The 288,358-nt window shown below is 38.6% G+C and overlaps 6 protein-coding genes across 8 annotated transcripts; 1 reads left to right on the top strand and 5 right to left on the bottom strand.

Moving 5' to 3' along the window:
- Positions 1–1,236: 1,236 nt before the first annotated feature.
- On the top strand, positions 1,237–67,839 carry polrmt (polymerase (RNA) mitochondrial (DNA directed)). Its single transcript, XM_028445307.1, has 21 exons — positions 1,237–1,378; positions 3,039–3,137; positions 6,113–6,906; positions 7,935–8,068; positions 14,414–14,600; positions 25,245–25,394; positions 27,392–27,556; positions 28,737–28,907; positions 31,191–31,430; positions 33,285–34,070; positions 36,372–36,494; positions 41,713–41,835; positions 44,467–44,646; positions 45,670–45,756; positions 47,785–47,898; positions 54,602–54,654; positions 60,024–60,122; positions 60,419–60,491; positions 62,739–62,830; positions 66,457–66,530; positions 67,274–67,839. Exons 1-21 carry the CDS (start codon positions 1,237–1,239, stop codon positions 67,321–67,323), a joined length of 3,936 nt encoding a protein of 1,311 aa, XP_028301108.1. The 3' UTR covers positions 67,324–67,839.
- A 14,173-nt stretch (positions 67,840–82,012) lies between these two features.
- On the bottom strand, positions 82,013–139,680 carry hcn2b (hyperpolarization activated cyclic nucleotide-gated potassium channel 2b). Its single transcript, XM_028444031.1, has 8 exons — positions 139,010–139,680; positions 134,264–134,687; positions 123,653–123,814; positions 116,737–116,955; positions 100,986–101,132; positions 99,586–99,826; positions 89,802–89,966; positions 82,013–83,415 (listed from the first exon to the last, which is right to left on the bottom strand). Exons 1-8 carry the CDS (start codon positions 139,678–139,680, stop codon positions 82,496–82,498), a joined length of 2,949 nt encoding a protein of 982 aa, XP_028299832.1. The 3' UTR covers positions 82,013–82,495.
- Positions 139,681–148,105: 8,425 nt separating this feature from the next.
- Positions 148,106–166,215, bottom strand: bsg (basigin). Of its 2 annotated transcripts, none has more exons than XM_028444223.1 (8): positions 165,982–166,215; positions 156,463–156,628; positions 155,077–155,165; positions 154,249–154,385; positions 153,847–154,123; positions 150,698–150,722; positions 150,543–150,614; positions 148,106–149,352 (listed from the first exon to the last, which is right to left on the bottom strand). In XM_028444223.1, the coding sequence occupies exons 1-7, from the start codon at positions 166,043–166,045 to the stop codon at positions 150,560–150,562; spliced, it is 813 nt and encodes a 270-aa protein (XP_028300024.1). In that variant the 5' UTR covers positions 166,046–166,215; the 3' UTR covers positions 148,106–149,352; positions 150,543–150,559. The 2 variants fall into 2 exon arrangements, with proteins under 2 accessions (XP_028300024.1, XP_028300025.1); XM_028444224.1 differs by having other exon boundaries at positions 150,698–150,710.
- A 2,320-nt stretch (positions 166,216–168,535) lies between these two features.
- Positions 168,536–183,831, bottom strand: rnf126 (ring finger protein 126). Its single transcript, XM_028445366.1, has 9 exons — positions 183,681–183,831; positions 179,423–179,481; positions 175,704–175,764; positions 175,170–175,405; positions 174,997–175,065; positions 174,831–174,900; positions 174,646–174,739; positions 169,695–169,810; positions 168,536–169,595 (listed from the first exon to the last, which is right to left on the bottom strand). Exons 1-9 carry the CDS (start codon positions 183,753–183,755, stop codon positions 169,419–169,421), a joined length of 957 nt encoding a protein of 318 aa, XP_028301167.1. The 5' UTR covers positions 183,756–183,831; the 3' UTR covers positions 168,536–169,418.
- A 26,926-nt stretch (positions 183,832–210,757) lies between these two features.
- fstl3 (follistatin-like 3 (secreted glycoprotein)) lies at positions 210,758–216,410 on the bottom strand. Its single transcript, XM_028445321.1, has 5 exons — positions 216,139–216,410; positions 215,737–215,922; positions 214,258–214,473; positions 212,428–212,655; positions 210,758–212,029 (listed from the first exon to the last, which is right to left on the bottom strand). The coding sequence occupies exons 1-5, from the start codon at positions 216,206–216,208 to the stop codon at positions 211,977–211,979; spliced, it is 753 nt and encodes a 250-aa protein (XP_028301122.1). The 5' UTR covers positions 216,209–216,410; the 3' UTR covers positions 210,758–211,976.
- A 41,853-nt stretch (positions 216,411–258,263) lies between these two features.
- On the bottom strand, positions 258,264–285,599 carry cbarpb (CACN subunit beta associated regulatory protein b). Of its 2 annotated transcripts, XM_028445022.1 has the most exons (11): positions 285,407–285,599; positions 283,945–284,159; positions 282,529–282,601; positions 278,871–279,010; positions 270,775–270,836; positions 270,014–270,176; positions 267,930–268,101; positions 265,468–265,605; positions 264,957–265,194; positions 263,312–263,501; positions 258,264–262,375 (listed from the first exon to the last, which is right to left on the bottom strand). In XM_028445022.1, exons 3-11 carry the CDS (start codon positions 282,574–282,576, stop codon positions 260,869–260,871), a joined length of 2,658 nt encoding a protein of 885 aa, XP_028300823.1. In that variant the 5' UTR covers positions 282,577–282,601; positions 283,945–284,159; positions 285,407–285,599; the 3' UTR covers positions 258,264–260,868. The 2 variants fall into 2 exon arrangements, with proteins under 2 accessions (XP_028300823.1, XP_028300824.1); XM_028445023.1 differs by lacking the exons at positions 283,945–284,159; positions 285,407–285,599 and adding an exon at positions 283,766–283,905.
- Positions 285,600–288,358: the final 2,759 nt, after the last annotated feature.

The following is a 288,358-nucleotide window of genomic DNA, read 5'->3' as shown; positions in this document are numbered from 1 at the left end:
AATTAAATTTGAGGGTCAATTCATGAGCATACCTTCAACTGTTGCCAATAAAAAACAGAATACGTCAATGCTACAAGTAAAATAAATAACTGTAAATGTAATAAGAGAAGAGATTCATTTAAAGTTGCACAGCAGAGGTGCACATATTTTAAATGATCATTTCTTTATAATAGTTGAAATAAACGATAAAAAAGGAAATAACAACATTACAATAAATATATTAGATGTGGTTCATGATGGCAGAAGGTTTGATAATTATTGACTACGAAGACACTGCCATCTGCAGGTCACACACATATAGTAGCACATAATGTTTACACGTAAAATACAATTTTCTTTTTAAATAACCCTAATATTGTGTCTAAGACGCTACTTTGCTTATACCATGTAAAGTAAACTATTGCACTATTAAATTATTGAATTTTGGATTTTTTCCCCCAATTATATTATATATTACATTAAAAAAAAAATTACAAAATAGTGTTTAGCAATTATTATGCTACGTAGGCCTTTTTTTAAACAGTATGTCTGCCAAGACCGAACTGCTGATCGTATTTAAAAGTAAAGAATATAGACATTAAGACAGCAGTAAAAATAATATTCTGAATCTTAGAATAAGATGGCTTTGTCACAAAAATGAATCATTTCACGTGTAACATATGATTTACAACTTTCAAATAGAAGGAAAATACTAAAAAAATAAATAAATAAAAAATGAAAACAAATAAAGAAAAGCTTTTTCAATAATATATATAGTTTTATATTCAGAGATCAATGTTTTCAATTGAAATAGGATTAGCTGACTTATTGTTGCTCACAATACCACCGTTAATACTTCATTATATGTTATTAAGTATGAACTTGTAGATACTGTACATCTTAAGACTATTGGAGGAAGAAAAAAATATTGATATTAAAAAATATATTGAACGGGCTTTTTTTAATCTTCTTGAAATCATATACATATTTGCTCAGCACATCAATCAGATTTGAAAAATAAATACGGAAAAACATTTGAAACACGGCATAGTAATTGTTATTATTAAAACATCACACATTTTTGTATTTTAACATCCACACATTTGACATGTTTAAAACCCCAGAAATTAAGACTCTGATCGACTGTTCTGCAATCGTTTGGTCAGGCGTTATGTGCTCGTGCCTGTGTGGACTAGTTGGGTCTGAATCAACATGGCGGCCCACTGCTGATAAGTAACGCGGTTATTACATGTCAACATGTCCCTGCTCAGAGTTTGTGCTTTTGCTAAATGTCTGAACCGTCGCACTGTGTTAGGGAGAGCGGCTCTCGGTGTGTCTTTGTTGGACTGTTGTCAGCTGTGTGTGCCGGTGAGGAACGGAGCGGTCAGACGGATTTCAGGTTAGTAGTAAGGGCACGGAATGTGATGGAGCAGTTTACTCTAATTTAAACATGCGTTAAATCCTAATGTGTTTCCATTCCCTCTGTGCACATCATTGATCCTAGGCTATTATTATTTATCACATAGCTCATTTTTAGCTCCTCTGACAGTTTACAGCTACTTTTACCGATGTTATTTTAAATGTTTGAGCGTCTCACCAAGTTTAAAAACAGAGTTACATGGCAGAAAACGGAGGACAGCAGCAAGCTTTAGCGTGTCTACTTTGTCAATTGAATGGTCTTTGAGCTGCACGGAAAAGTCTCGAGTCTAGTATTTCAAAAATAAAATGTCCTTCCGTGCACTGTATTAATTGTATGAAGCTAATGCTGGGCAACATGGACCAAAATTCACATCATTATATTTTTCTCAAAATGGCGATATGATAGAAGTCGATTTTTTTTTTAACTCAATAAAATTTTAGCAGAAAGACAATTCTAGGTTATTTTTGCTGATGCAAAATGCTACACATGTTCATTTATTAACAAACAACTGCAATTTATGTTCAACTTTTGGCTTTTTCTCCTATAAGGGACAGCACGTGTGAGTGAGTTCTGTAGTGTGGCTTGTTTAGTGGAAGGTCTGGGACAGTGGTGCCCAATCCTGGTCCTCAAGAGCCCCTATCCAGCAAATGATTAACTCACCATCAAGCTCTGCAGAAGCCTGATAACAATCCTGGTCATTGCAATCAGGTGTGTTGGAAGAGGGAAACATCTAAAACATGCTGGATAGGGACTCTTGAGGACCAGCTTTGGGCACCCCTGGTCTAGGTTATAGGACGCACTTGGAAATCCATCTCACTGTGCTTCTCATGCTGTTCTGAGAAGTAATGAAAGCAGAGACTCGTAATTATTATTATTAGTATTTTAATGCAATATAGGTTGTTGCTATTGGTCCGGACCCGGAACTCAGACAATCCTGACTGTAGTTCCGGCACTTCCTGTGCGCATGCGTCCGCAGTAAGCTGAATGCCGGTAGTTCCGTCACGGCCGGACCCGTGTCCTTCTAGCTATAGTTTTGTCAGTTTTATTTTAGCCCTAACCCAGGAAATACCTTAAAATGTCTCTTTTTTTTTTTTTTTTTTTTTTTTTGTTTTTAAATGTGGAATTTGCCGTGATAAATGTTAAAATGAAAATAAAAATAAAAAAATTTCATAAGTGGGATTCAAACCCACGTCAGCAAAAAGAAATGTCCTTAAGTGTCAGAAAATGTCCGGCAGTAGTCAGAACAATAGTCAGATTTCTCTGAGGTCCGAGTCCAGAATTATAGACACTTCGTACAATATAATCTATATAAATATCGATTTTGTAATTTTCTATATCACCAATTGTCACTATATCTTGAATCTCAGTATATCGCCCAGCTCTACATGATGCTGCTGCAAAAAGATGAATTCAAGTTTAAAATCAGTGACACCTTATGTGATTGTTTGATTCCTGAACACAGAAATATATGGTTTGCTGTCACATTTTAAAACCGGCCTGTTTTTTCTGAAGCAATTTAATTAATATTGTTCTGTTTTATTTGCAATCAATGATTTCAAACTTTTGCTGGAATAATGAATGTAATTTTCTGGCTTTGTTTTGAGAGCTTGTGTGTGATAACATTACTGTTGTTCTGTAGGGACGGCTTTGCATCTTCAGAGAACAAAAGTTTCATGTGTGATTCCAAAGGCAGACGATGCAAAGAAGCGTGTGCTGGAGCAGTCTCAGTTGTTTGACGGTATGTCAGTGTAAATTATTCATTTCAATTTTACACATTTTTTTTTTTTTTGTATCTCGAGCGTTTATTTCAGAGTTCATACAGTACATGCTCGTAGTACTCTGGCTTTTCCCAAAGTTTAGTATTGAGCTGTAATGTTTATGATATACAGGAATTATGTTGACCTTCAATTGTTATGGAGTTATAGCTCATGCACAACAATGTGGGGAGACTGTATAATATATTGAATTTTACTGTTATTTTTCATACTTTACATACTTCATTTTTTGGTGAAGTATGGAGGTAAAATATAACCTCAATGGTATGGGGTGCCAATTGTAAAGTTGCACATGTTTAAATAAACAGCAAATTATGTTACTTTTGGCCAGATTTACAACAATATTTGTGAAATTTGTGCTATTTAGTTTCAACTGTGACATTTAGATTTAACATTTAGATTTAGTATTTAACATTTAGATTTAACATTTAGGTTTAATATTTAGATTTGTGAAGGGCGCTTACACTGCCACGCCCCTACCACCTTTGGGGAAGTCTGACCACAACCTGGTCCTTCTTAAGTCACAGTACAAGTCAAAGATCTAGAGACAACCAGTAACCACACGCACCTTCAGAAAGTGGTCTCCTGAGGCAGAGGAGGTTCTCAGAGACTGTTTTGAGTCCACTGACTAGAGTGCCTTGCAAAAGCCACATGGTGAGAATATTGAGGAGGTCACACACTGCACAACTGACTACATGAACTTCTGTATGGATGTTGTGGTTCCCACAAAAACTGTGTGCTGCTTCCCAAACAACAAGACCTGGATTACCAGTAACGTGGAGGTGGTCAGGACCTACAGGTGTCTGGGGCTGCAGTTGGATGACAAGCTGGACTGGTCTCCAAACATGGACTCTCCCTGCAGGAAGGGACAGATCCATCTCTATTTCCTAGGAAGGCTGTGGTCTTTCAATATCTGCAAAAAGCTGCAGCAGATGTTTTGCCAGTGTACTATTCTAATTGGAAGTGTGCTGGGGAGGAATCTGCAAGAAGATGGACGCAGCACGGCTGGACAGACTGGTGAGGAGGGCTGGCTCTGTGGTGGTACATGGTACAGAGCTCGACTCACAGTTGACAGTGGCACAGAGGAGGGCTTTGGACAAAATACTCTCCATCATGGGTAACACCCAACACCCTCTGCGCAGCACCTTTACCAGGCAGAGGAGCATGTTCAGTGGCAGACTGCTGTCACTATCATGCTCCACTGACAGGCTCAAGATCTCTTTTGTCCCCCTGGCCATAAGACTATACAACATCTCACTGTCACGGCAGGGGAAAGGCACACAGTCACTACTCATCTGCACTGCTGTCCTAACAGGGAGACCATAGCTCAGGTGGTAGAGGGGTTGGGGGTTCAATCCCAGTCTATATATATTTATGTGTCGAAGTGTCCATGGGCAAGTTGCTCCCAGTGGTTGACTAGCACCTTGCATGGCAGCTCTGTCCCATTGGTGTGTGAGTGGGTGAATGAGCTGATATGTAAAGCACTTTAAGACTACTTCAGTGTAGGGATAAAGCTCTATGCCATTGACAATTTAATGTTTGGACACTTTAATGACAATCACACTTTTTATGTCAGTTTTCACCTATTGTTTGGACATTCAATGCTCATCTTCTATTACTTTATTATTATTTTTTTTTATTTCTGCACCTTTTAATGTTTGGACACTATAACAACAATCACTTTAATTTGCATTTGTAATGTCTGCACTGACTGTTTAATGTCTGTTTAGGTATATTATATACAGAAAAGAGGGAGGACAGCAGCTGTTTATTTGTTTTATTGTTTACTTTTTACTGTTTATTGGGTACTGGTAACTGTTTATTGTACTTATTACTGTTATACTGTCTACTTTTTAATGTTTATTGGTTACTGTTTATTACACCTATGTCTGTACCCTGCATGTCTTTTATACTGCTACTGGATGCTTTTAATTTCCCTCGGGATCAATAAAGTACTGTATCTATCCAGAGTTACTATGTAATTTCGATTCAGTATTTAACATTTACATTTAGAAATAACATTTAGATTTAATGTTTAACATTTAGATTTTGCATTGACATTATATTTTTACGAGATTAAAAAATCACAAAAATCACCATTATTGCTGTAAATCTGGTCAGAAGTACCGTATTTTTCGGACTATAAGGTGCACCGGATTATAAGGCGCACTATCAATGAATGGGTCTGACTGGGTCTATTTTCATACATAAGGCGCACCGGACTATAAGGCGCACCGGTTTGTTGTTGTTGTTATTATTATTACGACGCATTAAGCGAAACAAATTATTCTGATAAGTCAAACTTTATTCAACTCATTAACAATAACTCTCAATATTGTTCAGGTTTAACACATAAATAACAGAACTATACTCACTTTTTCAGTTCAGTATGTTGAAGCACAGTACAGGTACATATCACACCATGAGGCGCCTGACTACGGTAGCCCTAAAGTGCCAAAAATTCATCAAGCAGTGCAGCTCCATAGTTTACCAAAGTTGTACTAAAACATTTTGACATATTAATTTCATACATAAGGCGCACCTGATTATAAGGCGCACTGTCGATTTTTGAGAAAATTAAAGGATTTTAAGTGCGCCTTATAGTCCGAAAAATACGTTTTTTAAACGTGGTTTGTTGCTAAATGTTGCTGTTTATTTCAGTATGTGCAACTTTACAATCGGTGCCCCATACAGTGGCATAAATCTGCCATTCTAGTTATTTGTGTTCTGTTTTTCAGCAAGACACTTAATCCACATTCCCGAGTGTAAACGGTTAGAGAGGCAGCTAGGATCTCACCAAACTGAAAAAGAAAACCAAGTCACTATGCTATTATTACTATTTTTGCTCGACCTTCAAATAACTCCAAACCCAGGATATTTTTGACTAAACCATTAGGTATGAGATAATTTTTTAATTTGTTGTTATTTTATCTTTCAGTTCTGGAAGCCAGGATTACTCAACTACAATCTGACGTCGTTGTAAGTGTCCAGCATGCAAAAGTGCACTTTTTAAAAGCTCGCTCTCATGGAAAAGATGCTTCCTCTGGTGTGGGTCCCAGTGCTGCGCTGCAGGGGAAAAGTGACATTCCTAAATCTGGACAGACTTCTTCCACAGGAGCCAAAAAATCTCAGACCAGCCGGTGGATACAGAAATTAAATCGGGAGGAAAACTCTAAACACTTTAAATGGAAGCAACAGAAAAATGTCAAAGAGAAGCAGGCCTCTCAGCCTCAAGGTAACAAAAGCACTTCATTGCTTTCTGGTACAACAAACAAAACACCATCTAAGATGAATAAAAAGGGCAAAGGTAGCGTTAAGTTGTCAGATGAAATTTGTGCAGCAGTTCCTTCCTCTGCTGCTGCTGCAATCGTAGCTATACCACAAAACAAACAGAAGCCGGAAGTGTCTAAAGATCACCCGGTTATGGACGAGCAAGCTGATGAACAGAACAGAGCGAGGGAGTTGACTGAGGTGGAGGAGCTTCAGAAAGGACTCGATCTAAAAATAAGCCAATGGACGTCTTTAGGGAAACAGGAGAGCACGGAGCAGGCAGAAGGAGGTGCATGTGGCGACATCCAGCAGAGCATATGCTCTTACCTGGAGGCTTGTACATTCATAGGGAACTTGGACCATGCAAATAAAGTCCTACTCAACCATCACCGAGTCATGAGTCGGCGGACACACCTCAACACTGCTGCTTACAACATCATTATGAGAATATGGGCCAAACAGGTGAGTTTAACTAATCAAAAACATGATTTGAGGCGTGACTGAACCTGAGTCTTTGTATACATCGTTATTAAAGACCAGGGTTGGAGTCAATTACATTTTTCAATTTCATTTACCATACAATCTTCAATTATCCATGTTAAATTACAACTCAATTATGATTACGATGACCGGCATTTTTTTACTTTTACAAATATTAAATTTTCCCCTGAAAGTCAATTACAATTACATGCTAAATGACTGAAGATCAGATTTAATTTATCACAATTACTGAGCCTTTAACAAATAAGCCCATAAAACCTAAGCTTCCTCTTGTGTTAGCTTTCTGTTAGCATCTCTTATGATAACATGTCGGTTTTGACCCATGTCTTAACTCAGCTGTAACTCTAAAAATATTAATTATCATCCAATTTTGTTTTTGGCGTGGGTGTCTGAGCCTTTCTTCTGTCAGTATAGCCCTCAATTTCTCTTTAAAAATAAGTAAATGATACAATGATTCTGAAGAGATTTGACAGGTAGTGGGAAGACTTGATATGAAACACATTTTTAATAATTAACAGTAACTTCATATGTATAAACCATTAGAACAGTAACAGGGTTCTCTAGTTTGACATTTAATTAAATTGTAATTAACAGTTTTTATAGAATGTTCATGCCTATTACAATTTCAAAGTCAATTATCTGAACTCAATTACAACAGCAACAGATTTTTAAATTATAATTATGTCAATTGTCAATAATTACGCAATTACAATTATAATTGACCCCAAGCCCTGTTAAAGACATTCTCTTTTGGCAGACTCCTGAATCAGATTTTTAGACTATTTTAAAAAAATACACATTTTTAACATATTGCAGCTTTTAAGATTTTTCAACTTTCAAATTTGTCTCATCAGCTTTTTCATACCATTAAAAAAATTTAATGTAATCTACACAACTGAAGCAGTTTTTTTTTTTTTTTTTTTTTTTTAGTGTCACCTCAAACCTGCTCTGAATCAGTTAATTATATTCCTAATTGTCTCTGTTATTAGAAAACGTTAAGTAACGTCGGTCGCATCTTCATTCTGTTGGAAGAGGCGGGTCTAAAGCCAAATCTGGGATCCTACGCTGCTGCTCTGGAGTGTATGGGCCGCAATGCAGAATGCCCTGTGAATGTCATTATCAGGTAGGCTGGTCTACTTCATAAATAACATGGGTTTGTTTCTACACCACTTAAAGCTACCAGTTTACTAGAGATGTAACGTTTTACTCAACTCCCGTTACGATTCAATTCACAATACTGGGTTTCTTCGAAAACATTTTTAAAATAATGTACTATTTTTTTTTTCTTTCATTGTCAAAAGAATCCCTTGATAAAATATGCAAAACAATTCCATTTCATTAAAAATAGAGGGTAGTTAGTGATGAAAAGCAGCAATCTGAACACTTGCCAGCAGGGGTCACACTAGGCCCATTATTTTTGGACATTTGGTTTTTCAATGACCAATGAACCATAGTTTTATAACACAGTGTTCTTAATTAGATTAGAAGCATTAAACGATTATTTATTAAAACAACAATGAAAAATAAAAGCACAAATACTAAGCATTGGCTATTAACCCCATGCTAATGTCATGGGGCTAAACTACATTAACATTTCACTTCATTGCACTTGACCAATTTTCATTCATTTTGAAGTGTTTTATACAAGTGCACAATGTCTACTATGCATCTGAGATATTTATTTATTTACTTCTACAGATAAATGTATAGGTTCTACAATCAAAGTGCTTAACCCTCTAAAAAAGGGTCAGGGTCTCCTAAAGACCCCAAAAACTAAATTTAAAACCAGAGGAGACCTGGCATTCCAGGCTGTAGCTCCCAGACTCTGGAATAACCTGCACCAGTCTCTCAGGGAGCTCAACTGTGTGGTCACTTTTAAAAAAACTGCTGAAGACTACACTTTACAGTAATTTTTATTCGTCCTTTAATGTTGCTGTTCTTATGATATTTATGCACTCTAGTTTTATTATTCTATTGTGTTGCACTTACCACAACTCTGTACAGCACTTTGTGATTTTATCTGCAAAAAGCGCTTTATAAATAAACCTCTTACTTACTTACTTTCTCAATTATCAATCAATCAATCAATCTTTATTTGTATAGCGCCAAATCATAACCAATGGTATCTCAAAACACTTTACAGTAGAGCAGTCTTAAGGACGGACTCTTCATTTTATGGATACACACATACAGTATGCATATATACGTATATACACATACATATGTATCCCACACCCAACATGAATTCATCATGGCGGCAAGGAAAACCTTCTGTTAAGCAGCAGGAACCTTGTGTGGATCCCATTCCTATGATGAACAGCCATCCACGTTATGCTGTGTTGGGTGTGTGCAGAGGAGAGGGTGGAGACAGAGTTGTTGAGACTCTGTAACTCTACACTAAGGATCCCACGGACCTGCAAGACAAAAGCCAGAAGGAGTACAGGAGCAAACACACAAGGGAAGAAGCAGACATAGAGGGAGTGTTAGAGAGAGGAATGGGACCCTCTCCGGTCCCTCTCTAGCCTAAATGACCTCTCTCTTAACGCCCTCTCCAACCTCTCTCCAACCGAGCATGCCAGACCCCCCTGGCAGTCTATGCCTATTGCATCTTAACTATGAGCTGGTCCCTAACTAAAAGCTTTACCAAAGAGGAATGTTTTGAGCCTAACCTTAAAGGTAGAGAGGGTGTCTGCCCCCGAACCGTGGTTGGTAGATGGTTCCAGAGAAGTGCGGCCTGATAACTGAAAGTCCAGCATTTTGAGAGCGTAGTGTTCTGGGAGGATTTTATGGCACTATAAGCTCCTTGAGATAGACTGGTGCCTGTCCATTTAGGGCTTTATAAGTGAGAAGAAGAATCTTGAATTCTATTCTATATTTTATGGGAAGCCAATGCAGAGAGGCTAATACAGGAGTAATGTGATCTCTTCTCCTAGTTTTAGTCAGTACACGTGCTGCAGCATTTTGAACCAGCTGAAGTGTCTTAAGCGACTTGCTCGGGCAGCCTGCTAAAAGAGAATTACAATAATCCAGTCTAGAGGTAACAAAAGCATGGACTAGTTTTTTGGCGTCGCCCTGAGACAGGATAGATCTGATTTTAGCAATGTTACGGAGATGAAAGAAGGCAGTTCTTGAAGTTTGTTTTATGTGAGAGTTGAAGGATAAGTCCTGATCAAATAGAACCCCAAGGTTTCTAACAGTTGTGCTTCGTGCCAGAGTAATGCCATCTAGGGCAGTTAGGCTAGCATAGGTTTCTCTAAGGTGTCGTGGGCCCAGTACAATGACCTCAGTCTTGTCTGAGTTGAGAAGAATTATCTTGTATATATTAGCATTTATGAGTTAAAATGTAAGTGCCATCAGGTTTGAGATGTAATTATGTGTATGAACATGTAATGTTCTGTAACTAACTACTCATTGTTTGTTTACTGTATTTGTAAAAATGTGAACTCACCATGTAAACACTAAAACTACAGTGAATGTATAGCAGTTACTTAACTTCCTGTTTGCGTGTAAAGTAAAATCATTAGGATAATATGCCAGGATGTGGCAAACAGGTTGGAAAATGTATGAATGGGTGCCAGGAATGTCCAAACTTGTCTCTGGATGGCTGCAACCCTGCATGTTTTATGTGGTTTCCTGCTCCAACACATTGGCGTGTAAGACTTTTTCAGACTCGGGTGTGTTGGAGCATGGAGACATCCAAAACATACAGGATCACGACTCTCCAGACCAGGACTGAGTTTGGACATGCCTGTGTTATGTAACGTTTCATGTGTCAAACCTCGTTCACATCAGAGCAGTTGCAGAAACTCTCATATATTAGGGTGACCATACGGCCGCATTTATCCGGACATGTCCTCTTTTCAGCGTCTTGTCCGGCCGGATTTTGCAAACTCATCAAAATGTCCGGGTTTCCCAGGAACCCTGAATGCATTTAGGGGAACGCGTTCCTTTAAATGACCATAACTCTGTTAATATTTGCTCTATCTGATAAATTCCAGAAGTTTCTGAGAGCTAAGGAGTTGCTCTTTACAGCCAATATACAATTTTACTCACAGGTGACAGAAACACTAAAGGTTCTGCTTGTTTTTGACAAAGTCATCACACACAAGGAAAAGAGAAGAGAGACTAAAGTCTAAGATGTATCGAAAGAGACCTAATCCCGGTGGGTTTGATTAAAAAAAAATCTGCTTCTCCTGGATGATAAATCCTCTCTGGAGGTTCAGAGAGGAATTTAAAAATGAGAAAGTTAGAATGTAGAAAGTGACGGTACATTTTTCATCATCTGCTCTGCACCTCTTCACCTCCCTGTCTCCACAGACAACAGACAGAATAAAGCTCAGAGTCAGCATGGGACCATGTGGTGCAAACTTTCACTGTTATTTGTTATTGAAGTGTATATTTAATTATTATTTAGTGTTCTGTAAGCCTTGAGTTGTTTTGTTTTTTGAAAATTAAAAATGTATTATAATCTCTAGGTGGAGATGTTTCTCAGTGTTTCAATAATTGAGAGTTTTTAAAAAGGTATATATGAGATTTTTCAAGGACAGATTGTTATAATTAGGGGTGTCCCGATCCGATATCGGTCCGATATTAGCCTGAAAACTAATATCGGATATCAGATTAAAGTTACCGGTTTTTTTTGTTTTGTTTTTTTTTTTTTTCAATTCCTTTTTTTATTTTATTGAATTGTAGAATACTGTAGTTATTATGTTGAAGGTTAAAATGTATGTAACCAATTGATTAATAATAAATGGATCCATTTTTCTCATACCTACTGTTGCTGACTATTGTTCTCTGTTTGAGTAACATCACTTGATCAAGCCTTTTCTAACATTCCACACTATAAAATAAGTCATTATTATTTTTTTTATTAAAGAAAAAGAAAAGTAATGAAAGTATGTATAATTCATGCTGGTATCGGATCAATATCGGTATCTTATTGGAAATGAAAAAGTAGTATCGGTACATCCCTAGGTATAATGCATAAAATAGGCGATTGAAATGAGTCATTTTTTTTAAGTCTTTTTTATAAAGAGAGAAATAACAATGATAACAACTTATTTACCTACTATATTGTGTTTTACCAATACAAGGTAAATTCAAGAAAACGTAGATTACTTTGAGTATAAATAGTTCTGCTAAAGTGTCCTTTTTTTTGGAAATTAAAGTATGGTCGTCCTATCATATTTATTAAAGATGGTGGTAAAGCTGGAGTGTTGGCTTTCATTTCTGTTCGTAAACACATTGATGCGCACACACGTTTCTCTTTAAAGTGTTCCCAGCAGTGCGACAGCTACAAGACTGATTACTTTCAACCTCCCTTTTCTTTGTTCATCTGGACTTCACTCTTATCTCTCAGACCAATCCTGTCTCTGTGCACAGTGTTTTCATTTAAGCTTTTTCCATTGCATCACTACAGGCTGATGAAGAAACCATTACTCCATATGACAGGTTGTTAATCTACTTCAAAGTGTTTGTCTACTCCATAAGATATTCACACTTCTGCCTATCGCATTGAATAAAATGATTCAGCATAGCTGAGAGAGCTCTAATTAGCAGACCATTTATCATAGTCTACAGTGACTATCTTTAGGTTGAAGTGTAGCAGCAAATTTAAGATTATGATTGTTGCTTTCTTTTTAGATGTAGTTTCCATGATATACTCTGGTTAATATAGATATGTCAAACTCAAGGCCCCGGGGCCAAATGCGACCCTTCAGATCATTCGATTCTGCCTGCAGGAGAAAGTGAAAATGACAGAGAAAATATGAATCATTGTGTAAATTACCAAATGAGTTGCAAATTGTTGTTGAAATGTTGAAAGAATTAAGACATTTTCCAAAATCCTGCAGTTTTTCTCAAATTATTTCATAAAATCTCCCCAAATTAAATAAAAATTGGTAAAAAAAACAAGACATTTAAGTATCTGCCACTTATTGCTAAGATATTGTTGATGTCTTCCATACTTTGTCTGATTTTTAACTGGAAGTGCAAACTTGGGCACATTAAAGTTGAAATTGTTCGTTTTCCTGCCTAAAATCTGCAACCCACTTGTGGTCAAACTGGTCTGTATTTGGCTCTTGAACTAAAATGAGTTTGACACCCTAGATATTTGAAAAAGGTGAAAAATGTCTTAAATTCTATTATAAGTTGGATGTGAATATTGATTTTAATTTTTTGATTATCTTCATAAACTGATGAAGAACAAACAGGACAATTAAAAATGATTTTCCTGTTATAGATAGATAGATAGAAAAGCCTTTCTTAGGTGTTAAATATTGAAATATGACATGATTAAGTCAATAAAATGCTTATTTATCTGTGATTTGCAGTCCAGTCAGGACTTTTTACATGCAGTAATATCCAGGAGGGTCTGCTCAAACAAACGTTTTCCCCCGATGTCGTCATCAGCCATCTGCCTCCAGATCAAACTCATGCATTGACAGAGTGATGGTCGATGCAAATACTTGATTTTTTATTCTGCAAATGTCTGTGCAGAGGATGTGTATTGGTTGACCCTGCCGACCTTTAAGAATCGTGAGTGTGTGTTCAAGCTGAATTATTCAGAGTTTCAGTGAACTGTGATTATCAAACTCCATTTACCACATCAAAATAAAGGTCAGAAGATAATCGACTCTCAACCTGTTATCGGACCATATTACCATATGTTCCCATATTCTCTCAGGTACAGGGGCGAAGAAATTATTTTTGGTCTAGTGTTAAGTTAGTATTCTGCACAGCTGCTGAGTAATTTCTGGCTGATATAATGGGAAAAAAGAGTTGTAATTGTTTCTTGCTATTAAATGGTTGCGTGGGTGTGGTGTTTGTATTATGATCTCATAGCAAACCCTATTTACATACATTATTTAATAATTACATGAATTTGTTATTTCTTTTTCATGTACAGGTTTTTTAAAGGCTGTAATAGTGTGGTCTTAAAAAATATTTTTGATCATTTATCAGAATGGGATTGAATTGTTGCATACATGTTGCATTACACTGCTCAATGTACGTTTCACTTGTAGTTGCTTCATTAAAAAAGCTCAGTGGCTATTGGTGTGTCAATGCTTGTGTGTAATGACTTGATGTGAGACCTTTGGAATCATGAAGTGGTGATTTAAGTACTTAATCAAAAAGGTCAATTTACTGCTTAATGTTGTATTATATTGTAAAAAAAAAAAAATATTTTAAAAAAGGAATCTTTTGAAAGAATCTTAGATTTTGGTTATATACAGATACGAGATCATATCTGGATATAACCAGAATCTGTTGCTGGAGAGCAACAGATTCATGTTTTAGATGCTACCCTGGTTAACTGCACAGAGCTTGTCTTCACTGAACCTGGTCAAGTCTTTTTTTGATTCACTAGTTTTTTATCCATTCTTTGGTCCAGATCGGTATTCTGGGAGTTGAACCTGCTCAAGAGCCAATAAATCAAGAGTCACTAACGGAGTGTTTTTGTGTCAAGGTGCCTAAATCAGATGCAAGAGGACGGCTTGCTGATCGATGACCTGTTCAGCCGGTGTGTGTTCCGACAGGATGAGCGGGACATGATACTGAAGGCCATTCGAGTCGTACTGCCAGAGTACGAACCCCAGCTCAATTCACAAACCAATGAGGGTTATTCTTCGCTGATCAAGGACTTCTACACACAGGTATTAAATAATTGAAATTTGTTTGTAAATGGAGCGACGTTGGCCATAACTTGGATACTTGATGATTACGGAGTACCAACAAGTAAATCAAACAGCTACTGATTTACCACGATCCCAAATAAAGACCACTAAAGTGATTGAACAGAGAAATACGCTTTTTTCACCTGTTGTGGAAAAACGCTATATTGTAGGCGAGGGGTGTGTATTGCCTGGCATCTGGCGATACGATTTGTATGCCGATACATATGTCACGATACGATATGATATATCCCGATACTTAAGTATAAGGCGATTATTGCAAGATTTTTTATGTATATATATATGACTTAAGAAACAACTAATCTGTAAATCTGTACACCTTCATGAGAACATTATGTATGAAATATATTTCATTGATATTTTAAACTCAAAACATTGGCTTTAACATGCCATGTGCCAACAACTTAAAATAAAAAAATAACATACAATCTGCCTGTGGCTTTTAAACCAACTTTGACTTTAGTGCAACTTAACTGAGTTATATGCTTAGAACAACAAATTAATGCAGAAAATCAGTACTTTCTTTTTTGATTTTATCGAAAAAACACAAGCTGGTCAACATGCCCAGGTTTCAGCACTTTTTTGTGCAGTTATAATGTCTCCTGCAGTGGAAAAGACTTTGCTGGTTAAATTAAAGTAAAAAAGAAAATAGAAAAATTGATATGGATGCATTTTGAATCAATCTGAGAATCGTGTGATGTAATATTACGACGTAATATCGCGATATATTGCCGAATCGATTTTTTTTTAATACCCCTTTTGTATCGCTGAGCAAGACAATGCTGTAGGTAATAAAAAACAAACTTTTTACTTTATAATAAATAAAATGAAATGGTTACTATTGAAATGGCTAATTGGAAATTGCTGTGAATAAATTTGGACCGTTTTTGTAACTGGCTTTAAATTAGCTCGTATTACCTCCAGAAGCTAAAATATGGCATTGCTGGAAAGAATATTAATTTCAATTACTTTGATTTAGTCATATCAAAAAATGTTAACTCGAGCATTAAAGATCCATTATTTTGTAGCCTTTCATTTCCCCTGTGTTTCCTCCTGGCAGCAATCACTGCTGCATCGCTGTGTAAAACTATGACATTTCAAACCTGCCTCTCAAACATGCAAAATTAGCACAAGCAATCCAATCCAGGTTTGATAAATCCAATTGCGTATGCTCCATCAATGTATGCACATATCTTCCTCCCAACATTTAGCACGCCATAGCTGATCCGTCCAGATTACACTTACTTTTGCTCACATTTTTACGCACGCAAACCGCTAGTAAATAGGGATGCACCAAAATGAAAATTTGTGGCTGAAGCCGAATAAAATATAAACGCTTGGCCGAATACCATCGAATGCGGTTAAGTTTTTCACAATTTTTTTTAAATAGTGCATAAATAGCCTAGAATACAGTTTGACATGTTTTTAAAGAAAGAAAATGTTTTTTGAATATTATGACATTTTTTAAATATTCCAGTAGCCTTTGCTTTTCAAAAAAAGCACAACAAAGTTTTTCATTTATATTAGCCCTTCAAATTAAACAAAACATTAATTAAAAAAAACGAAAGTGCATTAAAAAATAGGTATGATGAAAAAATCACTTTATAATGGTTTGCTACAGTGATATACATCCCTTTAGCCTCATTCAGAGGGCCAAAGTTGAAAAAGTTCTGTTTCCTTTCTCCCTTGTTATTCCACCTTTAATAAAAAGTCAGCTTTAAATGGGCGAGTTGGATTTTGCCCACGTTGGCAGGTGACGTCACCTAACACGTCTCCTAGAATGTGAGCTCCTCCCTCTCCAACTATTTCACAGCTAAAACAGCACTGTTGTGTATCAATCAATCAATCAATCTTTATTTGTATAGCGCCAAATCATAACCAATGGTATCTCAAGGCACTTTACAGTAGAGCAGTCTTAAGGACGGACTCTTCATTTTATGGATACACACATATGCATATATACGTATATACACATACATATGTATCCCACACCCAACATGAATTCATCATGGCGGCAGCAGGAACCTTGTGTGGATCCCATTCCTATGATGAACAGCCATCCACGTTATGCTGTGTAGTATAGAATATAAATATTATACTTTATTGCCATATATGTAAATACAAACTGCACTACTTTTTCTGCTGCCGATTGTGTTGGGAGTCACTGCTTGAAGCCATGGAGCCATTTACACACATCAGCTGTTAGCACTCCGTGCTAATGCTACATCAGCCTATGCAGCGAGAACCGGTGTAGTGTTAGGAGGAAACGATAGGGATGTTTACGCACAGCGCTAACAACGGACTCGGTTGTGGAATTGGACGGCTTCCAACTTTTACGCAGTGACTAGAGCGGTAAGGCGAGAGTCTGGCTGTGTTTGTGTGGAAAGGAGGAGCTGTGGCTGCTGCTCCTGCAGCAACGCGCACACATTTGCTGACTCTGAATCACTGCACGTTAGGGATGTAACGATTCACTCAACTCCCTATACAATTCGATTCACGATACGATTCTCTCACAATTTATTTTACAAAATGGGACTGTAGACAAATGATGACTGAAAAATATTCCTTTATTTTTAAATACTGTACTATTTTCCTTTTAGTTTTCATTGTCAAAAGAATCTCTTGATGAACTATTCAAAACAATGCAATTTAACTAAAAATAAATCTTGAGTGAAATAAATAAAGGAATAATACAAATGAAGAAGAAATTCTGGTTCTATAGTAAACAATGCAAAACTGCATAATAGTTGTTTTTCTTTTTTAAAGTGCAACTGAAAATGTATTTTGTGCCTTCACAATTGGACTTTAAAAAAAAAAAAAACAGTCATTGCAATGTATTTACGTCAGATATTTGTTTGGACCAGCAGAGGGCGCTGGTAACCCAGTGGTTGGTTGGCATGCAGTTAATCTAGCAGTGAAGAAGAGATGCTATGCTAGCAGACAGAGCTAATAGAAAAACGAATCGATTTTTAACTGCCTTACGATTAATCGTTACATCTCTACTGCACGTTGTTTGATTGCGTTTTTGCGTCACACGCTACTATTCGGCCTTGCTTTTAACTCACCAAACCGAAGGCCGAATGTTGCTTTTTTTTTGCAATATTCGGCCAAATATATTCGCTGGCTGAATATTCGGTGCATCCCTACTAGTAAATCAGGCCATTAGAACATGATGTGTTTGTTGGTGTCTCAAGAGCAGGACTGAAATTTTTATCCAGTTACCTCAAACGCAAAACCATTTTTAGCAAGAGTATGTCAGTTGTGGTCCAGGTACGAGCAAGGTGTACCTGTTAATGTGGCTGAAAATTCTTCGGATTTTAGTGAAATTTGTGTGTTTTTAAAAATATCCCTTGTTTAAACTTGAAAGTTTTTCTTCGTCACAGCCCCATGAATTAAAAAAATATATATTTAGAGGAATTATTCCAAAGCCTCAGGACAGTGTTTCTGTCCACACATAGGGATTATGTTAAAGGTTGACCTTTGTGTATGTTGCACCAATTAAGTCAGCTGAGAGAGCTGCAGGAGCTGTCAAAAAGCTCCAGCATGAATGTATAACATCTGATTGTCACCCTTTCACGGCCAGAAAGTCATTGACTATTTTTAGTTTGGCCAACTCTTCTTTCTAATGGGCTCTCTGTTTTGGTTGGCTCCCTTTCTGTCACCTCTCCTCTGTTTTTTTTTCACCTCCCATCGCCTTGTCATTCTCATGTGATTCATCAACAGCTTTTTGTACGAACACCGCTATTTTAGCTTCTGTTCATGCCCCACAGTTAGCTCTGTGTGTAGTATTTTTGGTCCTGTTCTCGACCTCTGTGCATATGTGAATTTGCTAGCAATCAGTCGCTGACATATTTTCACCACATGTGAAACAACACTACTTAATGATTTATGAAGCAAGCCACCTATAGCTGTTTCATTTTTGATTGTTGTTGTGACGTTGCTTTGAGAAAGTTAGTGGGTTTCATATCAGTCAATGATTTAAACTTTCAGCAAGTGCTGTCTAAATAACTGCCACTTTGTCTTGTGATTAACCTTGAACCGGTTTATCATATAATGAGCAACTTTATTGTTTTCTATTCCCTGAACTCTCTTGTTAGGGCTGGGCGATTTAGCCTAAAAAAAATTCTTCTTTTTTTTTTTTTTTAAAAGAAAAATTTTAGTTTTGATTTCATTTTCAATTTATTTATTTCCAATGCACTTAAAAATGACTGCAGACATCAGATATATTGTCAAAAGTGCAACTTTATTGCTGTGATTGTCCTCAAGAGTTAAAATGCATAGAACAGTCCCAAAATAAAAAGTAAATGAGACTCTGTCATTCAACTATTTCAAGCTTTTGTTTTTTTTTTTTTTATTTAAGCCAATTTAAGCCAGTTTCTTCCCTCAGGCTGTCACTCTGATCAACACTAAACAGTCAAAGAGTGTCGGACCTGTTTCTGTTACTGTGATATAACCTGGAACTAAACATATCAACCCTGGAACAACCTGTCACTGTGAATGTTCATGGACATAATTTTTTCATTTAAATGTTCACCTATTTGCACTACTCATCAATGCACTGCACTACTCATCAATGCACTACTGCACTATTATCTTATTATTGTTATTATTGTATTCTTATTTTATTTTATTTCATTATTATTATTATTATTATTATTATTATTATTATTATTATTATTATTATTATTATTATTATTATTATCTTGTTATTTTTATTTAGTTTGCACATATTAATCTAACTACTCTTATATTTATGTTTATACTTCTTTTTTCATTTATTTTTATTTATTTTCTTTATTCTAGTTGATTGTTATTATTTAATGTTATACTACCTGAGAGAGCACAGGTCACCAAAAGAAATTCCTCGTCTGTATTCATTCACCCCTGGCCAATAAAGTTGATTCTGATTCTGATTCTGATGTGCAACAGCAACTTCACAGTAGCTTCCATTTCTGATTAAGAAATCATATAACTACATATTGCAAATAAAAACATTAAACATGCCTGTGGAACACATATAGCCTACTCAAAGGGTAAACAAATGGTAACAAAGAGGGGGCTGGCTCACATCGAGGTACAGTAACCCACAAGGACGGAACGCAAAATAGTCTGAAAAAACTATGGTGGGAAAACAAATAAATAAATTATTATTTTCCTTTTTTTTTTAACTCGAATTTGCAAAATAAAAATAGTTTTTTTATCAACAAATCTGATAAATCGATGAAATCAATTTTTTTCTTGCCCAGCTCCATCTCCTGTGTGTGTAGGTGGGATATTCAATACCACTTTCCATAGGCCACATTTTAAAACCATAGTCTTTGCCATGCTTCATTCAAACCAGGGTTGGGGTCGATTATAATTGTAATCGCGTAATTGATAATTAATTACAATAATGGTGTAATCATAATTGTAATTTGAAAAATCAGTCGCTGTCGTAATTTAATTACATTGTAATTGAGTTCAGATAACTGACTTTCTAATTGAACGGTAATTGCCGTGAAAATTCTATAAAAATTGTCAATTATAATTTAACACTAAACTGGGTAACCATGTTACAGTTTTATGTACAGTTCTACACATATTTTGTATTGTTAACGACATATGTTTAATATGAAGCTTTCCCTCATTTTACCATTTAAAAAAAAAAGAAAAAAAAGAAATCGAGGGCAACTGACACAAAAAAGGTTCAGGTGCCCACACCTAAAATATGAATGCCCATATTTTCATTGATTAGGAAGTCTAACAATGTAACCAATTGATAGGAAAGACATTAGATGATATATATTGTTTTAGTGTGACATATCATAAGAGATGCTAACAGAAGAGGAAGGTTAACTCTTATATTATTTATTTCAGGCTCAGTGATTAATTGTAATTGAACGTTAGTAATTGAAATCGTAATTGTAATTGACTTTTTGAGGATGAAAAATATATATTGTAATTTCACTGTAATTGGAAAAGATGCTGGTCACTGTAATCGTAGTTGAATTATAGCTGAACAGGGGTAATTGTAACTGAAAAATGTAATTGACCCCAACCCTGATTCAAACCAACAAAACATTATAGCCTAAAAGAAGTGGATTATTCTTCCAATCACTTGATTGTAACCAGCTGTTGCTGTTGGTATTGTTTGGAATGGACATAAGTGCTGAGAAGCGCTATTAAGAACAAGCTTTTCTGTCTAAAGCAGGGGTGTCTTCATGAGCTCCTATCAGCATGTTTCAGATGTTGTCAGCTACCCTTTCAACTCAGATGTTGTGGACCAGGGTAGCATCTAAAACATACAGGACTTAGGCTCTCCAGGACTGGACACCTCTGGTTTAAAACATTGCTCAATCACATTCTGGTGTGTTGTCTGTTGTCAAGAAGTTGAAACTTACTTGGTAAATTGAGGCCATATGAACATATTGCTTTCTGACTGTTCAGCATCTGACATGTACAGTAAATTACATCTCAAGTCATTTTCCTCAGAAATCTGCTGTTATCATTCACGCCTGTTGGTGATTTTCTCACTTGGGAAGGGCTAAAAAAAAAAAAAACATTTGGCCTGGCGTGATTGAACAAGCCGTATGTTAAGGGTTTGCTAACAATATGTTCAAATTAGCATTGATTCACTCAGCCAACATATGTGAAATCATTCTTGATTTGCATTTGGTGAGCCTTACATTTTGATGCTTTATTGATCCCAGCCTATACCTGTCTATGTGTCAAAGTGTCCTTGGGCAAGACACTGAACCCTAATTTGCTGCCAGTGGTTGACCAGTGCCTTACATGGCAGCTCTGTCCCATTGGTGTGTGAATGAGTTGATATTGTAAAGCACTTTGGGACTACTTCAGTGTAGTCATAAAAGCGCTGTATATATCAAATCCATTTACCATTTTATGGGACTTCTAAAACTTCCGTCACCAAAGATCACAATCCTTTGTTGGGGAAAAAAAAATACTTGTTTTCCTGTTTGTTGAAGAATAGCAAAATTACTTCAATAAAAAAAAGAAAGAATGAGGCGCAAGAATGAGGATAAAGTTAGATGATTACATGTACATATCTGTATTTTTTGTTTCAAACAAAGTGTTTGCATGTTTGCTCTTTTCCTTAACATGCATCGATAAAGACTTGTGTTTAAATCTTGGTGAAGTAGATTATCCTTCTCTCAGAATATTTGTTGGCTTTCTACTTTGGTAAACCCTCATGCATTCAGTCATTTCGTCTCATGCATATGCAAGTCAAGCATTATGTTACAGTTCACCAGTAACACTTGGCTAAACCCAAATCAAATGTTGCTATATTTAGATATTCTTCTTTATCAATAGATTATTGGTTCCTGGTGAATGTTTTTGCATGTGTCTAAAAACTTTAGAGGCCATATAGAAGTTACCTATTCTCACAACTCGGGGTTGAGGATGCGGAAGTGCAAAGGTAGAATCAGGCAGCAAGTAAGGTTCAAAATTCTAGTCCATGTTTATTTGTTGAACAAAGAAAAACCCAAAGGCAAAAGGAGGCACGAGGTAAACCAGGGAGCAGGAGACAAAACACCACAGGACACGAGGAGGGTCGACAATACAACTATCCAGCAATCACACTGTGTCCAAGCACTCAGCTAAATAGTGAGGGGAGCTTGATTGGGAACGGGCCACACCTGGGTGGAAAACATGAGGTCGCTAATCAGAAAACAAACACACTGACATCACTGGGAGGTGGAGACACAAGCAGGAATACCTGGAAACACAAAGGCAAGAGTAAACACAGGAGATCATACTCGAAAATCAGAATAAACTAAGACTTGGCATAATAAAAGAGAACCACAAGGGCTAAACACAAACACAACTAAACAGAACCTGAAACCTATGAGTTACTCTTGTTGTATTTTTGGTCACCAAATGTTGTGTTGCAAGCACTAGATGCCACAGGTTCCCTGGGGATGTTCAGCAAATTAAAGACTTTTTGTTGCTGATGCTATCCTTGGCAAAATTTGCTGAACATCAGTGTTTACCCCGTAAAACTGTGCAATAAGAACATGTTGAGCGCCAGGATACAGCAGCACCAATGTTATGGTGGGGAACATTAAGAAGGTCCAAAATAGTTCAAAAAACCAGCTAGGGAGACATTTCACTTTCTCAGAAACTGTACTTTGTTCACTTTTTTAGACCAGTGTTTTCATTGGTTGGTACCACCTCAGCTGAGACCCGTGGGGAGCCTGGGGTACAAAAAACAGGTCGATACATTTTTTGAGTGTGTCAACTGACCAATCAGTATATAAAGAGGTATATACTGATTTCTCTTACTAAAGATATGGTATAAACTTTAAAAAAATACAACTGAAAGCTAAAAACTGCTTTATTAGAAAGTGGAACTCTTGAGTAAATGCAACTAGCTCTGGGCCACCATAAAGAAACGGAACACTTACTATATGTCTAGAGTGTCACTTCCCAGTTGATTGTCTCTACCTTTTTCACACAGAGCAGTTGACTAGTCCGTGTTCTTGCGCTCGTGATTATGCGTAATGACATCTTATCACGGGCAGGTCCCACCCATCTAGGCTGGAAATCTGAATGAAAGCGATTCAGATGTTGGCGCAGTTATTTCTAGGCTATGATCGGCAGGAGAAAGCTAAAAATTCCTACCCCCAGCATGCCTCATTGTGTCTAAGGTATAGAAGTCACCACAGTTCTGTCATAGTTCTTTAATATCACACCTCTAGTAGAAGTTGCCTCTCCCCAGGCCTCTTGTCAGGAGAGGACCTTGTAATTATTGGCATAATAAATGAACAATGCCAAGAAAGGTAGAAGGTGAGTAACATAATGAGCACTTCTGCCAAGGATTGTCGATATACTTCATTCTTCTTTAAGAAAAAAAATAGAAAAAAGTAGCAAAAGATTAAGAGAAAAAAAATCAGATAATGCAAATAAAATACTACATTTATGTGGATCAGTTCTAGGGCTGGGCGATATGGACCAAAACTCAATCTTGATATTTTTTCTCAAAATGGTGATATATATTATAAATCTCAATAATTTTTTCTCAAATGAAGTCTGACCAATACGGCAGTTCTGTGTTAGATTTGCTGATGAAAAATGCCACACAGGCACATTTATCAACAAAGAATTGATTTGGTTGATCAATTAAGGGTACCTTGATCTGGAGTGTCAGGCTTCTATGTTGTAAAATAGACATTTTTGGTTGTAAATGTTCAATATTAAATATTCACAGGTGGCCATATTGGATTTTCCAATATAACGATGGCAGTCAAGGTTACTGTCAAATTCCCTGATGTCCAAAAACCATAGAACATTTTGGCTTGCTGCCATTTTTAGTTGTCCACTATGAGAATTGTCTCTGGCTCCCACCAGATTAGAATTAAGCAGGTCAAAAACTGCAAGTGTGCCAAATTTCATGCTTGTAGATAAATTCATCCTCTAACAAACCAGACTACTATAAGGGACAGCACGTGTGAGTGAGTGCTGTAGTGTGGATGTTAAGGCACACTCTCCAAAATCCATCTAACTGTGCTTTCCATGAGAACAGCATGGAAAGCATGGCTAAAACTAGTGTTTTAATGCAAAAGAAGCTATAATATATATCTTGAATCTCGATATATCGCCAAGCCCTAATCAGTTCTACTTTGTTGCAAATGTTCACCTTAATCTGAAAGTTACCAGCTGGTTAAAAAGTGTTCAATTGGATTACGACTGCTGCTTGATGAGGTATCTACCTTGTGTGTGGCTGTGTCCGAATAATCTCCTTTCCTATCCAATTTTCCATAACCCCACAGATAACGTCACAGGTTAATTAAAGGTGTTAGGAGAGGAGTTCGGAAACTGCCATCACGTTTGTTTTGACAATCAGACACACTTCAACTATAGGTGACGTAATAATCTGACGGCCGCGAAGGGTAGTGACTTCTGCCGTGGTGAAATAACTACAAATTTCTGAAAATGGACTAAAAGCACATTTACCCCTGATATAATCTAAAAATCATCACATTGAGAATGATTGCTCACACTCACCTTCCACTCACTAATATGAATTATGTTGAATAAAACATGTGTATAAAAATGTCTCTGATCCCTGTTTTATGTCAGTTACAATCTGATAATATGTCTTACATATAACAAGGTATGGGTTTTAGATTATTTATTTAAAGTTGTTCAAGACATATTATTGCGTTGGTAACTTACATGATCTCCGTCGGTCACTGTGAGTTACCATAAGCGCTCGGGTGTGCGTTTCCCTTTAAATGTTGTCGCCGCAAGGAATTGTGGGCATTGAGCCTCCTTTCCTGAGCTCAAAGAGAACTTGGACATCACTTAAACACTTCCGGGGATAGGAAAGGAGATAGCAGGGACTATTCGGACGCAGCCTAACTCATATTAGGCCAAATGGTGGCAAACTAAATGAACGTTCACATGTCAGAGACAGACTCTGTCTCCTTCTGGCACTGTATTAAACTTCTAACGCAAAGCATGAGGTTATTTTATTATGCTATGCTAATGTTTAAACAACTTGCATGTATAAAATGTCACATGTATGTGGTGAAAAACCATCGAGTGCACTAAGATGTAAGTATTTATTATTCAAGTCTGTCCTTTTTATGTTATTTCTTCTAGAGAGAAGACCATAAGTACCCTAAACTTGCCTTCACTCAGCTGGAACTTCAGGAACGCTTTAAACATCAGCTCAGTGTGGAGCAAGCTTGCACTGTCACCATCGACTCTGTGGAATCTGCCAAACCTGTCACCAAACACATGGCCAACATGGTAAAAAAAAATGTCCTTGTTCTTTTTCTTTTCACTGGATGTTAACAACTGGACATTTTTAAACAGCAATTTTTAATAATAACCTTAATAAATAAATAGAACTATATGCATGTCTTTACGTACAGTAGCTCTCTTTCTCCATCTTGTTATATTCTCTTGGTTTTTGTCTTGATTTTTTTTATACATACAGAATTCATAGAATAGAAAGGGTTGATTGATTGATGTCTTTATTTCGAACATGAAAAATGATAAAAGAAAAATGGTTTAGAAAACAAAAAAATGAACATTTACAACAGCAGAAATAGACCATTAATATGATCTTAAACTTCTCAACTTACATATGCAAAAAGGAGTAGCAAGACATGTAAACTTATTTAATCACTACCAATTTAGCCTTTTTAAGTACAACTAATAATACAATTAATTACCCATATGTCATGAAACAAGCAATACAAAAACAAATAAATTATAAATTAAAAAAACAACAAAAAACAACTGTTGATTAGTGGTCAGATTCATTAAAGATTCAAGATTTTTATTAGATTTTTATCACATACTCATATAGATGTGTGACAATAATTTCTTTATACCTTTGTGTGAATTATTTTTTGATCTCCAACGATAGTGTTGTTTGAGTGCTGTGCATTTAGAAAAGCAAATCACTTTTTGTCAGAAAATGAAAAATCCTAACACCAATTAATGATTTCCATCAATTCATTTTTAATTAACAAATTGCTATCAGCCCAGAATTCCTTTACTTGTAATTTTTTCTTGACAAATTAATTGATGTGTTTTGAAGTAATATAAATTTATCCTTGACAGGTTATAGTGTACTATTTCTGTGGTGTGCCATCTTTCCAAGTTTGGCATTTACAGTCCGGCCTGGCTCGTCTGCCTCTGCAGATGGGTTATGTGTGAAGAGAGCAGGCCAAGAGTCCCTGGTGGACAGGAAGCATTTACAGACAGGCAGGCAGAGCAGAATAATAATGTATTGTAATGGATGCCTTCAGGGAGCTCACAGAGTCACCTCCTTCCATCTGCAGTCCAGACAGACCTCGCCTCTACTCCCGTCAGGCTTAAATAGACTAAAGAAAAAAGCATTAGCAAATATACATAGTCATGCAAAATCATAGTTTGCTTCAGGAACTTTATTCTACAAATTAGGGGCGATTTCAGTGGAAACTACAATGCTTTCAGTTTTAACTGAGTTTGTGAACACTGCATATTTATACAACACACTGGATTAATGTGTTGCCAGCTGTAATATTTATATTACTATATTTATAGTATATATATATATATATTATATAATCCAAATATGCTGTCCTCTACAACTAGTTTACCATGCATCTTTGACTGCAAAACAACCGCAATTGCAACATTTGTGGAGATATTGAAAGTGAATACATTATTGTGATATAAACAAAATAAAAATAAAAACCCCTTAAAATTTTGTAGTTTCATTAAATTGGCAAATTTCAGATATCTACAATTGGATTATTTGATAATGTTTACAATAATTCATATTTTCTATGTAATTTTTCTCCTGCGGGAAAAATTGGATGCTGTTCCTTGAGTTTGACTTGTGATGTAGACGAATAGCTTAGTTTTACTTTCTTATTCAATTTGTCTTACAAAATATCATAAACTAATGTTCGATGTCTCCGCATCTGCTCCTTCTTTCTTTTACACGATTATGAGCATTGCTGCTGTCTTTTTGTGACATTTCTAAAACTTAATTTGATAACTGGAATGATAAATGGATTGTCAGTTACCTTTTGTCATCCTGAAATAACTGGGCCAAAGTAATTTAAATTTATGTTGTAAATCAATTAATGTACGTTTAGTTTGGTGGTCTTGCATCCAGCCCCACATTTAAAGCTGCTCTCTTAATCATAATCAGCTACTTGATAAAGGCCTCATTTTAGTTCAATTTCACCTTTTCTCATCATGTGGTCGGTCGTGGCATTCACATGGGTTCTATCCTGTCATTTCAGAGAAAGCTGTTGGCAGCTCAGCGCACAAATTGGCACAAAGTTCTCCTCCAGGCTCTAAAGGAGCGCAAGATGATCATGAGTACCAACGTCAGGGACTACAGGCTTAATCTTTATCCCTATCTCTGTTTGCTTGAGGACAGAGAGTATGTTGACATCATGATGCAGGTAATAAAAGTTTCATGATCCAGCAAGCCATTTAATTACATTCCAGAATTTGTAGATAATCCAGTCATTTCTAAGTGCATCTGATTTAAGACAAATCGGTGTACTGTTTGTTCTTTGGTTATTTTGTTTTAAAACAAAATCAAAATAACAAATAAATGACGTGGTTATTTTGATTTACTGACTTAAAACCAAAGCAGATATACTGAAACTACAAAAACCAGATAAGCAGAGTTTTTCCTGTTTTAGAAATGAAATATGAATTTACTGGGAAATTAGGGCGATGTCACATTCTGTCAGAGCGAACAGGACCAGTACAGAAGTCCGCTGCACCTGGTTTCCCTCCACACCAGGACCTGGACCAGGTCTCCACACAGAATAGGACTGTTTAGGATGCATTTTAGCAGTTTTCTGGTCCTTTGGTTTGGTGGTGTTACGGTCCAAATAGTATTCAAATAAACTGGTGACTGACTATTGACTTTGAGGCTGGTGTGAGGAACAATAGATGTTAGAACCTCTGCAATTCAACACTTTTGCAAAAACTGTTACACAGCTTTTTTGAGGGCAATAAAAATATTTAGTTTGCACGTTATTATACCGCTAGCCACCAACGGCCACCGTCAACACACATGGAAGTTGATCACAAGAAACTTGGAGTACCAGTAGATTCATTACATCACCTCTGGTTCCTTTAATCGCATATCATGTGCATGCGTTTCGTAACATCTGTTCATTTGTGTATTAATAATGTTTCATTTCACCTGTTCACCAGTCCATATTTTGTCCAGGAGTATAAGTCCTCCCCCGTCTGTGGGTCCCCTCTGTGTGGTGAGGTTAAAACATGAAGCTCTCGTCTTAGTTTTCCCATAAATATCTAAATATCACACAAACAGAACAAGATTGAATTTTAAAGCAGAAAAACGCTGCCTATCTGGTTTTCGGTTTTTCTGTAGTTCTGTCTTGGGTTTTAGTCGGTCAAACAAAATAACCACAACGTTTATTTGTTATTTTGATTTGGTTTTAAAACGGAATAACCAAAGAACGAACAGTAGCCTAAATGTATTCAGATAGTACTAGTATTTTATTTTCTCTGAACAGTCGTGTTTCAGTGGGTGGCATTGCTGCTTTTCATCAATAAAATGTCATCGATGAGCCTTTCTGTGTGTTCCATGCTTTTGTCCAGAGTGTGGCCAACCTGCCTCCAAGTGGGGAATCACTAAAGATTTTAGCCAGAGATCTGGGCAACAGGGTCTACACGAAGTACTTTGTGCGACAGAAGGAGCAAAGTCAGACATTGGAAAAACTGGGCAACATTTATAATGCTTACACTGAACTGGTGGCCAAAGATGCTAAGGTAAAGATACACACATATGCATTAGGATGCAGGGTAATGCTACTCTTGCATCTGCCCCTTAAATCTCACAAAATATAGTCTTTGATTTGTATTTTATTTTGTAGAATTATCACTTGCATGTTGTGTCTTACTAGTTATTCTCACTGAATACACGAGTATCACACTAAATACATTCTTTCTTTCAGTGTACAATATACTGTAGGTGTACTGACTGGATAAAGTTAAATATTACTGTGATTTCATAAAAATACAAATTAACTTTGTTTGTGCCTTTTTCTGCAACTCACTAACACAAATAATGTTTTCCTGCACTAACTCAGGGTGCATATGTAAACACAGAATATAAAGAAGAAAACTGAGAACAAGGGAAACTGTAATGAGGTAGAACTCATTACTGTTATCTTGTTGTGGATAGTTGTTTTTTTTTTTTTTTTGTAGCCTTTGTAGATAAAATGAAAGATTACAATTGTGTCTGAGCACATCAAGGTTCTCTCTGTACTCGTTTCCTGTTCATGCAATTATTACAATTATGTTTTTAAACACTAAAGTTAAATTACAATTAATCACAATTAGAGTCTGAAATAAATTAGCCCATAAATAAATGAAATAAATTAGCCCATAAAACTTCTCTTGTGTTAGCTTTCTGTTAGCATCTCTTATGATAATGGGTCAGTTTTGACCACATCTTAAATCAAAATGAAAAATACACTAAAAATATTATTTATCATCTAATTTGTTTTTCATCCCAAGTTTTGTGTTAAATTAAATGATAATTGGCAGATTTTAATGAATTTTCATCCCACTTACAATTACAAAGTTAATTAAAGCTACAAGCAGCGTTGGACAGGCCCTCTCAACCACACGCATGTTGGAACGTGGTGCACGTTTAGGTGTGTTGCATTTCGGAGTGTGGCAGAAAGTGTTGAGACGTAGCTGACCATTTTCAAGGATTATATCTCAAAATTTCCTGCAATGTTCTGTGCAAATATAATGCCTATGATTTCCTTTTACCAATAGGTGGCGCTATGACAGTCAATGACAGTTGGGTTAAACCATGACGCATTTTTTGGAATACAAATGAAAGCTGCTATAATTAGCATAACTAGCATAAGCGTAGCACACCATCCAAGTGAACAGGCTGCTAAGACGAATATTTAATTCTGTAAAGATTCAACTTTATTGTCAAGATTGTTTTATAACACAACCAAATAACCATGTATGTTAAAAACAAAAAATATGAATGTTTAACAGTGCAGTGTTGGATGCAAGACGTATATTTATAAATGGCCGTTAAATGCAATTTAATTAAATCAGACGCCATGTAGTTTGCAGACATTTAACAATCATGCAATGGTGATCAAAGCCAGCAAAGGCTCATCAGTCCTACCTTCACAGTGATGATGTCATCAGTACCAGCTGGGAGCAAATTACATTCCAAAAATAGTAAAGAAAATATATAAAAAATTCAAGATGCCACCAGGGCAACGCCCTTAGACTTTTGTAGAAGATTTTGATAACTTTTAATAACAGTAGCCTGTTGTATATACTGGCCAACATGTATGTTAAAATGTATGTTAAAAATGAACAAAATCTTCACAGTTCATTCAAAATGGCATCTTCCTGATGCATTTTGGGTAAAGAGTTGATTGAGCAATTTTGTTTGTCTTGTCATCATACATATGTGTATCGAATTTTGTAGCTGTTATATATTTCATAAGTAACTGCTTTACAAATTCCCTTGGAGTCCTGCCTCTACAGTGATGTCATCTGTCCTACCTCTACAGTGATGAAGTCAGAATTCTACCGAGTTTCATAGCTGTACGTGAAACTAATTGTATGGCCAATTGGCCATTTTGTCATTCACATGTGTAAATCCCCAAAAATATAATTTTTTTTTAATATATATATGCCTTTATATGCGTTCAAATTTTCATGAGTTTTTTAACATGTTTAGGCCCTAAAAAATGCAATCACTTTTTGGTTAGAATAATAATTATAAAAATGAGGTGCATTGGTGCTCAGGCCCTAATTATCTAAACTTGATTACAATTCAGTTACGATTATAACGGCAACATATGTCAATTATAATTATGCTATAATTGTAGTTAATTATCAACTTTGTGATTACAAGATTATGCGATTAATATAATTGACCCCAACCTCGATTACAGGTTACTTTAGTACCCTACTATAGGTTTGTTACAATCCTTGTCATTCCACAATTTATTGCTGTTGTTTTCTTTGTACTATGTTAAAACAATCTGCCTTCATTTGCTCATGTAGGAGTATGACGTCCTGCCCAGGGAGTATTGGTGCAAACTGGAGAGTAATCAGAGTATTGGACCTACCTTGCAAGGCAGCGAGACAAGCTGGCCATACATAGTAACCCTGGAACTGGGCACGTGCTTGGTGGACATGATGGTCAAGAACCTTAAAATTAACGGTGATATCCTGAACCCAGCATATGACAGGAAGGCCATCCCCATCCTCTACCACATGTATACCTTTCGCAGCACCCGACAGGTATGACCATTAAAACCAAGAGCCATCAGTGTTGCTGTTAACATGTATTTGACTATAGAAAACTCACATTTCAAGGTTGCTTTGTCTGTTTACTAAAGCAAAATTGGCTCTCGAAAGGAAATTAATTTTGGTTTGGAGATGTGCTAACCTGATTTCTAAACGCCACGTAATTTCCGGGCTATAAAGTGCACTGTTTTATTGGCCGCATTGCAATAATTTAGCAATTTTCCACACAAATGCCACAGCCTAACATTGGCCACACCCTATTGGCTGATGAGGGGGGCCCTTCAGACAACTCGGCCAATCAGAACGGGCAGGTAGGCAGGCTGCTGTACTCAAGTTAGGTTGCAGGGAAACGTCCGTGTTTCAACTGATGAGTTTCCTTTACTACATGAAGTCGCCTCCTCACTGCCCCATGTCTACATATCAGTCCATTTACAGCTTTTTATGGTCACTTTTTACTGGAACCAGACTGATACACCACTTTGTCCGCTCTTCTTACCGTGAACTACCACGGAGCGATCGCAACGAGTCGGACTCTGAGTCAGAATACGGCCGTGGTCGCTTCTGAACAAATCCAACATGGTGATTTGGTAACTTCATGCTGTTTATCCTTCTATTACAAACTGGGTGACTATTACTGTCCGTCCTCCTTATGGAAGCGTCTCCATCAGCTTCAGTCTAAAAGCACCGATCAATCCTGAACAAACCTAACGCAGTGATTTAACAACTTTATGCTGGTTATCCTTCTATTACAAACTGGCTGATTTTGACTTCATCCTTCTGCTGCTCTCTCTCTCTCTCTCTCTCTCTCTCTCTCTGACATTTCTCCGCGTCGTTGCTATGATGAGGCAGTGTGCATTATGACAAAATGAGTGACCAATCAGAATGATATAGTGCGAGCAAGAACGATTTAATGTTAACAATTTCATTGTTCCACCTGGTCTAATGTGTCGGAGCTCAATTTTGTGGTAGCATGACGCTTATAAAACCGGGAAAAATCCACAATTTCGCCACTTCATTGTTTAAGCCGCATGGTTCAAAACGTGAGAAAAAAGTAGCGGCTTATATTCCGGAAATTACGGTATTTAAAGGAAAAAGGCAAAGACTTTGAGCTAATTTCTCCTGAAACTAAATAAATATGAATTAAACCAATACAAGGTATGCATACCTATTGTTCAGCTGCTCAAAAATTTGAATTAGTCAAATGAAATCTTAGCAGTACAAGGTAGAAGTAATGGAACAGCTGCCTTTTAAGTATTAATGAAAAAGCTAATGAAAAGAGCAGCTGAAACAAAAAGAAAGCCTTAAAGCACTTAACCTTCATTTTGAACAAGAGAAAGGCGCTAAAGCCGGCCACCTTGAACACTCAAGCACCCTTCTATACTCAGTGTGTGTCTGATCTATAAAACAATTTCCCTGCTGTGTGAGATGAATAGGTTCCAAGTGCATTTTAACTTTTAGTGTCTCATTTATTGGCGGGCTGATATGCTGTCACGGGACCTCGCAGGAGAGTTAGAAGAAAGCATTAGATTTTTGTTTGAGCTCTTGAACCTAGCAGTCCCCACACTTACATTATTTCTACCTTGCTTTTTTGAAGTCTTCCTGAAACAACACTTTACTAATTTAACCAATGCTGACACGCATCCATCACATTCTTCCTGTTGAGTTTAGTTTGATCTGGAAGGTGATTATTTCAGTTTGAAATCTAGGTTTTTCCATTTTGTTGTTTGACAGTATTTTTTGTTTTTTGAACAGTTCAGATTTCAAATTTTCTCAAGGTTCAGCTTGTGAATGGCATTCTGTTATGAAATCCTCCATCTTGATTTCTTACTTATCTTTGACCCTCCCTAGATTGGCTTCATAAAACCACACCCCATCCTAACACAGATACAACAGGAAGCCACGGAAACCAAGCTGACGTTTGACTCCTATGTGATGCCGATGGTGTGTCCCCCCGTGCCGTGGACGTCAGTCAAGTTTGGAGCCTACTTGCTCACCCCGACAAAGCTGATGCGCACTGTGGACGGAGCGACCCAACACGAGCGGCTGTTGGAGCAATGTCAGAACATTCACCCAGTTTTGGACTCCCTTAATCAGCTCGGCAACTGTGCTTGGAAGATCAACAAAACTTTGTTAGATATCATCATCTCCATATTCAATGATCGTGGTAGTGAAAAACTAGACATCCCTCCTCCTCTGTCAGAAGCCCCCAAAATACAACACTTCAACCGTCAAGACAACTCCATCACGTTGACTGAGAAAGCCCATTTGAAAAGAGAGGTGATGAATGCAAGGAAGAAATGTAATGAGATGCACAGCGTACGTATGGACGCCCTCTATAAACTGTCCATCGCTAACCACATGCGGGACAAGATCTTTTGGTTCCCTCACAACATGGACTTCAGAGGACGGACATACCCTTGCCCTCCATACTTTAACCATTTGGGAAATGATGTCACAAGGGCCATCCTCGTATTTGCAGAAGGGAAGCCACTCGGGCCCAAGGGCCTGGACTGGTTAAAGATCCACTTGGTCAACCTGACGGGGTTAAAAAAGAGGAGCTCCCTAGTGGGCCGACTGGAGTATGCCAACAGTATTATGAAAGAGATACTGGACTCTGCAGACAAGCCTCTTAATGTTTGTATACACATTTTTTATCTTTAATTTTATACAGTTTAAACATAGCTTATACAGTTTCAGTAACACTTGAAGTTTTACTGACATTTCACTGTCATTATGTCATTAGCCTTAATAAGGTGCCATTAAGGCTGTCATTAAGTGTTGTTTGCCAAATTATAAAACCTTTTGCTAAATTATGACATCTTTGGAGCAATGTTGGCATTTTTTGGGTTAGGTCGAGGAATCTAGTAGGGTTAGAGGTTACGGTAACAAAGGGTTATGGTAACGCGAACAACACTTAATTTCAGCATTCATGCTAATTACAGGTCTCATGTCCTAATAATGACAACGTAATGTCAGCCTTACATATAGAACTTCAAGTTAAGTTTCTTAGTGCTCTGCATTGGTGGGTTTTTGTAATTTCTAAAGGTCCCACATTCCCTGCACCTATCCCCTCTCTCTGGGATTACTGGTATAGTAATATTCCATCACTTTCATGTTTACCGTCCACATATGTCTGGTTCCAGTAGCCCATTTGCCATTAGGTTGTCCTGGTTCCCCAACACCTGACACTGACCTTGTTAACCCAAGCGACCTGTGAGTCGGTATGACTCTGTTATTATTGGTATCCTTTATATCTGAGGAAAATGTATAGCATTAGTGCTCTTGCCTAAGGACCCTTACTGGACAGTGGTCACCATATCAGGGATTTAACCCCCAGCCCACCATGTAAAAATTCAGTCTTAATCTTGGCTTTATAACCACTGTCCTTGCCTCGCTCCACTGGCTCCCTGTCCAATATAGGGTTCATTATAAGACTTTACTACCTTTTGTTAAGGCTATTTTGGTACCGCCCCAATAAGTTTGTACCTCCCTCCAAGATCACTGATGTGTTTTAATCAGTTCTACTTTATCCTAAAAACTTTTCACTCCTTGGCTTTTAACTCATCATTTGTTATATGGTCTCTATTTATTTTTTTGTGTGTTTTATTGTTCCTTGCTTCATTTTATGTGCAGCACTTTAGGTGAAGGGGCAGTCTGCAATGTTGGAAAGCTAGCATGATTTGTGGTAGCAAGACTTGCTCTAAGCTCCACCCCCTCTTGTAGGCTCCCTTCTGAGCTCCTTCAAAAGTGGATCCCCCTGAAGCAAAACAAATAATGAGCTGTCCATCAGAAAGACAGCAACCTCTGCATCACTTATCAGGTCTTTCAGATGCCTCAATATTTATGGGAATGGTGTCACATGTTTAGTGTGCATGCAAAAGAAGGGAGGGACTGAGGAGGGTGTGGGCAGGACAAGACATGAAGGCATCTAATTGGTTCTTTACATTTGGACCTAATGCAGCATTTTTGCAGAATTGCAGCTACTACAGAGGTCTGGTTCTTTTTGGTTGTTTATCTGAATACAAAATGTAGTGACTGGAAGGACCATTTCACCCAGTGTAATCTGAACAGGATTACAGACTCCACCTAGGGCTGGGCGATATGGTCTAAAACTCATATCTCGATATTTTTTCTCAGAATGGCAATATGTGATATAAATCTCTATCATTTGAATTCAAATAAAGTCTTACCAGCAAGAAATGCAGGTTAAAATTGCTGATTCAAAATGCTACACAGGCACCTTTTTTAACAAACAGCTGCACAATATGTGCCACTTTAGGCTTTTTCTCCTCTAAGGGACAGCACGTGTGAGTGAGTAGTGGTAGGTCTGGGGTTGAGAGGAATCCATCTAACTGTGCTTTTCATGCTGTTCTGAGAAGTAGAGAAAAAAAACGACTTCTAAAACAGGTGTTTTGATACAAAATAAGCTATAAAAAATATACATATTGATATAGATGATATTGTAATTTTCTATATCGCCAAAATAGAAAACTAGATATATCTTAAATCCCAATATATTTCCCCAGCCCTAACTCCACCTTTAACTTTTATTTGTAAAATGTACTATATAGATATGTGGATTGGATAACTTCAGCAGATTTCAACCAAGAGTAACTTTTAACTGTTTATATTTCTTTTAACGTATTCATGTTACATATTAACTTTTTTTCATGTACAAGTCTAATGTGTAAGACTCCGCAGTCTTAAAAAGGTTAGTTATAATAAAATGCAGCAATTTAAAATTTTCTTTAGCTATCCAAGAAACTACCATCTACTTTTTGAATCATGTATATTTCAGTATTACTCATCATTTCCATTAAATAAGACAAACTGTCCTTTTCATTAACATTTATTTACTTAAAATGATACATAAATATTTTACCATGTAAGAAGTGTTGCAGAATAATTGTACCTGTGCTTGTTGGTCTTCTACAGGGTAAAAAGTGGTGGATGAATGCAGACGAGCCTTGGCAGACTCTGGCTTGTTGCATGGAGATAGCCAATGCTGTGAGGTCCTCTGATGCTACAAAGTTCATCTCTCATTTCCCTGTTCATCAGGTATAACAAAGTTTTTCATTTACCTATTATTTGTTGGAAAAGTAAAAAGTCAATTTTCTCCCATTGGCATTTTTTTTTTTAAAGCCTGATAGTTATTTTTGGCTGAGGTGAAACGGAGATGAAATTGCAGTTTAAAGCAGACTGCCGTCTGTAATTCACCCATTTGATAGCACCATAGGCCTCTCTCATCATTCAGCTTTATATCCGTCTAAAAATAAGTACGCCATTCAGCCATGGTTTATAGCTCGTCTTTGAAGGAGAAAATAAAGTTAACAAGCCAAACCCTCTCCGGCGGTATGGAGACAATCTGATGGTATCTTTGAAGCAAAACATTTTGACAAATCTTTCACTTCATACCATGTGTATAGTAATGAGTCCATTCATTTATTTTATTTTTTCTATTTATATCTAATTTTAAATTTGACTTAAACGTAAAACCTGTCAAAAGTTATTTTAAAACTTTCATTGAAGTCGATTTTGCATTCAAACAAAGGTTGCATCTTAAATGTATGACAGACTGTACTTTGGTAATTCTACAACACAAAACTTTAGAAAATGTTTTACCTGTGATTGTTTTTATTGTACCACTGAAGATGTCTATCAAGACATATTTATGCCATGACTTCATGTAATAACTTGGAATATTAGTTACAGTGAGTGGACTTATGGGGTGGTTTATTGTCTCATCAGTTTGAGGACGAGGGTGTAGACAGAAGTTTTGGGGCGACAGAAGCTAAGGAGGAAGAGCAGGGTGTTCAATTCAGGGCTGGACTGGGACCAAAATTCAGCCCTGGCATTTTGTGTCCAGATCAGACCACTACTGTGTCAGTGACACCATGTAGAAGCTTTTATTAAGTCAGTAATGCTAAACACGTTGGCTTAATTAGGGGGCCAAGCCCACGGGGCCAGGGAACTGCGTATGTAAGCATACGCGGTTCCTAGGACCAGCGGTGCTAGGAACCCTATTGTAATCCTAAGGATTATTGTTACCTTTTATTTTTCCCCTGGTAAAAGTAGTGCTGCAGGCTAAACCGTGCAAGGTAGGGCGATGCCCCTTGGTGGTTGGGTCCAGACCACCCCGTGTACCTTGGACGCAAAAATTCACATATGTTCGCCAGCAGGTGGCGCTATAACAAAGGTCAACGTGTTTTGGCCAATAACTCCCACACCGTTTGTTGCAAATTTAAAACCTTCATATCCACAGATTGCTTGAATAGCACTGAATCACCTGGGCTAGGCCACGCCCATTTCCGCCTAAACTTTTCTGGGAGCAAAATCGCAAAAACTGGAAAACCTACTTTTTCGAACTCCTCCTTGGGGTTTTGTCCAATCAGCGTGAAACTTGGCACGTAAAGTCTTCAGTTGGACGAAATCTCCAGTTAACCCTATGAGTTTGTTTGGGTAAATTATGCGCAAATTATTAGCGAGTAAAGGTAAACTGGCGCAAATCTCGGTCAAAATAAATGCTAACAACGCCAAATCTGAGATCCTTAGTTGGCATGTGACTGTGAGGGTATGCACCAAATTTGAATGATGTAGACCTCTAGGGGGCGCTACAAATAATGAATATTTATATCTTTTAATTGGCACGACCAATTGTTACCAAATTTGGAGGGTATGATCTTGGGTCCCTCCTGAGGTGATATCTCAAAGGTATTCAAGATTGGTCAAAGTGGGCGTGGCTAATGACATAATAACACATAAATAAACAAACATTTATTTCTGTTGAATGATTATGTTGAGGGCAGTGAAATTTACAGGGTAGATATAGAAGACCACACAGACCACCCATACCAAAAATTGCCCCACTATGTGACCCCATAATTGCAAAAACATTTTGGCCTTTAACTTTCACAATTTAATTCACATCTTCATAAAATTCATATCCACATGTCCCCTACATAGAGTTGCATTTTCTGACATAGGCCACTCCCACTCCCACAGCACATTGCTCTTTGTAAGTCACTACATGTCACAAACTTACTTTTTCAAATTACTCCTTGGGGTCTTCATTTGGACCTGATCTAGAGTTTGGCAAAAAAATTTGTTCGGGCAAAATATGTGCAAAATATTAACGAGTAAAGTTTTCTAGCGAGCTATAAAAACTGTTGCATATCTTGGTCAAAATAATTGCTAACACCACCAATTCTTAGATCCTTGGTTGCCATGAGACTGTGGGGGTATGAGTCAAATTTAAAAAATTTAGGCCTCTAGGGGGCACTGCAATTATGAGAAATTTATATTTCCTAAATGGCACAACCGATTTTTATCAAATTTGGTGGGTATGACCTTGGTTCGCTCCTGGGACCGTATCTCAAAGGTAATCGCGGTTGGTCAAAGTGGGCGTGGCTTATTACTACATAACATATAAATAAACAAACCTTTATTGCAGCTGAAGTAATATGTTGAGGGCTGTGAAATTTACAGGGTAACTATAGAAGAGCACACAGATCACCCATACCAAAAAGTGCACCACTAGGTGGCGCTATAATGGGTGCAAATGCATTTTGGCCTGTAACTTTCACACTTTAAATCACATCTTCCAAAACTTCATATCCACCTGTTCACAGCGAATGGCACGTTGGCCTGTGTCCTGACGCTCGCCCCGAGCCCGTCTTCCTTTGTGACGTACTTTCAGGGGCTACGCAAAACCTGGGGTCTGAGTCGCGCGAGAAGGCTTGGCCCCCTTTCATAACTGCTTGCAGTTCTAGTTTTAATTATTATTCCCCCAGAAAACATTAAAAAGGGGAAACTTTTCAATCCTTTTTACCTATTTCCTTTGGCCATTTGCAACTTCCTTTGTCCCATTTCAAAAAATTCTGACACATTTTTCAGAATTTAGCTATCTTTTGCCAATAAATACCTCTTTTTTTTTTGCTATTTTTTTTGTCCATTTTTGCAAGTTCATTTTGACACTTTAATCCAATTTTTGTCTTTTCTTTAATTTTTTTGACCACTTTTCATTCAAATAAGCTTTTTACCCAATGAATACCACTTGTTTCCTTTTTTCCCCTACATGTTGCCTCTTTTTGTTTCACATTCTTGCCCTTTTTCACTATTGTTTGCCACATTTTGCTCATTTAAGCTACCCTTTGCATTACATACCACCTGGTCCCTTTTTATTTGCCCATTTATTGGCCACTCTGGACTGCTTTTGGCCAAATTTAGTCACTTTACTCTTTTCTTGCCATATTTTTGCCACTTTTGGACCATTTTTTGGCCATGTCTGACTACACTCACTCTTAAATGCCAGATGGCCAGTCCACCCCTGATTCCACCAATAGGTGTGGTTCTATGAATGAATTTGGTGGCCTTTACTGCAAATTGCCAGCAACTCGTCTGTCAGGCATTAGAGCACAAAGGTGAAGTTTGTCTTCAGCATTGTGATGCAGAACATTTATTCCGAACATTATTCAGTCCAACCGTGGTATTAATAATAATAATAATAATAATAATAATAATAGCATTTGTCTTTGAGTTTTCTTTTCTTATATAACTAGGTCTTGATTGTTTTTTTTTTTTTTTGTTTACTTTGTCTGCACATGCTGTCAAAGGTGAACACTGCAAGAAGTGCAATTTTTTTGAGACCGCAATGCATGTTTTGTTATTGCAATTAATTAATTGAATTAATTTTATTGTATAATTGTGACCATCACCAGCCCTCCCTAAAGAAGGGTAAGAAACACTTAAAGGGAGGATATAAAAAGAGAGGGCAGTGTTACACCTAGGTGGGGGGGAAGGGAACAGGGAAGAGGGAGTCAGAATTGGAAATGGAAGGGGTAAGGAAGATCTTTTTAAAGTGAGAGTGAAATGTGATGTTAAGTTGTGCATATTGTGCTTATTGTGTTGTGTAATTAGTTTAGCCAGTCTGGTGACAAGTGTGGAGAAATTGAAGCGGGTGACACAGCACCCAGCTTAATGTATAATGGTGGTGGCTGTGAACAGAGGGAAGGAGTGAGTGGTTTTTCCTAAAACTGGTATTTGGGATCTACGTGTCTAAGGTTAAGACCAGTACAAGCTTTCCCACAGCCCAACAGAACCAGCACCGGCAGCAGCCCGCCCAAGGAGGACGGCCGCATCCCCAGCCACCTGGGGCACCAAGGGGACACTGCAAGTTGCCCCACCGATCATCCGGAGCAATGTCCGAGCCCCTCAGAGCGCCCTAGATCACCGTTCATTGACGTCACCCGCACAATGAGCCTTAGTTTTTGTCAAAGTCAGGACCCCCCCAAGGGCCCTTTTCAGACCATCACACCGGTATGCAGCGCACATAGCCCCGGGGCGGCTGAGCCACAGACCCTAGCCCCGCAGGGCACCGCCCAAGCAGGGGCCACCCTACGTCGCACCCGCAGGCATGCAAGGGCGCGGCCCTCCCCGTAAGTCCCCCACAAAGACCGGCCCTAGGCTGAGCCCGCCAGACCCCAAGGGCACCCCCCTCCTGCACAGGGATCCCAGAGGGCAAGCCCCTGGGGAGAGGCCCCCCCGCCACCTTCCAGCAGGACTACACAGTGCAAGGGCAGCAGCCCAGAGCCTGCCGCAAACTGGACAGCACAAACCAATGGCACACACCTGGTGTGGTATAGCGGCCCCCAGGCAAAGGTGCCTGGACCCACCCATCAGCCTGCAGATAGCAAGACAGACCCACCAGGTGATCAACAGCACCCCCAACCACCGGAACAGCAAGCGCCGTCCCCTGCAAAGAGCACCTTTTCGAAGGGCCACACAACCCCGTCACAGGCGCCAGCACCTCCCCAGTGCGCCCACCCCCCACGGCCCGACCACAAGGAGACGAGGCCAGCACTAAGCCACGCCCAAATGGGAGAGGCACCCCCACGCCCCGCAGGGCTGACACCGCCCGGAGAGACCACCCCCGAAGAGAGCACCTAGCAACACCCTCCCACGCCCTGGACCAGGCCTTCATTGTACTTTTTGAGACATACAGTATTTGGGACAAGATTGTATTAAGGCATATGTTGTGAATTGACATTCACAATTAAACAATACGTTTATAAATGTTGATCCTCTGTTACTGTCTCTCGTGGGATTTTTTTTTCTTCTTTTGGTACTTTAATGTTTTTTCTTATATTGTGGAGGAGGGTTTCACCTCCCACTCCTTGTACTGAACTCTCTGTCTGTGCTGATTGTTATTGTTGTTTGTCTCGCCTGTCACCCATCACTCCTTTCATTTTTTGCACCTGTTTTGTCTCTCCTCCCTTAGGACGGCTCGTGTAATGGTCTCCAGCATTATGCTGCCCTGGGAAGGGATGTTATTGGGGCCAAATCAGTCAACCTCATGCCCTGTGACATGCCTCAGGATGTGTACAGTGGAGTGGCTCAGCAGGTCAGCAGCAGAGTTGTTTCCATTTCAAATGTTTTTTTTTTATTCTGTTTTTTTTTTTTTTTAGAACAGCAGAGTTTTGCAGTTACACAACAGCCTAGTGAACTACAGCTACAGGGCACATTCCAGTTCCTTATCTGCGTTTTGTTGCGAATGACTCACCGTACCTCACAGTGAATGATAGTCTGAGTATTGAGACAATCTTGTTTAAGAGTAGGTCTTGCATTTAAAAGTGCTCCGTTTTCCTTTACCGGGAACTATTCCTTTCTCACTTGTACCGCCTCTTTGGTTAAGTTTAGATCCAACACGAATCTCGATAACAACTTGCTGTGTGAGGCTAAAAGTGATTTAGTGACTCCAGGGGGAATTACGTGTGTTGCATATATACAGTAATCATATATATACAGTATGTAACATTGTCGCCAGTGACTATGGCAGAGTAGATGGGGTTGTTTGCATGTTGGTATTGTGAAAGTTGCTGGGGGATAACAGGTCTGTGAACACCTGCCTGCTCGCAACATAAAACTTACAAGTAACAGTGGCAACAGCCATGTCTCATTAGGCTAGGGCTGGGCAATATATTGCCATTCAAGATATATTGAGTTTTCTATTTTGGCGATATGGAAAATGACATCGCCTATATCTATATATATATATATACATACAAACTGACTTGTATCCCCTTTATTTTTTTCCTTTCATAAGGAGAAATGGATGACCAAATGTACGTTGTTGTTGTTTTGTCTTGTTTACAAATGCCTATAAAAAATAAAGTAAAAAAAAAAAGGTAGATATAAGTTTTAGCGACATGGATTATTCTGACTTTTGAGTTATTTATGTCATATAAAGATGTGAGAACAGCATTGTCACCCAATTGCAAATTCCCCACTGGGATCAATGGTTTACTGAATCTGATCAGGTTTATTGATTAAGTTTTGATCAACTTAACCTAATTTAAATTATCCTGATGATCTCACTCCAGACCGTAATGATTAAACAAAAACAAATGGACGCTAGGATACATCAGTTATTTCACCACTAGGGGTCAGAATATTTGACAGTATCAGAAGTAATCAACAATCTACAATTATTCAGACTCTACAATCCCTGGCATCGATGGTCTCGTCCACAACAACAGAACAACTTTTCCCACAGATCTTCTGTAGCTTTGATGAGATGTTGTTCAAACGCTCCATTTGACTATGCAGCGTTATTTTAGGAGTCAGTGATGATTTGCGTAGTTTTTTTTGGCAGTTTAGACGCTATTTTGCTTGGTTTAGGCGGTGTCTAATGTGGCCAGGATGGGAGAGGGAGGGCGTTGCACCTAATGAGCACTCCCTGGAACATTTCCCCATAAAAAAAGCCTCACTGTTTCATGCTGATTTTGTCCATTCCCACGTTCAACAGTGGATTCCGTTTTCATTGGTCAATTTCGTGATTTCGTCCGCAATTCCGTTCGCGTGGATTTATTAGGGCCCTAATATATATACAGTATACACTGTACTTTATAGCCTATTTTGTCTTAAAATACTAATTTTAGGAGTAGTTGCTATCACTACTTCTCAGCAATCCATCAAACTGTGCTTTTCATGATGTTCTGAGTGCGTCCTAACCCAGACCTTCCCCTAAACAAGCCTGACTACAGAACTCACTCACACGTGATAATGAATGACAAGGCGCTGATTGGCTGAAAACCTTTCAATAAAAGCTTTCCTTGGGCTGGTTATTGGATGAAGAGCACCTGGGTGGGTGGACCTTGATTAAAATGTGGCGCAGCGGTGACTCGGTGCTCATCCAAGTACCCCTGGCTGCAGCGCACAAAATGGGGCGGGGTCGGACATGGGCTGTCCCTTATAGAAGAAAAAGCCAAAAGTGGCACATAATGTGGAGCTGTTAGTTAATAAATGTGCCTGTGTGGCATTTTGAATCAGCAAATTCAACCCAGAATTGTCTATCTGGGAAGACTTTATTTGAATTAAAAATATCAAAATTAATATTGTATATTGCCATTTTGAGAAAAAAATATTGAGATATGAGTTTTGGTACATATCGCCCAGCCCTACTTTAGGAAACAAGATTCAAAACCCTGATGAAATCGTCTTCTATACCCACCTATGTGAAGATGTATCTGTTTACTGACAGCAGAAAGTACAGGTACAGACAGCTTAGTACTTGGTTCATTTAACCTAATACATGTTTTATGCCTGTGGAACCAGGACAAAACATCATTTGTCATCATTTAAGACCTGTATCTTAGGGGCATCCAACTACTAATTCCACTTAGGCTGTTCATTTATGGAATTTCTTGATCGTTTAGTATTTAGTTTCTTTTTCTGGTTGATTAATTTCATGTTATTTTGTTTGTTTGTCTTATAAACAATGGACAAAGTCAATATTTTACAATCACATCCTTTTACGTTGGCTGTTGTTTTGGACATTTTGCGTATGTTTTACGTGTACGTTTTAGAATGTTTGTGCTGGTGAAGGTTTTACAACAACAAGTAAGCAATTGGTCAAAGTCACCTGTGTCCTATAGGGTTTTATGGGTAATTCCACCATTCTCAAAGGTTTTTGTCAACCTCTTTCTTTAATGTGTAGTATTTATATAAATGTGTTTTTTTTTTTTCGTCCCAGGTGGAGGCGTTGAGGGTTCGGGATGCACGGTCCGGCCTGAAGGTAGCGAAGGTGCTGGAGGGCTTCATCAGTAGGAAGGTGGTCAAACAGACAGTAATGACTGTTGTCTACGGGGTCACACGCTTTGGGGGTCGACTCCAAATTGAGAAAAGACTGAAGGAGATTGATGAGTTTCCAAAGGTACTGGCGAGTGAGGGGGTTCCCTCACACCCTGCCCCGTCTTATTTTTAGCCCTCTATCGCCCTGTTATGCCCCATTCTGCCCCATTCTCACAGTGCTCCTCCCCTGACACAAGACCTCTTTTATATAGTTGCTCTTACACATCATCTTCTCAGGCAACACAATCTCACTCTTGCTCTGAAGTCCGATAGTGATGAGGAAATGTAATAATACATCAATCACATTTTCCAAAGGCCTTTACTCTGACTTCTCCTTGCATTTATCTTACTGTCATTAGAATAACCCGAATATTGTTAGATGTTATGCTTTACATTAGATTGTGAAAAGATTTCAGTAACTTTGACCTTGATATTGACTATAGAGTCAGACATCAGTGCTGCTAAGTGAGCTACAAAGAGCAAGCAGATACTTCTGTTTATTGTAGTAGTATGTTTTATTCATGGTCACATTGCAGATGCTATAAGTTCCTATTACCAAAGGCTTAGAGTGCTAGCCAGCAATAAATAAATGTGATACCCGCTGCGCAGCACAGCTGCAGCAAATCTATTGTTAGTTGGAAATCAGTGCACTTTGATTAGGTCGATCGTATTGGGTCTTTGATGGCGACACGATGGCAGAATGGTATCATTAAATCTTCTTACTGCCATGTATTGTGTATTTTCTGCTTGTTTTAGCTGAATCCATTTTCCTGTATTGAATCTATTGATTTGTTTGATATTAATTTTAAATCATACAGAACAAGTCAAATATTAGGTTCCATTAACAATCTATTTGAAAAAAAGACTATGAACACACTATGTAGTTTGTTGTTTAAATATTCAAAACATTATTCTGAATCCTGAAGTATAATTGTCACTGATGGGCTATGGAAACAAGGACCAATCTAAGGGTTTCTTTTAACCACTAAGTCATTGAAAATAATAATAACAATAATACTTTCTAAAAGCTTGTCACAAAAAAATAATAAAATAATCCTATTTCAAAAATAAAAAACTAAAACGAATATCTGTATTTGGTTTCCAGGACCATGTTTGGGAAGCATCACATTACCTGGTGCGCCAAGTGTTCAATGCCTTAAAGGAGATGTTTACTGGGACCAGAGAGATCCAGGTGAGTGTTTTTCTTAAATGTTAGATTTGTTCTATTTTAATTATATGTATTTTTTTTTTTTTTTTTTGCAACTACGGTATGCATTTGCAATTGTGCAAGAATTGGATGAGATAACCAGTTACATGTTTTTATTAAACACAACATTTTAACATTCACAGTGCAGAGTGGAAAAGTACTGGTATGTGAATTCCTGGGCTAATAAAGTCGGCCAACCTGGAGTGCAATGGGACGAGATTGGAGGTGTTGGTTAGAGCCGCCCTGACCCAGACAAAACACACACGAGTTATGAGTTTACTATTTTTAGAAGGCATTGCTTGATGTGAACCATGTCTCGCAAAATAAAAAGCTCTCAGAAGAGCTACAGCTGAGAGTTGTTGACCTGCATGTAAAGGGTTACAAAGTTATCAGTTATCAGTCCGTGGTCACACAGATTGTCCATAAATGAAGACAGTTCAGTGGCTGTCCTGTATAATGACTGAGAGCACAGCTCAGATAGCTCAGTTAGGTGAAGAAGAATCCCAGAGTGTCAGCTAAAGTCTTAAAGAAATCTTTGGCACATGCTCACATCGCTGTTGACAAATATACGATAAGTTAAACCTTTTATAAAACTAAGTTTATTTTTTATTTTACAGATCTCTACATGACTTTTCTTCCCTATAATAAAGTATCTGAATACCGTAAGATGAAAAATAATATGAACACACTTTGAAATTCATTTAAAATTCATTTTTATGGAAATCATTATTCACAAAATGTCGAAGAGCGATTAGAGTGAACGTATTATCCAAATCTACAACTCAACTACAAGGCAGCCGTGTTTCCTTTACACTCTTTTAGCACCTTCAAAATTAACATTTCTCAGTTGAATACTTGAAAATTATTTGCTTTTTAGAACAGCATGAAAAGCACAGTTAATGGATTGCTGAATGCGTCCTTACCCAGACCCTCCCCTAAGCAAGCCATGATACAGAACTCACTTACACATGCTGTCCTTTACAGGACAAAAATCAAAAAGTGGCAGTTCAGCTGTTTTTTGATAAATATGGCTGTGTGGTATTGTGCATCAGCAAATTTATTCCAGAATTGTCTCTCTGGTATAATAAAATGCATAGATATAGGCTACATGGTGTTTTTTTTATTTCAGAGTATTTCCTATGAATAATAGGACAGTATAGGTGTGACTCGTGTGTGACCCAATGTTTTTTTAATCAATAACTGGGTTTCCTCAGTGTTGTCCTGAGAACTGCATTCATTCATCACATAGATTGTTATTGTAGTATACATGTGCACCTGGAGGGCCATTGTACATACTTCTGACAAGCAGAAGGGGCCGTGTGCGTGTGCGCCTGACATTTATATATAGGTCGCATTCTCTCATTTTTCAACAGGAAGGTTAGGTACATGTTGGAGAGGGAAAGGTATCTGATCAATGCCCTGTGCTGTCAGGCCTGACCTCTTCTATTCTCTCAGTACATTTCTCATTCATTCTGTCAACACTGCTCCTCATTCCACTCAAGCTCTGTCTTCTCTTTATTTTCCCTCCCAGGATTCCTCTAAAGGAAGGTGATTGACTGATCAACCCCTCCCTGTTTCTTTCTTTTTCTTGGTTTTCATGTCATCCTCATTTCTTTATAAGGAGATGTGGGAAGATGACAAGGTTGTTAATGAATTAATGAACTTTGTGCCTTTCTTACAAACCTGGTTGTGTGCACACATGTGCATGTGAACGTCTTTGTAAGATATTAATAGATTCTCCATTCTTAGAGATAAAATTCTTTGCACTGTTGTGTTTTTCTTTTAAGCAACATCTCAGCACCTGTTCCACTGTAGATCTGCAACAGTTGTGCATTGCTCTTAGAAAGTATAACAGCATGAATGCTTTTAGTGGAGCTCTACAGTAGCGGCAAAGAATCACGACCAAGTTGCCTCCATGACGTGGCCTTAAAGATTTCTTCCTGTATGTTGCAGCAGGGTTCTGGAAAGTTTCTTGACATGCCCATGAGTTGTGCCATTATTTTATCTGTGCAGGACTGGCTGACGGAGAGTGCCAGGCTGATCTCCAAGTGTGGCCACACGGTGCAATGGGTGACACCTCTGGGACTGCCCATCATTCAGCCTTACCATCGGGCACGCAACCAAGGGGTAAGTTTCAACCAAAGCCACGTGTACCTCGCTTAGATCAGGGTTCTCTTGCAAATTTAACTACATCCATAATTTGTCAAGCCCATTATTTGCCAGTTTAAACATTTTTTTCCTACTTTTTCTGCCACTTTTAAGCCAATATTGACACTTTGAACCCTTTTTCACCAATTTTTCTCAATTTTTTAGCCACTCTAATTAGCAACTTTCAACCAATTTCTGCGTTTTATAAAAAATCCCATTTCACAACCTATCCTATCATTTTTGGTGACTTTTAAACCATTTCATTTTTACTTTAAACAATGATTTGCATCTTTAAGATGACTATATACTATGGCTCAAATAATAATAAGCATCCTGGATAACAGTGGATATTGTTCAGATAAAAAAATAAATGTGGGGGTACAGTGAGGGTGCCTAGTCTCTGGCACCATTTTTGTTTTTAGAAGTGTCTTTCCATAGTGAAATTTTCACAATTTAAGTGTCATTTAATTTTCAGTAATAAATAAGTGCAGCTTCCTAGACATTAGCAAAGAGCACTAGTGAACATTGTAATTTACAGCTTGGCTCATTGTACTCTCCTGGCCACCCTTTCATTCTTTACCATGACTGTATTAACTCTATAGTAGCAGTATATTACATTCATATTTTTAACTCTTGAGCCTTATTTTGGCACCATAGAAGAATCGGCAGGTGCTCTCAAATGCTAAAGCTGGGCCTTCACTCAATGCCATCTGTATCGCTAATCCTAGTGACATTAGTTTGTTTCCTCTTTATTAGCCATGTTGAAAAGCACAAACATACATTTGTGATGACTGGGAATTCTGGTCCTTATGGTCTTTCACTGTTCCAGTAATAAAATCACAGTTTAGAGCAGAACTTGTAAATTAATTGGTCTGGTCACATAATTGGGTCATACACTCACTTTCCAGTGTAATGGGGCCTAAGCGAAGAAATTTAAACATTTGCTTCTTTTTTAAAGGTAGTTTATTGGTTTGAATAATTCTGTACCCATGACTTTTAAAGTATTGTTTTTGTATTGTTTGCCTTTGGAAAAGGTGATTGCAATAACATTTATTTAGACTGCAGTTATTAGTCACCTTTGACAAATAAAAACCCAATGTCTACATCTGACCACCATCTCTACTGTCTTTACTCATTCATCCAAAACCACCAGAACAAGTGCTGATGTAGCCCAGTTAACTGGGAAGGAGCTGAAGGAATAGTCCTAGAAAGAGAAAAGATTGAAACAAGATAAAAGTAAAAAGATAAGTTTATTAAATCACCATAACTATGAACCTCATTTGTGCAGCATTGAATGGATAGCATTAGGTTGGCAACACTGTTAGGTGGATGTTTAGGTCTGAGATTAAAAAAAAAAAAAATTAAAAAAAAAAAGATGACGTCCTTCCAACCAGGACAAAGGATTTATAACATTTTTTTTCATTTAACAAAAACCGATTTTTTTAAAGTGACACCAACTCTTATTTCTTTTTTCACACCTGCTTTCCACAGAATGTCTATCTGTCAATACTGTTTCAGTCGTCTAAATGCAGGACAAGTGAGATGTCACAGGGCCTAAAGCACTGCTGGCTTTCTGGGTAGATTATGCAGGCCTCAATGGGTTTGGTGTTGGAGTGCACTGCTGATTGTGCTCTTTGATTGCATTGAGTGGCTTTAATGGAGCCCGACATCACTGTTGGAGTTATCTGCCTTAATGGGGATCTGGACATTGAGGCAGATAACACTGCCAACATTTCTGCAGACAGTAACTTAGTAACGGTGTGTGTGTGAATGCTTCATACCAATTAGGATGCATGCGTCTTATTCATGCCAACATTATCCCTTGATTCATTTTTATTCACATGTATTATAGAATAAACTATTCCATTAGGAGAAACACCCTTTGTCAAAATGGAATTTTAACTGTATTAAATGCAAATGTTCATGTACAGAAGTGTAAGTAGGAGTGAAAATATGTCTTTCTCAACTCTAATGCTTAAAATCAACAACAAAAACCATGGGCTTAACCTGAATTGAAAGTATCTTGGATTCTTTTAATGACCAATTAGAAAATTGTTTAATCTCTGTTCAATCCTCAAGGAAGATCCTTATCAAAGATTAAGTCAAGAAATAATTTCATACATTGAAAATGAGGGTAGAGTTAATTCAGCAATGTAACAGAAGAAAATAACAACAAAAGGCATTTGTTTTAAAGCTTATGTAAAAAGTCAGTTTAAGCTAAATGTTTGACCTTGTGTTAGAATGGAGAAAACTGGTTTCCCTGCACTGTTTTGTAAATCAAACCAAGATTACTACAGGTTCCCCTTTAATAATTTTCATTTATTTTCATTTATTTTTTATTTAGTTACTTTGTGTAAAACAGCCAAATAAAATTGAGAGAGCAAGTTCGACAGAGTAGGTCCTCCCTGTTTTTCCTCTCTTTTTTTTTATTGTAATGAGTTTTTTTTTCTTGTTTTCTTTATCCCCTGCAATAATTCCCTAATCCAGTTGCATCATGGGACAACAAAGATGAAACACTTCCAAAGAGGTCACCTTTTCTGTATGTAGCTGGATTAAATCGAATCTCCCTGCCTCCTCTCTGCCTCTTAAACCCAAGGCCACTGTGTTTTTCAGGGTCATTAGTAATTAGACTCCAGAAAGAATAAGGCAATACAGTGCGATGCACAGTTGGGAATGAAATACTGTACCTGTTTTCTTCACCATCAGATCAGACTGTAGAAGGCCTACATGTGTGGGTAGTCGGATTCGTGTTTGTTAGACATTTCAGTGGCCAAATGCTGACTTGTGTGTTCAAGGATTTTCCATTGCTGACAGAAGATGAGGAAATAACTGGAAGAGAGAGCAGCTGAATGAAGCAGTAGCATACATCAGGGAGCGACCTAACTGGATTGGGAGACGTTTAATCGGATCAGAGGTCACTCTGGCTCTGATTCCCTGTTTATCACATTCCATTTTCCAGACCAGGGCTCAGTGAAATCTCACTCACAGTGGACAATACCTCAAGGGAATCATCAGCTGGATTGGCTAGATTTGACTGGATTTGTGAGTTCATTGTGTGACTAAAAGCTTGTGATCTCATGGCCTCTAAGGGGAAAAATGTACTTTCATTGGGTTTGTGGTAACTGATGCTATCATGTGGCAGATGGTCACTGTACATCATGTCCTTTAAATGCAATTCACTGCAGTTGGGTACAGTACTTAGTTGTGACTTATGGCATTATGAAAATGGTCCACTGATAATAAATATTTCAAAGCAATGTGTTACAAATCCCCAAGTTAATATCTGGCAATTAAAGTTTTAAATAACCTCCCACTACTGTTTAATGGATGATAGTGACCGTAGGTCTGGGACATGAAGAAAAAGACTCTTCACACTTTACATAAAAGGTATTTGTGTTTTTGGCCTTTTGCTATCAAGCTGACGGTTGGGTCTTGGCTGTTTTTCTAGTTTTTGTTATTCTGTGACCTTACTCAAGGTCGTGTGTGACCACTCAGATAACACTCTGACACTTTATTGCTATTAATCCACCTGAAGTACTCATCTGATAAGATTCTAGCCTTAGTTATTGTCAAAGACACCCTGAAGGAAAGAGGCACCTCCACGCCCCGCAAGCCCGACACCGCCCGGAGAGACCCCACAAAGAGTGCACTTGGCAACACCACCCCCACGCCCGACCGCCCCACCCTGATGTATTTGTGCTCAACACGGTGGCCCAGCCATCAACAGAGGGGCCAGGCCCCCACCCGACAGGCCACAATGTGTAAACTCACACACCACCTTGTCATGGTACCTCTCCATTCCCCAATGGGGTGAAGTAAAGTGTCCATTTGGTGTGAGCTTGGCCCATCAATACAGCGGGCCACCAGAGAGGGTAGATGACACAGACGGGCATGTAGCACCGCTGGCCCCAGAGACGCACCATGCTGTACAATCGGAAACGCAACCCCTGGCACCCCCCGAACCATTTTTTTTTTTTTTTCCCCACCTAAAATTTGTGGCCCACTTGAGGTTCAACTGGTCCATATTTAGCCCCTAAACCAAAATTAGTTTGACACTCCTGGCCTTAGCTACTTTATTTAATAATGTAGTAGTAATCAGTTGTTTTTGCTGCAAATCCACAAAATAGGTGTACAAATCAAGGAAGATAATTCTAAGTAGCCATTGTATAATTGAAAAAAAAAAACATTATATAAAGAAATGTTTCTCTATTATAATACATACAATCAAAACACTCTAATGAGTCAAATGTAATTTATTTACAATGTTGAACACAATTTTTTGGGGTTGTAATGACCTAAAATTTTACCATTAAAGCTGTATTCCACCACTGAAATAGAAAAAAGTGTCCAGGGAGCGCTACACTAATGCATTAGCACAACTTCGGTTGTAAACAAATGTAAACACATTAATGGAGTGTAATTATGTCGATGTTGCCATAGTTTCCCGTCATATCTTGTTGATGATAGGACCTTGTTGTTCCCGCCCAGGCGTGGATCCAAGAGTGAGGGACTGCAAATACTTGGCAGTACTTCAATGCTCCCTATGGATCTGGTTGTTTTTCTTCTATTAGAGAGAGTTTTATAAAACCTGGCCTGGAGAAATGAAGAATTGTAGATTCAGCGCTCTATTTCTAATGGTTGGATGTTCTTGTAAAAGCAGCAAGCTACTTTCTCCATGTCTACATGGAAAAGTCATATTGCATTACGCTGTTGAAACCCACTCGGTTGAACAAAAAATAGATCCTGCAGGACTTTTATGAACCTTTTAGTCTACCAAAGCACTCGTCAAGTGGCTTTGTTTGCTAAATTATCAATGAATTACATTTTTCAAGGTTTTAAATTCAAGGATTTGAACGTCCATCAACATATTGATCACGATGAGCTCATCTACTTTACTTCAATACAAATGTTGCAATGCTAACATGGCTATTTTTTTATTCGTTTGTAAGTCATTTCTTATTTCTGAAATGTGATGCTGACCCATTGACTTAGCATCGTGGATTAAAAAATATATACTTTGCCTTGGATTTTATTCCAAAATGTGTTCGATATCTATTATAACTCAATAAAAAAGGACACGTTTAAGTCAAAAAGTTTCATTTGAGTTACCACACGTTTCTTTAAAAGTGCCAGTCAGATCCATTATAATAATTGTATTTTGTAATATAAGGTTTAAGCAACTAACAAACAAAGTTGTATCTGAAAACTGTTTTATTTTTATACCAACCAGCATAAAATTTTAGGTTTTTTTTCTTTCCCTTTGATGGCAAAAATTCTGGTTAGAATAATACAACGATGTTACTAGAAGTCATTTTAATCTTTTGTTTGTTTGTTTTTATTTACCTTTCACTACCTCACATATTTCACACAACAGTTTTTTTTTTTTTTCCACACATTTTTTATTTAATAATCCAGAAAGAAGATTCAAAGAAGTTATCAAATCTATTCATTCTCTTGGTTCAAGGGTAAAAAGAAACACATTAATGTGATGTTTTTCCTATTCTAAAACTTGATCAAGCCATTTTTCATTTGGAACCAAATTACCGTATGTAGGAAATAAAATCACTTACAATATTTACCATGGATAATATTAGTTATTATATAACAACAGTGATACTTTTCTCTGTGCAGTCAAGTTGTCAACTGTCCTATCTATTCTTCACATGGTAAATGCCATCACATGAGTTTGTTGTATTTGGCATTATAGAAATAAAATGTTATCTAATTTGAAAATGTATCATGTAATATCTATCACAAACTATTAGGATTGATTCGTTGAAAGGAAAAAAAAAAGTAAAGCAAAAAAAAAGATTATGGTCAGATCCAGGTATAATTTTTGCATTATTAGTCATATAGCTGATAAAGCAGCCATCTACAATAATTTCTTATCAGAAAAATCCATAAGCCTCATTGATCAAAAAATCAAAGATCATTTGCATGAAAATGTTCTTACATTGTGGGATGTGGTGGGATCACGGTGTTTTATTTATCTTCATTCTGATTTTGATTGAGCAGACATATTATTATAATTGTACATGGATTTGATATATTATTTTAAACATCTCTGATTGTTTTCCTTTGTTTTCTTGTCCCTGCTTGAAAAAAAAAAAAACAATCCCATGAAATTAAATACCAGGAACAAACTAGAACAAAAATGTTGTCAAGTGAATCACTGTCGTCCTTGTTTGGTGACGAAAAACAAGAAATCATAGTAAGAATGAAGTAAAAACATTTCTATGCGTCCGTTTATGGGACTTCACACCCCACAATGCAATGCACATTTCCTATTGGAGTAAATGATGTTCTATCCATTGATTTATGAGGTGTACACTATACGTTTTATTTTGTAAAATGTTTTGTGGATAGCAGCTTTAAAAATGTCTATATGTGTATGAACAATTGATCTGTCTCAGATGGATTCAAATCATGTCTATTAGTATTATCACATTATTTTCATCAAAATGAACATATTGTTGTATTTGAGAAAAGAAACAGATTATACAGGTCCTAAAGATGCTACCAAAAGACTTTATTGTTTTTAATGTGAATTCCTTTTACCAAATAAGAGGAAGGAAACTTATCTTCAAACAAATCTACTAATTTAATAATATATTTGAACTTTAATCCATTCTGATTGCTTTTGACTAACTCTTTGCAACTCATCTTTGTTTTCCCTCTTCAGCTGAGTACCACCATTCAACATATAAACCTCCAGATCACCCACGACTCCAAAGAGTAAGTGTTCCTGCTCCTGTTAGCACTAGTCTTTCTCCTTCTCTTTACGGTCTTTCAAACAATAATTCAGCTCTATTAGAACCAATTAGTACTCTCATGGCAATAATTGACATTTGCAACTAAAATATCACCAGTTATTGAGTGATTGCAAAGACCAGTAGCCAGGACAGAGGAGAGAAGTTCTCTCACTCAAAGTTCATTTTATGATCATTGACTTTTTGGTAAACAAAACTGTCTGAATTTAAAATGACTATTTTTTTTATATATATAAAATGTAGTGGGAAAGATGACAGCACAATAGACACCATTGAGAAACACTGACATCTTATTTTTAATCTATCCTAGAACATGAAGTTTTGTATGCATCTTAATGACTAGTACAGTGCCCATTGGAAGTACTACGTATTCATAAAGTGAGGGTTTAAGTAGAGTTGTCATTATGGCCAAATGAGTATGTGTTTGAAGGTTAGATGTACAAAGAGGTGTACATACTCTGTACTCTGTAGTGTTATAAAGGGGTATATTTGCGGGTTAGTGTATTTTTATTATCTTGTTTGTTATAGTTTTGTGCATTTGTTATTTTGTGTATTTTTGTATAAATATTAAGTTTTGTGTATTGTGCATGCGTGCCGTGTGGGACTCTCCCAATCTAGTTCATTAGTTCTCTCACATACAAGCACGCGCCCATAATCCGTCACAGGTTGTTGAGAGAAGAAAAAACGGTCCTGGAAGAATTTAAAGGAAGTTTGGGATCACGCGAATCATTTTAGCTTTAATAACTTTTAACAGTACAAAAACGTTTTTAATATTGACCTTTTTTAAACCCAAACAAACTGCGACACAGTGACGTCATGACCCGGTGACCCGGAACCGGAAGTAGCAATACCAATACTCATAACCGTGCTCAATACTGAGAGGGAGCCGTAATCTTAAAATTAAAATGAACGTTTTGCAACACCAAATTACTCCAAAATAATGGATGTACACACTTGTGGTATTTGGAAGCCGTTGACAAAGTTTCAGATCCAACAGACACCGTGCCGGGGAGATATTCGCTCCACAAACACACACACGCACACAGACCTTTCTTGCATTATAGTATAGATGCTGCTGAAATGCACACTTTTAGTGGTGTGAAGACAGTTAGCCCATTGCATTTTCATCTCTGCAAAATCATTTTAAAAGGCTTTTATGGCAACATTTTAAAACTCACTAACTTGGATGAATCTGTTTTTCAAGACATTTGGTGCAATATTTTTTTGCGCTTGTGCATGTGATGAAGGATGAAGAAAAAAAGGAATTAGTTTGTTCCCTGTTTAATCCCAAAGCTACGGAATTGAAAACAAAATAAAGGGAATGAAGATTAACAACAGATATGATGTGGGCTTCCAACTTGGTTCTGTTGAAATTTCAACCTAACATCATGTACCACGGAGTGTGAATCTCACTTTCTTCTTACGCGGCGTCCAGGAGAAGAGAAATGTGGTAAAGAAACTATGGTTCAAGCTTTTTAGTTAGACCAGTGTGCATTTAGCAGGGAAATGATCTTGTGTGTGTTCAGTTTCTAAACCCTGTGTAAAGCTATTGGTTTGATTATCAGGAAAAGCCATTTTCTTTCAGAAGCAGCCACATTCACCATCAGCCATTAATAAGCAGTTGCACCCCAAATCCAAGGAAACATGTGTGACTTTCATTTTGTTTCACTGGAGTGGTTTGTACTAGTCATAAATTATTTTACAAGATGTGTCCACTTTAGAAAGAAAAATGGTAAAACAAAATTCTGAGAGGGGGATGGCGTCAGAAAATAAAGAATGGTTTCCTTTATCTTCTCAAATACTAAAAAATTACTCAAGAATAAGCAGTTACACTTTAAGTTTTATACATAAGGCTGACATTACACAGTCATTATCTGTAGGGATGTCCAGATACAACTTTTTCACTTCCGATACGATACCAAAATTGCAACCTTGAGTACTGGCCGATATCGATCCGTTTTCAGCACAAATCATACATACTTTTATTACTTGTTTTGTAGTGTAGACTGTTAGAAAAGGCTTGATCAAGTGATGTTACTCAAACATAGTCAGCAACAGCAGGTACAGTATGAGAAAAACTGACCCATTAATTATTAACCAGTTGGTTACATAAATTTTAACCTTCAACATAATATATACAGTATTTTACAATTTAATAAATATAACATAATATAAATCGAAGATTTTAGATGCATTTCGATAAAAACCGATATTCGTTTTCTGGTTGATATCGGACTGATATCCGATGTCAGTATTGGATCGGGACACCCCTAATTATCTGTCATAAGCATGAATAAGGTGTCATTAAGTGTTGTTCGCTAAATTATGGCACCTTTGGAGCTATGTTGGCATATTCTAGGTTAGGTGGAGAGATCTAGTGGGGTTAGGTAGGGTTAGGGTAACAAACAACACTTAATGACAGCCTTCATAACACCTTAATCATGCTAATGATAGGTGTCGTGTCATAAACTGTGTAAAGGTCACTGCATTACGCAGCGTAATGTCTGCCTTATGTATAAAACTTCAAGTAAAGTGTTTCCAAATAAGCTTTATTTCTGCTTACCGTATCAGGGGTAAATACTTTAAAACATTGTACAGTTAAAAGTACGGTAGCTATCCTACAGATACCACTAATGATTCCCTTGTGAAACAAAAGCATAGGATCTAATTCCTGTTTTGAAACATACCGGTGCCTGTAATTGACCTTTTGCAAAAGCCCCGCCCCCCCTTATTTACTTTTATGATGTCCGTCATTGGTCGTTGGTCTCATCTGTAATAGCTGGGAGAAGTCTACCAGTGCGTTTGGTGACTGTTTTTGGAGCAATACCTGCGCGATATCCTCCAGATCCAGGCAAAGGGGTTACAATATGCTGTGGAGGAATATATTCAACATATTAAAATGAATAATGAAGGGGACATTACAACTATCAAATCAAAAACATACCGGACCAGTCATGCTTCCGCACTGCTGGGTAATTTTCTTTATTATATTGTTTGTATCCTCCTTATCATATCATGCTAAATCCACTTTTTTAGCCCTTAAATGCATTTTGTTGTATATTTAGAGTGTTTAGAAGTACAGAAAAGTTCAAATTAGTCTCTTCAGGTGCTCCGTTGATATCTTTATATTCTGTTTTTCAATCTGTTTTGATTTTCGATTCTCTATTACGTTTTTTGAACAATAACGTCACAGTATTTGCAGCGGAACTGCCAAATTAGGACATCGACTCCAGGCCCAAAACTTCGAGCAATCACCATTTTTATTTCTAGCTTTTATTTTGTAGTCCAAGCTCAAGGATGCCGAAGTTACGAGAGGATAAGTCAAAATGTTGGGTTGTTGGATGTAGTAACCCACACGCTTCATTACACCGTCTCCCAGCATCAGAACCTTTTCAAAGTGACTGGTTGAGTTTTAGTTTTTCTGGAAATGTACCCACATCTGTGGGTAAGGTCATTTTTGTGCGCGCGCAGCACTTCAAGGATGACTGCTTCTGCAATCTCCGCCAGTATAAAGAAGGATTTGCAGAAAGACTTTGTCTGATTGAGGGTTCAATTCCTTCTATCTTTGGAGACGACGAACAGAGCACTTCAGTAAGCTGTAAATAACGCTAAAAAGTGTGATGATAAGACGTCCCTGTCATTGTTTTGTTAGCATTAGCAGTTGCACCGTCTTCATATGTTAGCGCTGTGTTCTCGTTTTAGATCCTTGATGATATGGCCTACGTGATTTAATTTAAGTCTAAAGTTTTCATTAGTCATTTCATTTTGCCGTTTTTGTCTTTGAAAAGACTATTAAAATGCATTTCGTGACGTTAGCTTGGCGCTAGCGTTAGCTCGGTGCTTGCGTTAGCTCACTTGTTAGGGTTCTGCAGGTTCATCTTCATTTTCATCTCGCTCCGCCAGGTCCGACTCTGGTTCGAACATGTAAGGCTGGATGGACAAGTCTTCCGTTGTTGACATTTTGTAAATAACGTGTGAATAAACATTTTCTGCACCGCTAAACAAGCGTATGTCTTCTATCAACTACAAAAATGACCGAACAGGGTGGAGTTGAACCGGGTGTCACCTCTGCAACCTGGAGAGGGGGCGGGGTATGAAGTGTCTCATTTGCATTTAAAGAGACCGCACCAAAACGAGTTGCTCTCAGATGCACATCAGAAAAGGGGTAGAAAAGGGGCCTGTGGAGCTATAATAATGAGGAATTCAGAAACAAGCATTGCAGTTTGCTTTATATAGACCACAACTGTATGATTTATATGTAAAAAGGAAGGATTTAAAACCATATGTCCCCTTTAAATATATGTTTAAACTGTCTTTAGTGTACCAGATATACTAATAATAGTTTACATTATTGCATTTTGCTAAGCTTTTACTTGTTTTTCTTCATCATAATGGTGTTTTTGGCCCTGTGGTAAGTGGCCCTTAAACATTTATGGAGCCCTGGTAAGTACAACCTTGGAGCTATAATAATGAGGAATTCAGACTCAAGCATTGCAGTTTGCTTTATATAGACCACAACTGTATGATTTATATGTAAAAAGGAAGGATTTAAAAGCCTTCTACCACCTAAAGAACATCTCCAGAGTGAAAGGTTTAATGACTCAGAAAGATCAGGAGAAACTGGTCCATGCTTTTATCTCCAGCAGACTGGACTATTGTAATGGTCTTAACCAGAACAAAGATGTCAGAACACATTGCTCCATTTTTATATTCTTTACACTGGCTCCCAGTCAGCCTCAGAATAGACTTTAAAGTTCTGCTGCTGGTTTATAAATCTGTGAATGGGTTTGGTCCAGAATACATCAGTGACATGTTAGTCAGGTATGAACCCAGCAGGTCTCTCAGATCTATGGACACAGGTCAGATAGTGGAGCCCAGACATCACAGCAAACATGGTGATGCTGCGTTTAGTTGTTATGCTGCAAAGAAGTGGAACAAACTGCCAGCAGAGCTGAAGTCAGTATCTAACGTGAACATTTTTAAATCAAAGTTAAAGGCACTCTTTTTCTCTACTGCTTATGATGCAGAGGGATATTTTTGGACATGTCGTTGATGTAATGTTTGTTGATGATTTGCTCAGACTTATGATTTGACAATGACTGTTTGTGGGTGGGGCTTTGCGAAAGGTCAATTACATACATTGTTAGTTTTTATCTATCAAGTAGTGAACATTTCACTTAAAGAAAAGTTGAAATATGGAATTGCTAAAGCAGTCAATGGGAATTATGGACACATTATAAGAAATCATCAAAGAGAGCAGGAAAGTGTTTTCGAGTACAAAATGATAGTCTCCAGTCTCTCCTGGTCTAAGTATGGTTTTCTCTGCCCTCTCAGGAGACCGGACACAGTTAAACAGAAGAATGCTTTCCCACCCAACTTCATCCATTCCCTGGACTCCACACACATGATGCTGACGGCTCTGCACTGCTATAGGTACATCTGTACATCTACCGCCCTGTACTGTTTTGGTTTCAGAGACAAAAAGAGAGGCTCATTCATCACCTTTCCACTTCCTCTGTTCTCAATGAACAGAGTTGTCATCCTGATAGGTATTGACATTTACCAAGCCTCTGACAGGTGTCACTGAAGTGCAGGAAAACCCGCTGTGCCTTGCTCTCAATTTCCCTGTCGGCTTTGTTACATAGCTTGGCTTTAGAAGTTTTTTTTTTTTTCAAAGAACTTTAATGTTTTGCCTCATGCCTCTGTTCTCTATCCTCTGCTTTTCTTAGTGCTGGTCTGACGTTTGTCTCAGTTCACGACTGTTTCTGGACGCATGCCCTCACTGTGGACACCATGAACAAGGTACCACACCTCATTGTCCTAATTTCCTCTAAACCAGTGGTTCCCAATCTTTTTTGTCCCGTATACCCACTGAATTTTTGTCAAATCATGTGTACCCCCTCTTCATATCATAATTACCCTCTGCATAATTTCGTATGCTTTTTCATTTGTGGAACAGTGAGTTCTCCTAAACTCCTAACTGTGTATCTAACATTGGTTCACTAAGGCTTAACCTAAAAATTCCAAACGATTAGTGGAAATTAAAGTGGATTTATTTTTTGACAGGAGTTCCACAGTGTGGATTGGTCATTTCAAATTGGTTTTAAAATGACCGAATTATTCCAAAATTACGGATGCACACACTTGGGGTATTTGGAAGCCGTTGACCAAGTTTCAGGTCGAACTCGCACCGCATCTGGGAGATATTTGCTACACACACACACACACACACACACACACACACACACACACACATCCATACAGACCTCCCTTGCTTTTTAGTTAGATGCCCTTGTATGTGATTACTTCAATAGTAAGTAATTACGACTCCATTGTCAAATGTAGCTAATTATTGTCTCCAATTGTCAGAACTTGATTGTGATAAAATGGCCTCTACAGCATAAAATAATCATGTTTCAATAAATTACAAGAAAATAATAATTTAATATTATTTGTATTATTAATATTAATATTGATTTTTTTGAGCAATAGTACTGTTAGTTTGTGATGAATTTGTCCAAAAAAAATCCTATAAAAGGAATGAGTAACACTTGCCAATTATTTTTAAATTAATTGTTAAATCTTTGACATGACTGTGTAGGTTTTTAACCCACAAACGGAGAATTTGATGTAGGTGTCTGAAAGCTTTCAGTTATAGATTTTTTTAAAGCTAATAACAAAAAATTTAAAAAAAATAATATTAATTGTCAGGGTGCTTATAGACCACTGGCTGATGATTGCATCACCAAACAAACCTGCTGTGCTCTAACAAATGACTGCCAGACACTGCCAGCTGAAACCAGTGTCAGGCCTGAATAAAGTGGACCAGATTAGCATAAAGTCCCAGTTTTCTATCTTCATCTGATCTCAAAGAAGTTATAAGCAATGAAGCGGTTCACGCTCACTCCATTTACTCTAATGCATATTCCGACGTGTGGAGAGGAAATGTGTGCCTTCCTCATTACACTGACACTTGAAGACAGCTGAGTAGGAGCTTCCATTTTGCTTTTAACACCTAAGCACAAAGAAGATTATGGCTGAAAGTGATGACGAGAGACTTGCATTGAATAGGCTTTAAAAGGAAAACATCAAAAATATTAAATTCTGTGAAGGCTCTACGCTAACTAGGGTTGGGGTCAATTATAATTGTAATAGCATAATTGATAATTATTTTTAATTATGGCGTAATTATAATAGCAATTATAATTTAAAAAAATCTGTTGCTATTGTATTCATAATTAAATTGTAATTTAGTTAATTGACATTTTAATGGTAATTGCCAAGAAAATTCTTTGAAAATTGTCAATTATGATTTATCGCAAAACGGGAACCATGTTACAGTTCTATGTAAAGTTCTACACATACAGTATGTAGTTAACAATTATTAAAATATGTTTCATTTCAAGTTTTCACACATTTTACCATTAAAAAAAGAATAGAAATTGAGGAGAATGCCAACAGAAACAAGGCTCAGATGCCCACACCTACAATATTAAAACCTATATTTTCATTGATTAGGAAGCCTAACAAGGTAATCAATAGATAGGCATGAAATATATATTTTTTTTAGTGTATTTTGCAGCTGATTTAGGACCTGTTATAAGAAATGCAAAGAGAAGAGGAAGGTTAACTTTTATTAGGTTGTTTATTGCAGGCTCAGTAATTGTGATGAATTGTAATTTAACTTTAGTAATTGAGAACGTAATTACAATTTAATTTCTTAAGATAAAAAATAATTTAAATGTAAAAAATGATGATCACTGTAATCATAATTAAACATGGGTAATTGAAAATGTAATTAACCCCAACCCTGACTCTAACATGTACTGTATGATTTGTTTTAAAAATAAAGAATTAACACGTTTTTGGTATATACACAGAAACATTTTTTTTAATTAATATTATACAATGTTATTATTGTATAATATGTATTTAAAAGCATAATTGACTCGTCCTTGGTTTTCAGCAAATATTACATAAGCCCTGTTTGTGTCAGAAAGAGGAAACACAGCCAGAGGAAAATGATCAATCTCCATTTCCTCCTGTTAGGTGTGTCGGGAACAGTTTGTCGCTCTGCACAGCCAGCCCATCCTTCAGGAGCTGTCCGACTTCCTGCTGCAGAAATACTGCTCTCAGCCTCCGTGAGTTCACACACACACACACACACACACACACACACACACACACACACACACACACACACACACACACACACACACACACACAGTGGGCTCAGCCGTGCTCCTTAACACCTACAGATTCACATCATCATTACCATTAGTTCCTTCCATCTACAATCCATCCCTCATCGTCTGCTTTTGTTATCTTGTCACGTCATGTGACTCATTCACATCTCTGACTCTGGCTTCACGTAGCACCATGTGCACTTTAAAAGCAAACGCATAAAGCTTTTTGCCCATTGTCAGTTTTCCTAATAGGACACTGCACACTTGAGTGTCTTTATTATTTCTCCCATATCGCTACTGTTTGTTTATTTCAGTTGCTGTTATTGAAGAAGACATGCAGATCTATGAAGTAAATCACTCAGAAAAATTCCAACAGACCTTAATAATAGAGTATAAATGTAATCTTGTAGTTTAGCGGAAAGCTTAGTAACCACTCTTTGTTTGGACCCCTTTTCCCCTACAATCTAACACTCACGTGTCAAACTCAAGGCCCAGGGGCCAAATCCGGCCCTTTAGAGCATCCAATTCTGCCCAAGGAAGAAAGTAAAAATGAAACTCAGCAATATTTGCTTTTCCAGTGCTTATATCAATGGTTGCAGTCACTCTTAATGTTAAATTGCTGAAAAAAACTCTAAATGTTTTCATTAGAACATAAAATTTCCCTTAATTAAATAGAAATTGGTCACAAAATCTAGGAAATTTAAAGTGAAGATCCTGTTGGGACTGATATCCATCATTTATTGCTTGGATATTGTCGATTTCTTACATATTTAGTGTTTTATGTATACGTAGAAGTGCCAACTAGGGCACAATAATGTTGAAATTACTCATTTTCCCTCAAAGAAATTCTGGCCCACTTGAGATCAAACTGCTTTGTATTGAACTAAAATGAGTTTGATGCCCCTCTAACACATGAACACGTTTCCTCTCAAACCGACGCATGTGCAGCATACGGTCTGTGTTTTTTATGGGCTGGAGGCTTAGCAGTAGAAAATATTACAGACGGTAGTGTTTATCTCCATCGAGTGAAAGGAGTTGACTTCAACACGTGATGTGAGCATCATCACCACCCTCATTGTTAGACTCAACACTTCCCCATAACTGCGATATGACAGCTTGTAAAAGAGCTGTGACGTGGAAGCGTGTGCGTGTGTGTTTAGTGTGTGAAGGACTTTGGGTCACAGAGGGAAGCAGCAGAAGGTCAGGATGTCAGTTTTCCTCCTGCTGGAGCGCAGCCTCTCTGAGTCTAGAAATCCTACATTCACACAGACGCCTTAAACTCTCTCTTCTTTAGGAATCCTGACATTACAGTTTTTCTCGATTGATAAGACACTAAGTTCCATTCATTGCACACAGGCACCAACTGACTGCACACATTTCTCAAAAACATAACTCGTGGTTTGCACAGTTTCCAAAATGCTTGCACTCTTTTTGCAAAAGACTAAACAATTTTTTTACTCATTTGAACACACTTTTCACTCATAGCACTAGGGATGCACCGAATATTCGGTGGCCGAATATTGCAAAAAAGTTGAAAGCCGTTCAATTCCACAACCGAGTCCGTTGTTAGCGCTGTGAGCCACGAATCCATAAACATCCCCATTGTTTCCTCCTCAGGTCACAAGCGATGTTAGGTCTCACTGCATAGGCTGGTGTAGCATTAGCACAAAGTGCTAACAGCTGATGTGTGTAAACAATGGGTCCGTGGCTCCAAGCAGTGACTCTCAACACAATCAGCACCAGAAAAAGTAGTGCAGTTTGGGCGTCCAGTAGTGCAGTTTCAATTTACATATATGGCAATAAAGTATAATATATATTCTATATTAAACAGCAGTGTTTGTTTTAGCTGTTAGGTAGTTGGAGAGGGAGGAGCTCACATTCTAGGAGGTGTGTTACCTGCCAACGTGGGCAAAATCCAACTCGCCCATTTAGAGCTGACTTTTTACTAAATGGAATAACAAGGGAGGAGGAAACAGAACTTTTTCAACTTTGTTCCTCTGGATGTTTTATTTGAAGGATTAATATAAATGAAAAACTTTCTTGTGCTTTTTTTGAAAAGCAAAGGCTACTGGAATATTTAAAAATAGTCAGAATATTCAATAATCATTTACTTTCTTTAAAAAAAACATGTCTAAAAATGTATTCTAGGCTATTTATGTACTATTAAAAAAAAATAGTGAAAAACTTAACAACCGTATTTGGTATTCGGCCAAGTGTTTATATTTTATTCGGCTTTGGCCACAAATTTTTATTTCGGTGTATCCCTACATAGCACACATTTCTTTTAAAAAAGGGAACATTAAGAGGTGGAATTTGGACACTGTTTCAACTAAGCTGTCACAATTACAGTTTTTCTCAATTGATAAGACACTGTTCCTAAGAAATAGCACACATTTCCCTTAACACTGCACCCTATTTTCTTTGTTAGGACCTAATTTTCCAAACACACTTGAGTCAAAAGAGCCCTTTATAGTCAAAATTTGAACTTTCTTTTAAAAATGAGCACACACACAGAGGAAAAGTAGCACACTGCACTGCTAAACACAAAACAATGTCTCTCTCCTACTGTGTGTTCACATGAAGTATAAAAAAAATGATACAGTCCTCAAAATTGACGGCTTACAGTAAACACAAATGCAGCCTATGAATGAATCAGATTGCAGTGCCTGACTGGACATTACTAAATAAAAATCATCTTAAAGTGTTGAACACAGTACAATATGCTGGTCAGGCCACAGGATCACGTCAACATCACAAGCTACGTATGAGTGTCTGTTCCAGTCCTGACATGCATCAACAGAAACGTCATCACATGTCAAGAACTTTAATTACAAGAGAAAATATAGCATATTGTACTGTGTTCAATACAGTAATGAAATATAGTGTAAGATAAAATGTATTTGGTAATGTACAGTCAGGCACTGCAATGGCCCCCTATGATTCATTCATAGGATGCATTTGTGTTTACTGTAAATTGTCATTTTTGAGGACTGTATCATTTTTGTATACTTCATGTGAACACGCAGTGAGATCTTGTTTTGTATTTAGCGGTACAGTGTGCTACTTTTCCTCTTTCTGCTCATTTTGAAAACAAAGTTCACATTTTGACAATAAAGTGCACTTTTGACTAAAGTGTGCAGTGCTTAAAGAAAATAGGGTGCAGTATTAAGGGAAATGTGTGCTATTTTTCAGGTACAGTGTCTTATCAATTGAGAAAAACTGTAATGTTTTGACCCATGTGACTCCAGGAAGAGGCAGGATTGCATTCAGGTTCTACAGTGGAGACATTTCTTGGCACATCTTTGCATCAATAAGCAAATATTGTCTGTTTTTTTGTTGTTGATCAGTCATTTGTTTTATGAAGATGTTTTTGGAAACACCAGCGATGGTGTGTCTTTTAGAAATATCTGTCGATGAACATGAGATGTGACATGAATATTTGATTGAAATGTCTTTTTAATCCATTACTTTCATCTGTCAGCAAACTTTAAAGCACTCCAGAGTGGGTTGAAACATCAAAATGTACAATATGAACTTATTCAGCTGCTTCAAACTCTTCTTTCACTTCTCCTCTGTGGCAGAACTGAAAGCAAGAACAAGAAGTACCAGGAGTATAACAGGTTGCTGTCGCTGCTGCCCAGAGTTCCTCCCACAGGTGAGTCCCAACACCTGGACACAGCCACCACCCATAGTGTTCAGTCTTTAGCATTTGGGTTATTAAAGTTTTCATCTCAGATAATGGTATCTTTTTAAGTGTCTGGTTTGCTAATTATTCTAATTGTTTTAAAGCTGATTCAGATGTTCACTTGCACAATGTGCAGCACTTATAAAGATCTCCATCTTCCCAAACGTCTTACATGTCGAGGCCAAATTTCCATCCAAATTAGAAGTACGAAATTATGTAATTTTTTTCTCATTTCGCAGGTAAATTGACCAAATGATTGGCACATACCAATATATAAATGGGGCCTATTACCACATACATGTTACGGGAGCATCAGCTTGTTAATGCTCGTTGAATCAGGCTGTAATTTGACATGGATATTCTATGAGCGGATGTCAAGAACCTCTTTGAGACCTTTTTTACGCGGTGGAACCGAGTCATTTGACTGAATTCTCGGGAACGTGGTACGTTTCAACTTACTCAACTATCTGAAACAGCTCATGTTGATGACGTCATGTGTATCTCTGGTTTCTTCAAAATACAACCTCATGTCGTGTTTGAGTCTGATGACTAAGCCTGGGGCCATTCATGGGTCCGTTTGGTCTGACAAGTGACAAAGGTTCTCCTAACACCTCATCCTGAGACCTGAGAACATCCTAAAATGTAGATCTTCAGTAACAGTAATTGTGTTGGTGAACTAACCCAGCCTGACATCATGCCTCTGGTCCCTGCAGGTGATTTTGATCTCCAGCAGGTAAAAGAATCCACATATTTCTTCAGCTGAGAGGCTCACAGAGCGATGGATTAAAGCCAGTGGAAAAGACAGCAGGAGTTTGACAGCAGAGCAGCAGGGAGGAAGAAACCCTGCAGTCCACACACGACTGACATATGTCTGTCTGTCTGTGTGTCTGTGTGTGTGTGTGTCTGTGTGTGTGTGGAGCTGCTGCAGTAGTTGCTAGTGCTCACACACACTGTGAACCTGCCTGTTTGACTGATGAAGAGGACAGTGGAATAAGTGCATCATCAGTGGATGAACGCACTAAACTACACAAACACTGAGTGATGCTTCTTATAGCAGCTGCTGTGTGTTTCTGTGTGTGTGTGATTTTTGTGTGTGTGTGTGTGCGTGTGCTGACCCGTCTACGTTGTCCTATTCAATCATCGGTTCAAACTTTCACTAAATAGCTCTCCAGGCAACGGCCAAACATGAGTGTGAAGGACTTTTTCTTTCTGTTACTTAAATGAACAGGTGCCACTGTGAAAGAGACGAGTGGCAGTGAATGTGAAGAAAAGCTAATTATTGGACATTTGTACTTAGAAAAAAATAAACCTTTTTTTTAAAATGTGCCCTCCATCTTTTTATGGTTCTTCCATCTATCTCCATGTTGAGATGAAGACCTTCTCTCTGAGACTCTGCAGCAGGTCTGAAGGCTTCGCTCCTCTATTTTTCTGGGCCAGTGCCGCTGCATCTAGAAATAAAAATAGCTAAAGTGCTATCGGATCATTGCTGGAAATGTTACAGCAGCTTCAGACAAAAGGTGCAGCGATGTTCAAAGGCAAATATCAGTCAAACAAAGCTTTCTGGATCCCAATATAATGAATAGGAAATGATACAAACATACAGCAGTATGTGGATCAGACGGATGGATTTTGAATAACATTTAAAATGCGCATAAATTACACTTTGATCAAATATTGTTTTTAAATGACAAATTTTTTATTTTTTTTTTATTTTGTACAGACAAAATACTGAAACAATGGATTGGAATACGAACTCTACGTTAGATGGAAAAGTACAAATCAATTTATCATTTAATAAAATTCTTTCTACAGCCTGGCTGCACAATAAATGTGATAAATATAACACTTAATGTGTATTATTGTAGTAGTGTGTAATTATCTCAGCAGTGAGATTTACAGGAATTCATGATTCATCATATCCTTAATCGCATTAGAAAAGCAGGGATGATGCACAGTCCTGATACTTGCTTCCTCATACTCTTGTACTTAATTATGAGAGGCTTTTTAAGCTGCAGGAGTTTACCTGTGGGGTTGGATCATCACTAAACCTCAACGCTTCATAACACTTGGCCCATCTGTGATAAATGCTGACTACAGCTGATGTGCTTTAGTTTTAAAGATGCTTTTACACAGATTGTTCCTCATCAAACTCGAGTCTTTTTTTCGTTTACAGCTGCTGAGGACGATAGCTAACATTTTTTTATACAGTATATAATAACTGATCGATGTCTCATCGATCGATAGATCACATGTATTTGTTCCACAAAATGAATTAATTTACTCACAAACAAATGTTGAAGGTTAAAATTGCTGCCTGCAAGATTATTTTTGACTCCATCGCAAACAATGGATTTGTAGACAAAAAGGTCACGTGACCTGAACGACCGCAAAGTTTCACCACATTGCATTGTGGGATTGGGAATGCTGTTTTATGATTCATGCTGGTTTTATTCTGACGTTCCTCATGACATGTCACACAGCGAGACATTAAATAACGGCTCTACACTTTTTTTAAGTGACAATAACAAGACTGACTTTTTTTTGAAAGAAAAATATATTGAAATATATTTATATTTTCATTGACTAATAAAAACTAAAGTATAATTTCGTCACATGGGACGAAATCCAATCAGAAATCTTATGTATCGATCACATCACATCTGTTTGTGCATAATTAAAAACGTTAATACCAGATGGATCAATGGTAATTTAATATTTTTGAAGATGGATAAATGTGTGACTATATGTGTAACAGATTCAAGCGACTAAAATATAGATGTTATTTAGTTGACTAAAACTAGGTACCAGTACATTTTAGTCAAAAGACTGCATATTTACAATATCTGTGTGCAAAATTACTTACTAATGCCAAATAAAATGTGACAGACAACTATATTACTCATGAAATATTTATTAACGAAATATTTCAAGAAAAATGTAGGTATTAACTTTGCCTCTGTGTTATGAAATGAGTGCATACTAAGTAGTAAATTAAAAACCAATCATTGTTGTGTAGTTTATTTGTTTTATATATGGTTGTCACAAAATCCCACGACACACCGCTTTGGAACCTTACTGTACGAATGGATGTAAATACAATCAATGCTTGAACATTAACATCAGTCACTACACCATCGTACTTACTGGGTCAATGTTCTTAACCAGTCAAACTAGTTACTTTGTGTAACACTGGTTTTTATGAGTATCTCAGGAGATGCTCATAATACTCAGGAGTTTTGGAGAGAACAGTGTGAAGTTTGAATAATTATGTATGAGGGTGTTTTTCAAGACATTTGCTTCAGAATAACAACGGGTTTTGGACTATTTCATGCTACCAACTTTGTGGGAACAGTTGATGACCCCTTTGTTTTCTAACATAAAATCCATTTTTAAAAAAACATTTTTATTGTTGAAGAATTTGATGGATAAAATTCCTTTTTTTCATATTTTCTGGAACTGTCCCTCTGTGGCTGCATTTTGGCAAAGTGTTCCTGGGGCCCTGGAGGCAGTTTTTAAGAAAACATTTCTTTTTTTATTTTAAAATGATGTACCTATGTGATCTGGAACACATCAACTGTGCCGAGAATGATAAATACCTGTTAAGGGTGTCGTTAGTGGCATGTAAGAACATGAGATGGATTCTCCGATTGCCGAGTTGTTCTTGTCTTAAATGTTTTTGTTCCTGAAAATAAACCCAATAAAAGAATAAAAAAAAATCAATCAATCAAATTCTCTCCACAAATGTTATCCTGTGAGCCGAATTGGATCCTCTAAAGCAGCGATTCTCAACTGGTGGGTTGGGACCCAAAAGTGGGTCACGGACCTTGAATACTTAATGTCTCTCATGTTGGACTTGTCTTTTATTTTGAAATAAACTTTTCTTTTGACAGGCATGCGTTGAAATACGTGTTGCACAGGAAAATATCGAGAATTATCTTTTTAAAAATATATATATATATATATGTGTGTTTTCAACAGCTATTTTTGAAAAAACTACATTTGGTTAATTGTATTCTAAAAAACGACCGTGGCAAAATATGGGTCCCAGGGTGAGACCAGTTGAGAACCCCTGCTCTTTTGGCCCCCGGGCCTTGAGTTTGACACATAGGAAGCTATGACATAAAACTCTATTATCAAAGATTATTTTTTTATTATTACAGCCTGGCAACATAGTCTCCAGGAAGCTGTTCTGTTAATTCATGAATATCTCCATCTCACTGTCTGGATAGTTGGAGAACAGATACAAGTGTATTTGAGGAGGAACAAAACCAACACAGATAACCACACTGTTGTGACAGTGTGTGAATGAACCATGTGACAGAGATAAAGTGAGTGCATCACCTCACACAGACAAGCTTTCAGTCGTCTCCGTACTCTATAGCAGAGGATCATCAGAGGCTGCAGAGAAGTGTTGCCTCTCTGTCTGCCTGACATGGGGACTCTTTGATAGCTGCACCTCTCACTCACACTGAGAGGACTTTGAATTCTGTGCCAGACCCAGCGTATCTGCTGCCCCGCGGCATCGTGGGCAGAGGCAGAGGTCAGGAAGCAGGAAGCAGCTCCTGGTCATCCATGACTTTATCATCTCTAAATAGTAAAGTAGATCAAAGTCATCATCTCCCTATGAAGACACCTGTAGGTATACCATACATTAGGCCTGTGGTTCTCAACCTTTGTGTCAGGAGATACTCAGAGCGTCACCAGATGCCTTCAAGGATATTTTTTGAACAGCTTGAGTCCATTTTTGCTTATTTTTACCCTTTTTCAGCAACTACACCAAACTTGCCATATTTCAACCTATTTTCACCACTTTTTCTTTTTCTTTCTCCTTTTAATGCATTTTTGCTACAGTACCTCTATTTCTGCCACTTCTCCATCAAATTTCAATACCTTTTCTGCACCTATTTTTTCCCACTTTCAAGTTCAATATTTTCACCATATTTCGTGACTATTTTTTGTCAATTTAACCACATTCATGATTTGTCATGCCCATTATTTGCCAGTTTCAACTAATTGTTCCTACGAATTGTTCCAATATTGACACTTTAAACCTTGTTTTCCCACTTTTTCTGTCTCATTTTTTGGCCACTCTAATTTGCAACTTTTAACCAATTTCTGTGCGTTTTAAAATCCCATTTCACCACCTTTTCCACCATTTTTGGTCACCTTCAATCCATTTTTATTTTTGATTAAAATAAGGATTTAGGCTACATCTTTAAGATGACTACAATGCACCAAACGTGCCACATTTCAACCTATTTTCACCACTTTTTCTTTTTCTTTCTCCTTTTAATGCATTTTTGCTACATTACCTCCATTTCTGCCACTTCTCCATCAAATTTCAATACCTTTTCTGCACATTTTTTTCCTCCCACTTTCAAGTTCAATATTGTCACTTATAAACCTTTTCCACCACTTTTCTCACCTAATGTTATATGTTCACCTATTATTATCACTTTTAACCTCTTTTCACCATATTTCGTGATTATTTTTTGTCAATTTAACCACATTCATGATTTGCCATGCCCATTATTTGCCAGTTTCAACAAATTGTTCCTACAAATTGTTCCAATATTGACACTTTAAACCCCTTTTTTTTAACCACTTTTTTTGTTTTTTCGTTTTTGGCCACTTTCATTTGCAACTTTTAACCAATTTCTGTGCGTTTTAAAATCCCATTTCACCACCTTTTCCACCATTTTTGGTCACTTTTAACTCATTTTTATTTCTGATTAAAACAAGGATTTAGGCTACATCTTTAAGATGACTATATACTGTAGCCCAAAAATAATAAACTTCCTGGATAACAGTGGATATTATTTTATATAAATGAATAAATGTGGTTATCACAGATTCATAGAACAATGGACCATTAGTTTACTGACTTTATGGTTGGGTGCCAAAAATCTCTCCCCTTTATCCCCCCTTATACATGGCCCTGTCTCCACATGACTGTTCTTCAATGTTCATGTCTGTGTTCAACCACCTTCGGGTGCAGTGGGGGTCCCCGGTCTCTGGAACCTTTATTTTGGAGGGTTGCGGGCTGGAAATGTTTAGAAAACACTGCATTTGACAGCGACGTATAATCTATTGCACATATTAGATTATACAGTGAGTTGCACCAAAAGTAACATTATCTACTTGTGCCATTTAGCAGTTGTTGGAGTGACTCTACCATGAGGGGTTAAGTCCAGTACTAGAAGCATGTTGGATAGGGGCTATAATAGGTTCGTCTTTAAACTCATACAAATTCAATTAAACAACACCAGTGGGGATCGCTTTGACTTATAGAGCCTCAATAATTACCAACTATCAACACACACCATAGCATATGTGGTCACATACACCGTAGCTACGCCCTTTATCTCCAAAGCACTGCTGTAAAGAGGGAGTTTCACCTCTAGGATATACACAAAAAAGGTCTTTATACTGACTAATAGAACCTCATGAATGAAAATGACTGATCTGCATTTATTTAGGACAAATAAATGCACTGCAAAACAAAAACTGAAGAGTTTGGACACTTTTTTTTTGTGTTGATCATCAATTACCGTAAGATTTGGTAGTGTCAACTCATATTGAGTTAATGCATTTTTCGTACATGTGTAGTTTGCGCTAAGTGTAGTAAAGCCAGCTAACGTAAAATGAATTAAATAATAAAAATAGGTCAGACTTATTTTAAAGACGGATGCTGTTTTACTGCCATTGATGCAGAAGAGCAGCAACAACAGCATTAGATGGTTCAAAGTGGGCGCTGCTGTTGTCATGGTAATAAATCACATCCAGCCCACTATGCTAATTAAAGATTCATTTGTCTGGCTTTAGTTATGAAGCTACATGTAGAAATGGGGCCAATAAACTGAGAAAGAGCAACTAGTCTGAGCTCTTACCAAAGCACTACTGAGCACGCCATGCATCCATTACTGCAACTGTTGTGCTTCTCAGGAAGGCGGCACGTGTTATTCGCCATGGAGACGTTCTGCCGAACTGGTCGTAGCTCATCAGAACTTGTTATCACAAAATGGTAGTCATTGTTAATTACAAAATTATTGAAATAGGTAAAAATTGGTCACAAATTCAAGGAAATTTAGGTGAAGGGGCAGCGGGGCTGATATCTGCCACTTAATGCTTGGGTATGGATATTGTTGGTGCCTTAAACCGCCTATAATATGTGGCCCACTTCAGATCAAACATGTTGATATATGGCCCCTGATCTAAAAATAATAGTTTGACACCCCTGCCATAGGTGATCTATTCATGTGCTGCATTAGGAATTTCGAATGAAAATGGAATGATGTCCCTTTTGTGCCTCAAAACATGCTCCACTTATAGATCTAAGCATGAAACAGTGAGTCAAACAGTATTCATCTGTAATTTATTGGTTCTACACATATTGCAGTGTTACATATGCACTCTGACAGGTTTGCTATTTTCCCGCCCATTCACGTTCAAAGAAGAAAACTACACGTATGAGGATGACGATAATGTTTGCCAGGCACTGGGTGTAAAGTAAGTGATGTGATGTGATGTGACCGCTTAAAGAAACAGACGCTGTGTGTGTGTTTTCACAGCAAGTAACCGTCTTAGTTTATCTTAGCTAATAAACAATGATCAACGTCAATGTGTTGATTGGCTTTGACCTGATTCGTGCTACTGCGTTAAACAAACATCTGAAAGAGAGACTCACAAACGAGCAATGGAAGAACAACTGAGGAAGGGCAAGAGAAGAAGGTTAAGCTAATTTTCTTAAAACGTTTAAAGTGTCTGTTCTTTACCATCGCATCGCTCCCATTGGTGCAGGATAGCGCATAGTCAAAGACAACGCATGAGTACGTCAATGTGACTAATTGTGCAAAGTGCTTAGAGACGGAGTAAAAGAGGTAAAAGTTTAGTTATTTCCATTTTTTGACATCTGGGTTTAATTTAAATAACATAATGAAGGTTGTGGCTTTTAAAGAAACAATTTTAATCAGTCAGTGTCCGACTCATTGGTTTGACCAGTGTTTCTCAAATGAGGGTATGTGTACCCATAGGGGTACGCGATGGAACTACATAGGGTACTTGAGAGAGAGGAAAATTAACAAATGAAGTGTCAGCCTTGGTCACACCCCAGCCATGAAACGACCGGAAATGATAAAAACTATGTTTATAAATCTATTCAAAAGCCACTAAATTAGTGTTTTCCAACCTTGGGGTTGGGACCCCATGTGGGTTTGCCTGGAGTTTAAATGGGGTCGCCCGAAATTAATTTTTTTATTTATTTATCAAAACAACACACAATCCTAAACAGCTGTATTCCTATACTTTCACGTTGTGAAATATAAATCTAATTCAACTAAAATGCAGTAAACCTGAGCTCAAACATGATCAATAAATAATCCTAGAAAAAAAATGTCATAAGGTCCATCCATCCATCCATCTTCTCCCGCTTAGCCGTTTCCGGGTCGCGGGGGCAGCATCCTCAGTAGGGAGGCCCAGACTTCCCTCTCCCCGGCCACTTCCTCCAGCTCTTCCGGGTGGACCCCGAGACGTTCCCAGGCCAGCCGAGAGACATAGTCTCTCCAGCGTGTCCTGGGTCTTCCCCGGGGCCTCCTTCCGGAGGGACGTGCCCTGTGAACGCCTCACTAGGGAGGCGTTCAGGGGGCATCCTAATTAGGTGCCCGAGCCACCTCATCTGGCTCTTCTCGATGCGGAGGAGTAGCGACTCTACTTTGAGCCCCTCTCAAATGACTGAGCTTCTCACCCTATCTCTAAGGGAGAGCCCAGCCACCCTACGGAGGAAACTCATTTCGGCCGCTTGCACCCGTGATCTTGTTCTTTCGGTCATGACCCAAAGTTCATGACCATAGGTGAGGGTTGGAACGTAGACCGACCTGTAAATAGAGAGCTTCGCTTTTTGGCTCAGCTCCCTCTTTACAATGATGGACTGGTGCAGACTCTGCATCACTGCAGACGCCGCACCAATCCGCCTGTCGATCTCTCGCTCCATCCTTCCCTCACTCGTGAACAAGACCACGAGGTACTAGAACTCCTCCACCTGACAGGTCGACAGAAATTTTCAATATCAAAATGGGGCCACAGTCCAAAAAAGGTTGGGAACCACAGCATTAAATACGTTTTTTTTCCCCACTTATTTACAAAATGAGATTCTTTAAAATTAGTGTTATCACTTGTTCATTCCATCTTTATGCTTTATAGTGTATATTTATAGTCAGACAAAGGGGGTACTTAGATTCAGAAATAAGAGAAAGGGGGTACTTGATCCAAAAACTTTTGAGAACTACTGGGTTAGATCATAAATGTATATGTGCCATTACAGTTCAGATCAATATATCATAGGAATTCACTGGATTTAGAAAGCATCTAATTTCTAATTTATGTTTTCTAACAATCACCACGTATCTCTTCTCATTATTTTCCTTTATTTCTGTAATCAGTGAAAAAGCCTTGTTGTTTTTTATTGTGCCAGACACTGGAGGTCCATTCTAGAACACTGATTGTAAGGTGAACAAACTGGGTAACCGAGGTCAGTGGTTTTTTAGCTCAAGTACTGTGCCCCCTTTCTCTTATTTCTGAATCCAAGTACCCTCTTTGTCCGACTATAACATATTTCTCAGAATTCTATGAAAAAACAACTAATATAGTAAATAATGAAGGAGTGAGATTTTTTTTTAAAATAATACAATGTTGTAAATAAGTGGAATGAAACGGTATTTAGCACAGTGGTTCCCAACCTTTTTTTTGGATCGTGACCCCATTTTGATATAAAAAATTTCAGGTGGCCCCAAAGACACTTTTTTCTTCTACAATTAGATTTTAATCATTTTAGTTTTACTGTGTTACAAATACAGAGCATCCAGGATTATTACGATGCATTTGTAGTGAATTTTATTTTAGGTAAATTTATGATTGAGAAAGGGAAATTATGGAATACAGTTAATATTGTGTGTTGTTTTGAATTGAAAATATATATTTTTTAATCAGTAATTATTTTTTTAATCAAGACATTTCAGGTGACTCCATTTAAAATACGAGCAAACCCACATGGGGTCACGACCCCAAGGTTGAAAAACACTGATTGAGTGCCTCCAGAATAGATGTATTTCTATAGTTTTTATAATTTCCGGTCATCTACCCCCTGGTGTGGCACCATCATCATCATTACTAGTGCAGTGCCCGTAGGAAGCATGTATTTACAGTATTTAGCACTGTAATATAGGCTAGCATACATCTGCAGCCTGCTGAGAGAGAGAGTTATAACTGCAAATGAACTTTCTTCTGTTGATTCTTGTTTTTTATGTTTTTTCTTCACTAATCAATCAATCTTTATTTGTATAGCGCCAATTCATAACATGTATTATCGCCAGACACTTCACAGAAAGTCAACATTGAGCTGTTCTAACTAATCCTGAGTTGCCATGACTACCTGTCAACAATGAGCAGTTCTAACATATACTGAGTTACCCTTACTACCTGTCAACATCAGTTCTTAAAAATGTCCGCCCCCGTGGGACGTCCAAACAAATTTGACGATGCACATCATTGAACAAAGAAGCAGCCATGTTGAAAGTCTCAGCTCTGTCTGTTCCTGAACCGCAGAGATATTTGAGCCACAGATACGCAGACAGATTATTTTCTTTATAGATAGATAGATGGATGGAAGGATAGATGGATCAATGGATTGATGGATAGATAGATGATAGATAGATAGATAGATGGATAGATAGATAGATGGATGATAGATGATAGATAGATAGATAGATAGATGGATGGAAGGATAGATGGATCAATGGATTGATGGATAGATAGATGATAGATAGATAGATGGATGATAGATGGATAGATAGATGGATAGATAGATGGATAGATAGATAGATAGATAGATGATAGATAGATAGATGGATGATAGATGGATGATAGATAGATAGATAGATGGATGGATGGATGAGAAGATATATGGATAAATGGATGGATAGACAGTCGGATGGATGATAGATAGATGGATGGATGGATGGATGATGTATAGATAGATGATAGATGGATAGATGATCAATGGATGGATAGATGGATAGATGATAAGATATATGGATAAATGGATGGATAGACAGTCGGATAAATGGATGGATGGATGGATGATGTATAGATAGATGAAAAGATGGATAGATGGATGATAGATAGATGGATACATAGATGGATGATAGATAGATCGATGGATGATAGATGGATAGATGATAGATGGATCGATGGCTGGATATATGGATAAATGGATGGATAGATAGATGGATGGATGGATAAATGGATGGATAGATAGATGGATGGATGGATGGATGATGTATAGATAGATGAATAGATGGATGGATGATGTGTAGACAGATGGATAGATGGATAGAATTTTCATGCTTGCATTTGTTAATGTTCCACTCTCTCTCTCTTTCTCAAGTACCCCCTATAGTGCCTTTACGTACCCCTATTGGTACACATACCCTCATTTGAGAAACACTGGCCCAGGTTATATAGGTTATTTCACCTACTTAAGTAATAACTGCTAAAGTTTGAAAAAAACTGCATCACAAAACAACAGGTTGAGCTTACTGACAGTAGTATGAAGGTGAACTTGTTACTGTCTGCTTCCTCACTGCTTATTATGTGCTTCAAACCTTATAATGCAAAATATTAAAGACGTAGTATTACAGCAGCAGGTATAGTTAGGCATTAAGGTTTTGACAACATATGCAAGTATTTCAATGGAATCCAAGGCGTCATTTCTAAAATCTGCTTTCTAACCATTAATGGTGATTATCATAATATGTGCTGTTTGAGTCGATTGCTACACATGCCTCTCAGGGTTGATTCATGCATTCAGATTTGTATTTGTTTTTTTTTTACTTGTCCTACTTTACACTGCATGATTCTGTGCATACTACAACATCACAAAAACAATCAATTACAAAGCAGATATTTAAAAAAAAAAACAAAAACAAGATTCTATCTAGTTTTATATTAATTAAATAGGAACGTCTTGGACTATAGTTCTAGTCATTCTCACTCATTGCCATAATTGTACAGTTTTAACAAGGTAATAACAGGAACCTACATTTTAACCCACTTAAATATAACTAACAAGCACCATGATGACGCCTAATGATAAACTGCGCAGTAAATCTTTACTACTAAATACAACATGTTTTGACTGCAGAGAATATGTTACAATTTAAAACATTTGAGTTTTACATGTTGGCAAACGCAGAGGCTAATGTTAAAATAACTCCTGCCTTGTGTGTGTGTGTGTGTGTGTGTGTGTGTGTGTGTGTGTGGTAATGTGTGTATGTGGCACAGATGCGGCCGGAAACGAAGCCTTGGGGCTGTACCGAGCGAGCTAATCAGCTGAGCACTAACGTTTACGTAACACTGAACACATTTGAACAAGTTGCAGAAAAAAGTGCATCAACAAAGTAGTGGGCAACATGCTCAGGAGATGACAGACATTGGAAATCTGTATTACGAATTGTATTATCAATATTTCAGTATTATTATCATAAATAAAGTGACTTTTTCTGAAGGACTCAATGGTGAAATTAATTAATTTACTTCTCACTTGGTTATGTACAAAGTCTTGTAAACACTGCGAGTGACTCCAAAAGTCTGAGCTTCAATTAACTGGCAAGCTGATTTAGATTTAAAGTCTAGTTTAAATAATCTACACTATTTAACAGAAACACTTTTTGTGGAGAATGTAGATTTATGTTGACTCTTAGGCTTAAAGGTGCAGTCTGCAACTCTTATAAAAGTGACTTTTTGTCATATTTGCTAAAGCTGTCACTATGCAAGGACAGTTTTACATCAAACTAGTAGTTTGTGTGAAAAAAACAGACTCATTGAGCCCCGCCCCCTGCTGCTCCTGCTGCCTTTGGCAGATTGACAGAATGCACCGCGACCGAGAAAAAAGAACCAATCAGAACCAGGATTGTGTTTGATGGGCTGTCTGACAGCTGTTGCTCACAGGCCCCTCCCCTTTCCCAGAGCTGTAGCGCCGTCTTTTTTACAGTGTATGGTCTGGAGGAGTAGAAGATGGAATTGGTGACTTTTCAGCTTGAAAGGTAATTACTGCTGCTTGATTTACATTATGTTTGATTTGTAATTGTTACACTAGAACTCTGTGGTTCATGTGTTGTTCATGTGGACGCAGCAGCCTCTGTTTGGGCTGTTGTAAATGACACTGTGTTGTTGCCGCTGCTGCTGCGATGTGTGCACATAAAGAGAGAGAAGCGCTGCAGTAATATGCTTTTAACAGAGCATGTTATATTACTGTGATGTTGCTGTCAGACTAACGTTAGCTTGTTAGCTCCTCTGAGGGAGGGACTTTAGAAAGTTTGGAGGCAGGGGAAGAGAGCAGCAGGGAGGGAGGGATCTGAGAGTTGCGGACTGCACCTTTAATATGTCGAAATGATGCATTAATGGAAACGCTTTAGTGACACATAATCTGCATAAAAAAAATCAATAATAAAATCAATAGGCATTAAAGAATCACACACTGAAAATTTTATCCAAACCACATAATGTAATAATCTTTAAATATTACACTTCAGTTCTAAGAAGCTACACTTTTTTTAGTTGGGAATTTTAAACTCCTTTGATATCTAGTCTGTGTTCTGTTTTTGTTCACACATAACAGAATTCAGTCATTTTCATAATTCTCATTACAGGCTTTAGGTCATTATTATTATTCACCATCTAAATAGGTTCCATGGGGCATAATTTAAGCCTAAACCAAAAACACCACAGATCTCATCAGCACTCTCTGATAAACACCAAGAATAAACTCTTTAACTTCCACTCATAACTTTTAGGGTGAACAACAAAGCAGGAACAGTAACACATCCCTACAAAATAATAATAATAATAATAATAATAATAATAATAATAATAATAATAATAATAATAATAATGTAAAATGATAATAAATGAGAGGAGCTCATCATTGCCACTGTTTGATGAAATTCAGCCTCAAACTAAGCTCAATTTCCCCCTTTTATAACCCAGTAATGGTGCAGGCATTGGTAAAATGATTGATTAGAGTTTTAGGTTCATGACGAAAGCAAATATTCCTAATGCAAATATCCTTAATGCTTTCGGACACAAATAACCAGCTCCCAAAATCTCATCGTGAAGCATTTGATGAGAGAGGCACACAGTAATAAACGTCCAGTGGAAGTCCCTGCACTGTCCTTGGCAGCAATCAACACTGTTACTGTTTACAGTAAGTGTGAGGAATAGCTGAAGAATAATGAGATGTACAATGGATTTACATTTTGATGAAGGCAGTCAGATTTACATTTCAATTCATACAGATCACACTAAATTCTCCCCATTCAGTTACATCTCCCAAAAACCAAAACAAATATTTGAACAAAAACATATGAGGTAACACTTTACTTGAAGTTTTATAACTAAAGGCTGACATTACGCTGTCACTATTACGACATGACACGTGTCATTAGCATGAATAAGGTGCGAGGAAGGCTGTCATTCGTTATCCTAACCCAGTGGTTCTCAAACTGTTTTTGGCTCAAGTCCCCCCTTTGTCCAACGACAACATTTTGCTTAAAAAACTATTTGAAAACAACTATAGAGCATAATGATAGAATGAACGAGCGATAACATACATTTTAGAGAATCTCATTTTGGAAATAAGTGGAAAGAAACAGTATTTAGTGCAGTGCTGATATCGGATATCAGTCCGATATCAGCCTGAAAACGAATATCGGATTAAAATTACCAATTTTTTTTTTTTTGCAACTCAATTTTTATTTATTTTATTCAATTGTAGAATAATGTATATAATATGTTGAAGGTTAAATATATATATATATATATATACAGTATATATATATATGATTCATGCTGATATCGGATCAATCTCGGTATCGGCCGATACACAAGGCTACAATATCAGTATCAGATCAGAAATGAAAAAGTTGTACAGCGACATCCCTAGTTCTCCATCTTTTTTGGATCGTGAACCCATTTTTTTCCAGATTTAGTTTTCGATCATGTTTATGTATTTATTTATTTTTTAAACTGCATTTTATTTGAACTAGATTCACAAAGTGAAAGCATAGAAATAGAGTTCACTCTTTTTTTTGTTGTACTATTACGTACCCCCATTTGAGAAACACTGACCCAAACCCTACTGGATCCCTCCACCTAACCCAAAAACTGCCAACATAGCTCCAAAGGTGTACTAATTTAGCGAATGACATTTAATGACAGCCTTCATTACACTTTATTCATGCTAATGACACCATAATGACAGCGTAATGTCAGCCTTATGTATAAAACTTCAAGTAAAGTGTTACCAAATTTGATTCTAAAAAGGTTTGTTGGTAAAAAATAAATACTAATGCATCTAACGAGAAACATTTCCCTGTAAATAAATACAAAACGTTAATGAGGAAAAGACGACATTTGTATGTTAAATATAGGGCTTAATTTTAGAGAGTGGTGAGTGAATAGGCTTTGTGCACAGCTGAAGGATGACACAGAAGTATTTAAGTCTCTACAATGTGCTGTGGCTACTGTAGGCATTCTAAAGCAGGTCCCTGATTTTATTTTTTATTTTATTGTATTGATTTTTTCGGTCCTTCCCAGTCCTGCGGCACTGACTTATATAAAAGCGGTGATTGTGAGGCAAATATTTTCTAACGTATTTGTGTAATGAAGAGGCTACTTTACCACCACTGTGTAGAAACATCTCAGTGCTGTAGTTTCAAGTGTCATACAGACGTATAGGCTATAACAGTCTACTCCCAGAGTCTCTCTACTGTGGGTCATTTAACATTCATACATTCCAACAGTCCCCCCCCCCCCCCCTATTTGGAGGGTTTCTGTAGTGTAAACCCTTTACTGAGTTACTTTTCTGTTAGAGTCGAATAACGTCACAAGTTTGAGGAAAGCCTGGATCTGACTTTAGTTTCCATTGTCTCAGGAAGGCTCACAATAGAGTCCTTTTTTGTTAGTCCCGAGTCACCTCGAACGGTTCCCACTGCCAGCCCTGTACCTGCAAGACTATACCCAGGGCCCGGCAGGACCACAGCAGGGAAGGCCCCCGCAGACATTTGGTGAGGGGGTATAAACCTATGTGATAAAGCACTCTGGACACCTGTGAGAATGTGTGTCTGAGGAGGTCCAATGGACGTGGAGGAGACTCGGGTGGACTGTGGAGGACTGGGTGCACCAGTTTGTGGCCCATCATGAGGCAGTGAGGGCTGGGAGGCAGAGAGCGCCCTGACGTCTTGGCTCAGACTGCCCATTGGCAAAGAATGGGTACTCTTGTGTGTGCTGGGCCGGTGCACTGGGCTGGCTGTGAGGTGCTGGGTGAGAGAAAGCTGGGACCCTGAGGTAGGGCCAGTAGATCCACACTGGAATGATCGGCCCCCAGCTGCCAAGGGGCTTTGGACTGGAGGGCTGGACAGGATTGGGGCAAAGGCACCAGAAGCAAGAAGTTGGGATTGCAGTGGAGAAGAAGAGACGGGACTGGAAACACTTTGCATAACCTGGAATCTCCTCACCATACTGGGAGACTGCAGGTTCCCAGGTGAGTTTCCTGGCACGGGGGCACAAAAGTTCATGGCTACGGCCTGCTGCAGAGTGGCTATCGCTGAATTCTGGGGCTGGGTGGAGGAACAGGGAGGAGGATGTGTTAAGGACATGGCTCGGGGTCGTGGCACATCCACCTGTTGGACCATCTCACGGTCATATTTGACAATCTCCTGGATCATCTCATTCTCGTGGTTGTTGAAAACACCAGAGTTGAGATCATGCTGCACTTTGTGCATCAGGATCGAGTTCTTCTTTCCTGTAATGACAGAGAAAAAAAATCTACAGTGAAAGGAAGCTCATGTTCTCTGTTGTGGGAGCATTTAAATTATGGCTGTCACTTTAACACGTTAATGGCTATTCATTAATTACAGTTGCACTCCAAACACGCAGAATCTTTCTCATTGTACTAGTTTGTGGCGTATACCCATAACACAATAGTAGAACCTGAGGAAAAGTTGTTCATTTTGAGTTAATTTTATTTATTAGAAACAAAAAAAACACACCTGATGGAAAACTAAAGCCCAGTTGTGTGCAAACTGTGCAAGAAAGAGAGAATGTTTTATGTTATCTGAAGAAGAGAAAAAGCAACAAGTTCGGTGTTCAATAATTGTATAGCTCAGTAAAGTGTTCTTACTGTTTATGATGTGCTAACTTATAGCACTATTTACAAAAGTACACATCAGTATAAACCCTGATGGTATAAACCCTAGGTTCTCAAAGTGGGGTACGGGTACCCCAAGGGGTATGCAAAATGTCACAGGTACGTGAATGAAAATTAAAAACAATGACAACATTGGAAACTAGAATATAAATAGAGCAGTTAATGTTATTGCTAGGTTGATGCAGATGCTATTACTAGGATAATGCTAATGCTAGGTGAATGCTAATGATAGGCTAAGGCTAGGTTATTTATTGCTAGGCTAATGCTAGGTTAAAGCTAATGCTAGGTCAATGGTAATTCTAGGCTAATGCTAATGCTAGACTAAAGCTAATGCTAGGTCAATGGTAATTCTAGGCTAATGATAATGCTAGGTTAATTATATTGCTATGTTAATGCTAGGCAAATGTTATTTCTATTGCTAGGTCAATGCTAATACTAGGTTAATGCTATTGATAGGCTAATGATAATGCTATGATAAAGGTAATACTAGGTCATTATTAATGCTAGGCTAATGTTAATGCTAGGCTAATGCTATTGCCATGTTAGGTCAATGCTATTGCGAGGTTATTGTTATTGCTAGGCTAACGCTACATAATGCTAATGCCAATAATAAGCTAATGCAGACGCGGGCCAGCACCGGCATCCTCACTTGCATTTTCTAGTTATTATTATTCCTCAACAGGATATGTAAAATTCACTGTAGAGCTACATTGTATAACATTATATTATTGTGTTTTTTAAGTGTGCATGAGTAGAGGGTACATGGCTTCAGGTTAAATGTCTGAATGGGGTACATGACTGTGGAAAGTTTGGGAACCCCAGGTTTAAACTAAAGGTGTCAGCAGCCCTTTGGACTAGTCTCAAATACAGCAGAACGTAAATGTCTACAAGTCTGTTAAAAACAATACATTATTTTATAAATCCACTTTGTTATATATCAATGTTTGCCACAATAATGTAATTCATTTAAATGTAAATACCTCAAGTTGAGGGCATTTCTCAGCATTTTTTAGGTGAGATAAAAAAAAAAAAGATTAATTCGATCAATTAATTAAAGGGCATAATTAATTAATCCCTCAATTTTGTAAATCTATTGACAGCACTAGTTTATATCAGGTCATGGTGCATCCTAACTGTTAGCATGATTGATAACTCTGACCACACTCATTTGATTACAAATGAAAAAAAAATATCGTAACCCAGTGAATCCAAAGTAAATCCTCTGCTGATCCAGGTGGTGTTATGGCTTATGGTCTTAGCATAGACATCAAAGTAGAGCATCTGATGGATAATGATCACCTCCCACCTACTCAGAGATGTCCACCTTCTTTGCAGCATTAAGACCCAGCGGAATAAACCAACTTAAGCCTAGAAGGTCACAAGAGGACACAACCCTAGTGATGCCATGACCGCAGCCTCCAAGGTCGACGTGCCGCTGACTCAAGGTCAAACAGCTTCAGATGTTCAAATATAGACGAATGCTCTGATGTTTAGCTTTTACTGTAAGTCACATTATCAGTTTGGCTGGGATTTATATGATTTTAATAGTTCAAACCAGTGGATGGAGCAGCAATTTTAAAAACGAGGGTGTTCTGAGGGTACGGCAACGGCCGACTCCCAATTTAGTTTATTAAATTAATTTACTGAAACCATCATAAAGCTGTTTATGTTTGCCACATATTGCTAATTTAAGCTACCTTTTGCTATTACATAACACCTGTTTCCTTTTTGCCACTCTTGACTGTTTTTGAACCATTCTAGTCACCTTTCACTCTTTTTATTTTTGTCACATTTGGACCCTTTTTTGACACCCGTTATTCATTTTTTGTCACTTTACTTACTCTTTACAGATCGCTGTTAACTCTTTGTTTACCTTCTCGGAATGGCGGCTTCATCATAAGGCTGGCTGTGATTGGCTTGATCACCATTCAATCAATCTAACTGCACCAATATGTTCTTAACAATGAATCTGTGAAAAGTCAGATTTGTGTTTTTATGAAAATGCGAGTGTCGCGTCCCTCACGGGTGAGACGCGCCTGGTTCACACAATTTCCAACGAATTTCCAACTTTTCAAAGAAATTTCAAGTGAAAATAAGAGATGTGACAAAGTAAATAAAACTAAAAAGTAAAATAACCAATGGGTAATTGGAAAAGATGTTGTTCTCTGCTCTGTGTTTATCTGTCTAAGAATAATTGAAATAGTGTTGCATCACTTCGTACCTTCAGGTAATGATGATAACTGAACTCAATGATTGCTACTATTGTTATCCCTGTAGCTCAGTGCCTTGTAACAGCTTCAAAATCAATAGTGCTAAAGAACCACACTGAGCTTTGTCCACGTCTAAAGATTAATGAAGAGCAATAAGAGTGTGAGTAAAGGTCAGTGGGGGAGTGAACCATATGTGTGTCCCAGTAATACTGTATGTATGGACAAGTTATGCAGTGTTATAATAACTTCACATCTGTCATTCCTTGAAGGTACAAATAGACGTACAGATGTTGGTGTGTGTGCTTCATTGGAGAAAGTTACTGCATAAATACAGGCTCTACTATTCTGCTACACAGGAGACTTTAGAAAAGCCCAGCCTGGAGAAAGACTAAATCTTTGAGTTTTTGTAAGGAACACAGATAAATGGAAGTCTTTGACTTGGCAGTTGAAATGTAATATTTGCTGTTATCGCTTAGTCTTTACAATGAGAACTGGATTTCACAGTAAGTTAGTTGTTGAGAGACTGACACCAAAACCTGTCTGCAGTGTATAACTGATTAGATTATGGAGAGAAAATGGAACAAGTAAAAATACCCAAAACAAGTCATTCTAAGCCAATAGAACTGGGATCTTGATGCTGTAACTGTACCAAACAATCACACGTCAATAAAATGTATAATAACACAAATCCATGTCACGAGCCAGTCACAACTCGCTCTCACTTTGTCTAGACTTTACAGCACATTTCTGTGATCTCATGTTGGCATAAGAGGAAGCAAAGTTTCAGACTAGATTTTGGACGGGATGGAAGTACTTATCAGATTAAAGGTCTTTTCTCCACATGGTCTGTACAGCAGCCAGTCAAAAAGCTTTATCACACTTTGCTAATAACGGTCCACCTTCAGTAACTACTGTGCCATCTCTGGGGCAGCAGTCCACATTTAGGGGCTCCGATCAACACATAAAATACTATATATTTGTTTTCAAAATACATGAAAACATGTTTTTTTTTTTTTTATACACGAAAGGCATACCTGTACAAACATATCCCAGGAAGTCATTCAATAGAGATAAAATATTGCCCAGGTTTGGTGAGATCTGGTTGCCATGGTAACAGACACTAGGACCTCGATCGGGGGCTTTTCTTTTAAGCGTGTCAAAGTGCAGTAGGAGGTTGTAAAGACAGGAAAACAGCTGAAGTCGTTATAACTATAAGGAGTGATAGAAAAAGCACAATATTTGTTACAGTATTCTACTTAGAAAGACGAGTCTGGTATCTACAGTAATGTCTGTTCATTTCAGTGGACTGAGTCATCTCGCAAATGAATAAATAACGACATATGACAATAAAGTCCATTGCTGTGAAATAATCATTCACTCTTTCCTTCTTTCCAGAGTGCGATGTGACACACAGTCCTTGTTAGCGTACCTCATACTGTACATCGAACAGCTGTCATACCACCCTGTGTTTTGACAGAGACTTCACGTTAATGAATTAATTAATCTTCCCTGTGCTTCAGTACATCTCATGAATGACTCATATGCTTAAGAAGGCATGGGGGCATGAGGTTAATCATCCAAGATTACATCTCTGAGACACGTTTTATATATTAACCCCCAAAGACGTTTATACTTTTTTTAAAAATTAAATTAAATCCTTAAATAATTAAACGTTTCTGCACTAATCAGCACTGTGGGAATCAATGTAATTTGTACCAGACACAACAACCACCATTCAAGTGGCCTGGGTGCCACTATTAGATTAGATTAGATTAGATAAGATTAGACAAGTTTAGTAGCAGGAACAAAGTCGGAAACAACTACGAGAGATGGATGAATGTGAAAAAGACGTTATGGCGAAAAAAAACAAAGAACTTGTGTAAATACCTTAGAAAATGGGACAGCGAATTTACCTTCCTAAAGAGGAGCAGGATGATGTATCACAGTTACACGTTGTGCAAGATTTGTAACTGAGATTTGAGCGTCTCCCACAGGGGAAGGAACAACGTAAATCAGCATGAAAAATCAGCCAAGAACAAGCGCCACAAATATACACTCCCTCTAAGAAACTGTTTTTACAAATGTGGCCTAAAACTTTTGAAATGTCCTTATGTCGAACAAAACACATTATTTTGCACCATATTTGTTTTATTAACTTTTAAAAATGTGACTACCGTTTGAGAGACTGTGTGCCGCCATGTTGAAATGACGTCATTGATGATGCACATCGCCCCTTTTAGTCCATTGAGTTCTATAGGAAGTGAAACATTCAGGATCATTTAGCAGCTTTTTCAGTCAGAATGACAAGTTGTGCTGCTTTGGGTTGCTCTAAAAATCAGTAAAAGTTAAAAAAAGTCAATGTAAACCATTGATAAACAAAAACTGTGATCTAAAAAAAATCTGTGACCGCAGGGGCCGACAGTTCCAACTCTGCTGTTTCGTAGACGGGATGAAGTGAAAAAGAGCAAAAAATCTAGAAATTAAACCACACCTTCAACTATTTCTGCCAAGAATGTCGGTTCTTTGTAGCAGACAGATTCAACTCAACTTGGGTCGGCAAATTGACTAATTTTTGTGTTTTTTACGTGTATTGGCATCGGCCGATGTAGGCTGCTGCGTTCGCCAATCCGCATTATTTACAGACAGCAGAAATATTTGTTCTTGTTCTACATCACCTGTTTTTAATATTTTTTACTTGTTGTCATTCTACTTCACCTTTGTTAATTTCAATAAATATTCCTTTTTTAAAAATTGAGACTCGTACCATTTGTGATTATCATTGTGTAATTTTTATGACGTAAATTGAGGAAGCAAAAGTAGTATCGGCTCAAGAAAATCGGCAGTCCATATCGGTCATCGGCTAAGGCTGATGGAAAAAAATCGGTATCGGCATCGGCGCTAAAAAGTCCATATTTACATGCACAGTGCTCTTCTTCTCTTCTTCTACGAAACAGCAGAGATGTAACTGTCGCCCCCTGCGGTCACAGATGTTTTCGGGTCAGATAGTTTGTTTATCAAATTTCAGTAAACACTTTACTTCTACTGATTTTTAGAGCAACCCAAAGCAGTACAAGTTGTCATTTTGACTGAAAAAGCTGCTAAATGATCCTGAATGCTTCACCTCCTATAGAACTCAATGGACTAAAAGGGCCGATGTGAATCATCAGTGACGTCATTTCAACATGGCGGCACACAGTCTCTCAAACTTTAAAGTAGTCAAATTTTTAAGAGTTAATAAAAAGAACGTGGTGGAAAATAATGCATTTGTTAGGCATAGATTTTCTAATAAGGACATTTCAAAGGTTTTAGGCCACATTTGTAAAAACAGTGGAGGATCCCATTAAAGGATGCAAAGTCTGCAACAAATCATTAGTGAATGCCAGAGAACCACATGAGTGAGTGTACCAAATTAAAAGAAAAGATGCAATGAAAATAAAATGTAACTTAAAGACAAGCAACACAAAATTAACAGTGAATATATGTGTTCACTTGTATATGAACTGTAAGTTTATCAAATTAAAAAAAGTGCTTCATATACCTTTTAAGTTTTCATTGAGGCTGTATTATAATATAGGAATGTTCACAGCATTTCAATGTGAACAAAGGTAGGCCACATTCTAATCACCACAAGTGACTATTTTAGATTTCTTGTACATCTGTCTTAAAATCTAAGGGATACTGGAGCTTGGCTGGGGTGGTGGGACGGCTCCTAGTGGGCGCCAGAAAATTTGCCCTATTTTCAAATCCAAAACTTGACAGGTATGGTCCTACCTATTCGGTCCAGTCGGTCGATAGCAACTGTCTCAAAGGCCCTTCTCATCATGGGATACTCCTCCAGCACCTCGTTGAAATTATCCACAGAGAGAGAGTAGAGGCGGCAGTAGGTGTCCGACCGCACGCTGGCAGTCCGTCTGCCTCGGGTCAGCAGACAGATCTCTGGGAGGTGACAGACACACCAGGTGAGAGGAAGATGATCAGATTAGGAAGAAAAAAAACAAGCTCATAGTTATGAGTGTCAGACAAGCATTTTAATTTTGTCTAAGATTTGCAAGCTTGACAAACAAGAGACAGACTGAGGCTGCGTCCCAATACTCACACTACACCCTACAGACTTGGTTTAAGTGCACTACGGATGTAAAGTGTGTAAGTGCTGAAGAAGTGTAGAATTGGGACGGTTTGCGGTCACGTCATCCACGTGAGTCAGGACATCATCAATGGTGACGGCAAAATATACACATTTTTTATTTTTTATTTTAGCTTTCCTTGTTAAAACATAACATTTCAGTGGCCTGAGATAAATTGGTAATTTTCTGCCTTCAACTGAATAAAATGAAATATCATTTTGTTTGTCCCAGTGAAAGATTAGAAATTGAATCAGCCATTTCATGTGTTTCATATTTTCACTATTACAAGGAATTTGAGGAAATGCACGAAACATAAATACATGTACAAAAGCCCTTGCAGTACAAAATGTATTACAGATATGAAATAATTGATATGATACCTTACTTACACTTATTATTATTATTTTTTTTTTTGCCATTTTTGCTGCCAACATTGTTTATTGTGAGAGTTTGTCCGCCATCAATTTACATTTTTTATTTAATTGGAAAATCCCACAACAAAAGGACTTATGGGTAATTCCCTTCATCAAAGTCTGCTTGCGTTTACGCTTCGCACAGGTGTGCATTAAGATCAAATAGTGGGCGGAGCTAAAGCCCAATCCGTACTATTGAGACACTCTACGCAAGAGTGGGTATTGGGACGCAGCCTGACTCTCCTGACACAAAACTCTATTTATTAATATTTTGACTCATGAAATCTAACATATGAAAGCATCACATTTATCAAAGCAATGATGAGTATAACGCAGTGACAGTGACTGTGTCTCTGAAACAGCACTGACAGCTGTCTGAGGAAAACTTATTTTATATTTAGAAATGTGCAGCTAAGGCTTCGATACATTCCCTTCCCTTCGTTTCCCCTTCCACTGTGTCATTTCTTTTTTGGGGGCTACTGGGGCTGACTGTTGTCTTGACAACCATGCACCGTAGTTTTCTCTTAGATAAAATGTTAACCTCATCTGACTTTCCATTGGTAAATAAAAAAAAAAAAACACAATGATACTATTAAATGATGCATCCTAAAGGTGCAAATCTCCATGTCAATGACACCATGTTCATTAGAGGGAGTGTTTAATACTCTGGGAACAAGGCTAATAAATAAGTTCCTAAAAGGGAGTTCATGAGAAGATGTTCTTCGCTAGTTGAGCTAAAATGAATTATCATTAAAGATAAACTGGAAACAAAAAAAAAGAGTAGGTTTACTCTTTTTCATGGACTTTACTTTAATGTGCAGTTTTTTGACTAAAAACGATAACAAGAGTGTGTGGATAGCAATAGAAAATCGCTATAGTGATCAGCTGTTGTGTGGAGTCTGCGTCTACAGACACGCCCACGCATGCATATGCATGAAGGCCCCAAAACAGCCTGTTTTTAGAAGAGTCATTAAAGTGACTATTCAGAGGACTAAGATCCCAGAAAACAGGCGAGTTTGGGAAAATAAACCTTAAATACTATGTTCTTAGAACAAATGGAGATGGATGAAAAATAGCATGACATTACCTTTAAAGCTAAGCTAACACAAATATGGAGCCCATTTAATAAATGATTTATTCACAGTGACTTGAAGTATTGACCCTTTCAATAAGGAATAAGCTAAAGAGTTTTATTGTTGATTTTTCTTTCCTGTTTGGTGGGAGTCCTGGGTCTTTCCTGGCTGTGGCAGCGTGGATTCTGGATGCTGGAGAGATGTTTTTTCCCCTCTATCTCCACATACATTTACATGTACATTTTGATGCTTTAACCATGCTTCTCTCTCTTGCAGCCAGTGCTTTTTCCACTCTGATGTGTATTTTCTAGGGGTCCTGGTGTTGGAGCTGACGATTCCTGATCTGTGGTTTGTCTGATCTCCTCTTCCTGTCCATTAATTAGTCCAGTTTTTCCTCTCCATCATCACCCTAAGGTTGCACATCTGTTTTTTGCTGTGAGATGACTTTTTGACGTGATGTAGATATAATTGAAAGGAAAATAATTGCCATTGTTAGCACTCTAACAGCTAATTCTGCAGCTGGTCGTCGTAGTTGGTCCCATAGCTAAAGTAGTGAGAAATTGAAAAATGACCATTTAAAAATTCTCAGATGCATTCTTTGCTGACAGTAGAGCGTTCTTATGTTCACCAATTTCATTTCAACTCTTTTTTGAAAATCAAGATCTTGATTGTGTGATAATCACATTTTTTTTCAATCTGATCATGGAATGATAATTTGCCAGAATACGCAACGCATTGAGTTTTTTCCTATAGTTGAGGGCTCTTAGGTGCTACAGGTTGGCTAGTTTGTCTTTGTGTTGAAACGTCTTTGGGCAAGACACTCAACTGAAAGTCAAGATTAGTCTCTTGTATAGCTATGTATTGACACTAATGTGATGTACTATAAAATGTAATGCAGGTGGTGTTAATGTCATGGCTGATTAACGGGTTCTCAATAGAAATAACTATACAGTACGTAGTAGATTATAAAACACCCTGTCTTAGGCAGGTCACTTATGCACTGTTAAATAGTGTCATGGCAGTGCCCTGACATGCATCATCACTTGCATTTTCTTCAGGAAATGCAAATATTCTAGTATATAACTTGTGCCCCACTTTTAAGCAATTAATAGAAATCGTTGCCACAAACTGCCCCAGACATCCTTTCATTATGAATCGGTCGGAGATCTCTCCAGTTTTACAGAACGAGACCATTTGCATATTGCTAGTATCATTAGCATGCAGTGAGTAGTATTATGGAGAGAATCTTAATACTAATGAAACTACTGGGGATAAATTACTGGGCAGTTCAAACCACTATGGGCTTATTTGTTAAAGTCATGTCCTGAAACATCTGAAACTGGTTGAGAGTTGAGAAACTTCGCAACTTTCAGATACAGAGACACAGCTTTATTTATCCCCCAAGGCCAGTTTCTACAGTCCACTGATAGATAGACCCACCCAGGAGTGGTGATCTAGTGGCTAAAGGGCCCATGTTACGCTAAATCAACCTTTCTGTGCTTTAAACATCATAAAAGTTCTATTTAGGCTTCATACACATGCCCAAAGTATTTTTTTCATTGATTCCCTCAATCGTTAGTTTGAGGGTGATTTGCTCCTTTCTTACTGCAGGGTGAGCCCAAACACCTCCCTCCAATTTGACAACTCGTTCCCACTTTGATGACGAATTTGACACGGCACTGAGCTGGATAAGCCGCGCCTCCAGGAAGCTCTTTGCCGTGATTGACATGTAAATAGACACGCCCACAAAGGTGAGCATTTCAGCGTCCTTTACGCAGTGCTATGTATGTATTTTCTACAGTCTATGTATGTACCAGTGAACGCCCCGCCCCCACGCTCTGTCTCTTGTTTATAAAGCAGCATGAGCTCAGCTACGGAGTGGGTGGGAGGAGGGCGGGCCGTCCTCTGGTGCAAGTCACCATGCGGGGAGGAGGAAGCCAGTGTCCCGTCTATAGACACGCCCACTCGTGAATATGCATAAGTAGGCCACAAATCAGCCTGTTTGTGTAGAGTTGCTCAGAAAGTCACTTTTCAGAGGCTAAAATTCAGGAAAACAGCCGAGTTTGGGAAAAAAAACCTCAAATACTATGTTTTTGGGGTTCTTAGAACAAATGCAGATGGGTGAAAAATAGCATAATATGGAGCTTTAAGGAAGCTTGTAATCGGAGGGTCAAAGGTTCAAATCTCACATGGGCCATCACTGTAGGATATTGAGCAAGTCCCTTGACTCTAACTGTTTCCTGGGCGCTACACTGTGGCTGTCCACTGCTCCTCAGGGAGGGGTTAAATTAATTGCCCAACGGGGATAAATGAAGTTTCTAAAAAATAATAACAATTTCAAATTGCATTCATCAATGATAGAGGGAATCCACAGTAGGAGAAGGTGCAAGGATATAGATACCGACCGCATTCTTTTGGTATGACTGAGCACCGATTCAGGAAAAATCAAACAGAACTATTTTTCGGTACCCAAACGCATCCTTGTTGTGACTGTGATAAAGTGGAAGAGTAGGTGATTTTCCTTGCCGGACATGAACACAGCAGAGCGTAATGACGTCAGTAGGTGCAGGTTCAGCAAGTGTGGCTGATCAAAAGCACTTAAAAGTATGGCACTGTTTTTCAATCATTACGCTCTCAGCAATACTGACTACTTCTACTCTGAAGAAGCACGTGGTTAAATAGGGGGATAGAGTCAGTATGGATGTGGAGTGAGAAAGTTAACATGTTAGTGTTCTTGAAAAAAGAACTACACACAGAACAAAGACAAACAGTAAATGGAGTTAATTGTACTTTCATTTTTAGTTTGTAATACTTCAATTGGTAAAATATTATACCCTAATTTATTTTATTCCATTCCCTTTTGCCCTCCATGGACCCCATCACACAATATTTGCAGAGAGGAAAGGAAAGTATTGAGCATTATTAAGGAAAAATACTGCCTAGTTGTAGTTAAGGGTTTTCATATTGAATTATTTGGATCGTATACTGCAGGAGTGTCAAACTCATTGTAGTTCAGGGGCCAAATATGGAGTAGTTCATCTTAGGTGGGCTGCAGAATTTAGGTGGGAAAATTAGTAAATTAATCATTATTGTGCCCTAGTTTGCACTTCTACGTTTGAATAAATGATAAAATACAGTATGTACAGCCCTGCATTTATCGTAGAGTTTCATTGAATTTGTGTTTTATTTTGGAGATATCTACACTTAAATTGGTTGGTAAGATTCTCCTGTGGGCCAAATTGGATGTTTTTTTTTTTTTTTTTTTTTTTTTTCTTGTCTGCACATGCTGTCAAAGGTCAACACTACAAGAAGTGCAATCATAATGAGACATTAATGCATGTTTTGTTATTGCAATAAAATAAATTGATTTATTTTATTGCTTATTGTGACCATCACCAGCCCTCCCTAAGGAAGGGTAAGAAATCTTTTATTAGAGGGAGGATATAAAAAGGGAGAGCAGTGTTACGCCTAGGGGGAGGGGGAAGGGAAGGGGAAAGGGAGCAGGGAGGAGAGACTCAAGGTAGGAAATAGAAAGGGTGGGGAGAATAGATTGTTTTACAGTGAGGGTGAGATGTGAAGTTGTAGAATATATTGTGCTTATATGTTGTGTAATCAAGCCAGTATAGTGACAAGTGTGAAGCTTGGCTATAATGGTGGTGGCTGTGGACAGGGGGAATGAGTGAGTGGTAGTACCTAAAGCAGGTATTTCAGAATCAGAATCAGAATCAGAAATGTTTTATTTGCCATGTACAGTTTTGAGGACAGTACAAGGAATTTGACTTGGTGGTTGGTGCACAAAACAAGCAACAAAAAGAAATAAAAGAAATAAAAACAGAACAACAAAGCACAACCCAGCAACAATAATAATAATAATAATGATAAATATAAAGGATGAGGGATAAATAAAGGATAGATAGAGAATAAAGGATAAATAGGATAAATATAAATATAAATATATATATACAGTGCAGCAGGTATCAAGCTGGTGGAGGTGGTGATCGGGTGGGGGGGGGGGGGGGTTCAGTGGGTGACTTGGGGTGTGTTCATGTGGATGGTGGCAGAGGGAAAGAAGCTGTTTTTGTGTCTGGAGGTTCTGGTCCTGATGGACCGAAACCTCCTACCAGAAGGGAGAGATTGAAACAGTTTATGACCGGGGTGGGAGGGGTCGGCCACAATCTTTCCTGCACGCCTCAAAATCCTGGAGGCGTACAGGTCCTGGAGGGAGGGCAGATTGCAGCCGATGACCTTCTCTGCAGAGTGGATGATACGCTGCAGTCTGGCCTTGTCCTTGGCCGTAGCTGCAGCGTACCAGATGGTGATGGAGGAGCAGAGGATGGACTGGATGATGGAGCTGTAGAAGTTCACCATCATCTTTGTTGGCAGACTGAACTTCTTCAGCTGCCGCAAAAAGTACATCCTCTGCTGAGCTTTTTTGATAAGGGAGCTGATGTTCAGCTCCCACTTGAGGTCCTGAGTGATGATGGTCCCCAGGAAGCAGAAGTACTCTACAGAGCTCACTGTAGAGTCTCCCAGGGTGAGGGGGGTGAGGGGGGCTGGGTTCTTCCTGAAGTCTGCTATCATCTCCACTGTCTTTAAAGCATTGAGCTCCAGGTTGTTCTGGCTGCACCAGGACACCAGCCGGTCTGTCTCCCACCTGTAGTCGGACTCGTCTCCATCAGCGATGAGACCGATGATGGTCGTGTCGTCTGCAAACTTCAGGAGTTTGACCGACTGGTGAGAGGAGGTGCAGCTGTTGGTGTACAGGGAGAAGAGCAGAGGAGAAAGAACACAGCCCTGAGGAGATCCAGTGCTGATGGTCCGGGGAGCAGAGATGGTTTTTCCCAGCTTCACGTGCTGCTTCCTGTCAGACAGGAAGTCTGTGATCCACCTGCAGGTGGAGTCTGGCACGTTCAGCTGGGAAAGCTTGTCCTGAAGGAGAGCTGGGATTATTGTATTAAAAGCAGAGCTGAAGTCCACAAACAGGATCCTGGCGTAGGAGCCTGGGGAGTCCAGGTGCTGGAGGATGAAGTGGAGAGCCAGGTTTACAGCATCGTCTACTGACCTGTTGGATCTATAGGCAAACTGCAGGGGGTCCAGGTGGGGGTCGGTGATGTCCTTGATGTGGGAGAGCATGAGGCGTTCAAAGGACTTCATGACCACAGATGTCAGAGCGATGGGTCTGTAGTCATTAAGTCCTGTGATCCTCAGCTTTTTAGGGACAGGAACGATGGTGGAGGCCTTAAAACAGGCTGGTACGGTGCATGTCTCCAGTGAGGTGTTAAAAATGTCTGTGAACACTGGAGACAGCTGATCAGCACAGTGCTTCAAGGTAGAGGGAGAGACAGAGTCCGGTCCACAAGCCTTACGGGGGTTTTGGGATCAATATGTCTAAAGTTTCTTTAGACACATTACTTTAAACAAATTGGATGTTCTAAAGCAGGGGTTCTCATCTGGTCTCACCCTGGGACCCACATTTTTCCTCGGTCATTAAATCACGACGCGCTTTTTTTTTTTTTTTTAGAATTCAACCAATTAAATTTAGTTTTTCAAAAATAGCTGTTGAAAACATACACCTTTATAATGTTTTTTAAAACATAAATTGATATATTTTTCCTTGCAACGTGCATTTTACAGCATGCTTGTCCAACATGAGAGACATTAAATATTTGTTCATTTTTGACCAGCTGTCCACGACCCACCCAGTACAGGTCTGAGAGCCACTTTTGGGTCCCGACCCACCAGTTGAGAATCATTGCTCTAACGTGTTGGATTTGGTCCCAGGGCCTCGAGTTTGACAGATGTGGTATACTGTATTGGGCATTATCATTATTGATTAAGATAAAGACTTTTTTCTGTTCCAGTAAAATCAGAACAAAGACTTCCAAATGCTCATTTTTAATCACCACTAATTTCATAATGTTTATACACAACACATATACACAAGACATTTAAGCGTCTTGCCCAAAGACACAACAACAATTACTGTACTGGCCTTGTAGTAATTGGACAACTCGCTCTACCTCCTGAGCGACTTCTTCCACACAGGGATGTTGACATCCCCCTAAGTGCTGCTCTTTTAATTTATTCATTTTACCACACATTTCCACTCTGGTGCTGCATTAATCACATCCCATTTTAATCCAAGTACAGTGATTGTTGTGTGAAGGACAGGACTTGATTGAATCATAATTTTCAATTGAGGTGTTTGATTGTTTTTTCCTCATTAAAATCACATGCAGCAATCAGCACTCGAGGCTGTAAGTAGTGACTAGTTCATTTCTTTTTGTGTTGATGGTTGGAGGATCAGGAACACTGTAGATGTTCACCACTCCATAGAGGCTTGGATTGGTGCAGTTCATTAGTTATTGCCTGGAATAATGTGTTTACACACCATTTTGTAACAAAGCCAATAGTACAAATTGATTATTTTAAAAAGGCTTTCTATGCACAGGCAAAGACATTAACACTTTAATAGAGTCAACAAATGAAGAACTATTAAAAATTCAAACATGGTTAGATGTAAATAAACTATCCCTAAACGTCAGTAAAACAAAATTCATTAACTTTGGAAAGAGAAAAAAAACAGGAGATATAAGACTGAAACTAAACAAGGAAATAATAGAAGAAGTAAAAGAATATAGGGCACTAGGAGTGTGGATGGACGACAAGCTGACCTGGAAAAAACATATACAAATAGTTAAAAACAAAGTGGCCAAAAGCAGTTACATCCTATGGAAGCTTCAACAAATCCTACATACCAAATCACTTAAAACAATCTATTCTTCACTCATAGCATCGCACTTAAATTACTGCTCCGAAATATGGGGTAATAACTACAAAACGTATCTTGAACCACTATTTAAACAACAAAAAAAAGCTATAAGAATTTTACATAAAGTACCACACAACACACACACAAACGATTTATTTGAGAAGTCAAAATACCTAAAACTGCAAGAAATAATACACTACAACACACAAATACACGCATTTAGGGCTTCATCAAAAAAATTACCACATCAAATCCAAAAACGTTTCACATACAATCAAAATTCCTATGAATTCAGACATAATAATGTGTTTAGACCAAACAGGATCATATCAAACGTTGGCAAACATAGTACTGTGTATAGAGCCATGAACCTCTGGAACAGCCTTGACGCAGAGACACAACAGTCCGATAATCTGAAACAATTTAAGGAGAAAACGAGGAGTACATTTCTACATGCATACAGATCTCAAGTCAACTCTTCATTGAACTCTACAGCGACGACATGGAACTCATCAACTGGTCATTGAGCACCATTGACAAAATCTTCTCAACGAGGCAATTGCTTCAGCACGAAATACCGTGTCCAAAGGACACATACCCAAGTGGATATGTCATGGATGCACGAGGGAGAAGCCAGATGCTCTGTCTCTCCCTGCTGACAGTGGAAGATGTGGAGGACATCTATCTGCTAGGAGTCATGATCTTTGGCCTGCTAATGATGGGGGTATGTGTCTGTGCATGTGCCTTCCGGATGGATCGTAAGCTGAGGCGACTCTCAGAGGATATGAAGGTACTCAGAGAGAAGAAGAACTTCACGTTTGGAGAGTTGGAGGAACGTAAACAACGACTGGAAAAGAAAGCTCGTGGAGATACGGGGGAAAAAGACTGTGAAGAGGAGTAACAACAGGAACAATGACTGCAGACGAGAACACATCACAAAAAAAGGGAAGAAACGAGGTTGGATGTAAAATTATCTGTGTTCAAATTAGGGGACGGATCTAGATAAGCATAATGCTTTTTTCCGTCGCCCTTTCCGGCATGAAAAAGGACAAAAAAAAAAAAAAAAAAAAAACAATGATGTGATTTTGCTCTGAATGTCAAATGAATTTCTGTGAATGCAACCATGTCGGAAATGAACTGAATAAATAAAATAAATAAAAGGCTGCGTTGTACCTCCAAAGTAGGAGCCGTCGATCAGCTTCATGCCCATGGTTCCTTTAGTGAGGACGTTAACCACGCCATGCTGGATGAAGTACATCTTCTTGCCGATGGTGCCCTCTCTCACGATGTAGTCTCCAGGCTGGAAAACCTCAAATCTCAGTTTGGTCAGCATTGCTGTCACAAAGTTTGGATCAGCATTGGCAAACAGCGGCATGGAGGCCACCAGCTTACGGCAGTTGAAGTTGACGATTTCCTAAAGGGTGGAGCAGAAAGTGGAAGGTTTGAAAGTCAGGGTTTATTCTAGATACAGCAGGAGAGTATCTTATAGAACAGTGTTTCTAAAAGTACGGTAAGTACTTTCTTTGTTCCACTACAACGTTTTGCTCAGAATTCAGTAAAAAAAAAACTACTATAGAGCATAATGATGGAATGAATGAGTGATAACACATTTTAAAGAATCTCATTTTGTAATCAAACAGTATTTAGTGCCTCCTGAATAGATTTATTTCTATAGTTTTTATCATTTGGACCCTTGTATTTTTAGTTTATGTTCTATACTCAAGATCATTTCTATCATAATTTTGTGTGTTTTTTGTGTATTTTGTTGTTGTTTGTCTGTTCTTTTTAGTATTCAGTACATTTTCTCTTATTTTGGGTGTTTTTGTTGTTGTTTTTGTGTGTTGTTGGTATAATTTAAATTATTTACTCTGAGTGTGTGTGTGTTTTTGGTGTTGTTTGGTTGTTTCCTAAGTCGTTTAGTATGGTTCACCGTTATTTTTGTGTATTTTGGACTGATTGTGTGTATTTTTCTCTCATCTAGAGCGTCTTCATTGTTATTTTGTGAGGTGCTGGTAATATTTAGTACATTTTTTTTTTAACTAAAAATAAACATTATAAAACCCCATACTTTCTTTGTTTTCATTTGTTAATTTTCCTCTCTCTCTCTCTCTCTCTCTCTCTCTCAAGTACCCCCTGCAGTGCCATTGCGTACCCTTAGGGGTACAAGTACCCCCATTTGAGAAACACTGTTATAGAGGATGTTTGGAAGCCTGACAGACAATACAAAAATGGGAAAAATATCCAATTTTAGACCATTTTTCTAGATATCTTTGAAGGCTCTCAGTCATTACGTTAATGTCTAAATTCATTTTCATAACACCATCCAACCATCCATTTTCTGACCCACTCGCTCCATTTTAAGAACTTAAATTACTAGAAACCATTCAATTAGTAAATTAGAACAAACTTATTAAAAGAAAGGCTAAGAATGACTGTTACCAACCAGGCAAAAATCTGGAGGATCTGAAACTGAGAAATGCAGTAAAATCATTACAGTCTCAGCAGTGAGTTGAAGGATGTGTATTTACAGGTGAATCAGTACATTTACGGTGAGCGTTCAGATGTTTTCCTACCTCGCGCAGAGGCTCATTAAGCTCCTCCAAGATGCTCTCTTCATCAAACATCTTCCCCTGGTATCTGTGCTCGTAGTAGTCATGGATTTTCTGTCGGAAATCTGCTGGCAGTTTGTGGAACGACATGTACTGCTCCACTTGTTTGTACTGTAGATGAAGCCAGATGTGGAGGAGAGAGAGAGAGAAAAAAAAACCATAACTCAATGAAAACAGCACTTTGTTCACGTTGACAGATTGACAGTTCCATGGTGGTCTTAAAACAAGATGCTGCGGCTGCAGACGTCGCACCATTCTATACAAACAATGACTCCGTCACCGTGGGCTGCAACATTTAATTGTACAGGAATGCCAGAAGTTATGGAGAGGTTTACCTCTGCAGACACACGGCACACGCAGCCATGCCATGACCCACTTACACCTTGTAGCTAGGGAAGGAAAACAGTGATGAAGCTGTTCAGGCAACATGACATCCCTGTATAACCCATGGGGATTCATCATGCTCAGCTTTGTTTAAAGAAGACAGACAATGTGATTTAACACATGAACCACTCCATCTCCCTGGGGTTATTGGTTTACTTGATGCTTTTTGTTTTTCGCTTCAAGAATTCGACAAAGAAGATTACAAGTCTTTCTCCAGGGAACGATGACTTCAATATTTTTCTGTATTGCAATTTTTGTTGGGGAAAAAGGGGGATAATACCTCTGCATAATACATCTTGTCATCTATACCTGCTTTTTACTGTAAAGGACCACAGGGGATGCTGGAGCCAAGTTGGGGGCCACAAGCAAAATAATAGTCAATTGTTCTATGAATCTGTGAAACCACATGTATGTATTTATCTGAATTATATCCACTGTTATCCAGGAAATTTATTATTATTATTTGCTCCATAGTATAGAGTCATTTTAAAGACGTAAATCCTTGTTTTAATCAAAAATAAAATGGGTCAAAAGTGACCAAACACTGTGAAAAAGGCGGTGAATTGGGATTTTAAAAACAGCAGAAATTACATTGGAGTGGCCAAAAACGGACAAAAAAAGTGGTAAAAAGAGTTCAAAGCGTCAATATTAGAACAATTAGTTTACACAGGCACAAACACATTGTTAAATGAGGTGAAATTGGCAAAAATGAGATTGTAATATGGTGAAAAGAGGTTCAAAGTGACAACAATACGTCAACATACGCAACAATAGGTGGGAAAAGTGGTGCAAAGGGTTTATAAGTGTAAAAAATGTCTTGAAACTGGAAAAACATGAAGAAAAGACATTGAAATTTGATGGAGAAGTGGCAAAAATGGGAGTAATGTAGTAAAAATCATTAAAAGGAGCAAAAATAAGGCAAGAAAAAGTGATGAAAATATGTTAAAATATGTCAAGTTTGGTGGAGTTGCAGAAAAAGAGTAAAAATAAGGAAAAATGGGGTCAAATTAAATCAAAGAATTATTAATAGTTTCCTAAAGGCATTTGGTGAACCCTTCCCAGTGTCTCGAGATCCAACATGGGGTCCCAACCCCAAGGTTGAGAACCCCTGCTTTAACCAATGTTTGCTAATTTTGTAACTGTGTGGCTTCAGGAGACGCAGTCTGGCTCCAGCACATAACATTCAAGCTCAAGAGATTCATAACAAAAGTACCTACAATAAGTATATGTTCATGAAGTGCATATTAAATGCTTACTTATCTCTGCTCATAGAAACACTTCCCTAAAAAACAGCCATGATTGGATCTACAGTAAATCACTGATACATCTTTACTGACAGTCCAATTAAAGTTGGCGTTGCTTATTTTAGTAATAATCTTTAACAACATGGTTACACGCATCACCGTGTAAATAAAAATGTTTACGCTACTCACACTGCAAAACCCTGAGGGGAAACAAGCCACAGCGATATTGCAGCATAATTCCGAATATTAAGATAAACCCTTAAACAAATTAACATAATTTCACCACCTATAATATTAGCAGGTGAAAAAAAGCTGCCAAAATGCTCACAGACATGAGAAAAATATGAAATTGTGAACAGATTTTCTCAACTCATAACCATAGCAACAAGTGAAAGGTCCAACAATGAAAGTTTTTTTTTTTTTTTTATTATAAGACAGCTGTTTCAGTGTTAAAAAAAAAACATTTTTCCACTCAAGCTGCATCATGACTATTAAGAAATTTGAGTTTATCTATAAACTTCAGTATTTGATGTGTCATACTCAGGGATTCTTAACATTTAAAATGCGTGCGACCGGATCACAGTGAATTTTATTCCTGTTGATACGAACAAATTGCTGTCAAAATTACATCACAAGCTCACAGGCATTATGTGTCGATTAAAGATCTGCAACACAAATAATAATAATAATAATACATTTTATTGGAAATTCAACCAAGGTCACTTAACAGTACATGATAAAACCACAACAACATAGTATAAAACCACAATAAAATTTAAGCTAAAACAGTATAAAAACAACAGTAAAAATGAAGCTAAAACACAGTGACAGAGCAGGGGGGGGGGGGGGGGGGGGGGGGGGGGGGGGGGGGGGGGGTCAGGTGGGAAATTCTGTTGTGAAAAAGTGTGTTTTGAGTCCGGCTTTGAATTGTGAGAATGTTCCTGAGATCCAGAGGTAGTGAGTTGAGAGAAGATGGTTTACTGGCGAGGTAGAGCTGGGTGTCATCCGCATAACAGTGAAAATGAATACCAAATTTACTGAAGATATTGCCAAGGGGGAGGAGGTAAATAATGAAGAGAAGGGGCCCCAGGACTGAGCCCTGGGGCACACCTGGAGTGACGGGGGAGGGGCTTGATTTAAAGGATTTGAACTGGATTAACCGAGTGCGGCCTGAGAGATAGGGGTAATGCCGATGGAAGCTAATATGTTCAGAAGGGTGGTGCGAGAGATGGTGTCAAATGCCGCACTCAGGTTGAGGAGGATGAGGATGGTGAGGAGTCCAGAATCAGCTGCCATGAGGAGGTCGTTGGTTATTTTTAGTTTCAGTGCTATGAAGGGGGCGAACACCGGGCTGGAACTGTTCATAAAGGTTATTGTGGGATAGGTGAGAGTGAAGTTGGCTGGCGACTGTTTACTGCTTACAGTACTGCTTTTCTATTTTCGACGAGGGATGACGCTAATGCATCAAAAAATGCTGGATTCCCACCGTCGTTTAATACAAAGATGTTGATGAAGAATTGGGATGTTGGGATAATCTCTATCTTCTTTGTTTTTACAAACACAATATTAAGGTGTTTGTAAATGGTTAATAACTTGATAACTGGCTGGTTATTCTGCAGTAATTTTAAGTCTATAAATTCTGGGTTCAGAGATGTAATAAATGTTTTATAAAGTCTGTTCTGTTTGTGCGTGCTAAGCAGTGCGAGTCATTCCCATCTCTGTGGGATAAAGTGTCACTTCTCAGCACCAGTGGCGTTTAAAGGACACATATGTATGTATAGATGTGAGGAGAGGGAGCGTCTGGGATGACCCTGACCTAGCTCGTAACAGCCAATGACACGTGCATTGGTGGGGATGGCTTTCTGTCAGAGAAATTACATTTTGTCACGTATGGTGACATACGTATGGCTGAAGGAATAAAATGGTGGGGTTGACCCTGGTGGCACAAGTGGCTCGACAAATCACCACAGCAGTAATACAGCGGAGTGTAATTTAGTTCCTCTAACAACACACAGGAAAGAGGTTTTTTTTTTTATTATTGAAGCGGGATTTTCCATCTAAGGTAATGTGATTACAATTCACTTCTTTATGCTCACTTATTTTGGCCTTAAACATTCCTCTGATGCATTGCATAGATATGCTTAACCCTATAATAAAATATATCATTTCTCAGGTTGACTTTTTCAAGGCCTATTTTCTGGAACATAGAGTTTCAAAGCATTTGATTTCAACTAAATCTAAATCTAACAACGATACATGCTTTACATAAGCAATGAGACAATCACATATAAACAGTCTGCTCTATTTTTTTAAATAATAATAATAATAATAATCATAATAATGCATCAATTTTATATAGCGCTTTTTTTGGGACTCAAAGCCGCTTACTAAACGTAATACACATTAAACAACTCATACACATACAGATTTATTTGTGCCGGTGTCACATACTGAGTTTACCTCCGTACTGAGATTATAACCCTAACCTAATCCAATAAACAAATAAAACAAGTGTCCGTTCATTTTGAAATGACAGCTGTCACTCAGAGGGAGAGACGGATACGCTCCGTAACGGGCGATTGTTCCTGCTTCTATAACCCTGATTCGTAATTATTTTATTTAACATTTAGGTTGTTTGTGTTCACGTGTTATTATTGGACCATTTAATTAGCCAAAGGCGCTTTCAAAATATGTATTCCTTGACATTTTTGTCTCTCATACTACAACGCACGGTCTGTGTTCCAGGACCTGATGATTTACAAATGAAGCACTGCACATATACAGTACATACAGCAAATAACACATTAGACCACTCAATGATGAATAATAAATCAATCGATAATATTGTACGCAATCTGTATTGCTTTAAATCAGCAGTAAATATCATCTTTAACTAACTACAAAAACGGATCGTTTGATTTCTAAAAGTAAAACATCTAAGAGAAGACTAATGTTAGATATAAACTTTGAAGCACTACTCAAATAAAATGTGTGTATGTCTTTATCTCGTGTTACAGATTATGTTTTGTCTTACGTATCAGAAAGGGAAAAGGGACACTAGATAGGAAAAAATGGATAAAAATGCTGAGAAAAACTATATTCGGGGCTGGAGGGAGTTGACCCTGGTTCTGTTGGTTCAGACAAATGTCTTGGCTAGGGATCGACCGATATGGAATTTTTAGGGCTGATGTCGATACCAATCAGCCTTAGCCGATGACCGACAAGGACTGCCGATTTTCTTGAGCCGATATTTGAAGCCGATACTACTTTTGCTCCCTCAATTTACATCGTAAAAATTACACAATGATGACAACAAATGGTACAAGTCTCAATTTAAAAATAAGGAACATTTACTGAAATTAACAAAGGTGAGGTAGAACGACAACAAGTAAAACATATTTAACAAATAATAAAAACAGGTGATGTAGAACAAGAACATGTAAAATATAGTGAGTGAAACATCTCATGAAATATTGTGAAAAATAACTGTTCGTCCTTGTCCTGAAAACAGCTTTGACAAAAGTTGGCTTGACTGAAGATATATTTTATTAACAGAATTATTGAGTATAAATAATATAATTATAGTATTAAACACAAAAAAAAAACATGAATAATAGTCCATTCCAACACAACCCCAGAACATAAATTAGCAAAGGAAAATAACATGATGAGCATTAAGCAACAAACTGTTCAAGTTTCTGTTCTAAAATGCATCAACATTAACAGGAATAAATATTCAAACAAGTAGTAAACTGCTTCTCAAAGTTACAAACTTCTTCTCAGCGCAGCCATTAGTGAGAAGCAGTGAGAAAGAGAGAGAAACACACACACACACACACACACCAAACCCCCAGCCAGCTGCTCGTTAAATACAACAGCGACAACAACGTGGAACAACGTCAGCTAAGTTAAACAGTTAAAAGATGCTTTGAAAGTTTAAAACTTGTCGTTGGGGCTGAAGAGCTTCCTTCATGCTGTGCTAGTGGGGGGAGGGGCTCTGCACTCTGCAGCCTCTGTCTGCAGCAACAGGAGCAGCCTGTGGCAGCCGCTCTGTATATAAAGTGGATCGGCGAACACAGCAGCATGCATCGGCCGATGCCGATACACGTAAAACACACAAAAATTGGCCTTCACCAGTCCACAGCTGTGTTAGATGAGTGTCTTTTTTCCTAATGACTTGATAGTCTTGTTGATTAACATCTGTTCCTTTAAAATCTGTTGATTGATTGATTCCAGCAAAACAAAACCTCTAAATCGGTCTCTCTGAATGCTTCTCAGGTTTGAACACTAGAGTAACTTCACTCTATTCAAATAAATGCAATCTGATTGGCTAGAAAAGCTTATCGCTTCTATTTTCTTGAAGTAAAGCAAACATGGTTCATTCAGTATGTCACCATACTGCTATAAATGCAACATCTTCCAGGTGATATCAAACTCCTTTTCTTCATTGATGTTCTTCATTCACAAGGCTCTGATGAATCAGTTAATTCTCAACTGAGAATGTCATGAGGGAATTTAAGACAAATGACTGCACACGTAACAAATCAGTGCAACTTATTCAACCGTAACCTAAACAAGCACCACTCTATTTGTAATGCATCAATTCAATGCAATTCCTGTTAGTGACAATATAATTCTTGGTTGTTCATTCAAGCTGTGGGATGAGTTAGGAGGATCTTAATAAGTGTTTCTAGTCAGCATTTCTTCAGTGTTTGACAGCTTCAGTTCAAGTGGAATGACAGCTCTCTCTCTCTCTCTTGCTCTCATTTTCAAAGTATTGGCTCAAGAAACAGAGCTTTATTGACTTTCTCATTTTGTCACTACTGAGCAGATGAGTGACCATGTCACTCAGAGGCACAGGGGTTACATAGAGTTTTACAGCCACACATACAGTACAACTCTCTCAAAATATCAGTAACTGAGAAGCTGACAGCCTATACCAGGGATGGACAACTCTATCACAGCAGGGGGCCACAAACGTGACTGTATCAGATCTGAGGGCCACATGATCAACATTCATGTCAGCATTTGTAATAATGACTGATCAGAGCATTTATACAGGGGGGAAAAGGGTTTTGTCTTTTTTTGTCATTGTGGTTTTGATGTTTTGGGAAATTTTGTCATTTTGTGCATTTTTGTGATTTGTTTGTGTTCTTAGTGTAATTTGGTGTATTTTTTCTCTCGTTTTCTGCATTTTTGTTGTCGATTTATGCATTTTCATGGTCACTTTTTGTATTTTTGACATATTTTTCTGTCATTTTGTGTAATTTTGTTAACAGTTTGTGTGTCTTTGGAGCTAGTGTGTAAAGTGTTGTTGTTTTTTTTTGTGTTTTGTCTGCTCATATTCCTTCCAACTTCTTGAATCACAATTTTTGTGGATCTGCTTTAGGGGGCCACAAAAAATTAAATTGAGGGCCACATGTGGGCCGCCATTTGCCTATGTCTGGCCTATACACTCAGCCCCAGGTTTACCTTCCTTTAAAAACATGAAATGATGATCATTTGTTGCCTCTAAAATCACAGGAGTGAATGTGTTTCCTGTATTACACCATAGAGTCACCTGGGACTGCCTCTGTGAATCTCATCAGGGGTGGAAAAAAATGTGCCGGATAAGAAAATCAGGAGTGGTGTTTTTGTTTTGTTTTGTTAAACACGCTAGACCAGACATAGGTATCTGGTGGCGCGGGGGACACATTAGGCCCTCAGTCTAATTTTTTTCAGTTGGAATCAATGTGAAGCCTAACATAATACAAAAAGTACACAAAATTAAAAAAAAAAAAACACAAATGGACATAAAATGACAACAAAGACAGACACCACAACCACTTAAACAAACACAATGACAACAAAAACACAAATAAACAACAACACTTTATAGAATAGCTCCAAAGACACACAAACTGTCAAGAAAATGAGATAAAAATACAGAAAACAACAACAAAAATACAGAAAGTGAAGCCAAAAACACACAGATCGACAACAAAAATTGCAAATACACTAAATTACACTAAGTACACAAAAAAAAACCAGAGACACAGACAAAACCCTTTTCTCCCCCTGTGTTAATGCTCTGATCAGTCATTATTTTAAATGCTGACATGAATGTTGATCATGTGGCCCTCAGATCTGATACAATCACGAGTTTGTAGCCCCCGCTGTGATAGAGTGGCCCATCCCTGCAGTAGACTATTGATGCTCTGACTCAGACTACATCACATCATGTCTCTTTCATTTCAGCTAAACTATGGGTGCTTCGTCTCTCTTCTGCAGACTGTGACTAAACGAGTAGATAATACAGATCCTACTGCAGTGGTAGTTTTTCATAAAAGTAAAAAAAAAGAAAAGAGATTGAACGCAGAATTTATTCTATTCCCCCCAGCCTTTGGACTGAGATGGGATGGCAGTAGCAGAGTTTTTATGGGATGTAAAGCTGGTAGCTGTTGGCGTGTGAGTGTGATGCATGGCTGTCACAGTAAGCTGCATCAGAGGGAAAGGAGAAATTGAATTGGCCCCCTTAATAATGGGCCATGTCACTGAGTGTCATGGTTTAGGATGTGGCACGTCTTATATTTGTCCGTGTGTGTGTGTGTGTGTGTGTGTGTGTGTGTGTGTGTGTGTGTGTGTGTGTGTGTGTGTGTGTGTGTGTGTGTGTGTTCTTTGTTGTTCGACACTGTTGTGAAGACTTCAATCAGTTTCCATCATCACAAAGTATCAACTTATCTTTCTTATGAAGCAAGAAATAAGCGGGAAATGACCAGGGTTTCAAGGTTGTACTTACCAGGGCTCCATAAATGTTTAAGGGCCACTTACCACAGGGCCAAAAACACCATTATGATGAAGAAAAACAAGTAAAAACTAAACAAAATGCAATGCAGTATATCTGGTACACTAAAGACAGTTTAAACATATATTTAAAGGGGACATATGGTTTTAAATCCTTCCTTTTTACATATAATCATACAGTTGTGGTCTATATAAAGCAGAACTGCAATGCTTGGGTCTGAATTCCTCATTATTATAGCTCCACAGGCTCCTTTTCTACCCCTTTTCTGATGTGCTTCTGAGAACAACTCATTTTGGTGCGGTCTTTTGGCAAATCCTTCTTTATACTGGCGGAGGTTGCAGAAGCAGTCATTCTTGAAGTGCTGCGCGCACACAAAAATGACCTTACCCACAGATATGGGTACATTTCCATAAAAAATAAAACTCAACCAGGTACTTTGAAAAGGTTCTGATGCTGGGAGACGGTGTAATGAAGCGTGTGGGTTTCAACATCCAGCAACTGAACATTTTGACTTATCCTCTCGTAACTTCTGCATCCTGGAGCTTGGACTACAAAATAAAAGCGAGAAATAAAAATGGCGGATTGCTCGAAGTGTTGGACCTGGAGTTGATGTACTAATTTGGCAGTTCCGCTGCAAATACTGTGATGTAATAGTTCAAAAAATGTAATAGAGAACAGAAAAATCGAAACAGATTGAAAAATATGAGCAAAACAGAATATAAAGATATCTACGGAGCACCTGAAGAGACTTATTTGATTTTTACTGTACTTCTAAACATCACTCTAAATATACAACAAAATGCATTTAAGGGCTAAAAAAGTGGATTTAGCATGATATGTCCCCTTTAAAGAGTAACTAAACCTCTGCTTTCTCCTGACCTGCCACTAGGAGGAGAATTAAAAAAATGCCTTGATTATGGGCGGGGTTCCTGGAGCAGTTAAGACATGCCCAGTTCATACTATGAAATCTCCAATGAACATCTTTGCTATGCTAACTAGCTACTCATTAATCACTATACCTCTCTATTCACTCTTCTCTCAATCCAACCTACTCACCAGATTGTAGAGCCCACAGGTGCTAGTTTTTATAAAAGGGGCGGGGCTAACAGTGCTTGCTTGTGATGCAAGATGGTCCCAAAATGTCACATGATCTTGTTCTCAGCCAATAGCAAAAATCAATTGTAATAGCTGGGTTTCAACCCATAGAGGGTAGTCACTGACATTTTACAAGAAAATATGCCAAATGGAAATACTTTAACAAAAATGTTTAAAGTTGGACCAGGATCAATCAACAGCACTACTTAATACACAAATTATATATATAGCAGAAAAATGTGGGGTTGGGATTGAGTCAGTAATGTCCCAGTTATTCAGAGAGTTTCTAACATTCCTATGAGATGCACCTATGGCTGAGTGAATTGGACAACATCTGCTGAAGCTCCAGAGGTCACGGCTCCCTCCTCCCTCTATTTGGACCTGCTGCACATCGGCCCTTGAGTGGTAGGAAGCGATACGGGAGAAGAAACTGTAGAGCAGTTACATAATAGCGAATGCCCTCGGTACATGTGCAATGTCTGCTGGCAGATGGTGTGTTACCCAAACAGTCAAGGGCGAGTGGGCAGATGAAACAAATGAGGGCTGGAAGGACAGAGGTGGAAGGAGGGCTGCAGAGAGATACATGATGAGGGCACCAGTTAGCTCAGTGTGAAATAGGAGATGACAATGGAACAGTGAGGTGCAGCTGCTGCTCATACTGTTGGGCTAACTGTCTATGGAAATATCAACATCACCAACAACTCCACATCAACCCCATACACTGACAAAATGCACGTTTTCCCTTAACAAAGAATTATCAACAGCATGTCTGTTATTTAAAGTACATTTACATTACACTGGCAGGAGAAATAACATGGCCATATGTACCACACCCTTCTTCTGGCCTGGGACATATACACACTGTAGATTTATTTCAGAAAACAAAAGTGGGGAGTCAATACAGATTGTGTTTTTAAATGGTAAATGGACTTGATTTATATAGTGCTTTATAACCACTGAGGTAGTCCCAAAGCACTTCACAATGTCAGCAAATTCATCCATCCACACTCACATTCACACACCAATGGGAATAAGCTGCCATGCAAGGTGCGCTAATCAACCATCGGGAGCAAGATACCCCCAATTTCCACTGGATGCGGGTCCGCTGCGTTACGTCTCCGCCATGCCACCAGGGCTGATAGGTTTCACTTTAGTCTATGTGTTAATTTCCAGCGGGTCCGGTGCCCAGGACTTCTATTTGAGATCATATTTGATCATATTATCTCTTCTCTGTTGGCTGTAGCTAAAAAAATTTGGCTAGGACAATAACAACAAAAGGTCAACTTTATATTTTAATACTTTAAAACTTGTAACAGACAAAAGAGCTGTGAAACTAAATAATGTAATATATACTGTACATATATGTCTCCCTGTCACCCCTTTATTGTTATTTATTTATCTTTATTAATTCATGTTTCCTCTTCTTTCTCTCTTTTTTCTCTATCTTTTTTTTCTAATTATAAATGTGATATATATATATATTGCTGCACTTTATTATTGTATATGTAATTGTTTTAAAAAAAAGTTTATAACACTTCCCTTAACTGCATTCTTGCGTGATTATGTAAATATCGCGAGAACTCCTCTGTCTCGTGACATCAACCGGACTCAAAACACAACCGGTGGGGATTGCCGGATCGGAGCTGTGGCGCATCGGAGACGTATCCAGTGGAAACCCCGGGTTAGGTTTCAGTGTCTTGCCCAAGGACACTTCAACAGGTAAACACTGGGATCGAATCCCCAACCTCTGGATTAGAAGACGATCCCTTTACCACCTGAGCCATGGTCGCAAAAAACCTTTGGAGGTTAGAGTGTAGCAACCCTGCACATTGTCTGCGTGCAGATTCCCTTGTGTAAGACATTAACCCTGTCACTGTGTGTGAATGTGCATGTGAAGGGGTGATTGTGTACTTCAGGACCACACGCCGCACACAGAGCAGGTTCTGTAGGACCTGACAGGACCAAAAGTCCAGGAAACTCCGCTGCACCCCTTTTCATTCCCCAGGTCATGGACCAGGACGCCACACACAGAGAATACAGGACTGTTTAGGTTTTCTTTTAGCTGGTATCCCACACTAGTCATGTGACTTTATGCATTACTTCTATTGGCCAGCGAGCTATTCCAAAACCTCAATCCATCCCAAGTAGGCAGGATAATAACATTTACGTCTGGGATCACACAGGACCAGTTCTGAAATATCTTCCACTGGGACCAATACATTTTGTCTGCAAACCCAATGATTAGTGCATATCATGATATGCAGATGAGGATTTTTTCTAAATTGACATTTTATGTTTCTTTTCCAAACATGAATGTTCTCACAGTGTTGAGCCGACACTATTGAACCCATTGTTATAATAGAATATTTTAGGAACTAAGGCATGGAATCATTGGGGACTTCTCCAACACGCCTTTATCAAAAATGACACCAAAAAGGGTAACACTTTACTTGAAGTACATTAGGCTGACATTAGGCAGTCATTATTATGACATGACACCTGTCATTAGCATGAATAGGATGTCATTAAGTGTTGTTCGTTACACTAACCCCTAACCCTACCTTACCAAATCCAAAAAATGCCAACATAGCTCCAAAGGTGTCATAATTTAGCGAACGACACTTAAAACTAGGGTAGGCAAAAAAAAAAAAACTAGGGTAGGCAATTTTCTCCAGATGTATTCATATCCTGACAGAAATTAAGATCTTATGTGCTCTGAAAAAGGAATGAAGAAAATATGTCAACGGTAGCAGCTGTAAATCTCTAATAACTTCGATCAATGGAAAAAAACAATCCGTTTTTCTAAACCAATCACGTCACCCTGCTCGTTCTCGATCCCTCGCATGCACGAGCTCACGCTGAAAGTGCGTCACCGCTGACAGAGTTAAAACAGAGTTTTTGGTCACGTTTTTTAACATATATAATGGTAAAGTTTATTGTTTACTTACTGCTGAATGAGACATGAGACAACGAAGTTTTTACACAATACAAGCCATGAGCTGAGGTCTGCTTCTGGAGCAGCTGTGGGCATGCATGTGAGTGAGACGGAGCACAGAGGGGAGGGGCGAGGGGGGTAAAGGCGGAGCCGTCGGGGAGGCTACATTCAAAATCATGCTAGCTTTTGAAAATCGCCTACCCTACCTTTAAAGACAGCTTAATGACACCTTATTCATGCTAATGACAGATGATGACAGGGTAATGTCAGCCTTATGTATACAACTTGTGTTACCCAAAAAAGTGTAAAATGTAAATATTTGTTTAATTTTAAAGCTGTATGCTGCTCCTAATGTGGAGTCCCAATTATAATAACAGAGGAACACATGACGTTGAAAAGTCTTTGTCAGTAACATGATCCATTTCTCTTACCTCACTGTTTCTTATTCTGTTTGGAGTCCTCTCCATAAAATTGCTAGACACACCAAACCTCACACGATGAATCAATTGTGATCAAGCCAATAAATCAGCAGCCGCCTTCGTCTCGTTCAGCAAACAGCAACGGTCCTTATTGCTACCTTGGACGCTGACGTCTGTGCCGAAGCCATTATGACAATTCTGTCTCAACACACAGCGCAACCTCAACTGTTTACTCTGCGTTGTGTCAACACAGATCCGAGCTGTCTCTAGCATTTAGATTATCTTAAACAAAGAGTCTGTTTTGTCAGGCCAGTTTAAACGTTAGCACTGTCCAACCAGCTCTTATCAGACTATTTGTGTAGCAGCGCAGGGAGTGAGATCAGTAGGTAATAATGAAGACACATCAAGACACTGGCACAGTAATTGGTCCAGCATTTCAGTGTGCTCTGATGGAGCACAGCCATGTATGTGAAACAAAGCAGGGCCCAGCATGAAACCCTCGGATCACTTTTCTTTGCTTTTTCCCTCTCTGTGTGAGACGGACTCAAAATCAAACTCCTGGAAACCAATTACTGAAGAACTATATGGAAACAATTTCCAGGTTTTTCCACACAATTTGACAAAAATGGTAATTGGTTGTAGAAGTTATTGAAGAGCTGTCGAGAGAAAAACATAAAGAGATCTGACACGGTACTGTAAAACAGTTGTTCTCAACCTTTTCAGCCTACGACCCTCAAAATAAAGGTGCCCAACACCGGGGACCCCCACTGTACCTAAAGGTGGTTGAACACAGACATGAACATTGAAGAACAGTTATGTGGACACAGGGCTATTTATAAGGGGGGATAAAGGGGAGAGCTTTTTGGGGCCCATCAAAATGATGGTCCATAGTTCTATGAATCTGTTACAAACACATGTATTTACTTATCTGAATAATATCCACTGTTGTCCAGGAGGTTTAGTATTATTTGGGATATACGGTAGTATATAGTTATCTTAAAGATGTAAATCCTTCTTTTAATCAGAACTAAAATGGGTTGAACTGGCAAATAATGAATGGTGAGTGTGGTGAATTTGGCAAAAAATATGCATGAAATATGGTGAAAAGAGGTTAAAAGTGACAACAGTGGGTCAACATATGTGAAATTAGGTGGGGCAGGTGGTGGAAAGGGTTTATAAGTGCTGAAAATGTCTTGAAAGTGTAAAAAATGTGCAGAAAAAGCATTGAAGTTTGATGGAGAAGCGGCAGAAATTAGCGTAATGTGGCAAAAAAGCATTAAAAGGAGCAAAAATATGCCAAGAAAAAGTGATGAAATCGGGTTAAAATACAAGTTTGGTGTAGTTGACCATAAAATAATAAAATGAAATAAGCAAAATGGGCTCAAATTGTTTAGAAAATATTCTGTTACATGAAAGCATCTGGCGACCCTCTCAGAGACCCCAAAATGGGTCCTGACCCCAAGGTTGAGAACTCCTGCTGTAAAAGTAAAAGTAAAATTGATGAATCTGACACCTTAGTGATCGACAAGTGAGTATGCGATGGAACAGCGTTTCATTACTGTAGAAAACTGCAGTTCAAAATCAAATATAATGCAAAAAAACACAAAAAAAAAACGTCACCACTGATTTTTTTTAGAAAATGGTGGGTGACTCTCCAACATGAAAGAATAGCAAGCTACCAGACAGGACATGAGGAAACGTTGTTAAATGGCCGGAGGCTTCAGCTAAACAACAAGTCTTAGTCAATCACTCGCAGGTTTTCTTTGTGTGAAGGTGAAAAAAATAGGCAGGACAAGGACCCAAAGAGAATTCTACATCATTAAGGATCTAAAGACACCAAACACAGATGTCTGTAACTTATTAAAGATGGAGCTCAGTCCCCTTCCTCGCCTGAGGACACCAGAATCTTTGATCAGCGCTTAGAGAAGACGGACGGCTGAGGCCGAGCAAGCTGCAGCCATTATTATCACTAATGAAGCATGCTATGTGTCGGAATCAGATGAAATGTGTCACTCGTTGTTTACGGATGGCAGACTTAAGCAAAATGACACACAATGTACATTAAATCTGTGAAAAATGATTGCCAAGTTATTAAAGTCATTCTTTTGTTTTCTGCTAATTTAAAGAAGAACTAAGCTGATAACCATTCATGTGGCATAGAAACACTGATGCCATGTTAAAGAGGAATGGAATAGAAAAGATATTTACAGTATGTTTCTTATGCCAACACAACATGGGACCACAGAGTACAACATTGCATTGTTTCTAGAAAAACAGTTTGCTTCATCCATGAATATAAGCAAATTTGTCTGCATTACCAAAGTGGTGCATATATAAAACTTTTTGTCTATTTCACAAACATTTCCAGCTCAAGCAGTCAAAATCCTACATATACCAGGGCCAAAACATCACTATTTATGTTTTTAAATCTATAATAAACCTGTTTTATACTATTTATGAAGTTGTTAAGAGAGATCTGTCCACCAGCAGTTACCCTGAAGCCTTTGTAAACTTCACGAGAACTTTCTACATGTTTACGAGATGTAGAGAACAAAGGGCAGACAACATGCTTACTATAGAGATTAATGTAAGGTCTGACAGTTTAAGTTTAAAGGCGTCTGTGTTCTTCAGAAATTGTAATCTCATTACTTAAAAGCTAATTCCTGTGAAATAGTTAGAATAAAACAGTTCACTGAAGTGCTTTCATAGAACTTTAATAAGCTTTCATCACTCCTGTGCACATTTTCAGTAAAACATTGCTTCTTTGAGATTTTATACATTTCTAAAACAGCTGAACCAATGTTGTGTATTGTAATTCTCTTACTTGAGCTGCGCTAATAAATCCAAGTCTTACCTTTTCTTGGTACTGCCGTCTAGACGAGTCAAGTGATTGGATCAGAGCAGTTGCGTGACCGATGAACATGGCGTAGCAGGTGGCTCCTACGATCATACTGAGCATGGTGAGCCAGATGTCCGACATGCTCTCAGGTGCTTGCCTTCCATATCCAATGCACAGCATGTGGCTCATGGCTTTAAAGAGGGCGAAGGAGTAGAGCTCGCCCCATGAATCATTCTGTAGGAGGAAACGACAGGTTGAGAACAAAGGAAGCACAAAGAAAGGGTTTGAAGAGATGAGACAATGGAAGAAAAACGATACGAATGGAAGGAATGAAAGGGAAAGTGAAAAACTGGGTTGGTTTTAAGTATTCCTCTTCATGTTTTTGGTTTCATACTACAATTGTTTTGACCTTCTGACCACAGGCTGCCATCTCTGCCAAAGATAGACTGTTAGGGTTTGATACAGGAAAAATCCATATGAGTGACAGAAATGGTGAAGTAGAGAGGGAATGAAAGAAGTGAAGGTCTGAAGAGTAAAGATATGGTTGCTGACGTCTGCGTCCCTGTGTCTGGTAGAAGGTTCAGGTTTCGTCTAATCATTATCAGTGAGCAGCTTTGTCTCGTCTCAACCCAATAGGAGGAGATTAGGTAAAAGTTATACTAATAATAAGCAGCCTGTTCACATCCTGCACCTGTGTGCGTGTGTGTGTGTGTGTGTGTGTGTGTGTTTCTGAAGACAATCGGCATGATTTGTGATTGTAATTGAATGGAATTAAGGGCGTACAAAACGGCTCTCATGCAGTACAATAGTACAAAGATCAGTGGTGGCGTAACGGTTAAAGAAGCAGGCTTATATTTGGAGGATCACCGTTCAAATCCAACCTGAGTCATTACTGTGAGATGTTCAGAAAGTCCCTTGACCCTTACCCCCAATTTCCACCGAATGCGTGGCTGATGCATATATGCTGTGGAACAGCAACGGAGCTGACAGGTTTCCATTAAAGGTCCCAAATCATGTTGTTTCTCACCCATCTCCATTTGTTCTAAGAACCCCAAAAACATAGGTTTATTTTCCCAAACTCGCCTGTTTTCCAGAGTTTTAGCCTCTGAAAATTCACTTTCTGAGCAACTCTACACAAACAGGCTGATTTGTAGCCTACTTGCATATTCATGAGTGGGCGTGTCTATAGACGGGACACTGACTTCCTCCTCCCCGCACGGTGACGTAGGGCCAGAGGACAGCCCGCCCACCTCCCACCCACTCCGTAGCCGAGCTCATGCTGCTTTATAAACATGAGATAGAGCGTGGGGGCGGGGCGTTCACCGGTACATACATAGACTGTAGAAAATACAGACATAGCACTGCGCGAAGGACGCTGAAATGCTCACCTATGTGGGCATGTCTGTTTACATGTCAATCACGGCAGAGAGCTTCCTGGAGGCGTGGCTTCTCCAGCTCTGTGCCGTCACCAAAGTGTTAACGCGTCATCAAAATGGAGCGAGGTGTTTGGGCTCGCCCTGTAGTAAGAAAGGAGGAAATCACCCTCTAACTAACGATTGAGGGAATCAATGAAAAAACACTTTGGGTTCTATGAAGTTCTATGAAGCCTAAATAGAACTTTTATGATGTTTAAAGCACAAAAAAGTTAATTTAGCGTAACATGGGCCCTTTAAAGTCAATGTGCCAATTTCCACCGCATGCGTATCTGTTGTCAGCTGTGTTGCATAAATTCGGCAAAGATAAGCCCGTGAGGGAAAGGAAGTAGTGCACAGACACAGAATATAATATCCAGTTTATATTCAAAATATAGGCGGATCGTATTTCCATCAATTTTTCTGACCCACTGGCTCCTTTTCAGGGTTGCGAGGGTCTGCTGGTGCCTATATCCAGCTTTCTTCATACACTAGGCAGAGCTACACTCTGGACAGGGGAGCAGTGGATCATATTAAAGATATAAATATTTACTTTACCTATGGTAACAATAATCTCCACAAAAGCAGAAGATCTACAGGATAGGACCACGGCAATTTCTTTCTGCTCCTCTCAAAGTACACAATTCAAGATTCAAGATTCAAAGGGTTTATAATCATAATGTGTGCACAGTAGGACATGTTTCCCTGTACAGTGAAATTCTTACTTTGCAGTTCATATTAGATGGAACAAAGATTAAAAACAAAGAAAAAGAAAGTGTAACAATAATCATTATAATAATTTAAAAAGTAATTAAGATAGAAGATAGAAAAGATAGAAAAATAAAGTAATTGTGCAGTGAGAGATTGAATGGAGCTGGTGAAGCATGTTCAGTTCTGTTAGCTGTTGATGAGTCAATGAACAATTAACTGTTTGGCTTTGTGGTTCTCTTTGTATTGACTACAACATGCTATATTGCGCTATTACATGTGAATTAAGGCGGGCATACACTGTGCGATATTTTACACGATCTGACTGCTCAAACTGTACGTCCATACAGAACACGTCAGGGTCTTGTTTACGGAAATGCAACGTACAAATTAGAAAAAGAAGAACTCTGAAACATCGCCATTGAAACAGAAGAAGAAGAACCCGGAAGTGAAGAGACACTCGCAAATCTCAGCAAAAAGAGCTTTAAAAAAGAAAAGACAGCAATGTGATGGACCAGGAGCTGGCTGGACAGACGTGTGCAGTACGGTCCGTCAATTTTACAGCGGTCCTACAGTGTTCGCGCATGCGCAGTGAGAGAGTTTGAGGTAAATTTGTCCGTGGCACTGCTTCAACTGTGTGATACCCTCACGAAGAACGACCAGAATTTCAAACATGTTGGATTTCCTTACGATCATACGATTGCTGATCGGGAGCTGGTCGTGGGGTGTTAATTGCTTCTCGTGACTCCATGTATACTACACGATGCACGACACACGATTTAGCAGAGACTCGGCCCGATCCCAAAAATTGACGCACAAGTAAAAGATTGGCCCAAAATGGACCAAGGCGGTGGGGATTAACGGTCTGCGGATTACGCAGTAGTTATGCAGCAAATACTCATCCAGTGAAAATCCGATGTAACTATGTGTGTGTGTGTGTGTGTGTGTGTGTGTGTGTTGCATGAGTGTACAATGAAAAAGATCACTGTGCTTTAGGAAAGCATTTATTAAAGGGCTACATTTCATGATGGTACCGTAGATGTTGTAATTCACACACTCCATGTCAAAAAACATTTTATTCTTCCGACCACACACACACACACACACACACACACACACACACACACACACACACACACACACACACACACACACACACACACACACAGAGACCATGTGAGTCCAGCCAATGTGTGTTTTCTATTGAGCTGAGACGGTGCACAGCTGTCGCTTACTATTGAAAAGGACTATCATCATTGTAACACAATCAACTAATACTAGAGATACCACCCTATGCGCATGCTGGCAGGAGAGGAAGGACAGAAATTAAATTAAAGCTTGTGTTCATTTTATTCACTGAGCCATGTATACAAGAGCTAATTGTACATAATGCATTTAGGCTGGTAGACAAATGGGATAGAAAACATCTATGATGCACTATGGCATACATAAAGAAGAGGTGATGTTTATTCCCATCTCTGGATGTCCAGCCTGTGTGTTCTTTTTACTCAGCAATGCTTTCCTGTACAGTAGGTACAGTATTAAAGCTCTGAGTGCACGGATGATGCAAAGTAGAAAGTGGGTGGAGTCCAGTGAATGTCCGGTGTCGGCAGGCTGCCAGAAGTGAGGTGTGATGAGGATCATTTAATACTGTGTCTCTCATTCAAAAAAGAGAACCTGACCTTCATTACCAAGAGAACGCAAGCTGCAAAGCCCACCAGGTTGGCACTAAGACCTTGGAGAAGATAACGCAGTCATGCTGAGGCTCCAGAGTGGAAAAGGTTTTGCTCAATGATTAATGAATGAAACAAAGATAAACTAGCAGCAGGGTGAAAGTTGGGAAGTGATGGTAAACACTGAGAACCATAACATGATCTTATGCTACGGAGATGATGGAATATTGGCAGCTAAAATGTAAATATGTAATTTGTTAGTAGGGAGAGGAAATATCGTTAATATCTCCTTTTGTAAACTCAGAGGTAGAACAAAGGGAGAAACCACTGTATCTCTGACTCGCCAACAGACCCTTAACCATAACCTCAAGAGACCATGTTCATCAGCCCAAACCAGAGCCGTTTAGAGAGAGAGTTGCGACATCTCTGTTCACACCAATGAGATTGTTTTTTTTACAGCAATGGCGCTTCATGGAGCCTCACAATAGTTCCCAGAAGCGAGCAAATGACTTTTGCAGCGCAATGGATCTAGAGCGGAGTAGACACTTTGCAATGCACTTTTGAATGGTAAGGTTAGGTTAGATTAGATTAACGTTAAATAATCACATTGGATATAATTATTATTATTATTTTTATTATTATTATCAGCGTATCTAAACCCATTAACGTGTGCATTAAAGCATGTTAGTGGACTATTATTATTATTAACATATATTGTATATACACATACAGTACATATGCCGGTGTACTGCATAAATATTGTAAATCAATGCAGTTATTGACGACAAATTACCAAAAATCCCAGTTGTCACTCGGAATCAATAGATTTGAATTGCCCACCAATGACTTCCGGGAACTATTTGAGTCTACATCAGGGGTGGCCAATCCTGGTCCTCAAGAGCCACTATCCAGCATGTTTTAGATGTTTCCTTCTTCCAACACACCTGATTCAAATGATTAACTCATCATCAAGCTCTGCAGAAGCCTGATAATGATCCTGGTCATTTCAATCTAAAACATGCTGGATAGTGGCTCTTGAGGACCAGGATTGGCCACCCCTGGTCTACATGAACCACGTGATGGTCAAGCATTTCAAACTTCCGTTGTCCTAACTCTCTCTCTAAACGGCTCTGGCCCAAACTATTAATTCGCATAATCCATTACCGCAATGTTCTGCAATGAATCATAACATAGCCTAACCACTAGAGCGGGCTCTAGTGTATGGGCTCGTCTGTAAACCGTCGCATTTACAGACCTTGGAGTCGCCGTTAGTTTACCAATAAATGGGAAGAGATTCGTCACCTTTATGATAAGTGTTGACTCGGCCACTGGCAGTGAGGCCCAAGGCGAAGGCAGGCTGACTTGATAATGCTGTATCATGTTTTTCTGCAGTCTGTGCTGCAGTCTGTATTGAGCAGGATTACTATTGCAACAACACATCATCAGTAGGGTAAAACTGACCTGTCTCACGACGGCCCTTCTCTCTGTTTTATGTTTCAGGTGTCGTTAAGCTGGAGTTGACAGTTCCTGATCAATGGTTCACGGCTCAACTAGTCTGGGACACTCTGATGTTCTATCTTTCCATCTTGTCCTGTTCCCCCGGTCCACTAACCCCAACCAGTCGCAGCAGATGGCTGCCACCTCTGAACCTGGTTCTGCTGGGGATTTTGTCTTTAAAGTTGAACCCTCCTATTATCCTTGGGTTCAATTTGACCCCATTCAATGTTTATCAATCAAAAAAGAATAGAAACTTCTTTTTTTGCTTCATATTTCATGATTTTTCCGAATTTGAGCATAACATTTTCTTATGATATTTTTTCAAAGTGCTGCCCAAAGTAGAAAAGATTTGAAAGAAAGATTTTCAAGACACAATAACTAAAACTGAATGTTTGCCCTGATTTTGGCGCTGCAGGAAAGATCATTTCATCACCACAACCAATAGGGTTCTCGTGGTCATTAACGTTGTCAGTAAATTTGAGAAGATTTAAATTAAACTATTCAAGATAAATTAAATCTAAGTTTGACCTGATGGTGATGCTAGAGAACGGATCAAGGTTTCATCATCAAGGGGTTATTTATGTATTCAGCAAATAAACAAAGTGCCTGACACAAAAATTTGGTTAACAATTTTCTGGACGCAAATATCGTTGGAGTCTGATTGACCCCAAGGGTCAAATGTGTTAGTAATATTTGAGGATAATAGGAGGGTTAAATATGTCCAATGCAGCATTTACATTTTAAAAAAAGTGACAATTGTCTGTGTTGAGTGACAGGTGAAGTAGAAGTAAAGTTTACATTGCTTACAGTGTCAAGAGTCTGTGTCTGTGGCCCGTCAGTCAGTCATCATTTTCCAATGTCATACCTCCAATGCAGACTGACAGCTTTGACTGGATAGAAGCTCTTGAAATTTAAAAAACTATAAGATGGGACAAGCAATAAAGTTTTCCCACTATATATGCATGGTGTGCATGTTCAGTTCTGTGATGTCAGATTTGTTAATGACAGGTAGGCATTAGCTTTGTTCCAACATCAAACAAAGTGGCATGTATTGGATGGTTCAGTTCTGTTTAAAACCAACCTACACACATGGGAGTTTATTAAGTGTTCATCTGGTTTCATTGCTACCGCTGGTGAAGTTTAATTTGAAAAAAAAAAAAAAAGACAGGGAATCTACACAGAAAATGATGCTTTCTTAATTATCTGGTTAGACAATTATTCTTTGTGCAATGTTGCACCACCCGTTCCCCAAAGAGGCTTTGTTCTTTTATGCCAGCCTTCATTTTGGGGGAAATCTCTTGTTATGGTCTATCTTTTAGCAGATGGCTGGGAGCTGCATGACAACTGAGAGGAAGGAAGGACATCTGAAAACAGTAACACATCCACAAAGCGTGTTGCTTTAAATTAAAACACTCGTTTTGTTTCCCTTTACTTTGTGATTGTGGCGAGTCTCATGAGTTTTAACTGTTTTAATTAAGGCCAGGGCGGCATCTGACAAATCTTCCAAACTAAGCTATAAATAAAGGCAGCTCTCCCATCTGAGTAAAAAATGCCACATAACTGTGTGTCACTGGATGAGTTTAGTTTGTGTTTTGCTGATAAAGAATTTAGTTGCATAAACAGACAGAGTCTAATACATACCACCATTTTGTTGAGAGACACCCAGCAGTCAGACGGAAAATCCTGAAGCATGGGAACGAGAAACTGAAGGCAGCCATCCCAGTGGCACAGGAGCAGCATCATACCAATGAGGTTGAATATTCGCACCACGGCACTGGCCAGGTCATAGGTCATGTGGAAGATCTGTCAGTAGATGGAAAAAATAGAGACACACAAGATAAGACGAAGAAGCAAAAGGGGGAGAATTTCAGAAAAGTGTTTTTTGTAAATGGAAGGAAACCTGACTCGATCATCAATCAATTAAACTTTATCTATATAGCACCTTTCAGTAACACTTTACTTAGGTTGAAATTACGCTGTCATTATTATGACATGACACCTATTATGACAAACCCCATTATCCCTCCACCTAACCCAGAAAATGCCAACACAGCTCCAAAGGTGTCATCATTTAGCGAAAGGTCTCATAGGGTTTTTTTCTTGCTCTTTAGGAAGGTTGTCACTTTTTCTCTGCTCCCTTCCTCCCTTATCTGCTCTTGCTGCTGCTTGTTTTGTCTTGTGCCTCGTGAATCTAATAGGAGCCTCTCTCTTCATCTCTATCCACAAACCAAAATTATGGAATTGATCAGCTGGTCTCTTAATGTAATAAACCAAATTTTTTTTTCGACAAAAAGAACGGGCAGAGGTGAGCCTGCCTGTCCGGACGGAAGGTTTGCTGCCGGACACACGATGGACTCTTGGGATAAGTGAATGGTCATGTGTTTGTCCTTTCTTTTCGTTGAGGACGTGTAAGACGTCTACATGATTTGAATTATGGTAGCAGGTATGCTGCTGATTGGAGCTGGCAGCTTTCTGACCTGCCACAAAGTCAGGATTACTTTGGCAGCTGTTTTGGGAAGGCTGACAGTCATCTCTGATGGATGGGGCAGAGCTCTTAAAAGTTAGACTCATGCAATAAACAAACTCAAAAGTAAGCAGGAAGCTACTTTGGAATGTTTACGCGGAATTGAAACCAACTTGGATAAGTTAAATGCTCGGCTTTCGAGTTAGGCCACCTTATTGGATTTACTGCTGGAGACCGGGAGTCAAGGCAAGTGGAATTATGCTTAGCCTGACCAAAAACAAATCCTTCATCATCATTGGCTCATCTCACAAGCCAGCTGTTCACGGCTGGTCCATCTAGTCACCAGGATGTTTGTGTAGAAAGCATGATCCGTCCCCTTCCTCCTCCTCCTCCTCCTACTCCTCCTCTTCCCCCACCGCCACCTGGAATTTTGTTTCTGAATCAGATCTACCCAAGGTTGTCACACGTCATCTGCGACAGGGACTGAACAGAATGAAGCGAACGATCATGTTTCAACGCCTTCTTTGGCCCTCCGTCCCCCCTCCTTCCCCCGTAGGCAGTTGGAGGGCCGAATGAGGTGCCTACAAAAGGATGCACGCACGCGGCCCCCAGCGGCTGGCTGCAATCTTTATCTCCACCCCAAACCCTAAACTCTAGAAATTTTAAAAACCATAAAGCACTACATAAAAGCCAGACTGAATCAATCGGTTTTTAGCTTGCGTTTAAAAATAGTGATACTCTCGGCTCCTCTGGGATACCCCGGTAGGCTGTTCCACTGTCTTGGAGCATATAAAAAACTGAAGGAGTTGTCTCCAAACTTTTTAGTCTTGCTCTTTGGAACAGTTAAATGAGTAGTACCAGAGGATCTGCGATAGCTTTCTGTTAGCATCTCTTATCATAACGAGTCCTAAATCAGCTGTAAAATACACTAAAAACAAATATGAATCATCTAATCTATTGGTTATCATCCTAATCAATGAAATGATAGGTTTTAATATTCATGGTGTGGGCTTCTGAGCCTTTTTATTCTCAGTATAAATATATATATATATATATATGATATGAAACATATTTTAAGAATTTTTGACTACATATGTGTAGAACTGTACATAGAACTGTAAAATTCTTCACCAGTTTTGCATTAAATTATAACTTATATGGAATTTTCATGGCAATTACAATTAGAGAGTCAATTACAATTTAATTCAGATTATGACAGCAACAGATTTTTAAATTACAATTACCGCCCAACGTCACTTTTGACAGTAACTAGTACTGTAACGCAATATTTTTCTAAAGAAAACGCCATTACCGTTACAATATGGTGCGTTTGTTCGTTGCTTTGCTAGCAGCAGTGTACTTCCTGTTTACAGTGGCGCTACATATTTTCGCGGGACGCCGTGCCAAACACAGTAAAACAGTAGAAGAAGAAGCATTGTCAGCGTGTTTCTGTTAACATCACGTGCAGCAATCATGGCGAGTCAAGGACGAGCTTCTCAGAGTGGAAATACGTGCATTATTTACACAATCCTTTACCCCAAGTAAACTAACAGAGACTGCAGCAGACAAAGACACAGTGTGTGTGTGTAAGCGATTTAGTAGCTCCTTTTAATTAAATTCTTTACACATTTAAGGTGTGGTTGAACACTGGACCAGTACTGCTGCCTTGTTTCTGTAATGTTTCTCCATTACACTCGTGACTGCTGTCTCTGGGTTCTCCAACAGCTCACACCACCCTGACACATTACTAATGAAAACTCAAAGTGAGACAATGATAAGTGCTCTGACGTGCAGCCCAGACAGCCTCTTTCTGCAGCTTTTTAACCTTCTAAACTAAAGTTACGTTCAGACAGCAGGTCGGATATTTCGGAAAAATCTGATTTTTTTTGTGTGCTCGTTCATATTACGGAAAGAGGATAAAAAAAAAATAAAATAATCTGTGAAGGCAGGGGGCGACAGTTCCATCTCAGCAGTTGTGTATTAGACAAGGAAGCAGGGAAGAAGAGCTCTCCTAAGAGAGCACACTGTTTACTCTCCCTTAAACAGTGCACGGCTGATGCTCTGGTGGCTGAGGTTACCAAGTAATGACGGACTGTTGAAGACAAACAAGCCCTGAGGACAGAAGGACTCCCACCCAAAAGGAGTCCTTCTGTCCTCAGGGTTTGTTCGTCAACTGTCCTAGACAAACAAATGAGGGTTGCATCGACATCTGTCACTATTCCTAATTTTTTACAGCAACCAAAAGCAGCACAAGTTGGTATTTTGACCTAAAAAGCTAGCTAAATGATCTTAAAAGGCAGGCTGAAAGTTTCACTCTAATAGCAAACAATGGGCTGTTTACAGGCAGTGGGGTGGGGCCATGTGACATCATCAATCACGTGATTTCAAGATGGCGGAATACAAGCACTGAAACTGTAACGTAGTCCCATTTTTAAAAGGCAGTAAAATGAATATGGTGCGTAATAATGCATTATGTTAGGCATAGATCTTCTACAAACATTTCAAAGATTTTAGGCCAAACTTGTAAAAACAATAGAGAATCCTTTTAAATACAACTTCTATCAGCTTAGAGTATGAGCTGAATTTAACCAGAAATTACCCCCATGTGAAAGAGAGGTCCTGGGGTAACACGTGACCACGCAAGCATGCACTGTGTTTACTGAAGAAAATATGAAGCCATTTCATCTCGGCGTGCGTGGCACTGATAAAGTTTATGTACAAAAGTCAGCACCATAACAGTCAACTAATTTTAAAAACAAGATCGATAAAGAGTTTTTCCCCCCACCGATCCTCCGAAGATGCAGAATGGTGATGTTAGTTGCATTTAAAGAAAGGTAAAGGTTGGATAAATGCGACTCTTTGCAGGCACATTGTAAAATATTGGATATGAATCGGATTTAAGAGCACATATGAAAGTGGCCTGGGTCAGATTTGAGAAAAATCTGATTTGTACAGAAGCAGGTCGCATACAATAAAATCGAATTTGAGTCCATTTACAGTACCTGCAATCTGAACGTTACCTAAAGGCGGGCATATACCGTGTGATTTTTTTCAATCCTTGTACTCAAATTGTGCAACTCAATTGCAGAGTCTGAATGTGCACAGCTCACGATTCATGTTTACTGATCGACGTTCTGACACGACCTGACTGCTCACACTGTATGTCCATACATGACATGTCGGGGTCTTGTTTACGGAAATGCAATGTACAAATTAGAAGAAGAAGAACTTTGACGCGTCTCCAATAAAACAGAAAAAGTGGATAGACACTCGCGAATCTCAGCAAAAAAAGCTTCAAAAAGGAAAATGCAGCGATGTGATGGACCAGGAACGGGTTGTACTGACGTGTGCAGTACGGTCCATCAATTTTACAGTGGTCCTGAATTGTTCGCGCATGCACAGTGTGACAGTTTGAGGTAAGCCGGTCCGTGGCACTGCTTCAACAGTGTGATACCCTCACGAGGAACGACCAGGATTTCAAACATGTTTGATTTTCTTGCAACCGGGAGCTGGTCGTGAGGTATTAATCGCTTCCCGTGACCCTATATATACAGTGCTACTACACGATGCACGACACACGATTTAGCAGAGACTCGGCCCGATCCCAAAAATAGACGCACAAGTGAAAAATCGGCTCAAAATGGGCCGCCTTAAGACTGATTTGCAAAGTGGTGTTTCTAGCTACCAGCCAGGACTCACTACTATAATATGTATCTGAATGTACATGGAACAAAGTTAATAGGCCTGTCTGCTCACTGGTGTAAAATCTTTGTTTAACCAGGCCGACTGGATGCTTCACTAAATCATAAGTGAAAGCTCTTTTCCCACCAAGGATGGGGGGAATGTCCTACAAGGAAAAGTGGGACAGACATTGTAGCTCTGGATGGATGTTATGTAGATTATGCATTTATGCATATAGAAAAAGTGGCTTATGGGGGCATATTTGATGGCTTCTTATAAATCAAACAGCAGCATTTCATTATTACTTGAGAGAAAAGAATAGTATTAAATTAAACTGTGAATAAACCAAACTGACATTATTTGCAAGTCTTCAACACTTGGTTGGTTCTACAGCTTTGACAATATTCATGTGTCAGCTTTCATCATTTCTCCATCTTGCATCCCTATCTTTATCTACAATTCACGACACATATTACTTGTTTTCTCCTCTGATGGCAAGTCAACAGTCTTTGATTATTTCGGGGAGGCAGAATGGGAAGCAATCTCTGAGGCCGTGCCCTGTGATAAGGAAGTGTTTCCATCCTGATTAATGAGGCTCGAGGACTAATGATCCTCCCAACACTATAGCAGCACCTGGCCATGTGTCACTGTCAGACCACAATCTGGGTCAAGGCATGTTACATTGACCACAAGTCACTGCCAGGAAAACTGCTTTTTTGCTCACTTCAGTTTCACGTTTTTGATGCATCAGAGGAGACGACCCCTAAGAATACTGTCAGGTTAACCCTTGTTTGACCCAACGCACCCTGCCCCACTAGGAAAACCGCTCTTATTTGCAGATGTTTTCTGCCTCTGCGTCAATAAACAATAAAGCTTTTAGCATGTTGAGTGTCTCGCTGTGTTTCTCTCGTATTTGGTGGTCTATAAAAAAACATTGCACTGAATTAAATTGATGCAGCCACTCTTTGCACAGCGGTTACGAACACTGCTTGACAGCTAAAGGGTCTAGGTTAGAATCCCAGGGGGCCTCATCTTGTCCTTCAGAACCTGCATGTTTCTTGGAGCATGCATTGGTATTTACTCTGTTTTTTACCAACAGTCAAAAACATGTGTTTTTAAAGGGAAAACATTGTGATGGTTTGACAGGCTTTGACATGGGCCATCACATTCACACATCTCATGCATTAAAAATGTGTCACAGCACTAAAAAAAAAAACGTATTATTGATATTCTTGCATGAATGAGCCACTTAATGGTATGACGGAGTATTTATTTATCCTACTGGTGTATGTAAAGTAAAATAATGATGATGATAATTGGTAGAAAATAGGGCTGCAACTAACGACTATATTAATAGTCGACTAGTCATCGATTATTGAAACGATTAGTCGACGAATCGAATGACAAATCATACAATTATTTGTATGATTTGTAAATTACGACAAATAAAAACAATAAATTAATAAAATAATTCTCAACTTAGAGAGTAAACAGGTTCCTTACAAACACAAATTAAATTGAATACATCATCACTAAAATGTGCTTCAGTAATAGCATTTAGCTGCTGACTCAAAGAGCTCATGGGCTGATATTTTATGGAACATGTTTGTACATATGGGTCACTCTATTGGTGTTATTGTATAAAATTTATTTATTTGACATGAAAAGCAAAAATAACCGCAATAGTGTTTTTACTGTTTAACAAAAACCACTGCTGCTGAATGTAGTTTATTTCATATCTGATAATGAGTTACATGAAGTTATGGTTGATAAATATCTCACTGATTTCCTCTAATTAAACCAGATCAGACTTGGTGATTTAATCATGAATTACTGAGAGCACGACTAATGTGATATTCTGGTGTAATAATCACAACATTTACGTTACTGTCTAATGGGACCAGCTTTGTCTCTGAACACGTAAAATATCATAAACAATATTGCGTTTCACATGTTGATGGATAATTTTATGCCAAAATTTATTTCACACGACGTGTGACACATTAGCTTTTATCCTTCCATAAAAGTGTTAACTCTGACCATTCATTAATCTGTGACCCTTTGTGGTTTAATGACAGTAAGATTTGTACTTTTTACTAGTCTCTAACTTTCATTAAGTGGTTAACATTAGCTCTTATGTGTGGGTGGGTTAGCTTAGCTTAGTTAGCTTTAGTCCTCTTTCCAGTTGAGCGCAGGTTCCTCTCTGTCACTGTGTTTGTGGGAACTTTGGGTGGATCTGACGGAGGAACTTAGACTGGTTCACTTTGCTGGGTGGGTGTCTGGTCTTAAATAAGTAGCGGTGCGTGATGTATCGCTGCTCGTCATAGCATCAAAGCGCTGAGCTCCTGGTAACAGCGACATATTCTTAACAGGGGGAATGTTTTTGACGATGTATCACATCGGTAACATGCATACAGCTCTGAGCACAGACATATAGACAGTGGGATGAGCCACTCCAAATGAAAAAACAATGTCCAGCTCCATCCGCAGCTTGAAGAAGACGGTGACGACGTAACCAACAACTGTCGGTGACTTTCTGTTGTCAATTTTTGTCGACAGTGTCTAATTAAATAGAATACAAACGTTTCAAACAAAACACTTGATAACGATGTATAGCACACTTCTATAGGACCATGCAGATGGATAACAAGAATAAAATTATCTTTGATTCAGTACAGTTTTGGATAGTAGCAAACAACAAGCTGTTATCAAGCAAATATTTTCAGTTAGCACAGGAAATACACATTTACATTAATATAATAACTTAATTATTATAACATTTTTATAGAAAACTTTCGAAGAACCCAAAACACTTATTATCAGTGTTTGGAATAACGCCGTTTAAAATAACAGGGTAATCTAACTAATTACTTTTTACGCCGTTACAACGCCGTTATCGTTACTGAATGTTAAATGCGGTGCGTTACATGCATTGATTGAATAAACTGCGATCCGAAAGCACCCCTTGCTTCATACGCAGCTGTAGTGAGGAGGTGGGTTAAAAACAAGGTGAGCGATTATGGTTGGCTAAGGCGGCGTCATGTTTCATGGTAGCCAATCAGAGCCAGTGTTTTTACACGTGTGCCAGCACACGCGCCACACACACAACCACTACAGATTTGATGAAGCAGCAGAGATGGTGATTGAATTCTTTGACATATAGCAACTAGTTACTTTCCTTGGTAATGAGTTACTTTTATTATAGAGTCATTCAGTTACGAACTCAGTCACTTTTTGGAACAAGTAGTGAGTAACTATAACTAATTACTTGTTTAAAGTAACCTTCCCAACAATGCTTATTATTACCAAAATGTCAGCCTTTAAAGAAACTGAGTGAACTTGAACTGAGCGAGGTGAGTGAAGGCCTGGCTAGCCAGGGTCCAGCTAAGCAGAGCTGGACTTAAAGGATCAGGCCAGTCTTAGACAAAGCCAAAAGAACATTTGATTGGGAGTGTTTGAATCAGTGATCTTTCTTTCTTCAGTTGTTGCTGTTTAATCCAGGAAGCAATGAATTTCTGAAGGGACATTTGACCATTCATTGTTTGGAGTTAAGCTCCACCAGCATGAGATTACACAGACAACAAAACCCTTTAAAAGGCAGAGCAAGGCTAGGGTAACAAGGCTTGTCTGTATTTATGAAGAACGGGAACATACAGTACGTGATGGAGTGGAAAGATAAATATTGTTTTATCTTGGTGTGTAATGTAATTAGAGAAGCATGAGTTGTTGCATTATCTTTCCTGTGACTGTTGTTTTAGCACAGTCCAATAATTTGAATTATTCTAATGCCTAGAATGAGGATGAGAGGTAAAAATCCTTTTTTCTCACACATTGACCCACATTGATTTCTGGGGAATTTTAACCAGTATCAGTCGACTTGATGATGAGCTACCATCTGGCTTTCAGGATTTAGTGCAGAACAAACCTAATTTTTTTGCATCAGGAAGTAATTACAAGAGGGTTGTTGCGATATAGAAACAAGATGACTTAAACAACTGACAGAAACCACTCACGATAACTCAATACTGTGAGATTTATTTAAAGACAGACATTAACTGGTTGTAATATCCACAGAGCACAGCACCATTATTATATTACAGATCGGGCAGCAGATTGAGATTATTAGATTCTGTTTTTCCAATTACTGATACAAAAAGAGTTTAACTTAAGCGATTTGCAACAGTAACATTGTTTTCATGATTGCTCTCTGGATACTGACTGTATGAGCTAAAGTTAAGAAGTGTTAAAATATTTGCCTGTATGCAACCTAGTGTAGGATCATTTCTGAGGGAACTAAGACTTAGTTAGTAGTAGAAGTTTAAACACACACACACAAAAACTTTTTTCTTTGTTTATTTTGTTTTCTACATTATTAAATGTTTGTGCAACAAACGGACAAGTCCACCCACCTCCAACTGAACTTCTTCAAATGTAATTTTGTGCTACTGTGCAGTCAACTCTCCATGTTGAACGAGCAAAATGTTCATTTAAATAGGGCGGTCTCATCCACGTCTATACATGCACCTGTTAGTGCCGCAATGTTATTGAATTCCCCACAGCAAGTGAGGAACAGCGCCACCAAAGGATTTAGGGATGCACTTGGTTTACCACCCTTTATTTCAGATCTTAGTGAATCTGCCCCAGAGTGCGCTATCGCCTTCTCAAATTGAGGTCAGAAGCTGAATTGTTTCATTTCTAGTGTACGTGACTGCGCGTTCTCATTCATTTATGAAGTCTTGCGGCCCATGACCGCGATCAACACAAAATGCCTTTGCGATCGACCTATAGATCACAATCGACACATTGGGCACCATTGATTTAAGTGTTTTAAAGGGCCCATGTTACGCTAAATCGACTTTTCTGTGCTTTAAACATGATAAAAGTGCTATTTGGGCTTCATACACATGCCCAAAGTGTTTTTTTCATTGATTCCCTCAATGGTTAGTTAGAGGGTGATTTGCTCCTTTCTTACTACAGGGCGAGCCCAAACACCTCGCTCCATTTTGATGACGCGTTCACACTTTGGTGACGGCACTGAGCTGGAGAAGCCACGCCTCCAGGAAGCTCTCTGTTGTGATTGACATGTAAACAGACACGCCCACGAAGGTGAGCATGTCAGCGTCCTTCACGCAGTGCTACTTTTGTACTTTGTCAGTTTTGGCTCTTGTCATTAAATCTGACCACAACTCCTGCCTCCTCATTTCTTCATGAATGGGTCATCTCCAACACCTCACCTTGTGACAGACATAATATTAGACATTATAGAGAGACAATATATTATACATATTATGTCTTTGACCATGATTATTATACCAGTAAATTGGCAGACAACTGAGCCTCTGTTAGCCAAGAATCATCCACTGCACCTCACATAGAGCATTAACAAGCTAACAGAAGTATCAAGGGCAAGAGACTGACATACACATTTTGTTATCTTAATCATGCTATCTGGCAAAGCTCATTCTTATTTTGGATGTTATTAACATTATCACAATTACCAGTTAGTAGCAGAAATAAGGCAGAAAAAAAGGAATTCACATTCTGAAATGGAAGAATCTATGTGATCTGTTTCTTTTTTTCTCTCTCTCTCTTTATTTATAATTGGGCCCCAACATGTCACGGAAACGCCATGCATCACTGGAAAAAAAGGTGATTGAAAGTGTAGAAAGTGCCGCTATGGTGAGACTAGTGATCATGCTATCCTGTGACTGAGAATGAATGCAGAGCTTCGTGTGAAATGTGTTTTTAATGTGTTGTAATGAACAAGCAGTTCAGATCATTATGAGTGCATTTAAATCTTAAAGGGTGCTGGTATAAAGACAGATTTACCTGTTGGTGTATTAGTTGAACTGGTGGTCATTTTACCTGGTGACATGTCATGACAGAAGCAATCACACAGTGATTGCTCAGTTGGACCACATTGATGTACCATGTGTTCCCCAGGGCACATGGCATTCACATTACCTATCCACATGTGCTCTGGTCCCATAGGCTCCTTGACAATTGACCCCTGTTTAAATGTATTCAGCAGTATTTTTGTAGCCTAACCTTTAATTGCCTTAGTGTGCCCCCACATCCTTCATCCCTCTGCATTTAAATAAGCGTACCTCCTCCCACTGGTGGATGTAGCGGATCAGTCGGGACAACCTCAGCAGACGCAGCAGACTTAGGATCTTCGTAAAGCGCACGATGCGGAGAGCTCGGGCCGTCTTGTACACCTCTGAGTCGATCCCTTTCTCCACAATGAGAAAGATATAATCCACAGGTATGGAGGAGACAAAGTCCACCACAAACCAGCTTTTCAGGTATTTGTGCTTGATCTTCTTGGGGTCAAGAATGATTTCAGTGTTGTCCTCAAAAACAATGCCTGTCCTGAAGTTAAGCACCAGGTCCACCAGGAAAAAAGTGTCGGAGACCACGTTGAAGATGATCCACGGTGTGCTCGTCTCGTCCTTGAAAAAGGTGATGCCCACAGGAATGATAATCAGGTTGCCAACCATGAACATCAGCATAGAGAAGTCCCAGTAGAACCTGTCACAGTAGGACACAGATGTTAACGCTGGCCCTTAAAAAACACAAAAAAAATTTTCAACCCAACCTCAGAATATGTTGACACATGCACACACACACACACACACACACACACAGCAACTAATGTTTATCTAATGATGAGCAGAATTGTAGAAAATGTGTGTGAAAAGTTATACTACGAATCAAGACATTCATGGAGATGCTGTTTGTACTATAGGGGACACACACACACGTGGGGGGCGTGGCCTGGGCGTCCTTGGCCAGGGGTGGAACCTGGGTTCACAGAAGCATCTCTTGCACACACCTTGGTCGTGGATGCACTGGTATGCCTTAGGCTTTGGGATAAGCTAGTATTGGCCTTAATCTTAGATACGTTGATCCCAAATATCAGTTCTAGGTGTAAGCAACTATCGTCGCCCTCTGTTCACAGTCAAGTCAATTTTGTATATAGAGCACATTTAAAAACAACAAACATTGACCAAAGTGCTGTACAGAAGTTGTAAAAGTTTATGCAAGTAAAATAAATACAAAACCCATAATTCCAGTTCTCAGTCTGGTTTAAAAGCCACAGCATATAATTGGGTTTTTAAGTATCACCAGTAGGAGAGGCCCTGATAAGGAGGGGTAGGCTGTCACCATCATTATACTTAAACCGGGTGTTCCGTCACTCTTATCAATCTCTCTACATTTGTCATCGGAATGGTTCAGTACAATACACCCCACATGCACAAATTTAGCATCATATTATACTTTCAGCACAAACAAAACAGTTGACTCTTATCCTTTCCATCATCCCACCGTAACTCCCTCTCCCCTGTTACTTTCCCCCTCACCAAGGTGTAACACTCTCCTCTCTTTTTAATATCCTTCCTCTACTAAAGTGTTTCTTACCCTCCTTAGGGAGGGCTGGTAATGGTTACAATTATGCAATAAAATAAATGTTTTTTTTTTAACTGCAATAATAAAACATGCATAGCTGTGGTAAAAAGATTGCACTACATGTAGTGTTGACCTTCGACAGCATGTGTGCAGACAAGATGAATGAAAAATACATTTTAAAAAAAATGAATAAAAAATGAATATGTGCTTTATCAGGGTTAAATCTCTGGGTCAAAAAAAGTAACCTGACCCTGTGCTGCAGACACTACCCACTCTTTGTAAGATCTCCTTACTTCCAGGGGCCATTGTTATCAACAACAACTTTAAATCACTGTTGTTTGTTTCTCTACTTAAAAAGCAAAGTTGTTTGTTCTTTGTTCTTGTTTTATTTCTGTTTCAGGCTCATTGAACATAATCCATATATTCTAAGTCATGCCATTTCTGATGCTGCTGCGGGAAGTTAATCTCTGAGCGGGACACGCACCAAGTCTGCTCCAGGTGCCTCGGGTTGGAACACGTCAAGCAGGCCCCGGACGCTCCCAGAGCCTGCCAACACTGCGTTGGCTTCACCGCAGACAGAGGTACCCATTGCTCCCCCGGTCGGTGCCGAGCCTGCCACCGCCGAGAGCATGAACACGAGCACCCCCGCTGGGGCTCACAGTCTGACATCGCCTTTGTCCCTCCGACTGGAGAAGACATTCTCGACCTGGACTGTAGGGACAATGATGATGTTACCTCAGAGTTCCTCATCACAGTGACAAAAATGTTGTCATCCCGGCTCGGGCTGAAAAGCCCACAGTTTCTGTCGCCTCAACGGAGGGGGAAAGGTCAAGAAAGGCCAAGAAAAAAGATGACGAAGCTCTCCGCCTCTGCCTCCCAAGGAAGGCCCAAATCTTATCTCCACCTGCTCGCCGCAAGGCTTTCCAGGCTGCTCAAGGTGCTCAGTTTAAGGGCCTTAAACATTCGGAACCCCCCGGCCCGCCCAACCATCAGGACACGGCTCCGGCTGGTTGGATGCGGCTGGTTGTTTCCCATTCACCAGCCCCACCTGTTCTGTTTTGTTGTGTGCTTCCCGGGGTACCCCGCACCCCCGCCTCCGTGCCACCACGACCAGAAGGGAAGGACTGTTTTCCGCAGAGGTTCCGGCTGTTGCCCCCCAAGATGTGAAAACAGTAGCCACAGGCACACACCCACATTCACAGGCCCAGGCCTGGCGCTATGGGTCTGGCCCCTGAATGGCGCAATCTGTCAGCCATGGGGCTCTCACAGCATGTGATCTCCATGATTCAGTGTGCTAGGGCCTCCCCCCTAGGTCTCGGTACGACTGCAAGTGGGGGGTGTTTGAGGAGTGGTGTCGCCGGGCAGGACACGTTCCTTTTCAGTGCTCCGTGGAAGGAGTCCTGTCATTCCTGCAGGAGCTGATTGAGAAAGGAGGGTTTTCTATACGGTGAATGTCTATCTGGCTGCTATCGCTGCCTGTCACGTGGGCTTTGGGGATCTGCTGATCGTTTGCTTTATAAAAGGGGCATGCAGGCTTAGCCCTGTGTCCAGGCCACTGGTGTCGCCATGGGATTCGGCTGTGGTCCTGGAGGGACTTAAGCACCCCCTTTTTGAGCTGTGGGGATGCGCAAACTTGAAGTTTATGTCCCTAAAGGTGATGTTGCTGCTGGCTTTGTCTTTGGCCAAACGTGTCAGTGACATCCATTCACTGTCAGTGCACCCGTCATGCGCTCAATTCTTCCCTGGCTATGCTAGGATGGTGCTGAAGCCCAACCCGGCCTTTGGAAGGTATTGGGCTTGTGTTCTCCTATTATATTGATGTTACGGCTTTCTCTGCCTCACAGAGAGAGCAGAGGCTTCACCTGTTGTGTCCTGTATGCTCTGTGCAAGTGTATATGCATTTGACAGGGGCTTCAGGAGGAGCAATCAGCTCTTTGTCTCCTGGGCCCCGCCCCATAGGGGAAAGCCTGTCATCACCTGTCACATTGGGTGGTGGAGGCGATTGCTTTGGCTTATTCGAGTCAGGGTTTGCAGTCGCCTGTGGGCTTGCGTGCTCGGGGTTTAGCCACCACCTGGGCCGTGTTCAGGGGAGTGTCTGTTCAGGATATTTGGAGTTAGTCTTCGCCCCTCACTTTTGTCCGGTTTTACCAACTGGATGTTTCCCCTCTGTGTGTGGCACGGGCAGTTCTCCTATCCTGATCGGAGCAGGGCTGGTGTGGCGTGCGATAAGCTTGTCTGCAATAAGAGAACTACCACATCCCATAGTGAGACATTAAAATGAATGTTATGAAAAAGACGGTTATTTACATAACCCTGGTTCTCTAAGTAATATGAGTGAGATGTCTTACAAAGACAACCCTTCTTGCTGGCAGAGAGAGAAGAGGTGCTTACAGAATGCCAATGTGTTTTCCGCCCGCCTTACTTATAGTATGTGCGACTATAGCGGCGGCGGATGAATACATTTTTCATCAGACAATCTGATTGACGGAATGAGAAAGGACTTCTGAATATGACGCGCGGCGGCGTATATCCCCTAGTGAGACATCTCATTCATATTACTCAGAGAACCAAGGTAATGTAAAAAACCTATAGTTTCTACCTATTATGTTCTTATCCACATGGCACATTAGGTATAAATGTAGCTATACTGAAAATGTTTTTTTTTTTAATTGAATTAATTTGTGTTATTCTATTTTATTTTTTCAATGTACATTTTAACAAACCTTTTATTTATACAGATGCCTTTGTGGAAAATAAATTAAGTCCCAATTGTGCAAGATCTGGTCTCTTCCTTTTCAAATAAGTAACAGTACTTCTACTTCTACTTGAGTAGGATAGATCAGTACACTTTACACCTCTGGTTTAAGTACTCACGTGACAGTAATTGAGTTGGTTTCATGGGTACTTGTACTTTTTTGAGTATATTTCAAAGTCAGTCATTTTACTTGTACTTACGTATTTTTTTTTATTTTTTTTTGATCAACATACAGTGTAAAACTACAAAAAATACAAATAATATAAATAGAGCCTGAGAATTTATTTATAATTTAATTCATTGGTGTTTTTCAATTTTTTTTTAAAAAAAAAAAGAAATGTACATTTTGACAAACCTTTTGTTTTTTACAGATGCCTTTGTGGAAAATAAATTAAGTTCCAATCTCTTCCTTTTTAAGTTTATACATGAGATGTTTACTGTATGCAAGGGAACCATAGCAATATTTATTACCAGAAATAAATCATAGGGGGTGAAATTAACTAGTAACTTTTACTTTGAGTACTATTTAATGAGCTACTTTTTACTTGTACTTGAGTATTTTATGTATGACTTACTTGTACTTGAGTTTCAATTAACTAACAGTACTTCTACTTGAGTAGTATACTGTATATATCAGTACTCTTTACACCTGTGGTTGATAATAAACAGGTGTGTCCTGTTGTCTTACCTAAAGTCGCTGTAAGGGTGAATGATCCAGTTTCCCGCTGACTTAACGCGCTCCTGCTCCTTCTCCACCGCCTTCTGACTTCCAAACATTCGCAGGGAGAACTTGTTCACCCCGGGCTGAAGCATGGAACTGAACTGCCGCTGCATGTAGGTCTGGTTCCCCCAGGACTCTCCATCATCCGCCGCGATCTGAGATCCGTCCTCCGCTTTGGAGAAGATGACTGAGTTTCTCCCTTTGTTTGGTGGATTGTTGGAGAAGCAAACTCTGGAGTCCTTTTTGTCCGTGGCCGGGCCGGTCCTGACCTCGGCCCCGGGCCCCTGAGACCCTACATCCATGTCCGGAGCGTGTCCGTCTCCAGCCGCTACTTCCCCTCCATCAGCCTGCTTCTCCTGCCTGGAGATGAGAGACGAGAGGCTCCCTGAGCTGGTCGGGTCTCTTCTACAGTCTCCGTTTTTGTTGCATATCATGCCGAGGTCCCTCTCTGGATCCACGCCTGTCTCTGGTCGGACTGCTGTGCCCTGGATGCCGCCTGTCCGAGCGGAGGCTGGGTTATGGGGCTCCTGCTCTGACAGCACCCACGGAGCGGTGCTGATGATGGAGCTCCTCCACTCAGGGAGCTCGGCTCCGCCTCCTGCTGGACAAGTCCTCTCCTCGGTCCCGTGATCCTGCATCCCAATGCATCCAAACGGACTGCTTACCTGAGTGGGTGGAGGCTGCTGGCATGTATGGAGGTAGATTTGTGTCCATCAAAAAAATTATAATTGGAAAAAAAAACACTTAAATAAAAAAAACAAAAACAAAAAACAACTTTTTTAATTAAAAAAAAAAGTTTCAATCAAAAATAAATATTTTCAATCAAACAAAAGAGGCGCTCAAAAGTAAAAAAAAAAAAAAAATTGAGACCCAAATAATTTCATTTGTACGGAAGAAGATTAGGGCCACTTTTGGAGTTCTGACTTTAAAGGCAAGGCAAGGCAAATTTATTTGTATAGCGCATTTCATACTCAAGACAACTCAATGTGATTTACATGATAAAACATTCAATTGTTTAAAATCAATAAGAACATTTAAAATCATCAGTAAAATCAATTAAAATATTCAGTAAAAATCAATTAAAATCATCATTAAAATCAATTAAAATCATCAACAAACACATTATATCAACAACATGATCAAAAATCTCTTTCTCAATCATACACAGTAGAGAAAAAAAGTGTCTTTAACTTTGATTTAAAAATGTTCACATTAGATGCTGACTTCAGCTCTGCTGGCAGTTTGTTCCACTTCTTTGCAGCATAACAACTAAAAGCAGCATCACGATGTTTACTGTGAGCTCTGGGCTCCACTATCTGACCTGTGTCCATAGATCTGAGAGACCTGCTGGGTTCATACCTGACTAACATCTCACTGATGTATTCTGGACCAAACCCATTCACAGATTTATACACCAGCAGCAGAACTTTAAAGTCTATTCTGAGTCTGACTGGGAGCCAGTGTAAAGACTTTAAAACTGGAGTAATGTGCTCTGACCTCTTTATTCTGGTTAAGACCCGAGCTGCAGCGTTCTGAACCAGCTGTAGATGTTTGATTCTCTTTTGGGGGATTCCTGTCAGAAGACCATTACAATAGTCCAGTCTGCTGGAGATAAAAGCATGGACCAGTTTCTCCTGATCTTTCTGAGCCATTAAACCTTTCACTCTGGAGATGTTCTTTAGGTGGTAGAAGATGTTTTTGTGATAGATTTGATTTGACTGCTGAATGTAAGATCTGAGTCAATCAGATATTAAAGTGATATTAAAGTCAGAGCTCTAAGAATAAATTCAGAATACTGAGTTTTAAAGTCAGAATTCTTACTTTAATCTCTTTTTTATGGCAGCCCGTTTCCACCACTAAAAAAAAAAAAATCACCAAGTAAAGTCATAATTGTGAGTTAGAAAGTCATAATTATGAGAAACAAAGTCATAATTATGAGAAACAAAGTCATAATTATGAGTTAGTAAAGTCATAATTATGAGAAAGAAAGTCATAATTATGAGTTAGAAAAGTCATAATTATGAGTTAGTAAAGTCATAAGCATGAGATAGAAACATTTTTGGTACATCCATATGTACCCATGACACTGACCAGAAATCTCCATTTGTTGTTCAATAAACTGAGCTACTTCAGCCTCATCAGTTTTATCCTTTCGACGCCAGAGCCTCTTTTTGCTAAGTATCTTTTCAAGGGTGCGTTTACTCAGCATATTTCTATGTGAATTTGCAAGCAAACAAAGTATTTCATCATTTGTAAAGCCCTGTCTAAAGTAGTCTTTGATAGTCTGATCAGCCATCTCTGTGTCAGCTACTCACCACATGAACAAGCTGCTGTAAATGTGTTTAAGTATCTCATAATTATGACTTTCTATCACATCATTATGACTTTACTAACTCATAATTATGACTTTCTATCTCATAATTTTGACTACTAACTCATAATTATGACTTTCTTTCTCATAATTATGACTTTCTTTCTCATAATTATGACTTTCTATCTCATAATTATGACTTTCTTTCCCATAATTATGACTTTACTAAGTCATAATTATGACTTTCTTTCTCATAATTATGACTTTATATCTCAGAATTATGACTTTCTTTCTCATAATTATGACTTTCTATCTCATAATTATGACTTTACTAACTCATAATTATGACTTTGTTTCCCATAATTATGACTTTACTAACTCATAATTATGACTTTCTTTCTCATAATTATGACTTTCTATCTCATAATTGACTTTCTTTCTCATAATTATGACTTTCCTTGGTGATTTTTTTTTTTTTTTTTTTTAGTGGTGGAAACGGGCTTCCATACTTTTTTGATTGAAAAGTTGTTTTTAATTTTGATTGAAGTGATTATTTTCCTGATTGAAGAAATAAAGACACAAATCTACATCCATAATATGTAGGCTTGTCCTCTGTCCTCATCCATCAGCATCATCACACACTTAGAGACAGACAGAGGTGGCAGAAGTACTAGTCTTCAGTACTCAAGCAAACGCATCAATACTTGAATAAAAAAGGACTCTGGTAAAAATAACAGTATTGAAGTCGCTTCCTTTCTTGAGTAAAAGTTAAAAAAAAGAAAGAAAAAAGTTCATGCTACTAAATGTACTTAAGTAAAACACATGTCCTTTCAATAATAATACAGGGTTTTTAAATCAGCAAATTCCATAGCTTTTATTTCTTTAAGAACTTGTAGAAAACTGGAAAACAATTTAACACTTATAATAAATACAATTTGTAAATTAAATGTTTCAAGAAAAAAAAAAAAAGCGCAAATGCTCAATAAAACCCTGAGTTTAACATTTTTTTAAAACTTGAAAATGTTAAATGTAAAACTAAGGGACCTGCCTAATTACTCAAAACTACCAACATCTTACGTCATGACGTCATCTTCAAAGGTCTTAAAGTAACGAGCTAATTTTTAAAAATGTAAAGAGTAGAAAGTACAGAAGTTTGTTTGAAAAAGGAAGCAGTAAAAGTTCAAACTTGAGGAAACAAAGTATTTTTCTATGCTGGAGACAGGCAGAGTGGAATAAACTGGAAACAGCAGAAGTTCATTCCTCGTCTTCATCAGTTCAGTAGCACAGCACACTTCTTTTTATTATTGACGAGCAATTAGAGGCAGACATGGTAACAGGTGGTGAAGAAATGGTCCAACAGTGGCAAAAACGTGACAAGAAAACTGTGAAAAGTGACTAAAATGGGCCAAAAGCAGTCAAGAGTGGCCAAAAATGAGCAAGGAAAAGGGTTGCTTAAATGGGCAAAATGTGGCAAACAATAGTGAAAAAAGTGCAAAAATGTTGAACAAAAACAAGCAAAATGTAGGGAAAAAGGAAACAATTCGTATGTATTGGGCAATAGTTAGCTTATTTGGATGAAAAGAGGCAAAAATAAATAAATAAAATATAGAAAGGACAAAAATTGAATCAATGTGTCAAAAAGAACTTGCAAAAAGTAACAAATAAAATAGGAAAAAAATGAATATTGGAATAATAAAGAAAATGAAGACATACAGAGCAATATGCATATGGTGTCTGCAGATAATGGAAATAAAATGAATGAATTTTAGTCCCAGTCCACCCCTGGTGTGTGAGCCTTAACCTCAGGCTGCGAACCATTAATTAAATAAAACGTTTGCATGTTAACAGAGGCCACCCAACACACAGTGCACCGGAAACTAATTAAGACTTTAATTAAACACACAATCACCTGCTTTCTAAAGACTGAATTGTAATGACAACTACAAAAATACTCGACAAGTCTCTTCTTTCATTACGTGAGGCAGACCAATGTTCTTTTTAATGTGTTTTTCTAAATAGTCCATTAGTTCACAAAGCACTCTGTCACAGTCAGCTGACCAGTATTATTGATGGAGTGGAGTCTGCCTGTTGCTCAGTTCATTTCATAGCGTTGGCCAGTGGTCAGGACGAAGTTAATGAAACACCACCATCTAGTGGGCATTAGTGGGAATTACAGGTCCGTCCTGCTGAGATCAGGGGCTGCAAACTTCTGTCTTTTCTTCTTCTTCCTCCACTCGACAGGGGTCATGTTCAAACCGAGAGGTTTATGTATGACTTACATAAACCCTGCTGGGATCGATCCCAGCAGGGTTGGGGTCAATTATAATTGAAATCGCGTAATTGATAATTAATTACAAATATGATGTAATTGTAATTAGAAAAATCTATAGCTGTTGTAATTGAATTGTATTTGAGTTCAGATAAGTGACTTTGTAATTGGCATGGACATTCTATTAAAAAAAAGGCTCAGTAATTGTAATTTAACTTTAGTAATTGAAAATGTAATTGTAATTTAACTTTAGTAATTGAGAACGTAATTGTAATTTAACTTTTGTAAATGAGAACATAATTGTAATTTAACTTTAGTAATTGAGAACATAATTGTAATTTAACTTTAGTAATTGAGAACATAATTGTAATTTAACTTTAGTAAATGAGAATGTAATTGTAATTTCAGTTTAGTAATTGAGAACTTAATTGTAGATTAAGTTTAGTAATTGACAGCATAATTTAACTTTAGTAATTGAGAACTTAATTGTAGTTTAACTTTAGTAATTGAGAACATAATTGTAATTTAACTTTAGTAATTGAGAACATAATTGTAATTTAACTTTAGTAATTGAGAACATAATTGTAATTTAACTTTAGTAAATGAGAATGTAATTGTAATTTAACTTTAGTAATTGAGAATATAATTGTAATTTAACTTTAGTAATTGAGAACATAATTGTAATTTAACTTTAGCAATTGAGAACATAATTGTAATTTACCTTTAGTAAATGAGAATGTTATTGTAATTGACTCTCAGGGTAAAAATAACATTTGTAATTTTAATTGTTATTGGAAATATTATTGAACATGGATAATTGAAGATGTAATTGTAACTAAAAATGTAATTGACCCCAACCCTGGATCCTGAGGCTCTATGTGTCAAAGATCCAAAACTCTGAAGTGAATCCAAAATAAAAATATTTTTAATTTTCAAATATTCTAGTTATTATTAAAGTGGCCAATAAAATGTGACCTGAAAGAGTCAAGCATTACCTCTAATAATTGATTTTTAGTTTACTTTAGTTTTTGCATTTCTATGTTGTGTGTATTTTGGTTATATTTTCCTTTGTGTGTGATTATTGTTTGTACATCATATATAATTATCAAATTAAATTCAAGACTTTTTATTCAATTTGTAATAAAATTTAAAACCAACTTCACAGTAAATACACAAAATGACAGTAAAATACACAAATAAAACAAACTAAAATATTCAAAATCACTCTAAAAACACAAAATGACTACAAAAAATAGCCAAAAATCTATATAACAACATCAAAAATACAAAAAATAAAAACTATTATGTAAAATATAGGACAGGCCATTTTAGTTAAATTTACATTTCCCCATGTTGCTGAATGTCCCGCTGCAACCACGTCTCTATTTTGTAGTTGGTTCCGCTCTCGCGATTGTGCAATTTTACGGTAAATTGTATATATATTTTTTAAAGATGAATGTTACCATTTTTTTTTTTTTAAAGTGAGACTAATTACAATCACAAAATTATTCTTGTGTGTTAAATTTCAAGACTTTTGAAACACTGATTTAAGACATTTTAATGACAAATTAAGGCCTTATTTTTAGATTCATGAATTGAATGCCTTTTAAGACTCTTTAAGGATCCATGGGAACCCTGGTTTGTTGTATTTAGGAACTGTCATGCATATGTAGCCTGAGATGTAGATGTCCCCAGGAACAATAGCGACTGCTTTTGCAGTATAGCTAATAAAACAAAAACAAACCTCATCAAGAAAAGATAGTAACAGTGGATTTTATACTTTGGAGTTGAATGACTTTACAAGCAATGTCCTACATCTGAGGGTCTTTATTTTTATTTATTTTACTTTGAGCTGCTGTATCACAGTGTATTATTCAAACAAAGTTAATAATGATGGGTTATGGTCAATTTAAGTCTTTTAAAGATAAATAATAGTATTATTGATGCAAAGCCCACTGTCTTTCTCCCAGGGCTCCGCAATATATTGAAATTCAAGATATTTCAAGTTTTCTATTTTTCCGATATAGAAAATTCCAATAGTGGCTATATCAATACATATTATAGCTTATTTTGTAATAAAATACTCGTTTTTGAAGTTGTTGCTTTCACTGATTTTCAGAACAGCATGAAAAGCTCAGTTAGATGGCTCACTGAGTGTGTCCTAACCCAATCATTACCCTGAACAGAACTCACTCACACGTGCTGTCCCTTACAGGAGAAAATGCCAAAAATGGTACATATTGTACAGCTGTTTGTTAATAAATGAGCCTGTGGCATTTTACATTAGCACATTTAACCCTGAATGGTTTTTCTGGGCGCTAGAGAGTTCAAAATGCCCAACTCGTTTTTCATCGTGATTTTGATGCTGCATGTTTTGGAAACACATTAGAAAATGACCGTGAGTGAGAATACTGTCTTTATGGAGGATTATCAGAATCAGAATCAGAATCAGAAATGTTTTATTTGCCATGTACAGTTTTGAGGACAGTACAAGGAATTTGACTTGGTGGTTGGTGCACAAAACAAGCAACAAAAAGAAATAAAAGAAATAAAAAACAACACAAACAAAGAACAACCCAGCAACAATAGTAATAATAATAATGATAAATATAAAGGATGAGGGATAAATAAAGGATAGATAGAGAATAAAGGATAAATAGGATAAATATAAATATATATATACAGTGCAGCAGGTATCAAGCTGGTGGAGGTGGTGATCGGGTGGGGGGGTTCAGTGGGTGACTTGGGGTGTGTTCATGTGGATGGTGGCAGAGGGAAAGAAGCTGTTTTTGTGTCTGGAGGTTCTGGTCCTGATGGACCGAAACCTCCTACCAGAAGGGAGAGATTGAAACAGTTTATGACCGGGGTGGGAGGGGTCGGCCACAATCTTTCCTGCACGCCTCAAAATCCTGGAGGCGTACAGGTCCTGGAGGGAGGGCAGATTGCAGCCGATGACCTTCTCTGCAGAGTGGATGATACGCTGCAGTCTGGCCTTGTCCTTGGCCGTAGCTGCAGCGTACCAGATGGAGCCACATGGAGCTAACCAGCTAACTAGTTGTTTCTTACTCAGTGAAGTTGTGGTTACTGATTTGACTTTATTTAAGCAATCTATCTTTGTGGAGATACATTGTGTTTGTAGATTAATGACCACGAGAGAAGCATTTGTTTGTCTAATTTGGAAGGGATTTTTTTTTCAATATTATAATTACATAATAGAAGAAAATGAATACCTAAAGCAGTGGTTCCCAAACTTTTCACAGTCCTGTTCCCATTCAGATATTTACCCCGAAGCCATGAACCCCCTACCACTGCACACTTACTAAACATAATGGAATGCAGTGTTTTTCAACCTTTGGGTCGAGACCCCATGTGGAATCCCTGAAATGTCAAATAAGTTATAATATAACAAAAAAATGAAATGAAAAAAGTATTTTCAAAATGTTTTGTTATTCTTCTTCAAATAAACACCACACACATCTCAACTTCATGCTATGCTTTCACTTTCTTGACTATAAATCTTGTTCAAATAAAATGCAGTATCAAAATACCTGAGCTGGCAAATCTTGTTACTTTGTGCAATAATCCTGACAACAAAACATCAAATACTAATTCTAGAATTAATTAAAAAAAAAAAAAAAAGGCTCTGAAGATGCCAAAAATTTGTGATATCTCGATGGGGTCATGACCCTAAAAAGAGTGGAACCACTGATGTAATGTCACATACAAGCACATTGAGATGACTTTGTTGTAAATTGCGCTACACAAATAAAGTGGAATTACACTGAATACAAAGTAGCCCTACAATAAAATGTGTCTCTGTAGTTTACCTAGCTGGATCTCGTCATATTTGCGCTTTTTTGATGAGATTGTTGTACGATCACCGTGGGTAGTCTTACAACGGCTAATGCATGGAGGCTCTGGACTGCTGGTCAATTTATATTGTAGTTTCTAATATTTATTTTGTATTCATGTACCCCCTGTGACAATTTGCGTACCCCACTTTGTGAACCTAGGATGTAAAGCATTAGTCTGCACACATTTATTACAGTTTATCACTTTTAATCAGGGTGTGGACATGTTTACTCTTCATTATTAAATGACTGATGAGCCAGTGACTTAGTTTATTTGTGTTGATCACTGCAGTGATACGTTTAGTTCATCCGTCACCACAGTGGGAGAAATGCCTGAGATGAACTGACTCCTTAGCATCGATTAAAAAGAAGATTTTAGTCCAGGACAAACTCAAATAGTAAAATGCAATCAACACATACAGTAGCAGTGACTGAAGAAATTTGTCTCTTGAAGAACCAAGTTGTCATTCATCAGTTGACTTTAACTTGTAAGATTTCATATTGTGTTGATTGTGTTTCTACAATTATAAAGAAACCTCAACCTCGGTGAATCACAAACAAATCGTAGGTGAAATTAAAATAACAAAAAATATTAGCATTCATGTTTAAATGTCAATGATACAACAAATGAACACACAAATTTAAACTCCTTTATTCAGTTTTGTGCAAGTTGTACAAGAGATGTTGCTCTGGTAAAAATGTACAACCGCTCACACAATCCTGGATTCATCTCCTTAATTAGCGTAACTCTGAAATGATAACATCCAGTCAACACTACTAGGATTAATGAGTACGTATGGCTTCTGTATCATCTACTCGCTGAGGGGAACGGAGACAAAATTATACACACACAGGTTTCAGATCATAAGTTTGTGGGGAAAAAGAATCAATAAGAAGCTGTTAATAATAATATCATTAGTGTACAGTGTTACAGTTGCTTCTAATCAGCAACAGTTGAATGTTTTGCACTTGGTCCCCAGTCATTTATTTCTTGTGAGCCATTGACAAATACTGAGTAACAGAGGAGATAAAAAGCAAACTAATCTTATTTCAGGTCAGAGTTGAATGTGTGTCAGATCTACATGTGTGGGGGTCTCATGTTTTTTTTTTTTTTCTCCCCATCAGTCAAACAAAATAATCAGAGATCTACAGCAGTTGTTCAACAGCACACCATTACAAAACTGACGCACACTTTCCTAACTTGTGTTGCCAGATCAGACGGTTTCCTGCCATTCAAGACAGCAGTATATTTCAATTAGTAACAAGCCTTAAAGACCATTTGGGTGGCATTTCTGTACATTTTTTTTAAAGGTTTGTGGATAAGCAATCAATACCTGCATCAGGCAACATTCCAAACAACAGAAATATATTTCTAAAATGACATCAGAATGACGGCAGTGGTTGGATACTTTGCAAAGGCAGGTTGTTGGTGGTTGTTATTCCAGTCTTTGCTGTGAATAACAATAGTAACACATCAGGACTGAACAGCATTCAGCGCTCGTCTTCATGTGCTGCTTTACTTATTATTCAGACTGATGACTGCCAGCTCAGTGTAAGGAAGCATCAGCATTAACAAAAAAAAAAAAGCTAAAACATTAACTAAGCATTCCTCACATTAATTTTTCTAATGATTTTACAACACACACACACACACTTCTGGCTAAAACTCATGCAATATTTGCCCTGTGGCATCAAGCAGTATTTGTTTGGCTCTATGTTCTCTGGCAGCACAATGTGGAGAAAATAGAAATAAAATAAAAGGAAACCAAATTCTTTAAATACAGACACCCAAGCACAAGAAGGTATTGAAAAATTGCAGGGTGCACAGTATAATGTGCCACTTTACAGCTGAATCCTGGGCTGTCATCTGGACATCAACCTAAAACAAAGAGATTTATATTACTTGGTCAAAATGTCACTTTTGTTTAAATCGCCCAATATTTCTCTAAAAGCTTAAAGTCCGTGTAAAGCAGAAATAATTTTTTGTTGTGAGTTTGTCCCACCACAGAAACATGCGTCATTGACCAATGAGCCAAAATTGAAAGATGAAAAAAATCTCTAAGTATATAAAAAAGTAAAGAAAATGTGGCACCAGCGAATGCGTATATTCCCTAGTCCGAATATGTGGTTTATTTTCGGCAAGGGGCCGAATTGCGCCCGCTGAAGGCCGGTGTGCTTCAGCAGCAGGATCGGGTTTATGCTAATGATGGCTCTGTGGCGTAAAGCGGCCATGATTTCTGACCCGCTCATTAAAGGTGCAGTCTGCAACTCTTACAAAAAAGACTTTTTTGTCAAATTTGCTAAAGCTGTCATTATGTAAGGACAGATTTACATGAAACTAGTAGTTTGTGTAAAAAAAACAGGCTCATTGAGTTCCCCCTGCTGCTCCTGCAGCCTTTGGCAGATTGCCAGAATGCACTGCAACCTAGCAAATACAACCAATCAGAGCCAGGATTGCATTTGATGGACTGTCTGAGAGCGGTTGCTCACAGGCCCCGCCCCTTTCAAAGGGCTGTCGCGCCGTCTTTTTGACAGTGTATGGTCTGGAGGAGTAGAAGATGGAATTAATGACTTTCCTGCTGGAAAGGTAATTACTGCTGCTTGATTTACATTATGTTCAATTTGTAATTGTAAATGCTCTCACCGCAGCCTCCGTGTGGGCTGCTGTAAGTGACACTGTGTTGCTGCTGCTGCTAGATTGGTGCGTGCACATTGAGAGAGAGAAGCGCTGCAGTAATATGCTTTTAACAGAGCATGTTACATTACTGTGATGTTGCTGCCAGGCGAACATTAGCTTGTTAGCTCCTCTGAGGGAGAGACTTTGAAATGTTTGGAGGCAGGGCAAGAGAGCAGCGGGAAGGGAGGGAGAGTTGGAGACTGCATCTTCAAATCCTCAACACAGACATTTGTAACAGTTTGTGAATCCTAGCTCCACAATTACATTCTAAATGGTTGAATGGCTTTGTACATGTTTTAAGGAAATACATTTATGGCCTACTTAATGTGTTTAGAAGAAAATGGATGAATTGGCTTTACACGGTCTTTATCAGCAGATGAGGGATTACTCACCTGGTCAGCCTCTCATTTCAATTCCTTTGCCTAACATTCTTATCTTTGTGGTTTGTAGTAGAATTGCTCTTCCTGAAACACATTGTGCAACATCAGCTCTGAATCTAAGCACAAGCGGAAAGCTATCCAAGAGGAAGGCAGTGAGTTGTACTTACAAAGGAGCTGATCCTGAGTCGTCATCTGAATGATACGGCAGGGAAAGCATCCGCAAACAAAGCAAATATAGAGAAATACAGTCACATGTTAGTCTGTCATCCACATACGCAACCAGAACCCAGACACTATGAACAGAACAGCTTCTGAATTGGTGTACTGTTCGTTCTTTGGTTATTCCGTTTTAAAATCAAATCAAAATAACAAATAAACGGTGTGGTTATTTTATTTTACCACTTTAAGACCATAACAAAAATACTGAAACATCAAAAACAAGCAGCGTTTTTCTGCTTTAAAATTAAATCTTGTTCCGTTTGTGTGGTATTTGGATATTTACGAGGAAACTAGGACGAGAACTTCATGTTTTAATCTCACCACACAGAGGGAACCCATAGACGGGGGGCAGACTTTGCTCCTGGACAAAAAAGGAGCAATGCATAAGTCACATTACTAATTAACTGGTTAATTGAAACGTTATTAATACATATATAAATATATATTTTTTAAAAGGATGTTATGAAAAGCAAGCACATGAAACTATGTGATTAAAGGAACCAGAGGTGGTGTAATGAATCTACTGGTGCTCCTTGTTTCTTGTGATCAACTGCAGTGTGTTGACGACTGCCGTTAGTGGCTAGCGGTATAATAACGTGCAAACAAATATTTTTACTGCCCTCAAAAAGCTGTGAAATTGTAGAAGTTCTAACATCTATTGTTCCTCACACCAGCCTCACAGTCAATAATCAACTGTTTATGTGGATACTATTTGGACCGTAACACCACAAAACAAAACTTAAACCTGAGCAGCTTTTTAGGAGCTGAAACATTCACAGACTGCATGAAAACAGAAGCAGAACCAGAAAACTCCTGAGATAAATGTGCAGAGAACTGGTCCAGGACCTGTGGAGAGAAACCAGGTGCAGTGGACTTCAGTTCTGGTCCTGTTCGCTCTGACAGAATGTGACCTGCTTAAGCTCTCGCTCTAATTTCCCCGTAAATATCCAAATATCTCAAAAAGAACAAGATTATTTTAATTTAAAAAAATAAAAATGCTGCTTAACTGGTTTTTGATGTTTCAGTATTTCTGTTTTGGTTTAAAGTCAGTAAAACAAGATAATCACACCGTTTGTTATTTTTTATTTGGTTTTAAAACGGAACAGTACACTGTAATGAAGTAATGATCCAATCCCACATGAAAACATGCCCACTTGCTGCACAGTCTGACAATATGATGCTGATATTATTCAGTAAAAGTTTCAGGTGTTCACTTTGGGGTTAATTTTCCACTGAATCATAACACTGCTTTAACTATTTCTGTAGCATCACGACGAGTCACCCTTAAGCATCACAGAGAGTCATGCAACACAAGCAAAAACAACCAGGTAACGCTGCAGTTACAGCAATAAAGACAGACGTGAATGTTATTAAGTGGCAAAGCTAACTCACATCCTGGCATGTATTGTGGCAGTGATCACTTATTTACAAGTAGGGGCAAAGAGTAGACTGTATCCATGGCAACACGAACAATTGGACAAATGGTTAACTGGTCTTGAGAAGAGGACTGTCAATTATCATGCGATAATTACACAATGCAGAGAGCATGCAGACATCACTGAAACCTCAGTTGAACTCTCCCATGTCACTAGTTCAGGTGTCTCTTTAACTCTTTCATTGGCTCAAAGGGATTATTTCAGGAATCAGAAGATGGCGTGAAATGGAATCAGTAAAGCTTGCTCTGGTGCCGTGTTTCAGGGCCAGTGAAAGAGTGACCAAGTCTCAGAGCACGTTTCTCTCAGAAGTGGTTACAATGAAAAGCAGTTCCATTCAGTTGGCCATTGCTTTGTCCACACGCTCAGCGCAGATCAACCACTTCAGTCTGACATGCAGTTTGGTTTCACTTACCACAAGGCAAAATCAGCAGCGCACAGAGAGGTAAAATGTAAACCATAAAAACAAAAGGTTTCTATCACTGAGGCGCAAAGCCAACATCTCAACTGGTATTTTCAAACTGTAAATCATAATGAAATCAAAGACAAGGTGGATTCCCACTGAATACGTGCAGTCCCAGGGTTTACAGCTGTTTTAAAGGAATGATGCTCCGAACATCCACAAACATGGAAACTCACTCCAGTTTGGTGTGTTTTATGAGGATGGAACAAGTGTCAGTTTTCAGGAAACAATGAAGGCTTACTGCAATTAACCCTGGCAGAAATGTTTCATATATCTAATGTGTCTAAATGTGTCTCATATACCAATATTTTTCATCATAGTTTGTCGACACCATAATTTTAAGTGACAATAACAAGACTATGACTAATAAAATAAAATAAAAATACACCTGAACGAAAACTATGAGAATATATTGACATTTTTGATAATAATAAAACTAAATTATAGTTTTGTCACATGAGACGAAATCCAATCAAAAGGGATGTGGTCTCTCTCATTGATCACATCAAATCTGTGTGTAATTACAAACATTAATACCATGCCAGCTCAGGTTGATCAATGGAAATTAAATCTTTAAAAAATAAGCATAATCTCATGCTTTATTTTTTAGTCGACTACAGATTTATTCGACTAAAATCTTAATGTCATTTACTTGACTAAAACTAGACTAACTGAAATAGTTTTGATGACTAAATTTTGACTATAACTAAGTTGAAATTTAGCCAAAACCCTGACTAAAACTAAATCAAAATTTGCACGTACCAGAGCTAAATGTCATGGAACAGCTTTTTGTCATCTGCCTTAGATATTCCTTCAGTCTTCTTTGGTTTGTCTGACTTTTGGTAAATGTTTTAGTTGTGATTCAAAATGCTGCTATGACCTCATCACTCCAGGCTGTTTTCAAATGGAGAAACTGGTAAAAGGGAATCCCTGATGGTAATGCTCTGACCTTTCGAGAAATGAGCTTCTTGGTAAAATCAGCTGGAGCAAAGACAGCAGACCAGAACTCCTCCAACATCAGTGCCTAAACTCTAATGTGCTTCTGGACCAATGGTCAAAAATACACTGATGGGCAAAGGGAGCACAACCTCCACTTTAAACTCATCAACTAATGGGGAAATTGCCAAGTGAATTGTGGATTTCTGTCAGAAAACAATGCTTTCAGATATTTGACCACATGCTTCATGGCTATAATACATACCGTCGTTGACCTCATCAGGCTTTCTCCTTCTCTCATAGATGAAGATGATAGTTACGAGGACAATAACCTCGGCCACGATGCCCAGAAAGGGCCAGAGAGCAGCCAAGCGGCTGCGTACGCGCAGGTAGATCTTGTCGCTGTTGGACCCGATCTCATTGGTTCCGGAGCAGATGTAGTTGCCAATGTCATCCTGGATGTTCAGGTCATTGATGGTCAGAATGGTCTTGTTGGGGGTGTTCTTGATTTCAAATTTGAGACCGGTGTTGTTGATTATGGGCTGTTGGTTAGGCATAGGTTACATTTAAGTGACACAAACATAACTAATCTCTACAGCTGGAAATAGTCATCCACTGGAAGAATGTCACAGGAATGGTCTTGTGAAACATGTAACTTGACACCCACCGCATGGTTGCCTTCCTCCTCTTTGAACCAGTTCCAGTCAGTGGGTAGTGGGTAGCCATGGCTCACACAGACCATCACACCTTTGTCCTTCTCATTGCCATGTTCAGAGTGCTTATAGGCAGCAACGTGTGGGAGTGCTGCCGCAAACACACACAAGGAACAAACACTGAGGAATTAAATTACCAATCCATGATTAATGATATAACACTCTTTATAAATGATTGAGCCAACAGTCCAATGAGTCACAGCTTTAATCAAAAGGTCCGCAAACTCTTTAAATTGCAGCAACGTCTTTATAGGTATCTGAGCAAATAAAATCCTTCAAACACTAAAATAAAGTATGTTCACTTTTCCAAAAAACAAAACACTTCCTGCATGATATTTTTTAGGGGGAGAAGTGTGCATGCACGTGCATTAAACAACTAAAAGTTCATATTAATTATGTTTTGTTTTTTTCTCGTGTGTGCTAAGCTTTATTCTTTGTAGGTATCCAAAATTGTGGAAGTGTGTTTTATTTATCAAATTATACATATGCATAATTGAAAAGCAAAATTAAGAATTTAAATCTATTATTCTCGATTATATTTTTGTAATTGTTGAGTGTAATAATCGCAATAGAATTTCAATTAATTGCACAGCCTTAACATGGGTAACTGGTAACTTCTTACTACAGTCTAATAGGCAGGAGTGTTATTCCATATCCTTAGATTTCTCAATCACATGGTCAGTGAGTGTAAAGAATGACTACAAAAATGTTGCCATATCACATGCAGCGGAGAATGAAATGTAAAATCAGATGTGCTTAAAATATTGACGTCTAAAACTTACTTTTCACTTCAATCGTCTGCTTGGACACAGGCTCAGTCTGGAACACACATTCATACTTTCCAGCATTCGTGTGAGTGATCTTCTCCAAACTTTTGACATTGAAAAAAAAAAAGATAAAGAAACACAATAAATATGAGTTGCTTAACCATGGCCAACTTCTACAATGTGGCAAGAAACTTACACCATGAGCATTATGTTTCTACTTAGCCAAGTGGAAAAACCCTTACTAAAACCTGTTCAAGCTCACAATGAAAGAAACAGAGTGACGTTTTCATCCAACAAATATCTAAAACGCATCTTTAATGACAAACACAATTTTGTTTACAGCCATGTCCTGTGCAGCCATGCCTACTCTCTCGCTCTTTAATGGGGAATTAAGGTCAGGCCGAGCGAGCACAATGCTCGGGGCGTTCATCCTTGCTGCCAAGACTACCAGCAAAGCTGCATGTAGGCACAGCCAGTCTCACTGCTAATCAAGAGCAGAAAATGCCTGGACGGCGCCCAAAGCTCTGCTGATAGAAGCAGCCGGCACGAGAAAAAGCTAAAAGTGGAGGAGACCATAAGATAAGCAAAAGGCAAAGTGCGAGACATAGCCTGTCGTAGGTTTAAAACGGGAATAAAGCATTAGAAAATACAACAAAAGGCAATGCTGCCAGAAAGAACCTGAACTCAATGCAGAAACATTTATGGAAAACTAAAGCCTATTTAAAGTTGTTCTGAATTTATTTGATCTTTGTTTTACACAGAATTGATTCTCTCAGGTCCAGAATGATAAATACATTGTGCTACATTGTGTTTCAAAGCTAATTTTCTTTTTAACTTTATCTTAATATACAATCAGTTCATGTATTAAATGTAAAGTCAAAGGGAGTAATGTTGACTAAACCCCAAAACCAGTTTTTTCTGCTGAATACAAATGTATTTGGGTATTAAGCAGTGCTGTCGATTGATCCTGGTCCAACTCTCAACATTTTAGTCAAAGTATTTTAATTTGCCATATTTTGTTGTAACAGAGAAACCAGGCTATTACAATTGATTTTTGCTATTGGCTGAGAACAAGATCATGTGACATTTTGGGACTATCTTAGGTCACAAACAAGCACTATTAGCCCCACCCCTTTCATAAAAACTAGCACCTGTGGGCTCTACAATCTATGGTGAGTAGGTTGGATTGAGAGAAGAGTGAATAGAGAGGTATATTGACTAATGAGTAGCTAGTTAACATAGCATAGATTGTTCATTGGAAATTTTATAGTATAGACTGGGTGTGCCTTAACTGCTCCAGGAGCCCCGCCCATAATCAAGGTGGCAGGTCAGGAGAAAGCAGGGTTTTAGTTAATCAAACCTGACCATCTCATCATGGTATTTGGATGACTGATCACTTACCGGAGGATTGTGTACGGATTAGAATCAGTCGACACAGAGTCTTCAATTACTTTTCCATTGTAGATCCAGTGGGAGCCTTTGACAGGAAGCGGGTCCGTCAAGTTGCAGCTGAGCACAGCAGATGTTTGGTTGTTGACCACTATGGGTTCGGAGGTTATTTTGGGGCCTTGAGGAAAAAAAACAAACATTATTGTTGGAAAATTACTAGCAATATTGTTACATTTCTTATACATCTACAGAATATTTGTCAGTCTGTTTTGACAATTATTCATCAAGCGCTGCAGTGTATTGTGTTGTTTACAGTAAAGTATCTTTCTGAAGTTAAATTTAGCACTATAACTTTAACCCTGACTTAAAGTACGAACAGATGAGGCTTTCAATGCTATGCTCACATTTAACAGAGCAAATAAATAATGCAATATAATCACATCATTAAAAGCCATTTCATGATTCTTCTGTATGCCAAATCTCAAGAGTTAATACTTGTAAACTCAAAGAAACGCTTTTCCATTGTTCAAAAGACATCCAAGATTTGTGAAATACAGCCCAAAAATAATTACACTTACCACATTTAAAATGAAATGAAAATATCTACCGTTAAAAATAATTCATCACATTTTGGATGAAGAACAAGTCCTGTCAAGCTTTCAGCATCATCTTAGAACGTAGGTAAAGCTTCTCTAACACAGTAGATTGCATGAGCAGGAGAAAGGGTGGAGGAAATTATACTGGAAAGGTATTAACTAACTACAAAGGTCAGGAGGGAAGTTTTTTCAGAAAACATGCAGAGGAAACGACATGAAAAGCTAATTGTTGGTAGTTTAATTGCCAGGATACAAATATTGTCCCATTTTTGTTTAAATGTGAGGAAAAAAACTGACCAGTTGCCAAAACGAAGTCAATAATACTGAACCAGAAGGCAGAAATGTCCCATAGCTGAATTGTGAGAATGGTCAACATTATAATTGAAGAAAAAAAGTTAGCAAGTGTATTAAAGTGATTGGCCAAACCCTTCATAATGAATTATAACACTTCTTATCAACGGGTCGTCAGTTTCATTGCATTGTTTTGCACTCACATACTTTGACGTTTCAGCTGAAGCCATTTAGAGATGACAAGCCTTATTATAATCCATATTAAGTCTAAGACACACATGTGACATTTGACATTTGCTTGAAAATGGTGGATCAACATAGAGATGCATTCAATACAAAAATTCAATTGTATCAAATCATTGAGAAAGAGGGAGGAAACACAGGGACTGTAGAGCTAGACTTGATGACAGGGTCTATTCTACCACCACACGGACTGGGACTGGGACAGGTGTGTACTGAGGGAAAACGGCATGGGGCGGAGTCTTAAGGAGAGACTGTGGAACAGGAATTGACTACTGAGGAGTTAACAGTCAGCTGGTCTGACTGGGATCTCCACAGGCTCACTCTGCCACTCACTTTCAATCACAATTATGTTTGCCTGCGAACGGATCCACTTGATTTTTGGCGTCTTCTTCAGTTCATTGCGATCTGGGTCGTTGGAAGCACGGCACTCGTACGTGCCTGACTCGTTGAAACTGAGGCTTGTGAGGAGGATGGTGCTCGTAGCATGTGCTACATAGGTGGCGTTTATTTGCACTCTGCCATCCCATGCTCCGTCAAACAGCTGGGTGAAGGTCTCATTGGGCTCTTCACCCTCTACAAACCACCACTGCACCTCGGGGATGGGATTCCCTATCACCTCACAATGCAGCTCTGCACTGTCATCAATGAGCTTCATCTGGGACAATGGGGACTTAATAAAACCCGCTGAGAACAAGTTACAGTGAGTCCAGGCCATGTGCATTTGGTGAATTGGAAGCAAACAGAGTGATTTAATGGATGGATGACCAAATGATGACAGAGAGAAAAAAAAAAGCACAAAGAAAGAGAAAGAAAAGAAACGGTTAATCAAACATAAAATGAAATGGAAGAAAGCACACAGAAAAAGCAAAGATTAGAGTAACAACATTCACCCATTACTCTCGACATTGTTGAAATTTGCTAATAAATAAAACTAATAAATGCATGATTAAACATGAGCCCGTCTTCTGTTTTTGAAATGTAACCACCATGAATAAAACATGGTGGTGGTGACTAAATCATTGTCATTAATTACGGGCTGTACTAAAATCATATATATATATATATGTATTTAAAAATGTTTACTTTTTTATAATTGCAAGGAAGAAATTTTACACTTCAAATAAAGCTCAATTAAAACACTTCTAGAGGTAGACTAATCCAAATTTAATACCCTTAAAAAAACTAAAACACAGATCATGATTTTTTACAGCAAAACAGAAAAAAAAATAAAAATAAAATAGCACCCCAATAAGTAAACAAAGGGCAATGAAATACTAAAAAATAATACAAAGCAGATGTCGGTGAGATGTGAAAAAAATAAGCATGGTATAAAATAATGCAAAATTGTGCCAACACAGGGTGAGGGCTGGGCGATATAAGTAGAGTAGCTTTATTGATACCAGTGTAGGGGAATTTACTGTCATTTCAGCTCAGATAAAGCGCAAAAAGACAACAGTAGGCAACACACAGAATACCCAAAAGACACCCAAAAAATAGTGCAATGTAGGAGATTAAATAAACGATACAATTATAGAGACTATAGATAAATAGACGGTGACGATAAGGACCATATAATATAACAGCCAGCTGCACAGTATTAAACCACTCATTTTAGCCTTTTCTCAAATAAGGGACAGCATGTAAATCCTATAGGGCAGCAGGTTTGTGCAGAGTGGAGTTTGTGTAAGAACAAGCGAAAACTATTAACGCAAAATCAGCTGTAAAATAAAATGAATTAATATTATGATCTTCTACATCATTTTCTATTTCAATCTCTATATATTGTCCAAGCCTACATGGGTTTCTTAGCTTCGAACATGAACTTCATGGTAAGAAAAACATCAGCGTATCGGGGCAATAACCTAAAAAGGCAATGTGCTCAGATGGTCAAAAAAAATGGAAAACCTAAAACATAGAAAGCACGTGATATGTCTTCAAATGCAAATCGGTGTTATATCAAATTACAAACTGCATAGTAGGCCTGCACGATATGGCCTAAAACCAATCAATGTTTTTAGGCTAAATCATGATGTACAATATATATTTTGATATTCTAATTTATCCTCCCAATCACTGTTAAATTCAAACCTTTGGTACATAAAATTACAACAATATGGTGATTCAAGTAGCCCCTTATATTAGGGGTGTGCCATCTAAGGAACCTCACCATTCGATTACGATTCAGGGTGCCATGATTCAATTATTCAACAATTATCACAATTTTCGAGGCTGCGATACATCGAGTATATTCAATATATCGAGTACATTCGATATATCACCCACCATTACTGGATAGCCATTTAATGGCTCACATATTCTGTAGTAGTCTCTATAACAAAAGGTATTTTCCTCTGTACATCCCAGCTACGTACGCACACCGTGCTAAAAGATGGAAATCAGACCCCAACACTGTAGCAATGCTTCACTCCATTCAGTTAATCATGAATTATCTTAATTCTTAAGGATAGTAATGCCAGCCTAAAAAATGTAAAATAGAGGTAAACTTGTAACCTTCACAACAACAGAATGAGGCTTGGCTTACACAAATGTTTAAAGTAATACTCATGCTTTGGATTGTTTCTTCGTACACTACACTACCAAGGTCACCTTCCTTGCACATGCTGTATGAAAGTTCAACATTAAATATAGTGCAGGCCCAGTCACCATCTCTGATTAGAAGCTAATCATGCTAATTCTGACAAGGCACCTTACTTTGCATGACAACATGAGAAACACAAAGTTGCCAACAAAATTACAATCCGTTTTTTAATTTTTCACTATTACAATTGGAACAAGGCAAATATTTACCCAGGCCAAACATTTGTGTCCTATTTAAGAACTAGGACTAATTAATTAATACATTTAAAATATATATATATTTTTGTATTTCATTCTAATTGTATTTAATCACATTGTTACACTAAAAAATTATCTAAGTGATGATTATAGCCTCCGATTGTGTGTTTCATATTTTCCCAAATTCCATTACAGGGTACACCGACTTCTGACTTTTTATTGGCTTTCCCCAATTCGATGTTAACAAAATGCACAATTGTGATTTATTAGGTTAAAATAAATCATTGTAGTTTTCTATGGTTCAGATCAGAAGTCAAAATAGGATGCTAAGGTCCTGCTAAATCTCAAAAGATTTTGTACCATGAAATGTTTACATTATATGTGTTTATCTCTTCCAAACACTTGCTACACAATCAATTAACTAGTTCAATAGAGAAAAAATATGGTGAAAAATATGCATTACATTCCCAAAAAACCTGTTAGGCGACAGCATATTCCTATATATATTCAAATAGCAGCACCAGTTTCCAAAAAGATAATTACGTGATTTACATTTGACCACAGAAGGCCTCGGAAGGCCTTAATGGTATTGGTAAAGTATTTTATTGTGGATTATTCTTATAAAGTATCAAAATAAGACTAGAAATTATATTGTAAAAAAACATTGACAAGCAACTATAAAATATTTTGGAATTAGCTACATGCCCCCACCCCCTCTAATCAATAAAGAAACCAAACAGTCAATAGGCATCAACATAGTCCATCTTCCATGAGAGTGAAGACAAGTTTATAGCACCCAAGCTTTTGAATCCAAAACAAGATGCTAATTAACTTGCTGAAATTCCCAACTATACAAGAAACTGAAGATTGAGTACATGCAGTCTTTTAAATAACCAACATATTTAAAGCTACAAATCTCAGGGTAAGCTGGGACAAATCTTATATAATCGTTAAAAAACAAACTGTTTCAAATCAATAAAACTGTCATACAAATCTTTAATTTAGTAATGTAATTTTCCTCAGATACTTAGTCAAAATTTATATTAACATAAGTTAAGTGACCCAGTTTCTGCACTGTAGTAAATGAGCCACAGTAACAGGAACATAACTGTCCCGTGTATTGGAAAGAAGAGCATGACCATCAATAGGGAAATAGAAAAGGTGTCACTGCTAGAGCTCAGACAACAACATATTATGGTCAAAAGATCATTTAAATGAGAGCAGGATAAGCAGCTCTCATCGCTTAACGCTGGTCAATACTCAAATGGATCTGTGCACAACACCATTCCACAAATGAATTGAACTAAACATCACAAGCAAAAAAATGGCAATGGATTTTTAATTTCAGCAGCTTTTCGTACAATGTAGCTTAATAGCCATTTTGCTCATAACCTACTTTAAAGCCATAGTTAGCGTTAGAGAAGGAGCTTCAACCCAAGGGAAATCTAATTTCACTCCAGAGCTCCTTCAGTGCCAGTTTTCCCCTTATAGAAAACAATGAAAGGCACGAGGACTCAATGTACTCGTTTGGCTACGGTGTACATAATACCAAGAAACAATCCGGTTGTTATACCAACCCTCTGCTCTCACATGGTGGCTTTTGTCTGCCTGCTGGCTACCAAACAAGATGAAATACTGACACTGCTACAGAGGTGTTATTTCACTGTGGTCCTGGGGAGCCTCAGCCCCGCACCTTTAAAACATACAAGATCGGCTGGGAAGAACACTGTGATAAAGCCTACAATGGTTTGATATATTTTTAAGTGCATGCACTACACAAGAGGTGGGCAACTTCTATCACAGCAGGGGCCACAAAAATGTGTTTGTTTGATCGAAGGGCCACATTATCATCATTCATGTCAGCATTTAGAATAATTACCAATCTAGAACCGCTACTTAGTTAGAACCAGACACCCACTCAGCAAAGTGAACCAGTCTAAGTTCCTCCATCAGATTCACCCAAAGTTCCCACAAACACAGTGACAGTGCTCTACTAAAGCATGCTAAGCTAACCCACCAACACATAAGACTGGGGCTGAGCTAATGCTAACCATCACATTAAAGGAATAGGCTAGTAAAAACTACACGTCCATTAGACAGTAATAAAACTATTGAGATTATTATACCTTAATATCCTTAATGAATAAATCATCAGCTTGAGCCGGTTTAATGATAGAAATCAGAGTTATTTCTCAGTAATTTATGTAATTCAATAGATATAAACAAAACTTAATTCAGCAGCAGTGGTTTATATTAAACTGTAAAAACACTAAAGTAGTTATTTTTGCCTATCTTGTGTTTTTTAATTTCTTTTAAAAAATAATTTCACTATTAATGAGGAAATACATTTATTTTATACAACAACACTAATGGAATGACCAATATGCACAAGCTTTTTAATGTGTAAATGATATTACTGAAGCAGATTCTAGTGCTGACGTATGTCATTACTTTTGTGTTTGTAAGGAACCTGTTTACACTAAGTTGGGAATTGTTTTATTTATGTATTTATCACTTTTATTTGTCGGAATTTGCCCCAAGCCAAATTTAAACGATTGTAGCAACATAGAGCAAATACATTTACGATTTGTCATCCGATTAGTCGACTAATCGTTTCAATAATCGATGACTAGTCGACTATTAAAATAGTCGTTAGTTGCAGCCCTTGTATTTATGTTGTCATTTTTGTGCATTTGTTTTGCGGAGTAATTTTGTTTATTTCTTGTCTTTTTGCAAACTTTTTTTTTTACTTATTTTCTGTATTTTTTTTTTTAGTCATTTTTGGTATTTTTGTAGTAGTTGTGTGTGTTTTTGAAGTATTTCCTGTAATTTTCTTGTCTTTTGCTTGATTTTTCTGCAATGTTGCAATTTTTTGTATTTCTTAATGTATTCTTGCTTTTGTTTTGTGTATTTTTCTGTCAATGTGTATGTTTATTTTGAGGGCCACATAAAATTTGACCAAGGGCCGCCAGTTTCCCATGTTTGCACTACACTATCACTGCAATCCACTGGGGAATGGAGAAATACTCACAAGGCAAATTGACTCTAATATAAGCTCTCTGTAAAGTATTCACAGCTGTTTTAATACTTAGCCAACTCACAATATCTGACTGTGATTGCAGCAAAACAAAGTGGGAAGGATGTAGTAAGAACGAAATGAAGATACCTGCTTTGCAATGTCTGGTTAAGAAACCAACTTAGGAAAGCAGATAAAATGGCAGAACATGTTATTACCCCTGTAAAAACTGGGGTAAAGGTGAGTAGGGAAAGGAGTGGTGCTGTAAGCATTTAGCAGAAATACACTTTAACCCGTAGGCAAACCACTGACATTATTAAGGATAAGCATCCGTCTCAAATGTTACACAACAGCCTGTTCATTAAAACACACGTGGCAACAATTACAGTTGCCTTATTAAAAAGTGCCAAGTGTTCACTTTTGTCAACTAATTCTTTAGTTTATTGTAAATGTAAAAACTAGGCAGGATACGTTTTGGATACACTAATCTACTAAACATGTTGAGCAAACAGAGTGCAGAGCCTCTTGTTGTTTTTGAACAGTCAAATAAAAGCATGGATATTTTCACAACTGTAATTTTAATTTATTCATTTTTTCCTTTCTACAAATATTGTATCATTATCGCAGCTCATTATCATAAATCTTATCGTATCATGAACTCAGTGTACCATCACACCTCTAACGTTGATACCAAGGCATAATGTGTCAATAGGCAATATCTAATTTCATATGTGACCGAAATAAATAGCATGCGGGGTTAACGGTGTATTATTGTCTTGATGTGATTGTGTTTCTTTCATCATTTGTTACCTTCCTTGTGGTTATCCCTCTTGTATGTAAAATACAACACCACCCAACTTTATCTTCAATGAGCTCATCAGAGTTCACGGTTCAAGCTGTCGCTGTCCTTGCTCGAATGTGGCATTGTGGTATTGGAATAAATATAAACAAACTAAAAGTATATATATATATATATACACATCGTTAGGCAATATTGTCATTTTTATAATGCTAAAATACAAAAACTCAATATATCGCCCAGCACCAAGCCAAACTACTTTCCCTGTTTGAAACATACTGAGATCCATCCTGCTTGTTTGCAGGGCAATACACAGACAGACAACCACTCACACACACAATATAGGCAATCTAGAGACTGCAATCAACCTAACAGTCAGGTTTTTGGATTGTGGGATGAAACCTGAGTACCCAGAGGTTACCCACACAGCACAGGGAGAACATGCAAACTCCGCACAGAATGGACCCAAGTGTCCACCCCAGGGCTTGAACCCAGGACCTTCTTGCTGAAATAATTGGGATCAAACAGTCGTTCATCCCTTAACTGGAAAACCAGTATAACCGTAACATCTGACTACCAGCTATCTATCTATAAAGCAAAGAATCTGTCTGTGTGTCTGTGTTCTTCAAGTATATCTGCAAATCAGGCTCAGATTGACCTGACACTTTCAACATGGCTGCTGCTTGGTTCAAGGGTGTGCAACATTGGATTTGCTTGGACTGCAATGATGCCGTTCATAAGTTATTTCATAAAATTGTCTTAAATGGCAGCTCAGTGTTGACAGGGTGTCATGGTAACTCAGGATAAATGCTGTGTAGAAACTACAGGAGTGACTGCACAAAGGGCGTTCAGAAATGACTAAAGTGGGTCTAATATTCTAAAAATAAAGTGTCTATTCGTACGGTTGCCGTACAGACAACCCCTGGTGCTATTGGTACGATTACCAATAGCACCAGGGGTTAGAGGGTCTTAGAGGGTTAGGTTATACCCCAATATCGAAACAATTTTTAGGGTTAGGTGTAGTCTTAGTCACACAACCTAAACTGGCCAATGACTGACCTATCAGGTGACCTAAACTGGCCAAACAGGAACGCTACGTACGGATCAAATTTTGGTATATTGATACGGCAACCATACTAGCCACTGCCTAAAAAAACACCCCTAAATATTTACCAGCATGTGTCCTTAGTGAGCAACGTTTGCAACTAAGGTGAGTAGTAATAATAATAATAAATTGTGTGTGTAATTCAGAATTTAATTTGCATTAGAAATTGAGTGTATACATGGTCATTTTAAAGAGGGTTTCCCTTCTATTTTGAATTAAAAAGGAAATAAAGCGCCCATGTAAACCATCGATGAAAAGGTACTACTTTTCCCACTTTTACATAGCATGACATACTTCCTACGAGTACTGCACTAGTAGATTATTATTTACCATTGGAGCTCATAATATTCAACATAAACACCAGTTTTTAATCGTGTGTGTGATGGACGCTCAATCCTCTTCACAGATAAGGCCGTGAATCCCACAGTCACGACACGAAGCGAATGGTTAATGGAGTGGAAACGAGCAGCTAGCTAAAAGCTAAGGACGTACACTAGTCTACATTACATAACAATAACACGGTTTTAACAGCTTTTGAAATATATTCAAAGCACAGTCGCTGTTAAATACCATAAACGCCTCTCATGTCACTGTAGCAGGACTGTAAACAAGCACCGTTACCGCTTCCAGTTGAGGGTAAAAAGTGGTGCATCTTCAAACAACATGGCTGCCAGTCAATCCTTACCTGTGGAAGCGTCGGCTCGCCAACAGCTGAGCAGCATGACACTGACAGTCCACACTAACATCATGATGGACGATGGTTTACCACACGTTTGATGAAACGGACTGTTTGGAAGGGCCTGTGTCCCTCTGTTTGCTGCTGCTGTTGCTGCTGCTGCTGCTTCGGCACCTTCAGGGACGTTGGAGCCGACGGAGTTGCTCGTCCTCTAGTTGCTCCCTACGCACACGCCCAGATCATCACGTACATATGACGTATGTGCTTGGAGGCGTGGTCACGTCACATGAGTTTGAGCACGTTTACTGCAGTTCCCCACATCCCAGGAAGCCAGTGAGGGCTTTTAGTAAACAGCTGAATACTGTGCAGTGAGGCCCTGAAACACGTTTTAAAAATTAAAATTAAAACATGGGGAACAGAAAACAAAATTAAACATGGGGAACAGAAAATAAAATTAAACATGGGGAACAGAAAATGAAATTAAATGCAATAAAACATGGGAACAGAAAAGAAAAATAAGTGAAATAAAACACGAGAAACAGAAAATAAAAATAAATTAAATAAAACATGCGGAACAGAAAATAAAAATAGATTAAATAAAACATGGGGAAAAGAACATTAAAAATGGAATAAAACCAATAAAACATGGGGAACAGAAAATAAAACAAATGAAATATAGAATGGGGAACAGAAAATAAAAATAGATTAAATAAAACATGGAGAAAAAGTCCCTCACAGAGGAAGTAAACATATATTATTGTAAAGATATTTTTAACTCTTGCCTTCAAACTTCCTTTTTTAAAGGCCTTCATATTTATACATAAGACAAGACCATGACCAAACCAGCTATCCATTTAGATTTAGTATTTATCTACCCATTTTTTTGGAACAAATAAAGCAGGGTGTGAGTGACCCTACAATGAAAACCCTTTAGACTTCTGACCAGATATTTATTTCCTCTCAAAGTCACATACATGCATTTTAATTTTTTTTTTTCTAGAGAAGTCAAAACTTCGCTACATTCCTTCCTCTCACTTTATAAATAATACATTTTACAAAAGTAAATAAATCCTCTATCAGCTTTTAAAGAAAATTCCCTAATGATACGTTATTAATGGTGTTTTATTCCAGGACACCAGAAGGAAAATCCTTCTCATATGTACACAATAGAGTTGTAAAAAAGTAAAATCATCACTAATAAAGGTTGTGAAAAGATGAAAGAAAGTATGGATTATTGGAACAAAATATTAGGGAAAAACCTGAAAATGAATCATGGCCAAAAGAGAAAAGGTTGTCGAAAGTTTGGTCTGTAAAAAAACAATTCCCTCAGATAAAAGCTTTTTGAACAGAACCCAGAGGACCACAGCAGTACAATGAGGAGGAAACACACCCATGTAGTTAAAACAATCAAAGGAAGCTAAATTTATTGGTTCATTGATAACTTTAGAGGCTGCAGCAGCAGTGAGGGATCTAAAGCTTTCAGAAGTCTGACTTTAAAAGAGTTAATTGTTTTAAAACTCATATTATGCATTGAAATCTCATCCAGCCATCTGCAGTAAGTCATTGTTTCCATGTATTTTCTCAGAAAAAAATAAGCAAATACATTTAGTAGTGGGAACAAACAAGAATGACCCTCAACTTGCCCGTGTGCATTAGCACGATTCATCAGGCAAATCTCTTCTAAGTGCAATAAAAAAAAACACCAAAGACACACTAGTGAGTTTAGTGCAACAGCAAATATTAAAGTGTTAGCCCAAAAGGCTGTACACAGTACATCTTTTTCCATGGCTGCAAATACTTTAGTTTTCCAACAAAGTGCAACCGTCATGGAATCACCAAATCATCGCCCAATAAGCAGAGGTGAAAGTAAAAGATTACCAAGTACTCACTTTACTATTACTGATTTGCTTTTATGGGTACTTATACTTCTTTGAGTATTTTTCTAAATTAGTCATTTTACTTGTACTTAAGTACGTCTTAAAAGAAGTCATTTGTTACAGTTCTACAACCAACCGTTACTGAGTAAATTATTATTTTTTGTTTTAAAATTATTGTGAAACTACAAAAAATGAAATGACCAGACAAATGCACCACATCATGGACTAGCGCCCTGTCCAGGGTGTACCCCCGCCCAGCGCCCTATGAGAGTCGGAGATTGGCACCAGCAGACCCCCGCGACCCTGTTAAACGGGAATAAGCGGGTATGAAGATGGATGGATGGATGCATCACATCATAGGCCGACCAGATTAAACGTAAGGCACGGTGCCAAAACAGCATTGAATGCTAATTTTGTTTTTGTTTTTTTTAAAAATCTTTTCTCAGAAGTATTATTTTTTTACTTTTAATTGAATTCATTGGTGTTATTTTATTTAAAAAAAAATAATTGTACATTTTGACAAGCCTTTTATTTTATACAGATGCCTTTGTGGAAATTTCAATCAAGTAACTACTTCTACTTGAGTAGGATACATCAGTACTCTTTACACCTGTTAGTTTACTTTTCTTACTGATGTTAACGAAACAAAACAAAATGTGAGCAAGTTAAATGAGTTATATGAGATACCTAGTTGCACTCAAAAAACTTTATTTTTATCATCCACTTTCTGTACATCATAAAACAAATCAATGGTTAAAACTGGCAACTCCAGAGTTAATCAATACACAAATTCATTATTTTGGTTCCAAGTTTATGCATTTTTAACTTTTTTTTTTTATTTGCAAAGCCTGCATTTGATTCAGGTGTGATGTTTGACGTAATTAGCCTGGGAAAAAAGCCCCAAAAAAACAACTGCTGTAGTTGTTGCGTTATGTTGACAGTAATACCTGAGTGTCATCAGGGAACTTTAAAATGGCAATTTGTGCCTCAGAGTAAAATAATGTTAAACACTTTAAAGGGGTTCACATGTAGTACTGTTTCAAACCATGAAGACACTTCCGTGCACGCACACGGTGCACTAAAGCGCCTTTTGAGTCAATTTATCTGTGAGATAAGAACAGTACTTATGTTTTTAAAAAAAAAAATATATCTGTACAATTTTATTTGCTTCATAGGCAAAAGTGGTTCACTTTACATCATAAAAGAGATTTCACAAAAAAAAAAAGGGCAAATAGTTTGTTGTTCCAGGTCTTCTACATTTAATATTCCTCTATTTTCACTTCTTGGATGACGTGATTCAAGTAGAAAGAATCTCTTGAAGTTTTCATGCTCCTCCAAATCCTGAAGCTGCACCCCAGGCCTCCTCCTTTCCCTCTGTTGGGATTCCTGAAGCAGGTGGGAGCAACAGGACTAGCAGAAATACACGCCGTGTGTTGCTAACCTTGGAATCAGAAGCAAGTGCTCCAGGTGAGTTGCACTCAGTTCTCTGGCCTTTGGCAGGGAGAGAATGGAGGTCACTGCGCTTAAGTGTAGCTTGACTGAGCTCACAGGGATGACTAAGTGTCCTCTCTACGAGTTATCAGTGGAGTTCTCATTACTGGTTGAATTTGAGGATTGTGGAGTAGAAGAGGATGAGGATGAAGATGAGGAGGATGGTGGTGCAAAGTTCATTCCTGACAGTTCTGGGGGGTTTGTTGCTGTGTTCTGACCACTTAAGCTTTTCCTGCACACCGGGCAAGTGTCATGCTGTAACAAATGGTTCACACAATGGTTAATTAAAAAAAAAAAAAAAAAAATCTATTTAATTGATTTAAAAAATGAAGTCACTGATTCAATGTATCCTACCTGCTCCAGCCAAGGAACAATGCAGTCATTGTGAAACATGTGATTGCAGGGAAGCTGCCTCACATTCTCACCAATGCTATAATCCTCTTTACACACAGGACATTCCAGACCTGAAGCTGAACCAAACACAGTGAAAAACATTATTAGTGAACAAACGGAAGAACTTCAGATCGACGTCAGATGAAAGATCAAGAAAACGTGCAACACGTCTTAGGTCTAGTACTGTTCATTCAAAGGTTATTATGTTTTAAAACCAAATAAATACATGGTGTGGTTATTTTGATTTACTGACTTAAAACCAAAACAGAAATACAGAAACTACAAGAACCAGATAAGCAGTGTTTTTCCTGTTTTAAAACTGAAATATTAACGGTAAAATACTTTTGTTTGTGAGATATTTAGATATTTATGGGAAATTAGAGTGAGAGCTTAAGCACATCACATTCTTCTGTCAGAGCGAACAGGACCAGAACCGAAGTCCACTGCACCAGGTTTCCCTCCACAGGTCCTGGACCAGTTCTCTGTTCAGGATTTAATTCAGCAGTTTTCTGGTTCTGCTCCTGTTCTCATGCTGTTTGTGGATGTTTCAGCTTGTACCAAGCTGCTCACATCTAAGTTTTGTTCTGTTCTGTGGTGTTACAGTGTAAGGAACAATTTATATTAACACTTTTGACACTTTTGCAAAAAAAAAACAATTACACAGCTTTTTGAGGGCAGTAAAAACATTTTTTTGCATGTTTCAAAACCGTGAGTCACTAACAGCGGTTGTCAACACACACGGAAGTTGATCACAAGAAATGAGGAGCACCAGTAGAGTCATTACACCACATTTAATTCCTTTAATCAGGTATCATGTGTGTATGCTTTTTGAAACATCCATTTTTTTGTTTTGATTTACTTATGTATCAACGTTTCGATTCACCAGTTCATCTGTAGTGTGACTTATGCGTTGCTTCTTTTTTGTCAGGGAGAAAAAATCCCTGTCATGGTTAGTAGTCCTGCTAGAGATGGATATGGTCTGTTTCCCAACATGGTGAAGTTATTTGTTATTAAACCTTCAACAGATATTCAGCTAAAAGGTAGTTCAAATATTTGTAAACCTCTTTAGTGGTTGGCTTGGCAATGGGATTAGACATTACACATTTAAACCACTTTGGAAGCTATTGAGCATTTTCACTAAAATGTTTGAATGCCCAACATCAAACTAACTAAGTTCTCCACAGTCTGTATCTACATCTGTACATTCCTTACACTTAAATACTCAAGTTAATATATACACACATATATAGCCACGAACAGGCTCTTCACTACCTCTGCTACCATAAAAACAGAATAAACAATTAAGTTTTACACAACATAAAATTTTTGTCAGTGTGTGTGTGTGTGGCCCTTCAACTGCGAATGAATGCCCTAGTTGCTCGACCATGTGCGGAGTGAGGGAGCGTGTGAAACCGGAGCAGATTTATTATAAGCTGTATGCCATTTTTTAGTGACTGGCAAAATAAACGTTGCAGCTGTTGAATGAAACCGGAGTCCTATGTCATACTTAATGACCGCTGTGAAGTAAGAGAGTTAACCCCAAAGCTGATGATAGCTGCTATAAGAGAGTTGAGATGACACTGGAACTACGTTAATCCATTAGCATTAGGAGCAAAGACATATTTCCTGACTGTGGCATCGCATGACCTGCTGTTGTGTTTACTCTGTAGTCCCAGGTGCACAGCGGACGCATGCTTCTGTGTCTACCACCGCCTTGAAACGGATAGAAGTGTCCGCTATGAAAGCTAAAGTAAAGAGGAGCTAATAGACTGGGGAAGAAGTCCGGTGCTCAGCCACTTCGCTCCAACCCATCAACATTTTTGCCGTTTGCACATAGGTTTTCACCTTTATGCACAAATGTGACTGAAATAAAGCCGTGTCACGTAAAGCAAACAACTCTTCGGTGTAAATGAGACAATAAAACACTGCAATGGGAGCATCTACAGAACGTTTCATCACGACAATTACGTCATTGATCTGATCTGTGAATTAAAACATTACAGCCGATCACATTAATAATTGCATAAAATACAAAATATTGGCCGATCCGATATAGCTAATCAGATTGATGTAAAGCCTAGAAATAATTCTGGCTTGTGTAACCCATGTGAACTAGAGGCCAACTTCCTGCCATGGTTTTATTGTGACGAGCCCGAGCTACACCTTTAAAGTCCCTGGCTCCTCCCCCTTCACTCTTGTTTGCTCCACTGAATGCTGTGATGGCTGCTCTCACTGTGGCGTCTGCACGGTCGGCTTACTGATTGAAAATCACCAAAACCTTCATAAGAAATACCTGGATGAACATCTTCTATAAACTAGACATCTCTCCACTCACCGGTGAGTCGTTTCACATTGTACTTCAATGTGTTTCACTAAGTATTTGGCAGATTTGTGGTGTACCAGACTCCATTGAAATTCCTGCAAAATTAAGCCAACATTAGCTGCGGAACACACAGGGTCAGTCTGACCATTTGCACTTTTATTTAAGTAATCCTTTTATTTTCTAAGTTATAATCAAAGCCGAATTGTTAAATGAATAGTATTATAGTAAAATAATACTTCGCTTTTTGTAGTTTTGATTGATTTTGACCATTTCTGTTACTTTTTGAAAGAAATGCCCATTCGGCTATGTGGTCTTGAATAGGCTTTGACCTACTAAATGAGATGATCTGTTGTGCTACAACAATGATTTATTTGAAGAATCTATTTAAAACATGCATGTTTAATTTATATGATATGACAGCTTTACAGCTAATGATGTTGATTTAAAAGTGCACTTTATTCCCTTTGATCTCTGAATATATAGAATGAAGCTTCAATTTGATTTACCTTGATATGGATTTTTCTGCTATGATTTATAGCATTTATTTATAACTGTTTATTTAATTAACAATGACAAATTGTTTAAATGTGCTAATGTATCTTCTGTTTTAAAATGTACTTAAGTTAATTCCTTTTTGACTGATTGTTGTTGGCCTTGTTTTTGTAGGTCAGGTTTTTATGTTAGTCCTGGATCACCTACCACTCTCGACCACTAGATGGCGAGCCACCACCCAACCACCGCTGCATCGCGGTAGGAATATTTGATCTTTTTTGTTTCCTCGGACACTCGGACCTAATACGTGGAATATACCCTGGGGACCTTTTCTGTTTTGTATTTTTTTCCCCCAATGCGAAAGAACTTTGCGAAACCCTTCGCTTTCCAACTTGGCGAAATCAAACAAACTGAACTGAACTCACCAAAGGAAATGAACCTTGAACTGAACTTTGACTACAAGTTTTGAAAGAAGAAAATATTGTCTTTGTTTTGTAATTGTATTTTGTTTGTTTGTTTATTGCCTATACCTGATTATTAATAACAACTAAATAATATATATCAATATAAATCGACTCCAAATATCTTTACTATATATAATATCTTTAATATACATATACTAAAACGAAATCCTTGTGTCTGTGTCCAATTATTCACACACCTTGGCTCTACAGCCGAACCTATTTCTGTTGACCTTTTTCGCAGTCAGTTCCTGAGCCCTAGTGTGTTATTTATTTGTTACACTTGTTTGACACACATGACAAAGTGGTCCTGATTTCAAATCGTAACATGAAGCAAAAATCATAATAAATTAGATTTTTTTTTTTTTTTTAGCTCAAAGTAGTAATTATTTGCCCTTTCAACTCTTATGATGACAGTAAAATTCCTGATCTATGATTTATAAAAGAAGGAAAAAAACATTCAGATGCCATAGAACTGATATATATCAAAGAATTTCAAATAATTGATTGTGGCATCTTAAAAGAGGCCGCCATTTATCTCACAAGTCAAATCTGAGAGGGCCCTATATCTAAAAATCACCCCTGAGGCATAGTCTACCTGCTGACCAAATACAATACTTTCACTTATCTGCAGGAGTAAAGTGGATCAGGCATCTTAAGGCTGTCTAAAACCAGCAAATTGTTATTTCCATGTTTAGAAGCTGACATTTGCTAATGCTTTAAAGGAACACTTGCCCACTTTTGGTCTCAGGCTCGTATTTTAGTTACTGTAACGTTCAACTCCATCCTACAATGCAGCTTCCACGTTAATGTCACATAATTAAGAAAATCCCTTAGTATAGCGTAATGATTGGTGTAGGAGATCGTTTAGTTTCAATTCAGTTAGAGCATTGTTTCTAAACAGTCTCCATGTAAATCCACAAACCAAACAGATCTAAAACCAAAAACGAGCTGATAGCTTGTGTCAATAGTCTATTACTGTCATTAAGCAGGATGGCGAGGCATTAATACCTAATAGAGTCAAGCCAACACTGCCACCTACTGGCAGTGCAACTGAAATGGTAAATGGTAAAATGGACTTGATTTTATATAGCGCTTTATCACCACACTGAAGCAGTCTCAAAGCGCTTTACATATCAGCTCATTCACCCAATCATTCTCACATTCACACACCAGTGGGACAGGACTGCCATGCAAGGCGCTAGTCGACCACTGGGAGCAACTTTGGGTTCAGTGTCTTGCCCAAGGACACTTCGACACATAGTCAGGTACTGGGATCGAAACCCCAACCTCTCGATCAGAAGACGACCCACTACCACCTGAGCCACGGTCGCCCAGTGACCAGTAACAGGTAAAAAAGCACAGCTACAGGTCAATGGACAGGTTCCAGCATACTGGCAATGATGAACTGAGTTAAAACACACACGTTTACATGACAATGACTTCAATAACAAACAAAATAATGTATAGAACACTGAGAATGAACTTCTGACGGCTGCAGCCAATAATGGAGTAGCTAATCTGCTTTTATTCACTAATCTGTTCAGGCTTTGGTCCAAAGCACACTCTTTATTGCACAATAAATAAATAAAACCACCAGTTTTATTTATCAACTAACAGTTATCTTTATACTTACCAACATGCTCATCTGCAATTTGAACTGTTGGAAGATTTTTTATTTTTTCTCTATCTGCTGGAGGGGGCCCATTGTTCTCAAACTGGTTCAATAACTAAACAGAGAGAGAGAGAAAATAGAATATAATTTTATTTAGATAAATGACGAGGCATAAACGGCACATGATGTTAATTCTAAAGGCGTACCTGTGTTATAATAGCATCTAGTCCATTAGCGCCCCAGGCATAGTCCATAGGATTTGAGTGCAGTACTCCCCTTTAAAGACAAAACATTTTTATGAATAGAACTACTGTATATGGCACTAGTTATTATGATCAGATTAGTTAGTTGTGATTTATTTCTCAGACTTACCAAGGTCCTACACCAATATTTGGCATTGCAGTCGGTGCCATTATTCCATTTACTAGCTGTTGGATTATGCTAAAGAAAAAAACATAAAAATAATGTCTTTGCTGTAAGATGCTGCAGTGTTTAGATGATATCAAATGTACGTGGTTAGGTCAGTGAAAAGGTAACAAGCGTACCCCTCTAAAGTAGGAACTCCCTCGTGCCTCCCTGCTTGTCGTCTTGAGCCATGCCGACTCCTGGGCTGACGTGCGCTGTATCTCTGCCGAGACGCCGTTTCCCTTTCCCGACGGTTCTCAGCATCTCGGTTGTCTTCCGTTCCCAGCCCGGACCCCAAATCAAAGCTGTCATCAAAGACCCCCAGTGCAAACTGGCCATAGCCCGAGGGGAATGTAAACAAGTGTTGGTCCGTGTTCTGTAATACAAAGAGACACAGACTAAAACAACTTGTGGAAATATAAGCTACCTATTAACAGTCAAAGCACTACTGAGGTCGTTTTAATGACCTACAGAATAATTATAAACATCACAACAACATTAAAGCTTTAGGTAAAAAAACTTGTGCTTTAAACTGCAATTACTCTAAGAAAAACAGTTACATATACACAGCACTGTCAAAAGCTGATTCAGCACATATTACAATGGAAACGAGTTGATTACACAACAGTGTGCATAACACAGTCAGAGCAGTGCAGCAGGAACGTGCTAGACACCTCAAACGGTTGTTGGCTCTGCGGTCCACTGGAGATGGAAGACATGGAGCCATTGTCAGCACTAAACAAAACGACAAATAGTGAACAAAGTTATGCATTAATATTCATTTTAGGAGACAAAACATTCCCTAACTTATTTACATAATTCTGATTAGTTATGATAAATGTTGGGCTTGTATTTTTTTACTGAATAAATGCAACAGGTGTGGATGTATTTCAGCTATATTGTTTCATTAATAGTCAAAGCAAAATTTAACTAAGAATAGATGGCAGGGTTGGGGTCAATTACAATTACATTTTCAATTACAACTCAGTTATGATACGGTGACTGGATTTTTTTCCAATCACAATGATCATTTTTGACAGATTACCAGCTATCCCCTCAAACATTCCTATTGTTGAAAGTTTTAAATATTGGAATCATGGTCAGCTCCTCGGTTTCTTATACAGAATCTTTTCATTACAAAAATGTACTTTCAGAGGTTAGGAATTACTTACAGAGATGGGAATAATGCCCCTTTTCCTTCCACTCCTGCATATCAGTTATAAAAATGAATATTCTTCCATGAATTAATTTTTACTGCTCAATGCTTCCTCTACCCCCACCCGGTGGTTACTGGAAAGAGTTGCACTTTCTTTTTCTACCTGCAGCTGCGCACAGCAATACACACCGATGGTGTACACTGGAACAGCTTACTGTCCAGCCATCCATTCATTTCATGCATTGTTTTCCAAACCCAAGAGCATAGTTTCTACATTTTGTGGCACTTTATTTGAGGCAACTGCTAGTCCCCTGTCCCTTTACCAAGCATGGATGAAGGATTTACCATCGACTGTTTGTAACTGGAACTACCATTCTATTTTCCAGAAAAAATTATTTTATCCATTGCACATATTATACACCTCGTACCCTCTAAAAAAAATGAAAGCTTAATAATATATAATTTTGGTCTAACACCATAAGAACTCTTAAAACCTTATTATGAACAGCTTCACTACTTTCTTTTCTTCTTTTTTTTTCTCCTTCCATTATTTTTTATTTTTGCCTTTTGGGTCTACTCCTGGGGTCCTCGGAGTGGGGTGGTGGGTATGGGTTAGATGGGGTGTATTTTACTTGACTTTTCTTTGATGCATATTTGTGTTGTAATGACTGAGAACAGAGGGTCAGACTTATCTGAATCTTACATGCTTTATTTTGACCTATTTGGTCAATAATTCTGTATGAATATGCAAGTATCTTCCCTCTTTGTATAGATCACAACACTATGTACTGTTCTGAAAATAATTTTAAAAAATGATCCAAAAATTTTTTTTAATCTGAACTCAATTATGATTACAACAGATTTTTCAAATAGAATTCCAATTACGTAATAATTGTAATTAATGATCAATTACGCAATTACAATTTAAATTGATCCCAACCCTGATAGATGCCAATCCATTCATATTAAAATGTTTTGTTTTTTTTTAACCATATTTTCTGGCATATAGGCTGCTATTTCTTTCATTTAAAGTTGAGGATAACACCAATACAGCAGTGCCCTCTTATTATTATTATATTAGGGATAGACCGATATGGGTTTTTTAGGGCCGATACCGATTTTTTTCCCATCAGCCTTAGCCAATGACCAATACGGACTGCCGATTTTCTTGAGCCGACACTACTTTTGCCCCCACAATGTACATCATGAAAATTACACAATGATGATCACAAAAGGTACAAGTCTCAATTTTAAAATTAAAAAAAAGGAACATTTATTGAAATTAACAAATGTGAGGTAGAACGACAACAGGTAAAAACTAACACAGGAGAGTAGGGCTGGCCGATTATGACCAAAATAAATATCTCAAATTCTGACCAGAAAGACAACTTAAGTTAAATTTGCTGATGCATAATGCCACACAGGCCTATTTATGAAGCTGCACAATATGTTCCACTTTTGGCTTTTTCTCCTATAAAGAAACAGCATGTGTGAGTGAGTTCTGAAGTGTGGCTTGTTTAGTGGTAGATCTGGGTTAGGATTCACTTAGCAATCCATCCAAATGTACTTTTCATGCTTGTCTGAGAAGTGGCAAAAGCAGTGATTCTTAAAACAAGAATTTTAATACAAAATAAACTAAACAAAAATATATTTAGGGCTATGTAAAATCCACATTAACGGAATTGTGAACGGAATCACGGAATTGACCAATGAAAACAGTTAAACACGGAAATGGACAGAATCGGCATTAAACGCCGTCAACGTGGGGCAAAGAAAGTTTTTTTTTTTTAAAAAGAGGAAATGTTTCCGGGGACTGCGTATTAGGTGCACCGCCCTCCCTCTCCTGTCCTGGTCAGCCTAAACCACCACAAACACCCTCTAAAAACAACGCAAATCATCACTGACTCCTAAATACAGAGCCACCAGTGCCCGTTTAACTTTGCTGTGCCTGTAAAGCTCCGCCCGTTTTCATGTAGCGCAGCGGTGCTCTGTGAGCATATGATCAGCTTTAATCATCTTTCCCTGCTCAGTGCTCGAACTGTTGTCTGGCTAACTAAGAATAACTCAGTCCGTGTTGTCCTTTAGTTCTTTTTATTCCAGCCTTTTGTCCGTGCCTTGTAGGTACACATTCAGTCAGCAGGCTACCTCAAGTACAACCGTTTCAGTGGGAGCTTCCGCTTTGCAAAATAAAAGTCAGTTGGAGCAACGTTATTAGAATGTTACATTCTAACAACATCTAATCAGATCTACAGAAGATAGGTTAATCTAAATTAGGTTAATTTAAACTAAGTTGATCAAAACTTAATCAATAAACCTGATCAGATTCAGTAAACCATTGATCTCTGAGAGGAAATCAGGTGACATTAATGCTGTTCTTATACATCTTTATATGACATATAAATAATTAAAAAGGAGCAGTCAGAATAATCCATGTCACTACAACTTATATCTACCTTTTAATTGTATCTTACATTATTTTTTTACATACATTTTTGTTTAATTATGAGTTTTTTTTAATTTATTTTTTAGTATTTATTTTGTTTCCTCACAGGAGTTAAAAACTAATATTTTCTTTAAAAAATGATAAACATTTTGGGGAAAAAAACAGAATTTGGAAAAAAATAAAACAAATTTTGTAGTTCCCTATATATTGATATGGGCAATATTGTAATTTATTATATCACCAAAATAGAAAACTCGATATACGTATCTTAAATTTTGATATATCGCCTACATGAGCGATCAGACATGCTTCATATGCAGGGCGACGTGCGTGTAAAGGGAAACAGCGATTGACTGCAGATGACATACATCTGTTATCTATTGGTTTATATTCTATATTCCTACAATAAAGTGCATGTTTAAATTAAATACCGGTAAAAAATTTAAGTTTGAGGACCGGGGGAGGAGAGAGGCCTCATATGCATTTGCGGTAGGAAGAAGGTAAATGAAAAATACAATAAGTTTTAAAATGTAAGATATCTCAGCCAGTTTGCAATAGCAGGAAATAATAATCAGCATAAAGTTGGTAAATCTCCACATCAGGTTTATCAGGAGCGATCGCTCACAAGACTAATAAAGCACTGCGCTATATAGCCTGGAAAACACAGTAAACACTTTTGTTCATGATATTTTGAAAGAATTTCACCACATTTTAAAGCATATTAATTACTATTATATGACGCTACATTAACTGGCAGTAAAAAATAAACACACAAACGTAAACGTTTCACATACCTGCGCTCTTCAAGCAGCTCCTCGATAAACCCTGAATCACATCTTGGACACGTATACTCCTGTTGATAGAGAAGAGATACATTAAACTATACACTTTAACCTATCTGTTAACCCTAACCCTATTTCACAAAAAAAACAAGGACCTTTGAGCAGTGTGGAAGTGTGTGCGTGAAAGTAACTGATAAAAACTCAAATGAAAAGTGATTAAATTGAAAAGACAACATTATGGACACTGCTATAGTTGTTCCTGTAGTACTGTGTCATTATAATCATCTGTTTATGTGGAATACGTTTCCACATATTGGTTTGTTCTTTATTTATTTGGTTATCACATTAACTGTACAGCTCCTGTCTATAACCTGACAGCTTCTTGATTTTACAGTGTAGTTAGTACGTGACTCATTGTACTACACTTTACAATTAATAATCACGATTACTTTAGTCATAATTGAAATCACGATTATTCAAACGATTATTTGTCAACCGAAAAGTTATTTATTTATTGTACAAAAAAAACAAAAAACAAATATTCTTTAAACTTAAATAAAATACTTCAAACACTAAAATCAAGTATGTTCACTTTTGCACAAAACCAAACATTTCTTGCACGTCTTCATCATCAAACCCAAAGTGTTTCCATAGAAGAGAATCTGACTTGCCTTTATTGTTTAGCATGTGTTTTTGCTGCGTTTCTCCTGCCATGTTTCAAAACCACTAGCAACAACTTTACTCATGTTAGCCTGCAGGCTACCTTTGGCTTTGAGAGGGGCGGTGCTGAGGGGAGGAGCTTGCATGTGTGTTGATTAAACAATTCAAAGTTAATATTAACAACATGTGCCAAGCTTTATTATTTGTAGATGTCCGAAATAGTGGGTTTGTTTTATTTAGCGAATAAAACACATGTAAAAAAAATAAATAATAATAATAAATGTTTTTTCTCAATTATGGTATTTTTGTAATTGTTGGGTGAAATAATCTAAATCGTAATCAAATTTTGATTAATTGAGCAGCCCTAATTTGTAAGTGTGCACTTCTATTTAATCTCTATTCAATTAAGTCTTTTTTTTTTTATTTTTTTTTTTTTTAATTATTATTATATAGGTTTTCTTTCTTTCTTTTCTATGTTTTAGTGTTTCTTCTTTTCATTCAAAATATTTCTGGAGCATCTATAAAACAAAAAAAAAAAAATTCCCCCTGGGTTGAATAAAGTACATCTGATTCTGATTAATTATGACCATTATGGTCCTTTTAAGTACTAAATGCTAATGTGACGATATTGGAAGTTTAAATAAAATAAAATAAAACACAAGATAACCTTAGATAAACAAATCAAAACTAAAGCTGAAGCTAACTAAAGTAAAAAAAAAAAGGTAGAACACAGAATATTTGAACATAGAATATAAACGGTATAGAGGGTTTTCACAGCACGTCATCAACAATGAAGTCGCCATTTTGAAGATAAAGCAGCAGGTCTACAAACACCACACAGACAAGAAAATCCAGAAATTTGAGATGAAATGGTGAACTATTGTTGTGTTTTTGGTTGTACCCATCGGTCAAACAGTGAGACACATTTGGAGTTTTATAGATCGCCAAAAATCATAAATCAGGGAGAACAATCTCACAAGTTATCAGAGGAAAGGAGGCGCTTGTGGCTAGCAAAGCTGAACCAGAATCTACGAGGCAAAAACCTGGACAACATCCGAATATTGCAACAACACATCATTAGTAGGGTAAAAACTAAACTGCAGTGCTGAGTAGTGCAAAAGAATGACAAAGTAAAAATGTGACTATCTTTTCCAGTATTTACATTAACGAGTGTGCGTAGATGTACATTTAAATTAAATAATATACATGTATGTTAGGGATGTAGCGATTAATCGTAAGGCAGTTAAAAATCGATTCATTGGTATCACAGTTGATATCGATTTTCTGACAATTGAATCGCAGTACTTTTTTTAACCAGCAGAGGGCGCTATCCGGAAGTGTTGGCGGCGGGCGGGGTCTGCTAATACTTTATTTCTGGCTGCCTTCTACTCTTAAATATGTTAATAAATGATTCATTACCCCTTTAGCACCGAAAGAATATCTGTAATATTACTTGAATATCTGTAAAAGTCACGTTTTTCTATTAGCTCTGTCTGTTAGCATAGCTTCTCTTCTTCACTGCAAGATAGCTGCATGCCAACCGACCACTGGGTTACCAGCGCCCTCTGCTGGTCCAAACAAATATGATGTAAATCAGTGCAATGACGTTTTTTTTTTTTTTAAAGTCCAATTGTTAAGGCACAAATAACATTTGCACTTTTAAAAGAACTATTATGCAGTTTTGCATTGTTTATTATAGAACCAGAATTTAAATTAATAGGCTTCATTTTCATTTGTATTATTCCTTTATTTATTTAATTCAAGATTTATTTTTAGTTAAATTGCATTGTTTTGAATAGTTTATCAAGGAATTCTTTTGACAATGAAAAATAAAAGGAAAATAATACAGTATTTTCTAAAAATTTGTCTACAGTCCCATTTTGTAAATGAAAAAATTGTGAGAGAATCGTATTGTGAACCCAGTATCGTGAATCGAATCATATCGGGAGTTGAGTGAATCGTTACATCCCTAATGTATGTACATTCACAGTTACAATTTAGTTCCAGGGTTTTTTCACATCAACAAGTCTAACACTCATTGACTGTTCAGCATTCATTAGAGTGACAGCCTGGGGGAAGAAAATGTTCTTATCACGAGTTGTTTTGGCGTTGATATTAATTATAATTATTATAATCACACTAAAAATTTATTTATGAGCTGCTGCAAACAACAATTTACTTACCTGGCAAGAAATGGGCTGCACAAATTTGAATGTTGTCCAGATTTTAGCCAAACATCCTGGTTTAGCTTTGCTAGCCACAAGCGCCTCCTTTCCTCTGATAACTTGTGAGATTGTTCTCCCTGATTTGTTATGATTTTTGGCAATCTATAAAACTCCAAATGTGTCTCACTGTTTGACCGATGGGTACAACCAAAAACACAACAATTGTTCACCGTTTCATCTCAAAATTCTGGATTTTCTTGTCTGCAGGCTTTTTGTAGACCTGCTGCTTTATCTCCAAAATGACACGCCATGAAAACCCTCTATATACACACAAGGAATAAAAAGGGACACATTTTTTTGTACTATCTTAACAGGCCAAAGTTTGAGAAAGGTTAACAAGATAAACAGAAAGCTGTTAGTTGAGGGTGAAGAAAAGTTTAAAGGGTGGAAATATAAAAAATATTACACTTGACGCCGGCCTCCCTCTTAAAACTGAGCAGCAGGAGGCAGCAGTAATTAAAAAACACTTACAAAACAGCAGCAATAACAAATGAAAACAAAAATATCCCAAGGGAATTACATTTCGAAAGAAAAATAAACAAAATCCTCTCATTATAACATGGTTATTCACAATGGCATTAGTGCCTTTTTCTATACAATCAAACGCTTGAAAACACACCACAGACCTTCCTAACTACTTCCTGAACACATTTAAAAATACCTCATCATGCCCTGTACAAATTAATCCAATTATTTTTTTAGATGAAGACAAAGGGAGTCTTAAAGCTGTAGGGCACAACAACAGACTTCAGCTAGAAGTGAACAACAAGCCACAGTTTGACAGTGACAGTGAATGCAGGTCATTACCAGCTGTCTACAGAAGCTGATGGTGTACATTGTAAAGAGCAGGATTTGTGTCCAGTCTAGATCATTCTAGCCTTACCAATAAGGCAGAATGGATTGTGACTGTTTGTGCGACAAGCTGTTATAACCAGCTCTGTATATCACAAACATACTGCACAACATAGCACACACAAAACGGGACTATACAACGCTACACTTTGTAAATAAAACCAAATGACTAATTAACAGAGGTTGATCTATCGGTATCGTCTATTAACACCACTGATGCTAACAGTTATGCTACAGCTACACCGTATCACACGACCACAAAATGATTTGTTAAATGTTAACCCTGAGGATAAAAGCTGTCTAACACAAATGGATGTTATATTTATCGTGGACTGACAGGCTGTGTGTGTGTGTGTAGACGGACGGTGTGAAGATAACAAGCTCACCGGATAGCGTTATGTGTGAGCTCAGCTAACACTGTTAGCCTGCTAACTGTTGTCTTAAGACAAAAACAACAGCAGCACATGCAATATTTGGAACGCTTTTCATCTTAATTAATGTTAAATCACGTAATTGTATTATGTGGTACTTACAGGAAGGCGAGGACTTATCTCTGCCGAGCACCTGTGACAGAAGAACCGGCTAGGCCATGGAGGAGCTTCAGCCATCTTTAGATAGCGATGGTGGAAGGGAGGAAGAACTACGGAGCACCGCGAAGGACAAAACTAGTGGCACGCGACATACGTCAATAGACCAATTCGTGACGCTTCTGCTTCTTTTTCTTCTTCTTCTTTGAATTACCAGCAGACTAGACGCGTCTTAGGCGTATTGCTACCCTTCACTCACCCGTGTTTCCCCACATTATGAATCAGTGACGCAAACACGCCGCAAAACGTCACTAAACCTCACTAACAGAGGGTTTTCATGCGCGTAGCGTCATAAATCCGATTGTCGCCATATTGGCGATATGCAGCACACAAGCAAATCCCACAGTATGAGAGGAAATTGTGAATAATTGCCGTGTTTTCGGCAGTACCAATTGGTCAGACCGTGAAAAACATTTGGAGTTTTATAGACTGACAAAAGTTATAACAAATTAGTGACAACAATGTCAAAAAATATCAGAGGAAAGGAGGTGTTTGTGGCTATATAAGCTAAACCATCTGGACAACATCCAAATTTATTTGTCCCATTTCTTGTCAGGTAATTGAATTCAAACTTTGACATTGATAAGTACTCTGTAGTTTATAGTGTACAGTGTGTATATAGAAAGGTAGTCTGTGGACTAATGCATATCAAACTGGAGGTCCTTAATATAAAAAACTTTTGGCTAACATTACACCTTGGCTTTTCATGATGTCATACAGTTAAGGTTAGGTTGATTAAAGATTTCATTGCGTTACTTATACTTTGGCCTTCACAACACATCGATCGATGCCCTGATAGCACACATACAACTCGCCAACGTCGGCACAATGAATGAAGTTGCATCGGCGAGACGTATCATGGAGAGCGTTTGCTCATTGGGCAGACGTCGCGGAGGCATCAGCGTTTGGCCGATGTTTGGACGATGAATTAAAGATGCTCAGCGCGGCCTCTATAGCTTATATTAACCTTTATTTAGCTCGGATCATTCAATTAGTATAAATATCTCTATATCTATAGTTGAGTATTTACTTAAATCTGATAGTAATATGGCAATATCACAACAACAACAACAAACAAAAAAAAACCAAAACAATATACAACCACTAAATAGCTTATTATGTGAGGTCAAAATAAAGAGAGAGACAGTTCATGATCAGAAATGTATTTTCAGCAGTATAGCCAAAAGAGCCCCAGCACAAAAACAGCTTCATGGAAGAGACATTTTACAGTTCTACAATTTTATACTGTAAGTGGTATCACTAATTTGGGGGGAAATAAACACACAAAATGAATACCAACGCACGATCTGAGGCCGACATCGGCGAGACGTATGCGTGCTATCTGGGTGATGACTTGATACTGCATCTCCCTCACCTATCCACACACTATCTGGTTATAGGCCTCCAAACTTTTATAAGATTTAAGGTCTTCCGCTGTGTATTGGCTTGGCGAAACCCAGGTAGTTGACGATATCAGGATAAATAATAGACGGAAGACTCTCCGGGTCATCATTGATCCAAGACGAGGGAGCCTCGTATGGATCTGAACCACCATAAATAAAACCTAAAGACGACTTTCTCCAAATACTGGAGAGAATGTGCATGGAAGTTGAGCATGAGGTACTTTATCACACCCCATCAATGTGAAAAAATAAAGATAACTTGCAAAACATGAATAACATTTACTTTGAAAATAGATAGACTTCACAATGACATAATTTCATCAAAAGATGTGGGACAAAAAGGCACTTACACTTTTTATTTATCCCCAATTTCATTTTATGTATGTCTTTTTTTGTTCATTGCTGTCGTTGTTTGTTCTGTTCTGTTTATGTCTGTTTTATGTTATTAAATTAATTAATTATTGCAATAAAGTATTGAAAAAAAAGTTTATCCGTGTGTTGTGGTCGCCATCTAGCGGCAGAAAAGTGTAGCTGCAGTGTATCAGAAATGGCTTTAGAAACCCCGAAAACAATGTTAGTGTTACTTCTTTTTGATTTCTTATAACGTGAACGGAAGATCGGTGTAAGAACAGCTAAATATTTCTGTTATTTTTTTTAAAAAAAATATTAAACAAGATAACATGCAACAACTTCCTCAGTTATACATCAATGCACAACATTTACAAACCTAAACCAACAACCTAAACGACATGAGAATAAGCACACCAAAGGAAAATATAAAAGAAAAGAAAATAAAGACATTGTACAAGGAGTATTTAAAAAATAAATGGATAAATGTAACCTAGTTATTAAATTAAATAATTTTCTTGCATGAACATTTTCAAATTTTGTCTAGGTATCTTTGAAACAATAAAATCTCTGATTTCGAAGCAGACCTTGACAGGAGGCATTTAGCATATCTGTATTTGTGTATATATTTTGTTATTATAATTAAATAAATGATCAAAAATTGATGTTTTTTTTATTATTATTATTTTTAAGGAAGATGCCAAATTGAAATTTTTTTTAAAAGACCATAAATCAGTGTTTCTCTTAAGTGAAGGGAAATTGTTACAAAAGTTAGAAATATAATGCTAAAGTTAAATCCTAGTGAATCTTAAAACAAGCCATTACTGGTCACATTTAAAAGTAAAATAAAATAACAGCCATTAACTCTCAGAGTATCTTTGTGGCCAAAAGTGACATTTTGGGTGTTTTTATTTGTTTGCCTCTCGATATTCTGGTCATTTTTAAAACTAGTTGTATGAAACTTTGTCACTATTTTTTTTTTGCCTAATTCCAAAGTCATGTAATGGAAGTGTATAGAAAAGGAAATATGCATCATACTGACACTTAGTAACCTCGTGACCAACTTTGCCCCATTGACACCCATTGTAACCACATATTTTTCATATACTGTAATCATGAGATATCATAATGTTTTTTCAATTAATACCTAATAGATCAAAGATTCTACCTTCAAAATAAAGGGAAGTATGTTTTAGTTGTAATGTAATGACCCCCCCCTTCCAACTAGAAACAATTGCATTAAGTCTTAAGGAAATTTCAGTGAAGGCCTGGATTTCTAATCTTGCAAAAATATACAAGGTATATATTAATTAATGACACGGTCAAAGTTGTAATATTTTCATCAAAAATATTTTACTTTGGCCCTAATTTTGGGAAATACTGTATGCAAGTGTTTTTCCTGCTGAAAAAATTAGAGGTTCTCATGATAAAAAAAATTACATACAAACATAAAAAGGGTTTGAAAGTTATCATAAATTTTATATCTATGGAAAGGTCTGAAGGACATACACATAAATCCACAGAGGCTGGATGGGGAGCACCGCTCCCCTCCATCCCCCTTCTTTTAATTACACCCCATACATTCACCAAACACACACATTCACACAGGGGATCGGGAAGTGCCTCTCCATTGGGGATTGGAGAGGCACCATAACAGGGTGGTGGGTTGGTACACATATATTTGGGCCTCTCCGGTGGGGGCCTGGCCCCTCTGTTGGTGTTGGTGGCTGGGCCACTGCATAGAGTAAAAGTACATCAGGATGGTGCGGTCGGGCGTGGCGGTGGGTCTCGGGGGGGCTTTGCCGGGGTCTCTCCTTGCGGGGTCTTTCCGGGCGGTGTCGGCCTGGTGGGGCGCGGGGGTGCCTCTCCCCCTTGGGTGTGGCTCGGTGCTTGTTTCGTCTCCTGGTGGCCTTGGGGGCGGGCCCCGCGGTGTGCGGGCCCGGGGCGGCCTGCCTTGCCGGTTTGGGGGGTGGGTGTGCTGGGGGGGTGCTGGTGTCCTCACCGGGGTTGGGGCAGGGTTGTTTCGCGCCTCGGGATGATGCTGTTTACTGGGGGGGCGGCGCTAGCTGTTCCGGTGGTTGAGGTTGCTTTCGGCCGCCTGGTGGGTATGTCCTGCAATCTGCGGACTGGTGGGTGGGTCCGGGGCATCTTTGGCTGGGGGCTGCTGTCCCGCGCTGGATGTGTGCCGTTGGGGTGCCTCCGTCCCCGCGGTGGGGGTCGCCGGTTGCTCGCGGGCCGGCGGGGGGCCCTGCCCCGTGGCTTGCGCTGTCCGGGGGGCGGCGGGCCCGGGGCTGCTGGTTTTGTGCCGTCTGGGGCTGTGCGGTCCTGCTGGGCTCTGGCCGGGTCCTGGGCTGGGGTGGGGGGCGCGTCCCGGGGGGCTTGGCCCGGGGGCTTGCCCTTGGGGGGTCCTGGTCCCGGGGGGTGCTCCTGGGGCCCGGGGTGCTTGGCCGGCTGGCCGGACCGGTCCTGGCGAGGGTCTTCCGGGGCGGGTGGCGCGTGCCGCGCCCTTGCATACCCTCTGGTGCGGCCCCTGTTTGGGCAATCCCCGTGAGGCAGGGTGTCGGGGCCACAATAGGGGGCCACATCCCGGCGGGGCGGTCTGGCTTGGCCTCTGGAGGGGGCCCTGGCTTTAAAGAACTGAAGCTCGTGGCGCGGGCGGCATCAGCATCTGGGGCGCCCGGGGGAGCTGGGCTGGGGTGCCTGGGGACCGGCGGGGGGACTCCCAGCGGCCCCCTGGTGCCTTATGCGGCTTGGGGTGTGGTCGTCCGCCCTGGGCGGGCTGCTCCTGGTGCTGCATCCGTTCCGGGTCCTCCTGGCCTGGGGTCGGGTCCCTGCTGGCTCTGGGCTCTGGTCGTCTGCTGGGCGTGGGCTTCGGCTCCTCCGCTGGGGTCTCGGGCGGGGAGTTCTCTGGGCCCTCCCCTCGGGGGCTGGGTGCGGGGGTGTGGGTGGTGGGGGGGGGGGGCTGGGGGGCCTGGGGGTTGGGGGTTGGGATCGGTGGCGTGGTGCGCTGGGTCCTTGGCTCTTTGGGGCCTTCTCGGGTGTGTATGGGGGGGCAATGGCTGCCTCTCGGCTTGGGATCTTGGGGGCGTTCGGGGGGCTGCTTGGCCGTGGGGTGGTCGCCTGGGGCCCCTACATTTCCCGCTCTTTCTGCTGGCCCGACTGCTTCTTCGGGCCCGGGGGCGGCCCATGGGTTTTGCAGTAGCGGTTCTTGGAATCACATTTGTCATGGACGCACCGGCCTCGGGCTGTGGGATAACACTCTTACTGGGCTCAACCATAGACACGTTGTTCCCAAATACCTGTTTTATGTAACTTCCACTCACTTCCTCCTCTGCTCACAGCCACCACCATTATTCCTAAGCCGCACACTGGTTACCAAACTGGCTTGATAACACAACAATAAGCACAATATACACTACCACAATTTCACATCGCATCACTTGTAACTTATTGACTATTCCCCACCCACTCGTTTTCCTATCTTGTATCCCTCCTCCCTGTTAACTCCCCCCCCCACCCCCCTCACCCTGGTGTAACACTGCCCTCTCTTTTTTACATCCTCCCTTTAAGTATTTACCATTCCCTAGGGAGGGCTGGTGATGGTCACAATTATGCAATGAAATAAATTCATTTATTTAATTGCAATAATAAAATATGCATTGCTGTTAAAAGAATGCACTTCTTGTAGTGTTAACCTTCAACAGCATGTGCAGACAAGGTAAAAAAAAACAAAAAAAAACAAAAAAAAACAAAAGGAAAGGTCTGAAGGAGTTGAAAAGATCTGATGCAGTGGAAGATGTACACATGTATGTAAATTTAAAGAAGTGCACAAGGGTGCAACAATCGCCCCATCTCTTGTGTTAACGACATATTGCCACACGGGGGTGCTTTTGTGTCTAAAAATGTGACCTTACAGGCTTTCAGTATGTAAGCTGTGTTTTAGAATGTTTTGATATACAGTATACTGTATTTATATTGTACTATATGATGCATGGTGTCACACCGGCCAGCGTCAGATCAGTTCAGAGGTGCTTGTGTTTTCACTTTGAATCTTTTATAACCTTTCTTAAAGGGATCCTCCACTGTTTTTACAAATGTGGCCTAAAACCTTTGAAATGTCCTTATTAGAAAATCTATGCCTAACAACACATTATTTTGCACCATATTTGTTTTATTAACTTTTGAAAATGATACTAGTTTAGCCTGCGTGCCGCCATGTTGAAATGACGTCAATGATGATGGCAATCGGCCCTTTTAGTCCATTGAGTTCTATAGGAGGTGAAACATTCAGGATCATTTAGCAGCTTTTTCAGTCAAAATGACAACCGCTGTGGCTACAATAGTAGTTTACCACCACTAAGTAGGGATGTAACGATTCACTCAACTCCCGATACGATTCGATTCACGATACTGGGTTCACGATACTGGGTTCACGATACGATTCTCTCACGATTTTTTCATTTACAAAATGGGACTGTAGACAAATTTTTTTTTTTGAGAAAAAAACTAGAAAATACTGTATTATTTTCCTTTTATTTTTCATTGTCAAAAGAATTCCTTGATAAACTATTCAAAACAATGCAATTTAACTAAAAATAAATCTTGAATTAAATAAATAAAGGAATAATACAAATGAAAATGAAGCCTATTAATTTAAATTCTGGTTCTATAATAAACAATGCAAAACTGCATAATAGTTCTTTTTCTTTTAAAAGTGCAACTGAAAATGTATTTTGTGCCTTAACAATTGGACTTTAAAAAAAAAAAAACCATCATTGCACTGATTTATGTCATATTTGTTTGGACCAGCAGAGGGCGCTGGTAACCCAGTGGTCGGTTGGCATGCAGATATCTTGCAGTGAAGAAGAGAAGCTATGCTAGCAGACAGAGCTAATAGAAAAACGTGACTTTTACAGATATTCAAGTAATATTACAGATATTCTTTCGGTGCTAAAGGGGCAATGAATCATTTATTAACATATTTAAGAGTAGAAGGCAGCCAGAAAGAAAGTATTAGCAGACTCAGCCCGCCGCCAACACTTCCGGATAGCGCCCTCTGCTGGTTAAAAAAAGTACTGCGATTCAATTGTCAGAAAATCGATATCAACCGTGATACCTATGAATCGATTTTTAACTGCCTTACGATTAATTGTTACATCCCCACCACTAAGTGTGGAGTGAAAGAATAATGCCTTAATTCTGTAAAGCAACTTTGAGTGTCTATGATAAAGCGCTATAACTAAAATTGATACATTATTAATAAGGACATTTCAAAGGTTTTAGGCCACATTTGTAAAAACATTGGAGGATCCCTTTAAACTGCCCTCGACCCAGAACCCAGTCTGGAATAACACCTTTATCATCTGGTCCCCTGACCCAAGTGCCACGGAGCCTCACGAAAGTTAGCCTTGTTTTTAGCCACCATCTGGCTAACAGCTGGAATAGTTACTGTGACCCAGTAACAAGACCTCCTGAGTCATATAATTTCCACACCGGGCCCACTTGCTGGGCCCTCGTAGGTAAGTTCCGCTGCTGTTCGTCAGATTCCACGTTTTAAAGAGTGTGATCACACCATTTCAACACTGTGGGCTACGAGGAGGAGCCCATGCGTGTAAGTCTTTTTTTTTTTAGAAAAAGGCTGTTTTCTCAGCTTTTTGCGCTGAAACTAAAGATTTGTGTAAAACTTGCTCTATTCAACAGCTGATTACAAAAGAACAAAACGAGCCAGAAACAAATATTTTTTTTTTTCAATCTTTCAGAATCTGGTGTCAGATTTCAGACAGCCATAGTAGAAAATATTCTGTGGGTTTTTAAACTCAATCAAAATGCTCAAAAACGTCTGGCACTGAGGGGGGTAGAAAATCTGAAAATGGCTGGCACTGAATGAGTTAACATCCCTGCAATATTTTGTATCAGTTTATAGGCCCCCAAAACCCTGAACTGTTTTGATTGAGGGGTTTTCAGAGTTTTTAACAATTATTTTTAACCAATTTGACATGATTCTTGTAGCTTATGATTTTCATATACTGTGCATGTAGATAACCTTTTAGATCCTTTTGCTAGGAACTTTTTAAATGTTCTTAATTTCATAGATTTTACACAGCACATCATGCAGCCGACTCATGACAGGGGACACACTCTAAACCTGGTCATTACCCATGGCCTGTCCACGGGTGTGTCCTCTGTTGTTGACTTGGCTGTCTCTGACCACTATTGCGTGTTTTTTAATATCACTACTGTTATCCAATGGAAGACCTCAGTGAGAACCGTGAAGAAGCGCTACATCACATCTGAAGTGGCTGCAAACTTTAGGGAGCTTTTAACCAAATATCCACCACCTGTTTTACCTGCCCCTTGCAATCTTTTTTTTTTTGCGTCTATTTCATTCTCGTTTGTTCATTTTATCATGTATCACATCTTATTTTTATTGTCCTTAATTAGTTCTTTTCTCATCCAGTGATTCCTCATGGAGCCCTCTGGATCTCCTGGTCCAGAGGGCTCCTGTGATGGTGTATTCTTATTGGAGTCTCTGTGGCCGCCATGGACGTGCCATTGTCATCATTGTGTTTTTATTTTGATCCTGTGTGCCGTTCTGTGAATGTTGGACTGTCTTTTTGGGGGGTGGGTGTTTTGTTCTTTTTCTTAACTATATAAAGCACTTTGAGCTGCATTTTCTTTGTCGTAAAAGTGCTTTAAAATGTATTATTATTATTATTATTATTATTATTATGATTATAATTATCATTATTATTTTTATTACAAGCAAGATAACCTCTTTGCGTAATCTTATGTCATATTGGATATGCAATCATCACACAATCTCGACTGAACTTGTGTTATTTGAGTATTACAATTCTTTAAGGCAGGGGTTCTCAAACCTTTCAGCCCGCGACCCAAAAAATAAAGGTTCCAGAGACCGGAGACCACCACTGTACCTGAGGGTGGTTGAACACAGACATGAACATTGAAGAACAGTCATGTGGAGACAGGGCCATCTATAAGGGGGGATAAAGGGGGGAGATTTTTGGGGCCCATTCATAAAGTCAGTAAACTGATGGTCCATTGTTCTTGGAATCTGTGATAACCACCAACTGAATAATATCTATTGTTACTCAGGATACACTGTAATTATCTTAAAGATGTGAATCCTTGTTTTAATCAGAAATAAAATGGGTGGAAAAATCGCCAAAAATGGTGGAAAAGGTGCTAAAAAGGGTTCAAAGTTTACATTTTGGCTTAAAAGTGGCAGAAATGGGGGGAAAGTAGAGACAAATGGTTTAAACTGGCAAATAATGGGCAGAACAAATTGTGAATGTGGTTAAATTGGCCAAAATAAGCATGAAATATGGTGAAAAGAGGTTAAACGTGACATTATTGGGTCAACATATTTGACATCAGGTGGGAAAAGTGGTGTACTGAAAACGTCTTGCCAGTGGAAAAAATGTGTAGAAAAGGCATTGACATTTGATGGAGAAGTGGCAGAAACAGGAGCAATTTCACAAAAAAGGTTTTTTAAAAGGAGCAAATTTATGTCAAGAAAAAGTATTGAAAATAGGTCAAAATATAGCAAGTTTGGTGTAGTTGCAGAAAACGGGTAAAAATAAGCAAAAATCGGCTCAAATTGTTAAAAAAATATTCAGTTACTTGCAGGCTTCTGGCGACGCCCTCCCAGTGTCTCACAACTCCAAATGGGATCCCGACCCCAAGGTTGAGAACCCCTGCTTTAGGGTTACGGTTCATCCGCCCATCCATCCATCCATGCATGCAACCAACAGAGAGAAAACATCTAGTTTCACCATGTGGTACAATGAAATAATAAATTTGGCATTTAAAATGCATGGGAAATGAAAATTCTGTACATGCCTGTTATAAACCGTGAACCGTGAATTTTTTTTTTAACATATAATAAATTATAATGAAGGTTAAGGAGAGACGCAGAGACTTGGAACACGGTTGGTATGTGTCCACGTGGATTCTCAGTCTGTGGAACCAGGCAGATGTGAACGTGTAAGGGCAGGATATTGAATATGCTGTTCTCCCTGATGAAAAGGCAACTTTGAATGATGTTTCTTTAAAGCTTTTTTAGAACTAGTGTAGCTTTCCGTAATATACAGTATTTTCTGTCAGTATACATGTTTCTGATCAGGGTTACACAGTTCAGAGGCATATAAAGAGCAGCAGACACACACAAATTCAACTTGTGGGTTATTTTCAAGACCGTACACTGACGATCTTCATTGTCTTAATTAATCAATACATATTGAATTCAGTCTTAATGAAATTAACAAAAAATTGAGGTTCTGAAAAATTTCTCAAAGGTTTTGTAAAGGTTTTTTCTTTTTAGTTTGTATGTTATAAAATCATGCTGTGATAGCCATAAATCAGTGTTTCCAAAAATGTATTACCCCATGTACACCGTAACCTTTATTTCTGATTGCAACTACCCCATAGCCCATGTTATGCATTATTTATTTGTGTTTACAGGCTCGTCTAAACTCTTTCCTGTGTCTCGTTCAACATTAACCTTGAATTTAGGCCTTTTTATGAATTTATTTCTGATGTTTTTGCTCTTTTTAGTATTTGAACCTTACCTTTTGTTGTATTTTAAAGAGTTCTTCCACCTATTATTATTAATGGATGAGAAAAAAGTCTGTTTGCATGTAAAGAAAAAATAAACTGACAAATACCTCCTGAAAGGTGTTCAAGTACCTCTAGAAGTTTGGGAACCATTGGAATAAATTAAGGAAAATGTCAAATTTGGTATTTTTCATTTTCAACCTGAAACATGTAACAATCTAACTATTTTCCATCGGATGGTTTACAGTGTAAATGATTTTGGTCGGTCTCTAGGTCAGTGTTGTGTCTGCAGTGGTGACGTGGGAGCAGGAACAACATAACCATCCCATGGCCTGAGATTAGAGAGAGTCTGATACCACACTGTCTGCTATGTCTGGCTCTCTGAGGTGAGCCATTGTCATTTTGCACCCAGTGTGTAACAGTTCATGCAATCAAATGCTTTAGTGTGGCAACACAATGTGGGGAGTGAGGGACTGTGGGTCAGAGAGAAGTCATGTAAGGAAATGACTTTGCCTTTGTACACTCTAGTATAGTGATTCTCTCTTATTTCTACTACGTAGCATAATGGTGGAATGAATGAGCCATAACGCACATTTTAAAGAATCTAACTATGTAAATACGTGGAATTGGAATATCAGCATTTCCTGAAGAAAATGAAAGTGAGGATGCAGGTGCTGGTCCGCGTCATACTGCATTAGCTTAACATTAGCATCAGTTAGCATTAGCATTAGTATTAGCATTAATTCAATTCAATTCAACTTTATTTATACTGTAAAGTGCAAATTACACCAAAGTCATCTCAGTGCATTTAACAAAACCCAACAAGATCAACATGAACAAGCATTTAGAGACAGGTGGCAGCTCTCTGCTTCAACTGCATTAGCTTAACATTAGCATCAATTAACATTAGCATTAACATTAGCATTAACATTGGTTAGCATTAGCCCTCACTAGCATCATCTAGCATTAATATAGCATTAGCACTAACCTAGCATTTACAGTAGCCTAGCATTAGCATTAATCTAGTGTTAGCATTGGCCTAGTGTCAGCATTAACCTAATGTTAGCATTAACCTAGCATTAGCATTGGCCTAGCGTTAGCATAAACCTAGCATTAACCAAGTGTTAGCATTAACCAAGCATTAGCATTAGCCTAACATTAGCATTAGCCTAACATTACTTTTAGCTTATCATTGGCATTAACCTAGCATTAGCACTAACCCAGCTTTAGCACTAACCTAGCATTAGCTGAAAATTAGCAATAAGGTTGAAAAAGGCTGAAATTGGTTAAAAGGTTGAGAAAAGATGAAATGGGTTGAAAAGATTGAAAACAATTAAAAAAGTTGAAATGAGTTGAAATGGGTTGAAGGTAGTAGCTGAACATGGTAAAGTTTGGTGGTCAAAATCGGTTGAAGAATGGCTGAGCAAAGGAGGAGGGGCGGAGTTACACACACTGTTTTTGTCACGCAGCACAGGAGATGCCTTCGTGGAGCATAAGGTTAGAAACTAAACCAAAATTAAGAAAACTAAACAATTTTTCATTGAACAATACAGGACAACATTGATTTATGTAATTTGGGTATAAAGCAGACATAGGCAACTGGCGGCCCGGGGGCCACATGCAGCACTCGGTCTAATTTTATGCTGCCCCCAAAGTAAATGTACAAAATGACAAAAAATAACACAAAACAAGAGTGAGAATACATTTAAAAAATACATCATTTCAGGAAAATACAGTAAAAGACACAGAAAATACACACAAAACTACTACAAAAATAAACAAAACAACAACAGTAATACACAAAATTACTCAGAAAAATGACTCTGCAAACTCACAGTACTAACAAACAAGCAAAACGAGAATAGAAATACACAAAAAATACTCCAAAAAATGCAAAATGGCAGCACAAGTACACAGGGTGACTGCAAAAAACATATATTATACAGGAAAAATACACAAAAGGACTACATGTATAAAATGCCTCACAACGAGTTAGTCAACAACAAACATATACAGAATGACAGAAAAATACACAAATTGCTATAAAAACGTTCTGTTCTTTCCTGTATAAATGCTCAGATTGGTCATTATTCTAAATGCTGACATGAATGTTGATCATGTGGCCCTCCGATCAAACAAACACATTTTTATTGCCCCGCTGAGATAAAAGTTGCCTACCTCTGGTCTAAAGCATCAAAAAGTAATGAGATAACAAACAGTAAGGTCTTTGACCTGCTTTCTGTGACGTGACTTGCAATAATACATGTTATGAATTGGCACTATGCAAATAAAGATTGATTAGTGAACTTATGTTGTGACGCAATGGCCTCTTTCAATGGCAAAATAAAAAAAATTAAAAACGGGAATCAACAGAAAAACGTTCATTTGTAGTTCTAAACATTTTTAGGGTGTTTTTTACTCACACTTCGTCTCTCTCATGAGGTTATTCTTCTCCTGCAGCGTCCATTACAATTACATGCAAATGGCCAATTAATCAAATTAGGCAATGACATCATTTCCCCTGTGCTGGAGGCCTCAAAACCTGCCACTAACAGCTACATTAAACAACACTAACCATAAACACACACGCACGCACGCACACACACACACAACAAGCACCCTTGCAGTAAGAAATGTTAAATGCTAAATAAATAGTTTTATTTGTATGAATGTATGTCTTTTATCAGACTGTACCCTAACCGCCGCTGTAGCCAAAGTCTCACTCTGAAATGAATTCAAAACTTGAGGGCCCTGCGACAACCTCGGCCCACAATGGCAGGCGTGGTGAGGAACAGGACAGCCTCCTAGGGAACTGTATCGTTGTCACACAGAATATTATGGAGAATTATGGACAACAGCTCTATTAACTGTTGTACGACTCTGTCCGTACACTTGGTGAGTAGTTCATCTTTCTTTTTAAGCCAGTTAGAAAGGCGACAAATCTCTTCCCGTAGTTTGGTTATTTCTTTGTTGGCATTTATTAGTAAAATGTCTTTCTCTGACGGAAACTGAGGAGCAGCGCCTCGACCGTCTCTAGATGCGGCCATCTTAGTGACGTCTGTCTATCACAGCAGCTAACTATCACAGCAGCTAATTATAACAGCAACTAGCTAAAACAGCAGATAACTATCACAGCAGCTAATGATCGCAGAAGCTAATTATAACAGCAACTAGCTAAAACAGCAGATAACTATCACAGCAGCTAACGATCGCAGAAGCTAATTATAACAGCAACTAGCTAAAACAGCAGATAACTATCACAGCAGCTAGCTAAAACAGCAACTAACTCTCACAACAGCAGATAACTATCACAGCAGCTAGCTAAAACAGCAGCTAACTATAACAGCAACTAGCTTTAACAGCAGCTAACTATAACAGCAGCTAACTATAACAGCAGCTAACTATAACAGCAGATAGCTATAACAGCAGCTAATCATAGCAGCAGCTAACTATAACAGCAGCTAGCTATAACAGCAGCGAGGTATAGCAGCAGCTAACTATAACAGCAGCTAACTATAACAGCAGCTAGCTATAACAGCAGCTAATTATAGCAGCAGCTAACTAGAACAGCAGCTAGCTATAACAGCAGCGAATTATAGCAGCAGCTAACTATAACAGCAGCTAACTATAACAGCAGCTAATTATAGCAGCAGCTAACTATAATCAATCATGCACGGTTTCACAGGCAAGCCAGGTAAGTCCAATCTTGTAGCAATATACCCCAAAAAAGTGGAATATAGCATTCCTTCACCATCAGCTACGTAGCATTTCAAGGTGAATGTCTCAGATTCCAATGATTTTTTGGTGGATTGTAGAGAGACACTGAGCAGGGAGATGCAGTGGCAGCAATTATTTAGTAATAAGTCATCTTTTTATTGATTCAAATTTGACTCCAGATTTAACGTCTTTATGAGTCAGTGGTAATTAACACAGATTATTATGACAAGCCCCGGCAGGAAAACGATCAAAAAAATTATTTGAAAACATCCAAGAAAAGAAGAGACCTTCTGTTTCAATATCACTGTTACAAAATCCTAGTGTTATCAGCATGTAAAGCTGATAACAAGCTGAAACTGTAAGTGTTAGGAATCATATTGTTGCACTATCTACCTCAATAACTTTTAAAAAAATTGAATAATAACAATCAAGGGGAAATATTCTGATCAGATAAAATTGGAATCTCAAAACAATTTGAGATTTGAAATGACTGCAGTGATGTGATAAATGCATGGAGAAATTGCAATCCTCTAAATATTGTGGAGTTTCGTTGAATTTGTGTATTTAGAAGGGCTGAGATATCTTCGTCATTTACACAACAATTTTTTACTTTCTCCTGCAGGCTGAATTGGATGGTCTAAATGGCTGGATTTGGGCCTCGGGCCTTGAGTTTAATACATGTGCACTAGACCAATTGTCACCCCGCTGTGGCACGTGGAATTCTGAGTGATCTCCCATCCAAGCACCAACCAGGCCTGGCTTTGCAGATCTGATGAGATCGGGCAATGATAGGCTGGTATGGAAAGACTTTCACTTAATTCTTGGAGGCACTGCTGAATATTAGGTTTTGGGCACAACTTCCTGTGTGACAGAGGAGGAAGGCATTATACAGTAAAACCCCTTGCATTTAGTGTTGAGTACATTCAATATGTGCAGTGACGTGCCATCAGGGTAGGCAGTGCCTACCCAAGGGTGAATTGATATTTTGATTATTTGTTTTAATTATAATATAATTATAAATTATTTATTTTTCCATTTCCAAAAGCCTACAGTACCTATAAGTTTGAAAGTGTCCGCATTTTGTGCGTTTCATAGCCCAAATTAATAAACAGCACTATTTCCTGGAACAGCTGCATAGTCTCACTCCGCTGTAAGGCAGAGGGAGGCCACGCCCCCTCCCAAAGGCACGTTGTTCCTCTGTCTCTGTTCCCATTCCGTGTTTTTACGTGTTTGCGCATGCGCAGCCAGGTCCCCAAGATGACAACCATTTACGTCCAAAGGCAGCGTAGAGAGCTGCCTTTGGACGTAACCGTGCTATGCTAAATGCTATACGTAAGTTCACAGTACATTAGTGAATTGATGCCATGCGACCGCTGCTGCTACGTTCTCTCGCTCGTGGGCGGGACAACGCTACAGGCAGGATGACAGCGCCAGAGATGATAGAGAAACTTTTTTTGAGGAAAAATGACAGCTTTTAAAAGATGGGAGACCAACACCTGAGTTACCAGACCTTCAGCAAAGGTAAGGCCAGAAAATGTTTTGTACTTTTCACAGTGAATGGAACAAAAGGAAGGATTGGCTATGTGGATGCGCCTCAATGAGGTTGCTCCGAGTTGTTGTTGTTGTCTTTTTCTCCGTGTTTCTGTGTTTCCAACACAAACAATGAATGCGCTGCGTGTCATGAGATATATCTTGTTGGGAGAGTATGGAGGCTTTATTAAATAATTGTTTATGTTTCGTTAATGGTGTTTTATAATGTTGATTTTGTTAGACGGCTAAATGCTTGTTCATGTGGATCTTGTTGGGTTTTTTCCTTTTTTATTATGAATTTTATAATTTGATAAGCGCATTGAGATTACTTTGTTGGAAATTGCTTCACACAAATAAATTTGATTTGAATTGAATTAACACTTGCCAGCAGAAACATATGAAATTGTCATTGGTGGTCTCAATTTGCAACGTGCCTACCCAACCCTAGTGGTCACGGCACGTCACTTAATATGTGAACATACTGTATGTACATTCATTTGTTTTCTCTTAGAATGAAATGAAAAGCCCACAGCTTATTATTTAAGGGACTTTTATGAATATAATAAATCTGTGGCTTATTTGAATGCATGAGAGACTCTTAAAACAGTCAAATTGAAACAATCTGTTGATAATGAGCAGGAAGAATGAGATTCAAATGTGCTCAGGCAACACTTATACTCTTATCTTAAAGTGCGTGCTGTATCGTAATGCATGATAACAAACAGTGCACAAGAAATACATGCCAACAATTCCATGTGTAGCAACAAACAAACAAAGAAACAAAAGCAAGCTGCTATCTGGATCAGAACTTTAACAAAGGCGTTTCTGTCTCGTATTTAAGAGTTAATACAAAAATTATGTCCATGATCTGGGCATTTTCCAAGGCTCAAATTGCATATGTGACTTCATTTTAAGTTAAGTGTCACCCAATTATCACACCTCATTGACATTTTTCCATAAAACAGCAATCCAACACAGACTCTAACCAGAGTTAATTAAACCTTCACGCCACTGCCTCGGCAACAACACTACAAAAGCGTTTTGTAGAAATAGGTGCTCCCAAACACATTGAGGAGATTTTGACAAATAAAAATAAAATCATCACAGATGTTTTCATTCAGTACGAGCACCCATGTAGTCATTAAATTGACTTGCAATGCGCTAAGTTGTGGGTGTCTTTTTATTCCCTTTCCTTAGAAGCTGTCCCAGAAGTCATACGGAGGAAGCAAGAACAACTTAACAAGAATAATTAGGAAACACTAGCATTTACACAATTTCCTGCTGATTTGTTGTTGATAATCAGATGAAAAACAGCACTGCTGTGTGGCTGTGAGTTTGTCTGGATTTTGGGATGTAGGAACCTATTGTTTCTGCTTGTATTATTGTTCCACGGTTCCCTCTTGATCACTAATTTGACCCCCTGAGAATGCTCGAATTCTCACCAAAATTTGCACGCACTTCAGGCCTGCTGAAAAATGTGATAATTTGCCGCAATTAAATAAATTGGTAAAGAAATGCAACGCAAAAACTCACAAAAACTGTGATGAACCGCACAACCAGCAGGTTTGTCCGAGTCAAGTATTCTTGACCCCAAGATGAGCAAAAAGTTACATTATGACCCTGCCCAAAACCAAACAGGAGGTCAGGCATCTTGGGTTATTGGCGTTTCGTCCTTGCGCGAACAAGTCTGAGGGGCTTCACCTGATTCGCTTCAAACTCGGCCAGAACATTTAGGACCCACTGAAGATTAAAAATCATCAAAAGCATTTGCACCATTTAGCACGCCATAATAGGAAAATCCATATAACTCTCAAATGCAAAGTTCAAGCACCCTCATATTTGATACACATGATGACCCTAAACAAGACTCAATGTGAAAATTACCCATCATGCTTTGCGTTCTTGACTGGCACCATTTATCACGCCATAATAGACCCTTTAATGGCCCATGTCATGAGTGACGTGGCTGTAGGCAAAAACAGGAAACGCCGCTGGCTAAAGCATAGATATGTATAAACACTAGATGACGCAGGCGGGATTCGCCACCATAGCTCAGCGGTGGCCATCTTTCCTCAGACAACTGAGCAGACGCCCTAGAGATCCCAGGCCGAGAGGCAGCCACCACCCCGACACACACACCTGAGAAAGCCCCAAGTAGCCGAGGACTCAGCACACCCCGCCACCGACCCCAACCTCCAACATCAAGGCCACCCGCCAACGCCCACTCCTTCACCCCTACCCATGCCACAGCACCCAACCCAGGGTCCAGAGAGCACCCCGCCCGAGATCTTAGTGGAGGAGCAAAGGCCCACACCCGGGAGACGGCCAGGACCGCACCTGACAGTCAGCCAGCAGGACCAGAGTCAGCAGAGACCAGACCCCAGGCCAGAAGGAACCGGAACAGAAGCAGCGCCAGCAGCAGCCCGCCCAAGGATGACGGCCACATCCCTGGCCACCTGGAGCACCAAGGGAACACTGCAAGTGGAGAGGAGGAGCTCAGCTCATTGTTTGTATTGTGTAGAAACTTCGTTGTCTCATGTCTCATTCAGCAGTAAGTAAACAATAAACTTTACCATCATAAATGTTAACGTAACCAAAAACTTGCGCTTTCAGTGTGAGCTGGTGCATGCGAGGGGTCGAGAACGAGCAGGGAGACAGGAAGACACGATTGGTTTAAAAAAAAAAAAAAAAACGTTTATTTATTTCTTTTATTTTATTTTTTTTCTCTTGTCTGCAAATGCTGTCAAAGGTCAACACTACAAGAAGTGCAATCATTATGAGACAGCAATGCATAAATTGATTTATTTTATTGCTTAATTGTGACCATCACCAGCCCTCCCTAAGGAAGGGTAAGAAATATCTTATTATAGGGAGGATATAAAAAGGGAGAGCAGTGTTACACCTCAGTGGAGAGGGAGAGAGGGAGTCATGGTAGGAAATAGAAAGGGTGGGGAAGAATAGATTGTTTTACAGTGAGGGTGAAATGTGAAGTTGTAGAATATATTGTGCTTATTATGTTGTGTAATCAAGCCAGTATAGTGACAAGTGTGAAGCTTAGCTATAATGGTGGTGGCTGTGGACAGGGGGAATGAGTGAGTGGTATTACCTAAAGCAGGTATTTGGGATTTTTGTGTCTAAACTTAAGCCCAATATGAATTTTATCCCACATCCCAAGGCGTGCCAGTGCATCGTATACTAGTATATGTGCCAAAAACCGCTACCGCAAACCCAGGAACTTCCCCGGGCCCGCAGATGCAGCCAGGCCAGCAGAAAGAGTGGGGGCCACGGAGCCCCAGGCCACCCCTCCACGGCCGAGCAACCCCCAAGATCCCAGGCTGAGAGGCAGCCACCGCCCCCCACACACACATCCGAGGAAGCCCCAAGCAGCCGAGCACCCAGCGCACCCAGCCACCGACCCCAAGGCCCCCCGCCAGCATCCCGCCCCCCCCCACCCACCCACACCCAACCCCCGAGGGGAGGGCCCAGAGAGTCCCCCGCCCGAGACCCCAGCAGCGGAGCCAAGGCCCACGCCCAGCAGACGGCCAGAGCCGCGCCAAACGGGCAGCCAGCGGGCGCCCGCCGGCGGGTCCAGAGCCAGCAGGGACCAGACCCCAGGCCAGAAGGGCCTGGAACGGAAGCAGCACCAAGAGCAGCGCCCCCAGGGAAGGCGACCACGCCCATAGTCGCCGAGGGCACCAAGGGGATGCTGCAAGTTGCCCCGCCGGCCCCCAGGCACACTGACCAAGCACCCCAGAGCACGCCAGATCGCCTTTCCTTGATGCCACCCGCGCGATGAGCCCTAGAAGCCCCCCCCCCCACCCCACCCACCCCACCAAAGGGCCCAGCCACACCGCAGAGACCCGGCGCCGCACCGACAGGCATGGTAGGGCACGGCCCGCACCACCCGCCCCGGAAAACCCCCGCCTTAGTTATAGTGATGGTGGTCAAAGTGTTCATCAGATGTTGTTTATGTTAGGGGGGGGGGCCCCACCACCCCAGCCCACGAACAGGCCACAACCCAGCAAGACCGCACAGCCCCAGACGGTCCGCCCCCCACCGGACAGCGCAAGCCACAGGGCAATGCCCCCCCCCGGTGCAAGGGCGACCGGCGGCCGCCACCGTGGGAGCGAGGCATCCCAACGGCACACAACCGATGCGGAGCAGCAGCCCCCCGCCAAAGGCGCAGAACCCACCCACAACCTTTCTTGGGTTCAGGTGGGGTTTCTACCTATTATGTTGTCACCCACATGGAACATAGCACTGTTTTAGAGTTCATAAATGTAGCTATACTTAGAACCTGATATTTTTTTTTTATTTTTATTTTGAATTGAATTAATTGGTGTTACTTTACTTAAAAAAAAAAAAAAGGATTGCACATTTTGACAAAGCTTTTATTTTATACAGACGCCTTTGTGCAAAATAAGTTAATTGTGCAAGATTTGGTCTCCTTTTTTAAGTTTTTACATGAGATGTTTACTGTATGCAAGAGAACCGTGGCAAGATATGTTAGATTTATTTATTTATTTACTGAGCGTGATTATGTTGCCTACAATAGAAGTACATATACATAATCACTATCCTAGACATGCTCAACGGGAGGGGAAGAAGTACAACTACTTCGAGTACTATTTAATTGAGGTACTTTTTCTTTGTACTTGAGTATTTTATGTATGACTTACTTGTACTCGAGTTCAATTTCAATCAAGCAGCAGTACTTCTAATTGAGTAGGATAAATCAGTACTCTTTACACCTCTGAATAATACCCAATGCTTATGTTAAGGAAGGGATTGGATTGTGTTTTTCCATGGGGAGAACACTGCTGGGCAAAGTCAAGAGGATAGTTCCCTCAACTGTCTGAGAAACCAAGTTGGATCTGGCCATGTTCCTGTCTCAGTGATCCCAGTGAGGTTAATCATGGCATAATTATAAGCGAATTTATATTTTGACATTTTTAAACATGTATGACTTATGAGACATTGTTACTGCAGGGGAAACATTGTGTTTCTGTTGACTAAAAAATAGAGTCCCCTCTTTTCAGCATTGAACTATACCTTGGTCTCTGATTACACATTTGTTTCTGTTTGTCAGACGTATTAAATTGGACACCATTTGTAACTGTTATCACATAATAGCTCATAATAGAGACTGTGCTTCTTCATTGATACAAAACAACTGCTACTCAAGGTTAAAAAGTCCTGAGAAGAAGGCGTGCCTAACAAGGACATTGTTATGTCTGCTACTTTCGGCATTATAAACCCCTCTAAATATACAGAGACCGGATGAGTAGTCAGAATTGTAGTAGAACCAGACCTGTACTGGTACTGCATGTTTATTCATACAAATATCCTCAGGTCACCAGTGATGCCTATTGTTGATGAAAACTCATTACACAAATAAATAGAATATTAATGAAATATTTTGTGTATTTGGAAATAAATAAATCTTTCTGGAAGACAAAACTCTTACAGGAAAACAAAAACTATAGGAAGCAAACGTGCTTTAATACAGTGATGGATCTGATATCTATTAGTTTCAGCTGTGGGATGTTGCTGTTTACAATCCAGTGGCGCAGTCCAGAGAGTGGGTGGTCTCTGAAACACTCTGCAGCCCTCAGTTTCATCACAACACCAGATCTAAACGCCGGCTGCTGCCTTACGGGAAGTTGTAGGAAATGTTGCCATGAGGACGTAGTTGAGAAACAAGCTTGACACATTAAAGCAGGGTGATGCATCCCTGATATGTGAGTGTGGGCGTCACATCAGAGGCCCATGTGCTTTTTAGCAACGTAAACAACTCAGGCCAAGTTTGTGATGTAACCTGTGACTGATCCCATGGTCATACCAGGTGGGTTACAACAGGAGAGCGTCATCTGTAATCAAACCCACACACTCCTGGCAGATGGACATAAGGAGACACATGAGGAGATTTTTGGAAACCTTATGATGATTCCAATTTACACTTGCAAACCATTACTTTTAAAGAAGAAGAAAAAATATCTTAGGCAGAAAATTTCTCAGGTCTTTTGTTAGCTTTGTTAAACAGCTAAAATGGCAAATATGTTTATCAGCTTATAAATCAACAAACAGTCAGTCGGGCCAGCCTCCCTTCGTCTTTTGATTGTGTATGCAGACAGTATTTGACCTGTAACTTTAGGATAAGGATTGGCTCTAAGGGCTGGGGTGAGAAGCGGGACTGAGTTCATTCCACAGCTACAGTCTATGGGCTGGAGGAGCAGCCGCCACCGCCGCACTCTTCTCCCCACCGCCAGAGACCCGGCACTCGGCCTTCCTCGCCTTCACTCCCTGGCCTCGCCGCCATTATCGACCTCCTTCGCCAGAAATCAGAGGGGATGGGCAACCCGGCGTGTGCAGGGTTGCCTGTCCACCTCAACCCCGGCTGCGCCGACCCTTGGCAAAGGGGGCCGACGACTGCGGTGAGGCCAGGGAGTAGGGGGGGAAGCGCCACCAACGCGGTGAGGAAGATCCAGTGCCGGGTCTCCAGCGCCGGGGAGAAGAGTAGGGCGGTGGCGGCTGCTCCTCCAGCCTATAGACTGTAGCCACAGAACAAGCTCAGTCCCGCTTCGCACCCCAGCCCTTAGAGCGCTCTGACAGCGCTCAGAGCCAATCCTTATCCCGAAGTTACAGGTCAACTACTGTCTACATACACAATCAAAAGACGAAAGGAGGCTGGCCCAACTGACTGTTTGTTGAGTTTTGCGACAGTGCTGCGGCGCTTGTGGCCACTACGGGCGCTTGAGTGAAAGTTACCGTCTCGCACCCCTAGTGGCCAAAAGCCTTTAAAAAAGGCTAGCGTTAGCACTGTTTATGTGTGTTTGCAGTCTTAAATTGAGCAACAGGTGAACACAAAGTGCATGTAATTTTTGTGCACAACATTCCTGGTTCTCGTTACCCTATATTGTAGCGATGCTGCTGGCATAAAATAAGATAAATATGCTCCTCATTACCTGAATAATGAAATTAGTAGAGTAGAGTTTGCATGTTTTCCCCCGTGCTGCGTGGGTTTCCTCCGGGTACTATGGCTTCCTCACACAATCCAAAAACATGACTGTACGATTGATTGGAGTCTCTAAATTGTCCGTAGGAGTGGATGTGTGTGTCAGTGGTTTTGTGTGTCTGTCTGTGTGTTGCCTTGCGATGGACTGGCACCCTGTCCAGGGTGTATCCCCGCCTAATGCCAAAGCTGGAGATAGGCACCAGCAGACCTCCGCAGCATGTCCTTATTATTATTATTATTATTATTATTATTATTATTATTATTATTATTATTATTATTATTATTATTATTATTATTATTATTATTATTATTCAAACCTGATCAAATGGATTTAAAATAATTAAATTTATTTGGAAAATAATCACATCAGCAACTAAAACTTCTGGTTCGAGACTAATGTATTTGTGTTATAATTTAGGAACTAGAATGATTGTTTGTAATTCTCAGAAAAAAGCAACAAAACCCCCAAAATAACATGTGGACCCCCAGGGGTTCCCAGACCTCGGTTTGAGAGACAGCGCTCAGAGCAAGAAATGAATAACAGCATCGTAATCACAATGGCTATCACACATTTCAAAGTAATTCCACAATCGTTTCCACACTTATTCCAGTGGGTGTTTGTTGCAAATTCCTGGAAGGTTACTGACGCATTGGTTTGGTGAGTTCACTCGGGACGTCATGTAGAGTGTCTTGATGATAAACATGTTGTAATGATTTACAGTCAACATAAAGGTCCCATTCTGCCTAAAATACATGCTATAGTATTTTCTTGTATTCCCAAACACGTAGATAGCTGTACATAAATCTCTATATGTCTATGACACAATGTGACTGACATATATGATGAAAGATTAAGAGAATTAAAAAAAAAAAAAAAAACTAACAAAAATAACAAAACAAAAAAGAGTAATGTGCTTCTCTGTTTGTAAAGCAGCCAGCCTGCTGGTGGCATTGTTATTTGCCCAGTTCCAACTAACAACACATCTAATTCCATTCCTAGTGTAATAAAAGGGTACTTGGACAGGAATATAAACATTTCCCTAAAGCTGAACCAGATGCTGCTGCATGGTGAAGTGTAGGATTCAGAAGGGAGAGAGTTACAGAGAAAAACAAGGGAGGTACTTTACACAGGATAGTGAGTCAGTGCCCAGGCCTCAGCTCTTTCAAAGCTTCATTCCTTTGCTCCTTCATACCTTTGACCTTTCCAGTACAATCCAGTGTAGAGGGATATTATATCCCTGAGGAGACAAGGGAGGAGAACTGGCTGGCCTGGATTTAATTCTTTGCCTTCTCTTGCATGAGACCTATGAGGTATGGCAACTGGTCGAGTCAGCCACGGCACGCACAGGAGATGAGCTCTAACCACTGCACGCATGAACTGATGGAAAAAATGACCCACACACCCAAAACCTGTGGGATGCAAAAGTTGTTCAGTTCTCATTAGGGTGCAAGCGTGATCTCCTTTTAATCCAATTGTCAATCATTAAGACTAACAGAGTTACTGTCTGATTCAGGGAAGAGACACTCTGATTCACCAGACAAAATTATGCGACCAAAGCCCTGCAGTATGATCCCCTATGGATAATGGATATGGATATGGATACAAAATCCCCCCCCCAACAAAACTCAGTAGCGTTTTCCAAAGAAAGTGACATTGTTGATTCACAACAAACTTGTTTTGACCCTTTAGAATGCTGTTAGGTCACCAGCTTTATTATTTAGTTCACATGTGTCCCGGGGGCCAAATCTAGCCCTTTGGAGCATCCAATTCGGCCCGCAGGAGAAAGTAAAAATGACAGAAAAAACATGAATCATTTTACTAATGAAACTCAACAATATTTGCAGCGGCTCACAGTTTTCCCGGTGCTTATATCGCACGATTGCAGTCATTTTTAATGTTAAACAGTTGAAAAAACTCACATTTCTGACAAAATCCTTCAATTTAGTCAAATTATTAGATAATATTTTCTTTAATTAAATGGAAATTTGTCACAGTTTCTTACATATTTTGTATTTATGTATATGTAGCAGTGCAAACTAGGGCACAATAAAGTTGAAATGACTTGTTTTCCCACATGAATAAAATCTGTGGCCCACTTGAGATCAAACTGCTCTGATTTACCCCTACCCCTAATTTACAGGTAGTTGAATTGAAGTTAGATCAGGAAAATGTCATATTATACTAAACTGAAGCTTGAATTGAAACTTTAAAAATGAATAAATCTGATAACTAATGTAATATTATCAATAAATTGAATTTTCACCCCCCCCACCACAAAAAAAAAAAAAAAAAAACTTAAGAAGAAATCAAGATTTTCTTTCAAAATGAAGTTATCTTGGTCTCCATCTTTTAGTATACAATTGACCTATTCTACCTGAGTGTAAGTGTCCTCTCAAATACACTCACTATTCCTTGGCCTCCTTCCTTACGGCTAGTGTACAGTCTCAGGGTGCTGGATTTGGGGTGGAACCCTCCGTGCATGGTGAGGAGCTTTTGTGTCTTAACATCTGTGGTCTGTATCTCATCCTTTGGCCAGCTTATTATTCCTGCATGATATCTGATTACTGGCAGGGCATAGCTGTTTATTGCCCGGGACTTGCCATTGAGCTGGCTTCTTAGGAGATGCCTTATTCGTTGGAGGTATTTGGCCGTAGCCGCTTTCCTTGTGACCTCTTCGAGACTTGTGCAAGTGGCTTGCCATTGGCCTCAAGGGTGGTTTTCCACAACGTCATTGAGTTTGTAATGAAGGCTCTTAGAGTCCTGTTTATGTTGTATAGCTCCAAGCATTCAATGATCAGAATATGTGGCATTGAGTCGTAGGCTTTCTTGTTATCAATCCAGGCAGTGCTCAGGTTAGTGTTTCGGGTTCTGCAGTCTCTAGCGAATGTTCTGTCAACCAGGAGCTGGTGTTTGGCACCTCTGGTATTTTTACCGATTCCCTTCTGAGCTGTGCTCATGTATTGATCCATGTGCCCTCTTATCTTAGCCGCTATGATGCCAGACATGAGCTTCCACGTTGTGGAGAGGCAGGTTATTGGCCGATAGTTGGATGGGACCGTACCCTTTGAGGGATCCTTCAGGATGAGGATTGTGCGCCCTTTGGTTAGCCATTCAGGGTGATTCCCATCTCTCAGCAGCTGGTTCATTTGTGCTGCCAAGCGCTCATGGAGTGCCGTGAGTTTCTTTAGCCAGTAGGCGTGTATCATGTCAGTGCCTGGGGCTGTCCAGTTTTTCATACCTGAGACTCTTTCTTGGATGTCTGCCACTGTGACGGTGACTGGATTCTGTTCAGGGAGGTTGGTGTGGTCTTCTCTCAGAGCCACCAGCCACTGTACATCACTGTTGTGTGCTGCCTTCTTCTCCCATATGCCTTTGCAGAACTGTTCAGTTTCCAGCCTTGGTGGGAAAGGGTGCTCCAGTTGAGCTATCTATCTATCTATCTATCTATCTATCTATCTATCTATCTATCTATCTATCTATCTATCTATCTATCTATCTACTGTATCTATATACTGTATATACTGTATATATGTATGTAGGAGGTGTTTTTAGTACAAGAATGACAGGAATATAAATATTTAAAAAAAAAAATAAAACAGTTACATATAAGAGCTTGACAATCAATCAATCAATCAATCTTTATTTGTATAGCGCCAAATCATAACCAATGGTATCTCAAGGCACTTTACAGTAGAGCAGTCTTAAGGACGGACTCTTCATTTTATGGATACACACATATGCATATATACGTATATACACATACATATGTATCCCACACCCAACATGGATTCATCATGGCGGCAAGGAAAACCTTCTGTTAAGCAGCAGGAACCTTGTGTGGATCCCATTCCTATGATGAACAGCCATCCACGTTATATATTGTGATCTACTAAAGTACTTACCATTGTTGGTAACATATTTTTGTATATTTACATGTGTATATAAAATTATGTGTACATGCATATGTATGTTTCTTGCATGTAAACTGTTTATTTGTTATGTTAACTGTTTTGTGAAAGGAAGCAACCACTGATATGAATTATGACAATTACAGGGGTGGGAATTCATAAGTTTACTTCCTCCCACTCCTTTTCAAGTTTATGTATAAATGAAGGTATGTTAATTCAAAAGGAGTCATGTGTATATGTAATGTACATTGAACTCAGAATAAACAACCAATCACTCAATCAATCAATCAATGTAGTGACATACGTAGAGAGATTAAAGAGGGTAAGACATCACACTGCTTAGGTATAATGAGGGTGATAGGGTGTGGGTGGGGGATTATACCTGTTCTAGAGCTGTTTTTTTGAATCCAACACATCTAAACTTAAACCCCAATGAGAGGTTTCCCAAAGCCAAGGCATGTCTGTGTATCCACAATATTTGTAGCAAATGTGACCGAATGTGGTAAAAATAAGAGAAAGGCGCATTTTGACAAACAATAAAGTTTATATTGCCGTAAATGGAAGTACAAAAACACAAAATCATTACAAATTTCACAGTAAGTACACTGGTAGTTATATATTTCAGTGGTATTTACAGAGGTGAAACGCTTCATGTCATGTCGGAAGTATCAAGAGTCCAATTTTTAGAGCACAGAACATTTTGCATCACTACATCTTCAAGACATGGCGAGATATGAGTAGGTTTACCAACACATGGACTCAACTCTGATCAAGTGGAATTGTCTCCCTGGTCAGTCCATTCCCAGACAAATCTGATTTGCCTTTAGATTTGGTGGAACTAATTACATTTGTCTGTCCAAGATTTTTTTTCCCAAGAAGATTTCAATTAAATTAAAGCAGCGCAACAGCAACCAATCAAACTATCATGACTTTTATGTATAAAACAAATTCAAAAGTCCAACAAAGGAGGTATTGTGAAGGGTTTGGGCTTGTAACAAAAGTATTCCAAGGCTCCAGCAAACATAACCCAAAATGTTAACTTTGTTCCTCAGCGGGTGGCTGAAAGTTTGGCCCAGAATCCAGAGTAAACATGTGTGCGCGGGGAATGAGACTATGCAAGTTTGTTTAGGCTGAATCCTTTCCTCACCCCGAACTAGAGCTGATGTCCATCCAGTAGATCTGCAGCAGTCCTGCTCTGGAATAAGGAGCAGAGTGGCCGACAGTAAAAGTGGGGTCAACTCTCATAATAAACTATCACTTTGAAACTCACTTGAAGAAAAAACTTTTTGTGTGAAATAGAGGACATGAAACAGCAAAAAAATGTCAAATGTCAAAACCAGTGACTACGATTGTACATAAAAAGAACAACAATAAATACATTTTTGCACCAGCTTTCCCAGAGATATATGAAGTTGTTAGTGGGATTAAAAAAAAAACCCCATAAATAGAGTTTGATACGCTCTCCAATAAATAAAGCCGGTATGATATTTACAATATGCACACATCTCCCAAAGAGCTTAAGAACATCCTCAAGTTCAAAGCCTGAGCCCCACATCATCCCAAATGAACCCAGTTACCATTAAATGCTCCTGTAAAGCAGCCCCCACCAATGTGTGTCTTCCAAATCAAATGTATCATTTTGTATACAAAGGGAGAAAAGAGGTCATCAAAGGAAACTAGTGGTATGACATGTTTGTGGACCAGCTTGTGTCCTCCTAGTGGGCCGTGTCAGGAATTGTCCATCTAGACTGCGTTCTCCTCGCTGCCTTTGAAATGGTGAGGTTTCCGGGGTGGATCTGCATGAAAGAAAGTCTTTTGGTCAGTCATATTGTACCAATTAATGTTGTAGAGCAGGGGTGTCAAACTCATTTTAGTTTCGGGGCCAAATACGAAGTCGTTTGATCTTAAGTGGGGGAATTATGTGAAATAATTTGAGATTTAAAATGGCTGAAGTCATGCGATATAGGAAAATTGCGATCCTTCAAATATTGTGGAATTTCATTGAGTTTGTGTATTTTGATGTCTGAACTGAGATATCATCAACTAATTTAGACAAATTCGGTTTTTCTGTCTTTTTTTACTTTCTCCTGTGGGCCGAATTGGATGGTTTAAAGGGCCAGATTTGGCCCCAGGGCCTTGAGTTTGACACATATGTTGTAGAAAAAAGTAGTGAAAATGAAATGGGTACTCTCACTGTTGCAGTGACCATAGTGACGGACTCCTATGGAGCGTCCCAGGAAGCAGGTGGCTCGGCGCAGGTGGCAGGCGCTGGGGTAGGTGATGCTGTCATTGCCACAGATCGGCTGCTCCGATGGCGAGGGTATCGGGCATGGGGTCGTGCGACACATGACGCAGTGAGCACTGTTAGTCTGGTCCGTCACACAGGTGTGAGTTCCAGGACACACCACATTGAAACACGACTCTGTGAAGAGCAAACATTAGTTTTGCTTCCATTACCTTTGGAAATGCGCAAAATCTAAATAGCACAATCAAAACTGGTCATGGAAAAAGTTTTACGCTTTCATGAGGAGCAATTTCAGACGTTTCTATATCAAAATGTATCGCAAAAGCACAAGGGAAACACTAGCTGTTTCCATAACAGATTTCCGCTAAACAAAAGTGATATTTCTAAATCTCGACAAAGTATAATTGCACTTTGAACGTGTTTCCATTGAACATTGCTTTGGGCAGGAGCCTCGTAATCTACGTGAAATCTCATCCTGTGAGACTTCGCTGCAGGAAGATGGACGCTCCTAACCTCCTTATAACACTCTGTATTCCTTTGTTGAGGTCTAGTGTGGCAGTATTAACTTTAAACTTTAATGCTAAGAAATTTCCTGGTCTCCTCTCCTGTTTACTCATACCGCATCATGTTTTCTCGGAGGGCAGTGGTCATGTGACCAGTTACTTTACGTCATGTGACCATATACATCACGTTATGTGACGTGTATTTGAGGAAAAAGTGTTTATTGCGCTTTTGCGACACATTTCAATATCTAAACGTCTGAAATTCCTCCTCATGTAAGCGTAAAACCTTTTTCACGATATTCAAGTGTAAATTTTCAAAATTCACGTGTTTCCATGACCGGTCTCATTTGTACTATTTAGATTTTGCGTATTTTCAAGGGTAATGGAAACCCAGCTTTTTTTCCCCCAAGTATCCAACTGCAGACGCAGGTACAGTGCAAGCGACGCCCCTTACAAACCGCGGCCATGGCGGTAGCGGTTAGGGTTAGGGTTAGTAAAAATGAAAGGTAAGTATAGGCAGGAAATAGTGGTGGTAGCGTTTAGGGTTAGGTTTACGGTTAGATTTAGGGTTTGTAAAAAAGGAAGATAAGTATTGCAAAGTTCCAAATTTGCCTGAACAGTGGAGGCAGAAGCGGTAGTTGGTCACGTTACTGCCACCCACTCCTGTGGGTGGCAGTAACGCACAAAATCGTAGTTTGCCAACTGCCTTCAAAACCTCAAAGAAGAAGTGTACAGCCTGCCAGAAATCCAATAGAAGAAGAAGAAGAAGAAGAAGAAGAAGAAGAAGAAGAAGAAGAAGAAGAAGAAGAAGAAGAAGAAGAAGAAAAAGAAGAAGAAAAAGAAAAAGAAAAAGAAGAAGAAGAAGAGTGGTTTGTAATGGCTGTGGCTGCAGCTAGACCCTTGTCATTTTTTCTGCAAATACACGTCACAGAACGTGCAGTACCTGGTCACATGACCACTTCTCTCTGAGAAAACATGGTGCGGTAAATATAAACAGAAGAAGATACCAGGACATTTCTTAAATGTATACTTAAAAATTATTACTGCCACATTGAGTGTTATAATGAGGTTTGGAGCATCCATCTTCCTGCAGCGAAGTCTCGCAGGATGTGAGTTCATGGGAGTTACGAGGCTTCTGCCACAATTACACTTTGTCGACATTTAGAAATATTGCTTTTTTTTCACGAAAAATCTGTCATGGAAACCCAGCTATTGTCACGTTAATTTGACGAGCATCATTTTAGAGGAAGCAGAATCCTGACGAACGACCGCTTACTTTTGCACTCTCCCTGGTACATGATCTCCAGATCTGGATGTCCCATGCAGCGAGCCATGAGGAGAGCACACTCATCTTTGTATGACTTCCCATCACTGCCACACACAGCATGCTTCCGGGAAACCTGAGAGCAGTCTGGAGAGCACACGCACTGAGGCCTTCCTGTCTTCATTTTGCAGGTTTTTCCAGGGCCACATTTGACGCCCTCACACGTATCTGCAAAATAACAGCATGAGTTTCAGTGTTCCAGTGTAATGTTACTGTATTACCCAGTCTGCAGACATCATGTGATACGCAGAAAGAAAAACAAAAAAACTTCAAATTTGGGGTTTTCCCCAGACCATAACACAATTTGAATCTTGCACAATATTTACATTAATCACATCCCTTTATTGACATTTACACAGTGAGGTGTCTCGCCTGATGGAATGCAAGCTGGCGTGTTTTCATAACAGATCCAGGTGTATGCGTGCACCCAGACAGGGCTGAGCTCCCGCAGAGAGATCTGAGGATGTGTGAGTCCAAAAAGCTGTCAGAGAGAGTTTGAGCACTGAGAATGGAGGAAGCCGTAGGCTTTGCCGACACTGTGTCAAAGCACAGTAGAAAATGTAATTCTACACATCACAGAGTCAACACTCGGCTCTGCAGGGAGATCTCTAAAGGCTTTGAGTCCAGAGATGTTACCTGAGATACCTGAGGTGTCTGTAAATCATTCCCACTCCCAGACTTACATTTCCATGTTCCCCCTTTTTTTGGAAAAAAAAAAAAAAAAATGAAGATTCTCTCCAACCTAAATTTGAATTCTTGCAATTCTTTGAATTGACAAGTTTTAACAAGCGTGACATTGAGGATACACATTCTTTCCACAGAATTACAAGTGCTGATGGTTAAATTGCACAATATGAGGCATGGAGCAGGCATTGATCCTAAATGCAGCAAAGTAATTGACTTTGTAAAAAGTTTTAGTAAAATGTTTTTTTCCCCTTTTTCACCCTATCACCCACCGAGTTTCTCCCAAACACATCATGTGACTGAGCCAAATGAACCCCAGGGTGAGGGCTATTATGGCCTGTGCCTGGATTTTTAATGGGAACCTGGGGAAAATACATTAAGGGACATTATCTGGCAGTGAACTGAGATGAACTTTAGACAAAGTCAGGGGGCGGAAGCTCCCTCAGGAAAGCTGCTGTTTTGTGAAATTCCACACACGTTATAAAAATCAGTCATTCCGGGTGTAAGCTATGAATTAGGGTAACAAATGCCCTTTCATTTACTCCTGGGAGTGTTGTATTGAAGAAGTTTTTAGATACATTTCTGTAGATATCAAAAAGTGGCTAAAAACTATATCAGCACTGGTATTATTCAGTCACCGTTTTGCGTAATATGTTAGGAACATGGATGAATAAGACTGAACTCTTATTTTTATTATTATACATAACTAACTGAAATGAGTTGGAATTAGGAGTTTCCTGTGTTTACCTTTGCATGGTTTACAGGAGACGATACCCAGGAATCCGAGCAGGCTGATCTCATTCATGGGCAGACTGGTGTTAGTCCAGGCTGTGTCCAGACGACCCCCAGCACAGCACTCGTCTCTGGTCACCCCTCTCATCAGCACCATGTCACACCTCTGGTCTTGGCTTTGCTGCAACCAACATATCCCAGCTGCAAAACACGTGGCAAAGAACCATTTAAACACACCTCAACCCGATCCTACTGTATAACCACAACAAGACGCTAAATCAATCCAACATGTTTTGTTCAAATTGTTAAATGAAAAGCTTGTGCAAAGTGGTGTAAAGATTTCTTATGGTGTTGAGTTGAAAAGAAAATGTGTCAAAAATAAACACAAAATAACAACAACAATAAAATGACACTCACCGCTGGCAGGATTCTTCCCAATCTGAATGAAAATGAGAATCACTCCAAACACAGAAATCAAAATGCTCATTGTGCTCTCTTGTTACCAAACTTCTCTACCACGATGAATCTACAAGAAAGGGAGTTTGCTGTAGTAAACAAAGAAAATCTTTCCTAAGTTAACTCTGTTAGAGACTCTGCCTCCTGTGAATGAAACGTGTTGTGGATCAATGATGTCGTTCCCCCTCTGTATAAATGTTTAGCCCAGATGGAATTATGCTGCTGGGATGGGCGACTCCTCTCAGCCAGTAATAAGCCAGGGCAGGACACAGTTTGACTCTGACTCAATTTTCAGAGTCAGGAAATTATCCATGCCCTCAAGCACCAGACGCTGGGCACTTACATGACCTCACGAAACATTTTCACACTTTCAGTGTAATTAAAAGATCATTTGAACTTGGAAGTTGTTAAGAGGGTAGTTTTGACCGCTCCCATTAAACTTTAACACTTCTGACAAAACAGATAATCTACTTTTTTAAGCATTTTTTTTGATATGTGTAGTAGGCACCTTGCATAGCACTCCTTAAAAATGACCTTCTGTTATCTGATGATGGCGTTTGTTGAAATAGAACAGTGTAAAAAAAAAAGGACCTAGTTCCTTCTTTTCACTCACTGTTTTGGTTCATTATTGGATTCTAAATGTTTTTGCTCCCATTTGACTGCGGTTTGGATAATAGCAAGTTGTGAAGAAAACCTTTTAAGTGAAGGTGGTTAGCCCCTGGGCTAGAAATCAATCTCAATAAGCAAAAATATGCTGCAGCTTATCAAGAACATTCATGTCTACCCGCTCATAGTTTCAGACCCAGACAGCCACAGCAAGCCAGACAGAAAACATGTATTAAAAAAAAAAAAAAAAAAAACGCGGCTCACATATGCAGTGTTTGTCAGTATCTGTCGATTTCATGGGGCGGGTGTGTTTATCTGATACCACCCAGTCTGTAGACATGACAGACGAGAGATGAAAAGAGGCAAAATCAATATTATCCCTGGGTTACAACATAAAATAACATAACATAACATAACATAACATAACATAACATAACATAACATAACATAACATAACATAACCACATGCAGCTCTGCTCTCCTCCTGCACTCATTCACCCCCTGACACTGAGAGGTATGCACTCATGACAAAGTTATGTGAGTCTACCCATCTGTCTGTCACAGTGTTGAGTTCTTTCAAATGTTCTCCTTTGATTCTCAGCAGGGGGAGTGATGGTACAATATGCTGTAGCTACACGTGAGTGACGGATGTTGGATTCTTCAGCGGACATCCCCAGGGCATCAAAAGAATGTTGACTGACCTAGGAGGGGAGGAAACTCAGAAAGAGAGAGCAATGGTCGTGGGTGGCCTGCCTCCAAACTGGGTCTCTGCAGATCCACTCAGCTCTCCATATGGTTTGGATCATCACTGCAGAACCATACAAATGAATAAAGCATGGTGAGGAGCATGTGGTATGACCCATCTTTGAGAGGTTCTGCTTGTGTTTGTGTGTGGACTGTGTCCAATACAGGAACAGAAGAGAAAACATGTCCCACCACAGACAGGGCAGGTGTTTTACTGCTTCTACTGTATTTTCATTAGAGACAAAGCACAAATATCTCAGCATTGCCATCTAGTGGTCAAGTATCATGCTCTTTTTCCTGAAAGCCACAAACACTTTTCACAGTCCTGTACCCCTCAGACATTTAACCTGGACCCATGTACCCCCTAGTCCTGCAAACTCAAAAAAACAGAATAATGTAATGTCACATTCATTGTAGCCCTACAGTGAAATTTCTCTCTGAATTTTACCTATCCTGTTGAAGAACAAAGAATAATAATGTGTGAAACCACAATAAAACAGCTTATTCACAATTATCAGTTGAATTATTTTATTGGCCTCCTGGCATTTTCAGTGAGAAACAATCTCTTTTATTTTGGAAAAAAACATTTGTTTATTGAACATATACTAGTAATACTTACATATACATACAGTATATCCATCACCCTGAAACTGAAATACAACGAGCTACAACTTTAATGAGAAGGGTGACGTTAAGATGATACACACCACTCTGCAATGTTTGGCTGAATTTGAGAGTCTGAGTCTTTAATCGTTCTCCACGTAAAATATTTTACTGTATTTTGTTTTCGTGTTTGTCAAAGCTGAAAATCCACTTTCACACAAGTACGTGTTGGCAAAGCAATATCCCCATATTTGCGCTTTTTTTTCCCCCAAATTATTTTTATTACCTTTTTCCAACAGTTTTATACAAATCATTTACATGTATACATTGAATGTAAACTGAGAAGAAAAGAAAAGAAAAAAAAAAACAAAGAAAAAAAAAATTAAAATCCTGCACACACTTGAGGCCTTAAGTACAAAATAAATAACTAGGTCAAATAAAGTATTAGGAGGTCCGTCCAAATTTACATATCATTATAATAATTCATAAAGGGTTGCCACATTGAGTAAAACATCTGTTCTTTTTTCCTTAAAGAATATTTAATTTTTTTCCAATTGTAAATATTGCATTACATCTCTGAGAAGGTGTTGATGAGTAGGAGGGATTTTATTTTTCCAGTTTAGTAAAATTAGACGTCTGGCTAGCAACATCACAAAACATAATACATGACTTTGCGAACTGTTCAAATGTATATCTGCACAACACCAAATAATGACATTACTGGATCGGCTGGAAGTTTAACATTGAAAATGACTGACAAAGTCTCAATTATTTTGTACCAGTTGAGGGTGATGTACGGACAGTTCCAAAATTTGCGCTTTTTTTAATGAAATTTTTTTGTTTTTCTGTAACCACTAGACTAGAGGGTAGTCTTATAGAGGCCAATGTGTAATTTATAGAAATGCATGGAGGCTCCTGACTGCTGGTAGATTTATATTCTAGTTTTCAATGTTGTCACACTGTTTTTGATTTTTTTTTTTTTTCTTTCACATACCCCCATGACAATTTGCGTACCCGTACCTTACTGTCTTTTAGTTGTTGTTTTTCCTTGTGTCCTTTTCCCCACCTGGTTATCATCTCTCCTTCAGACATAAACAAACCAAACCAAATCATCCCAGCCTAGCCTGTCTCACTTTCCCACCAAAATGTCCAACATGAGCTGTCCCTCTACTCATTCGCCCACATTCATCCTCAAATCAGAACCTCCAGCCCATCCTGCCTGTACTCTCCTTTTCACCACTCTGTCATTCCTACAGATCAGACTTTTTAATCAATTTTTTTTAATCAATCTTCCACCTTCTCAACCGTCTTCCAACTAGTCTTACTATCTTTACCCTTTATCACCCTAAACTGATGGGCATCTTCACAGGCCTCGACCGATCCAGTATTGGTATTGACAGAGGTGTAAAGAGTACTGATATATCCTACTCAAGTAGAAATACTGTTACTTGATTGAAATTGTACTACAAGTACAAGTAAGTCTAACATAACATACTCAAGTACAAGTAAAGAGTAGCTCAGTTAAATAGTAGTCAAAGTAAAGGTTACTAGTTACTTTCACCCCACGTTTATTTTTGGTAATAAATCTTGCCATGGTTAATTGCATACAATAAACATCTCATGTATAAAACTTAAAAAGGAAGATCTCGCACAATTGGGGCTTTACTTATTTTCCACAAAGGCATCTGTATAAAATAAAAGGTTTGTCGAAATGTACAATTATAAATAGAAAATTTACAATTTTGACAACAAATTGACATAATTATCTAAAAAATGTAGAATAGCAAAACAGTTTTACAAATACCACAACAAATTCACAATGTATAAAACAAATATACATAGTTAGTTAAAAAACTGTTTTACAAATGTTGAAACAGAGTTAAAATGGCGCATTGTGAGTGTAAAAGTGTTTCCATATTTGTTCATTTTGTAAAAGTGTTGCAGTCATTTGTTAATATGTTCCGCGAAATCCTACGGAAAGGGTCCGAGATGCAGAAAGTAGGTGCAGCAGCAAGCTGTAAAGTGTTTTGCCATTTGTATTTGTTACACAAATAAGACTGAAGGCTGGCAACCACTGCTGAACAGATGCAGTGAATAAAATGACCAGATGAGGTTGCTCTTCCAGCGTCTACCACAACTCCCTCTTTCCATCCTGGGCACAGCCAGTGCAGCTCATATAAGACACAAAACCTCCTCATTGATCAAAGTGACTGTTTCCTAAAATCCACAATTCACAGTAAAATCCTAAACAAATCATGGGACATTAAACATTCATCATTTAACATCACAACAGTTGTGAGATCAGTATTGAAGAGGGAGGTTAGAGGAACATATGAGCTCTGAATCTGACTAAAAGCAGCTGCATCAGCAATCCACTCAATCTGTTCCAAATGCAGTTTGGAGAACGAATCAGGACTGAGAAGAGAGAGAAAAAAAGGCAGGATAGAAAAACCTCAATCTAAGTTCCTAATCCTTCCTGTGATACCTCCCTGTCCACCCCGGGGCCGGCCTTCCCGAAGGGCAACCCAGGCGGCCTCCATCTGCTGGAGGAGTGCCAAATTGCACCAACCAATTCTTTTTTAAATAATAATTTAAAAAAGAATAATAAATGTGAAACACACCCTTTACAATCTGTGCATGTTTTCTCTTAATTGAATATTAATATAGAAAATATGTATCGATACTTGATAATCTTCTGCCCATATTTATTTCTTGTTGTATTCTATATATAATTCTATTGTGTTGTTTGCACATTGTGTTCTTTGGTTTTAATCTTATTTTAACTTTTGATTGCACTGTTTTGCATTGCTTTTGGATTTTGTACCATTTTCGTTATTGTTCCCTCGAGACACTAGCACTATACCTGTCGGTGTTATATTGTATTATAGTGCATTATTCTAAATTTCAAAATAGGTTGTATTTTTTCCAATGGTTTGTTGTGTTGCAGAATTGCATTGTTTTGTGTTGATATTTAAAATAAATAATAATGTGCACACACTGTGTATTGACACCCAATCCTCTCCAACTCCCTTCCAGTGTTTAGTGTTCTCCTTGTGAAGTCCCTCCAGCAGTTCATTAATGGAAAAGGTAGGTGTTGGCATAGCTCACAGAAACAGCTCTCTCTCCTTCTTCACCTTGCCCCCTCCTCTCATATTTTCCATTCTCAGAGGAGGACAAAGATTAGTCGTGACTGAGGCTCTCCTTCAACTCTGAAATCTTTGCGAGTTTAGTATAACTATATCATAATTTTCTCTATATCCCTACCTTGGCCTTAGGGCTGCACAATTAATCGGATTTTCATTGTTATTTAAAGCTTCATTTTGCACTGTAAACTGTACACATATTATTGATTAAAAGTAGTGTGATAAAAACAGTTCTTTAGCAAATATGATAAATACTTGTGATTATAATCGTGATTACAATATTGATCAAAATAATTGTGATTATCATTTTGGACATAATCATGCAGCCCTACTTGGCCTACTCACAAATTACTTGATCAACACCTAAATCTACCTTGTAATAGAAATATACGGTAACACTATAAATACTATCCGTTAAGAATAGATTGTCAATAAACTTATGAGTTGCTTGTTGAATATTGTTAAGGATTTATAACTGCGTCTTTATAACTTACAAGCTGTTAGTTAACATTTTATAAATTACATGTTAACTGTATGTTAATAATTTATAACTACACCTTATAAATTATATAAGTCACAAATAAGCTATTAGTAAACTACTTAATAATAACTTGTTAGGAATCAGTTAAAACTTTAAATACGTTATTGGGTTGTTATTCTTAAGTTGCAACTATTCTTCATTTACTAACGTATATAAAGTTATATAAGTTGGTCAAGAACTACAGGAAACTTCTGACATCTGTAATTATTGACAAAGGTTTCTGTACTAAACACTAAGTTCCATTCAATCAAACAATGTGTTTATTTTGATTTTATATATATATATTCAAAAAAAATGTTTTTCTGTCGCTCACAGTTTAAGTTTACCTATGATGAAAATGACAGACCTCTCCAGTCTTTTAAGTGGGAAAACTTACAAAATCAGCAGCATCTCAAATACTTTTTTCCACCCACTGTAGTTATAAATCATTAACATACAGTTAACATGTAATTTATTAATTGTTAACTAACAGCTTGTAAGTTATCTATTGGCTATCTATAAGACAAAGTTATAAATATTCAACAAGCAACTTACAACACATAAACTAACAATTTATGAATGATCTATTAACTACTTATAATGGATAGTTATTATAAAGTGTTACCACAAAAACATACAAAATGATGCATAGTACACAAAAGAACAGCACAATTAACAGAGAAACATACAAAATGAAAACAAAAATACACAAAATGGTCCGAGCAACACTAATAATAGTCCCAATAATCTGTTCTCCATATTAGGAAATAGAGCTTGTGATTATATAGTGATTTTAAGAAACTAAAGTAAAGCCACATTATTATTTTTAAGAGCCATGTTGCGATTTCGATGACACATGTTATTCTCCCACAATGCACTTCTCTAAGCACAGGAGACAATCACACTACAGTACCAGTGTGTGGCCTCCCTGACTTGCTGTTGAAATTGTGCTGCAATAATAGATGGGAAAAATAATTCAATTTTCCAACATGCACACACACAATGTAATGCACCTCACCTGCAATTCATTTGATGACAGAGAATGAACCAAATGGTGCACTAATCACTCGTCCTGCACTTATGAAGGTTCCAGAAAGACAAACACAGAATTAGATAAGAATGATGGTGCTCATGTTTAGTTTAATTGCTTCCTTTATGGACACAGTCACGGTTCCTCGCAGCTCATTAAGTTGCACTACGAAAAAAGAAGACAAATGTTTCACCCCACAGACTAATGCAATAAAACAACAGAAGCTCATAAATACATAGACATAATTTCCCATGTGTGCCTTAAGATGAGGATGACTTGTGTTTCAGTGGTGGAGACGGACAAATAATAACAGCAAATAAAAACGCTATTTTCTGTCTCTTCCATCTGGCTGCCACAGGAACACACAGTCCAAGATCAAGGAGGCTTTGGTTATAAATGATTCAGAGGAGACCTCGACACCTTGGCCTTTGTTGACATGTATGACTCACCAAGAAGCCGCAACAGTGATGAGGGGAAGAGGTGGAAAGTGTTTTTGACAAGTGTTTCACGACGCACAGACAAAAGTTAACAAAAAAAACCCCCACAAGACCAGTAAAAAAAGAACTCCTGCACCATTGTAGACAATATTCAAGAGTCAAATCTTCACCTTAAAATAACACTTGCTGGTGGGATGTCTATATCAGTATTAAATTAACCATCTTAATGTTTATTATCACTGAAACATTGTGACCAATTTGGTGTATGATCATTGGTGTGTTATATATAATGCAAGATTTCTATCAAATTTAATGGAAATGAAGTGTCGCATGTACTTGAAACCTTAACATTCCCTACCTTTTTAAGTTACTGATATAGTCTTCCTTATTATTATCTTTGTGAGGTTGAATCGTAGAAAGTAAATCAGATTTTTGTAGACTAGAGCTTCTGAGGGCACCTCACATGATCCATGCGGGCACCGTGTTGGTCACCACTGATGTATATAATTACATGTATGATGTATAAAATTATTAGAATTTTATATTAGGTCTTATGCAGCAGATTGTTTCCATCATACAAATGACATGAGGAAATAGGCACTTTTTAGTAGTAAGTAAGTACAATTCTTTCTGGTTAAGCTTTATATTGTGTTGAACAATTCCTGAAAAAAAAAAATATGGCTGTAAGGCTGTGTTCTGGGACCTCTCTGCCCTTTCCAACAGCTGTGTAGAAAGCCCAAAGCGAAAGGAGCTCCCATTCGCTTTTCCATGAGCACCATGGAGAGGCATAAGCAGAGAGAGCGGTCAGCATGACCCCCTGGAACAGAAGCGCAGATGTTTAAAAAGCAACGAAAGACAATGTTTAATTAGATAGAAGAGGAGGAGCTGTGGTGGGGGTGGGTTGCAAGGCGTTTGCAGATGGTTAAAAAAAGAAAGTCATTTGTGACTATTATGAAGTAGAAGAGTGTAAGTAGAATTTAGCTCATCAGTGTTTGCTAAGCAAAATAAGCCTTTCCATCCACAGAATATTTACCATTTAAAATAACATGGCATTTACTTTATTGAGGACTTAAAATCAGATTGAAAATCACTTTATATTCATTATTTGCCATTAAACTAAAGGATGCAACATCAATAAACATAAACAAGTCTTTACCATTGTGACAGGTTTATAATCCATCATTTCCTTTAAAGTACACAATGTACTACTTCATTGCGAATGGAAATTGCCACAGTACTACCAATGTGATCGCTGCGTCATGATTGAACATGTTTGCAAACAACACAAGGAGCGCCATATTTCTTCTACACACAATCTATCACATTAATTCTCATGTAGCACCACTGAGTGTAGTGCTCAGAATGTTTAACACCATCACAGCTGAGGGAGCAGTGTTGCCAGCTCCTCAGTAAGGAAAGTAGCTATTGGCTGTCCCAAAAGGCGCTAGAAGTCGCTAAATGATGTCAGCGCCTAATTTACATAATTAACAAAAAGTTAGTAAAAAAACCCACCGTAAATATGTTTAGAACTACAAATGCACTTTCTTCTGTTGATTCTTGTTTTTATTTTATTCTTAATTTAACCATTGAATGGAAATAACTTCACTAATCAATCGATGTTTATTTGTAGCGTCAATTCACAACACGTGTTATCGCAAGACACTTCTCAGAAAGCAGGTAAAAGACCTTACTGTTTGTCACCTAATGAATTACTTAATGACTTTGATGCTTTAGACCCAAAATTAATAAATCAATTTTGTCCTGTATTGTTAAATGATGTTAGAATATCAAATTGAATTAAAAGACAGGTATGTGGGGTGGAATTGATAGCTAAAACGTCCAACCTCCCTCCTTTATCCGGGTTTGGGACCGGCAAAGTGACCCAAAAGAGACACTGGCAGAGTTACTATGGGTTTTTAAGTTGTTGTTTTTTTTTGTTTTGTTTTCTTAATTTTGGTTTAGTTTCTAACCTTACGCTCCACGAAGGCGTCTACAATAAGTCACGGTAAAACGTAAAAAATTTTGCCATCATTTTACATTTTTATAATGTTTTGTATATGGTTTTAACATTTTAACATGGAAAATCTAAATGGACCAAGAAGAGAACACAGAAAAACTGTCAACGGCCATGAGAAAGCAGTGTTGACTAGTCTGGCCCGAGTTCAGGCTAATTGTTTGTTTTTTTCAGACCCCCCTCTACACACATGCTGTGTTGGTTCACAGAAAGAGTAGGTCATCTTCATTTTGTTCAAGGCTGTCCAGCAGGTTCAGCAAACGAGGGAGCTGACTTAAATGAGTGAGCAGCTGATGTGCCTAAAAGCTAAAGCATCACCAGACAACGTCAGAACATATCGGACATAAAGGATGGAGTTAGGAGTCTGCAAGGACATTCGATTTCTGAGTTTGCTTTTCACGTCTCTCATCTGGCTCAATTCTTTCTCAACTTCAGCATTCGAGTGTGGCAAGGACAACGCAGACACAGCAGCCATGGCAAGTTCCTGAAACGGATTGATACCAGCTGCATCCCTTTAAGATCTCACTCCAGAAGCCAACTGTGTTTTTTGTTTCATTCAGTTCACTAAGATGGAGTGCACGCCATTGCTGGACAATTTTGTCAATCACTGCATCATCATATTGTGTGGTAGTCTTACCCTTAACTCTGTAGTGAGGGAGACGGCGAAGGCTACACATCGTTTTTGGACATTGTTGTCCTCAGGCACAAGGTAGAGCTCAGCTGTCTTTGTCTCAAAAAGATAACCAAGGTAGGGTTTGGGGGCTGATGTAGCCATCAATTGGCTCTTTGAGCAGATCAATTTCTGGCAGTGGATTCAGCACCCTGCTACTCACAGATTTGATAAGGTTAACCAAGCTGTCAAAAGGTTTAAGAGGATCTACTTCTTCTCCCTCAAAAGCCTTGATGGTCCACTATACCTCTCCCAGCACTGACTTAAAAACAAGTCAGATACAATATGTTTTGAGGATCATTGTGCATATTGTATAAAACTTCAGCCATGTAGCAGTGTTCACTGGATTTCGTTAATGCAAAATGCAATTTAAGCGCCTCCCACTGGTCCAACCACTGGATCAATAGAGAGCCAACGTGTGGCACATACTTTTTATTTGTAAAGGCTTCTCCCTACGCTTCTCCCTGCGCTTTGGAGAGACTGAAAACCAGGTGTACGTCTACTAAGTACTCCACACTACAATTGATGGTGTCATTGGAGGCATGACTTACATCAAGCTGCCGAGACTGACACACACAACAAATATGAACTATATCTTTGAGGCCATACTCCTCCTTCAGGACTTTATGGAACCCATTGTTAATCCCTGTCATAACGGAGGCATTGTCAGTCCCTATCCCCAGGACTTTCACGTGACCTAAACTGGCCAAATAGGGGCGCTGCGTCCGGATAGAATGTCGATATATTGAAACAGTAACCGTACTGATAGCCACTGCCTTCTCATTTTAAGACCGCACTTCTCCAGGAAAGTACAACAGCTCGGGCTAAAGATCTGGCATCTCCTCCCTCCAACTCAACAAGCCCCAGAAATGTTGAGACAATTGTGTGTTTGGTCTCACTAAAGTACCTTATCACAACAATGAGGTACACACTTAGATCTGTGGCCTCATCAAGGAAGAGGCTGAAACTCTGGTCACCCACATCTGCTGTCAACTTTTTAAGAAAGCATGGTGCTACACCACCATTATTCATTTCAGTGCACTTTTTTTTGTGAATTTTGAATTGAAAAGCAGCAGTGGAGTCTGAGAAAGCCACTTTATATGCATCCCCAATGTGATTACAAGCCAGCAAGGAACAGTGTTCAGCAATAGCTAATGCAATTGTGGCTTCAGCCTTTTTTGCACATTCATTTTGCCTACTCATTAATGGCAGGTTCAGCTTGCTGTGGGCGGAACTGTAAGGCTTCGCCTTTTGGGTATGTTTTTGAGTGTTCCTGTGTTTTTTTTTATGTCACACAGTTGGGTATAAAAACAATACAAGCAGTATGCCCGTGCATCATCGCCAATAAATGGCTTCAACCAGCCTTTGTATTTAGGGTTTGATTCCCATTCCTTTCTGTATTGTTGCATGTACAGTTTAGACTGAGACATGATGAGCTAGATGTTCAACACACACAGTAGACGAGGCGAGTAACTGACTGGGACTATGTGAGTCAAATGATGTGTTTTATTTTAGTGTGACAATGAAGAAAGTTACATTTACATTCTTGCTTGGAACGGGAAAAGCTGCGCAGGCGCAATTCATTTGCAGTCTCGAGGCGGAGTGGTGTGGGTCACCCTGGATTCCCACTGAATGCGTAACTGCACCGTAACTGCTGCGAAACAGCAACGCAGCTGATAGGTTTACATTAAAGTCAATGTGTTCATCTTCACCACATGTGAATTTACTCCAGCACAGCATCGTCACTGCTGAGTCATGTTGCTGCCCTCTGCAGCAAATATGCAGCAGTTCTATTTTTGCTGAACTTGGCTGTGCTGCAGCAAGTTAACAAAAATAAGTCCGTGCATAGACACAGAATAACATATCTGGATTATTTTCAAAATAAAATACTACGTGTTCAAGGGGGAAAACACCGACCTTCCTGGACCTCCAACGGGCCCATTTCGGACTCTATCCGAAAACCAATATAAAAGCACTTATTCATACACAGGGGAATTAAACCTGTTCGCTGATACCACATTTTCCCAGGGGCAGAGGAGGACTCTGCCCTCCAGGTTCCCAGGGCACAGGACGCCACACGCATCGGGGACCACAAGCACGCCGGGATCACAAGTGTTGCGAAGCGATATACACGCAGGGGCAGAGGAGGACTCTGCCTTCCGTGTGAGTACCCTATGGGAACGTAGTAACACTTGTTGGACAAAGTCAGATCGGGGATATTGTTGTGGGACGTTTGACTGCCGGTAGTTGTTCTGTGTAGGTGTCCCAGCGTGTGGAGGGCTGGAGCCAGCGGGAAGTATCGAGACTGATTGGAGTGTTAAGAGCCACATACACGCAGAGGCAGAGGGGAACTCTGCCTTGCCCTGTAAGTGACGTGGCAACACCCCTCCTTCGGACGTAGTCTCGGACCCCCGTGCTGGCCTATGTTTTGCATTTTCAGGGGACCCTGAGCCTGTGACCAGTGGGATCTACCGCCTTGGGACAAGGGAGAGCGGAGGACCTGGGCGTAGCTGCACATTGCACTTTATTGTGGACAGTGACTTTTTCCCCTATTTTATTCGTTCCTTGGCCCACATCGTTAATGGATTTTAGCATACGTTGATTTTAATTTGTGGGCATTTTAATCTGTTTTACCTTAATCTTTTTAATAAATTTGTGACATCATGGTTGCTGTCCTCCTTGGTAACTAAGAGGTGCTCACACCCGGTCGCTTTACTCTCCCTCCATAAACTTTTGGTCAATTCACTGTTATTCAAACTTTCCCCAGCAACTCCCCAACCCCCATTACACAGTCGCCAAGAAGATCTGAAAAGTCACCAGATCTCACAAGAAAGTCACCATGTTGGTTACAGTGTGAGGCAATCCCGTGAATGGCAACAACACAGAGGACCTCTGAAGCTCCCTTTGGCTGCACAATCCTTCCTAAACAAACTAAGCCCAGACTGGCTCATCCCAGTCTTGTGCAGGTCTACAATATTGTCCCTGGTGTCTTTAGACAGCTCTTTGGTGAGGGACATTTAGGGACATTATTTGCACATTACACTTAGCGACACATACATTCACGTCACTCAGCGGTGCACACCCGATTCCACAAACATTGATTACTGACAGAGGTCAGAGGGGCGGAGGGCCCGGCAGAAGGAGGAGCAACGAAGCAGATAAAAGCCGGGGGAAGGCAACACATCTTCCTCTTTGTCCTCTGGAACCTGTGGGTGAAGGAACACACTGGGCCAGCGCTGATAGTCTCCGTCTCATTTGTAAACCATGTTTGTATTAAAAGTGTCAACTCTATTCATTGACTTCAGTTTCATTATAAGTGTAAGTTTATAGGTGTGTGTTCTCCTCCAACATTAAAGAACCGGGCGACAGTGCAACCTCCGGATCGGAGCACATGTAAGATATAACTCAACGTCGGTTTGAAGGTGTGGACAGGTGTCTTTTATACAGATAACGAGTTCAAACAGGTGCCATTAATACAGGTAACGAGTGGAGGACTGAAGAGCTTCTTAAAGAAGAAGTAGCAAGTCTGTGAGAGCCAGAATTCTTGCTTGTTTGTAGGTGCCAAATACCTATTTCATGCATTAATTTACAAATATTTTCTTTAAAAATCATACAATGTGATTTCCTGAATTTTTTTTTTACATTCTGTTTCTCACAGTTGAAGTGTAAAATTACAGAGACCTCTCAACTTCTCAAGTGGGACAACTGGCACAATCAGCTGCCAAATACTTTTTTGCCCCACTGCATTTCATGAAGTCATATTGCAAATCACTGATACAAAACTCCCCTTATTCTTTTTCTTTCCAAGTCCCAAATGTGTGATGACAAAATGGAATTTCAAAGCCTGAAAATAGTCATTTGTGGTAATAACTACTGGAGAACGACAAACAACAAAGTGGGAAAGTTTCATTAAGAGAACGAGCAATCACGGACTGTCCACGTGACAGCACAGTGGTTACAAAGGAAACAATGTTTCCCAGTGTCTACAACACGCCGTTCACATTCACCTCCTACGCACCTCGCACTTCACTGCAATCACACCCACCCACGCATACACACATACTCCAAGAAATCAGTATGCACACACACACACACACACACACACACACACACACACACACGCAGGTCACTTCTGTAAAGCATAGCATTTTTCATGCACTGACATGTTACAGAATAAAAGGTCGTTCTTTCTATGTCCTATAAACGTTACTCATTGCACGCACCATGAGGAGGCTGTGTGCTACATTCAGTGGGTTTCTCTCGTCAACACACTTCTGACGTCTCATCGTCATAGAAAAGGAGCATCGTTCTTTCTTTTTTTTTTTTCTTTGTCCTGTTTTATTAAGTTCAAAAAACACGTTTGTTTTCAAAGGGTCTTTTCACAGGTGCACTACAGTCTTTATTACAGTGTTCAATAGACAGTTTCAACTCGCCTTTTATTAATGTATTTTTATACCAATGAAGGACAACAGTATAATCACATGAAAGATAAGGTGGAAACACAATAGGTCCCATAACTGTAGTCCACCAGCCATGATTAGGACCAGGGAAGCTTCATTAGTTTTGAGTATGTCACAAGTGGGCTGACCAAAATGTGCACCAGAGAAGGGGCAGACTCCATAATGAGATTGCACAAATACTTCCACCCAAGCAAACTGCTTTTCTTCCCCCTTCAGTGCCTCCACAACACACTTCTTTTGCACGTATTTGTCACAGGTTTGACAGTGTAGCGTTTGTTGGCTTGAGTGTCACCTGCAGGAAAGCAGCACAATGACTCCATCTCTGCTATCGTGATAGAAGCTCGTGACAGATTATTTGTCCTTTGAAAACTATCAAGAATTATGTATCAGTGGTCAGGGAAGACATTTTTATGACAATTTGCCTGCCAGCAAAAGCTTTAAATGTCTCTACTAGTGAAGTAAAGGAAGGAAAAGTGAAGATTTACACAGAAGAATTTAAAGTGAACACAACTGTTTTGTTTTTTAAGATTATGAACAGTAGTGTTTGAAGCTGCTTCACCAATAATTGTTTTGTTTGATAGAATCATAGTGTTGGCCTCATTGATCAGTGAACCAATGATCTTTTGCCCAAAAAAAAAAGATATAAAAGGTTGAAATTGCCAGTTAAATGTATGTTTTGAGCACTATTGTAAATACTTAGTTTGTTGACATTTTCATGCATTGAATTGTGGGATATGGAGTAGCGGAGACACTTTCTGATATCAAGGGAAATATCAGTAGCAAACTACAACAAAAATGGTGGCAAGCAAATCACTGTCCTTGTAATGGTGAAGAAACAATGAAATTATAGTAAGAATAAAGTGAAAACACTTCCATGCATCCATCTGCAGGACTCCACATCCCACAATGCAATGCGCGAAATTAGGAACAAGCAAAAAGCTTACTTACAAACATTCAAGCTGCAATTTTGACCTTTTCCTTTTTTTTGAGTAAATTATGTTTACTGTTTGTTGTTTTTTGGAGGTTTCTTTTTACCTTTAACCATGTGACCAAATCTGTCTGATCCCACTTACATGATATTGAATTTTTAGAAGCAAGTACTCCAAATGATAAAATGATGGACATTGCACATTATTTGACGTAAACAGTAGTTGCACATCTATATCAGGGGTGTCAAACTCATTTTAGTTCAGGGGCCAAATACGGACAAGTTTGATCTCAAGTGGGCCACAGAGGTTGGGAATTGAACAATTTCAACCTAAGTGCTACTTTGCATTTCCATGTATAAAAGCATGTAAAAAGCTTCTTCTTCTTCTTCTTCTTCTTCTTCTTCTTCTTCTCTGTTATTCGTGAACGGATCGGGATGAAATTTAGTAGGTATAATCTATGGATGTGTACGCATCGACGCTCAGGGCCCGATTTTCTATCTGATGCCCAGGGGGACCCCAGCAAGTCATTTTCTCATTAATTTGCGAGTTAAATTTTACGATGGTTGCTGGTCCCGAATCATTGGCACATACCAATATATAAATGGAGCCCATTACCCCGTACGTGTCACGGGGGCGCCATGGGCCCCATTTTTCAAATGACTGCTCCTCCATTAGTTCTCATTAGATTGGAATGCAGTTTGGTATGAATACTCTATGAATTAATATGAGACGTTTGGAACCTTTTTTTTTAAAAAAATGGGGCCCACCTCCCATTTCCAGTCATTTCCAAATGATACACATATATGATGCACTGTTTCAAAGGTAACTCAACATAGATTACGATTATGCCTCGCACAATTCGATTAGGGGCCCGACGGGCCCAGGCTCGCCCCCCCTTGTATGGCAATTTCCGTTAAAGCTGTTTTCTCATTTATATGGGAGTCAAATATTGCAACAGTTGGTGGTACCGAATCATTGACGCATACCAATATATGAATGGGGCCCATTACTTCGTGCCAGGGGGCCCCCAGGCCTTGAGTTTGACAAATATGATCTCAGCGGTTCTCAATTTTTTTGGATCAAGTACCCCCTTTGTCCAACTACTATATTTTGCTCAGAATACTGTAAAAAAAAAACAAATATAGAGCACAATGATGGAATGAACACACACACAAGAATCTAATTTTGCAAATAAGTGGAATGAAACAGTATTTAGTGCCTCCTGAATAGATTTATTTCAATAGTTTTTATCATTTTCCTTCGAGGAACCAAGACTGACCCTAGTATTTCCAGTTCACGTTCTAATCAAAATCATTTCTATCATCATTTTGTTTTTGTTTTTTTATGTCATTTTGTTTATTTTGTTGTTGTTTGTTCTTTTTATTATTCAGTATATTTTTCTCTTATTTTGTGTGTTTTTGTTGTCGTTTTTTTACCATCTTATTCAGGCTTTTTAAAATATGTTTTGAAAGCTCCACGTGTTCTTCAATTTTAGTCTTTTGTATTATGTATTTATTATGAAGTAAAATGAAAGTAGCGAGCAGCAGACTTTACGTGTCATAAGATGCATTAAACACATTTATTTATTTTTTTTGCTTTGTCATGTCAAAGACAAAGTAAACAGCTAAAGAAAAATTGATGCATTAAGAAGACGTCATGTTTAAAAGCAGTGCTGCGTACATATTCATTATTTCTTCATAGACTCCAGCATGTGGCCTCAACTCATGAGGTCCCCTTAACATCCATATTTAGACTGAGATGAGTAATTAAACCCAAAGACCCATCTGCCCTTTTGCTTGGTTAAATATTTATACATCTGTCACTTTTTTCCTGTTAAGTCATGTTTACTGGCAGAGCTGCTTTTTGTGAGAGGACAACAACTCTCATGTGTGAAATGTTGATTAAAAACTCCGGAAAAGGGAGAAGAAGTTATAAAAAAAAATGAGCAAGACCAGTACATATCATTTTTTTACAGAAGCTTATTGCATTCACAGAAGAAAAAAAACTTATTTTTTTTTCTGAATTGATGAGATCAAAAATAAGTTAGAAAAAATAAAAATAAATAACGACCCTGTTTTTCTGTTTTTATAGGAAATATTCTGCTTTGTTTTTTTGAACTGATGAAAATTTATCATAGAAAATATATATTTTTTGTTTTCTCTGAGTTGATGCAGATAGAAATAAGTAAAAAAAAATTTTAAAAAAAGAAAATTGGTGCTGTTTTTCTGTTTTTATAGGAAATTCAGAAAAAAAAAAAACGAAAAATATTTCCAATAAAAACTTATTTTTATCTCATCATTTCAGAAAAATTCCAATTTTTTTTTTCTTCAGTGAATGCAATAAGCCTCTGTACATTTATTTTCTTCTTCCAAAAAGCTGCTTAAAATAGCCAGACGTGCCTTATAATTCTGTAATGGTGATGACACAGTGTCCGACAGGTGTTTTTCAATGCTTTTCATGTAATTTATTTTTTTGACAGCTGTCACAATGTGTGAGATTTTGAAAGCCAGGATCAAAACTTTCACTCCTCTGTTTCATGTCGTTTATGGGTTTCTGACAGCTCTCTCTCTTCTCTGTGGTACGGATACACTTCAGTCATTTGTTGCCATGGCGACTGTTGCCAGCATGAGCATTTAGCTCTTGTGCTGTCAAGAGATTCTAAAGGCCGATCAGAGGTAAGCTGGGAGGATGGAAAAAGGCAAATTGCAAGAAGCATGACAGCAAATATGTATGTACATTCTATTTTTAGCTGAATTTTTGAGCCAATAAAGCAGACATATAGGCAACTGGCGGCCCGGGGGCCACATGTGTCCCTCGGTTTGATTTTGTGCGGCCCCCAAAACCAAAATGTAATTCATGAGGTTGGAAGTTGTATGAAGCCCAACATAACACACAAAACGACAGCAAAATGCACAAAATGTCAACAAAAGCACACAAAATGATAACAAAGACACACTAAACAACCACTTAAACACAAAATGACTTCAAAAACATACAAAATGATTACAAAAACATACAAGTTGCCAACAAAACTGCCAACGAAGCAATAACACAAAAAATATAACAAAAATACACATGATGAAATGAAAAAAAAACACAACATAAATTCACCATATTGACAAAAAAATAGACCAAATGATTCAAAAACACACAAAATGTTTAGAAACTCAAAAAACACAAAAAAAAACCCACACAAAAGGACGACAACAACAAAACCCTTAGTTTTTTCCTATATTACTGGAATATTCAGATTGGTCTTTATTCTAAATGCTGACAATGTTGATAATGTGGCCCTTGCATGTTTTTGTGGCCCCCGCTCTTATAGAAGATGCCCATTTCTGCAATAAAGAATCTGAAGCCCTTATATTTCTTCCTTGTTGTATGTTGATACTGATAAAGTTTAAGCAGTGGCTCTCCGTACGATTGCCGTATCAAATACCGACATTCTATCTGTAAGCAGCGCCCCTCATTGGCCAGTTTAGGTCATGTGACTAAGACTAAACCAAACCGTAAACCTAACCCTAATCCTAACCCTAAATATTGTTGAGATATAGGGTTGTAACATAACCCCAACCCTAAGACGCTACGTGTACTTCGGTAAACGTACCAATAGCAACGGGGGTTGTCCGTACGGCAACCGTACGAATAGACGCTTTCTTAAGTTTATTACGCTATTTTTACTGGATCTTCTACTTCCAGCTCTGCCCTTTCTGTCTTTCCCAGGCTGAGATCTGAGAAGTGCTTCACACTGTTATGTCATGGATTCGTTCAAATGTGCAACACAACACAAGATCACCCCTGCAGAACAAAACACAACAAAACAATAGCCAGTACAGACAGGCACACAGCAGCAAAAGGAAATCTCTTTTTAATCTAAAATGTCATCTGAGCTTCTGTTGTGACAAATGTTTTCTCCCATGCTCAGATGAAGGGAAGGTAATTTGTTGGGAATGACGAATGATGTGATGTGTGATAGAAAGAGAACAGTGTTTTGGGTGTAATTTATGGACAAACAGCGCATTATGGGCTTTTTGTTTGTAATGCATTGGGGATTTTCTGTGTGGTGAACAACTCCAAAGATGACAAACTGATGGTTTTGGAAGCCAAAGCCGTATTCTGCCTTTATCATACTGTAACTGATTCATGCAGAAGTTAAAGCATAAAGGTTTACATTTGTCATGATCCTCTTTTTTCAAAAGATGACAAACTCCATGTTTTTACTTTTCATATTGTAACGTATACTTCATTAATTCCCAAATCTCTATTTAGATTTACATAAAGATTGTTCAGTGTTGATCACAAAATGTGACTACATAATGAACGTATTCGAGTACCAACTATATATTTGGTTTTTTCTTAAAAAATCTTGAGAAAAAATGAGGAACAATGCAATAAAATAAATTCTGACCACACCCCCATGGAGATGGCTATTGTGTAAAAAGTACAGACACTTCCACTCGTAAAAAGCATACAAACGCCAAATGTAAATGTGCAATACGCTACATCAGCAAAAATGAGCAAACTCTGAGGGCGGACTCTATGGTCAAGAAACCGTTATACAATAACAGCAAGGCATTTTGGGAAGAGGTGAAACTCATAAACAACTGAAAGCCATTTGTATCATGTAACAATAGGTGTCGTCTCTGGTGTAAATGCTATTGTTGAGCTTTGGCGACAGCTTGATAATAAACTGTTTAACTGTGTCCCATCTGAGTAAATAATGTTGAAAGTGTAGAGACAATAAGCTCAAAAACTGATCAGTGAATAAATCCACAGGTATGGACTCTGTCTCTGCTGAACATCTTCAGTTTGCAAGGATCACTTCTGGCTTTTTGCCTCTCCGCCTTTTTAGTTCATGGCGTCCTCCCAGACTCCATGACGACGGTTCTGCTGGTCCCCGTGGTCAAAGATAAACCAGGAACTGTGGGCTGCTCAGACAATTATAGACCCATTGCTCTTGCTAGCATAATATCCAAAGCGGTGAAACACATTCTTCTAGAAAAGATCAAGAAATTCAATATTTCAACAGACTTTGGCTTCAAATCCAAACATGGCCTGGATATGTGTATACAGTATATGTCCTAAAGGAACTTTTAACTAGCTACAAGAGGAAAAACTTGCCCGTTTTAATGCATTTTAGATGCCTCTAAAGCAGCGATTCTCAACTGGTGGGTCGGGACCCAAAAGTAGGTCGTGGACCTGTACTGGGTGGGTCGCGGACAGCTGGTCAAAAGCTTAATGTCTCGCATGCTGGGTTGGACTTGTCTTTTATTTTGAAAGAAACTTTTCTTTTGACAGGCATGTATATATATATATATATATATATATGGGTGTTTAAAAAAGACGGTATGGATTAATGAGGTTAATTTTGGTTGGTTGAATTCTGGGGCGCGATTTAATGACGGTGGCAAAATTGGGTCAAAACTGAGCCAAGCCTTTGTCCCTCAGTATTTGGTCAGAATTCTGTCCTGTTGGATGCTCATCAGAACATGCAAGTTAAATGGGACAACTGTGTGTCTGATCCTTTTCAGGTCAGTAATGGAGTCAGACAGGGGATGATTTTATCACCTATTCCATTTATGTTTTACATGAATGACCTCTAGGACATAGACAAACAACTGGGATCGTGTAGAACAGGCTGTATGGTTAGTGGTACAGCGGTAAACCATCTCATGTACGCTGACGATTGTGTGACTCTCAGCCCGAGCACAGCCGGTTATCAACAGCTGCTTAAAGCTGCTATCAGGAGTTTCTGAGAGAACGTCTCGATGTCCCGCCCTCAACAGCTCTACTTCCTCACCTGTCTCTGCCAATCACCCAGAAGCTACGCCTCTGTGAACGTGCATTGCGAAACACAACAATTATTGTTAGAGTGCCATAACTTTTGATTAAAACATGTTTATTACCTGTCCGCAAGAAATGTTGCCAAATCCTGGTCCGTTCAGAATCCTTTTAAAAGCAGCAAGTCCCTCCCCCTCCGAGATAACACCTATTCGCTGTTGTGACGGTGCACGCGCATTCACTTTGATTGACAGTGGACTGCTCCAGGAAGTCGAAGCCAGTTTATTGGCTGGGTTAAGTCTTTCTTGCATTTGTATAGGGGTCAATAGGATGAAGGCTGGACTTATATACATTATTGTATATGAATGACCACTGGCAGTAGATTATAGTAAAAGATTAGATTTCTCAGAAACTCTGGATATCAGCTTTAATGTATGTCCTACATGTGGAAATCAATACGATGTCAAGTACAATGATGCAAACAGTGTTATGATCTGTAGAACCAAGGAAGATAAACAAATGGCTTTTACTGAATTTTAACTGGCAGGAAACACTTTGAAAGCCTGCAGTAGAGTGAAGGATCTTGGTCATGTGATCACAGATCAGCTGACCGATGACGATGACATTCATCGTCAGTGTCGCACGTTGTACGTAATAGCTAATGTATTGTCTCGTAATTTTGGGCACTGCACTGTTGGAGTGAAACAGACTTTGTTCAAAGCAATCTGCACACATCTGTACACTGCACATCTGTGGACACTGCACACCTCTGTACACTGCACATCTGTGGACACTGCACATCTGTGGACACTGCACATCTGTGGACACTGCACATCTTTGTACACTGCACATCTGTGGACACTGCACATCTTTGGACACTGCACATCTGTGGACACTGCACATCTGTGGACACTGCACATCTGTGGACACTGTACATCTGTGGACACTGCATAACTGTGGACAAACAATAAAAAAGTGAACCTTCAAAAAACACAAGTGGCCTATAATGATGCACTGAGAATACTGTTAAAATAGCCTAGAGGGACTAGTGTCAGTGAAATGTTTGTGACTGCCCGTGTAAACACTCTCCAAGCTGTACTGTGACATCTAATGTATAGGTTTATCAGTCAGCTAAATGACTCAGAAAATGATTGTTTTTGTAATGGTAAACATTATGAACAGTGCCACCCACTCCACGTCTCAGCTCTGGAAGCACTGGTATAAGTGCCTTTTAGAATTTAACTGCTAGACCTTTTTAGAAGTGATTTTGTGTTTGTTTGTTTATTTGTTTGTTTGTATGGTTTATGGAGGGCGCACGGTGGCTTAGTGGTTAGCACGTCCGCCTCACAGCAAGAAGGTCCTGGGTTCAAGCCCTGGGGTGGACTTGGGTCCTTTCTGTGTGGAGTTTGCATGTTCTCCCCGTGATGCGTGGGTTTCCTCCGGGTACTCCGGCTTCCTTCCACAATCCAAAAACATGACTGTAAGGTTGATTGGATTCTCTAAATTGCCCCTAGGAGTGAATGAGAGAGTGAATGGTTGTCTGTGTCTGTGTTGCCCTGTGATGAGAGCCGGAGATTGGCACCGGCAGACCCCCGCGACCCTGTTAAAACGGGAATAAGCGGGTATGAAAATGGATGGATGGTTTATGGACCCCAAGTCTGAAATAAAGCTATCTATCTATCTATCTATTCAGGAGGCACTAAATACTGATTCATTCCACTTACTTACAAAGTTAGATTCCTTAAAATGTGTGTCATCACTTATTTATTCCATCATTATGTTCTATAGTTTGTTTTTTTTTCATAGTATTCTGAACAAAATGTTGTAGTCAGACAAAGGGGGTACTTGGATTCCAAAATATGAGAAAGGGGGTGCTCGAGCTAAAAAAGTTTGAGAACTACTGGTCTAATGGTATCCACTATGTGGTGCGGAAGGTAAAAACTTGGTCACTTTTTCAAAGCCAATATATTTTGAATATTTAGCTGACTTTCCTCACATTTAGCTCATTATTCTTTCATTTGTGACAGAAATTCTTGTAAAAATTATATAATTGCTAAAAATGTGTGCTCTCGAAAAATAAATCTAAATGTAAATGTTAAATCTAAATCTAAATGTCAAATTTAAATGTCAAATTTAATTGTCAAATCTAAATGTTAAATGTAAATGTAAATCTAAATGTTAAATGTAAATCTAAATGTTAAATGTAAATCTAAATGTAAAATCTAAATTTAAATGTTAAATGTAAATCTAAATGTTAAATGTAAATGTAAATGTAAATGTTAATCTAAATGCTAAATCTAAATCTAAATGTAAATATTAAATCAGTCGCCAAGTGCTAAGCTAAATGTTTAGAAATAAAACTCACTTTTATCAATGATGAAGACACCGAGGATGCAGGGGTGTATGGAGTGTGGGCGGGGCTGCATGATCAACAGGTGCTGACCAGTTTGTATAGTTTCTAAACATTTAGCTTTACACTTGGCAACCGATTTAAACATTTAGATTTACATTCAACATTTAGATTCACATTTAAAGCAGAACTAAGTAACAAGTAAACACTCTTTATATTTAAAATTTACTTTTTGATTTATTTTTCATGTTTACACATTTTTAACAATGGAACATACTGTTTCATACTGAATTTGTCTCAAATGAAAGAATAGTGAACAAAATGTGAGGAAATATGTTAGCTATGAAACAGTGACCAGGTTTTCACATTCAGCACCACATAATTAACTGCACTTTTTGTACTTATTTATCAACTTCTGTGAGTTGTCCCTTACCATATTAAATCATTTCACACCAGCAATGCAGGAACTGTGACTACTGTAAGTAGTTACCACCTACGTCAGAGAGTGAGTCAGCAAACTGCTCATTAGTGATGCCGAATGGGGCAACTTCAAGTAGTGGAGTCAAACAAATGCTGATTGAAATGGAGGTTGTGAAGCAGCTGTAGGAAAACTTGGAACTATTGCAAATAGCTTGAAGCACAACCGTTATAATCACAAGTTCAACCAGCAGGGCTAACATTAGGTGTGCAATGACTCACTCTGCTCATCAAGAGAAATCACAAAGTTTAGATGTATTGTAATGACTTTATATTTGTGTACAGCGACAAGCTGAAGTGATTGGCAAAGAAATCTCAACGGAAAAGGGACATTTATGGAAAAAAGTTTTGTTTTTTTACCTTCGTTTGGATCTAAATGCACTGTTTAGTAAAACAATGTGGTTGTGTTTATTTAAGCAATATTGCCTTTTAGGCATTTATTTATGTATTTCATTTTGCATGTGAAATAATTTTCTCAGATTGTTGTGTGTTCAATTGTTTTGATACGATCAAAAAAAAACGTTAGTTATGGAATAAAATCAACAAGTATAAAGACTGCAAAACATGCAATTTCTCTGATATGATCATCCAGTACAGATTGGATAGATTTTATTGATTAATAAAATAAATGTTTACTGCAGCCCTACAGGAAGGTCAGGGTGAGATTAATTTAATCTAAAGATAAATAAATCTCATTCAGCTTTTCTCTAGCTAGTCTTTATTTTGCATGCAGCTACAGCGATCTACGTGTTAGTGTTTGAGCACATACTGTATATGTGCACTACACAGTATTGTTTTGAGGACCGTTTTTTAGAATAGTGTAGTTACCAAGCCTTGTTGGTATGTTTATAAAATACCAACGATATTTGTATGTACTCTAAAATAGTCTTACTTTTGATCTGTTCAGTAAGCCTGAGTTATTAATTTCTAGAAGGTAATGTTTCTAATATATTTTAGAAATTTTAGAAACAAATCTCTCAATTGTTGAATTTTTTTTCAACAATTGAGAGATTTAAAGGAATTTAAAGCTCAAATTATATACTAAATCACATTTTAATCCAGGATTTATTGAAATAATTTTCTTAGATATGGATTATTATAGTCTCAGACTTGTCCTATAGACTTAATTTAGGTAATCTCCTGTTTTAAATGAAGACCAGAGCTAATCCAGGTCAAAATAAAGATTTAAATTGAACCCGTCCAGGGGCAGGTGTTACTTCTGATTAAAAGCTGAATGTTTCGTGGTGAAAATGGATTACCTTGACTACATTAATGACACAGAAAGGCCACCACCAAGACCAGGAAGAAGAATTTTCAGAGATGGAAGTAACCCGCTTAATGAATTTGATGACACAGATACAGTATCTATGAAATTAAAGATCCATGTTGGGTCTTTATTTTTCAGAACTTCCTAGAATTCTACATTGTTCCAAAGAACAGTGATGTGTTTCTGCTGCATCATGTGTATCTCCATTTCTTATTTAGCCTGCAACTCAACATAAAAGATCTCCATCTTCAGCTCATGTTCCACTTTAAAATATCGTAATATCTGCTCATGGTTCTGCAAGTTTGTCGTGAATGCTCATCTTTTTCAATCTTGTTTTGCTGCCTGGGATGGAGATTGACTATGTTCTGGCTCCTCCAACAGCATATTCAAGCCTATAATCAGATGTATGAAATTAATATGTAAAAATGTTTTAGTACAACTTTGGTAAACTATGAAGCTGCACTGCTTGATGGATTTTTGGCACTTTAGGGCTACCGTAGTTGGCGGCTCGTGGAGTGATATGTACCTGTACTGTGCTTCAACATACTGAACTGAAAAAGTGAGTGTATTGTTCTGTATTTTATGTGGTAAACCTGAACAATGTTGAGAGTTATTGTTAATGAGTTGAATAAAGTTTAACTTATCTTACTATTTAGTTTCGCTTAATGCGTCTTAATAATAATAACAATAATAATAATAATAATAATAATAATAATAATAATAATAATAATAATAATAATAATAATAATAATAACGCACCGGTGTGCCTTATAGTCCGGTGCGCCTTATGTATGAAAATAGACCCAGTCAGACCCACTCATTGATAGTGCGCCTTATAATCCGGTGCGCCTTATAGTCCGGAAAATACGGTACTATATTCAATTCAATTCAACTTTATTTATATCGCGCAAATTACAACAAAGTCATCTCAAAGCGCTGATGATACACTATGATACACTTGTTCCTAGTGGTTATGTTAATATTAAACGTCTTGTGGCATCCTCCATGCTCTGAAATGCTACCACTACAGACCAGGTTTCATCTTGTACTGGTCGCACGTATTGATATCGTATTGATATATGGGGTGGACATCAGTGTAAATGGTGAGAAGCACTGTGAGCAGGATGATGGGTTAATTATTAGAATGTTTCTATCCCTGAACTGTCCTGATGATCATCATCTGGGATATCTTCCAAAGGTTGTCATGGTTTTCAATCATCCCAGTCAACCAGTTTCCCAGATCATCCGTCTCTGGTCTAACTGGGGGTCCCCCACCTGTCTTGAAACGCTCCATATACGAGCACCAGCTAGTGTTTTCTTCAGCTGTGTTTTTATGTTTTTCCAAAAGATCTGTATGTGTGCACCTCTTATGACAAAACGTACATTTCAAAGTATGTGATTTTACAATCAGGCCGTCATGAATAATATAATCAAATCATACCTGATGTTATTGGAGAGTCCTGTTGGTAACGTTTTCATTCGAGGTAAATTCATTCAGATTTAGTTGTTTTTTTTTGGTTTCTTTTTAAATTTTTGCAGTTGAATTATGATGCTTGTCCTCGTTAGCAGGGTATTTTGAAATATTTTTCTTTTAAAGTATCTTCTCAACTTCACCAAACTTTCTTTTTCCCTTCTCCATGCTAGCTCCTGTTCCACATACACACAGATACATTTCATGTAAGAAAAACTCCAGCCCAGGTTTTCTGAACACCCTCACCTTAACGTGCACCATGTGCACGTTGTTAGTCTAATTTGGTTTCCAACACCTAATCTACTGGTCCTTGATTACCTTTGTCAGAGACTCTGTAGTCTGGAACTAGTTAATCTGAAGTTAAATAATGACTCGGAAAGCATTTTGTTTGGTATGGATCAAGTTAATATTTTGGTCCTGTTTTTATTTAAGTCTTGAACACAAAACTGGCCCCAAGTGAAAAAAAATGTGTGCTCTTGAAAAATAAATATAAATGTAAATGGTAAATCTAAATCTAAATGTCAAATTTAAATGTCAAATCTAAATGTTAAATGTAAATCTAAATGTAAAATCTAAATGTTAAATGTAAATCTAAATGTTAAATGTAAATGTTAATCTAAATGCTAAATCTAAATGTTAAATGTAAATGTTAATCTAAATGCTAAATCTAAATCTAAATGTTAAATGTAAATGTTAATCTAAATGCTAAATCTAAATCTAAATCTAAATGTTAAATCAGTCACCAAGTGCTAAGCTAAATGTTTAGAAATGAAACTCACTTTTATCAATGATGAAGACACCGAGGATGCAGGGGTGTATGGAGTGTGGGCGGGGCCGCATGATCAACAGGTGCTGACCAGTTTGTATAGTTTCTAAACATTTAGCTTTACACTTGGCAACCGATTTAAACATTTAGATTTACATTCAACATTTAGATTCACATTTAAAGCAGAACTAAGTAACATGCGCTTAGCGCTCTCCCTAAAGGTCCCTTTTGGTTATGTCACTGTCGTAAACACTCTTTATATTTAAAATGTACTTTTTGATTTATTTTTCATGTTTACACATTTTTAACAATGGAACATACTGTTTCACGTGAATTTGTCTCAAATGAAAGAATAGTGAACTAAATGTGAGGAAATATGTTGGCTATGAAACAGTGACCAGGTTTTCACATTCAGCACCACATAATTAACTGCACTTTTTGTACTTATTTATCAACTTCTGTGAGTTGTCCCTTACCATATTTGTTAAAAAAAATAAATAAATAAATTAAAAAAAAATTATATATATATATATATATATGTGTGTGTGTGTGTATTTTTCTGTAATTTTGTACACTTTTTGGAAGCATTTGCGTTTACTTTGGGTGCCACACAAAATTATCCAGTGGACTGCATGTGACCCCCGAGCCACCAGTTTCCCATGTCTAATTAATAAGACAAGTTCCATTTTTTGCACACAGGCACCAACTGTCTGCACACATTTCTTTAAAACAGGACTCTGATGTCAAAACCTTGAAGACAATTCATGGTTTGCATGCAGTTTCCAAAACTCTTGCACCTTTTTTGCAAAAGACTGAACACATTTTTTTGCTCATTTGAAAAACACTTTTCGCTCATAGCACATATTTTTCAAAAAGTGAACGCAAAGAGGCAGAAATTTGGACACTGTTCCAACACAGCTGTCACAATTACAGGTCAAAACTGAAAACACTTATGCTAATGAACTGCACACTATAAAACCTGCAGGGAAACAGCACGAGAGGTTCAAAATACATGTCAGAGAAGCAAGAGGTCATGTTGGAAGAATTAGCGGTGGACGACCCAGATCATGGCCTGAACCTGACTGGCCCATGCATCAGGTCCTAGACCACGACCCAGACCAAGACCAATGCCAAGACCTAGATGGGCACAAAAACCTACGGGAAAAAAAAAGCTTTTTGTGTACTTTCCTAAATGGACTTTGCTGGGGCAAATACTGGCACGGGCGCATCAGCGTGTTTTACAAGAAGACACTGTTTTGGTTGTTGTCTCGGACAATTAGTTTTCATAAAGTGCGATTGATTCAAGAATTATTTTGTGCATGGAGGAATGTATATGAGCAGCAACTATACATATATAGGCAAAATGTCTTGTAATCAATGGTATCAGACACACTCGGTATTTTTTTTCACAGTCAGGGTAGGCAAGGTAGGCAGTGCCTACCCAAGGGTGAATTGATATTTTGATTATTTGTTTTAATTATAATATAATTATAAATGATTTATTTTTCAATTTCCGATAGCCTACAATACCTATACGTTTGAAAGTGTCAGCATTTTGTGCTTTTCATAGCCCAAATCGCTAAACATTGCTATTTCCTAACCGCTGTAAGGTAGGAGGAGGCCACACGCCTTCTCAAAACCACGTTGCTGTTCTGCCTCTGTTCCCATAGCGTGTGTTTATGTGTTTGCGCATGCACAGGCAGTTCCCCAAGATGACAACCATTATAACTGTGCTATGCTAAATGCTATGCGTAAATTCACAGTGCACTAGTGAATTGATATCACGTGACCGCTGCTGCTACGTTCTCTAGCTAGTGGGCGAGATAACGCTACAGACAGGATGACAGCGCTAGACACGATAAAGAAACTTTTTTTTTTGAGGAAAAACAACAGCTTTTAAAAGATGGGAGACCAACACCTGAGCTACCAGACCTTCAGCAAAGGTAAGGTCAGATTATGTTTCATACTTTCTACAGTGAATGGTACAAAAGTAAGGATTGGCTTTGTGGATGCGCCTCACTGAAGCTGTTCTGAGTTGTTGTTGTTGACATTTTCTCTGTGTTTCCAACATAAACAACAGATGCGCTGCCGTGTCATGAGATATGTCTTGTTGGGAGAGTATGGAGGCTATATTAAATAATTGTTTATGTTTCTTTCATGATGTTTTACGATGTTGATTTTGTTAGATGGCTAAATGCTTGTTCATGTGGATCTTGTTGGGTTTTTTTTCTTTCTTATTATGAATTTTATATTTTGATAAGCACATTGAGATGACTTTGTTGGAAATTGCACCATACAAATAAATTGAATTAAATTGAATTGAATTAACACTTGCCAGCAGAAAAATATGAAATTGTCATTGGTGTTGACATTGATGGTCTCGATTTGGAACGCCCTGCCTACCCAACCCTAGTGCTCACTGCACGTCACTGTAGAGGACCAAACTTTAATTGATATGCTTTCCTACCCACTAAGGTTTGTGTGTTTGCCACCTACACACACAACACAGGGATGAAGGAGTAGTGAGGTTTGATTGTATCAGAGGGTTTTTTTTTATTATTATTATCATTGCTTACATATGTTATTATGATTCTTTATTATACAGAAAGGTTGTAGAGTTTGCTTTGTGAGCTCATAATAACATCTAGATACATTCTCATCCCCATACAACCAGTCATCACTCCACACACTCTCTGAAATGGCACGTCAGAGGAGCTGTGTGTGTGTGTGTGTGTCTTTATGTTGCCATGGCAACTGGGTGAGTCATTCTGCTGCAGTCGGTGTGTAATCACACTCACGCCTGCCTGTATGTTTTGCTCTCAACCTTTTAAAACCCGCATTTCACTCTTCCCCTGCCTTCTCACCCTGTTACACACACACACACACACACACACACACACACACACACACACACACACACACACACACACACACACACAGGATTGTGATGATTGTGAGCTGTGCAGATGGGTAAAAAGGGCGAGCGGAATGTCGTTGCCTTTGCTTTGATTACTTATTTATGGATGTGGCTAATCAGTAAACCAACAGCTGAGGAACACACTGTGAAGAGGACGGGTGGTGTGAGAGCAGCGGAAGAAGATGGAAGGAGGCCTAACTCATAGTCATTGTTTTAGATGACAGTGTATACTGCATTATAGAAAGATGTTTCCTTTTGTTTTGAACGTGGCAGCACTGAGGACATTAACACTTCTACACACCAGCCACATTAGATAAATTAAAAGGCTTTCGTCTTACTTAATTGTAATTGTTTGTGAAACGCAATATATTTAATTATGTTTCACGTGTTCGCAGACAAAGCTGGTCTCATTAGACAGTAATAAAACTATTGTGATTATTACACCTAAATATCCTGAATGATTAAATCATCAGTTTGATCTGCTTTAATTATAGTAATACAGAGATATTTATCCTCCGTAACTTCATGTAATTCATTATCAGATATGAACTAAACTAGATTCAGCATCAATGGTTTATATTAAACAGTAAAAAACACTAATGTAGTTATTTTTTGCTTTTCATGTGCTTTTTATTTTAAATTCGAAAATAATTTCATTATTAATGAGGAAATAAATTAATCATATACAATAACACTAATGGAATGACCAATATGCTCAAACCTTGTGTAAATGCTATTACTGAAGCACATTCTAGTGTTGATGGTTTACATTTCTTTTGTGTTTGTAAGGAACCTGTTTACTCTAAGTTGGGAATTGTTTAATTTATTTATTGTTATTATTTGACATAATTTGCCCCAAGCCAAATTTAAAAGATTGGCGCAACATAGAGCAAATAAATGTACGATTTGTCATCCGATTAATCGTTTCTATAATCAATGACAAGTTGACTATTTAAACATTGTCTTTTGTTGCCAGCTAAACATCTGTGCTTCTGTTCCGAGGGGTCATGCTGACCGCTCTCTCTGCTTATGCCATGTAGCTCATGGAAAAGCGAATGGGAGCTCCTTTTGCTTCGAGCTTTCTACGCAGCTGCTGGAAAGGGCAGAGAGGTCCCAGAACAGAGCCTAAATCTAAAATGCATGCTAAATAAAGCTATTTGACTAAAGTGATACTGACTGAAATAGGAAAACAGGTTTTCCCATTTAGAAATTAATGGATTCTTAGTGGCTCCCCTTGTAAATACACTTATCTATCTTTATTTTTTCTCTGTATCTTGCACCATGAGAGTTGTCTCTGAATTACATTGGATAATGACAATAAAACACATTCTATTCTATTCTATTCTATGTTTATCCACTGTACCACACAGATCTATGCATCCACACAAGTATGAAACGCTCATGTTCAGCTTTTTCCACCTTGTATTAATTCAAAAGGTTTATATAACAACGCACAGAGAGGCTAAGTGGACCAACCTTGGGTTTCCATGCTACATTCAGCCGCCTCGAGGTGTGGATTAACTGAATGAGCTTTTCATCTCATATAAGCCACATTTATGTTCTATCAGAGGACTTGTGCTGTGTTGGTGCCTATTTTCTATATTCATTTTAGTTTTTGTCTGCATTTACCCCATTATTTGACACCATGAATAGAGTCAAGGCTTTTAGATCATATATCATATACATTATGCACCTTTAGTTAGTGTGTGGCTATTATATTACAGTTTTTCTTGATTGTTTACACACATTTTCTGAAAATATACCCCATACTCTCAGAACTCTACACACAAATAAAAACACACACACACACACACACACACAACAGGCAAAACCTCTCAATTCTACTGCAAAATTAAACTTCACATTCAAAACAATTTTATTTCTTCTCAAAATGGTGTTTTGTTTTCAAATTGACACACACACAAACCACCACATGTGTTGACTTTTAAAAAAACCAGTTAAACACTGATGTGCTCAATGTAACACTGTGATAAATGGAAAACACTTTTTTGTCCAGTGTTTCACTAACTACAGACAGGAAATACACGTGTGTTGTGAAATATTTTAAAATATTGTTTTTATATTCAGAAAACACAAGTACATAGCAACATATTTATTGCTATATTGTTTTTTTCCCCAACAAAATAATGTACACAGTGTACTTCCCATTCAACACAAAGTTGCACATACAGTAATCTACATTTTGATTAGAATTTTGAATGACAGCATGTTCCTTGTAAAAAAAAAAAGAGAGATTTTCTTCATGAAACTTGTGAAAAACGCAGAGAATTGTGTGTGGTGTTTTGAGTCCATAGTGTCTCAAGTACCAGTATTTGTGTGCAAACAACTGAGAAGAACTTTAACGTAATTACAGTTATAATATCAAAAAAGGATTTTGTTCATTTATATATTGCCACTCTAAATTTAATTTGTGTCGTAAATATGAAATAATATAATATTGATATTATGTACATGTCATATACATTCATTTGTATGTATGTCCATGTGTGTACGTATGTATACATGTTTGATGTGAATGTATAAACCTTGTGCAGCATATATAGAATGTATTTTGTGAAAATAGTGTTATAAATTAAATATTTTTTGTGTGTGATATTATGTAAAGAACCTTGTTTCGTTGTGATGGGGTAGGTGTGTATAAGCTTCGCTTCAACCTACACCCTTTCGGTGTTTGTTTGTGAAGACCGAAATAAATTCAAATTCAAAATTCAAAGACAGAAAACTCTTTTACTATTATTGGACTTGTGAGCAGTTTGGTGCCAAATAAGAAGAGTTTGGGTTCAATTTAAAGGCGTCTTTAAAAACACTTTTAACTATATATATTCTTGAGAATGAGATAAAAAAACACACGACAGTAAGCAGATACTCATGGTAAAAACTTCGTGTTGACCTGAATTGAAATCCCATCCATGCAGTAACACATTTCCACAAAACAGACTAAAAGAACTGACTGAATAAACTGTCATCTGGAAAGCCAACAGTGATTAAGTGATTCAAAGAGAATGAAGTGATTCATTTCCTATAAATGACTGGTTCTGTCACCATACTCAGATCTTATTTTCAGGGACGATGATAATTGCAATCTTAAATTGCTGCGGTCACTGACGTCACTGTGGTGGTGTTGATATCATGGACATCCAACCCAGTCTCACTCCAAAGCGTAGAATGACTACGCTTGTCCACTGTGTAATGCGTAGACTTCCTACGCAAACGTCTCTCGGGGTGTAGAAATTCTAGGCGTCATTTGTTCAGTGTTTTCTGTGGGTCATATTCCAGGTCCAACCCAGTCTTACGTTGATGGTTTGAAGTGCATTTCTAAGGACGTAGTGAGTCACACTTACCTTTAATTCAGAGAGAGAGAGAGAGAGAAATGCATGAATGTAGATCTGGAAAAAGAACTAAGCGAGTCGTGATGAATGTAGTGAAGGAAAAGAATGAGCATTTAATAAATGTTGGAATAAAGAAGAAATCTAAGAAATGCCTTTAATACAACAAACCTGAACAGCACTTGGCTCTCACTCAAGAGAAGACAAGATAACCCTTAGACATCAGCTTGTGCTCTATTATCTGAATGAAATAATATACAATAATATAGTTTATATAGAACTGGTACAGTAGATGGATGATGGATCTTCATTTTATGCTTTTGTCGTTTCATCTTGTTCAGACTGAAATGCTTGTTTTCTCTTTTTAATCAAATAATTAAAAAAAACGAATCAACTGAAAACAGAAATAACAAATTTAATCAATAGCTGCAGCTTCTATTTATATACACTGTAGTTACACACATAGAAATTCAGCACAAGATATTCATCAAATTATAGATTCCATTAAAACCATTACCAGCTAGAGATAGGCAGCTTTTATCACAGCTGGGGACACAAAAAAATGTGTTTGTCTGTCCCGAGGGACATTAATGTCAGCATTTAGAATAATGACCAAAGTGTTTGTTTGTATGTGTGTATTTTTGATGTGATTCTATGTATTTTTCTATGATTTTATATATGTTTCTGTCATTTTGGGGTATTTTTTGTTGCTTTGTGTGTTTTTGTTGTTCATTTTCTAAGTTTACTTTAGGGGCTACTCAAAATTAGACTGAAGGCCACCAGTTACCAACGCTTGAGGTTGGTTGATAAATAACTCATTTTATGTCGTGTGTGTGTGTGTGTGTGTGTGTGTGTGTGTGTGTGTGTGTGTGTGTGTGTGTGTGTGTGTGTGTGTGTGTGTGTGTGTGTGTGTGTGTGTGTGAAAATCTTTTGTGTGTTTTGTTTTCAGGTTTTCTCCTTCAAATCCTTAAATAAACTAAATAACAACCACTGCAACCAAAAAAAAAAAAAGCAGCCAAAAATGTTAACCTGCGTGTGCTGAAAAAGTGTGTGGAGAGCTAATCAATCCCCAGAGAGGTGGGAGGATGTTGATCCAGCTCACGCAGGATGACGCAGCAGAGATCATGGCAGGGAGGAGAGGAGAGGAGAGGAGAGGAGAGGAGAGGAGAGGAGAGGAGAGGAGAGGAGAGGAGAGGAGAGGAGAGGAGAGGAGAGGCAGCAGGTGGAGGAAGTGGATGGAGAGGAGGAGGGGGATGAGAATAGCGTAGGCAGACTGCGTGGGAAGGAGTTGCTGCATAATCAGCTTCTGGGGGTTTTTCTCCTGCCTTCCTTTCCTAATTTCCCCCCCTTCCACATTGTTCTCTATTGTTCTCTTGTATACCTGGGTTTCAGTGCACAATCTGAGAGCCTTTCACTGAACACCAAAAATGCTTTAGTCTATCACTGCTTTTGTTTACAACCAGAAAGTACAATACTGAGCTATAATGTCTTCTAAGACATCGTCTTTTTGTTATGGCATTCATTTTTTTACCATATTTGAAGAGAACGAAACAAGGAGTCGTCATATTGTGAACAAAGCGTAAGCTGCTATGAGTCACCGACACTTTTTGTGCAACACCCAAGGCTTCTGTTAAAATCTATAGTGTAGAGAGAATGACTGTGCGTGTGTGGGGAGGGGGCTGGAGAAATGCGTAGGCGGAAGAGGAAAGAAAAGGATTGTGAGCAGGTGGAGAAGTGGGAGCGAGACAGGGAAGGAGGGATGGTTGGGGTTTTCCTCGGCATACTGAGTACCTACTGTCTTTTTTTTTTTTTTTTGCTCCTTTTGTTTTCTCCAGGTACCAATACTCTGGTGTGTGTGTGTGTGTGAGTGTGTACTCCCTAGCCACCTGGTTGAATGAATAGATGTGCGTTTACTCAATGGTGTGAGGCATGACTGAAGTGTATCATACGTTTCACATCATTGCACACGGCACTCACAAATCAGATGTGCACAACCATTGGTCCATCAGATAACTGATGATTTAATAAAGCTGCAGAAGGTAAGCTGTGGCGTGATCTGTAACGGTGGCATATGTTGCATTCCCTTCCCTCCACAGACTTGTTGACGAGTCACTTTGTAAAGTGAACTCAAAGGATGCCCTATTTGGATTAGCACACACTACACGAGCGATGACGTCACTGAAGGAAACCCCCGCTACAGCCTCGCAACTGGTTCACTGCTGAGTTTCCGGTGCTTGGTGATTGGCTGTGATGTTGCAGAGACACAGATGGAATGGAAGGATGCTTGGTGTAATACAGTGGTGAGAAGAGAAAAGACTATGAGGAATAATTTAATACATATTTATGAAAAAAAATATATTAAAATGAAATGTATTTTCTGATGGTGTTTAGGCCAGCAGAGAAGGCCTTGCTGGCCCTGACGGCCCACCACTGGTGTGATATGATCATAGAGTGAAACAAACACAAGAGGAGAGGAAATGTTTTCACTATTTGTTGTTTGGATTCATCGTCATTCATTCCTGACATTTTGATAGTATAGTGAAGAACAGAAACAAATACAAGTTTGAATAAATCAGTTGGACAAAAAGAAAGATGTCTTTGTGCGATGGCTAAAAATGAAACGTTACTAAGGAAACAAGTGGATGCGTCTTGCAGAAGAATACAGACTAAATTTGCTTAGAAACCAAATCATGATGCAATTGCAGTTTTTCCTCGATTGATAAGACGCTGAATCTTATTCACTACACACAGGCACTAAATGACTGCACACATTTCTCTAAAACAGGACATAATGTCAAAACCTTAAACACAATTCATGGTTTGAACACTGTTTTTTGCAAAAGACTGAACACATTTTTCACTCATAGCAACATAAAGACTGTGTTGTACTGTGAAGATAGCACTGTCATTTTGTGTAAGATTATTATTATTTAGTAAGTAATGTACAGTCAGGCACTGCAAAGCTCCCTTCTGATTCATTTGTGGCAGTATTTCTCAAATGGGGGTACGTGTACCCCTAGGGGTACGCAATGGCACTACAGGGGGTACTTGAGAAAAAGAGAGTGGAAAAGTAACAAATGAAAGCATTAAAAAGATGGGGTTTCACAATATTTACTTTTAGTTAAAAATGACAATCATACCAAATATTACCAACAACTCAAATAAGAGAAAAATATACTGAATAATAAAAAAGAACAAACAACAAAATACAGAAAATTACACCAAAAACACTCACACTAAGATAATCTTAATATCATTACCAGCAACACACGAAAAAACTACAAATACCCTCCAAATGAGGAAAAGATCCAACCTCACTAAACACCACTGTATATCTATATATATAGATATACATAAATAAATAACATAATATACATATACAGTATAAATAACAACATATTAACAAATTGAGATACAAAAAACCAAACAACACCAAAAACACACATACTGAGGGCCAATGTTACAAGCGAGATTGCCTTTTATCGCGCTAACTTCCAGGTTTTAATCAGTGTGTGTTGGACAACAAAGCTGGCTAACGTCTCACAGAGCTAAATCACCATGGAAACTTACGCTGAACTACTTGCCTGGTTGGGCGCAGGATTTGTTCTAGCTAGGATCTTAGCGAGTGCTAAAGTCCCGCCTCCTGACCAGTGAGTTTTCTTATGACACCGGACGCGTCACAAAATGTTAGTGTGACCAGATTACATACAAAATCAACAGATAGATGCGTCCCAGATGCAAAATCTTTCCTGTGTGGCGGTGCGGTGAAGAGCGTCAAGAGCGTTGGCCGTGCGACCGTTCTCCCGTTTTTTTTGTCATATTCGCACATTTGCAAGAGTTGAAAATATTGAACTGCTGCGACTGTTTCGCATGACGAAAGCCAATCAGAGTCTTTGTTGATGATGATGTCAGGCCGTCAACACGGACACCGGTCTGTTCACCCATTCAACCATGGAGTAGAAGCTGTGTGTGACCACCTGGAGCTGTAGGACACGTCCTTTATAACTGGGACCGGACTAAGAAGGATTTGGCGTGGAGGAGAATCAGCGAGGAGGTGGTAGTAGCAGGTAAAAGTTCTCTCTGTAGTATTCATCTTTGAATGTCGACACTGAGCTAGGATAGCATTAGTCGCTAATCACACCGACTTTTTTCACTGGTGGTTTATGTTTATGAGAGGAGAAAATGGAGCGCAGCTTCTTGCTTCAGCAGGCAGTGAAACTCAACGAGTTGGATGTGTCACTGGTGGGTGCGCAAATGAAGCAAATGGGGACATTTTTTTATCCTGCGAAACCTGTGGAATGTTTCGCGCGGCAGATGCGTCCAGTGCCGCAGAAGACGCATTCGGTGTGAACGCAGCATTAGAAAGCGAGCTGTCCGATAAAATTTGATGTTTGAACACGTCACTGTGTGGATCTGATCTGATAGCTGACGAGAGAGAGAATATTTAGACATCGCAACAATCCTTTTATTTACCAATGATGACATCCTTAGGAAAGACATAGATTTATATCTGATGGACTGATCTACAGTCAGCTGATGAAGCCTGCGTCTCTGTATGCACGGACAGGTGAAGTCATTTATGAATTAATTCATACATTAATACGCTATAGTGAGGCAGACAGCATCAGCAGGAACATACTACAGACTGTGAAACAATGTGCTCACATCCCAATGTGTGTGTGATAAATAGGTCAACTTGAATAGAAAAATGTGTGTGCTGCAATAAAGTTTAACTGATCAGAGCGCTGTTCGTTAATCAGCCAATGGATTAATAATAAATAATCTCACGCTTTTGCGCATTAACAGTGTCAGCAGCTTCCTGCCTGGGTTCTTTCATACCTGCCTTTTCTGTAACAACAGTGTTGTTTTCGGTCTGAATTATAGATTTTAATTATTCATCATTTTAAACTTAAGCAACACCAAACTAGGTCGGGACCAAGTTATGAAGTGGATCAGACCTGAGCGAGTATAAAAGCTCTGCCTCCTTCATTATATTTATTTAAGATCATAAGCTGTTCCTTGTAAAGACAGGTTCTCCTTTGATTGGTCAGACGCTGCAATCTCCACCCCTTTCATGTGAACGCGCACATACCGAGGCTGAAAACACTTGGCTTGAATTAGCATGTTATGATCGACCTTTGTAGGACAGCTTCTCTCTGACAGGGAATGTTTGGTTAGGTGAAGCTCGTGAGATTAATCCAGGATATAATTATATGGATTTGTAGCATAGGCCCCACGAAAACACACAAAATAAGATCAAAATGTACTGAATAATAATTTTTTAAAAAAACAGACAATTAACAATAAAATACACAAAATCCCACCAAAAACACATAAAATTATGATAGAAATGCTCTTGATTATAAAATAAACTGAAAATAAAAGGTCAGTCTTGGTCCCATGTCAAGAAGGAGATGACCGGAAATGATGAAAACTGAAGAAATTAATCTATTCAGGAGGAACGAAATACAGTTTCATTCTCTTAATTTCAAAATTAGATTTTTTTTATTATGCTCTATATTAGTTGTTTTTTCACAGAATTCTGAGCAAAATGTTGTAATCGGACATAAAGGGGGTACTTGGATTCATAAGTAAGAGAAAAGGGGTACTTGAGTCATAAACATTTGAGAACCACTGATTTATAGGATGCATTTGTGTTGTCATTTTTGAGGACTGTATCATTTTGTGTATACTTCATGTGACAGTGTTTTGTATTTCGTAGTGCAGTGTGCTACTGTTGCTGTGTGTGCTAATTTCGAAATCAAAGTTTGAACTCTGACAATAAAGTGCGCTTTTGACACAAATGTGTAATGCTTCGCAAAAGAAAATAGGGTGCAGTTTTTTGGGAAACGTGTGCTATTTTTCAATTTTTAGAAAAACTCTAAGAACATTGAATAATCGCACTGAAATGTAGCCGTCACTGCAGGTATGTTCTGTCACCTGTAATAAGTTCCTGCATCAGAAGCAAGCTTCAAACTCTCTTTCATCTCATCCTGCAACATTCTGCTGTGTGGTGACTCTGATTTATGGTTTTGATTAGGTTGCTTGGCAGCATTCCGGACGCTGATACAGCAATTTGCAGCCTCTGTTGATGAGCTGCCTTTCGTGCAGAAGGAGCCAAGCTTTTCATTCATCTTAATCAGGTCATCACTTTGCATCCGTCTCAAAATCTGGACAACTGAACAGGTTCATTTTAAAGAGAGCTGAAAGGTCACATTGATGCACAGTTGTGTCTGAAGTGGTCAGATTGATCAATATTCGGAACCACTTGAATCAGGCGATGATAGAAAGCTGGTTGACATCTTGGCTTCAAACATAAAGAGGTGAAACTAAAACTCTGAGCTGCAATTCTTTCCAATTTTTTTCAAATTCATAAAAGATCACCTTCCCTTAAAATTAAACCAAAAAGAGGTCATATCCACTCTGTTGACTGAGTCAGGGTTTTATAAAGTGACAACATGATCTCACCATAGGCCGAGTTTGAGATTCTTGCCAAGGGGGGCAAAAGAAAAAAATAGAATTAAATATATAGACCGTCTTGAGATTCACACCAACCACAATGTGTGTAACATATACAATAATGCAAAAATGATTAGTAATGTCATAAAGTCATGATAAAATCAGGCCGGCGGCAGCTTTCTGCTTCATTTTGGCTGCAGTACCATACATGAACTGCTGGGCGCAGTGTCGCTTCACCATTTACATTGTGAAAAAGAAATGTGCAACAAAAGAAGAACCAACCTAAAGTCTCAAAAGTTTGGAACCATTTCATTGAAAACATATACTACACATAAGGTAGAACTAACATCTGTGACATGAAACTAACAGTAAGATGTTAGAATCTATTTATATTATTATTATTTATATAAATTATATATATATATATATATATTTTTTTTTAATAATTTGGAAAAACTAAAGAAAACTTTGGACCACTCGCAAACTCCGTGTACGGATCTCACGCAGAAACGTGACGCTGTCATGCTTTTAGACACGACTTTCAAATTAATGTATTTTGATTGGAAGTTCTTTCATGCCAATACATCTTATTAGAAAATTTCATTCAGAGTTGGGTCATAAATTCCAGTGACATACATCTGTTGCAGGATTAGCGTTAGGGTTAAGGTTCGGGGTTAGCACAAAAAACAAGTGGAAATGGTCATGCCATGCACAGAAAATTACATGAAGTCATTTTTGTGACACCTATAGGAACTCTGTGAGATTGGGCTGAAAGTGATTGTAGCCTATTGGTATAACTTGTGCTAGCTTTGGCTCAGATAACATGAGCTTCCTTTTAACTCCTTTATCTCTATGTGTCATTGCGGGACTTTCAGAATTGAAAAACAAATTTTATTTGTCATATAGTCAAATAGAAAAACTTTATCCATCAACCCATAGAGCAAACTCATTTTATTTCAGGAGCCAAATATAAACCAGTTTGAGCTCATGAGGGCCACAGATTCTTTTGTGGGAAAACAGAGCAAAATCCACATTACTGTGCACTGGTTTTTCCTTCCACGTATAAATTATAAATAAAAGACAAAATATGTCTGTATATCAGTCCCTGCAGGAACTTTTCTTAAATTTCCCTGATTTTGGGAATTTGGGGAAATTTCAAGGAATAATTTGAACAAAATTTGCAGATTTTTTGAAAAATTTCAGATTAAAAATGACTGCCGTCATGTGATATAAGAACTGGAAAACTGAGCAGCAAATATTGTGGATCTTAATTTAATTTTTGTATTTGGAGGGGCTGAGATAGCTACAACTGAATTAGTTGCAAACTTGATGCTCTGAAGGGCCGGATTTGGACCCTGGCCTTGAGTTTGACAAAGGTGCCATACAGTTTCTGTACAGCGCTGTTTTAAGTTGGCAGAAAACGAACCAATCTGGCAACGCTAACTGTTAAGATTTAATGTGAAGTTGTTTTAGCTTTTTCACAATAAGTTTAGTTGTGTGTGAATGGGTATTTAGCATCGCCCTAGGAGTAGAGCTTAGTTACTATTAAATACATTATTTGTGAGTTCACATGGTATATATGGAGTTGTTTCCATCTCAGCTGAACCAATGAAAGGGCCTTCACTGACTTCATCTCTGAAATGTACCCAGAGACATTACATTTTGTCACCGTAGCATAGCATTTACTTCAGTCTTTGAAATTCATTGTTCAGATCTCTTTGACTGTGTGGACCTTATGTGAGCTTACAAAATAAAGTGCAAATCAACACTTGAACCTCTTTCCCTGGTGATCTTCATTTTTAGCTCCAACATATTATTAGGTGCAGTGAAGAAGGCTTTGTCAACTGGGTTTGGTTTCTCTCTCCAATTAATTTGAAAGTGATAAGACTAAAGGCAAGAAATCAATCCAAGCTTTAGCAAGAGAGAAAATCTTACGGCAATCCCTTCCCACGCTCTGATTAACACCCTCTTCTTTGAAAATGAACCACAGGATAGCCAACTCACTTCAGGTATTTATTGACAGATTGTAAAACAACTCTAAAATGACACCATTTTCAATGATTTGGTCCCTCAAAGCTCAAAAGTAACATCAAGAAAGGAATCGTAGCGGTTTAGTAACAAGCAGGAAATACAGAAACAACTTCTACTTTCGGAGAGCTCACAAAGTCTCATCACTCACAGCATTGTAGCGTGATTCTTGTTGATTCATAAAATAGAAAAATCTACCAGTGATTGGAAATCTGCCTCAAACAAACTCGGAGCAAACGAGATATACACTGGAAGGGTTCAGTCTCATGCAGACCATCACGTGGCTATGAGCTGATGCCTTTGACAGGCTACACTTTCCACAGCTAGAAATCTGTCTAAACAGTATCACCACATCCATTTAATCTAGCTCTTTTTGACATATTGTGCTTGTATAACAGTAACCTATAGTATTTATACAATTTGGTTGCTTTACATTCAATGATAATGAACTTTTAAAATCGTTTTGCGGACTCTTCCGTCCCTTGCTGCTCCGATTGAAGGCATTTTTTGGCTTTTGATTGTAGGGACATGCAGCTGTCTTTGTTTTTGAATTTCAATTATTTGTAGAACAATCTTAATCACGAGATACCAGGTCATAATATTAAAAATATATCAGCCCTGTCATAGATATGAATGTGTGGGTAGAGAAATGAGCGAGCAACACAACAATTGAGCTCTCCAGTCTTCATTGGAGTTTAGCTCCTTTTATCCCAGGCATTATTATCCTAATAGGGACTGCAGCTTGAGCCTCACCGCCCATTGAGTGACAAGTGGAGATGTGTGTCAAGCCCAGAAGAGAAATTAAATCTAAGACTGAAAAGGAGCATCATCGTCATCACCAAAACAGAAAGAGTGGAAAGAGAGGAGACGGTTTTTGTTCGGATATTTCCATTCAGTTTTTTCAATGCATGGCAACGACTTCAAAGAACATGGAGATGCAGTAGGCAAGGGCTGTGAGAAGGGCTTCCCTTTTCCTTTTGAAATTAATATTCATCACCATCTTGTGCAGTGGTTCCCTCCCTGCACACAAGCAAGAAGGAGAGTGCTCCAGCCCCACAGAAAATGAGATTTCAGGAGGAAAAAATGAGTTACATTCAGCCTGGTGCTGCAGCTGCTGCAGAGACCACAAACACATACAGGTACCCGCATTTTGTGCTCGAACAGCGTAAACATATTGTGTTGTAGTAGGAAGGAGATGTTCAGGTTTGCAAAAACCAACCAAAAATTAAAAAAAAATAGATTCATGTACAATAGCGTTACCTAAGAGGAAGTCAACAATCAATGCTAATCTTAAACAAATTAAGCCTTGTTTTTGAGCCACACACACGAAAAATCATGCCTTTCTCATAAAAATATAATAAAATCCAAAGAAAAAAAATTATTTATTTAGCTAAAAACCTTGGTCAGTGCAGTAAGCCAGTGAAAGGGTCTGGAAATGAACATTTACAACACGTATGAGATGTGTCCCCTTTATGATTCACCGGTGTCATTTAAGAAGTGATATGGTTGCACAAAAATAAACTGCAACAGCATGAACATAAGTTCAATAAGTCAACAGGAAACATGTCATGAAAGATCACACAGTTCAGAAACTACTCAGAGGAAATGGAAAAGAGAAACCCTTATAACTTTTGGTCGCCCTAAATTGCTTGTGTCAAACTCCGGCCCTTTAGAGCATCCAATTCGGCCCACAGGATGACACAGAAAACATGAATTATAGAGTAAATTACAAATGATTCAGTTGTAGATATCTTGAATTCACCAATTTAACAAAACTCCACAGTATTTTTAGGGGCTAGCATTTTTCCTTTGTTTATACCACATGAATGGAGTCATATTTAAATGCAAATTGTGGAAAGAAAGAAAATTTTTTACCACAAATCTTGCAATTTCTCACAATTGCACATTTTTTTTTCTAAATTACACAACATTTGGTAACAAAATAAATCATTTTTGAAGTCATTTGTACTCATATTGAAAACTAGGGCACAATGATGTTAAACTTGTTCTTTGTTTTTCCGCACCTAAAATCTGTACTTAGCCCCTTGGCCTAAAACATTAGTGTACCACTCATATAGAGAGAATCTATTTTTCTACAGTTTTAAATCACTTATTTTCACTTTTAGTTTAGTTGTTTAAATGACTCGTCCATAAATCATACAGAGTCAAGGCAAATTCAGGCTTGAGTGGTCTTAATGGATTGATTGGTATATTTGGTCAAACATATTGTTTTATTGTTTATTGTCTGTTTCCTTCAAATCAGTGGGTTCTTACTTAGCTTGTAGCACCTTGTTTCACAGTGGAATAAGTAGCACAAAGACCATAAAGACTGACCCCCTCCAGAGAACGGAAAGACAATATCGTGAAGTGCGAAACGAAGTAAGAACGAAGCAAGAAATTCATCCAATAACGGTACAATTTTTGATATGTCAGCTTTGTTCATGTATTCTTCTTCTTTATCATTCATTCCTTAAAGCAACACTGGCCGTATGTGAGTTAGAGACATTACGATAGAGAGACGGGACACATTTCTGGTGGATAAAGTGTATCTAGTATCTACACGACCCGGATCACATCATTCAAGCAGTAAACACTGGTAAGTGACATAAATCAGTTGAAATTAAAGGTGTGTATCTGCAAGAAAGAGGCTGATGAGAATGACTAGAGCTTTGCTACACTGGGCTATGGTCTGGAGAAGTGTGTGCGGCTGTCACTGTCACACACTCCGCAGGTGTGTCCTTGGTCCTGCGGAGACCCGTGTACAGCCGCTCGTCCAAGGTAGCGGTGAGCTTATCGGTGAGCTCTGCTGAGATGGTTTGTGGACCATAGCCTGAGGAATCCGGCAGCTGAGAGGGCAAGAGCTCTTCCAGTGTTTCTGTAGGTCGCATGGATTGTTTAGTTTCCTCCTGAAGGTCAGGCTGATCATCAAGTACTCCAACATTTTCTATGAAGGATGGAGGAAGAGTTGAAGGAGAAGTGGAAGTGGCTGTGGGACCTCCCTGTGGTTGGTCCTTTTCCCTGTCCTTAGGGGTCCTGGGCTCTTTCTTTGGAGTGTCGGGGTTGCTGGCGGTCCCCTCGCTGGTCTCCTCGTCAGGACCGCTGACGATGCGAGGCAACATGCTCTGGTAGCTTGTTTCCAGAGGGTAATTGACACTTTGACCCCTACGCAGTGGTGTCCGCTGTCTCTCAAAAGAGGAGTGGAGATGTCTGACACCAGGGTCGCTCCACTGTTTGTGCCGCTGCCACTGCTTTCGGAGTTGGATCCTGGATCGGTGCTTCCTATGGGGCGACTCCTGCTGGTCAAACTGAGGGTCATGTCGTAGAAACTCATGGAAGAGCGCATCCGTCTTTTCGTCGATGCTGTAGTCTCGTTGGTGTAGAGTCAGTGTGTGCGGCGGTGGGGGCTGCGCAGCCCCTCGAGGTGTGAGCATCTGGCCATATGGAAACCAGCTGAGCGAACCAGCTTCCGCTTCAGTGGAAACGCCTCCACTCGCACCTAATAAGATTTCCTCATCTGGTTCCTCCTCAAAAAAACTTGACTCAAAGCTTTCCCCAATGGTGTCGGTTCGGCCTGCACTGGTGAAACGGTGCCGTTTTTCATGGGCTGTTCTGTTTTGAGGGCTAATACTGCCTAACAGTCGCACTTCTTCTGGCCCTCGATACGGCGCCTCTATGGATGCGTAGCCACTGTCCATCTGTATCAATCTACGAGTTCCACTTTCTCCATCGCTGCCTCCTCGCTCCGATGGTGTGCTTTCATTTTTCCTGCTTCGTCCTTCACTCAATCCTAACTTCTCATCCACATACACACAAAACGCTTTGTCATCTTCTCCACCCTCTGCCTCATCCCCTAAATCCTGTGAAGCATAACTGGGGAGTTCGCCTCTTTCTGAGTCAGCACGTCCACCAAGTGAACAAACACTGTCAGCATCACTGCAGACCGAGTGTCTGTCATTGTTGCTGCTCTGGTCAGATGCAGCGTACTCTTCCAGGGTTGCGCGTAGTGACCAGATGTCTCTGTAAAGTGATTGAGTGTCCTGTGATTGAATGGGTTCGTCGGGATTCGCACCATCTCTTCTCGCCACGGACAGTCCTTCATCTTGAGGATCAGGAGACAGGCCAATTACCCCCGGCCCTCCATGGCTGCAGCTGGGCTCCACCATCACCTCCACCTCTAATCTGTGGTCCACACACAGACATGGAGACAAGAGATAAAATGAAAGAAATGGGAGGAAACGATACATACATGCCCCAGACATGCAACACAAGTGTCAATGTAGTATATTCCTCTGGAGGACACATTTCTCTGAGAGATGGCTGTGAATGGCACAGAATGGTTTTTATGACTTGCGATGGCTTCTGTGGCATGCGCTTCATTAAGAGTTGAAGTTCTGAGAAACAATATATTTAGATTTGAGCTGCGTTTATTGTAAGGAATCCCAAACTCGAGGAAATGAACATTCTTTAAACTATGCAGAAATCTATGCAGAACTGCATGTGATTTCCAACAACAAATATCTGCAAATATATACGAGGTCCCTCTGGTTTCTTTTCATTATAAATAATTACACAAAAGAATCACTGCTTATTTTTGGTGCACAAACTAATAAGCCTGTAAAATGTGCAGAAAAATGCTGAACTAAACAAAATAAACCTCAGGGGCCCTTTTGACATCATCGGTCCATGTTAGCGGTGGAATGACTTCCCAAACTGGATATAAACCCTGTTTCCAAGTCTCTACTTCCCTCAGTGGAACAAAGTGCATTATGGGAATTTTGTTACAACAAAATCTTGAGGCTGCACACAGAGATCTAAAGTGCTCCTGGTATGACAACACGCTTGTGCATTTTTAACATTTTAGTAGTTGAAAACCATCAGAGAAACTCTTTAAAGTGTCATTTCAAAATGTTCTTTAATTACTCAAATATATACGATACGGTTAACACTGGCATTGTGATATACTATTATTTATTGACTGGGTTTAAACAACCACTTTGAGTGTTCAGCAAAGGTTTTACCCACTTGTGCACTTTTGATGAGGTAGCAGAGACTTGGAAAATGAGTGTAAGGCAGCAAAGCAGTGGACAGGATGAATGGCAAGGGAATTAAAGATACCTGCCGAGGGAAGGGGGAGACGTGCAAGGAGGTGAGAGGCTGCGTATTGTGGGCTGAGTGGGGCAGTAAGGGATGTCCTGGGTGCGGGCTATGTATTGAATGAGGTCGATGTGATGCGTGTCGTTGTCGTCCTGGTCCATGCTTTCACTTGCGGCTCGTTGGCGTTGAAATGGCCTCCTCTTTGGAGAGCCTGGTTCACATCAACAAGGGGGAGGAAAAAAAAAAAGGATGAGTCGTGACTGCAGGAAGTGAGAAACAAATTTAACAAAAGCTTTCATCGACTGTATATGGATTTCATGATGTGCTTCAGGTCTCTTGAGTGGCACGGGCTGTGAGTCTGAAAAGGAACAGGAGGGAGAGGGTGTGCACAGGCTTTATTTGATTTAGATTGACCAACTTTGGCATCCCTGAGCCATTTGTCCAGTGCTTCATTGTGTGTATCCTAAATTTAGCAAAATGGCAGATCACAGGTGAAGGATTCTGCTTTGTCATTTTTTAAAAAGACTTTAGGTCAATTTCTCTTTTCCTTAACATTCAGTTACATTTTATTTGAAGATTTATACATAAAACTGACATTACGTTGTCATTATCTGTCATTAGCATGAATAAGGTGTCATGATGGCTGTCATTAAGTGTCGTTGGCTAAATTATGACACTTTTTCCTGAATTATGACACCTTTAGAGCTATGTAGTCATTTTTTGGGCTAAGTGGCGGGATCTAGTGGGGTTAGGGTGTTAGGGTTAAAGTTAGAGTTAGGGGTTAGTGGTTAGGGCAGTGGTTCCCAAACAGGGGTATAGGAGCTTATTGCAGGGGGTATTCGGAGAGATTTAACAATTAATTTCAAAATAATTGGGACATTTTCCTAGTTCTTTTAACAAATTGGTTGCTTTTAACAATATAGTTTCATTTATTCAGACAACTTTTTTCAGGAAGTTTACTTTGATCTCTTGACATGTTTCGACTTTCAACTGCCAGTCTTCCTCAGCTAATGATGTTGATTTGTCCAATGCTTGGACACGGTTTGGTCCATAACTTCCATGTAATAATTGGAATTAGTTACAGTACTATTGCTCAGTGAAATTCTATATTTTCTTGTAATTTATTGAAATGATTATTTTATGCCATAGATGCCTATTTATCACATTTCTGACAATAGGAGACAATAATTAGCTACATTTTACAAAGGAGACTGTATTTACCTAATACTGAAGTAATCACATTAAAGTTGCATGTTTTTTGGGGTTTTTTTCACATTTAATTCCATTCATTGTTTAGAATTTGTAGATTAAACCTTGGGGAACCGTTGTTCAAGACACAGTTAGGGGTTTAGGAGAGCCCGCTGTTCCACAAATGAAAGAGCATACAAAATTATGAAGAGAGAGAGGGTACTACTAATGATATGAAGTGAGTACACATGATTTGACAGAAATGCAAAGGAAGTACACGGGACAAAAAAGATTGGGGAACGAAGAGTTAGGGTTAGGGGAACGAACAACACTTAATGACAGCCTTCATGACACCTTATTCATGCTAATGACAGGTGTCATGTCATAATAATGACAGCGTAATGTCAGCCTTTATGTATAAAACTCCAAGTGTTGCCAAACATCCTAACAACAACGGTGTCATAGATGGACCTCCTACCTCGAGTGTCCAGGCTTGAGGCTCTCTGGCTGCTGTCCAGCTTCCATTTCTTTATCTTCAAGTATGGACTGGCCCCCTCCAGGCTGGCATGGCGTCGCAATTTAGTCAAAAACTGCATCACTGGCCTCTGGCTCCCTGTGCCGCTCCCAGCAACAGGGGGAATGTTCCCCACCGTCACTGCCTCCCTGACACTGGCAGGGCTGGCTCTGCCTCCGGGTCCGACTCCCATCATCTCAATCTGCACACAATTACAAACACGTGCAGTGAACGCCTGGCAGGTGTGCATGAGGTGAAATGTGGTGTGTAATGGAAACACAAAACGTGTCATCAGTCTTGTGGATCCTGCCTGAGGCTGTGGTTTATTGATGTTAGGAGCAAAAAGTGACCAGTTTAAGACACGATATTGCTCTGAATTTCTGCACATTGATGATTTGTATTTCTCTTTGTTTGTTTGTGAACCCCTGTGGGATGACTGACTGAGGTGAGGATGGCTTATGGAACAGGTGCTGACCTCCTTGGTACTGGCAGACACAGCGTTGCTGTGGAAGCTGGTGTTGGCCACAGAGTTGAGAGCATCTCCAGGGAGGGCACAGCTGGGACTGACACTCAGGCTGGTCAGTGCTGTATGTGGTAAGGGACAGAGAGCCGGCTGAGGGGAAACACACACATTAAAGGCGAGTTTAACAAGAACATTTGGTATTTGAGAACAAAAGGACTAAGGTTTAAGTCAGAGATATCCACATTCATGTCAGCATTTACAATAATGGAAAATCTGAGCATTAATACAGACAAGAACAAAGGGTTTTGTGTGTTTTGATGTAACTTTGTATATTGTTTTAGCTATTTTGTGTATATTTGTTGTCATTTTGTGTATTTTTTTGAAGTTTTGTACAATTTTCAGTTTTTTATGTATTTTTGTTGTCTTTTTGTGTATTTTTCTGTAAATATGGGAGTCAATTTGTGTATTTTTCTGTCATTTTGTGTGTTTGTAGGGCCATTTTGTGCTTTGACTACGGGGCCGCACAAAATTAGATTAGATTACATGTGGCCTCTGGGCCAGCAGTTACCCATGTTTGGTCTTACTGAATTCCAAGGGACAAGGTAAAAAATGAACACTCAATCTCCACCGTTCGTCTATAACAGGGGTGTCAAACTCATTTTAGTTCAGGGGCCAAATACGAAGCAGTTTGATCTCAAGTGGGGCACAGATTTTATGCACAAAAACGAGTAATTTCAACATTATTGTGCCCTAGTTTGCACTTTTATGTATATATAAAATACTAAATATCTAAGAAACCGACCATATCCAAGCAATAAGTGAAAAATATCAGTCCCAACAGGATCTTTCCTAGATTTTGTGACCAATTTCTATTTAATTAAGGGAAATATTTTGTCATAATTTGAGGAAAATTGAAGGATTTTGTAAGAATTTTGAGTTTTTTAATCTCTTTAAAATTAAAAATGACCTCAATCATGCAATATAAGCACCGGGAAAATGGTGAGCCTCTGCAAATATAGTTGAGTTTCATTGACACAATTATTTTTGTTTCCTCAGTCATTTTTATTTTCTCTTGCAGGCCGAATTGGAGGCTCCAAAAGGCCGGATTTGGCCCACAGGCCATGAGTTTGAGACATCTGGCCTATAACAGTATAGTAAACTGCTTAATCCTGTATTGGTTAACATATTTACTGACTATATGCGACAAACGCAGACATACTGTTTATAGTGTACACCCAACCAACGACTGTATAACTACTGTACATCTGTAGGCTTACTTTGAATCCACTAATACTTAGATATCAAACAAATCAGAAAGTGCTCCAGGTTCTCTGTAAAATTGGCCAGGGCTGCTCCAAAAGCCATTTGCCAACTTGTGCTCTCCAGCTCTGTGGAACTTTACAGCACACTTTCAACATGAGCCTGAGTCTGCAGACGGTCCCTGTGCTGTGGAAGACATCCTGCCTGGTTCCTGTCCCAAAGACGCCACGTCCCAGTGGCTCAAAGGACAACAGACTGGTTGCGTTAACCTCCCACATCATGTTGACCCTGGAGAGACTCCTCCTGGTGCAGCTCCGACCATCTCTCAAACGACACTAGGACCCGCTACTGTTTGCCTACCAGCCCAAGGTTGGAGTTGAGGACGCCATCACCAACCTGCTCAACCGCGTCTACTCTCACCTGGTCAAGCCGGCGAGGCGAGCACTGTGAGAGTAATATTTTTTTTACTTTTCCAGTACCTTTAACACCATCCGTCCGGCTCTACTGGATGAGAAGCTGACAGAGATGCAGGGTGACTCCTCCATTGTGTCCTGGATTGTAGACTACGTAACTGGCAGACCACAGTATGTACGCCTGAGACACTGTGTGTTTGACAAAGTGGTCAGCAACACCGGAGCCCCTCAAGGGACTGTCCTCTCTCCTTTTCTCTTCACCACTTACACCACTTGCTACACTGACACCTGTCATCTGCAGACGTTCTCTGATGACTCTGTAGTGGTTGGATGTATTAGGGAGGGGGACGAGGTGGAGTACAGGGCTGCTGTGGACAGCTTTGTCACATGGAGTGAGCTGAACCATCTACAGCTTAATGTGACAAAGACTAAGGAGCTGATTGTGGACCTGAGGAGGACCAAGAGCCGGGGACTGGTGATTGACAATAAACTGGACTGGGGGAAGAACACTGACTCACAGGTTGTCTGCTTTTTTTAATTCCTTGTTGTTGTGCGTATCCTATCAATCATTCAATTGCTCACCCACAAATTTAGTGGACTTGACCCCTAGTGATGATGTGTTGTTTCATTACTAATTCACGGGCAGTCGCACACACTCCTACACGCTGTAAACAAGCTCCAATGAGCAATACATACATAGATGATGATGATGAGTGATATTTCTTTCATCCAAACCTCAATGACAGGTGCTTATGTTGCCTAAAACTAGCTGAGTGTCTGATACTGGGCTGGAGATGTCACCTGAAAGATGGAAAGTGCAGATTTTGCCACGGGTCGTGTTGTCACGGCGATGGTGTTCTCAGCAGAGTCGCACTCGTGGATGGTGATGATTTTGAGTGCCGGGGGAGCTATGTTGAGGTTAGTGAGCCGAGCGTTCTTTAGGTGGTGAAAATCTCCCTCTGTCAGAGTGTATCTGAGGTAGGAAATGTAATTGTATGAGTCACAGGCAGATGAGACATCTGTTCTATCACACATTGGACAGGTCTGTAATCAGGAGGCTTATCTTTGCACAGGCAGCAGAAAGAGCCAAATCTGACTTTAAACCTATTTACAGCCACACTGAAATCTGGATTTTTCTCATAAGCGGAGTTTGAGAATATTGCCAGGGGGGGGCAAAAAAAAATTAAATATATAAACCTTCTCGAGGTTTACACCAACCACAATGTGTGTAACATATACAATTTTGCAAAAATGATTAGTAACATAATTGATAATGTTGACTACAAAAATTTGCATCAATGCGTTGTTCAATGTTGTAAAATCACGATAAAATCAGGCCGGCGGCTGTGTTCTGCTTCATTTTTGCTGCAGTACCATACATGAACTGCTGGGCTTCACCATTTACATGGTGAAGACGAAATGCACAACAGAAGAACCAACCTAAAGTCTTAAAAGTTTGGGACTGTCAGTGCCCAATCCATTCACGGGCCTTACGGCAGTTTATGTACTATTTAAAAGGTTGAAACCCTGCCATTTAAAAAGAATTAGAAATCTGTGTTTTGAGTGAATTCCGATTTATTTTAGTTTTGATTTGATTTTCTGTTTGGTTTATTATTGTCAATGTTGCGTATTGTTTTGATCCGTTTTTGTATATATATATCGTCGTATATTGTCTTTTTTTTAAATTGACAATTAAAAACGCCACAAAAACAGTCACATATTTACATGTGTACAATTAAAATATCTAACAAACGTTGTATTGTCGGTTTACATTCAAATATCACGTCCCAGGAGCTCCGTCGTAAATCTTGCGAGTAAAGGAATTGATGTAGTCTACACGCATTCGTTTAAAGCAGTGGTTCCCAAACTTTACACAGTCCCGTACTCCTTCAGACATTTAACCTGAAGCCACGTACCCCCTTCTCCTGCGCACTTAAAAACATAGTAATGTAATGTCATATACAATGTAGCCATACAGTGAAATTTACCTATCCTGTTGAGGAATAATATATAATATTAATAACTAGAATATTTGCTATTCCTGAAGAAAATACAAGTAAAGATGCAGATGCTGGCCCGTGTCGCACTGCATAAGCTTATCATTGGCATTAGCTAGCATTAGCATTATCTAGCATGAGCCTAGCAATAACAATAACCTAGCAATAGGATTAACCTAGCATCATTAACAATAGCGTAGCAATAGCCTTAACCTAACATTATCTTTAGCCTAGGAATAGCATTAGCATTAACCTAGCATTAGCTTAGCAATAGCAATAACCTAGCATTACCATTTACCTAGCATAACCTTTAACCTAGAATTTGCCTGGCAATAGCATTAGCCCAGAATTAGCATTAACTTAGCATTAACATTAACTGCTCTATTTATATTCTAGTTCCCAATGTTGTCAGTGTTTTTAAATTTTATTCACGTACCCCCTGTGGCAATTTGCGTACCCCACTTTGGGAACCGAGGGTTTAAAGGATCTGAAAACTACACACACCTGAGGAAGATATATATTTTCTAAAGTCACTTTTTATAATGTTTTATGGTACTTAAAATATTTGTATATTATGTACATTATATCAAGAATTGTATTTTTCTGAATACATTTGGGAAAACTTTAGACCGCCCCCTCGTGAACTCTGCGTATAATTTTGGTTAAGATTATATTATATATTTGAAACATTTCAAACAACAAGAAGAACCATCATAATCACACTGACAGCACAATAGAAGAGAAAGAAAAGGGGTTTTATTCATAACCACAGAAGGCAATCCCTTTAACCAACCCCTAAAAGCAAAATACTGTGAAGTATACAGGCCTAAATGAGAGCCCAGTGTTAAATAAGGAGTGTAAAGGTTTGCTCTGACATTATTTCCTGACCTGCGGCCTTTCTCTTGGGTCTTCTTTCCATGATCGAAGAGCGCAGCCTCGTTAAAGGAGACGCGGCGTCCCGTCGGGCCCGTGGTGAGGAACCGCTCCGTCTCCTGGTCATGGGAGCTGGCCATGGACAGGCAGTCGGACTCGTCCACCCTGATGGTGATTTCTGCCCACATATGAAACGGGGAAAGAAAAAACCACAGCGACGACCTAATGAGGCAGGTTTCTCATTAAAACATAAGAGAGCTCTTTAAATCCAAAGACAGATGGCGTTCGTTTCAGCCAGTCAGTCTGTTTACTATTCTGAGCTGTGAAGTCTTTTCAGCTTTAATTGGCCTTTTACCTCATGAACCAACCAGTGTGAAACCTTCAAATCGTCTGGCAGAAAATGATGACTTATTTTTTTTTTTAAGGACTGGGTTGGTTTTAATTGGTTTGAATTATGTCACATAAAGCCTCTTCTATCTCTGTTAATCATGTCATAAATAAACATCACAAAATACATGTAAATATACTATAAATGTGCCATACTAATATAATACTAAATAAATCAAACCAACTGATAATAAGCACACAAAAAATCCTTTATTGTTCATTACTGTAAATCCATCCATTCTTTACTTTAGTTAATTAATGTGGGATTACAGACCTCACACATTTAATGACTTTAGCGCCATTGTTCCTTCTCCGTTATTCTCTTTACTCCCATCTTCATCCATTTCTCCTCCCCTCCCCCGCTACATATTAAAGCGCTTTCCTCTTACCATGGGTGGGCTGAGACTCCTCCATATAGGTGGCATTGCTTTTCTCTGGGTCATCGCTTGCCCTAGGGGAAACATTCAGATCAATGCAGTGACACGATTGCTTCTGTCTGTCTTTAATCTGCCACACAGGCTTCCACAAGACAACAGGGTTTTTATGTAATAACAGTTCATAAACAAACAAAGACATGTTTCAGATGATGACTGATGAACCACAGGTTTCAGGTACTGCATGTTGAAAGTTTTGCCTTAAATGACAATACGTCTTGATGATCAATGGCTAAATCAGTTTACCATTGACCATATAAAGCAGGGGTTCTCAACCTTGGAGTGGGGTCAAGATTCACAGGGATGGGTTCGCCAAATGCTTTTAAGAAACTACAAATATTTTTTTATACAATTTTTAGCCAATTCCTGTTTATTTTTACCCTTTTTCTGCAACAACACCAAACTTACCATATTTTAACCCATTTTCATAATTTTTTCTTGCCATATTTTTGCCCCTTTTAATGATTTTTTGCTACATAACTCCCAATTCTCCATCAAATGTTGTGCATATTTCTTTCACTTTAAGATATTTTCAGCACTTATAAACACTTTCCACCACTTTACCCACTTAATGTTGCATATGTCGACCCATTATTGTCACTTTTAACCTCTTTTCGCTATATTTCATGCTTATTTTTTGCCATTCTAACCACATTCACGACTCGTCATGCCCATTATTTGCCAGTTTAAACTTGTTGTTCCTACTTTTTTCTGCCACTTTTAAGCCAAAATTGACACTTTTTACCACTTTTTCTGTCTGTTTTTGGCCACTGTCTGTGTTCAACCAACTTCAAGTACAGTGGTGGTCCCCGATCTCTGATAACTTTATTTTGGTTGCGAACTACTGATATAAGGCATATGTGAAACTCGAGGGCCGTGGGCCGAATTCGCCCCCCCCCCCAGAGCATCCAGTCTGGCCCACAGGAAGATTTTGTTCAGTGTAAAAATTACAGCAAAAACATGACACTTTTGTAAATCAAGATTGTAGAAAGTTGTAGATATCTCCCTCTCTCCAGATTTCCAAATGCATTACATCTCTACCAAAATTATGATGGGGCTTGCAGTACTAAGTTATTTACACTAATATTGCATCACAATTTTTTTTTTCTAAAACCCAGAAGATTCTTACAAAATATCGAACAAAACCCAGGCAAATTAACTCATTGAGTGCCATTCACGTCTATAGACGAGAATTGGTTTAGTAACGTGGAGTGCCATTCACGTCTATAGATGTGAGATAAAATGATGAAAAAAAAACTGGCCAAGCGGTGACACTCGGCATGTGCCAGATGAGGAGGAATTTGCATGTGTACAGACTGACGGGGGAGAGACTTGGAGGAATGCCAAAATACAGTAAGAAATCATTCAACTCTGACCTTGATAGCAAAATAATAATAATTTTGCCATCAAAAGCCCGGTCTCAGTGTTGCTTTTGTAGTTTTATAGAAGGAAACCAATGTTAACTCACTCAGTGCCATTGACGAGATATCTCGTCATTTGCATTTTTTCACAGGAATTACTAGAAAACACCCTGGCGGAGGTCCCTCATCAATATCTAAGCTGTGGGGTGTTGTAATGTCCAACTGTGTCCTGAAGATGGCAGCAGTACACCTTTAGATGAGAGATTAGCCACTGATGCTACCCAGCAAAGCAGGAAGAAGCAGGAAAAGAAGGAAGATTATGGCGCTACAGAGTGATATTGTGACGTATCCAGCAGCTCACAGCTCCACATACTAACACAGAACATGTGTGGACCTGAGTGGATTATTGATAATGTTGTGATCGTGAGATAAAACCAGCAACCAACCGGGCCAAACGGGTCATCCCTGCGTGTCGGGAGGAGGGGGGGTGTGGAGGTGGGTACAAAATACCCCCAGCCTGTGAGCCAGATAGCAAAATAATAGGTGACATGTAGGAGGTAGCAGCGCACCTTTGGATGAGACATCATCCATGCTCATCACAGCTCAGAGGGAGAGAGGAAAGGCGTTTACGAGACAGAAAATGGCGCTACGTACAGAGTTGACGATCCCAGCAGCGCACAGCAGCGCACACTCCGACCAGAGCAAGTGTGGAATTCATGGATAATGTGGCGATTGTGAGATAAAACCATCAAAAACGGCACAAGCAGTGACACTGTATGTCCGGGAGGAAGAGGAAGTTGCGTGTGTGCAGACTGACGAGAGAGAAAGATGGAGGAACGCCAAAATACAGTAAGAAATACATTCAACTCTGACCCAGATAGTAAAATAAGAGTAATTTTGGCATCAATGTTCAGATGTTAGAGCAAAAAAAAAACTTTAAAGTCACTGACAGGGGTTTTTTTTACAAAAAGGCTTTTTTCTCAGCTTTTTGCTCTGAAACTGAAGATTTGTGTAAAGTGTGGATAGAAATTTTGAAAATGGCTGGCACTGAATGAGTTAAAGAACAAATTTGACCAATTGGTTAACATTCATGATATTGTGACTTGCAACATTTATTACACGGGAAATTGCAAAGTGGGGCACCACAATTTTAAATTTTTGCTTTTTCCTTCACAAAAACATGTATTTTTATGTGAGTTTGACACCTCAGATATAGAGCACCAGTGGAGTTGCTTTATATGTTCCAAATGTTTTTCAATGCTGGGTCACTGACACCACAATGGTACTCAAGCTTATGGACGTTTCTACATGTTTCTAGGTCTAGACATCTAGAGCCCAACATATTGTGATGAATTGCATGTACAGAACTCCAGGATCATTTATTAAACTTTCTTTAATCAGAATCTAAAAATCTTAATGAGAGTCTGTGATAAGAAATTGTTTTCACTTTGATTTGTTAAAATGAACAACAAATTACTTCTGTAATACAATGTTAAGTTTTGGTCATTGGCCTCATTAATAATACGCCTGCTAGAATTACAAGAGACATTACAACACTTATTGATTACATTTTTACTGATGTACATGACCAACTAAAGAATGCACTGTTTATTGATTCACAAATGATGACATTTTGTAGTAAACTATGAATTAATGCAAATGATGTTGAGGCTTAACTTAAAGCCTCTTCCTCACAGTTTACAAACGCTTTTCTCAGAACATGAATGTAAATATGATCTAAGAAATGTTTCATTTTTTTGTTATTCTCGGCTGACTTATTTATATTTCTTATCATTTGCTGTTGTTTATTTTTTGGTCAGTATATTACTTGTGAGTTCTGTTTTTGTGTGTCTTCCTATTTGAAAAAATGTAAATAAATCATACATAAAAAAAAGAAATGTTTGAAGGTTTGCTATGACTAAAGCCAAAAAGGAAATTAAATCTTTTTTTTTTTTGTATTTTAAAAACTAAATTGCAAATCAGTTTTTTGATTAATTTACATCAAAATTGTGTTCTCAATATTAAATAAAGAACTGTATGACAGGCAAATAAGCCTTTGCTTCAGTGTGTGTTTTTTTTTTTTTTTTAAATGTGTATATGTATGTATTTATGTATGTGACTATGTAAATGATGTGACTAAGTGTATAGATATACACTTTTATTTGCAAGCCAACTGAATAAACTGAACATTAGCTCTTATGATCGCTAGCATCTACTAAACTTTGGGGAAAAAAAGCACTTTTTTTTTTTTTTTTTTCCAGTTGAAGTGCATTCTTTTAAAGGGTAATAATGTTGTATCTCTAATTCACAGACATATCACGGCCAGAAAACATTGATAAACAGCTCATAAATACTTTATAAATGGTTTGCATGAAAAGCATAAATCCCTAAGACTGGTAGTTTATTTTATTTCCCAAAGTTGGTCAAAAAACACCTTCAAGGCATTTTTATTACATCCAATCTCTACTAATATAATGTATTCACACGGGAAAACAATAAAAACAAATGAACAGAGCAATATCCTACGGTAAAGTAATTCATTTCATGCAAAGTCTAACTCTATATCAATTGTCTATAATTCAATTTATCGAAAGCTGCAACTTTTCAAGGCTATTAGATGTTCAGAAGCGCCAACACAGTAAATCCACTGAATGAATGTAGTTCTACAGGAAGCTTCTCTACACAAGCAGGTCAGGTGTATAGTGTAATCATTAAAGTGATGATTTTCCAGTTAAAACTGCTTCAATGTTGTTCTTGGGACAGACTCCTGGGTGTTTTTAAAGCACAGCGGAACGATTAAACTAAGTATAAATGTAATGCAAATGTAATTTTACAAAAGATACATCTTTGAAAAGCACAGAAATGAAGAACGAGAAAGTAAATCTCACTGCTGTTGACGGCGCCTGTTCATTTTGTTGTGTTTTTTCTTAACAGCTCGATTGGAGTATTTAGTTTATTTCATTGGATTTTTGGTGAATAATGGGTGTAGGACTTGACAGGCCTAAACTTCTTCCTATTCTTTGTTGATCGAATCAAGTGTGTATTATATTGAAATGGACTTTTTTTTTTTTTTTAGAGAGAGAGAGATATTTCTGTTGAGATTTGTTTATTTATTTTTGTTTTCATCTATTTTTTCATTTGTGCAAAATAAATAACTACATAAATCAATGGGCCAAAAGCAGTCATGAGTGGCCAAAAAACGGGAAAAAAGAGGAACCAGGTGGTATGTAATGGCAAAGGGTAGCTTAAATGGGCAAAATATGGCAAACAATAGTGAAAAAGGGCAAAATGTGGAACAAAAAGAGACCAAATGTAGGGAAAAAAGGAAACTGCACTGTAAACCTGAACGTTCAAAGTAACTAAATAGATTAAGTACTTTATCACTTTATACTAGTGATAGAAAAAGGTCTACTGACTCAATTATGTCAAGTTGGTGTAACATGTGTTCCTTTTGGGGAAACTTTAACTAATACTTTTTGAGTAAACGGAACTATATTTGTTTATAAGTAAGTATAACTATTACATGCAAAGAATGATAAAGTCCTGTTGTTTCAAATAGTAACCATTATTGTTTTTTAGTTTTGGTAACTTATTTGGTTTTTACAGTGTAATGGTATTTATTGGACAAAAGTTAGCTTATTGGGATGAATGTGCCCAAAAAAAATGAAAGAAATTACAAAAATTGGATAAAAGTGCCAAAATGAACTTGCAAAAATGGATAAAAATAGGAAATATATATATATATATTGTCAAATGGTAGCTAAAGTCTGCAAAAAGTTTTGAAAAGGGACTAAAATGGGACACAGAAAGTTGCAAAATGGCCAAAGGAAATAGTTAAAAAAAAGGGGTTAAAGTTTCCCCCTTTTAAGGTTTTCTATGGGAATAATAATTCAAATGAAGACATAAAGAGCCACATGTTGAGAATCACTGACTTAATAACGGCTTCTACATGGTGTCCGCTGATAATGTAGTGGGCTGGTCTGGACACAAAATGCCAGGGCTGAATTTTGGTCCCAGTCCACCAACTGGGAAAGGCTTCAGCAGACCCAGTATGTTTGAGGCCATGGATCTATTCTTATAAGAACAATAATTTTCAATATCTTTTGAGTTTTATTCATTTCTCCCTATCTGATTTCATACATGGTGTGTGTGTGTGTGTGTGTGTGTGTGTGTGTGTGTGTGTGTGTGTGTGTGTGTGTGTGTGTGTGTGTGTGTGTGTGTGTGTGTGTGTGTGTGTCTCCATTACATTCACACAGATCTGTGCTGACTTGTCTTTCATTTCCTCTGCTATTCCCACTTGCTCAGTCTGTGTATGAATGTGTAACTGACTGTGCGCGCGTGTGTGTCTGTGCGTGAGTATATGTGTGTGTGTGTGTGTGTGAAAGCACATGATTAATCACCGCCCATGGCTGCTATGAAATCTCATTACACTCATCATTTGTACCAGCATGCCCGCTTCTCCCCTCACTTTCTCCCCGGCCTTTCCACGGCTCGCTCTCTGCCTACACCGTGTTTATCTGCATCTCGCTGCCGTGCTCTCGGGTATTCAAGCGTACACGCTGCTGCTGTGTGCTGTGGACAGGGACAAAGAGTCTCAAGGGTCAGCCGTCCTAGTGATGAATAAACATGACGACTCACAAATAAACGAGCATGAATATTGAATGTGTTTTCCCTCCTTTTTTTTTTTTTATAAAAGCCCCGTGAGGTTCCTGTGGCATTAAAATGGCAACGCTGTTAATGAATGAACACGCTGCACGGTCCTGTGTCAACAAGCTCTCATGTCCAAATAAGGTAATGGGTTTCTACCAGCAGCCTGACAACCTTCAGTTGTGAGGACAGGTTAGTACACACGTCAAACTCAAGGCCCGGGGGCCAAATCCGGTCCTTTAGAGGAGTGGTTCTCATTCTTTTCAGCCCACAGCCCTGAAGAGACCGGGGACCCCCACTGTACCTGAATGTGGTTCAACACAGACATGAACATTGAAGTACAGTCATGTAGAGACAGGACCATCTATAAGGGGGATAAAGGGGAGAGATTTTTGGCGCCCATTCATAAAGTCAGCAAAATGATGGTCCATTGTTCTATGAATCTGTGATAACCACATGTGTTTATTTATCTGAATAATATCCACTGTTATCCCGGATGTTTATTATTATTTGGGTCATAGAATATAGTCATATTAAAAAGTGGTGAAAAAGGTTTATTAGTGCCATGAATGTCTTGAAAGTGAAAAAAAAAAGTACAGAAAAAGATTGAGAAATTGGAGTAATGTAGCAAAAATGCATTAAAGGGAGCAAAATATGGAAAGAAAAAGTGATAAAAAATAGGTTAAAATATGGCAAGTTTGGTGTAGTTGCAGAAAAAGGGTAAAAATGTGTAAAAATTGGCTCAATTTGTTCTGAAAATAGTTTCTTCAAGGCATCTGGCGAGAACCCCTGCTTTAGAGCAGGGGTTCTTAACTGGTCTCACCCTGCGACCCAATTTTGCCTCCGTCATTGAATCGTGACCCACTTTTTTTTTTTAGAATTCAACCAACCAAATTTAATCTTATTAATCCATATAGTCTTTTTTTTTTAAACATAAATCTATATATTTGCCTGTGCAACAAGCATTTCACAACATGCCTGTCAAAAGACAAGTTTCTTTCAAAATAAAAGACAAGTCCAACTCAACATGAGAGACATTAAGTATTTATTTATTTTTGACCAGCTGTCCGCGACACACACAATACAGGTCCGTGACCCACTTTTGGGTCCCGAACCACCAGTTGAGAATTGCTGCTTTCGAGCATCAAATTCGGCCCGCTCAACAAATTCAAAATGATGGAAAAAAACTTGAAACACTTTGTAAATGACCAACTTATTCAGTTGTAGATTTCTCAGCCCCACTAAATACAAAAATCTAAATTAAATTAAAATCTACAATATTTGCAGAACTAATTTTTCCAGTTCTTACTGTATATCCCAGCACGGCAGTCATTTTTAATTTCAAATTGTTTCCAAAATTGGGCAAATATTCCACAAAATGCTCCCAAAGTCAGAGAACTTTAAGTGAAGATCCTGCAGGGACTGACATACTCACATACTGTACGTGTATCATTTATATATCATTTATACGTGGAAGCGCAAACCAATAACGTTAAATTTGCTCTTTTTCCCACAAAAAATATGTGGCCCCCTTTGCTCCAACTGGTCCATATTTGGCCCCTGAACTGAAATTAGTTTGACAGCTCTGGTTTAGTATGTTACTGGCTAAATAAATACTCCACTGAACATTTAAAACCAAAAATCTTTAAGATCCAAAATCTGTTATCTACAAACATTTATAGATTCCAGTTTTAGTCCCCTTAGAAAACAGGGGACGGGACTTAGATAAGCAAACTGCTTCTCTCGTCTCCTTTTTCGGCATGTACAAAAAAAAAAAAAAAAAAAAAAAAGTTAATGTAACCATGTCGGAAATAAACTGAATAAATAAATGAAAATAGAAAAATGTCGTTAAGATTTTAGTCGACTAAAATATTCAGAATAAAATATTGTGCTTTTTTTTTTCAAGATTTGATTACCATTGATCAACTTGATATAGGATGATATTACATGATCACATATCAGTCGTCCTTGTTGGCCTCTTCTACCTTTTTAGGTTTCTTTAAAAAGGAATGTTCAGTAAAACATAAAACATTTGTATCCTACCTCTCACAGCACTGTCCTCTTCGAAAGCAGCGATGGAAAATGATGAGGAAGATCGAGATGAAGATCAGCGTTCCTACCAGAAAGATGGCGAGGAGGAGAACATAGCTGCCTCTCTCACCCTCAGCCTCATAAGGGACGTCCTAAGAAGAAAGATCAGACCAATAACCTCAAAACACAGATTCAATTTAAAAAATCTGACATTCTAAAAGCCATTACATTAAGTTCTGTAAGCCATGTTCTTAAGTGGATGAAGGCCAAACAAAGTTAGATGTTTGCGTTAACCTTGGAGAAGGTGGGAGGCTAAGTAACACCACTAAACCTGTATGTACAACCTAGCCTCCCACAGATCGGGTGCGTCCTATCCTAATAGTCCCTCCTATCTCCTTCCCTACCCCGTGGAAGACGTCATGGGGTTACGGAAAGGTGTTAGGAGACTTCCTAAAGGAGTTAGGGAAAGATGACCACGCTGTTTTGATAATCCCTCTGGGTGACATAATAATTTCCTAAAATGGACTACTAAAAGCACATTTATAACACTTTCCTCTGTGCCTCTAAATGCTGATATAATCTCAAATATCACAAGGTTTGAATGTAAATCAAAGGAAAAGAGGCCACTAGGCTACGAGGAACAAAAGTGAAACTAAAAGAACGTCACATTGAGAATGGTTGCTTACACTCACCTTCCACACACAAATCAACATTAATCCAAAATAAGTATGATTTTATGAAATTGTTACATTTATGCAAGATATAGGCCTTCATAACGTTGTAGACATACAAATGTACAACCACACAAAGTATTCCTAGGTGAATGAAATATGTTGAATAAAACATAATGTGGGTTGAAATGTCTTTGATCCCTTTTTCTTGAATAACAGAGTGCTTTTTAGTTTTTGTGCGTTTCCGTGAGTGCGCGGATGAACGTGTCCCTTTAAATGTTGTGACTGCAAGGAATTGTGGGTCAGCATTACCTCGTCTCTTTTGGGAAAGGGTGCATCAGTGTTTCCTAGGCTACAGGAGGTTATAAAGGAAGCATTGCGCCTCCTTCCCTTAGCTTTTAGAGAATTGGAACGCTCCTTATCATGGCCTCAACTTAAAGGGGCAGTATTATGAAAAGCTCACCTTATGATGGTTTTGCTAGTGATAAACATTCCTTTAGCCTCATTCAAAGGGTCACAGTTGAAAAAGTTCTGTTTCCCCCCTCCCTTGTTATTCCACATTTTGTAAAAAGTCAGCTTTAAACGGGCAAGTTGGATTTTTCTCGCCATGTGACGTCACATCGCGGAAACTCCTCCTCCTTGAACACCTTGAATGAATTATTTCTGTCATCAGTAGTGGTGAGGATGACAAGAAAGCGACGTAGCAGCTCCAGCAAGTGTTTGAAACAGCTGAAGCAGCTGATTGACTCAGCTGCTGCTGTTGTGATAAACACACACCGTAGAGCAGCATTTGTCTGACTCACAATCACAATAGCCACTTAAATAGCCATGTGTTTTATTGTAAAGTACAATTTTTTTGGCTGAAAACAATAAGAGTGTGTGGATAGCAAAAGACATTAGACAACTGCTATGGTAATAAAGATGTTGCATTAAGTCAGCGTCTACAGACACGCCCACTCATGCACATGCATGAAGGCCTCAAAACAGCCTGTTTTAAGGAGCGTTACAAAAGTGACTTTTCAGAAGGCTAAAACCCTGAAAAACAGGTGAGTTTGGGAAAATAAACCTCAGATACTATGTTGTTGTGGTTCTTGGAACAAATGGAGACGAGTGACAAACAGGGGGTTAAGGAAAAGTGGATAGGAAAAGAGATAGGAGAGACTATTCGGATGCACCCATGGTTTTAGGAGGTCTGCATTGCCTGGGGGCGGAGCTACACACCTGTGGCCATTGACACTGGAAGTGAAACATTTGAAGTAATAATAGACGATCAGGTGTGTCAATGCTACTAGCATCAAACATGCTCATTCATGGAAACAATCCACTATCCTCATTCATCACAATAGATGCTTTACCCTTACTCAGGCACCATGCTTCTTACTGGATTGATTTAGCGGTTTGTCGGGCTGCAAAAGGTTCCTCTATAAATACGGCCACAGAATTAATCAATGAATGGTCGGACTATTAAGCTGTCAACAATACAATCCACCTTGGCCCTGGGAAAGCAGAAAGACTGCAGTGCAGTGAATTAGACACACACAGCTTCCTGTTAGTGCTTTAGATGATTATCATCAGAGACGTTTATTAGATAGAAAGAGCTTTTTCTTCTCATTTATGAACATTTTGGCACAACCAAACAAATCATTTCAATTACCTTTTTGAGCCTTGAGAGGATACTAAAACTTGACTATCATTCGTTATCTCAGCCAAGAAGGCAATATTTTCACCAACAATTATTTGTTGGCAGGCAGTGGCTATCCGTACGGTTGCCGTATCAATAAACCAACATTATATATGTACGCAGCACCCTTCATTGGCTAGTTTAGGTCACGTGATAGGTCAGTCATTGGTCAGTTTAGGTCTAAGGACAAAGACTAAACCTAACTGTAAAGCTAACCCTAACCTTAAAAATTGTTGCGATGTAAGGTTATAACCCTAACCCGAAGACGCTACGTACTTGTACTTCGGTAACCACACCAAAAGCACCGGGGGCTGTCCGTACAGGAACCGTACAAATAGACACTTTCTTATTTATTTGTTTGTCTGAGAACAAAAGTACTGAACAGATTTTGACAAAATTTTGACCAAAGATTAACTTTACGCCATGGAAAAATACTGATCTTTCATCATTGGCATTTGGCTCACGAATGTTGGGTTGGTTGCTCAACAACCTCGCAAAATTTCAACTGGATATCACATTATCATTGCAATTAATCAAAAAAAAATGAGGGTGCCCATACAAAAGCAAAAAGTCAATACACAGTTATCTAAAGAACCTTGTGAAAAATACTTATAGATGCTTTAGGAAGCCTACAACCGCATACATTTCTTATATATAGGATTTTTAAAATGTATGTTGTAAATAAAACAGTTATTTAGTCTTTTTTTTCTGTGAGAAAACAAAGAATCACAAATATTTTGTTTTCAAGCAGTAGCAAAAACCTGCTAAAAAGCAAATATTGCAATTAAATGTGAATTAATTTTTCAAAAAAATCTCCCATTTCCATTTCAACTGGTTCAAATTCTTTACACTTGGTGATAAAACAAGGACTAACACTCTGTGGTGAAGTGAGTGGGAGTTCGAGAGGACAGAGTGTCAGAGCTGCAGAGGGAGTCAAGGTTAGGTAAAAATAACGTACCTTCAATTTCTTTCAATACCATTGTAAGAGTGTTTTTTTTTTTTTTTCTGAGGGGGAGCAAGCGTTAATGAGTGCAAGACTCCCACGTCATATACTGTCATTTCTCAGCGAAAGGAAATTAAAGCGGAGATTAGATCAGAAATGTAATTATTTCAGGTTCAGGTCAGGATGTTCTCCATTAGCCAGTCAATCGAGCAGAACATGATACAAGGGAAAGTGGGATCTGGTTTGTTTTTTGTTTTTTTTGCTGTGTCCTAGATACAAAATATTACATAAACACACACACACACACACAAACACACACACATACAAACACACTCACACTTTCACAATATGCCAGTAGTAGGAAACAAGACTTACGGTAGAGTTTTCTGGTAGGATGTTCCAGATGGTAGACTCATTGCTCATGGTCCAGGCCAACTAAGGAGTCCCCCTGAGAGACAGCAGCACACACACACACACACACACACACACACACACACACACACACACACACACACACACACACACACACACACTGAAATAAACTATTTTATATTCTACATTTACAACAACTTGCGCAATTTCTCATGAAAGTGAAAGTTATCTTTAAAATCAAACTGTCTGATTTTATTTGTTAACCTAATGCAAGCAAACATTAATCCACCAGGCAGAGGTGAAAGTAATGGATTACAAGTACTCATGTTACTTTAATTGAGTTGCTTTTATGGGTACTTTTCTGAGTATATTTCTAAATCACTAATATAACTTGAATTGAACTATGTTTCAAAAGAAGTAATTTGTTAGATTTCTACACCCAACCATTACTGGGTAAACTATTATTGTTGTTTTTTAAATGATCAACGAACATTGTGAAACTACAAAAAAATGAAATGAATGGAGGTTCTTTTCTCAGTTTTAGAGTTCATACATTTAGCTATACTTACAGCCTGAGACTTTTTTTTATTTAAATTAAATTTATTGGTGTTATGTTATGTAAAAAAAAAAAAAGAATTGTACTTTTTGACAAACCTTTTATTTTATATAGATGCCTTTGTGGAAAATAACTTAAATTCCAATTGTGCAAGAATTTGGTTTATACATGAGAAGTTTACTGCATGCAATGGAAAAATAAACATGGGGGAGTGAAAGTAACTAGTAACTTTTGAGTATTATTTAATGGAACTAGGACTTACTTGTACTTGTATTTAAGTACAATTTCAACCAAGTACCAGTACTTCTACTTGAGTAGCATATATCTGTACTCTGTACAACTCTGTCAGTCAGTGAATGAAGAGGGAAAGGTTTTTTTCTAACATACAAGGATTCTGTGTATTCTTGATATACCTCATAGACACACACACACACACACACACACACAAACAAACAAACAAAAAACAGCTTCTACCAACCCTTGCAGCTTAGACCCACTAATACTGACTGAGACCCTTAGTGCTGCTGCTTTACGTTTGCGCTCACATATCATAACCATTAATACTGCTACTGCTGCATCAAACGCCCACACGTACGCATACACTCACGCACACACACGAACACACTCTACTCCCCCACCGAGTGAGAAGCAACAAGCCAGCAGCATTCAGCATCCCTTGCTCACCTGCCAGTCACTGCAGCACCACTCAGCTTCAGCACCACAACCTGTGAGATCTCTCCCCTACATCCCTGCATCCATCCTGCATCCATCAACAACTACTATGGGCTGTGACCAGAATGGCTCTCCTGTGCATTTACTGTATGCCGCTTTACTGCCAATTCCCAGTGTTCTTTCTTTCTTACCCTGACGGAGGGCAGCAGTGCGCATGCAGCAGCTGTGGATATAGCGTGTGGCTCCTCCAGAAGTCTCCTCCTCAGCTTCCTCGCTGCATCCTCAGCCTCTTCAGCCCACCCAGCTGACTGAGCCTGAGCATGTGTCCCCCCCCCACCTACCACCAACTCAGGACTGGAACACTGCTGGCCTCGGAGCAACGGGATGACAGCACTGCTGCATGTGGCTGACAAACAACAACAAACATGAATATGTATAGTTAATATTCACTTTAATCTATCACAGCCCTATATGATGGCAGAAAAAAACACATTTCGCATAGGGCTGGGCAATATATCGAGATTTATCTAGATTTAAATTTTGGTGATGCAGAAAATTACAATTATACAACATTTATATATATATTATTATTATTATTATTATTATTATTATTATTAGGGATGTCCCGATACAACTTTTTCATTTCCGATATGATACCGTATCAGCCAATACGATATTGTAGTGTGGAATGTTAGAAAAGGCTTGATCAAGTGACTCAAACAGAGACCAATAGTGAGCAACAGTAGGTATGAAAAAAAAAAACTGACCCATTTATTATTAACTAATTGGTTACATACATTTTAACCTTCAACATAATATCTACAGTATTCTACAATTGAATGAAATAAAGAAAAAAGAAAAATAATCCGATATCCAATATTTGTTTTCAGGCCGATATCGGACCGATATCAGTATCGGATGGGGACACCCCTATTATTTATATCTTGTTTTGTATTGAAATGCAGCATGAAAAGCACAGTTAGATGTTTTATGTTGTGTGTCTTAACCCAGACCTTCATCTAAACAAGCCACTCCACAGAACACACTCACACGTGCTGTCCCTTATCGGAGAAAAAACCAAAAGTGGCACATATTGATCAGCTGTTTGTTTATAAATGTGCCTGTGTGGCATTTTTTTTTTATCAGCAAATTTAACCCTAAATGGTCTTTCTGGTGTGATTTAATTCGTATATTGCCATTATGACAAAATCAAATATTGAAATATGACTTTTGGTCCATATTGCCCAGCCCTAATTACACACTATGCTTGTGCTCCATTGCATGTAAACAATCATCACATTACTGCTGTGTGACAGTGAGCATGCTAACACTTGGCTGAGCACATGCACACCACGCATCAAACCATCAGTGTTGCTGTAGCTATAATTAGTTTATCATCATGAGCAGACAGTAAGACATGAATGTGTGTATTTGTAGATGTTTTAGTATCAACCAATATGTTTAGCATTAAACAGTGTATTTATTGGTAGCTGGGAGGATTGATCAAATGTGAAAGCTGTGACAAAAGCATCTCTGCGGGTCTGAATAAGATAATATTTGGTTGGTATTCAAATAAATACATTAGAAATATAGTGTAATAATGCAAAAAAAAAAAAAAAGGAAAAAAAAAGTGAATCATGATCAGATACGAACCCGTCAAAATGCGTGAATAAAGAGAGCCAGATTCCGATCTTTCAGAGCCGATTCTGGGTTTCGTCGGTCGGTCCGAAGCCACAGATACAGTCAGCACGAGCACCAGCACGAGGAGCACACGCACGCACCTCCTCCACCAAAGCAAAGCCGGAGGAAAGGAAAACACGATCAGACCAGACACAAAACACTTTAATGTGGGCTTTAAAGCCTAAAAGTATTTATGAATGAAACCCCACTGCTCAGGACACGCCCACCAACTCGTCAGGAGCTCAACACGTGACGTAAGGAGTGTAAAAGTGACTGATTGGTGGTTTTTTTTTTCTTCTTCTTCTAAAAATGTCCTGACGAGATCACCACGATCCATCCATCATTCTAAAACGTGCATTTGAAAGTCTCTTATTCTGAGATGTATAATCTTATTATTGAGATGATTGTATAGAATCACTACTTTTCCAACTTGGTCTGATTCCAAGAACAAAGCTCCTCTGTTTGTTCTTTTCTATATGGTACGTGATGCAGGAATTCAGCGCCATCTCCTGGATAAAAGGGCAAAGCAGGACCTAAACAATGACATTTATAATAAACAAATGTAGAAAAGACCACCAAGCTTTGAATTACTTCATCAACACTTTAATATTTATATTTATATTTATATTTATATTTATATTTATATTTATATTTATATTTATATTTATATTTATATTTATATTTATAACTAGACAGCATTCCCTGAAAAAAATGCAAGTGAGGATGCAGGTGCTGGCCGCTGCATTAGGTTAGTATTAGCATTAGCATTAACAATTGTATTAGCATTAGCCTGATGTTAGTATTAGCCTAACATTAACATTAGCCTAGTGTTAGCATTAGCATTAACCTAGCATCCAACAACTCATTTTTCAACTTTTTCAACTATTTAACTTTTTTTGGAACATTGATGATGCCGAATAATAATAATAATAATAATAATAATAATAATAATAATAATAATAATAATATTAATATTAATATTAATATTAATATTAATAATATTGATGATGATTATTATTATTATTATTATTATTATATAAATGATGATGATGATAATAATAATAATGATAATAAGGAGTGCATAGCTACTGTATTCATTGTTAATTCCTTCAACCTACTTCTTCACTAAGGTGACTCAAATTTCATTAAAACTAAAGAAATAAATTGAGACAGCAACCCAATAAACATTGACATTCAAATATATATTATGAATTGATTTTATTGTATAATTGTGACCACCACCAGACCTCCCTAAGGAAGGGTAAGAAACACTTTATTTTAGGGAGGATATAAAAAGTCAGGACAGTGTTACACCTAGGTGAGGGGGAAGGGAACAAGGAAGAGGGAGTCGGGGTGGGAAAATGGAAGAAGTGGGGAAGATTTGACTGTTTTAAGGTGAGCATGAGATGTGATGTTATAGTTGTACATATTGTGTTGTGAAATCAGTTTTGCCAGTCTGGTGACCAGTGAGGAGAAATTGAAGCGGGTGACACAGCACCCAGCTTTAGTATAATGGTGGTGTTGAACAGTTCTGAACAGAGGGATGGTTATACCTAAAACTGATATCTGGGATCAACTTGTCTAAGCCCAATACGAGCTAAGTTTTCTTTGGTTATTGTTTAAACTGTAAATAGGCTACACCAATGATTTATATAGCACTTTACCCCTACATTATTGGCTCATTCACCCACATTCACACATGCAAGGCACTAGTCAATCACTGGGAGCAACTTAGGGTTCAGTGTCTTGCCCCAGGACACTTCAACAGGTATAGACTGGGATCGAACCCCCACCACCTGAGCCACGGTCGCCTGCAAAGCCTGATGGGAAGCCACTAATCAAACAAATAAAAAAAAATGCATCAGACTGTACCAAGATTTTGTGGTTTTCTTAAATTCTATCAACTGCAAAATAAATGCAACAAATACTGACACATTTGACCAACATAGACTATTTTACAAGAACTACAAATCCTTACAATGTAACAACAGCAAGGACTTAATGGTTATATATCAAAACAATACTTTTCTTTATAAATGTATAGATATTACCACATACTTTATAGAACAATATGATATGTACATTATAGTCACATGTTGAATGTTTAAATGTCAGCAATCTAATATCTTTACAAGGTTGACTAAATCCAGAGTGTAATAAGTATTGATCTTACTCATGTAGAAGTACTGCAACTTGATTGGAATTATACTCAAGTGCAAGATCAAGTAAGTCATACATGAAATACTCAAGTACAAGTTAAGTAGCTCAATTAAATAGTACTCAAAGTAAAAGTTACTCGTTGGTCGGCTATGATGTGATGCATTTGATTGTTGTCTGGTTATTTCATTTCTGTAGTTTCACAATGTCCAATGATCAACTAAAAATAATAATAATAATAATAATAATAATAATAATAATAATAATAATAATAATAATAATAATAATAATAAGAATAATAATAATAATAATTTACTCAGTAATGGTTGGGTGTAGAAATCTAACTAAAGACTTAACATCTTTTAAAACGTACTTAAGTAAAAGTAAAATGATTGATTTAGAAATATACTCAAAATTAAAAAAAAAAAAAATGCTAAAAAAAATACTACGAGTCCCGATAAAAGCAACTCAATTAGAATAACGTGAGTACGTATAACCCATTACTTTCACCTCTATATGTCAAAGCAATACTTTTCATTTCTAAATGTATAAATATTACCACGTATTTTTTAGTAAACCTACAACTCTTGTGCTGTACTTGCACTGCTTTGCCACTCATTGTGAACGGCTGTGAACATCAGTTTATCAGTGCTTCCCAATCTTTTCCCAGTCCCAGTCCTGAACCCCTTCAGACGGATGCGTGCTCGCGACATCCCCCGGTGGTCGGAGTTTGCCACTGCAGCAGATATCATTTCAGCAAATGAGAAG

Source organism: Gouania willdenowi, chromosome 4 (assembly GCF_900634775.1).
Source record: "Gouania willdenowi chromosome 4, fGouWil2.1, whole genome shotgun sequence".
In the NCBI taxonomy this organism is placed as follows: Eukaryota; Metazoa; Chordata; class Actinopteri; order Blenniiformes; family Gobiesocidae; genus Gouania; species Gouania willdenowi.
This window is presented reverse-complemented; position numbering and strand designations above follow the sequence as displayed.

Excerpts from the sequence above, each read along its gene's own strand:
- hcn2b (XM_028444031.1), bottom strand. The coding sequence starts at position 139,680 with ATGCAGGATCACGGGACCGAGGAGAGGACTTGTCCAGCAGGAGGCGGA. Across the intron at positions 101,133-116,736 it reads GACGGCAGTACCAAGAAAAG|TACAAACAAGTGGAGCAGTA; the intron begins GTAAGACTTGGA and ends CTTCATCTACAG. Across the intron at positions 83,416-89,801 it reads CGACCGACTGGACCGAATAG|GAAAGAAGAACTCGATCCTG; the intron begins GTAGGACCATAC and ends CTGTCATTACAG.
- cbarpb (XM_028445022.1), bottom strand. The coding sequence starts at position 282,576 with ATGAGCAATGAGTCTACCATCTGGAACATCCTACCAGAAAACTCTACC. Across the intron at positions 279,011-282,528 it reads TCCTACCAGAAAACTCTACC|GACGTCCCTTATGAGGCTGA; the intron begins GTAAGTCTTGTT and ends CTTTCTTCTTAG. Across the intron at positions 270,837-278,870 it reads AGAGGACAGTGCTGTGAGAG|GGCAAGCGATGACCCAGAGA; the intron begins GTAGGATACAAA and ends TGTTTCCCCTAG.
- rnf126 (XM_028445366.1), bottom strand. The coding sequence starts at position 183,755 with ATGGCTGAAGCTCCTCCATGGCCTAGCCGGTTCTTCTGTCACAGGTGC. Across the intron at positions 175,765-179,422 it reads GAGCTGCTTGAAGAGCGCAG|TGCTGACAATGGCTCCATGT; the intron begins GTATGTGAAACG and ends CGTTTTGTTTAG. Across the intron at positions 174,740-174,830 it reads TAGATGCTATTATAACACAG|TTATTGAACCAGTTTGAGAA; the intron begins GTACGCCTTTAG and ends CTCTCTGTTTAG.
- bsg (XM_028444223.1), bottom strand. The coding sequence starts at position 166,045 with ATGATGTTAGTGTGGACTGTCAGTGTCATGCTGCTCAGCTGTTGGCGA. Across the intron at positions 156,629-165,981 it reads GCGAGCCGACGCTTCCACAG|GCCCCAAAATAACCTCCGAA; the intron begins GTAAGGATTGAC and ends TTTTTCCTCAAG. Across the intron at positions 155,166-156,462 it reads AATCCGTACACAATCCTCCG|TTTGGAGAAGATCACTCACA; the intron begins GTAAGTGATCAG and ends CAATGTCAAAAG.
- fstl3 (XM_028445321.1), bottom strand. The coding sequence starts at position 216,208 with ATGAGCATTTTGATTTCTGTGTTTGGAGTGATTCTCATTTTCATTCAG. Across the intron at positions 215,923-216,138 it reads TGGGAAGAATCCTGCCAGCG|CTGGGATATGTTGGTTGCAG; the intron begins GTGAGTGTCATT and ends CGTGTTTTGCAG. Across the intron at positions 214,474-215,736 it reads CTCCTGTAAACCATGCAAAG|ATACGTGTGAGGGCGTCAAA; the intron begins GTAAACACAGGA and ends GTTATTTTGCAG.
- polrmt (XM_028445307.1), top strand. The coding sequence starts at position 1,237 with ATGTCCCTGCTCAGAGTTTGTGCTTTTGCTAAATGTCTGAACCGTCGC. Across the intron at positions 27,557-28,736 it reads ATGTTGACATCATGATGCAG|AGTGTGGCCAACCTGCCTCC; the intron begins GTAATAAAAGTT and ends GCTTTTGTCCAG. Across the intron at positions 47,899-54,601 it reads ATCGGGCACGCAACCAAGGG|CTGAGTACCACCATTCAACA; the intron begins GTAAGTTTCAAC and ends TTCCCTCTTCAG.